The sequence below is a fragment of the Carassius gibelio genome, chromosome A7, assembly GCF_023724105.1.
Source record: "Carassius gibelio isolate Cgi1373 ecotype wild population from Czech Republic chromosome A7, carGib1.2-hapl.c, whole genome shotgun sequence".
NCBI classification, from domain to species: domain Eukaryota; kingdom Metazoa; phylum Chordata; class Actinopteri; order Cypriniformes; family Cyprinidae; genus Carassius; species Carassius gibelio.
The window spans coordinates 6,151,992-6,433,780 of NC_068377.1; the positions used below are offsets into that span (position 1 = coordinate 6,151,992).

Below are 281,789 nucleotides of genomic sequence, written 5' to 3' on the forward strand. Positions count from 1 at the left end.
GAGTGGTGGATAAAAAAACAACGGTATGTCGCATCTGCAACATGACAGGGTACACCAGCGGGAATAAAAAAAAAAAAAAAAAAAACACCAGCGGGAATATCTGGGATATATGCGTCAGTACTATCTGGGAAAAGCGCTCATGAGGCGTCTGTCTTTGCTAAGCAACAATGACGTGCTCTCTCCATGAGACGCGGAAATTTCAGCGAAGGATAAATGGATTTGCAGCTCTAAAAATCGCTTGCAGTAGCTCTGCTACTAAATTTATTTCAAAATTGCAATCCATATACAACTATGATCAGCTGATCCTTCATCTTGGCTGAGCTCTCAACGTTGTTACGGGAAAGGATGAAGCTGATTGGTTAGTTCTTGTCACATGACCCGCGGTGCGCTTGCGGCATTCTGAAAAGTTGAGATGTTTTTACATTTTGCTGTATCTAAAACGTATCGAACCGAACCGAACCGAACCGTGACATCAGTGTATCGTATCGAACCGAACCGTGAATTTTGTGAACCGTTACACCCCTAATATTTATATATATACATTCTAATAATATATTTTCTTTACTATCACTTTTTATCAATTTAACACATCCTTGCTGAATAAAAGTATTAAAAAGAAGAAAGAAAAAAAAAAATACTGACCCCAAATTACTGACCAGTAGTGTATATTGTTATTACAAAATAGTTATATTTTAAAAACATAGCTTTTTTTTTTTTTTTTTTTTTATTCATCAAAGTATCCTAAACAAGTATCACATGTTCTGAAAAAAATATTAGGCAGCAGAACTGTTTCCAACTTTGATAATGAATCATCATATTTGAATGATTTCTAAAGGATCATGTGATAATGATCCTAAAAATTCAGCTTTGCTTTCAGATATGCAAATTCAGATATGACTTTTGGTTGTTCGAACTCAAGATAAATGTTTTTTCTGCATAAACATACAAGGCCTTTCATAGCCAGCAGAGCACTGACTGCGTTCAACACCACCTGTAATACACAAAATCATAACACAATGAGATGGTATCTTAAAAAAAGAAAAAGAATAACTAGAAAATTACTTGGAGACTGAGCTGCAACAAAAGACACCACTCCAATTAAAAGGAAGTAAATGGCAAAGAAATGCTTCAAATTTGTCCATCAAAACAGATCAACATATAAGACAAAATTAATTAGGGTAATGAAAACCAAACAACTTCCCACCAATCTTAAAAAATAAAAATTAAATCATGTAATTAACGCTGATTATTAATTCTAATTAAATGGACTCAATTTACAATTCGTAAACAAAAGAACAATCAGAATCAGAATGAGGTATAATTCTTACCACACCAAAAAGCCAGAATGGAGCATTAAACAACTTGTGATCTTGTATGCTATATCAAATAAAATCCCTGGATTCCTGCTGTAATCTGTGGAAAAAGAGAAGAATGTCATTTATACACCACTGTGTATTATGATGAATCTCAAATTGTACAATATTGTACTTTACATTGAACAATATTTCAACCAAATTAAATCCCTTACAGAAATAAATCAAGTAAAAGTCATAATCCTAATAGTTAGGCAACTTGAGTAACAGTAAACTAGTTACTTCTAAGAAAAAAAATATATACAAATTTGGAGTAATCTTTTTCTACCCAGCTGCTGTTATGAGCCTGTTGGGTTATTTCTTCTCATGATGAAACACTCATAAATGGGGTTGGACTCTGTTGACTGTCCAATGGCCAGGCATTTTTTTTTTTTTTTTTTGTACCCTTACAAAATGGTGTACTGTTGTCTTTCTGTGGTTGAGACAACATACCTTCTGATGTTTATTCATATTTATTTCATGCTATAACTAGCAGTTGTTTGGTGTTGGCAAGTCAAGTAAACTAATTTTACCATTATTATAGATTTGAGTTATCTAAGTTATTTGGAAGGGATTTCTTTCTTTCTGGAACTTTCTTTCTGTGATTTACTTACCTTAAATCCGCATTTTAATAATCAAGTCTTGAGTGAATATGTGGGTGATTTACTTTTCCTTTAAGGTAATAATTGCAAAATGAAGATATCATTATATCTGTCCCTATAGACGGTTTCATCGGGCGCACGCGCCTGGCCCTAAGTTAATTTCTGGTCTGTGTTGTGTATATCGGTCTGGCTGCAGTGCCTTCTACAAACGCAGTTAAAGTCAAGGTGATGAGTAGACTGAAGTTGGGCTCAGGTGGTTGTGCTGTGAGATGTGTTTCCCATACATTTATTTATTTTTGGAGACTCGCCACGATTTTAAAACTGATCGATTTTCAAAAAGGCTTCGTTGAAGAAACATGAGTAATGTTACGTACTGCATGTTTAATAATAATAATTCCTAACATTTATATGTTTAAATATCCAAACGAGGCACAGGTGTTTTTATATCACTATTTCTGAAGGAAGGCTTGCATGTTATATACGTGATAAAGCAGCGTAGCTCTGCTTTGTTTACAGCTGTTACTGGGGAAACCTCTATTTCTCACGCTTTATGCATCTCCTGCTCAGAAATAATTCATTTGGATTTACCACCTGATTTACACAGCAAACATATTTTGTTTGTTATCAAAAAAAAAAAAAAAAAAATCTGCTCTAGAGGGACTTGGCTGTTGTTATTGATTCTATCTGGAAGTCTACCGGAAGTCAAGTTAGGGCCACAAAAGCGTGCATGCGCAGTAACGTTTGTTTATATTGTTACCGTTGAAACCGTCTATACAGACCATATCCTTAATTCCCAATTGTTAAAATCCATTTAAGTGAGAAGCATCTTGAATTGTTTCAGAAAATTAAATCATATCATATAATATAAAATTAAGGTACTATACATTAACATTGTACGTGTGTTGTTTTCCTTTGCAGTCTATAGCTTATTCACAAGTTGTACAAGTCTGTTTTGGTGTATGCATTTTTTAGATCTTTACCTGCTGATCTTTAAGATTTTCTTATTTTCTTCAAACTTGATTTTCTCTAATGGTGACAATGGTTCACAAAGGCAGCTGGTCCTAATCAAAGTATAGTCCCATTTCCTAAGCCCTTGTTACGCTGTGGTGGATTTAGTTGGGATTGGGAGACTGTCCTCTCTGAAATCTGCAGCTTGACTAACATACTAGTGCTGATGAACTGCCACATGACATGATTAGCTTTAAAAAGCTAAATGTATTAGATAAATAGTATAAATTAATGCTACCACCTTGCATTACAACGTTCACTATGTATTGAATTGAATTCAGTATGTCATCATACAGAATGTCTCATTGTAATTGAAAAGATGATTGATTCATATGCCACATAAACTGAGGCGAATAAAGCAATCTGTTACACCACATTAAAGACTCTGAAAAACACATAATTGTCAGACATATTGTTTGTATTTTGCTATGAAACTGACAGGATATTAAAGCAGTTTTCTCTTAAAACTACCAAAAGCACAAAGCTTATTGCTATTATTGGGTGTCTGGTGCACTACAGATAATGAATGCATTCAAAGACATGAAATATTATTTCCAAGCATACTGTCCTTGAGAGTATATGACTCATGGTAAAATTTCTGCTAATAATCCCACATATTTTCCCAAGATAACATAATTTCTCCCAGTGCTCCCAATCTTGGCCATTTAGGCAATATAGGCTATATACTGTCAAAATATAACTTTTTATTAAAATATTTACAGTTTATTGAGTTTAATCTCGTAATTGGGTGAGCCGTGGATGGCAGGCTTGACTTGGAAACGGCCAGCAGAGGGGTTCTGGATCGGGAACTCTCCAGACTCCTTCCAGTCAGGTGTCTGGGAGCTCCATGGGATGATGGAACGTCATTCCGATCCGGAACAGTCATCAGGGTTTCCTCCTCGAGGGAGCTGACGAGGGCGAGTGGGATAAATGCCCTTGAATAACTGATCGAGTCGCGACTCGCCTAAGCCACGGTGATTCATCCATGTTTCACGATGCATCAGGAAAACAAAAGACTTTTAAAACAAAAACAAAAACATGGGAAAAGCTGCGCCGCTTACTGTTTTGGTGTGAATACTTTAACATTGAATTTTCATAGCATTACAACAGGAAAACACAGGATCTCACGAAGACATTTAACAGCAGACAGAAAACTAGGAACTGAGAACACTTTAAATACACAGACATAACGAGACACACCTGGAACCAAATTAACTAAATGGTGAACCTGGAAATGTTAGAACTGACAGGAACAGGAAAACCAAATAAGGGCATAGGAGACACATGAGGGGCAAAACACACACAAGACACGGAACAGAGTCTGACATATGGGATACTGAGACAAAATAATAATAATAAAATACAAAAGAGAAACAGGAAAGAAAAGAGAAACAGTGTATCAGTGGCATCATCTCACATCTTTTTTCACAAGTTGCTGGTAAAGATCCCCTCAACATCATTAACCTTGTTCTTCCACTTGAGAGCAGTGTCTCTGTGGACCTGCAGTCTTTCTCACTCCTCCTATCCTGCAGCCCTGAAGCCATGTGTCGAGATCAGCTCTCTGTAGGCCAACCAACTCTCGAAAATGAGTAAGTATTGAAGAAGGCTCTCTAACTACAGTACATGCTGATGGCTCTGATTGCCTGAGCTTATCTCGCTATGTAGCTGTCACTCTCACTGTCTCTCTTGTGTAAGTTCTCTGCTTTTTCGGAGTCTCATTAACTTGACACACCATAAGCCAGCATTTCCAGAGACACATGAATCAAGACAGATGGTTGATTAAGCCATATTCTGTTCATGACTAAATCTTATGGTCACAAAGGGAGGATAACTTAACATTTATGACTGAGAAAATGCATGACTCTCCAGTCATGCTCTTAAAGGTATAGTTTGCCCCCAATTAAATCAAATTTCATATTTTATGTTATATTTTATTTTATATTGCGAATGGCGCCGGACTGAAACTAGCAAACAAACTTGAGCTGAGCCTTGCGTTGCATTGCTCCGGGTGTATGATAGGGCCCATAGGTTTGAAGTAATTTGAGGGAGAGTAAATAATGACAATTGCCATTTAATAGTGAACAATTGGTTTAAAATGCTCTTTATGTAACGTAGAATATCATGTAATGACAAACTGTTACAGATGGCAGTTAATGTTTTACAAAGCTCTTTTGCATCAGCATGGATGCTGCCTGGCATTTAAGTGTTATTTAGTTCCTCTTTGTTCAATGGTTATGATGAATTATGTCTTTTTTGTGACATTCAGAGTTGGCATGATGAATCGTGTTGTCACTTTAGTGGAACAAATACACAAAACAGATTTGGCCTTACATAACTAGCCTGGGGAGCTGACTTGACAGCGTTTTTCCCCCTCTGTGAAGGCAGGAAGTATTAGCTGACCCAGGGTATCGCTATGTATTGCTTGTTACAGTGAAGGATAATACTATTGGACAGATTATGTGAAAGTTATGAATTTTATGTATGGGTTTTTGACACCCATCTTTAGGCATTTTAACTTTAGCAGGATCTAATTACCCTGTTATGTGAAAGATCATAACATCTGAGCTTCTAGACATCTATACAACCACGGGAGACAGTTCTCTATATTTTTCCATATAAATCATTTTGAATGCATCAGACTGAGAATGGCAGCCATTTTTCTAGCATACTGTCAACAAGGATGAATTCTACTGTAGCGCTGAATTAAAAAATGATCAACTAAACAACTACACCTTTAAAAATTACACTTGCAGAAAGCACATACTATAATTTAGGTTGAAAATTTGTATAAAGTGGTAAATAATCCAATAGCACAAACATAAAGTAATATTAAGTAGCTATATTGAGAGTTTGTAAAAGTGAACATATTAAACCCAATTAGAACAATTAAAAACATGATACAGTTTTTTTTATCTTAATTGTATGTGTGTTTGTAAAATCATAATTTTGCCATAATACTGTTTTTATTTACAATGGTTACTGTTTATATAGTGTAATTTTTATTTTTATGAAACCAGCAAGGGTCAGTTTGACCTGAAAACATATAATAACATAGAATACACAACAATTAAAAACATTCCAAATACAATTATGCATTTCTATTGAAACATTATCAATGACGAAATAAATCTGCGGTGGTCAAATTATTATTATTAAGTTCCATGAGGACATGAACATTTTTTACAAGTCAGAATCTCATAATAACATTAATTCCCACATGGTGTGAAGTTCATTCAGCAAAATATTATTTGTTCCGTGTTCAGTGGATGTGTTTTTATCTTGTTGTTCAAACCTAAACTAATTGCAAGTTTTTTTTAAACTTAAGTTCACTGAAGATCAATTTTATTTATTTATTTGAGTGCAGCAGTCTTTTCTTTCACTATTTACTGCTCAACATTTTATTTATTTTTTCTTAAAATAAATGTCTTTTGGTTTGGCAGTATATCCAGTTCAGATAATTTAGCATCACATTTCTTCAGGAAGTAATTAATCTCTGACATTCTCGTATAAGATGAGATGAAGTGTAAGTTCAGATGAAGTCTAATGCTAGCGGATGTAAATCTGCCAATGTCATCTTTGCCAAGCAACTACACATAAAGTGCCATCTGCTCTGGGGAGTAGCATTTCTTTGATTCTTCTGCTTAGTCGTGAAATAATAATAATAATGATAATAATAATAAAGCCTCAGCACAATATTATGTTCTTGTGCTAACTTTCCTCTCAAGCTGTCATTCTAAACAACAGTTTGTTCTGGCAATTGACAAACTTACTCAAGTGTTCTTATAAATGAAGGGACACATAGTTCAAATAAGGCTGAATACCCTTAGCCAGTCTGTGATAAGTACTGTACAAGCAGTTCATAAAAATAGCTGTGTATTTGGCCTTTCATAAATTCGCTATGCTGGAATATTAGGATAGTGATGGTTGGTATAATGAGTGGGACTGCAGCAATTGAAAAAGCACTGTATTTTAACATATGAATCATCTGCTGCAATTAGGATAAATAATTAGACTGTAGGAGGTGGAAATAAAAATGTTATGCCTCACAGGGTCTGTTCATTCTCCCTGTACAAGGGACAAAACCCTAACATAGGCAAAAAATCTTCAGTGGTCTTTTAATAATGAGACCTGGGAGTCTTGAAAAGAGATGTGCTGTCTATTAATACCAGGACATAAATTAAGGAAAGAAAGAGAACATCACAGACAATAGAGATGGAATTATTCATTGGGATTCATGAAGAGGTGGAGAATTTTCAGATCATTTTTCAGAGCTCTTTATTCTTTCCTGCTTTTAGGATTTAATTGACCTTACTCTGACAAAGATTATGATTGATTAAAAATGTATGCAAATGAGTACAGATATAAAACTGCAGCTTTATCAAACAATTTGTTTAATTAATGTACTTATTTATATTCCATATACAAATCTTTTTTTTTTTTTTTTCATATGATCAGTAAATTACCTTATTTCCTGATGTTGCTTCTAATAAATGATATTGCAATGGCAACAAATCACTAATATTCCTCTAATATGAGCCGGTTTGGAAAAAGCATCAACTACAGTAAATGCACAAATGTAAAAAATGTAAAATGTGATTGAATTATACCAGACAAATCAAAGAATAGAATTCATGCAATTACTTAAAAATAAACAATGAAGCTCAAGAAGAAAAAAGCCACTGGCAGACATATGCTTTAAAGGGAAAGTGTGTGTGTGTGTGTGTGTGTGTGTGTGTGTGTGTGTGTGTGTGCGAGAGAGAGAATACCTTCTTATGTTTCAGAGAAGAAAGTCATACAGCAAGTTTTGAACAACGTGAGGGTGAGTAAATGATGATAAAAGATTTTGGATGAACTATCCCTTTAATTTTGAATGCTTCACTACTTTGTTAATCTAAACAGTGTTAATGTATCCACCAAATGAAATAAATCTTAATATTCTAAATTAAATTATTTCTTTGATCTCATCTATAGGGCTCAACAAACCTACAGGCAGCCCTGTATGAGTCTATAAACATGTTCAGTCAGTGGGAGCTGCTGAATTTCCACTTTAAGTGCAGGACACTTAACCCCAGCGGGACTGTCAGTGCATTAAGAGTTCTACAAGTGGCTTTGGGTGCAATACCTCTGTTAAATAACTAAATACTGTATATAGGTCAGTACAGATTAACATACAAGAGGTGGGCGTCCTACAGTGGTAGGTGAATGAAATGTTAATGCAGTTGCACATATTTTTCTGTCAAATGTAGTATCTTTATTCCTTCAACTACACGCCTTCTCTCTAAAACCCTGCCAATGTTTGCTGACATTAGTTTAGCTGACATTTTTTATGAGCGATTTTTTTTTGGGGGGGGGGGGGGGTTATCTTTAACATATTCTCTATAAAAGTCTCTATGTGAAAATATATATTTTTTTTAATTATCTCAAATGTGGCATGGGGTGAGCAGTCAAAAGTGTGTACTCACACTACAGCACATAAAGACCTGTGTCTGTTCTCTTATTTCGAAAACCTCAGTAAAAGAAAACAAAAGATTAAATGCAAATCAAAATAATTATGCAGCTCAAATATTAAAGTTTTTAACATTGCTTATGTTCATGTCTATCTGCTCCACCATAGCCTAACAATTTCTCCTTACAACTGTGATGTACCAAAAGACTAAACTATCACAGATATGACTTGTAACCAGTCAACTTGCTGGATAGGGCATTTCATATCATTAGCGAAGCGTTTCTACTTGGGAATGTTGATTTTGAGATGGTGAATGGTAACATGGTTTATGTAACATTAGCAATTCATTAAAAGCTGTTTGATAATGTAGTAAAGCCAAAGGCCTGCATCTCTGATGGTAGGGGGTTGCATGAGTGCATGTAGCATAGGCAGCTTACACATCTGGAAAAGCACCATCAATGCTGAAAGGTATATCCAAGTTCTAGAACAACATATGCTCCCATCCAGACGTTGTCTCAGTTAAACATTTGATATGTCATCTATGTTGTACTCTGAATAAAATATTGAAATTTGAAACTTCCACATCATTGCATTTTGTTTTTGTTCACAATTTGTACAGTGTCCCAACTTCTTTGGAATCGGGTTTGTAATTTGAATGATTAAAGATTTCAAAAGATAAAATTGGTGACAGGGCACTTTAATGAATGCTTTGGAATACAGACCTAATGCTGGAATCTTTTTAATGAGACGATCTGCATTTTACAGTAGATGTAGAATCATTTCAAAATATGAAAGTATTAAAACATTATAGAAGTTTAAATTTAATGTAAAGAAAATGCACTGTATAATTTTTTATTGTAAATATTTTTCATAACAGGTTTTACTCTAAAATTGCTCTAAAATGAAAGCTTTGTGACTACATAAATTATGTTCCAAATTTGAAGTTGGAAAAAAAATAAAAATAAATAGAGGTTCCTGTGAGATTTTATTTATGGCGTTATACCACAAGCAGCCACCAGGTGACACACAAACTCCATTTAAATATTATTTTATGCATTTTTTTTTTCTGTCACAAATATCTAATATTACTTCTACCACCAAATATGGAATCTTGAGACCTTTCCAACGATATATGTTTTTTTTTTTTTTTTTGTCAAGATTATAAAAAGTTTTGATTCTAAAATACCTTAATACATTTTATAATCTGACACTTGACACCACCCACTTAGGGGGAGGAGACTGTCAAAAGATTTTAAAGTAATATCTGATTTCAAAATGGTTATTGTAGGATGAATTTTGAGTCTTTTAAGCTTTCAAATAAAATCTAATTTAGGGTGATTTCTAATGTATTTGATAGAGTTAAAGGGCAATAAAATATGTAATGGCTGTGGACCCACTGGTGGGCCAGTGACACTTAAGAGGTTTTTAAGCATTTGCACAACTTTTGGAGTAATAATTATCTAGCCATATGCTAAATGAAAGCACAAACATCACAGTGGAAAACAGTAAATAATATAAAGCATATTGAGTAAAAAGCAATATTTTGGAAAACATGATACAAACTTGTCTAAAAACAGTTTTTCTATAGATGACAGACATGTGACCTGCTCCATTATTTTGAGTCAGTTTGACCCAGAAACACATTCTTGATGTTTATTCACTGAAGTAAAAAAGTCTCATAAGTTTCATAAATGAAGATGACGTTTTTGTAAGTGATTACTGAATAGGCAAAAATGACTGCTTTTTAAATTAATTCTTTTAAAGACATAAGAAAAAAAAACAACAACAACAAAACAGAACTCGATATAACTGAAACTGAGCACACACGCATGTTCAGAGATGGTTGTGTGAATTTGTGTCCTTGTTCTCAGAATCAGTGGTGCAAATCTTTCAATGTTTCTATCAAATACTATTTTTATTCTTTCCACCAATCACTAAACCACACACAGAGGATTATGGGATATCATAGACAGAAAGGGATATAGGGCCCTATCTTGCACCCAGCGCAATTGACTTTTTACACCGACGCATGTGTCATTCCTATTTTGCACCTACGCAAAGCGCGCTTTTCCCTCCACAGAAGCACGTCGCTAAACTAGTGAATGAACTTGCGCTCCCTGGGCGGTTCAGCGCAAAAAAGCAGGCGTGTTCCGGCGCAAACAATCCCTGGTGCTATTTTGCTGTTCCATTAAACAATTGCGCCACTGACCAGAAAAAACCTAGTCTAAAGTCAGTGGCGCGTTGCGCGTTGTTCATTATGCTATTTTAAGGGCGCATGCTTGACCATAATGTATAGCGTGCACAACGCGCATACACTTTGCTCATGTAATCTACACAGATGCAACAGTTATTTTTGCAAATCATAAATTGTTACACTAAAAAAATATTAACACATGAGATGACGGAAATCATTGTGGTGTGCCACGAAGATGTGAACAAAATAGGCATAAATCTAGCTTACAAATTATTCAGGCTAATTATTCTCCCATCCCCATACAACACAACTTCTCTGTCTTTCACTGCTCTTACAAGAACATCAGTCTCCTCGGCTGTGAACCGCTCCTGGCGTGCGCCTGGTAAATACGCCATAATAATAGCAATCCATAATGGAACTTGCGCACCTGCTTTTAAAGGGAATGTTGGATGACGCTCTGATTGGTTTATTTCACGATACGCCCAAACCACACCTATGAATAATGAAGCTGCTTCAGACCAACCCACTTTAGATTTGCGCCGGGCGCAAGAGCCATTTATCCCGCCGGGAAAATAGCAACAGCGCCGAGACCCGCCCACAAACTTACTTGCGTTTCGCGCTTTGACACTTGCGTTTCAGATCGTTAAAATAGGGCCCATATAGTTAAAGCTGCTGCAAAATGGACTTTTAAACATTCTCAGGGGGAAAAAAGCAGCCAGACAATACGGTTGTTGGTTCATCATTAACAAAACAACCCTCAAACAACCCCATGATACACAGCTAAAACATTCATATTTTAATCTGTTTATTACTTACACATTTCAGTTGTACTGAAATGAGAATTCTAAATAATTGTGCAGCATTCATTTAAAAGTGTGAACTTTTAGAACTTAGAATTAAAAATATATTTTTTTAAACAGTTACTACTGCGGGCATATACATCATTTGCATTTGTTGGACATCCACAACTAAAGACTAAAGTGAAATATTTCAAAAATGAAAAAAATAATAATAATAATAATATAATAAGATAATAATGAAAGCAGTCTTTTGAGTTTGTAGGATGTACGTTTTTTGATCTAGAGGACTCTGTTTTCCATCTTTGGTTCATATTGAGGTCATTATTGGTTTCATAATGAAAACAGGGTAACTGAATCTAGATAAAAGTACAGTTCTGAAACTAAGTCAGCAAACACCCTCATTAATAAAACATGTCTGTGTGCTGGATTCTGGAAAGCAGAAAGAGTTAGAGAGTAGTAAGAAGATGCTGGAACTATTCTTTATTTAGATTCTTACAGGGTTATATCAGGTAATAATGAACAAATTTGCAATTATGGTGTAAAGTCCTCTTATACTCCAGCTAATGTCATGTCACCATGAAACCCATTATCAAAGTCGTCTACAGGAATAATTGGAAAATGACCCAATGACATCCTCCGCATGAAACACACATTTCATCTCATCAAATGTGTGAAGTCTGGCCGTAATCAACCTGTCAAGTCTTTTCAAGTGGTCATATGCTCCCATGTCATGGTTACACTGAGCATGCATTGCATTGATATTACTTTTTTGATGAACAATGACCCATGGTGGCCCTCGCTAAAACTTCAGTCTAGTTGCTCATAATGAGCACCTCTCTGTGCTTTATCATCTTCCTCTTATTTATTCATAAAACTGCACTTAATACACCAGGACATCAATGACGCTCTTCAGTGAGGTCAACAACAGATCAGCATGAAGATTTTTTTTTTTTTTTTTTGTATTTTATAGAGAGGGACCGTCAGTAGACAGGAGAGAATGGGACCAGGAAATGGCATGAGCCAAAGTCAAATTTCGGAGTTTGAGGGCTGCCAAACCAGTTGCTAGCGAATTTACTTTAAAATTACTTTTTTTTTTTCAAGTGCTTCTTTGAAAGATTCTTTCCACAAAGTAACACTTCTATTCAGAACTGTATTGTCCTGAAGAACCATTATATGCTTTTTAAATCTGACACTGTCCAAAAAAATCCTTTCAAATGACCTCCTAACTGGCTTTCCGGACCTCAGACAGTGAGGGTAAAAAAAATAAAGGTGCAAAGGCATGTTATATTGGCTCCCAGCATCCAGGTCGCACATTAATAAGGGTATATGACTGCACTGAACTCACTGATCTGCCGTCATTTGGCAGGTAATTGGGCAACCCATAAAGGAGGAAAATATACTTAGCTCTGATAAACAAACAACTAGCAATTGTAATGTGCTATTACACAAACAATGGCTTGGTTTTCACACAATACTCTACATCAGCAAACACATTACTCTGTGTCAGCAAACTATTGCAACCATGCAGCGATTAATGCTGAAAGAGCAACATTAAAACCCTCCAGCTTCTAGACATGAGATGGTTAGCTGTCAGTCTGTGTCTCAACAGTGTGCTCGACTAATATGACACGATGAGATTACAATTCCAGCTAAGTCATAAGCATTGAAACTACAGCGGCAGAGATCCTATTTCAGATGTACCCAGATCCAATCAACAAGCTGGAGCCCATTGTTCAAGTGGCATATAGAGAAACATAAATGTTGGGAAAGGATCATGCGAGCTTTTACATGAACTGAGCCAATTGCAAAGAGCTGCAAAAATGTACCTAGCAATGATTGACACAGATTAATAGCTTTAACAAACAGAGGTCAGATCTCTGTTTGGAGCACTGGCTGCTGTCAGACTCCTTGTGCAAACAAAAATCTCACCTAATTATTAAAATTAATGGCAACAATTATGTTTGAAAATGCAAACTGATATTTCCTACTGACACACAACAGCAAAAATAGAAATAACAGACTTAAAAAAAGATTTTACAATACAAGAGCCTAAGACTTTTGTACAGTACTGTATATTTATACTTTCATAGATATCTTGAGCACCTAACCCCCCTCCTATTCTAAAAGTAACAACTTCTCAACAATATAAAACACTAAACAGACAGAAGTATAGTCAGAGATAATTATTGCAAAAAAATAACCAGAAAAAATAAAATTATATATAAAAAAGTTGTGTTGTATTCCATTTCTTCTGAAGCTATATTATATCTCAATATGAAAAGTGAAAATAAAAGGTTTTATTGCTTAAACTCTGTTAACATTCATATCTCATTCAAAAGATAAACATTAGCATGACGCAACTGATAATGAGACACAGAAGATCCAAATGTATTTCACAATCAAATAAAAAATTTTAACTGTAGTGGTACATGTTGGTTATATCCTTTGTTTGATAAATGGTTAGGTGCTCGAAAATGTCTAAATATTGTAATGTTAGTTTTGTACATAGCTACTATATGTCATAATTTCAGTCACAATATATAACAAATTTTAACAAATAAATATTTCATGGCAAAAGTTTCTCATTAAAGGCAATGGAATATCCTAAAGGTGTACGCTAAAGGTGTATCTAGTGATGCCAAGGAGTCCTGACCAGTGTAATGAGGTGTGAGAACATGTTGTCTTGCACTGCTCAACAATAAGGATGGCCATAGCAGCAGTTTTGTTGAGATCATAAATGGTAAAAACTGGCCTGACTGGGCAAGCAGAAAAAATCATTATTGTTGATCCTGGACACACTTTAAAGATAAATCATAGCTGAGCAGTTATGAACTGAAGTCATGTAAATTAGATTTTTATTATGGTTTTATATTCCGTTCTTTCACTTTTGGTGCTGCCATTTGGCAATCAGTGGTTAGTGAAATGCACTTTTTCAGAGATGAATTTGATAAAGCATGAACTGTGCTGAAGGATGAATGACATCCATCTGGACAATATCCTTTGCATTTGAGCCAGTCAAAGGCATGAAATCTGCCGTCATCATTTCAGGCTGGTCTTGGGCAATACATACTCATTTAGACTTTGAAAATGTAAATTGTTCCATTAAAAGGATTACTGCCTGTGGAACGTTCCTTGACCAATCAAATTAGAGCTCCGGAACTAACAGCTGAATAAAGCATTATGTATCACTTCTCTTCCAATTCGATCTGCAATGGAGAGATGTGACATCTAAACTGTCATTTCCCATTTTTGAAAACAACTCTGATATTATTAATAAGAATGTTTCATTCTGTGGCTATTACTGTTTCAGAATTGTGCAATTCCCTGAAGAAAGGTTCCCACAAAGTGTGCTGTTTCTCAAAAATGTAATGTTTTTTAATGATGTCTGGACTCAACCTGCAGGGGTATGAGATTATACGTACAAATGGTTCAGTATACTGAGTACTTTCTCTGAGGAGTAACATTTCATGTTTTCACTTCAAATGTCACATTCTGAACTCTGGAATTGTTCTAATATCTTTTCTGCTGTGGCGCCTAAGAGAAATAAGACAAAGGCTACATTTCTTAATCCCACATGCCTTTTCGGATGCATGTGTATAAAAATATGCTTAACTTAATTATGTGCTATATGTGCATTTTCAATACAATACAATGAAGTGCTCTCAGCTGTTTGAATATAAAACAGTAATTCACTAGGATTTTGAAATGCTATGCCAGACTGTGTTTGTGCCTCAAATATGTGGATAAATTTAGAAATCATTGGCTTGTTGGTTTTTAAAAATATTGTGATTTCAAAATATGTTATTAAAATATGTTATTAACATATATAGCACAAATGTGAATGTCATGATTATGTTTGGTTAAGTAACTTATTCTGTGCTAGTTTAGCAGATTTCTTTTTTTTTTTTTCAGTAGAGCATTAAGAAAAGGGTGAATTCAAGTTGATGATTTTTGCCTTGAATTTACACTATTGAACATAGATCATTCTCGTATAACCTTTATCACTCATATGAGCAGCTGTTATGAGTATTTGCTTTTAATTAATCAAGATGAGAGGAAATGCAGAGGTTATTTTGTGACAATAACTGCCTCATAGTGCCGACAGCACTATTATTCATCTATATTCATATCATATATTTACTTAAAGCAGTTGTTTGCAAAGGATTTGAAATTCATTAAGGCCCAGTTACTGCCTGTCCATTGTTCAGTGGAACAGTAATTGAACCTGACACCGGTGACAAACTAAGCAATATCAGCGCCTCTGTCCCTTCTGAACTCCTCTCATAAGATCATAAAACTGCCTACAAACTCGTTTAATGCTTGGGTTTGATATTTTATGACTTGCTGGTATAGCTTTACGTTAACAATAAAGTGTTTTGTTCTGAGAAAAAATATGAAATGGTAGTGCTTGCAGGGCAGCAATCTGTTGATTTTCCTCAAATATTCTGGTTTAAAATTCATAGCCATTAAAGTCGATGTGAAATGCTGTTTGTTATCATTTTTACCTATAATGTATGTATATCCAATATTAATGCAAAGAAAATTAAGGGTAAAATTTGATTTTATCGGAAATTGAGTGGATTGAAAATGGAGGCAGGTAGTTGTGGTGACTATCCTGAGCTGTGGCATGAAAGAAAGCAGACTGGTGCAAGTTAATTTCATGATTCTACAAGAATATGGCAGTGGTGAATCATGCATTGCAACATAATTTAATGTTATATATATCTTTGTCATGTGGAGAATTGCCAAGAGGCCTGGGAGAAGTTAGGAAGGCTCAGTGCAAGGGAGTGATTTTCAAAATGGCAGTTGTGATTTATTTCTGAAGCTGCATTGTACCAGGAGCAGGGGCCCGTTCTTCGTACGTCACTAACTCAGTTAGATGGATTTGATTATTGACGATTTGGCGTGATCTTCAAATACAGGCACTTTTGGCCTTGTGAACTTGAGGGAAAAAAAATTTGTTCAAATCAAAATTGTCACAATCTAATAGTTTAATATAGTTAGTCTAGTTTAATGATCCATAAGAGAACGCACTAACATTATAAGACAAATTGGTGTTTTTTTGACATATTTTCCGAACCGCACTAAACAAATGTCATTTCCATCACATGTAAATATCTGATTATTATTTAAAATTAATATGATATACATAAATTCTTAACAGTTAAAGACCACTGTCACACATAGTTTTACCAATTTATACCTATATTGCAATTACCATAGATTTGTGGATTAAGTAAATTAATTGTCATGAGGCAATTGTAACATGAACCAATAAGCATCTTGAGCATGCACACGTTGTATGTGAGTTAGTTTGGTATTGTACAATTCCAATCGGTCTCTTAGATGAACGCTGTTCTAAAGAGAACATTTATAAGACACCTTAAACTATAACATATAAATTATCATATAACATGAACTGTAAAGCACCTAGATCACGAGGGCTGTGCGTGTATGAGAGAGAGAGAGAGAGTAACATAGAGGCTTGTCCAGAGGGCAATTATGGTGACCAGACGGTATGTGTGTGAGAGATAATGTGCATGAAAGTGAGGTAGTGTGTGTGAAAGAGTTTATGAGAGAGGTGTGTGTGTGTGTGTGTGTGTGTGTGTGTTTGTGTGTGTGTGTGAGAGATGTGATTCAAGGCCAAATATTGTAGATTTCTTTCCAAACTTCCGTCTTAGGCCCAATCCCAATTCTACCCCTTATCCCTTCCCCTTTCCCCTACCCCAACCCCAAAATTTTGTGCGTTCACGTGAAGGGGTAGGGGTATCTTGATTCTCTTTTGGTTGGAGGGGTAGAGGTAAGGGGAAGGGCCAGATAGCCCTTCAAATTAAGATTTTTCAGGACCACACTTCAAATGAAGGGGTATGAATTATCTCATCAACATGGCTGCTACAGCAAACAAAAAGACACATAAATGTAGGCTTTTTTGGCATAAATAAAGATTTTAATGAAAAGTAATCATTTGTTTTATGTTACATTCAATTGTGAGTTCATATTAACGGTCATGTTACTCAAAGAAATGTTTGCAAAAAATCGCTAATATTTGCTAACTTCATATCATTACAGACATGATAGTGCCACAGCATATGTCTGATCACGGCGATAACTGCCGTAGACATAATTAGAAATCACTAAACCATAAGAGAAGGGGTATAAAATAGAATTGGAATTGGGCCATAATCTCCTTGTGCCGTTTTATCACTGGTACGGTCTCAGGGATGAGGCCTATTATATCCAAGGGTTGGTACCAGATGACATCATCTCTCAGTGGCCAATAAAAGCGATTGATCCCAGCACCACTGAGACCTTTCTCTAGTTGACTTCTGCGGCATCTTAAAAATAGATAAAATTAAATTTCAACAAATATACACTGTAAACCCTAATAAGTTGAGACTACTCAAATGATTTGAGGAAAGTGGTTGCGTAAGTAAAATTGAGTAATGGCAAAATTGACAACTCAATTCAATTGAGTTGACCTAATGTTGGTCTCTTCATTGAATTAACTTAAATGTTCAAGTACAGATAACTTAAAAAGGCAAATAGACTTAACTTAAATTTTTGAGTTTTATATGGTTTACTTGTTTTAATGATGTAATACAAATATTGTTCTTCCATTAACAGCTTTATTTGGTTTATACATTTACATTAATTTAAGAAACATTACTAATATCAAGCTCATATTTTTAAGTCACATTTAGACACTTGAACAGCACTTAAGCTCACATTTTTAGAAAACAGTAGCTCATATTTTTAACAGCAAGCTGCATTTTTAAGTCACATTAAAATATTGAGCTCATGTTTAACAGTAAGCTTACATTTTTACAGAACATTACACTAAAAACAAAAACAAAAAAAAAAACATTAAGCTCATATTTTTAAGTCTCATTTTCAAAAGACCATGTTTAATGTAAATGTGTTGCAATTAAAAGTGCGCCAAGCAATTTCTCGATTTTAGCCAAACAGCTGGTTTGCCAACGATTGTGTTTTAGGCTGCAGGTCTTTCTGCCCCAAGGAAAGTAGAATCCGCTGAATGAAGTCAAACATTTATCCCAGTGACTTTCGGTAACTCAGGTGCAATGCATATATAAGTCCGAACAGAAGGCACATTGCTTCTTCAGGAAGGTCATGTAGATTGTCCATCACTAATTTTCCCTCGATTACGATTCCAATCGAAGAGGGAGACCCATCTTGTCCCATCTTCAACTATCACAATCCCCACTGGCACATAAAGAATTGAGCGGTGATCATCGGACATCTAGTGAAAAAACATTAACAAATTAAAATTAATTCACATACATGCAAGCTCATTTACATTTCAAAAAGGTGCAACTTAAAGGGTTAGTTCACCAAAAAAAATAAAATTCTGTTAGTAATTACTCACCCTCACGTTGTTTCAACACAGTAATACATCATCGGAACACAAATTAAAATATTTTTGATGATCCGAGTTGTCTCACTCCTCCATAGGCTTCTCTGTAATTTAAACTTGCCAGCCCAGAAAGTTTGTAAAGACATGTTAAAATAGTACAAGTGACCACAGTGGCTGAACCAGAAATTTATCAAGCGTAGCGTTACGTTATGTAACAGCGCAGCGCCTCTGGGTTGTACATCAGAACGGAGGCTCACGCTGGTCATGTGTGTGATGCTGGCCAATAGTGAGCCTACGTTCTGACGTACAACCCAGAAGTGCTGCACTGTTAGACTTCTTGAACTCACTCAGAGAAACAAAGAGGACAATGTATAGTTGAATAGACGTTATTTTGTTTGTTTTTTTGCAAAAAGTATTCTCATCGCTTGATAAACTTTAGGTTGAGGCACTGTAGTCACTTTGACTATTTTAACAATGTTTTTAACTTTCTGGGCTGGCAAGTTACAATTACAATAGAAACCTATGGAGGAGTGAGGCAGCTCTCAGATTTCATCAAAAATATCTTAATTTGTGCTCCGAAGATGAACGAAAGTATTACAGGTTTGGAACAACATGAGGGTGAGTAATTAATGACAGAATGTTCATTTTTTATTACACATTCACACGATGTCTCACATACATTGCATCAATATCAACCTAAAAGGGTTAGTTCACCCAAAATGTAAAATTCTGTCATTAACTACTGAACCTTGTGTTGTTGCACATCTGAAAGACCTACGTTCATCTTCGGAACATATTAATTTTTTTTTTTAATGAAACCCATGAGGTTTCAGTCCCTCCATACTAGAGATCCAATTCAATTACCACTTTCAAGGTCCAAAAAGGTATGAAAGACATCACTAAAGTAATCCATGTGACTCCAGTGGTTTAACCTCAATTTCATGAAGCTACACAAGTAATCTGTTTGTGCAAAAAAAAAAAAAAAAAATTATTAAAAAAATATTATCTCCAATGCACGGTCACGCAATTACGTCTGCTCTCACATGAATACAAAACTCACACGTTGTGGTGCTATATGAGATACTGTCTTGAACGGGCGTTGCAGATAAACAATTACACTGGTAAATTATGTTTTTTTTGCACAAACATAGCAGTCGTTTTGCTTCATAAAATTGAGGTTAAACCACTGGAGTACAGTAGTACAGAGTACTGCAACAAAGTCTTTCCTATCATCCTTGAAAGTGTAGTTGTGTTGGATGTCAATGGAGGGACATAAAGTTACAGAATATCATTAAAAAAAATCTATTGTGTCTTAAAGATGGAATGACACAAGGGTGAGTCAATGAATTACAGAATTTTCATTTTTGAGTGAATTAACCCTTTAGATTGATACAGTGTGTGTTAATGACCGAGATTGTGAATGTGTTAGAGTGTGTATAGAGGGTGAGAGGGTGTCTTTTGGACATTTTCTCCTTGGAACACTTACCAAACACATCTTAAAGAAAGCAGGAGTCATCTCCAAACCAAAGGGGTAGTCCTTTAAGCACCAAAGTTCAGTTTCAGTTGGCTCTGATAGCTTGTGTGAAAAAAATACAATTTTATTAAATCCAACCACTTGATAATAATACATTATTATAGCCTTTAAACATTTAATCAGAGATCAACTATGAAGTCTATATTGCAGTTTATAAAGAATCAATCTACTATCTTCTAAGATATATCTAGGATAAATTATTGGGACTTCTAACCTTTGTTGCTTCAGAAGGTTCATCAAGAGCTGACCAGCAAACTCCCGTTCTGGCTCTGAAAATGTCCAAGAGCCATGTACTATGTTGGTCAAGGGTCTCGTAAAATTCCCTTTTCAAGATCTTACCAGCAATCCTATTAAACTCCACGTAGACCTGAAAAAATTAAGAAGGGGAAAGTAACAATTATTTTTTATTGTGCTTGATTATTTTTTAAGATAACAAGTCAATTCCAGTCAAAGGTACAAAAATGTGTTAATTAAAAAAAGGTTAATTATTTATTTACTTACATTTAAAAGGATTTTTCATTCATGAATAAAAATTTGCTGTCAATTTACTCACTCTAGCCATCCAAGATGTGGGCGACTTTATTTAGCAGAACATTAAGGGAGATTTTTAGCTGAAACTGTTGTCTTTGGCTATTCATATAATGAAAGTCAACTGTAACCATCCCTTTGATTGTCAAAAAACGTGTACAAGCAAAACAAAATCAATAATTGTGATTCCTGATGATATATTTGTGTCTTATGAAATGAAACGATAAGTCTATGCAAGCAACATTATTTATAACATTATTACCTTTACCTTGTACAAACAGCCCTGAGTGTATTTTCTACAGTCTGGAGAGCGAGTGTAAAGATATATCAAACTTTGGGAATATGTGAAAACTCAATCTTCCCAATTTGAGATCATGCATGTGAACAATCTTACTTTTTTATACAGGTTGCAGCATCAAGGATAGTAGCAAGTACCATTTTGCACATCCTGCTAGTTGTAAATAAATCACACATCAGGGCACTTGCGCTCCAGGCTGTCAGGAGGAGATGGGTCTGTTGTGTTGTTCATCAAAATGATACTTGCTGCTATCCTTAATGTTGCAACCCGTTTAAAAAAGCAAAATTACATTCACATGTGTGATCTCAAATCGGGAAGATTGACAGATTCCCAAAGTTTGATATACATCTTTACGCTTGTGTTCCAGACTGTAGTAAACAAATTCAGCTTTGTTTGCAGAGGCTGTGAATTAAAGGTAATATATGAGGTTTAGCTTCTTGCATAGACCTATCATTTCATATAATTTCATTCCACATAACTATTCATTAATTAATAATATCTCTGTAAATGTGTCGCAGGCAGGAAAAGGTCTGCGGTTTTTAGTAACATACCGACCAAAGAAATTCTTGTTAGGCATGTTACAAGTTAGGCATAAGTCAGTATTCACGCGGCAGCCCAATTTTATACCAAATAAAAGAAACGTCCTTTCACAAATTACACAAAGAGACATTTCAGTGTCTGGAAATAGATTTTTCTCGAAGTTCGAGCCGCAATAGAGCTCGGGCGTAGACGTCATGGAATGGTGCATTGTGGGTAACGGCGGCAATTTTAGAGGCATCGCAAAGCAGGTTTGTAATAAGATAATAGCCAGTCTCCAGAAAAAGTTATAGAACGTGACAAAAAAAGTTGCCTATACCTATACGGACAAACTTAATAATGAAGCCAAACAACGCTAATTAAAAAAAAAAAGAGGTTGTAGGCGGAATCGATCCCTATGAACACATGAAAGTTTACCAAGCCTCAGTTTCCCTGTTAATTTATCCTGGTCTGTGGAGTGAGCGCTTACACCTCCGATCAATTTAAAAATGTCACTTTCACTTTTTAAAAAGTCACTGGAGGCTCACCTGCAGATCATAAATGGATCTGCAAATTAAACGTGGAGAAAAAACTAAGGAAATGTTAACATTAACCAAGCATCAGTGGTGACACACACACACACACACACACTTATCATATTCTGCGAGCTATGAAGCTTGTCTATGCGGGTTTGTTACACTTCAGGAGTAATTACTCACCTATCATACTTGCAAAAATCCACTGTTTTCCTCCGGTAGTTCTGTAATCCGGTATAATATTGACGTACATTCACCTCAGACACAACCCACCATTCACCAAAACAAGACGCTTAACTTCCTATTTTGAAGTTCGTTCCAGTTTTTTTTTTTTTTTTTTTTAAACAAGTTGTTCAAATTTGTTAAATACAGTCAGCACAAAAATATCAAAAAGCAAATTAAGTTCAGGATTGGGTCAAAAGAAAATGTTTAAACAAAAAATACAGACACTAAACTGACTCCCTTACTGGCCAAAAACTAGAGAAAACGTAATGTGTTTGTGTCTGAGTTTGTGTGTGTGTATGTGAGAGAGAGAGAGACACCATACACAACATGTCTCACCATAACTATGTATTATAATATTATCGAAGGTGACGGTTTCCCTCCGTACAGTGGCGACCCAAGCCATCTGACGCCTCTTGGTGATTTCAGACACCTTGTGTTTTTTTTCCAAGTAGGAAAATGTTGAAAACTAATATGATTCACGAGGCGTTTGCCCTGTCGATCATGAAACCGATTACAGCAGTTCACAATACAGCAATACTGAACCATTTTCCAAAAAATAATCAAAATTAATGACCAAATGACCAACGTTACCTAATGCCTACTATACAGTACATCTACTTCTGTACCGCGATTCCCACAATGCATTGCAACGTGACGCAACGATCCCGACCTCTTATATCACGCTTAGGTCTATTGTAAACAACAGCGCTAAGTTAGTCTGTAAAACATTGGCTAATAAAAAAAAATAAAATACTCAAAGGCAACTAAGCAAAATTTAAATATATATTTTTCCATTATTCTACCTACCAGCGTACTCTGGGTCTTTCACGACGACTCTCTTCCCGCCTGCTTTAACGCCTGTCTGACTGCTTGTGCAGCTGGCCCGCTGCCAGAGTAAAACGGAAAAGTATTTTCAACATGCAAATAATATGACAATAAAACGTATAAGGAAATAAAAAAAACAACGTGTGTATATTTATGCGTTGTGTTTAAACCTTTACTTACCTATTTAACTTTAAACTGTATTATTTATTTCTTCTTTCAGGTGTTCCTGCAAATGATTGTGAACCGCAGTCAGTGCTGCGTCTTCAGCAAATTCGACAAACAATTCCCGCCTTGTGTTATATTGGCCAATCGGCGCTGTTGTCAAGGCAGAATTTCAAGCGCGACCAATCATTTTTAAACAGAGACGTAGCGAATAATTTAAATAAATGGAAATTCTGAGTTAATAACACTTAAAATCTTAATTCAAAAGATTTTTACTGCCAATGAGTAATTTAAACACACCTGTTTAAGTTTTGATGGCAAAACTTGGTGTTATAAGTAATGTGAAGTTATGTTAACTTGATTTATTTATTAATTACAACATTAGGGTTTACAGTGTATATTTGAATAAAAACATATGCATTGTACATTTCAATAAATAAAAATATTCATATGTAGCCACTCATTCTATGAATTGCACCTTGTAAGCATAAATGTCATTTCCACCTCACCTTTGTCATTTCCACCCAAGAAGGTAATGTGTTGGAAATGACAGTGATGGAAATGACAATTATACAGTATTTTGTAAAAAAATCCAAGCTAGTATTACAGATTAGCTATGAATTGGTAGCAAGCATTCCATGCATGCAAAATAAATCTATTCGTGTTTAAAAAATCAATTTATTTACAGACTCATTTGATGTTACGCCATGTTTGGAAATGACATACAATAAAAATATTTTCATTTCAAGCAATATTGACCTTGAGTTTTCTTCTCCAAGTTGCTGAAGAAATTTAAAATCTCCTCCATGTCAGACATGTGCTGTGATATCATTGTTCATCTCCATAGAAACTACCCAAACAATCTTTCAAAAAAACTTTTTAAAAGGACATTAGAGCGTTGTGGTGGAAATGATGGCAATACTGTGGGACAACTACATTTTGTATATAAAATCACATTAATAGTTGTCTGACCTTAAAATACCCAATTATGTTTTGATTCCTTTACTGATACTTTATTCAATCATATAAAAAAAATGGACGAATCATTTTTTTACACTTCTCTTTCATTATTGGAGATCAGGGGCCTGTACTTCGTACGTCGCTTATTATATCCGAGATCAAATGACACATCCAAGATGATATCATCGTGCTAATCCTGATCCGGCTAATTGGGTTCTTCGAACACACCTGTTGTGTATGATTAGTATCGCTGGATTGAGTTATCTGAGATAATTGCGCATTCATGTGTTGTCTTAAAAGGGGATATGTATCGATACTCGAAACCATGATCAGCAGTGCAGCGATTGGCAGGTGGCAAGACGGCAATGTAATGACAAACGACACCTGACGAAAAACACCTGACGAAAAACAAATTTCTGGACTTTTATAAGGAAACAGCCAAGCAAACAAAACTACATAAATGTTATAATAGATACATGAAACAGATAATAGATACATGTTTTCATTTTATTAGAATTTTTTTCATGATTCCCCATTATTTAGATTCGCAATTTATAGTTGTGCAGTCTTTACATTTTTATTTCAATGTAGAAATTATCTATTGATTTCATTTTATATTGGGACAGATTTGTTACGTGACAGCATTAATGAAAGTTTCTTAAGGGTCAATATCATGTTATCTGCATCTCCTGCGCTCCATCAAGCCACTCTTATAATAGCAGTCATCACTCAAAATAATGCACGACTCTATTATCTGTATAGCATGTGTGTACGACTCTAATACAATTATGAAGTAATAATTTTATGACAAATATTTCAGTGAGTAAAACTGGCTGTCTAGTAGGCTGTTATGGACTACACAGCATTTTTATATTATTTTTTAATATTTTTTTTAATGATTATTATTTTAAATTATTGTCCCTGGATCAGTACGATACTCTTGTAATAAAGTAGCGGTGGTAGCAGACATATTTTGAGTATCAGTTCTGGTTGAAAAGAAGCGATCTAATCCTGTTTACATGAAATAAGCTGCTCCTGAGCAGGTTTAAGCTAAAGGACTTGTTGCTATGACAGCAGCTCGGGGATGAGCTTCGAAGAACCAAATGATCCAAGATCACGCCAAATCGTCAACATTTGAATCCAGCTAACTGAGTTAGCAACGTACGAAGAACGGGCCCCAGAAGTCTGGGCGTGGGACAATCACAAAAAAGCAATATTTGCATGTATAATTATGTTTAAAAAGCTGAAAAAAAATTATAGACTACTGGTAAAATGTTCCTAAAGTACTTTCATTGTAAATTTAACTATGAAAGTGTGAATTTTTCAAAATTAAATGTTTTTTATAAAATATGATCAAAGGACATGAAAGTGCCCATAGTCTAAGAACTGCCCTCAAACGTTTGCATTCTTTCACAGGATGCAACATCCCCCCTCTGAGCCTGCTCAATCCGTTGTTTAAATAGTCAGTTTTCCCTCCCAAACGCTATTGGGACAAACCATTATCACGGGGTAGAACCCTTTACCTGTAAACACTCATCACAAACTTCCACAGCTAACATTAATACATAAATAACATAACTATACAGTTCATAAACTCACTTCTGACATATAGTAGCCACGAAACAAACATGCATAACATAACACCACAAAAACTTACATTAAACATTAACACCTCATAGCACTCATGTTTCCCTCCCTCCCTTTTTAAAATGGTACATTCCGGATATGCGCACTACCCGAACCCACCACCAAAACATTGGATCAACAGGCAAGGGGCCCGTTCTTCGTACGACGCTTATTACATCCGAAATCAAATGACACATCCAAGATGATATCATCGTGCTAATCATGATCCGGCTAATTGGGTTCTTCGAACACACCTGTTGTGTATGATTAGTCTCGCTGGATTGAGTTATCTGAGATAATTGCGCGTTCATGTGTTGGTTTAAAAGTGGATATGTATCGATAGTAGAAACATTGATCAGCAATGCTGCTATTGGTTGTTCAGCATGGCCAAAGAACGTGCCCAATTTTTCTCCCAAGCAGAACATGAGCTTTTAATGGAAGGTTATGCCGAATTTAAGTCGTTAATTAAAACGAGAGGGAACACCTCAATGTCTGCAAAAGCCAGGAGAGAGGGCTGGCAAAAAGTAGCAGACAAATTAAATGCGTAAGTGCTGTCCATAGTAGACGTTTCTATCACTTTCTACTGTGTGTTTTTGCATTTAAATAATTTAATATTTACTTTCTTTAGTGTCAGGCCCACCACTGGACCCACTAGAACATGGGAACAAGTAAAAGTGAAATACAAGAATATTTTACAAAATGGTAGCCTTTAATTCATACTGTCTTTTATTTTAAAAAGCCACTTTTTTCCTTTTTAAAAGCCACTGTTAAATGGTGTGTTTGTCTATTTATAACAGCCAACAAGAAAAAGGCTGAAAAAAACCAAACACCACAATATACCCCAGCAGAGGAGCTGGCTCTTGGATTGAATGAAAACCGAACCACTGTGGAGGGCATCCCTGGGGGCAGCTCTTCCTCAGACCCAAAGACAGAGACCAGTATCAGCAACACCTTCATTTCTGGTAGGCTAAATGAGCTTCCAATTCTCTTAGTACACTGTAAAATGATCTGTTGCTGCATTGAAGTATCTTATTATATTATATTATATATAATCCAAGTGGCTGGTACAGTCATTTCAACTCTTTGTGAAAGTGAAGACTTCTACACTTTTAGTTAATATCAAATGTTGCCACGAGTTATTGATCACATTATATTTTTTTTACAGTGTAGTTAATTGTAATGACAACCCCCCCCCCCCCTCTTTTTTTTTTGCAGTTTTACATAAAACACCAACACTTTTACCTGTTCCCGTGCAAGTGGTGGCTGAAGCATATGCAGTAAGTTGTGTACTTTTTCTAACTTGCATAAAGGGAAGAAAGTGCAACACTCTGTAATACCTGTTTTTTTTTCCATTGCACAGGACAGTGAAGAAACCATCTCAGAAGACTGTCCTTTGGAGGAAGAACCTGTTAGTGCATAAATGCCTCTATACTAATTTGTATATAGCCTACTGGTGTACCTATTCTTTCTGTCTGCAATTTGAGCTGCAGGAGTCCACACCTAGAGAAAGGCTTGCAGAAGAGTCTGCACAAAGAACTAATACAGAGGTGGACAGTGTTGTACTTTTACTTTTGTTGCATGAGGCATGTTTTGACTTTTTTTTTACAAAATGACAGGGTGACATCCATTCCCTCTATAAACGGCATCTTCAACAAAAAATGGAGTATTTTGAGCTGAAAAAATGCAAATTAAGAGGAGAAATTGAACTTGACAACTTGAAAAAGAGAAAAATTGCTCTAGAGATAGAGTTGCTTCAAAAGGACCTTCAGAGTAAGTGCTATTACACCATTTGACACATAGTTATGTAAAGTCACCAATTCTACTATCTCTAATTGCAGGCAAAAGATGACTTGCTGGCTTTTCTTTATAAAGAATTGTTTAAATAAAACTCCGGGAACTAAGCATATTTGTCGTCTTTTATTACACATTCAAAAATGGTGTTCCACAATTCTGTCCCGTGCAGCTCTGCCACTAGGTTGGTCCAAGTGCACTGGCTGGAGGTCATCATCAGGCTGCACCCCCACCACAGGGATCCTCTCCTTTCTGATAGTGGCAATGTTATGCAATATGGCACATGCAAAAATTATGTCACAGGCCCTGTCAGGTGCAACCCTCAGACTTTTCAGACACTGAAATCTTTCCTTAAGTTGCCCAAAGGTCATTTCAATGCATGCCCTTGTCCTGGCTAGAGCTGCATTGTAACGGGTTTGTGGTGCAGGGTTTGGGTCAGGGAAGGGTGTCATAAAATACTGCCTGCAGGCATAGCCCCTGTCTCCAAGCAGGATCCCATCAAAATTCCCTGTATAATGGAAAAATGCAGTTTTGTTAGGCTCAGCATTAGTGTGTAATACTGTGAGCTTGACATTTATGTTCCCTTACCACGTTCAAATAATGTGCATAAATGTGACTCTCTGAAAATTCTTGAGTCATGCACTGATCCTGGCCATTTTGCATAGTCACACACCATCTGAGAGATTTTAGTCAGTCAACTGCATACTTTTTGATTTAATTCGTTTTTTTTTATTTAATAAATTACTAATCTGGAATATTATAAATTGTAATAGTAACTTACCTGCACATTTACACTGGGAACCCCCTTTCGGTTTACAAAATCTTTCATTTGGGCCAGGTGGGGCCTTGATGGGAATGTGTGTGCAGTTTATAGCACCAATCACGTTAGGGAAGCCTGAATGACACATACTGTTAGTCATACTTTTTGGCATGGTCACGATTGCATGTCATTAACAATTATAAATGTACATGCAATAGCGAAAAAATTCTGCTTTACAACCTGGGGTCTTAAGTGTTTTGGGAATACCACAAAAACCCCTAAAAACTGCTTGAGTGCCAGGTAAACTTTGCGAATGGCACAGCAGACAGCACTTTTCACTAAGTTCTCTGCGTCTCCAATAGTATAAAGGAAAGTGCCACTCGCAAACAATCTCAGGGCAATGCACACAGTCTGTGTGCAGTTGTCAAAGCCGACTCCTCCATGTTGAACACTTAATGTGTGGTTCCAACAAATTAATGATGTATATGACACCCTCACAAGAAAAAACGGTATCTCTCAACAATTACACACTTTCGCGCTGGGCTAAAGGATCCTGTCTATCCCACAATACCCGATTAATTTGAAAAGCTCTGTGAATTATTCTCGCACCCTCTGCAACAGGTTGCTCACGTAAAAACGGACAAGACATGGCTGCGACAGACTTCCTTATCTCCTCCACTTATAAAGCCTCAATCTAATCCTGTTTACATGAAATAAGCCTGCTCCCGAGGAGGTTTGAGCTTACAGACCTGTTGCTATGACAGCAGCTCAGGGATGAGCTTCGAAGAACCAAATGATCCAAGATCACGCCAAATCGTCAACATTCAAATCCAGCCTGGTTCACACGGGATGATTTTAAAATTGTCGGCCGATTTTCCAAACCTGAGAGACCCCACACACGGTGATAAAAAATCATGGGTCTAACAGTTTTGGTCGTACAGTGTGGGTGTGCAGCCACACGGCAAAATCAACACATCACACATGAACCGATTTGACTCCCGAGCATTCCCATGTCAGACGGGAAATCTCGCAAAATCCCTCGAGATCAAACGTGACTTCAGAGTAAACAATCATGGCGGACGAAGAGGATGCAGTGGCCATAGTTTGTGCTTTGTTTTTAACGGAAAAAAAAACATAAGAAAAACAAGAAAAGGTGATGGTCAAAGAGGTGGAGACAACGCGAGCAGGTCAACGAGTTGGTCATCCATCTCCGACATCCACCGGACTTTCTGGTGCGCCATGCTGCCGGCTGTTTTGATTTTGTTTCCCGGTACTTCCTCACTGCCTCGTCACCTCGCTTTCTGATTGGCTACATGCCACAGTCCACAGGCTGCGTGATCGTTTTTCCTCAGGGGACACCACACACGAGAAGAAATCGGGCCAAATAAATCCAACATGTTGGATATGCCTGATTTGAGATCGGAGCGGTGCCGACGTCCTTCCGAGCAGAGGAGAGCAATCTTAACACACCACACACGGCAGGAATATTTGATCAGATTTTTTTACGATAATCGGAGCATCCTAAGATTGTCGGAAGGGGTGAATCGGGCTAAAATCGGCCTAATTATCCTGCCGTGTGAACCAGCCTTAACTGAGTTAGCGACGTACAAAGAACAGGCCCAAGATCTAACATGTGCTATAAAATGTAAACTCACACGATAAAGAAATAATTTAAAGCAAACAATGACTCTCTATAATCTTTCAACACTAACACATAGCACCTTTGATGTTGGTACTGTCCCTCCTCATATAAACATTGTCAACACACAATATACAATAACTTATTTCTAGACTCAACACACCAAGTAAATTCAGAATAGCATTAGACTGGTACTCTAGTGAAGATGTAAGTGACCTAGCCCATCATCACAACCTTGTTTGAAAAACAATGCATTTTTTTTCTTCAGAAAACACAGTTCATTTTAAATGGTTGCCAATGAAGAAAGAAGAATTTTATAACCAGATGCTATAGACCTTATGTAACCCCGCCCCTTTGCAGCACTTGGTTTGTTGTCTTTCGTTTGTATTTCCACAGTGCAAAGGTATACATTTACAAACGAATCATTGTACAAATTTATGAATGATTCGATCATTTTAAAACCGTCCTGGTCTACTGACATTTCTTATGACCAAACATTACAAAGAACATCTCTACAATAAGTAAATCCACTTTACTAGCTAGTTACTCTTCATAAGTGATGTTATGTCACATTGCATCTAGTTGCAGTGTTTATCAGCAGGGTAACTTTCCACCAGTTAAGTATCATAGAAAGTATTACTGTATTACTGTAAAATGAAAATTTATTCTTGATTTATTACATCTTTTCTTTCTTTCATTCTTTAAAGATTGACTCCCACTGACAAGAACAAAAAGAACATTACTTAAATGTATTTATTTTTCTAAATTCTAAATTTCAAAATAATGTGATAGTAGTTTTAAGTAAACCTGGCAAAATATACCCTTTAAATGAATTGTTTACCACAAAATGAACATTGTCATTATTTTCTCATCTCCTTGCCATTTCAAGCATACATAATTGTCCTTCCTCTGCCAAGTGCTATACATACAGGCACATTCTAAACAAAAAGCACAATTATCTAGCACATGGCTTGGAGAATGACTCAGCGCTGAGTTGATTTCACCAGCCTGCTTAATGGAAGATCTATTAGGCCAAACAGATCCATGATGATAACTCAACAATGGTTATACAACAGGCAGCAGTGAATATGTTTGCCAAGAAGCACATTAGTAAAGGAGGTTGCAACATCTATGTTCTGAACTAAAATATTGCTTATTACTTATAAAGCCCTGAATGGTTTAGCACCTCAGTATTTGAATGAGCTCCTTTTACATTATACTCCTCTACGTCCGCTACGTTCTCAAAACTCAGGCAATTTCATAATACCTAGAATATCAAAATCAACTGCGGGCGGCAGATCCTTTTCCTATTTGGCGCCTAAACTCTGGAATAACCTACCTAACATTGTTCGGGAGGCAGACACACTCTTGCAGTTTAAATCTAGATTAAAGACCCATCTCTTTAACCTGGCATACACATAACATACTAATATGCTTTTAATATCCAAATCCGTTAAAGGATTTTTAGGCTGCATTAATTAGGTAAACTGGAACCGGAACACTTCACATAACACCGTACTTTCTACATCATTAGAAGAATGGCATCTACGCTAATATTTGTCTGTTTCTCTCTTGTTCCGAGGTCACCGTGGCCACCAGATCCAGTCTGTGTCCAGATCAGAGGGTCACTGCAGTCACCCGGATCCAGTACGTATCCAGACCAGATGGTGGATCAGCACCTAGAAAGGACCTCTACTGACCTGAAAGACAGCGGAGACCAGGACAACTAGAGCCCCAGATACAGATCCCCTGTAAAGACCTTGTCTCAGAGGAGCACCAGGACAAGACCACAGGAAACAGATGATTCTTCTGCACAATCTGACTTTGCTGCAGCCTGGAATTGAACTACTGGTTTCGTTTGGTCAGAGGAGAACTGGCCCCCCAACTGAGCCTGGTTTCTCCCAAGGTTTTTTTCTCCATTCTGTCACCGATGGAGTTTCGGTTCCTTGCCGCTGTCGCCTCTGGCTTGCTTAGTTGGGGTCACTTCATCTACAGCGATATCGTTGACTTGATTGCAAATTAAAACAGACACTATTTCAACTGAACAGAGATGACATCAATGAATTCAATGATGAACTGCCTTTAACTATCATTTTGCATTATTGAGACACTGTTTTCCAAATGAATGTTGTTCAGTGCTTTGGCGCAATGTATTTTGTTTAAAGCACTATATAAATAAAGGTGATTGATTGATTGATTGAACTATTTTTTATATTATTGTACCACAATCAGTGCCAGTTCATCATTCCATGTAATTTTGATAAATAACCAGCAAATTAATTTCATTACGTCTTCAGTTAAATCTTACTGACCTTGAATTATGAGCACTTATTCCTTTAATTCCAATGTCAAAGGAATTTTGGACTCATAAAGCCTGCATTGAGCACTGTGGAAAATACCATTCGGCACCTCAATTTTCCCTGATGTAACATCCCATCTTGTGTAATGAGACTGAGTCTCCACTTTGGCAAGCCATTAACTCTGTAATCAGACCACATATTGAGCTGGAGAGAGGGCAGAGATTGACAGTCAAGTCCTTACTGAACATGCTCAGTTTGGAAAGCTCTGCAGTAGTTGGAACCTTTTGTGTCCTTAAGCAGAATATACTTGTCTGCATCTGCTTGCACACTAAACAGCCCTCCAAACTCTAGTTTGCAAACAGTGGACTTGATCTTGTCATAGTTGAAGTAGCACCAGCATAATTATTTTCCTGCAGTTAAGACAATGTGAGTGTGATTTGAAGCTTAACTTGCATTGTTTGACACAAGTTACCTTGCTTTAAAAAAACAAATCACACTGTAATTGTGTGTCTCAGAGCAACACAGAGTAATGGTGTCTCTTTCTTGAATCAGTGAATGATTCAGTGGCTGCGTCCGAAATTCCTTACTTTCCCCTTTATGTAGCAGTTGAAAAACATTGTGACCATAGAAGTTTGTCCAAATTTGTTGTATTTGTAAAACAGTAGGTAAAAAATGTCCTACTATTTCCAGTGAGATTCTGAAGTGCACATCCAGTGGATGAGGTGATGAGAAAAGGTTTGTGAATGGCAGTGAAGCAATGCAACTAATGCCTGTAGACCACATGACAATGGAGATTACATCTGGATAACATTTATATTACACACATAGAACATGCTTTTTAAACAGACATGAAATAATTACTTATTTAAACCTATTCAGACGATATGCAATTTTTTAGATGAAGCCAGTGATTCACTCACAAAAGACAATCTACAATCTACTGTACATTATTGATTACAAATAATTATTGCAGGTATCATTGTAGACTTCCTGTAATGTATGCGTAAAAAAAATTAAGTATATATTTGGTTTAATGCACAGATTGTGAAAAGTTGTGCTTGAACTAAATCAGCAGTTTGTCAATCAAAATACCCTATAAGTTTCTAAAGTTTCACCCAAATTGTTATTTAGTTTAAATATCTTGTAAATATAAAAAAATAAATCCAGTAGAACTTTCTCCTAGGAGCCAAGGAAAGAAAAAAAAGAGAGAAACATACAGTAAAAAAAAAAACATAAAGTATTACAAAATAAGAGACAATGAAGCAACACTATCAGATGGGGACACACAGTCTTTTGCCTTTCTAGAACCCAATAAATTCTAATAGGGTTCTAGGATGTGTTTGATGAGGTGTAAAAGTCACAGTAGAAGAGGCACACATTTAGCTGGCTGATTTCAGTGTCAGTGCTATAAAACCCATCTCTAATATTTGCAAGTCCTTTGCAAATTGGTCAAACTGGCGAAAATGTATAAAATACTTACAAAGTAAAAACACATTCAGTCATATATTGATGCGTCCGAACCTAAATGAACTGGAAATGATGATTGAGGCGGTGTTTAGTGAGCACTCACCATGGTGAGATGAATTGCACAGCCATGCGGAGACCTTCCTGACACCTGCAGTGTTTACCAAGAACTTGATGACTAATGATCCGGAAAGGAAAAGGCAACTATTTATATTAACATTTGAAAAATCTAGAATACAATTTACTGATTTACTGTAGTTATTATATTAAGAAATTGTTTTAAAATGCAAATTAGATTAGATTTGTTACTTTATTTTAAATCATAGTTTTTGTGCGCAATTTTTTTTTTTTTTTTTTTTTTTTTTGTGGAACATATATACACACAACAATAACATTATTGTAGTATATGTTTCTTGTTCATAAATTAAAAAATGACTCCTCATTTGGCAAAATAAATGTGGACTGTTCCTTCTGCAAAGCCAAGACATACATGTATACGGTCTACAGTAAATGGCTTATTTTCACACAAGTGCTGATTTTACATTCAGGATCTGAATATTGATTCTGGCTGCTGCTTCTGGTATAATCAGTCATTGATCATTGGGAGTGCGAGCTCAGGCTAATGATGCCTTCCTCAAGCTTTTCTTGTATAGTCTGCTTAAAACGAAGCAGTAGACAGAAACATCTGTTGTACCAAATGTGAAAACATTGAAAAGTGAGGTTTCTAAAAGCAGAAGTGAGGTTTCTAAAAGCAGGAAATCAATTCTCCAACAACTTCTTATATTTCCTCTGTGGAACACAACAGAAGGTATTTTAAAGAATGTTGGACATTCGTTATAAGGCCAAAAAACCTGAAAGATTTTTCACAGATATCTTGTGTGTGTGTGTGTGTGTGTGTGTGTGTACACCACAAGATGAAGGTGAGTAAATCATTTTGAACTTTACATTTAATTTGATTTAGAAGAAGTGTAGTTTAAATTCTGCCACACATTTTCAATTCTTTTTTTTTATTTATTTTTTATTGTTGATTACGTGAAAGGGTTGGAAGCTGAATCTACTGTTCACATTTGGGGGTAGGAGAGTGTTTCATGAGTTTATTGTAGTAATCAGTTTAAAAAAAATATATATATATATATATATATATATAGTTCAGTTCAGTTCAGTTTATTTATATAGCACATTTAAAAACAACCATGGTTGACCAAAGTGCTTAATGTCTAGAAAAGAAAACTAGAGAGTCACATACAAATAAAACAAATACAGTAAAAACATACCAATGTCACAGCTCAGCTTGATATAAAAGCCAAGGAATACAAGTGTGTCTTAAGAAATGACTTAAAAATTCCAACAGTCTGAGCAGTTCTTATGTGTACAGGTAAACTATTCCACAAATTAGGTGCCACCACTGAAAAAGCCCGGTCACCTTTATTTTTTAACTTAGTTCTTGGAACACTGAGGAGCACCTGACTGGATGACCTCAATGCTTTAACGGGGGCATGGACATGTAAAAGCTCTGATAAATACGCAGGCGCCAACCCATTTAAGATCTTAAAAACAAACAATAAAATCTTGAAATCAATCCTGAAGCGGACAGGAAGCCAGTGTAGTGAAGCTAGGACAGGGCTAATGTGCTCATACTTTTTAGTCCCAGTCAAAAGCCGAGCTGCTGCATTTTGGACTAACTGTAAGCGTTGAAGAGATGACTTATCCAGACCAACATATAAAGAGTTACAGTAGTCTAGTCTAGATGTTATAAAAGCATGAATTACACTTTCAAACTCCTTACGTGGCAGGTAGGGCTTGACTTTAGCTAACAGTCTTAGTTGAAAGAAACTGGCTTTTACAACAGAACTAATCTGTTTTTCAAATTTAAAAGCACTGTCAAAAATCACACCGAGATTCTTGGTAAATGGACGAACAAATAACCCTAAATTACCAAGTGCATCTACACAAGCACTTAAATCCCCAGGACGACCAAACACAACAATCTCAGTCTTATTTTCATTAAGACAAAGAAAGTTCTGATCCAACCATATTTTTAAATCTTTCAGGCAATTCAGTAATGAAAGAAACGAAGCTTTGTTATTAGTATTGACAGGCAAATAAATCTGTACATCATCTGCATAACAGTGAAAAGTGATATTGTGCTTTCTAAAAATATACCCCAAGGGCAGCATATACAAAGAAAACAACATAGTGCCCAATACTGACCCTTGAGGGACGCCACAAAAAAGAGGGTGGGCAGATGATGAAAATTCACCAAGGTGAACAGAAAAACTTCTGTCTGTCAAATATGACTGAAACCATTTAAGTGCTATGACCTTAATACCGACACAGTGTTCAAGTCTAGATAAAAGAATAGAATGATTGACCGTATCAAAGGCCGCAGTAAAATCCAAAAGGACTAAAACAGCAGAGTTACCAGAGTCCACAGTTAAAAGAAGATCATTAGAAACTCTTAAAAGAGCAGTTTCTGTACTGTGACGGGGCTTAAAACCAGACTGAAAATTTTCATATATACTAAATTCATCAATAAATGACTGAAGTTGATTAAAAACAACTCTCTCCAAGACTTTCGATAAAAAGGGGAGTTTAGATATAGGTCTAAAATTTGACAAATTGGAAGGATCCAAGTTATTCTTTTTCAGTAGTGGTTGTACAATGGCATGTTTAAAAACAGATGGTACACACCCTGAGCTGAGAGATGTATTGACCAAAGATACAATGCTTTGCCCAACAGTGTCAAAGACATCTTTAACTAAACGTGCAGGAATACTGTCAAGGGGGCAGGTCGTAGGACGTAGCTGTTTAACTATGTCAAAAAGATAGGAGAATGTAACCGGCTCAAACTGCTGAATATGGAAGCATATGGGTAGCATTATTCAATTTGGGATGTAATATGCAAAATGACAATGCAATATGTAAAATGGCAATGCATTTCTGTATTTACATTTACATTTTCCAATACATTTGTGCAACGTTTGGTGCAAAATGAAAATGAAAATTAAATTACATAATTTTCATTTGCCATTTACTACACCAGTTTTAATATGTAAAATGAATATTAATTTTAACGCTTTATAAGTTGCAAAATTAAAATGAAAATGTATTACAGAAATGATTAGATATGTCTAACATGTTAAAGCAAAAACTGTGGCAAAATGATCATTTAAATGCTATTTTTCTTAAATGCATTAACACTCACAGTCAAGACACTTACGATTGCATTTTCATTCGGTGTCCCGCAATAAATGTAGCAAAATTCAATGTGCACATTGAAAATGCATTCCGAGCCGATCACGTGTCCCCGCCCTCGCGCCACGTCAATCATTGTGTGAACAAGGCGGGGCTTACAGAAGGTCAGAGACTCAAATCTCAAGGAGCGGATTCAAGTGAGACAAGATGGACAAGACAGTTGGTCCGTGTATGTTTTGATCATTTCGGTTTATGGCTTCAATATTTCATTCGCACTTGTGGGCGGAGCTGAAACGCTGCTTTCATCTGATTGGTCGAATCGGATCGGTTTTCATCTGACAACCTTCAGCTCTGTCTTTTCATTCTTTCAGACAGAATAAGAGTCAGTGCGAGTGAAGCACTGTAATGTCTGAAACCACCGCTCACTGTTAATTAGCATAATATTTGAATCAGATGTAGCTGGGCACATAATTCGTTCTGCTGAGACCTGCAAATTATTTTCTAGGTTGTAGTATTGTATGAATATTGTCCCACTGATAAATACAGTGCAAATAGTTCTGTCCCTTTGGATAACAGTGAAGTGGAAATAAAAATCAACAATAGACTGAACAGTTCCATGTCTGTAACATTTACCACTATCATCTTTTAAGTCATAAGGCACTAGGTATGTGTGTGTGTGTGTGTGTGTGTGTGTGTGTGTTTGTGTGTGACATTAATAAATAATTGTAAAAATGAATATAGTTACATTTCTAAATAAAAATAGTAAAATTAGCTCTATGCTGCTCAGTGCTCCTGTAGCCTACCCCAGAGCGCCCTCTCGCGGCTGTAGACGGTAATGTTTTCTCTTGGTCCTGAATAAATGCGACTTATAGTCCAGTGAGATTTATATATGTTTTTTTCCTCGTCATGACGTATTTTTGGACTGATGTAACTTATACCGAAAAATACAGTTAACATTATTATTATTATTTATTATGAGAGTAATTGATACAGGCTAGAACTTAAATGTTTCACCCAATTCAGCTCAGATCTTCAGACTCGTCTGACTAGTGTTGCTTGTATAACTGGCCAGACTTACCTTCCCAAAAAATCCTATTTAATTTTATTTCATAAATTTAACTATATTTATTTCCACTTCACTGTTATCCAAAGGGACAGAACTATTTGCCCACAAGTGCGAATGAAATATTGAAGCCATAAACCGAAATGATCAAAACATACACGGTCCAACTGTCTTGTCCATCTTGTCTCACTTGAATCCGCTCCTTGAGATTTGAGTCTCTGACCTTCTGTAAGCCCCGCCTTGTTCACACAATGATTGACGTGGCGCGAGGGCGGGGACACGTGATCGGCTCGGAATGCATTTTCAATGTGCACACTGAATTTTGCTACATTTATTGCGGGACACCGAATGAAAATGCAATCGTAAGTGTCTTGACTGTGAGTGTTAATGCAATTAAGAAAAATAGCATTTAAATGATCATTTTGCCACAGTTTTTGCTTTAACATGTTAGACATATCTAATCATTTCTGTAATACATTTTCATTTTAATTTTGCAACTTATAAAGCGTTAAAATTTATATTCATTTTACATATTAAAACTGGTGTAGTAAATGGCAAATGAAAATTATGTAATTTAATTTTCATTTTGCACCAAACGTTGCACAAATGTATTGGAAAATGTAAATGTAAATACAGAAATGCATTGCCATTTTACATATTGCATTGTCATTTTGCATATTACATCCCAAATTGAATAATGCTACCCATATGCTTCCATAGCTGAAAGACAGCTGGGCAAAAAGAAAAACCGGGGGAGTTACTGATAACTGTAAAGGGTGGAAAACTGAGACCAGCAATTTTGTCCACAAAATGTTTCAGAAAGTTTTCACATAACATTAAAGATGGCACAGTACAATCTGAATCACGTGGGTTAACGAGAGAATTAAATACATTAAAAAGAACCTGAGGCCGCTGGCTGTTACTGGCTACGAGGTCAGAAAAATATTTAGTTTTGGCCGCTTTAACTGCTCTCTGGTATTTACATAATGCGTTCTGCATAATTTCGAACGAGATTTTAAGTTTATCTCTTTTCCACTTTCTCTCAGCTACTCTGCAGGCACGTCTGAGAGAGCGGGTAGTGTCATTTAACCAGGGTTCTGAAAGAACTTTGGGACGTTTTTTCCTCAACGGAGCGAGCGAGTCTAAAATCTCAGTACAAGTAGAGTCAAATAAGGCCGTGAATTCTTCTACACTGAGATTACAGTCATCAAGATTGTACAACAGTGAATCCTTAAAAACATTAGAAAACTGTGAAGCAGTTAAAGGGTTAATTGCTCGCACACTGGGTTGCGCAGAAGCACAGGGTGAAATCTCAAAATTGGGAACAACCAGAGTAAATAAAACAGGTAGGTGGTCTGAAATACTTGTGTCACATATTTCACTGAGAGTAATACATAAACCATAGGACAACACAAGGTCCAAAGTATGTCCTTTTTCATTGGTCGGACCAGTGACTGACTGCGTTAGATTAAATGAATCAATTAGACTGAGAAAATCTTTAACCAGAGGTTTTGATTCGCAGCACACATGAATGTTAAAATCACCAATAATTAAAAAACGATCATATTTCAATGCAATCGCCGCCACAAATTCTGCAAAGTCCTGGATAAAATTCTTATTGTACTTTGGAGGTCGATATACCACCGCACACAACACAGTCGTGGGAAAACTGGTCTCAAAAAGCTGCAATTCAAAACTGTTGCAACCGTCGACCGCTATCTCCCGACAGTGAAAAACTGATTTAAATACAGTAGCCAGTCCGCCACCTTTACCTGTGGTCCGAGGGGAGCTTAGAAAGTCACAGCGGGGAGGAAGAAGTTCGGAGAAAGAGGTTAACTCACCAGCATTAAGCCAGGTTTCTGTTAAAAACATGAAATCCAGCTCTCGTGAAGTGAAAAAATCATTCAGCAAAAAAGTCTTGTTAGCTAGTGATCTAGCATTTATCAGAGCCAAACGAAGAGTGTAATCCTCTCTGGCCGGCAGCGCCGCACGGTTCAGCGGGCGAAGGTTCGAAGAATCCACACCACTTCTGCGGACCCGGACCCGATCACACATAGGAGGAGAAGATACAGTTGACAGGTCGGCCTCGGAAGTCACCGTCGGGAAGACAGGACGGAGCCACCTCCCTCTCATTTCCAGAGCGCCGAGCAGCAAGAACGTAACATCCATCATTATGTGACGTCACAGATATGGACACCAGGTATGCCTTGAATCTGACAAGGACACCTCCGCGCTTCCCCCGACGTCTTCGACGCTTCTTGCGAGGAATAACATATGGTGATCGGCGTAAAAACGCCGGTATATCTGCCAGGAATGGTGGAAGGCCCGCAGTCTGGTGGTATCCTGACACATATCTTCCAGACATGGTATCATTATTAGTTCTAATATTATAAAGTGTTTGGCGATCATAAACGAGCAAGGCTGAGACATCTCGACAACAAATACAAATAAACAAAGCAATAGCAAATAACAAACTGAGAAGACAACATGGAGACAGACGGCATGCCATAGACACTAGCGCCATCTTGTTTGTGCACCAGCTGTACTGCCTATATATATATATATATATATATATATATATATATATATATATATATATATATATATATATATATATATATATATTGCCATCACTATCACCCACCCATTTTAATGCAGAATGGTAAACATATTAATTAAAAACAGCACATCAAAACAAATTATAGCCCAGGCATGAAAATACACTTTCTTACCTAAAAACGGAAAGTATTGGATATGCCCTTTTAAATGTTTGAAATAATAGGTACACAGCAGTACAACCCAATGAACAGATACACAGTCTGGTTTTCATTCATGTCAAACTGGATATGCCATCTACCCTAAGGTTCCTTGCAGATCATTAGATTCAGTTCCTGTTCTGACAGTGCTGCGACCCTGGGCTAACCTCTATTTGGAAGCTCACTGGATACCTCAGCTGATCGGTTTTGTCAGCTCAATCAGAGATCTCCTCTGGAAAACTCTCCCTGAGTCCAGTTTAGCCTGGAGCTCCGTGTCTCTCAGCAGGTGTGGACTGTGACAGCAACATGAGGCATGTCACACTCCTCTCAGCTGGTCTGGATAGATGGCTACACTGACAACACCGGAGGGCTGCTTTGTGACCGGTCAAACCAGCACATCCCTCACAGTGAATCTGCACAATTTATCCACATTTTGGATAAATAGAATTGATTTAATATGGTAAAAATTAAGCTCTTCTTTTAAAATGAAAATAGTTGAAATTTGATTGAGTTATCGACAATCGAGTTAAATATCTCCCGTTTGTTGCCTTTCCTATCTATTTTAGATGCTAATTACAGTAGATGCTCAGTAGATGTGCTTTTGTTTTCCACATGAAACTTTCATTTATTTAATCTTAGGAAAAAAAAGGTACAGGGCTGTTTCTGGGTTGGTACCCTTAGGTAAAAAAAAATGTAAAGGTACATCTTCATTTTATATTTTCCTTTTTTTCCTGATAAGCACTCCATTTTTGGAACTCTGAAAGCAAATAAATAAACAAATAGAACTAAATGTAATGAAACTTATCCAGATGTATATTTTAACAACAACAGACCATTTTGAACTGAGAAAGAAAAATGAGTTCTGCGTAACAGGACTGACCAAATCATAAACATCTGAACCTAAAAACATATATTCTGCATTAATGTCTCCACTAAATGATTTCAAATTAGTCACGTAAAACTCTGTTGCCATGAAGGGTCCAGAAGGGAATTAAATTTACTGCTGACCATCGGCTTCAAAGAGGTATCTGCAGCCAGCAAGAGCCAATGACCATAAAATGGTCACACGGTAACAGCCTGACCCCAATTTTAGCTGTAAAAAGACTAAATTGCAGAGAGGGCTTAGAGGGTTTTAATTGGTCTATTACATGAGCAGAGGAATAGTGCAAGATAATGAACAGAGCTGCTGCACTTTCAAACCTTTTCATAACAGTGAAAAATGAGGCTGTGGATTATTATATTCAGGGAAGGCAATACAATTTTAAAACTCAGGCCTCACTTGATAAAAAGTTTTTCTGTAGTGCATCCTAAAAAATACTGAAGCACTGAAACCCAAAGTGAAACAAACAAACGGTCATCCAGTTTCACTCCCCTAAGGACGGCCTTGCAAACAAACAAACAATAAAAGCCTCAGACCCCAGATGCCCATGATGGACCATCCAGAGTCCGATCACTGACCGTTGGATGCATATTGAACACAAAATTAGCAAAAACTGAAGTACACTTTCCCATAGGCTACTTATTACATTAAAAATTATTTAAGTGCAAACTGAAATTAAAATTCATTATAGTTAAATTAATATAGGCTAGTTAGTTATAACCATAAGTGTAGGATACAACACGGCATGGCAAAACGATATTTTAAATGTATCAAAGATTTTTTTTTCATAGACATTATATTATCTGCAAGAGATATGAAGTACACCACAAGAACACATTCAATACATATAAAGATTTTAGTTTTTTGACTGACGGCGCAACTTCCTGTGTGTCGATCCCTTTGTCAGTCCATCGCAAATGGAAATAAACACTGGATTTGCCAAGTTTCCCGGGTTAGTGGTTTCTTTAAATATCTTTAAAAGAGATTAGTTGGAGAAAACTATTGGTGGGATATTTGTTATCAACCTTATTTCTCAACACGGAAATATTCTGCTTGTGAACATGCGAGACGTACTTTTCATTAGTCGCTGTATAGGGAAGTACGAGACGAATATAAATTGTGCAGAAATCGGTAAAACTGTATACGTTACAAACCAGTGTGTATATGCAGTAAAATGGTAAATGCTAAAAATAACAGTTTGTAGTTTCAAGCAGCATAACGAGTAGTTTTGCACAGCTAAAATAACTGGAATGACACATTACATTTTCACCTTATTAAAAATAAGGTGGATACAGCATTATGATAAACAAGAAGGTAATATTGAGTAACTTTCAGGGACAATATTGTCAGGTAATTTCCAGTTTTTGCTCAGTGCCATCAAAAATAGTTCCAACAAGCTACACCAATATAGAAAAAGGTGATTGTTTTGTTCCTGAATGAATAAGATCTTAATGAATTGTTTGGGGGAATGATTCATTAGCTATGTTTTCATCACCCAGTTTTTTAGGCACGTTTTGAAGTACAGTATGCACTGTCAAAACGGTTATGTTCAAAACCGCAGCTTTTTGCTGTTTGGCCGTTCGTCCAAAAGCAAACGCAGCACCAGGGCTCTCATTTCATCCTAAAAGTGTATGTAGGCACAAAAGCTAGATTTTGCATATGCACAAAAGTTTTACAATTTATAAAACCATACATACGCAGGGCCGGCTCTAGTTTTTTTGGTGCTCAAGGCAACCGCCTGTGTCATATGGCAGAACCTGCACAAAAATCTCTTTATAAATTCCAGTCTGGGAAAGATTGTGCCTATGTCGAGTGGCAACCTCCCGCTGTCTCTCGTGAAGCCAACAAGGAATTGACTAAAACTGTAATTCATCGACTGGCCGCTTGAGGCTGACTGAAAAAGAGAGTCAGTCCCAAAGACTCCCCATGTTAAAATGGCCATCTTTACAGCAGAGAAAAACATGTTTACAGCCTGGTTTATAAAATGATTTTGATCTATATAGCTAATTTTGCCCATGTTCGACTATCCGGGAGAGCCGTGCGGTGACACACTGACAAGATGGCTACACAGTGCCGGATCTAGAGATTTTTTCCTGTGGTTGTAAAGGGGTGGAATGAGGTTTCAGTAGGGGGGCCATGGACATTTTTCATAATATTTTTTTTTTGTTCTCTACACTACATTACATGGAGTGGGAGTCAAATATGTAGTCAAATATGTAAAAAAAAAATAATAATAGATGAGACAACAAAGTATTGTGGATGTAAATAAGGTAACAGTGTGGTTGTTGCAGGGTTAACTGTCTGCTAATGGACTTTTTCGAGTTGGTGTCAAACCTACCGCTAAACTCACTGCTAACTGCTTATTAACCTCTCTTCTCCGAGACATAATGGGGTGGCAACAGAGGTGGGGCCCGTAGATCCGCCTCTGTGGCCACTCCCCGCTCTGCACACCTTAAACTTCAAAAACGCTCTTTAGGAGTCTACAGGTGACGTCACGGAAACTTCGTCCATGTTTTTATACAGTCTATGGCGTATGTGCATCTCCCCATCAACTCCTCCCCGAAATCACCATATATGGAGCTTACAACATCTAGTTTTACCATGCATAATCTCATCTGTACATAATTTCCATGCAAATCCTCATGCATGTGACACCTTGTTAAACACCGACACATTAAGGAAATATGAGATACGGATTATAATGCCATTTGTGCCAGTATCCTTATGTTTTATAATAAATATTTGAAAATATCCATAAAAACTAAATAGTTTAAATTAGTTCTTAGATATGTTTTAGTTGATGTCATTCTTTTGCATTGGCCAAATAGTATTTCTATTTTTATGAACAATTCAAAACAAATTACATTTATGCGGTTTTGCTGATAAGATGAACATCTATTTTTAATTTTTTTTTTGTGAACACAGATATAGGCTCATACTTATTGCAATGTATTGTCTGAATCAGCACGTCACTGGCAAAGTATTTTAAAAAAGGAAACATGTCAATCTTATCGTTTCCTACTAGTCATATCCGTCAAATATTGTGGTATTTTTCATAATGTTGTCGAGATGACTTCACACAACATTAACACCTCCATACAGCTGTGGTTTTACAGTAAGTTATTATCATTGCTCATATTCAAACCAGACAATGGAGCGTTCAACCACCGAATCCAGCAGTGTCTGCCATAATATCGCAGTAAGTGTGCATCATCAATCATTGTTCCCGATAAAATATTGCTCATATAACGTGATCTGTAGTTTAGATCAAAGATTAATTATTGTGCACCTATAGCACTCCTCACTGTCATTAAAACATAACATGTCACAGGAAAATTATGTTTATTGTTAATGAAATTATGTAATTATGTTCTTTGTAAAGTTATGGAATATCCGTCTTTATCTTGTTTTAAAGCAAGTGGATTGTTTAATGTAAATGTGTATCATGAACTTTTCTCACTCCATGAAAAATAGATTTTTGTGCATACGCAACATTCACAACTGAAAACCCCTGCCAGGGTGAAGATTTTCTGGCTTGTGATGTTGGAGCATGAACTGTTATAAACGCTTATTGGAAACTTTTTCAGGCTTCTGATTGGCCAACATGGCTTTATGGTTGAGATTATATCACCACCTGTTGGTTTGGCATGCTCTTGACAGTGCTTTATAGCACGCATTTGCGTTTTCATGCGTACAGATATTTTTTTTTTAAACTGAAGAAGGAAAAACTCAGTTTACGTGGGCATGTGGACATGGCCAAAAACGGGTAATGGAAATGCACAATTTAGAAAATACATTTCTTAATTCGCAAAAAAAGTTTTTAGGTTCACTTGAGGTACTTTTTGACCTGGTTAAAAAGGGTTAATGCTAATAATGGGAAATGGAAACACATTTTGTGAATAAATCCCACCATCTGCATCCCAAAAACTTGCAACTTTAGATGGAAACCTGGCTAGTGACGCAGACAGTAATTTGCTGCCACCTACGGGGTTGTTTATTGAAATCAAAGCCATTTCAAGTCATGTTGAGGAAATTACTTCTGTTGTGCAGTCAAATGTGCATATGGCATGACACCATTGAAGAAAAAAAGGAAAATATATATTTAAAAAAAAAAAAACTGATCAGAAGCTAACACAGATGTGGTGAATTACTTGTAAATCCACCTTGAATCTTGAAATTCAAATCGCATAATTTCTTTTGTCTCTGTGAACCTTCAGCATGTTCACATGGTTGTTCATGTTATAAGTCCCCTGGGTGTTATTTCTCGACTTGCTTGCTTGCCTGATCTTGGTCTTTTGAGAGGGCGGGGTTTTAAATAAGGTGTCGAGGTTGTTTTCCCAGACTGCAAATGTCATAGGAAAATGGAAAAGACAGATCTGCTCTTGGCTCAAGGGCTTAAGCTGCGGCTGTCAGATGAGACTGACTGCTCTCTGATTCATTGGTTAATGTTGTTTTATTTATGTCCAGCCAAGAAGCATGAATCATGAACATGGCCCATAATGCTTGAAAGCAGTGACTTGATTTGGTATTCTGTATTAACATTGTGTTACTTGATGAAGCGTGGCTTCCTGAAAACGAGTTATTAACCTGTCTGAACATCATTCATCCTGTGACAATCCCCAAACAACATGCGCTACATTGATCCAGACCTTTAATGGCTCAGAACTCATAACATTACTTTGATGAATGAAGACATTGGTTTCGGGGAACAAACAATGGCAAGGTGCCTGTGCATCCTCAACCCTGAAGACACAGAAACAAACAAAACTGCTTGGGTCTGTAAGAAGAAGAAGAGAGAGAGAAAAAAAATTGAATGTGCCTTTTACAATTAGAGTTTGAATTTACAAATGCTCATAATTTTCACACAAGGTATAGTGATCATTCTTAGTATTGTCGGTACGCCTCATATACTGTATTCCAGCTACCCTATTAAAGCTTTAAGTGACAAACTCATAGCTGTCAACATTGAACATTGAAAATAAGGGACATTTCCCGGAATCCATCCCCAAAATAAGGGATTTTTTTTTTACACGATTCTTATCCACAAACTTAAAAAAAAGCACTAATCATTAACAGTCTAAAGAGTTTATAACTACACAATATATATTAAAGAATGACAGACCAATTGATATGTTAAAAGTGATTTATTTATGAACAAGGTAATATTAATAATAATTTAATATTAATAATAATTTCGTGCTGAGAAACGTCGTTTTTCCCGACAACGACAAATTTTGCAGTAGGCATAATTTGGACCTACATGGCTGCTTGTCAGGTAGTGGAAGGTGGACTCCCATTTACTCAAATATCGACATAATTTTGGTTGGCGATTAATTCAGTGATTTTGGCATTCGGTGTCCTAATCCATCATCGCACATCACACTCATCTACTCTCTCGAAGTTCACTTCCCGCTACTTTTCCCCTCTTCCTCCCGCCCGCTGGCGCCGCTGTAACTGTCTTCTTCTTCGATGGTGGCCTAAGCTACTGCCACCTGCTGTACTGGAGGTCAAGCAACCCAAGTGCAAGCCACTTCACAGACACAGATAGATGCGTGTTCTGAGTTAACCCATAGTGTAAAATTACGGGATATTTTACGGGAAAATACTAAAACGGGAAGACAGCGGGAAAAGACCTTAAATACGTGAGAAACCCGGAAAAAACGGGAGGGTTGACAGCTATGGACAAACTGAATAGTTTCTACAAAATATCTTGACCTTTCAGATTCGGTGTGGGGGTGTGGGGGGCGGAGGTGGCCTTATTTCCCAATACATGATAGCTTCTATAAAAAAGTTCTAAAAGCTAGTTGTCTGTGTGCTGGTTTAGGAAACAGGCTTTACTTTAAAACTATTGTGACGAGTGTTAATTGCAATGTTATTGGAAATCCATTTGGAAAAGCTTCTATTGGTAGATGTTACTAGGAGAAAAGTTCTCTCCATGAGTGTAGATTGCTGCATTGAACTGTTTTTATTTCCACTGCCCAGAGAGGTGTAGAAGCTCATCAATGTATTGCCGCAATCCTTAATGAGTGAAGTACCAGACGCCCAACTGCATATGCCTCTGTGCCCAACAGACTGTGGTTGCATGGAAAGAGGCTTTTCATTCCAATTGATTTCCCCCTTTTCTTCTGATTTAATTAAATAAGATCCCAGTCTGGGAGATTCTCTGTCTCTTTCTCTCATTTTCTTTCCCTGGTGCTTTGAAGTGCAAATCACATTTTAGTGATGTATAATGGAATCTCTCAGATCAGGCTTAGGAGACCTTTAAAGCACAAAGGGCACTCACGAGGTTTGAAAAGTCTGAAGGACTAATATAAGCCAAGAGGAAATTGACAGTACAGTAGATACTTTGACATGTTTTAGATATGTAAAATAATGTTGTTGTTTTTTTTTGTTGTTGTTTTTTTTTTTTTTTTTGAGTGTATTAATACCCACCAAGGCTGCGTTGATCAACAGTAAAACAGTAATGTTGTGAAATATTAAAATTTAAAATATTTTTTTTCTATTTTAATATAATTTAAAATGAACTTTATTTCTGTGATGTAAAGCTGAATTTTCATTATTATTAAATAGTCTTCAGTGTCACATGATTCTTCAGAAATCAGTCTAATTTGATGAATTGGTGCTCGTTGTTTAATTAATAGTAATATTTTTCATTACTATCAGTGTTGAAAACTTTTAACTGCTTGTTTTTTCTTGCTTTATAATATATATAGAGAGATTTTATTTTGGTGGAAATTATTATTATTATTTTTTTTTCGGGATTCTTTGAGGAATAGAAAGTTGTAAAGAACATAATTTTTTTAGAAACAGAAATCTTGTAGAGATTGTATATAATGTAGACATTATAAATGTCTTTACTTCCAACTTTGATCAATTTAATGCATTCTTGATTAATAAAAGTATGCTTAAGATTTTTAAATTGTACCCAAAATGTGATTTATATATATATATATATATATATATATATATATATATACCTTTTCTAAAGATATGCACTCATGCTTTCACTGGTAGATCACACATTTTGATTGACAACAGAAACATGAAGTTGTCATTGTCACAAATCAGTCGCACACTAAGCAGGCAAACTTATTTTATTCACTTTTTTTTAGGATGACATGTCAGTACTCTTAAAATGTCATACCGTAACAATTTCCAATAAAACACACACCTGCTGCTTTCCATCACTCACTGATTTGTTCTAGGTACAAATTAGCTAGCTTGTCCATTCTAGCCACAGCAGGGGATTTACAGACCCCCTAAGAACAAAAATATATATTTTTAGCTTCACTTTTGTTAATTAAGCCTTTTCTGTCTGAGTATTGTGTTAATTTATGATCATTTTTATACTTAAATTACTATAATTATCTTAGAGTTAACCTTTGTGCTAAACAGTCACATTTACACCATAGCAGCAGGTATTTAGGTACATTAACAGTACTAAGTGCATAATTAGGTACAAGTGAAAAGTCACAGAAAATAACAAGTCAATCGTTGCTTTGAGTTCAAGTTCATCCAGTCAGAGAAATCACTATGAAAAACTAGATTAAATTCCTGTAAAAAGACCTACAACCCAATGACATAAGGTTGCATTTTGTGCACCACTGAAAAAAAAAAAAAAATCAATATAACAACAGATAATGTCCTGCTAGAAAATTACCAGCATGTTTACAGACATTTACAAATTAAACATAACACAATGCAATGTAATTTATAATGTAAACTATCTGTGGAAAACAATACAGAAAATGCCTTTATAGGAACATGGTACGTTGGGCAGTATTTTTACAGATTTTCTTAACGGTGGTTCTCATCTGGTTTTGCTAAGACCCAGAAGTGGCTGACTACAACACAATAACACAATTATTCATTGTGAAAATCTCTAGAAAATCAATTCAAATCAATTCTGAATTAGTGTGTTAGAGTGGCCCTGTTCACCCGTCTCATATTAACTGCCTCTTTGACATCACTTCGTGACACCATAAGTGCCATAAAGAAGTCTTCTCCATTTAGGACTCAATTTCCTCTCCCCCAGGAGGATCATGACTTTCTTCTGAGCTATATTATTTGGTGACCTCAGTTTTCACTGCTAATGTCAGATGTGCTCTCATCCTTTCATCACTGCTGCAGGTTTGGTCTTGGATACCAAATTAAACTGAACATTGTACGGCAATAGGTTTGCTTGTACATCTATGAAACAATGATTTCTGTTTGTAGCATTTAGTAATGAGAAAAAAAAATCCTTTGTATTTCAGTTACATATTCAGCACATAATTTTGAGATCTTTTGTCTTTTCATATTACATTTAAAATGTAAAGGAGTCATATGATGCGATTTCAAGTTTTCATTTCTCTTTGGAGTGTTATAAGCTCTTGGCGTATAAAGAAGATCTGTAAAGTTGCAAAGACTAAAGTCTCAAATCCAAAGAGATATTCTTTATAAAAGTTAAGACTTGTCCACGCCCTCCTAAAACTCCGAATTCAAACACGTCCCCACATGCCTACGTCACGATGTGGGAAGATTTCCATAACAAATGCCCAAATGTTCATGCAATGAAAGAAGACCTATTATAACCTTTTATAATCACTGTTGTCACGACCGCTGCCACCGTTTCATGTGAAAGTAAAAATACTTGGCCTTCCAAAGGAGGACGCAACTAGGAATCAGTGGTTAAGTTTTTAAGTTCAGTGTATTTACAACACTGTTCCAGTAAAATTCAACCCAAATATTTGAGTTTGTGCAGCACATTTTATGGAGGACTGTTTCCTGATCCTGGGAGAGAAGACTACAATGCTGGCTGTTCTGACTCACAGTCTATAAATGTTTGGAAGTGAAGTACAGATTTCAACAGATTTCCTCTGCTCAGGGAGTAGGGACCATTCATGCATGGAGCTCACTTCTAATGAGCTGATTATCTGAATTTAGTGTATTAACAAAAAGAGACATGCAAAATGTGCAGAGCTGGGGGTGCAAGAGTTACATGGTTTATGTGGAACAATGCAACACAACCTGTAAAAACACAGAATAAGTCATTGAAATCCATAATTAGGTTCCCACTGGATGCAACAAATGCCCCGTTTGTAAAGGGTTTAATTGTTATTGCCTTATCTTAACTTATTGTTATTCTTATCACGCCGGTGTTCTGACCGGGACACACATCACAGTATGGCAAGGGGCGTAACATTTCCGTCACACGTTTGAAGCATTCAGCCAATCACAATGCACTGGATAGCTGGCCAATCAGAGCACACCTCGCTTTTCAGACCGATGAGCTTTGTACAGTACAATGTACAGTATGTGGAAAATAATGTGTTTTTTTTTTAACCTTAAATGCCATAAACACATTTCATTGCACCAAATACATAGAATAATGTTCTTTTTAGCAACATCATATGATTCCTATAAAGTGGTCCTAATATACCATTTTTAATTTTCCTAATATTGTGTTGGGAGTCTCCTACAATAGGTTTACATGCATGCAAGTAAAAAAAAAAAAAAACAAAAAAACGCTTTTGTTCTCTCAAAAAAAAAAAAAAAAAAATATCAAATGATTTGTTCAAAACATTTCTAAGATTCAGTCTCTATAAACCCATCCATTCTGTGAGCCTACTGTGCTCTGATTGGTCAGATGGCCCAGTTTGTTGTGATTGGTCTACCGTGTCCATCACGTGTCAGAAACAATTCGCCCATTACCATAGTTCTGTGACGTGTAGCTGTCATTGGGATTCAAATTACTGACAACTCATTTGGGATGTTCAAAGTCGATTCTTTCATTTGGGAGACAGTAACTTTATTTATTGTGTACTTTAGACTTTAAAACTTTGCAGATCGTTTACGTACACATACAGCTACATTAGACACTGCAATAATCCAAATGGCATAATTTGGGCACTTTAAACTACACAGTTTGACTTGTGGATGATAAAATCCCCCAGACTAATGTTGTAGGAATGCCAAAGCCTTATCTTAGAAACCAGATATTCAAGATGAGTTGGGCCAGTAAGCAACCCAGAAATCATCTACTGTTGTGCTAATACCAATCAGAAACCTTATCAACCCCATAACAGTGTCCTAGCAGCCACCCACAACACACTTGCATGTGCACACACATCACTTTGTATCTTCAAATAATGTAAAAATGTAGTACCCAGAAATATTCCTGTTGCAAAAGGGAACATTATATTATTTAGCTAGTGATGGAAACACTCTGGGTCAAAGTAAAAACAATATTCAAGCCTTTGGAAGGTCATTCTTCAGATGTTAATAATTCAGGGTGTCGCAGGAGTAGCAGGACTGCATTATTAAAGTATAGAGAGTCAGAACTGTAGTACCTGCCACCTAATTTCTTTTTGTAACCTACAACTGCTACTCCTGGGCTTTGCTGCTCAGATCCTATTAAATAATCTTAGAGCAACACGGTGTACTGTTCCATCCCACGACTTAAGGAAGTCATCATTAAGTCATTAAGTCATTATTTGATAGCCTTTGCCTTTAATTTGATTCACTTTAGCCTGCTTAAGCTAAAAAGAGATGTTTGTCGAGGGATCAGGGTTCTATCGCTCTGTGTTGTCTCTTTATTGGGTCAGGGAAGAATCCGGTTACCAAGACACATTAGTCAGCATGAAGAAGGATCATTTACAGGTCAAACTATACAGCATGAGGTACAGTATCTGGACACTCTGGACTTGTCAACAAATTCTACAATTCATGACACAGATGTTCTGCCATTATTTACTCACCCCCTAATGATGTATGAGTTTCTCTATGTCAGCTGGTGCTAACATTGCTTTCATTATATGGAATACAACTGTGCAAACATTCTTAAAATGGCTCCTTTTGTGGCCATAGAGTGCAGCAGCTGAGTTCCCAAACGTAAAAAACCCATTCATTTTCTACATAGGAAAACTGGTTTGTAACGAGATAACTTAAAAACCTGTTACAAGGTTGTTAGTAAATGGTATGTACTTTAGTCAAAGCCACCAGCCTGCATTATTTTAACTTACTTTTTAATTAATCATGTTCAACAGAATCCCTGATGAGAAAGGTTTTATTTTTCTATCTTGTTTTTAATTTGATGGTCATTTGCAATGATTCATTGGACTGTTGTTCTTTCCCTCATTGTAGCCATTGTCTTTTTGTCAGAAAAAAAAAAAAAAAAAAAACTTTGTGCTTCAAATCAAAATGTTTTGTCTTGTGATTTATCTCATAGCTGGTAGGTTTGGTTCATGGCTTATAAAGGCCCACTCACACCAATAAGGATATTTATAGTGACAACAATGAATATAAAAGTTTTAATAACTGTTTTAATTCCATGTGAATGGGAAAGTTCACATCACAGCTATACTGATAATCTCATAGAGGAATGATATCACTGGAGTCATGTTCAAAGCAAATTTTCCCCAGATTATGAATGGTAAAAACATTGATGGTCGATCAGAATCCACCTGACTTGCATTTAAACGTTTAAAATTGCAGATGACATCTATATGGCAAAAACTGCAATCACATTTATAATAAACAGATTGTTATTGTGCATTGGTGTGCACACTAATATATCATTACAGCTATTGTTCTTGGTGAGATTGGCCCTAAATTGTTTAATTAAGACTTTTAAAAAATCCCTATGAATGGGAAAAATGCTTTTGGAAAAAGTGAACAAATACTAATGAGCTCCAATAACATTGTACGTGCAATGAAGTCATGCTCAATGCAATGCAATGCAAAAAAAGAAGAAGATTTGTTTGTTTAAAATCTCTGTATTTTTGCCACACTGTGTCATGTGCGAGATGCTGAAAATGATATGAGATGCAAGCACAAGTCAACACTTGAACACATCGCCTAGCGCATGTTTACACAGTAATTTTCACACATTTTGGACTCTACCTGATTTTTTTTGATGAACAGCTTACCTATCCCTTTAAATGTGTCCCATATTCGATATCTGCATTTACATACACTTGGCATAAAAATCCAAGGCAGATGTACTGACCCAGGAATGCTTAAGCCAAAAAGTACGTGAAAATGGCATGATAACGCTTGCCTCACCTGAAGATTTATGGACACTTGAACACAACATTTACTCTGGACTGTTTACATCTGTGAGTATCAAAACACATTCAGAACTTGCCATCAGAGAGAAAGCCTTAAGTCTTCACCCAAGCAGTATATAGATTTAGGTTGTGTTCTCTCATAAAATATTTGATTCTTATAAAGCGAACTGAGCACAAACCCTCAGTGATATCTCATATCTTGAGGTTCATGGTGGCGTTTCTGATCTCAAAGGAATTTAACTGGGCTACACTAGTCACCTCTCTTTGACTTCAGCTTCCTCTTTCAAGCAGTCTTAAGGCTGATATGCATTAATGTAACTATTCTTTGAAAAACTGTTTCTGTTACAAATGCAAATGCCATTCATTTTCATCCCAGTAAGTATTCATAATTTTCACTTTATATCATGAATGTAATCCACAGCCTTTTCACATCCTCGTCTTCATATGGGAAATTATGGAGAAATATATCTCTCATAAAGCAGCACTGAATGAGCTATGCGCTCTCATAAATTAATAAAAGATATATAGCATTTTACAATGATGATATATGGACATTTCAATACACCTTTTCAAACTGAAATATGTTGTTCCATTTCTGTTTTCCCACATGATGTTTCTATTAACTCTGCCACTATTTTGCAACTTGATATTTACATTATCCATGGAAAGTGTGGAAAGAAAGCTACATTTTGCTGCCAAAGTCCTATGTTTGACTCTTTTTTCCCCCCATGGCAACTCATCATTGTTCGGGGGCAGCATTTGTAAACTGAAATATAATCTAGTAATCAGTCACAGTTGCTTTTAGTCTCATGAATAAGTAGCAACATTTGATGAGTACCTGAAAAGAAACCAGAATAAATAATCCGTTCTGTTCTCCCTTGAGCCTCCAGACAACGCCCCTGCTTCAAACAACCTCCAGAATCTCATTAATCCTGTTACATACCAAATTTCCTCTGACATCACAGATCATTCTGCTTAAATATTCATGTCGAGACATCAAAACCGTGAAGTTATTTCGTACGGATCTGCCTTTCAGAATAATTTATTGTAAATCCTTGCAATCACCACATCTGTTTGTTTGTGATCTCCCAAGAATTGTAACAAGAGGATGCTAATGTACGACTCACTGATTTTCTCCTAAGATCATTTCAGGGTTTCCACAGAAACAGAGGTTACAGAGCAGGATGACAGGTGCGCTGATTATTAAAGTGGCTCACAAATCCTCCTTAACCATCAAAATATGTAAATGCCAGTACGTTTTTAGACTCGGGGCATTTAATATGCATCACTCTACTGTAAGTATAGCCCATTTTTAACTGTATACATTTTTTATGGTTATACATGTAAAAATCATTTGATTATAAATGCATAAATATTTGTTATTGTTATAATTGTAGGTTTATCTATGTGATAGTATAGTTATGTTTAATATTATGTTTTATTGTGCACTTGCAGAGTTCATATATTTGTATAATCCCTCAGTGAGATGAAGGTAAATAAATGTGGGTCATTCTCCATGGTGAAGCACTTCAGCATGTGCTTTTGCTCAAGCTTTAAATTCCCCCCAGACTGCTTAATTAATAAAGTTATTAATATTATATATAATAGGATGCCAGAGGAAAAGGATGTCATAGAAATGGAGATCAGTGGTCTTTATAGTTTCCTGAATTGTAATACAATTAGAAGAACATGTTACCTATTCCCAAACATTTATCTTTAACACTCCTTATTACACGTTTAATAACATAATAACAATAATAAAAAATAAATATATACATACTACATATATTTAAGATATATTCAATGAAGAAGGAAGCTTTTGGCAGCCAGACCATGTACACTATTAAAAAGAAATGTTCCAAATGTATTCTAATGCATCAATTTTAATAATCTATGGTTCTTCATGGAACCATATCTGCCAATAAAGAACATTTATTTTTAAGAGTGTGGTTACAACATCTACCATCATGGGCTAACAGGGCCATGCTAAACAGCCAACTACTAGTTAAATCCTGATCCTACGAGCAAAACCAGCTGAACAAAATATTTATATTTATATGGAGTCAAGGTTTTCATGGTCAGGACAGGAAGAAACAGCCCCAACTGTTTCAGCTTTTTCCATTGTATCTGTGTGTCCTCCAAAGACCAACAGGAAATATGCATGGAGCTTCTTAGCCTTACGGCTGCCTCGCAAATCTCTTTAAAGGTGTTAGGAAGGATTTGAATTGAATTTGTAACGTCTGCCTCATGCCTGTTCTGTAATCCCACAACATACAGTCAGAGTAAACACAGCATCTGTTTCTGCCCTGCTAAGATCCTCCAGACAGTGATCCTCCATGATGCCATTAACATGAAATGTTTATCACGACCTCTGATGCCTCTTGTAAGGATTTCCTATAATGCAGACAAGGTTTGCAGAATATTGAATTTGACAAGGTATTGTTACTCTATTATTGTATTTATAATACTTGTTTTAAATAATTTAATAATACTCAAAATATATGTAATGCCATCAGATATTCCATTAATATATTTATCTAATTTGATGTTATAATGGTAAATAAATTACCGTTCATTTAGGGGATTCCAAATCAGTTTTGGCAAGTTGCCATTGGATATGTATGTGAAGTATTTCTTTAACTTCACACACTTTTATATTCCAGGGGTTGATTTAAAATTGAAGATTTTTTCCTCCCTTTATGTTATTTCTTAGAAACATTTTACAATGGCATCAACATTTATATTTACTACTTTCCCATATACCTCATGTATATGTTTAATTAATTAACCCTTGTCCTAGACTTTCAATCTTAAAGGTATAATTCATCCAAAAATATTCATAATACTTCATTCATCCTCCACTGAAAAAGTAATCCTGTCTGACTCAGGAAAGAAATATGCACAGATCGATTGTTTACAATAATAATAATAATAATAATAATAATAATAATAATAATAATAATAATAATAATAATAATAATAATAATAATAATAATAAAAACATATCATATATCAAATATATTAGTGTATTTTGATGTGAGAGAACAACAGGTGATGTACTGTTTCACTGGAGGAAGTATGGATTATAGACTCATATTTTGGCCATAAGCGATTTTTTTAAAGTTAAAACACCTTAATGATGGATTTTTTTTTTCTTACAAACACACAGCTTTTAACTTCACAATACATTAATTGATGGACTGGAGTTGTTTGAATTATTGTGATGTTTTTATCAACTGTTTGGACTCTCATTCTTACAGCACCCATTCACTGATCGGTGAACAAGTGATAGTGATGGAGAAAATTTCTCCAAATTTGTTTGGATGGCCTGGGAATAAGTGAATTTTCAGCAAATTTTCATTTCTTATATATTTTTTTAAGTGTACATTAGGATAAGCTAACTATGATAGTCTAAACAAGGAGTGAAATATTGGTTTTAATATTTACTTTGCAATAAAAAATACAAAAACTTTTATTTAATGTATTATATTGGGGTTTAGTGCACTTGTATATCAAGGAGACAACAGTGTCAGTGATGAGCAAGTTTGATACGAAATATGACATGTCATGTGATGTGAGGTTGGTAAATATCACGTGTAAACAGAATGCTACGTCTGTTGTAAATGCTGCACATGTCAGAGCATAGATGAGAGCCAGAGGTAAGTTAATCCAATGCACAGTACTTTATCTACAAGATTGGAAGTGCAGGGTAAGTAGACAGTGTTTTAGGTGCAGGTTCGGTGCAGATCACTCAGTGCGGGGTGAAAGCAGATGAGTAAGTCTTTTGCAGATATGTCAAAGCCGAATTCAAGCACAGTTCGCTAATACTTGTCTCTTTCACAATTCACTCTCAGAAATGGAGGCTATCAAGCAAGCTCGAAGAAAGCACAGGAGACTCGGGGAAATCGCTGGATTTCAGGCCACATGATAGTGTTTAGGAATCCTGGAGGTAGTAGAATAATGACACAGAAGTTAGTATTTCAAAGGTGAGTATACGTTACGTCATAGAATCTGCGGTGCATCGGCTGATCAAGAGACACCATTCGATGGTCCGTTCCTGTTGGAGGCTTGACGCTGAACTGGGGCTGTGGTGAATGATTTCTACTGTTCTGTGATGAGGTTGCTGATGGTGAACAGGTACGGGTGATTAGTATTCAGGTGAACATGATCATTGTGAGATGGATGGCTTGACTGGTCCCTGACACGACGTCGGGAGTCCAGGATCTCCTTTACCGTGTAGATGTGCTCGGCTTCTACGGGTGGTACCGGGGGGTTTTCATCAGGGACCGGGTCTACAGAAGAAACAGAAACAGGTGAGTAATGGGGTTTTAATAGGGAGACATGAAATGTGGGGTGTATCCAATACTGGGCAGGTAAGCGAAGTCGGTAAGTGACTGGATTGATTTCTTCTTCAATTGGGAAGGGACTGATGTACTTTGGACTTAGCTTACGGCAGGGTTGCTTCATTTGAATGTCACGGTTGGAGAGCGATACCAATTGTCCAGGTTGGTAAGTGGGAGCTTGGCGACAGGTGAGCATCAGCAGATAGCCGGTGGCAGTTTATTGCCTGTTGAAGGTAGTGGCGTGCCTGATTCCAAGGATGGAGGTGTGTTACCTTGCTTATGGCACAGAGTGTGCACCCCTGAATAAACATCTTGATATCGTTCAGCATTCCTGGCCATCAGGATTTTTGTCGAATTGTGAAGCATGTTTTGTTGACACCGGGGTGACCTGTTCCAATGGAGTGAGCGGAGGAGATGAGAGAATTGCGGAGACCTTCAGGTACAAAGATCTTATTTGCGGGACATTTTGGAGGAATGGGCAAGTCTTGTGATAGCTCACAGATCTGTTTGTCGAGGTCCCACTGGATGGGATTGACAAATAACTTGGTGGGTAAAATGGGCTCGGGACTTTCTAAAGTTTCCTCGGGAGCGTGGAGGTGGGACAGAGTATCTGCTCTCATGTTCTTTGATCCTGGATGGTAGGCTATTTGGAAATTAAAACTGGAGGTTCTTATGGTCAGTAAGGACGAGAAATGGATGTCTGGCCCCTTCCAGTCAGTGGCCAATGTCATAGTTTCTTTCAGTGGGTGATAACTTTCAGGAAAAGAAGGCACAAGGCATGGGTTTGGATGAATTTTCAGGGTACTGTGACAGATTAGCCCCGACACCTGTCGTTGAAGTGTCCACTTCTACAATGACTTTTTTCTCGGGATCTGGATGCTGGAGTAGCAGAGCAGTGATCAAGGTGGGTTTTGAGTGTTTGGAAATCATGTTCAGCTTCAGGGTTCCAGTGGAGGGTCTTCGGTTTTTCCCTTTCAGGAGTGATGTTAACGGGGCTGTTATCATGCTGTACTTGTTTATGAATTGACTGTAAAAGTTTTCAAAACCCAGGAATCTCTGTGAGTTTTTGATTGACTTGTGAGTGGGCCACGAGGTAATGGCTTGGGTCTTACGGTCATCCATCCTGACTCCTTCCATGCACTTCTGAGGTCCCGTTTGGTGAATATATGGGAATTATGGAGTTGTTCACGGGAGGATGGAACTTGGATGGACAGATTTTCTTTGGGGCTTTCAATGGATGTGGAACTAACGGACACAGGTTCAGGTTGGGTGGAGGGTGTTAGGCTAGTGGTGATGCAGTTGAAGCCCCAGTTCAAAATTTTCCCAGTTTCCCAGCTTATCGTGGGTTGGTGTTGAATGAGCCAGGGACGGCCCAGAATTGCCTCGTCTTGGCTATTTTCAAGAACGAACGGGGCAAACAACTCTTTATGAATACTTTCAACACAGAGGGTGGTTGGTGTTATTTGAAAGGTTACATACCCCTTGTTGATGATTTCACCAGTCACTGCATGGATGGAGTATGGCTTGGAGGTGCGGGTCCTTTGTAGCCTGAGTGTTCTGACAAGGTTTCCTGAGATAAAGTTGCCTGCTGAACTGGAATCCATGATGGCCGTGGCTGCAACATTGAATTCTTGAGACTTCAGAGTTACTCTTACGGTTAACAGGGTTGAAACAGAAGGGTGATGATGGACTGAACTCAACATTAATTGGGGAGGATGAGACGGGCAGAGTCGTAAACAATGGCCCTCATTTCTGCAGTAAGACATAGGTTCAGAGGAATCACTAACAGGGCGTCCAAACACTTCCTTGAAATTACTTATGAAACTTTGTACGGATGAGGCAATTCCTGTTTCCTGGAACCACAGTGCCTCGGCCCATAGTAATGCTGCCCCGGAAAGCTGCTGGATTATGAATGAGATCTTGCATCTTTCCGTGGGATATTGATGAGCGCGTTGTTCGAGCGTGAGCGTGCATTGCAGCAGACACCCGTTTAAGTCCTCCACCCGGCCAGAGAAGGACGCTGGTCGAGAGACGGTGTTTGTGACATACACCAGCATGGGAGCAGGGTTTGTGGAAGCACTGTCTTCACACTGTGCCGGATTCATTGCTGTGTAGGTCAAGCCTTCTGTCAGGGTATAGACGAGAGCCAGAGGTAAGTGAATCCAATGCACAGTACTTTATTTACAAGACTGGAAGTGCAGGGTAAGTAGTCAGTGTTTTAGGTGCAGATCACTCAGTGCAGGGTGAAAGCAGGTGAGTAAGTCTTATGCAGATATGTCAAGGCCACTGTTAGTGGTTAGTGTTTCAAAGGTGAGTATACGCTACGTCATAGAATCTGCGGTGCATTGGTTGATCAGGCGACAGCATTCGATGGTCCATTCCTGTTGGAGGCTTGACACTGAACTGGGGCTGTGGTGAGTGATTTATACTGTTCTGTGATGAGGTTTCTGATGGTGAATAGGTGCGGGTGATTAGTATTCAGGTGAACGTGATCATTGTATGATGGATGGGACCGGGCTTGTCTGGTCCCCGACAGCACAATACATTGATATTATTTAGTATCCATAACATACATGATCACTTTACATAACTTAAAATACAAATGAGATCACGGTGGCAGATGACATGCATTATTCTGCCTGCAATCTCTCTCTCTCTCTCTCTCTCACACACACATCCTCTCCTAAGCATCAGGCAAATTCAATGAGAAGAAGGAAAAGCAAACTCCTTCCTGTAATACACCCTTCACTGCGGTTTACCCCATCCCGTCACCATTTTTATTCTTATGGGTATGTGGGAACTTGGAGCACAGCCATAAAAATATCAATGTTACAGACACAGGATATCCAAGCTGAGAGGCAGACAGTGGCCAGATCAAAAATCCATTTGCATTTATTCTCATTAGACAAGAGAGGACATGCAATCTGTGTAATGTTTGTCAACTCATGAATTCAAACATGAGGCCCTGTTTTCATATAGTTTCATGAATTAATTAGTGTGTACAAGTTGTACACATTTTCTAATATTTAGCCATGTGAAGTTCATGCATTTAAAGCTGGTGTGTGTTTTTGTGTAGATTAGTACTGCAATTAAGTTAGTTGTAAAATTTCAAGTAAAACAAAACTCAAACTTGCAACTTTCAGTGATTGCCACATCTATCATAAATGACATATATTGTCTCTTTGTGAAATCTACAAACTATACTATAAACTAATCTAAAGTCACTAAACAAGCATCCAAAACACATAACATACTCATCCAGAATATTGCACTGTATAGCCTATCAAATAACAATGATCATGTGGCTCACAGGGGTTTCTGACTTTTTTATGCACACACCCATGAGGCATTAGGAAGTAATGGCCATCTGGCTTAGCATTTTCAGTAAAGAGCATGACAGAGAAAGATATTGGACACAATTTCAATTTCAGTCCACAAAGCGAACGGCAGGGGCCTTTGACTATGCCATCTGTTCTTGTTTTGTTCTACTGCTTTCTGATAAAGATACATATGTCTTTGAGAAAGTATTAGCTAACTGAAGCAGATTTGACCCTGGACCACAAAAGTCTTAAGTCACTGGTGTATATTTTTAGCAATAGCCCAAAAAACATGGTATGGTTCAAAATGATCGATTTTTATTTTATGGCAAAAATCATTAGAATATTAGGAAAGATCATGTTCCATGGAGATATTTTGCAAATTTCCTACCATTAATATATCAAAACTTAATATTTCATTTGTAATATGTATTGCTAAGAATTCATTTGAACAACTTAAAAGATGATTTTCTCAGTATTTAGATTTTTTTGCACCCTCAGATTCCAGATATCCTAATAAACCATACATCAATTGATTGAAAAGCTTATTTATTCATCTTTCAGATGATTTATAAATCTCAATGTCGAAAAATTTACACTTTTTTGGTCAAGGGTCACAAATATATTTAATTTAGGACTTTGGATTTCATAAAGCAGTAGGATAATTTTAGCAAAGTTTAAAAAATAAAGTTTTTCCAAAGATTTGGGTTTAAACTGCACAGTACGTCTTAATTCCCCATGAAGAATCATAAGCCGACAGATACCAAAAATGCTTAAGGTTTTTTTCTTTTTTTCCCCTTGGTATAAAATTTGACTTTCACATATTCACTGAAGTGCACTTGAGCAAAAACCTGATTATTTTAAAATCAATCTCTGGACATGAATCATTCGGCAGTCACTTGTAGCAATAGTCTCTGTAAATTATAAAATTCTGTCATGACTGGCATCTCCCACAGATATCTTAATCAGAAAAACAACAATAATAATAAAAATAATAGTAGCAATAATGAATAAAAACCCCTAGGGATATATAAGCCTCATCCTGAGGTTGTATGAAATTAACCAGAACATACTCAGATTTCATTAAATAAATGTCCTAATTTAATAAAATCAGCTAAAACCTTATCATTATATAAGACCTTCAAGTAATTTTTGTTAAAATAATCTGCTGTTTGGCATCATATCTCTGCTGTGCCCCAGTTGTCACCCCCGCAGTGTAAATCAGTGAGCCGTTGCAGCGGGTGAGCCATATTGCCACAAGGATTGAACTGACCCAGCTCGCATCGATCAACTAGTGTGAGTCATTCTCCCACACACTGCTGAGAGAGAAATCGAGATGGATGGACTGATAAGGCTGGTGGACATTTGTCTTCCTGAAAGTGGAGGTTGTGTTGAGAGGAGGGTTGGAGAGCGGGATGGACACTTTATATTTCACTTCAGATAACCACCACCATAGATTTTCTCGTCATTCCAAGAACTGAAGTGGTTAGTTCATATACTTTGGTATACCAAAGTTTCATTACTGTAGCGATTTGTTATATTTGGGTAGTCGACGGCCATGGGTTAATATCAATATTATGACTTACAATTATTATGAATGAATAATATAATGTCTATCACAATTAGTTTAAAAAAACATTAAACAGTAAAAGCATTTTTGCTAAACCTAAAATACATACTTGCAGGTACTAATTACTGCAGCTTCCAGGTGAAGTTTCCTGATTCTGTATTTTTTTCGGATATAGTGTAGTTTAGGGCTAAAAAGGATAAAACGCTAAAATGCATTAGCATAAACTTTAAGCCTATCTCTACTTATACTTAGATTTTACATCTGAAATTCAACCTCAGAAGAGACAACAGCAGTGGATCTCAAAAAAGTGGCACGGCCAACTAGGGGGCTTCAGATGGGCCCTCGGACAATGTTGCCAAGTCCACAGTTTTCCCGCAGAACTGGGCCAATTTCACACTGTTGCAGTGGGTTGTTTTTTAGTCTGTGGGATAAAGTGATGGGTGGTGCTAGAATGAGATTGCAAACAGCTGATAAAACATCACAATAATCCACAAGTAATCCACATGACTCCAGTCCATCAGTTAACATTTTGTGAAGGGAAAAGCTGTGTGTTTGTAAAAACAAAGTCAACATTAAGACATTTTTAACTTTTAACATTTTTAACCATTTCTTATTGCTTAAATACAAGTCCCCAATCTATAATAATGCTTTCTCCAGTGAAAAAGTCATCTTGTCTGAATCATGAGGAAAATATGTACAGATCAAGCATTGTTTACAATGAAAACAGTACCAAAACAATTATAAACAAATATGTTGGTGGATTTTGATGTGGAAAGACAACAGGAAATGGACTCTTTCCACTGGAGGAAGCGTTATTATAGATTATGGACTGGTGTTTTGGCAAGAAGTTAAAAAGCTTTAATGGTGGATTTGTTTATAACACAAGACATTAATTGATTTGATTAATTGATTAATTAACCTTTAAGTAGCTATTTCTACTCTATAAAGGGTTTTGTGGTGCATCCTGATGTATTTTTATTGATTCACTGGTGTTAGATAATGTTTTGATTTATCTAGATAAATTAACATTGATTAATCAATTAGCTTTTTCAATGTTTTTTTTTTTTTTTTGTCATTTCAGTTTGTACCTGCAGCGATGTATATCATATTTTTTTTGAAAATTTACATATTGTCAGGTTGCTAGTAGTTAATCTCTTTATTGTCCTTTATTTATTACAATTAAATTGTTAATTACAAAAACACAATCATTACCACCTATGTGTTCCATAAAATAAAGAAACTTTTGTGTGGGTTTGAAAGAACATGTGGATGAAATAAAATTGTCATGTTTAGGTGGCCTGTTCCTTAATTCAGTGAGGTTTGTAGGATGAGGGATTGTGGACACCCTGAAGAGAAATACATTAAGAGGCCAGTCATGCTATAAATACATATGTTCATAATTCTTAAGCACAGTGGCAGAGAAAAGATTTCTCATAATTAGGCTTATTTAATTCTGCACTGAGAATTTAACCAGCCTGCTGGGGCAACTCTTTCTTTTTACGTCTCTTCTTTTCCCCTCTGTAGCTCCACATTTTACTCTGGCATTCATCATATTTCTGGCCTCGCTGCCGTTACCTTTGTGTGAGGGTTATGATGAAGAAGGGCCTATAAACCTCCCAGTGTCTCTCAAATGAGATTAGAAAGGCTTGGCTCACAGGGGATACCCTCTGCTGCACATTGTGCTTGAGTTTCAATTTCTGCCCTACAGGAGATTGTGATGACAGGAAGCTGGAACTGTAAAAACAGATATTATGCTTGGAGTACACTTAAAATAAAGGAAACACTGTATATAATAGGAATTACAAGTGATCCTGTCCATCTTGAAATAAGGGTGTGGTATAATGCTTGCTTGAATGGGCTTCTCGTGCTCAGGTTTCAGGTGTTTCTAAATAAGAAATAACCAATTTCAAAATAGCTGCTATTTTGACCTCCTTCTGAATAAAATAGAAGAAAACGTAATGTTCAATACAAGGTTAAACAATGTGTGTACTGTAATACATTTGCATTGGAAGTCAATTTACCTTAGTGCAGTCACATTTACTATTATTAGGTGAGTTTTTTTATGTCAGTAGTAATTCACATGATCTGAAGTTTCATGCAGTGATTAGATTCAAATTCTATTTCACTGCATTGAGCAACAGAAATGCTGAAAATCTGCTTTGAATGAACACAGTCCCTGTGTGAACTTACTACATCACTAAACTATTGACAATTGACGTTCGGCATTTTTTGTCTACACATTTTCACTGAAATTACCTATAGTTTCAGAACTCCAATTTGTTCATCTGCGCTTGTGTGTTACTAGCCGGTGAAGTTTTTAGGAATCAATCATTGAATCGTTCACTTAACCAATTCTTTTTAAATCAGTGATTTAATCAAAAAAAGTAATTTCTGCATGTTACTCGGCTAACAGCTAAACGGCTAACAGCTAAAAGGGAATGTTCTCAGAACATTGGCAATTATTCTCTTTGAAATATAAATAAATGTTCTTCCAGGAACATTAATAGAACGTTAAGTTATCTAGACTTTAACAATGTTCTCAAAATACATCAGTTATTGAGCGTTTATATTTACGTTTTTTTTTTATGTTACTAGCTACTACTTGTTTTGGAGCATTAAGGGAACATACAAAGGTTGCCATAATGTTTGCAAAATAATAAAATAGAATGTTTCCTTAATATTTTCTCTTAAAAAAAAGATGTTTTGAACATTTTAAAAATAATGTTTTCTTAACTTAATAGGAATGTTAGCAAAGCATTCTTAGAAAATTTGCTCGCTAGAAATCTGCTGCAAAATAGAGACATGTTAATATCAAACCTTAATGGTTCTTGTGCGTCATACTAGATTTAATTTGGACATGATTCATGATTCAATACATTTTTTTTTTTTTTTTAATTAACATTCGCCCTGTCCATCATAAAAAAAATTATTATATATGGCCACTGAAATTGTATGTATTATTTTTATGGTAACTCTATGTTCTCTTTGGAGCTTGAAATTCACACTGACCATTAATATACAGTATGGACAAAACCGCTTTCTCCATGAAACAATATGGGTGACTAAATGATGAAAATGCACATCATCTACACTTGCAGCATGATCCCTCAAGCTGTGACAGACATGAGTTTAATCCTATTCAGCTATTTGAATATGTTTTAAAATGCAACCTATTTATTTATTTATTTGTGATATCAGCCAAGGGCATGATCTTCAGTAACAGTATGTCACGTTAGGTGTATGGGAAACACAGAGCGGGAACCAATAGCAGGTACGTCGTTTATTTAGGGATAATCCAAAGGGGTAACAGTCCAGGCAGGGTCAAAACCAGAGAATCCAAATCAGAACATAAACAGGACACGAACACAGGGCAAGGCAAAGCAAGGCAAGACAAGACAAGGCAAGGATGACGGACATTAAATAACATAACGTTAAACAAGGACTCCGTAACACAGACTAGGACAGACTGGGTATTTATACACAGAAGGATAATGGGGAAACAGGAGACAGGTGGGGGGGAAAATCAATTAAGCAAAAAGGAGGAAGGTGACCATATAAGGGAACAGGAAGTGATCTTGGACAGACACCGTGAGAAGGAGGACATCTAGTGGAACCCCGGGGAACAACAACCCAGACACTGTGACAGTACCCCCCCTCTACGGAGCGGCTCCCAGACGCTCCAAGGCGAAACACAACACAGAGACCAGGAGGGAGGTGGACAGGTGGAGGCTCAGGGGGAGGGACGGAGGGCCGGAAAAGGAACACATGGGGGACAAACACCAGAAATGTAAACATAAAACAGAGAGACCAGGAGGGAGGAGGACCGGAGGAGGTACAGGGGGAGGGACGGAGGGCCAGACTAACTGAGGGGAACAGACAGAAACATAACAGAAACCAAAACAACACACAGAAATCCATGAAGGACCTGTTGAGGCGCCCACCCGGGCGGAGCGGAAGACCACCACGGCCTTGTGGTCAAAGTTAAAGCCCTCCAGGGCGGAGTGGAAGACCACCACAGCCTTGTGGTCAAAGTCAGAGCCCTCCAGGGCGGAGCGGAAGACCACCACGGCCTTGTGGTCAAAGTCAAAGCCCTCCAGGGCGGAGCGGAAGACCACCACATCTTTGTGGTCAGGGCGGAAACCCCCCAGGGTGGAGCAGATGACCACCACGTCTTTGTGGTCGAGGCCGGAGTCCACCAGGGCGGAGTGGAAGACCACCAAAGCCATGTGGTCAGGGCGAGGGCCCCCCAGGTCCAAGCGGAAAACCACCACAGCCATGTGGTCCGGACGAGAGCCCCCCAAGGCGGAGCTGATCTCTGTGCAGCTGTACCAACGGGACTACGAAACTCCGGTAACCCCCTAGTGTCTTTACTGGACTCCAGAAGATCGGTGACTTGACCTGACTCTGGAGAGTCAGTGGTGACTAGACCTGACTTTGGAGGGTCATCGGTGACTGGCCCTGGCTCCGGAGGATCATCGGCGACTGGCCCTGACTCCGGAGGGTCCACCGGCACCTGACTCGACTCCGGAGGGTCCACCGGCACCTGACTCGACTCCGGAGGGTCCACCGGCACCTGACCTGACTCCGGAGAGTCCACCGTAACCTGACCTGACTCCGGAGAGTCCACCGGAACCTGACCTGACTCCGGAAAGTCCACCGGAACCTGACCTGACTCCGGAGAGTCCACCGGAACCTGACTAGACTCTAGACTGTCTGTGAAGACCCGAGGTGCCTTGGCTTCGGGCACTGTCTCTGGAACGGTCTCGGGCACCGCCTCGGTCGAGGCATCGGGAGCGACCTCGGACACTGCATCGGGAATGGCCTCAGCCACCGCCTCGGTATCGAGCACCACTTCGGCCTTCGGAACAGCATCGGTCACTTTCTCGGCCTCCAGAACAGCATCGGTCACCGTCTCAGCCTCCAGAACAGCATCGGGCACCGCATCGGGCACCACCTCGACCTCTGGAACAGCATCGGGCACCGCCTCGGCATCGGGCATCGCCTCGGCCTCCGGAACAGCGTCGGCCTCCGGAACAGCGTCGGGCACCACCTCAGCATCGGGCATCACCTCGGCCTCGGGCACCGCCTCGGCATCGGGCACCACCTCGGCCTCCGGATCAGTCTCGGGCACCGCCTCGGCATCGGCTGCCACCTCGGCCTCCGGAACAGCGTCGGGCACCGCCTCGACCTCCGGAACAGCCTCGGTAACTGCATCGGGGACAGCCTCGGGCACCGCCTCGGCCTCTGGAACAGCAACGGGCTCTGCCTCGACCTCGGGCACCACCTCGGCCTTCGGAACAGCCTCGAGCACCGCCTCGGCCTTCGGAACAGGATCGGGCACCGCCTCGGCCTTCGGAACAGGATCGGGCACCGCCTCGGCCTCTGGAATAGCAACGGGCAGTGCCTCGATAATGTCCCCCAGGCCTTGAGAAACGGTAGAAGACGTTGAGTCGGCAATCTTGTGTTGTGTCTCTAAGCTGGGGACCATCTTGGGCTGTGGCGCTGGGCTGGCGGACATCTTGTGCTGTGGCGCTGGGTCGGCGGCCATCTTGTGCTGAGGCGCTTGCTCAGCAGCCATCTTGTGCTGTGGCGCTAGGCTGACGGCTATCTTGTGTTGTAGCGCTAGGCTGGCGGCCATCTTGTGTTGTGGCGCTGGGCTTGCGGCCATCTTGGGCTGTGGCGCTGGGCTTGCGGCCATCTTGGGTTGTGGCGCTGGGCTTGCGGCCATCTTGGGCTGTGGTGCTGGGCTGATAGCCTTCCTGGGCAGTGGTGCTGGGCAGATGACCACCCCGCCGGAAGAGACAGGAGTGGCTGGGGCATCCCACCGACACCGATGCTGCAGGTAGCGCACGAATTCCCAGAATTCCAGTGTCTCCAACTGCGCCATCTCCTCCTGAGACACTGGATCATCCAGGCCGTCATTAAAATAGTCCTTTAGGGCCGCATCGTTGTAACCCATGCCCTCGGCCAAGGACCAGAACACCTGAGCTAGGGCACCCACTTCATTGCCCTCTTGGCGGAGGGCGATTAACCTCAGGTATTTGGCTCGCCTCTCCGCCATCTTGACTGGGGAGCGGAAAAATGACATACCGCTGGTTCTCTTAGTGACGGAGTCCTTCTGTCACGTTAGGTGTATGGGAAACACAGAGCGGGAACCAATAGCAGGTACGTCGTTTATTTAGGGATAATCCAAAGGGGTAACAGTCCAGGCAGGGTCAAAACCAGAGAATCCAAATCAGAACATAAACAGGACACGAACACAGGGCAAGGCAAGGCAAGGCAAGGCAAGGCAAGGCAAGGCAAGGCAAGGCAAGGCAAGGCAAGGCAAGGCAAGGATGACGGACATTAAATAACATAACGTTAAACAAGGACTCCGTAACACAGACTAGGACAGACTGGGTATTTATACACAGAAGGATAATGGGGAAACAGGAGACAGGTGGGGGGAACAATCAATTACGCAACAAGGAGGAAGGTGACCATATAAGGGAACAGGAAGTGATCTGGGACAGACACCGTGAGAAGGAGGACATCTAGTGGAACCCCGGGGAACAACAACCCAGACACTGTGACACAGTAAGCTGAATTTGTATAAGATCATGTTACAAAGTTAGCCTCATATGAATATGGTTTGTGGCTCATAACTACGTGGTGGATGTATATTTTTGAACACAACCAAGAAAAAAATGTTTTGTATTCCATACTCCATACATTTTTCATATAAGTTCACAGAACTGACATGTTGATTTACCAGGCATGTAAATGGAGGCAGAGTTAAAGATTATAAATAGTGACACTGCTGAGTCTCTTACCCCCTTTAGGGCTTTGTGCATTAGAACATATATTTCAGGAGTGTTCTGTACATCACAGCACATTTACTGGCATCAGTCTTTTGTGTCACCCACTTCAAGGCTGTAGACAAGGCCTGATGCTTGTTCTGCTGCAGTGGGGGAAACGCCAACACACATTAAACTGCTGCAGAGTGTCACATATCAGCTGCAACACAAAGAAGGGGGAGATCAGTGTCACTCTGAATCAGAAAGCAATGTTTCTGCCATAGACAAAGCAATAATGAGCTTTTATGAAGACATTGTTCTCTGTGGCTTTCCTTTGTGAAAATAAAATGTGCTTAATTGTTAAATGTGCACTTGTTGTGTACTTGTAGTGTACTTAAAATCTGAAAAATATATACAAACATACATATGCGCGCTCGCACACACACACACACACACACGTTTGTTTTTGTGAAAAGTGGGGACATCCCATAGGCGTAATGGCTTTTTATACTGTACAAACTGTATATTCTATCTCCCTTCACTAACCCTAGTTGTAGAGTTGTGTCCTGGTATGTCAAAAAAACAAGAGCACACACACACACACACACACACACACATACATCTATATATATATATATATATATATATATATATATATATATATATATATATATATATATATATATATATATATATATAATTATTTTGTCATTACATTTAAAGTTAATATATGTCAGTTGTACTAAACTGTAAGTTCATCTTTACAAATATGTAATAACAAAATCATGCACATTTTAGATTTCCTGACAAAATTGTGTATATGTTTGTGGTAGCCGTAATTTTGCCAAGTAAGGCATATTCCTGGATCAACATCTTTTGTCGATCCTGGATCAACATTAATGTCTAAAAATATAGACCTAACCCAATCCTTACCCCTAAACCTAACTCTATGATTTATTCCTAACATCAGAGGGAAATAATAGGTGAATAACAAGGGTGTAGAAACATGTAACCCTGACTGAAAGCTTAAAACTGACATTTCTTGAAAACGTATCCCTCAGTTCTGATTGGTTGATTGGAATGTTGTTCCAGGATCAACAAGGATGTTGATCCAGGAACATGTTGTACTTGGTGAAATCACGTTCACCTTGTACTTTACAGTTTGTTTTTAATCTATTGTCCTTGTGAGAACTGAAAAAAGCTATTTTCTATAAAATAGCAAACATGGGTGTGACATTGCATCTTGCGTATATTGATAAACAATAGTATTATGCAGTAAGCACTGAAACAAAATTGCATGGAAAATGTAATTCTAAAATCTAAATAATTGGATTTTTTTTTTTTATTATCCATAATATAAATAAGAGATTACTGATATTAGCTTTTCTTTATTCAACTACATATACTGTTGCTTACAATCATGCATTGTATGTACTTGAGCTTGGCTTTTTGTATAAATAGTGATTTCCTCCACCCCACTTCCTAAGAGCCAGAATCCTGTTTGTCACACAAGCAAGGACCCTCTGTTGTGCAATGTTGAAGTAAGTAAAACTGTTTGTAATTATTTATTTGTGAAATATATAATCCCTTAGTATTGTTATTTAATTCCTGAACAAATCAGTGATTTGTTTTAATGACGAGACAACAAACATTTAGCCGTTTTGCATTGTCAACACATTAGGCAAATGAATAAGAATGAATGTGTGCATGTTTCAAAATAATAATACACCCTATTTGCAAATAATTCAAATTACTCTACAAAAGTTCATATTCCTGTGTTTTGCCTGTAGGCCTACTTCTTTCTTTTCACGCATTCCATTAAATCCTTTAATCAGGCTACTTAATTCCTAAATAATAAAAGTCATCCGAAAAATACCAATGCAAATGATTGAAAGTTGTAGAATGAATGTTCATTCAGTCTCATGAGGCGCACAGCACAGTGATTTCCCTGGTCATTTCCAACTGGTTAAATCGACACTCCTCAATCTGCTCTGTTTAGCCTGTTATTAGTATTAGAGTTTAGAATGCAATGAGCTCCTTTATTTTGCTCGCTCAAGTCATGTTTGTTTTTATGAAAGTTAGATATTTTTTATGAAACAGTAGGAGTCTCTGGCATTACAAAGCACCTCCTTACTGTTACTTGATCATTGTGCAATTGGTCCCATAGATTCCAGCTCATCTCATTGGTCAGCAGGCTCAGGATCAAACCACACACACACTCGCGCACCTTCGCTCTCCTTCCGATAGCGCTGCTTGCCGCTGCAGATGGAGGACGAGGCGATTCGTGTTGGAACAAGACGATAGTTAGTTGCCCATTTCAGGTCGCTGGAATCTTTCAGAGCTGAACAGCCCATTAGCAGAATGAAGCGCGTGTAGTGTTTGCGTCAGGCGCGAGGACTGAACAAGCGCGCGATTCTCCCTCGGAGCACATACAGAGTTGAGGACAGGCGCACTTGTCCGCTGTGGCTCGGACTCTATATGGAGGGATGTCGGAATGGCTTGCACCAGGAGAACCAAAACTTTGGTGTCAACGTGTGTGATACTAAGTGGCATGACCAACATAGTGTGTCTTTTGTACGTCGGATGGGTGACTAATTACATCGCTAACGTGTACGTCAAAGTGCCGATGCCTGTCCCAGCCAAAAAGTTGGAGGGCGACAGGAAAGGAGAAACTCTGCGGATTATAGAGCGACTGGATCGGCTGGAGAATGTAGTCAATCAGCACATACAAGGTAAGAAGAATGTCTGTTTAATTACTGTGCATACAACTGCGAAGTTTACTTTATAAAACTAAGAGGAATAGAGCTGAAAACCAGCTGTGATGCCAGTTTCCACTAACAGAAAACAAAATGGACCACAAACGTATTTTTTTTAAACCGATGTTGAGTGGAAGGGGTGCTTAAATAAACATTAACATTAGAATGTATTAGATAGAAATACAAAAATGAAAAATGAACCACAACAGGTAACAAATTGGTACATGAAGCCTAAATGAATCTGATTTATATATCGCCTAGATAGTTGTGGAACATATAATAAATAGCCTAAATAGTAAACAAACAAACAAACAAACAGTTATTATTATTATTATTATTTTTTTTTTTTTTTACAATAACTTGGGTAACAGGGTTACATTTTGAGGTTTATTAATGGAGGAAATAAATAAATAAAAAAAAAAATAAAAAAAAAAAACTGGTCCAATAATTCAAGACCTCAGTGAGACAGGCCAAAAATGCTCATCGACTTTAACACTATTAAACACTATATGCCTTTTGTGAATTGTTTTCTGAGAGAAATTTCATTCTCTCAGAAAACAATTCACAAAAGGCATATAGTGTTTAATAGTGTTAAAGTCGATGAGCATTTTTGGCCTGTCTCACTGAGGTCTTGAATTATTGGACCAGTTTTTTATTTTTTTTTATTTTTTTTATTTATTATTATTTATCTGCCGAGAAACTGAAATTCAGCAAACAATCACATTATGTAAGTCATGATATTTTATAGTTGATGCAGAGGCACAAATTTCTGCATTTATATAGAAAGAAATTGTAAATGCAACTAAATTACCACCTTTACAATGACTTACCATGGTAACCACACTTACCCGGCAAATATATTGCAATTATTGGAGTAAAAAAGCAGCATTGATGTTTTAAACTATTTACTAGTGGGTTCGAGTCTTGGGCCGGCAATACCATGACTGAGGTGCCCAGGGGTGCTGCACAAGATCCCGGATCCAGTCCTAATGCCCCCCCCCCCCCCCTTTTAAAATATATATTCCAGACTTTTCAAGGGCCCTATCTTCCTTTGTGGCCCTGGCAATCAGTACTAGTTTTACCCCCAGTCCGACGCCCCTGGAGGTGCCCTTGAGCAAGTCACCGATCCCCTAACTGCTCCCCGGGTGCCGCAGTATAAATAACTGCCCACTGCTCCGGGTGTGTGTTTACGGTTTGTGTGTGTTCACTGCTGTGTGTGTGCACTTTTGATGGGTTAAATGCAGAGCACAAATTCTGAGTAATGGCTCACCATAGATGGATGTATGTCACTTTCACTTCACTTTCACTTCACTTTTTAACCATAGTTTTCAACAAAATACTGTAGAAATGTTGTATAAGCAGGAACTCTCATCACAAAAATAAACAAAATATTAAAAATATAAGTACTATATGTAGACATAAACAGTGAGTTATCCTATGTTTATACTATGTTTACTATGGGATCTGTTGGTGCCTTAGGCAGTATTTATTTAATATAAATACTGATAATTATCAACATAAATAAGTAGTAAATAAATTGTGATAATAAATAAATGGAGATGTTGAAGCACCTTGAAGGTATTTATATGAGTGAATCTTTTTTAAATTAAAAAGTGCGTTATGATGACTCTGTTTTGATCATAGATGGTCATGATGCAGAAAGTATTTAAATTAGTCCAACATGACATATTGTCAAATCTTTAGATTTTTCTTTGAGTCAATTTTGTTTTAGTCTAACATTATTTTAATCAGTTTGATGATAGATCAGTACTGAAATCATGTTAACTGTTAGAATTATTTTGCTTAATATATGAGTGAAAGAGTGCATGATTGTCACACGAGGATGTACTTCCAAAAAAAAAAAAAAAACTTTCCTGCGGTGTCCCCCAGTCATTTTGTGTCCTAGGCAACTGCCTATGTCTTCTATGTGGTGACAATGGTCAATTTCCGTCTGCACTGTGAACAGACTTGACCTGGGGTGAGGGAAACTGCAGTCCATTGTGAAGACTATATCTTCCACTCAGGTGCAAAACAGAAAAATCTATAGAGTTTCATCATCATGACCTAAATACCGTCTGTACATTTGTCATGTCGTGTTTAAATCAAGTGGATTGCACCTTGCCTAATTGTTAATGACACTTTTATGAGTGTGTGACCTCCACTTTGTGATCTTGCAGCTTCACAAAGACCATTGGTGATTGCTAACTCCTCTTCTTCTCTCTTTGGAGGCTCTTGTTTAATGAACTTGTCAATGGCTGAACTAATTATGAGAAGTCACTGATTGCCTTTGTCTGTACATGTAGTTTTTATCTTTCAGCACTTCTCAGCACACACCATTTCTGTTTTTTGTTGTTGTTGTTGTTTATTTCCACCATAATTTATGCATTTGTTTGTTTGATACACTCTTTAAAAAAAGTTAATAATGGTTATCAAACCTCCGTGGAACCTTTCCATTTGTTTTTTTTTTTTTTATAACTTTATATAGAAATGTTCTTTGGGGAACCTGAAATGCTTCTTCTGTGGCATTGCTGCAAAACCCCCCTTTGTGAACCTTTATTTATATTTAATGCATTTCAGTTACGTTTTTGAGGTCAGAATTTGGTTGATCGTGAATATACTGATTCATCTTTAAAATATTCATGCAAAAACAGTATGGTGGATTCTACCCCTTGTAATTAGTACAGCCTAATCAACCTTCCCTGAATAGCATCTGCCAAACAGTATGCAGCCATAAAGCATTTGTGGTTTCTCACTGTTGTGCAAGCTTTATTCCGGGTTCGTTTTCAGCTTCTTCGAAAAGCACTAATTTGTTGCAGAACTGAAAACACAAGCAATTTGCTGTTCTCTTTCTGGTTTATTAGTCTACAACAGCTTGCACAGCATGATTTGTCTGCTTCACTTAATATTTTAGGAATACAAATTTGGTGTTGCCAAAGAAAGTCTGTAATGTAATTTTATTAATGGACTCCTTTTGTGGTTTGTTATAAAATAAACACTTCATTGTAAGAGATATGATTCTGTCGTAGTTAATAACTGGATGTATGTTGATGTTGGGTTGCAGACAGCCAGTGCGGTGCTCAAACCAAATCCAGGGCACAAACCAACCTCACTGAGCTGAGAGGCAGCTACAGATGATTACTTGAGCAAACATTCCCGAGTTACAGCCGCAGACACGTTGTGCTGTTTGGCACCTTCTGTGGGGCTTCAGCTTCAGGAATGTGTTTGGAGCATGTTTTAGTAACAACACATTACTTTTTTATTGCATGGCAGGGATTGTTAAGGTCTGAAATACCGTGATCTTTGTAGTTAATGATTTTTAATGAAATATTGTGGTTGAATACAATTTGATCTCAAATGACAACATTTGCAATGTTGATTAGCTCAAAAATAATTTTGATCTTTACTGTACTTGAAAAAAAGTTCTATGTAAATTGATATCCTATTTTCATTGCTACAACTACAGAACACCTAAAACCATGAAATTACTGTAAAAAATGATGCAACTTTATAGCTAAAACAATAGATACATTTTAACATAATAATTAATGTAAGAGCTTTTATAAAATGATAAGCTTCAACTTTCTACTTTTAAATCACTTGACCTCATTGGATTCCATTGTAAGTGCCTCTCTGTTTTCTTGATTTTTAAAATCAATTCTGCTGGCACCCATTCACTGCAGGGTATCCATTGGCAAAATCTTTGGTGATCTGTTCCTTTAAACACATTCATTTACACTTTTTAGTGGCAAAACTGTATCTTATGATACAGTGCTGACCACAAGGTAGTTCTTCATCATTGCAGACTTTACACTGACTCTCTCTCTCTGTAGCATACAAGTGTTTTCCAGAATGAATGATTTATGTGCAAGAGGTACCTGCCAGCTGTGGCTCTACCACCTGGCAAAAACAGCCTGGAGGATGGCCTGCCTGATCTCCCTGTCATCTTCAACTTGATGAAAATGCAGCACGCCTCAGCACAGCAGCTCTTTAGCGCTGTAGTGGATTTTCTGTTGAAAGCCAAAGAGAAAGAACAACAGAATCACTTAGTCCCTCTTTCAGTCGTGTAGTTACATTGTGAGGAGCGAAGTGAAACAAACAGCTCATAACATTCTGTTCATCTGCTCGCATACCATTTGCATTTAGCTTTTATGCAAAGTGCTGCAGCGTGTGGAGAAACAAATCAAGAAAATAGCATTTGATGGGAGCTCAAGGATAAGATTCAGCAGCAGAAGAAGCAGGAATAGGAATTTCTGCTATATATTTAGATTCCACTACTGATTATGACAAACACTGTTTTCTTTGAAATAGAGCAGAGAAGGATTTGTTTTCGAGCTGTAATGTTGAAGTCAATATGTAATTTCATAATGTGTCATGCTTTGTGAAAACTGGATTTTCAATGAGGAAAAATGCAGAGCAAGACATGGATTTTATCTATTGGGAAATGATTAGATAGTAGATCACAGGTAGTCTTTATGTAATAAAATGATAATGATAGTAATAATAATAATAATAATAATAATAATAATAATAATAATAATAATAATAATAATAATAAATAATTCCTTAAATTGTACAATACATTTGGGATTTAACTGGTTAATTCATGTGCTACAACATTAATACAATTTTTGGGTCACTTGACATAACGTCATGTATTTACATTTCCAGCTTTTGTTCACAATGGGATGTAATAAAATATTTATATTATTAGTATTTATGACAGCAGGTTTTATTAGTAATTATAACAATACCAACACCAAGAAAAATTCCTAGCATATTTGTACTTGGTGATCAAACTTAAGTCCAGTTGTTCAGCAATGTTTTTGGCTAGTTCATGAATTCTTTCCATTTTTTACAATATTTTTTTCATATTTCCAGTTCATCTGCACTGAATTAAATGCATATATGAATAGTCTAGTCTAGTAATTATAATTATAATTATAATTAATAGTCTAGAAATTATTTATGATTTTACCACCTACTTCTTTAAAAAATGTCCACATCAATTAGTAGTAGTAAGGAATAAATACGTACATACATAACAGCTAGGTTGGTTTGTTTGGTTATCAGAAACCCCCTTTTAAAATAGTATACATATTAATTAACTTTTAAAGAAACTGAGAAAACATATACTATTATTTTGACATTTTGCTCATAAAAAATTACTTTGTTGCAACAGACACCAGTTCCAGCAGAAAAGCTGCAGGTCTTGATGGAACTTATTTGAGAAGTTGAGATGTGCTGGTAATGGCAAGCAGCCTAGTGCTAGTCTTTATTCAAATTTGAAATATGAATATTTATGCAGCATGTATTACTATTCACGTTAATATAAACGTGTGCTATAGAAATCTATAGATGCTTGGAATTTGACATTGTTCTCTGATGTTTATTATAGGGATACACAATATATCGGCCACCATATCGATATCGGCTGATATATGTAAATTTTTCTGTTATCGTTATCAAACCGATAAGATAATTTGGCCGATATCTCAGAGCCGATAAATAATGCATTATTTCCTGCAGAGACACTTCAGATGCGCACTGTTCACCATGATGGTTTTCAATTGCTTGAAATATCTTTCCAAGGAAATGTGAACTGCAACATGTCTGTTATATTATAATGAGGTTATTAACTACTGTAAAAAAAAAAAATGTAACGGAATCTTTGTTCACCCGTGTATTAGTGCGTTGTTAAGAATCATATAAATCAGATTTTTCTCATATAGAATTTGTTTGGTTAAGCTATAGCCTATAGAGGGTTAATAGAGTGCTTCAGTTTGCTGGTGATCATCTTTAGCTCAGCGCACGCAGCTCAAACAGCAGCTTACAACATTAATAACCATGATTGAGATTGTCATATATATAACATTATAATGAGAACACTATTATAATAAAATGTTGTGGATTAGTTTGGTTTGGTTTACAGGTTTCAACGTGTTGTTGCAGGAAGAGCCACAAAAGAAGGTAAACATTCTGATTAGCACGTAACTTAGTAACATTTTAACTTAGTAACATTTTTGTATGTTGTATAAATATCTGAAATTCTGAATATATGATGTGTTTCCCTATGTCGAATAAGCTGGCAGCACTTCGCTTTACCAGCGGTGTTCATTCAGCTCTTTAGCTTCAGCAAACGCAGCTTGAACAGCAATGCAAAACATTAATAACTATAAGTGGGAATGTTATTATAATATTATAAAGAGAATATTACTGTAATAAAAGAAAAGTTGTATTATTAATTATTTGGGTTTATTTGCCGTGTTTCAGAGCGCTCAAAGCATGTCGACGACTCATTTGTCTATTCGGGTTGTAGTGTGGGGGTATTGCAATATTGAAAAAATACTACTACTATTTTAAACCATGACGGCAAGCCAGTGTGCAAGTGAATGTCTTTCACCTTGATAGAGAAAGTAAAAACTGATGGCGCTGATGACGCACACATTAACAGCGCGTATTCTCTCAGAGACAACGAGAGACCAATCTCCTAATATGTGGTATAAATAACCATTTTAATTTATTTCTTAAATTTTTCTCTTGTGGCCTAAACATAGTGTAAACAATGAGAAGAAACATTATTCGTTTTGGACAGATTGTTTTTGAAAGTCGGCGCATAAAATAAGCTGCTCTTTTGCTTCATTTATTAAGTGTTACTGAAGTGTAACAATTTTATTTAGGCTGTAGGCCTATAATTCATTGTAGGTTATAATAAACCTTTTTTAAAAGAGATTTTTAAAACATTTTCATTGAGGAGTAGCCTAAGCTAATAGCCTATTTTTTTATTTTCCTCACAGGCTGCGAGTGACAGCGTGTCAGTTATGCGGTGATGCGCTATGAAATTGTTGTGAAGCAAATTAATTGTAATATTAATTGAATAATACAAGTAACCTAATAATAATAATTAGAAAATAACAGGTCTACATTAATTGGAAATGCCAAATACTCTTAATAATGACAATAATTAATGATTTTGATTATATTTCTGGCCATAGCCCTTACATGCTGGACCTCTTTCAACACACTCAATCGTCTTATCGCCTTATATATATATATATATATATATATATATATGTATATATATATGTATATATATATATGTGTATATATATATATATATATATATATATATATATGTGTGTATATATATATATATATATATATATATGTGTGTGTGTATATATATATATATAAGGCGATAAGACGATTGAGTGTGTTGAAAGAGGTCCAACAATAACTTGTTTCCATTATTTAAGCATTATTTAATTTATTTGTAAGGCTGCTTTTTGTTTGATTTATGTTGAAGTGTTTAATGCCTTTTAATGGTGAGACTCTTTTGGTAATCAGACTCTCAAAAATTATGTGAAAAATGTGGATTTAAATTTATTGTACAACATATCGGTTATCGGCTTTCATATTTAAAGAATAATCGGTTATCGGTACCGGCCAAAATGTATTATATTTTAGAGAGTTACCTATTTATGAGCATAAACTTACTGGTATGTAGGAATATATGTTATGGAATATTTGGTTTGATGGCAGCATGATCTGAGAGGAGTCAAACAGATGACATCATCTCCGAGGACTGTCTTCTTTGAGATGCTCATTTCCTCCCATCCTCCGCTCCCTATGAGTCTCCTCTAATAAGCAGTGGGTTGGGGTTAATTACCTCAACAGAAAGGCATTGAATCACATGCGAGATGTTGTACTTGGCACCCCTCTGAAGAGATTAGAACTTTTCAAGTTGCCCTTAACTGCCCTTTTGACTGACAGATGGCTGTGCGAGTGAGGAGCCTAGACAGGGCTGATTTATGGCTGTGCTGGAGGGTTTATCCTGTGATGATCACAGTGAGCTCTGTTAAACTAAGACACGGCAAAGCCTCTGATCCAGAAAGACAGGCTATTAATCAGTACAGCTCACACACAACACCTAGGTGCTTGAATTTATAGTGCTTTAAATAACTTGGTATTTGAAAAAAAAAACAGTAAAGGTAGTAACTGGATTTTAGATTATGGTCTCTCAGGGTGTTTTGTATAAGTCGATGTCCTGTATCTTAGCATGAATACGTACCATGGTCAAATTTAGTCTAATAATGTTGCTGTCCCTCAAGTTCAGGTCAAATTGTCATTCCGCTACATGTGTGGACATACATTGGAATGAAATGTCGTGCCTCACAGGACCACGGTGCTACATAAATACATAAATACAAAAATGAAGTAGAAAAACTAACCTACTGACAGATTTTGACTATAAATATTAGGGGTGTAACGGTATGCGTATTCGGTACAGGGCTTTCGGTACGGTGCACGTGTGTACCGAATGACGGAAATTCGGTGCAAGCGTTTTTAATTCGGCTCCCATGCTAACAGGTTAGAGCTTGCAGACTTCCTGCGTGAGATGCACATCTCAGACGCAGCTCGAGCCGCGTGGAAAACGCGTGCGTGCATGATAGAAATAGAACCGACAGCTATTTTTCACGCGACACGCAAGCGTGTTGAAAGCGTTTCCAGGCAAAATAGAATAGGAAAATATGTTTATATGTAATTTTGTACAAAAATACATATTAATTAATGACACTTTGATGTTTGAAAGTCTATAAGTTGACATAAATTCAGATGTCAACTTAAAAATGTAATTTAAAAAATAAATTAATAATTATCGTTTTTCAAATATTGCACCTGTCAAATATAGTCTATATTACCGTCAATACTGTTGACGGTGTCCTTTATCAGTAGGCTTTATATTTATGCTCAACATGAAGTATATTGGTCACGAAGACAAGAGCCTGGTCTGTCGGCGGCCTCCCTCCATGTCACCTACAGTAGCAGCATGCTGGAATTGGTAATGCTGCACTGTAATCATAGTTATTTATTTATATTTTTCATTATATTTTATTATATGATATTGGTTTGAGACTGAGAGTATTTTATTTAGTGGAGAACTTTGCAGCAGTATTTTATTGCTTATTCTATTTTTATTTTATATATATTTTATTGAAAAATATTTTTTAAATATACTTTATATAAATGTTTATCTATACATAAGCTAACAAATACAGACTACACAAATGCTTTACACAATAGTAATACTATACAAAACTACTGACAGATTTTGTCTTTAAATACTATATATATATATATGTGTGTGTGTGTGTGTTAACCTATGCATAAACTAAAACAAAATAAATACAAACTAACCTACAGATTTTGAATATGAATATACTATATATAAATGTTTACCTATACATAGACCTTAAAGGAGAAATAAATAGACTATACGAATGCTTCCCATAATAATGTACACGTGCAAAGAGAAATATTGTAAGTCAAGCAGCTGGATGGGGAATAGTGTAAGATGATTTGTAGTGTACAAGAATGTAAACACATATCTGAGTCTTTTGGGGGATTATGTACACACAGCTGTTTGTGTGAAAAGTGTCTACTGTGCATAGAGGAGAATTGCACAAGAATAAAAAAGAAAAAAAAGAGGTGAACCCTCTGTTCACTGTGTTGGTTTGGTGAACTAAGCTGGCAATATCTTCAGCTGGCAAAATCTTTGGCCTTTGTGTGGTATCTCATGCTATCTGAACATTTTTTTTCGTCCCTACATGTTCCGCCATGGATGTGGTGCCCTTGGATGCATGTCCAAATGCCCTTATGGTAAATGATGCAAAATAGTTTGTTCTGAAATAAAACCAAATAGCATTTTAACTGAGGCTTACTCGTAGATATTGGATATTTAATTGTGCTGCTTTTCCCCTTATTATAAATTGTATTTTTATGTAATGTTGACTGAAAGTTAATCTTTAAAATTGAAAATAATTTATCAACACTTTTTACATCATGACATTGTAATCGGCCAGAAATAATATCAGTTAATTACTAATAAATGACACCTTAAGGCAAACCCATTGTTTATTCATGCATTGGTCAATTTTGAGATTTTATTTTTGTAATAACATAAAAACTCCATAATCATCAGGAAGAAGGAGGCGGGAACCGGCGGACAATCAAATAAGACTTTAATAATAAAATAAATACAAAACAGCGAAACAGCCCCTCGCGGACGACTGTCACGCACAAAAAACAAACAAACACAAAATAAAACCCAGGCCTGGCCCTCTCTCATCCTTTACTGTCGTTGCTCCTCTTTTGTATCTTTTCAATCTCCTCCGTGGGACTCGAGACTGGTGAGTGTCGCTGGTGTCGTTAATTTCCAATCACTCCACCGTCCTCGCTCCGTTCCCACGGCTCTCGGCCCTGCCCCACTCGTCACAAGTTTGCTTTCCTAACTGGTGGGTAAAAAAATATTTTTAATATAATTATTTATTTTTTCTAATTATTTATTTATATTTTAACTGTTTGAATATATGTGTTTCATTTAAAATAAATATCTTTAAAATTATATTAAAAACAATAATTATATTAAAAATAGATTTAAAAATCCTTAATTAATTAATTCAATCATATCATTTATTAATTCATTCATTCTTTATTTCTGAGTCAGAAATTTCCAAAATATTGTGATATTTTTTTGTCTGTTTGTTGACAGTATTTGTCTGATTATGGATCAATAAAAAGATATCCAAAAATGAAAAACAACAATAGCTAGTACTGTACATTGAATTTAATCAGAAATCATTCTTGAGTGTAATTGAGTGTTAGAGTGACACATTAAGACTTCATTAATGAAAATGCTCACTTCATTTCCTCTGCAAGTTTTGGTTGCCTTGAACTTTGCAGTAAAATTCAAACTAACCATTTTGTCTGGCTGACCTGTTCCCCTTTTAAAACAGGTCATTCAAGGCTATAAGCCTTAAATGGGTTTCAATGCCTTAAATGTTCAGTTTTGATTGTAATATAAATGATTTTAGCCTGTTGGTCTTCTTTAAAGACACACTACAGTATATTTCTGCTCTTCGTACTGAGTGCACACTGAAGGTTATGCTACAGTAACTTAAAAGTTTTCATGCTGAGATGATTTTAATAGGTTCAAATAAAAGCTGCATAATGCAAATACCTACTTGTTTTGTGCCATGCATTTAATTTTCTTGGAATAAACAATTTGACCTTACTACAAAAAATAGGACGAGGTAATACCTTGATGTAAACAAAATAAAAAATTTGCATTAATTATAGCACTCTAAAGCAAGTGGATTTGCATGTCTGTTCAGCCCGACTGTTCAGTCGTGTGGACTTAAAAAATACCAGTTCATTAAATATTTATCCATGTGCAAAGACGGTATGCTTGAAAGGTTTAAACAGGGTCAAAACTTAGTAACACCGAAGTCAACCTTATTTTGCAATGTCGCCTAAATCTGTAATAGAGAAAGTAACCTGCTGATATCAGGGTCTGTCACACTGTGAAAAGATGCAAATTTTCTCATTTAGGAATTTGTATCTGAACTCCCAAAGGAACAGGAGGAACATTTGGCATGCTGGTGCAAATTGAGGTCATGTTTCACTATAGCACTATCACCGCCTGCCATTGAGAGGGCTTTGAGGAAACACATCATAACTATAAATATTTAGCTTGTCATGGCACTGGGACAAATGACTAAAGTTGGTTTATCAGAATCAAGCAGGCATAGTTTCGGTTCAGTTGTCCCCTAAAAAGGAAGGTCACTGCAAATCGAGTTGTTCTGAGTGAGGTCTGCACTCTAAAAAAGTATTTGTTGAATATAAGGAAAAAAAAATAGTCTTCTTCAGTGTAAAAAAAGACTTAATTAAAAAGATACTTAAAAAAAATAATAATTCTAAAAAAAAAGTTGTTTGTAAAAAGTTAAATTGTAATAATATTTTAGAATATTTAAATTAAAGAAATGTTGCCATTTATGTAATACGTGTCATATTTTACAGATATATATATATATATATATATATATATATATATATATATATATATATATATATATATATATATATATATATATATATATATTTAATGCTGTTGTTGCTGTTTTATAAAAGCTATTAGAAGTTGTGTATAGCCGAGACTTTACCAGGGCTTAGGGGTGTTTTTAGACATGACGCACGGTGGCTAAAACCACCTTAACGTAAAAAAAAAATATTGTAATATTTGGCCTTAAATGGCTTATTCCTTTATTTTATAATGTAAAGACAAATATTAAATTCCAGTTCTATTATAATACCTTTGCACTTTTTAGTTTTTAAAACATTTGTAGTCCTAAATTTGTGTTCTGGGATTGTCAAAACAAGAAAAAGAAGATTAGGATGGAACATGTTTTTTTTATGATTTCTGTTTCTTATTTTAGCAAGGCATAATAAGAAAAGCGGCAGATGATTCCTGTGATTCAGACAGCCACAGACTTTCTGTGCTCACCACTCTTAAATTTGTGATTCTAATTAGAAGCAATGGGATGCAATTAGTCATTAATTAAGACAGAGCCAAGCGGAGCGCAGTATCTCTGAGTAAGCATAGCTAAAGGAAGTCAGTCACTCTCTGAACTTAAGAGACATACGGTTGGAATGAGCTCACTGTCTTTTCCACCGGCTCATGTGGCGCTATTCACCGCTGTGCAGCTGGAAGGAAAGAAATGCACTTGATGCAGATATGCTTAATTATCAGCTTGTCTCATCTTTTTATTTTTAGTCAGGGATTTATAGATAAAAGCTGATTACCACTGATCCATATGCCATCCAAATGCATTTTTTATCGCCTGCATATGCTCTGAAGTTTTATTATCACATTGCTAAAATAATACTGATGAATGCAGCTAAGTCATCTTTATTCTATCTATCATCTATCTATGTATCTGTCTGTCTATCTGGTAATATTGATTATCAAAGATGAGTGGGACTTTAAGGGTCTTTAATAGGTTTTTCAGGGTTACCATTAGGGATGGGTACCGAAACCCGGTATTAAACTGGCCCCGGGGCTAAATTATGGAAGACCGTAGTATCAGTAAGATCTGAAGGTATCGGTTCTGCTTTCGGTACTGGAGGAAAAAAAATAATGTACTATGTATTTTTGCTTAATAATGTTGTTGTGCACATTTAATCTCGCCAAACATTTCTAATGTGCGATCATATTAAGACGTTTGTCCGTGAGATCTGCGTGAACTCTCATGCACGCCGCGGAGGCTGTCTGTCAGTCACACACACACCACAACGAGCGCACGCACATGCATTAACTGTACGTAAACTCCTGCTTAATAATAAAGAGTGACGATGGCGAAGAGATTTGCTTAATGTTATCGTGCACATTTTATCTCACCAAACATTTCTAATTTGCGATATTATTAAGACGTTTGTCTGTGAGATCTGCAAGAACTCGCATGCACGCCGCGGAGGCTGTCTGTCAGTCACACACACACACACACAACAAGAACAAGCACGGTACACACATAACAGTATGAAAACTCCCGCTTAATACAAAGAGTGACGATGGCGGAGAGAGCAAAACGTTACAAAGTGTAACCCTCGTTGTAATAAGTGCAAAACAATATTTGCATGTAAGTGCGGAAACAAAAGCAATCTGTCAAAGCATCTTTCAAAAGTGCATTATGTGTATCGACTGCCTAGCTAGCTCGTCTCTGGTTGTTGCCCCATCTACGACAGGTATATATGCTAAAATCATGTTGAATCAACGTTGTTCAAGTCATTTAAAATAAATGTAAAGTCTCCCTGGTTTGCTAACATTACGTAGAAATTTTGTTGATTTCTTTTGGGAAAAATGAGAATGAAATCAACATATTTTCTACTTGTTTTTAAAATTCCAAATAAGGAAAAATCTGTATGTAAATGTAAACAATTATTTGGCTAACTTAAATGCACAGTACCTCAAGTTAGTTTACAAAATAGCCAATTGCCACATTTTGCAACCTTTTTATTATTTATATATATTATTATTTATATATATATATATATATATATATATATATATATATATATATATATATATATATATATATATATATATATATATATATATATATATATATATATATATATATATATATATATTATTATTTTTTTTTTTTAAAGCTGCAGCTACTATGAACCAACCAACTCCTCCTAACACCTCTGGTCCAAGACACAAGCCCATTATTAATTTTACATAAAAAAAAGAAATGTTAATTCTGTTCTCAACTTGTTCTTAAAAAAAAACACACACACACACACACAACACAAAGTACCGATAAGAATACCGTTAAAGTACCGGACCGTTAAGCAGTATCGATAAGAGTAGTAATACCATTAAAACCTTAACTATACCCATCCCTAGTTACCATACATAGACTGATATTCACAGAAACCCTTGTTCCCTTGTTCATAGGACACTGTATATAGTCATCATTTACTCACACACATGATGTTTCACCTGTATGAACTTTTTTCTTATCTGTAAAACACAAGGAGAAATTTTGAAGAATGTACTGGCCTCTCTTTTCCATTTAAAAGCCAAGCTCTAAAATGACAACAAATGCATGTCTTTTACCATACTGTGCCTTTCTGTGTGGAACAGAAGGAAATACAAGTTATTTGCACAAATTCTTGCATTATCCCTTTCAAGCTCTCAATTCTTTCATTTATAGCTTTTGTGCTTTAACATTTACAACTGTATCTTGCGTATTCCTCAGAGGCATATCACTTTATGGCTGTTTGACTGCTTATGCCTTTAAATGAAAGTGAAGAGCAGTGCTGTCTTGTCTTTCTTCAAGAGGAAAGATTATGAAGGCTGTAAATAGGCGTGATGATCACCCACAGGTTTACACTGTTTGATGACAATTGAACTGCTTGTTTTGAAATTATGGTGAAGGCGTTTAACATCCTGAAGCATGAAATATACTCAAGTAGTCATTTCCAAAAGCCCACAGTACAGGATTTTGTGTTGTTTTTTCTCCTGTTTGATTTAGTTCATGAAACAATAGAGGAATACTAAGTGCATTCATTTAAAAACAAATGTATTTCTCTCATTTAACATCAACCTCTCATTCAGAATCTGTTGAATGATATTTGTGGATGATAACAGTTCCTCTATGAGTAATGACTGGACGAACACCTGTACCTCTTAATGATTTGCTGAATTTTGAATTTCCTGGCAAGCATCTAAAAAGACAAACAACCATTTTAAGCATGGGGACATTTACCTAAAGAGAATACAACATAATCACTTGAGATGTCTTATCTGGTTTTCCACAAGAATGATGTCAATCTTTCTGAGCATCTCTTGTTTTGAGTCCAGGTGGGAATTGCTTTATGGAATGTTTTCAACCTCATTATACCTGTTTGTGATTAGATATCTAGGATGCTGTTGGTGCTTCAGGGATAAATGTGCTTTAGTGATTTTGGCTTGAATAACATTTGTGCATTTTAAATAAAAACTAAAAGCTTTTTTATCCATTACTGATACGTGACTGCAAAAAATAAATAAATAAGAGAGATCAAGTAAATAATACTGAAAATAACCAAATAATCACTTGATTTTTTTAGTTTTTAATCACTCTACAATGAGTTGGATTTAAGTATTTATTTTATTTAAAATACACCTACACAGGGGCGGTTTCTTCATTAGGGTAATAGGGTAATGCACCACAAAAGTGCAAATGGGACTTTTTTTCTATCACAGTCACAGCTGTAACTGTTCTGGACTGTTTGTTCTGGCTCTAGATTTATAGTCTAATCAGTATCAAGTCACGTTCTGTGGAGTACCGCCCCTTTTGGGGCTATTTCGTTTTGGCCTAGAATCGCCCCAACTGTTCTCATAGACTTCCATACAAATAATATATATATATATTTTTTTTTTTTAAATGACAGGCACTGCAGTGCAATCTCTATGAGTTTTGGGAGGGTGAGCACTAACGTGCTTTCGTCATCATGCATAAGCTTAACTTGTGCAGTGATTGGTGAGAACAAACACACCTCATATGAAACACACCAAAATATGAAGTCAGGACTAGTTTGTATGGGCTAAGTAAAGGGAACCAGTATCTCACCAGTAAAATTTTCATGGCTGACGATTGTGATGGAGGTAAAGTTGATTACAGTGGGTCCATTATTATTAGTGTGCAAATAAACACACCATGTTTGTGCACTCTGCGATAGTTACATTTAATATGGTTGCATCTCTGGCTAGTGTTTTATAATGGACATGCTGAATAAGTGTGTTTTTATAGGCGTTTGCAATGGTCAGTGCTGTTTATGTAGACACTCAAATACAGACACGAATACTCATTCTGACAGAGAATCCGTTTACTGGTGATGTTAAGCCGCCTTCAGATTGCCATGCACATTTGACAAATTCAGAATGTTTTTATTTGACTTTTCATTTGTGTTTTGCTCTGTTTAATAATTCTGAATGGATCCGTATATACAGTCAGGTTAAGGCAACTGGTATAAAAATGCTCTAAACAAATGTAACATTAATTATTTTCCTCGCAGTTTTTGCTGTTGCACTGTAAACATAAATTGTGAGATATGAAAAAAGAAAGTTTTAATTTATCTTGGAAAAAAAAAGCTTAACAATATAGTTTAGTGGTAATCATACTCAATCATGAACTTGGTAAAACAACTATCTGTAGTTAAAATGTTTCAAGACAATAATTTTCCTTTTGTTATACTAGGATTAATTATATCTGGATGTATGCTAAATTGTCACAATGTATGCTAAATTGTTAATTTTTACAACAGCCGCCACTAAACCAACACTATAAAATTTTTTGTTGTTGTTTAGTCTCATTCTCTCTCTTCAACAGTAGACACAGAAATGAAGCAAATGACAACACTTAAAGAACTTAAAAAAGAGAAAAAAATAAACGATTAGAATATAACTTTTTATTAAGCTGACACATCTTAAGAAATCAATCTTCCCAGTATAATTGTTACATTGATGGCATATTTTAAAATACTGTACTTCTGTACTTATGCAGATTTCTTTATTCATTTACTTAATTTAAAGGGGGGGTGAAATGCTCGTTTTCACTCAATATCCTGTTAATCTTGAGTACCTATAGAGTAGTACTGCATCCTTCATAACTCCAAAAAGTCTTTAGTTTTATTATATTCATAAGAGAAAGATAGTCTGTACCGATTTTTCCCGGAAAAACACGAGCGCCTAGAGGCGTGACGTGTGGGCGGAGCTAAAGCATCACGAGCGCCAGTAGGCTTTTGAGTTGAGAGCATGTGGAAGCTATGACACAGATCCAGAGGCTGAAATTTAACATGAGCAGCATCAGCAAAGGTGGTATGCTATGTGGTATGTACTGAAACTGTATATATTTGCTTAGCGGTTTTGGAAAATGACTAAGTTCCACTTTATGTCGTCTTTTTTTTTTTTTTTTTTAAGCTGTACATGTGGAGAGTGCAGTTTGATGACAACATCGCATGTTGTTTACTTGATGTGCTTACGAGCTGATAGCTAAGTTAACAACACAGAGATATTTGAAGCAGTTTTACTCACCGCATGTGGTTCCAACACACGATCGTGACCCTTTTTAGTTGGGACTGCATTATCCTTAAGAAATAAACGATGTGCCATCCGAAATGCAGGGAACAAACAAAAACACTTGCACAACTCTGTTGATGCTCTGTAAAAATAAACTCCATCCACTGGTCCCTTAATGCTATTTCTCTTTTGGTAATCTGTGCAGGGTTGTCTTGCCCTGGCAACCAAAAACACACTCCTTTTGTGACTTTTCGTGATGCTCTCGCTCTGATCAGGCTGTGCTCAGCCTCTCAGTGCTCTGCTATACGGGAGCGCGCGCTCTTCCGGCAGAAGTGCCTCAGGACCCATATAAGGAAATTCCGCTCCATCTAACGTCACACAGAGCCATACTCGAAAAAAGCTTTCCGAAACTTGTGACAAACCGGAAGAGTTTTTTTTGGAACAAAAATACTCCTTCAAACGTACAACTTAATTTTTGAAACTTTGTCCATGTTTAGCATGGGAATCCAACTCTTTAACAGTGTAAAAAACTCTGCATGAAATAGCATTTCACCCCCTCTTTAAAAAAAATTTCCCTCTGATTTGGAAGTGATTTTCATATGAAAACATTCTGTTAGTCAGCAATGCAGAGGATCTGTCCAGCCTGGACACACCTGGAGTTAAGTGACAGATGTTGGCTTTGCATTGAATGTTATCAAAAAAGGCAATTATTTAATACGCTTATAAGTGGCAAACTATTTAGAGAGGAGCTGATAGACAGCCTTTTGAAGCCACAACGTTTCCTTTAGTTGCATCAGTTCCACTTGGATTGCGAGTGTGTTTGCATAATCACATTTAGAAGTGTAAAATATTGCAGAATTGTTACAGAGTCTTTCTGAAACTATTTGCTGAGAGCAGCTGAAAATACAACTCATGCCTATCAGATTTAAATTTCAACATATTTGGGTTGTATGATTCATTTTGTATTATGATTGTGAATTAAATATTGTTTACTATTAACTGTATCCACATAGTGAGGGGTCAGTATATATTTTCCAGCTCTGTACTCCATCATTTGAAACCACGTTGATAATGATGTCAATAGCAGATGGGGGAGTAAAAAACTTCTGCAGATTAATCGATTTGAGATGTCCGAGATGCTGCTGTAACAATATTTGTTCTTTTGCTTTATTGATGTTTGATTCATCTCAGGTTCCCTTTCACATTATTCTTCAGTGTTCTCTTGTGCATTTGAGCACATGCACACTCTTCAAAAACAGCACTAATTGTGGATACACTGAAATATATAGATTGGAATTTACATTTAAATGGAACTAAGAGTGTACTGCATGTTATCATGCTTATTGTTCCCAATCCACAATCTATTTATGTCCACATGGACAGCTAACAGCTAACAAGAACCTATGCTTCTCACCACAGGTTGTGAGATGTAGTTCTGCCCACATAAATTTGCAATTCTGTTTACCAATGTTAGTTTAAACTGTGGTTTTACTAAGTTGGCAATGACTGAACTTGCAACTAATGGTGCTTTTGAGAAATGCACCCCAGACCAGCAGAAATGTGCCTAAAACCCTTCTAAAATCAGTCTGGCTAGGGTTGCATTTCCAAAAGCATTGTTAGCCAACTACTGGATAGTTGCAAGTTTCATCATTACCAACATAGCTCAGTGATTCTGTTTTTTCTCTAAACCATAGTTCCAGTTAACATTTGCAAACAACATTGCAAACAAATTGCAAAGTACACCCCTCGACCTATGTTTTGAATAATTGTTTTTTGTTAGTATTACATGTTAACTTTTACATGTAACTATTATATATATATATATATGTGTGTGTGTGTGTGTGTTTGTCGACACTCGTTGTTGTTTATGAAGAGTGTGCATAAACATGTAAGGGAACCTTAAAGATTGATGTAAGAGGAACCTGCAATGAATCAAACATCGGATAATACAAAGCATCAGGGAACAAAAACCTTAAAAGGCTGCAAAGACCAAATCTAAGCATGTAAATTGCATTTAAGTATTTCTTTTAACATTTGTATCGTTAGATGTTCGAGTTGAAACCTAATATGTACATTTAAAAGTATAATCTGGCATTTTCTCTCAAAAAATAATCCTGTCATTGCCAGAGTGTAATGATTATTGGGATTGTTTAGGCCAGAAAAGATTTATCTAGTGGCCTGGGAAATGAAGGACAGATATTTAAGGCCACATTTACAGGAGCCTTTGCATTTGTGGTCTTCGAATGCAGCCTTTTTATTGGGACACAGTTCTTGTATTGCATTTTTAGCATAGAAACATATGCTAACCGCAAACTAGCAATAAGTGTTGATTTTCAAATGAATATCATGTTAGTGTGTTGTTGAAAGCTTTTTAGATCAGTCTCTAATAAGGTTTTAATTCGTCTGAATGCTGCTTTGGTAAGCTGCCTGTGTAGACAGTAGATATTGAGGCTGCTCATTTTTCAACAGTTTTGGAACATAGCCTAAAAGTGTTTTAAGCAGCATAACATTTTGTAGGCAAACCAATACGCCCACAACATCACAGTCTTTTCTTACAATGCCCATTTTCTTTTTCTTTTCTTCCGAAAGCTCTACTTTACACTCTGAATTGCCTTTGAGTGCAGTAGAAGGCAGGCAGCAGCAGGTCCATGTGGAATCAGCGCCTCCAACAACCTCTCTGCCCTTAGAATGCAAATCTAAACATAAAAATAAACGTAATTTCATGTTTTCTGAAGCTTTGACTGGAGTTCATTAGATATTCATCCAAAAAATGCTTAAATGCTATTTGTTTTTGCACCACAGCACCTCCGCTGGAACACTGAGGCCTCTAAAATAAACAGTTTTAGCATTGGGGATACTTCCAGTGCTTGGGTTTCTGTTGTAAAAATTGCTCTCATTTTTCATGCTATCAAATTTGAAGAAACAGCTGACATATCTGTACAGAGAGGAGTGACATCTGTGATTTATCTTTCATGCTTAATTACATCTGAACTCTGAACATCTAAACACTGAAGCCACCACCTCTATTTTTCAAGAAAGCCATAAATCACCAGCGTACCTCACACAAAACTCTGCCTCGTAGCTGTAGCACTTGTCATTTATTTCCTGGGGATTTATGAATATAATTGAAACATTACTGAAGAACTACAACATAAAGCAAACTAGTATCGGATCTGACATGCTTATGTGATTTAACAAAGTATGACGTTTCTGGAAAAACATCCTTTATTGGTTCCGGAAGTCCTATTATCCAGCTTTTATCTAAAGGTTTAGGATTGGTCGGCCAAGTTTTTAAAATGGCGCAAAATTACCAATATACTGCATTTTATGTGTGGCCTTACCCTAGATGATTACATAACAACACATTGTTTCTTTTTCCTTTTTAAAAATCATGTTAATATGAGTACAAATATTACATCAGGCTTTTGAGCAGTGTTTCTCAAATGTTTTCTGCCATTCCCCACTTTGGTGGCAGGGAAAAGTTCTGAGCCCCATCTGTTCCCAATCGCCACGACAAAATGATAACAAACTAGGCTTTCCCTCATGTTGTTTAAAACCCGTAAGACCTCCGTTTATCTTTGGAACACAGTTCCTCCATTGAAGCTGTGTGTATGGTGTACTGTGTGTACGGTATATTATCCATGTCCAGAAAGGTAAGAAAAACATCATCAAAGTAGTCCATGTGACATCAGAGGGTCGGTTAGAATTTTTTGAAGCAAGGAAAATACATTTTGGTCCAAAAATAGCAAAAACGACGACTTTATTCAGCATTGTCTTCTCTTCCGTGTCTGTTGTGAGAGAGAGTTCAAATCAAAGCAGTCTGGATATCCGGAATCATTCAGTTCACCAAATCAAAATTAATCGTTTTAAATGGTTTGCATCTCTAATACGCATTAATCCACAAATGACTTAAGCTGTTAACTTTTTTAATGTGGCTGACACTCCCTCTGAGTTCAAACAAACCAATATCCCAGAAAAATTCATGTACTCAAACAGTACACTTACTGAACTGCTGTGAAGAGAGAACTGAAGATGAACACCGAGCCGAGCCAGATAACGAACAAAACATTGACTCATTCACAAGTCAAGAACCGTTTCTGTCAGACGTGTCCGATTCGTGAACCAAGGAGCTGATGATACTGCGCATGTGTGATTCAGCGTGAAGCAGACCGACACACAGAGCGTCTGAACTGAACTGATTCTTTTGGTGATTGATTCTGAACTGGTTCTGTGCTAGTGTTATGAGCGCAGGTAAACCGAAGGCTTGAATCAAGGGCAGTCATCACAAATGACGCCATTACGTCGAGTGCAAAAGAACTGGTGAACCGTTTTCTTCAACCGGTTTATTGAATCGAACTGTCCGAAAGAACTACTGGTGATCCGCACACTGATGCAACTGGTTCTTCACTCGTGAACGAGTCAGTCTATTGTTCGTTATCTGGCTCGGCTCGGTGTTCATCTTCACAGCAGTTCAGTCAGTGTACTGTTTGAGTGCATGGATTACTCCGGGATATTGGTTTGTTTGAACTCAGAGGGAGTGTCAGCCACATTAAAAAAAAGTTAACAGCTTAAGTCATTTGTGGATTAATGCGTATTAGAGATGCGAACCGTTTAAAAGGACTCAGTTCGAATTGGTTAACTGAATGATTCATTCGCGAACCAGATATCCAGCTGCTTTGTTTTGAACTCTCTCTCACAACAGACACGGAAGAGAAAACAATGCTGAATAAAGTCGTCGTTTTTGCTATTTTTTGGACCAAAATGTTTTTTCGATGCTTCAAAAAATTCTAACTGACCCTCTGATGTCACATGGACTACTTTGATGATGTTTTTCTTACCTTTCTGGACATGGACAGTATACCGTACACACAGCTTCAATGGAGGGACTGAGAGCTCTTGGACTAAATCTAGAATATCTTAAACTGTGTTCCGAAGATAAACCGAGTTTTTACAGGTTTGAAACAACATGAGGGTAAGTTATTAATTACATAAATTTGCTATCTAAGTGAACTAACCCTTTAAGTTTAACCGTTCAAATCTAATCAAATTTATTTTATTAACATCACATTTTAAAAACATAACATCAAATAACAGCATTGAAAACTTTCAAATAGAGCATATAATTGCAATTATATTATCAAATATATATTTCATATTAAAATAAAATAAAAATAAAATAAAGTCTGATAATTATTTCTTCAGGCTTTACAGGGATACAATTAAAAGTTAATAAATACGGTTGCACAATGGTTACAATAGTGAATATAAAATCATGAATATCATGTATTTAAATGTAGCACACTGGGCCTTGATTTAAAGTTGTTCTCTTGTGTGGATTCAATCAAACCAAGACCAGTTGTAGTTCATATGCCTAGATCTGCTGCTGTCAGTCTCACCCTTGGACATCACAAAATATTTAAGAAAACACAGGTTTTCTTCAGGCGAAGAGAGTGTGCTCTTCAGAGGAAGATCTCATTTGATGTGTCCACGTTTTATGGAATTAAATATTTGATAGATATTTAGGGTTTTCATTTAAATAAATTAAATCAGACACATTCTCATTTCTGAATTTTTTTTTAAAGACCATGTACAATAACTTTAATGGGCTAAATTTGAAAATTTATGTTGATGATTTGAAAATCCCAAATATTGGTCAATCGATCAGCCCCGCCAACATATCAGTTGACCATTTTCTGGGATTTGGCTTACTTTACACTCTGGGTTGTGATTATTCAATAGGGTTGTTGTCTCTGGAAAAACAAATGATGTTGATATAGGAACACGTCCTACTTGGCTAAATCAAATTGTGCACAAAGCAGATCACATAGCAGAGCAAAAACAAGCTGGTAATTATGTTAAGGGAAGGACTTGCTTAAATGAATAGCTCTAGGACATGCGGCACATTATTTTTCAAAGTACTAAAAGGATTCTCATAGGATTTCATTCATAGAAACATAATGTATTGAGTCTGTGAGGCAAAAGCGTGTGAGAAAGCAGAGCTGTGTAAGTGTGCAGTCACCAAGCAGGGTTTTTCTAACCTGGCAGTGCCTGGAAAGCAGTAGGATTATGGCTGTGTTACATGGTTTGGTGACTCTATCCTGGTGGAGTAGCAGGACCGGATCTAGCCTGCTCTGACAACAGTGTAAATGTTTCCTGTCAATTCTCCAATGTCCTCTAAACAAAGTCCAACAATAAATATTACATAAAAAAAAAAAAAAAAAAAACGGTAAAACATCTTTGTTATTGTTTTCCGGTCTTTAAAGGGTCCATGTGACGTTGCTAAAAAGAACATTATGTCTTGTGTTTGGTGTAAAGCAATGTTTTTTTGAGGTTTAAGGTTAAAAAAAAAACACATTCTTTTCCTAATAATGTACATTATTGTTGCTCCTCCATGCACCACCTTTCTGAAACGCATTGATTTTTACAAAGCTCATTGGTCTGAAAAGCAAGGTTTATGCTGATTGGCCAGCTATACAGTGCTTTGTGATTGGCTGAATACCTCGAGAGTATGATGGAAATGTTACACCCCTTAACATACTGTGATTGCAACTCCCGGCATGACCAGACAAAACCAATAAAACCCATTACAAACGAGGCATTTGTTGCATCCAGTGGGGATATAATTACTAATTATAATGACTTATACTGTGTTCTTATGCATTGCTTTGTGTATTGCACCCAGGGCCGTTTGAAGGAATTTGGGGGCCCCAAGCAAAATGGACATAGAGGCCCCCGACCCCCGCACGCACGCAAAGCATACAGGAACCACAGCATAGCCATACAGTTTAAGTTCACCCACACTTTATATAAATAAAAAAGGTTTACAGTGCAAATACTGTTTGGTGGGAATTCAGTAGTGATCTGCACTGTTTTTGTTTTCTAATAATATGACAGCACACACTTATCAGTTTAAACTCTGGGCTGTGCAGAATATCAGCTATAATTATAGAGCTTGTGGTACCTTGGCTATATAGAGGAAACATCAGCACTGAGAGGTGATGCATCTGTTGATGTTGAGGATGAAGTTGATGGTGTAGCTGGGAAAATAATTGAAAACAAATCTGAAATTACTTGTGAAGTACGTTTTACCATTTCACTGTTAGCATATTGAAAGAGGTCACTATTAACAGCTCAGGGGTGCGTTTCCCAAAACCATAGTTGCTAACTAAGTTAGATGGTAGACACTTTATATCATTAATAGATGGTAAATTGATAGTTAATTAATCTTGAGTTAATTGTCATTTAACTGTTGGCAAACAGTATTTTTACTTATTATAAAGTTTACCGAAAAATTAAAGATATTTTAGCATTTCCATATTTTGATATTAGAAGGGAAGGGATGCAGGCAGCTGCTTTTACTACCTATGCTTAAAAACATCCCAAGCTAATGTTTGATGCACAGAATTTATTGTGTGGTTTTCCTAACCCCCATTTGGTATATATATTATCACGTTGGAATAGTATAGCATGCTATTTGCTATGCCACTTTCATCTAGGGCTGTAGCTATCAATTTTTTTAGTAATCGAGTATTCTACCAAAAATTCCATCGATTAATCAAGTAATCGGATAAAATGTGTTTTTGCTTATTAATATTAATTATGCAAGAGAAAATAAGACTCTTGGGTCTCTTAAAATGAACAACTAAGTTTACTTTTTTAGAAATTTTTTATTTTTTTTATTTTTAAATGCATAGAATGCAATGCATAAATCAAAAATAACATTTAATTATTATCCTTTGTTTCTCTGTCTGTACTTGTACTGTGAACAATGACAATAAAGTTGACAGATGAATTAAGTGCATTTCAGTCCCATTCAGTTGGGGGTTTAAGTAAAGCATTTTCTGAGATGCACATTAAACATTAAACACAAAACATTAATTTAATTTATATTTTAATTATTGAAAATTAAGCAAATTTAACTTTTTGGTAAACAATGGGGATTTACTATTAAAAATAAAACATGGAAGAAAATTTGTGTGATTAAACCTTTAAAAAAAGTTTGTTTTTTTTTAGTAGTAGACTATGTACATTCTGCTGAACAATAGTAATACATCTCTGGCAAATACTTGTCTAAAACAGGACTTTTATTTTGACGGGTTGACGTACCTTTACAGTTCTGAGTATGTGATGTGACGCTGTTTTACTCAAATCAAACGGTCAAATGCTCATGAAGTGACTGTCAGAGCAGTTCTGGAGATGTTGTTCATGTGTTCAGCAGACACTGAAATTACCGCGAGCGTCACGTGTGCTTCGTATGCCGGTGTCCTGACATTTTATCCTAGATTTTCCTACACGGGTTTACTGCGCATGCTCACATCAATGTCGCGTCCTTTTTCTCACTCTAAACAACATTTTATGTATCTGCATTACTGTAACGGTACGTTTAGGGTTGGGGTAGGTGTAATCTTTAATAAAAACAGTCTATAATATGAATCCTGCATGTTCTGCGTGTCTCTGTTAATGAATGGAGCAGAAGGGCGACTTCCTTAATCAGATATTAGTCCATCACGTGAGATCACGTGGTTGGCTGGTTTGCTGTCAGTGACTAGTGAGAGGGGCCCCTTGAGGGGGATCCCGATAACAGTGTCATTACACGTTACTGCATTGAAGATCAAAGGGGCGCTCACACAGTGTCGTTGCATTTTATTCTTAACCAGTCGTTGTCTTGGGGCCCCAGGCCAGCTCGGGGCCCCAAGCAATTGCTGGGTTTGCCTGCCTTGTCGCGACGGGCCTGATTGCACCACTTAAAACACACATCTGCATTTGTGATTGGAGAAATGACAAAAACAAGCGCTATTCTACACTGCTCAAAACTGCATTTGAATCATCAGTGGCAAATTCTTTAAATATAAGAAACTTACTTACAGGCACTTACTTGAGTCAGAAGCGGCAGACTGTCCTTGCAAAGTTGGAACTGAGGAACGGCCAGCAGACTGATTGAGAGGTGGCCGGTGGGCTTGAGAACAGCGCGTCTGGCAGATTCGACGATGCCAGTGAGCAACCACATGTGAACCAGGGCTGGACTCCACTTTTTCCATGCTGAAAGCCGGTCTTGCGATTCACAGTGCAAAGTTAATGCATTTCCTCAGTGACCAGCACAGATCTGCTCTAGGCAAGATGAAGCGGATATCAACCTCTTTCGAATCTCTGAGAAAAGTTGATTGCTACTGTAACTTGAAAATTATTTTATACTACCATTTCATAAAAGTAAAAAGTAAAAGTGCCTTGCTCCTGATCTTCTTTGCAAAACAAACAGAAAACAGGGCAACTTCTTAATCTACTCAAACTCTAATTTATTTTAGCCATATTTCTGTGAGTGTAAAACTTTTTTTAATTGGTTAACATTTACTATCTTGTAGCCTTGTCAGCTGTGACACAAGGATATACTTTCTACTTGTATTTATGCTTTTATTTAAATGTGTAAGGGAAACAGGTCAATTCAGCTCAAAGGGAATCATTTAAGATTTTAAAGGGAATTTGAACAGAATCACTGTTTCACGGCTGGTCACGGAGACGCCCTGCGATTCAGTGAACTAGCCGTTTAACATCAAATCTGCGCTGGATACTAATATCCAAACTATAGTGAAACACTATCAATTAGCACAGTAACAAGATCGGCAGTTTAAGACATTAACTTGTAAGCACAAAACACAAGATACTTCTCTTTTCAATATGAATAAGGCTTTATTAGATAAATCTAAGACATATAAACTAATCTAACACATAAACGCACGCACACACACATTCACACAAGTTGCAGGAAGGTCGAAAGTTAGGGAAAGATGAGTTTAAGAGAATGGAAATATGGAATCCCAAATTCACAGCAATACGTTAAATTGCATAAACATGAACAACCATCAATCACGTAATTAGCGCTCGCATTGAGTTCCTCAATGGGGTTAAAATTATATTAGATACACCAGCACAACAAATATCTGGGAATACGTTGCCTTCGTTTGCTGTGAAAGGGACTCCCGTTGAAAGGGGTATCCCGGTGTCGCTGATTGGCTGGAAGTTCAGTTGGCTGAAGTGACGTCTTGGGGAGCCCGTGCTTGGGCGTTGGCTGAAGCTGGAGTTGTGTGGCTGGTTGGAGTTCAAACGCGCAGACGAGGTCGACGTTACAAAACTTAACTCAGAACACGAAACTCTCAAACGGAAAAGAAAAGAAAGAAAGTTTGACGAGACTAGGTTGTGTTCCTTCTCATCGTGGCATAGTAGCAGCAGGCAGGCACGCTGGAACCGCGCTCAAAGAACAATGATGACTAAACAGCATGGCTAGAAGCATAGCTAGAGACTAGAAACAGACATTGCTAATAGCAGCAGCTAGGGACTAAAAGCAGACTAAAAGCCTTTTACGATGTCCAAAGTATTTAACGTTCCTTGTTGGCCACACCTCAAATGTTGTCTTGACCAATCAGATATGGTCTTGGCTCGGGGGTATCATAAATCCTTTGTTTATCTTACCAAGCATGTGGTTCCTGCCTCGCAGGGTCTAATTTTGGACATGATTCCTATAACACGATTATGATATATTTTACAAATAAATGATTGTCAGGACAATATCAAGCAAGAAAATTCGATTATATCAATACTAGACATGACTATGTATCCTATAGTTATCAAAAGACATACACAATAGGTGATTATACATGATAGTCAAATGTGTGGGTTACACATAAATGAATATGGAGTTAAGCAATGGAATTATTCATTTATAAGTCTTTTTGAGTTCATTCTGGTCCATATATATGTACAAAAAGCAGTTTCTTTGCCATTCTCTGGCAAAGTGACTTTTCTGTGAAGACAGAGGTTTAAAGCCCTTCCCCCTTAGGAATTTCAGTCTGGTTCTGCTAGGTGGGGGGGGGGGGGGGACTTGTGCAGTACTCTCATGGGTTTTCATGTGATGTCCAGCGTTGCATTTCAATTACGAACAATAAATTTGACAATCTCTTCTTCGAATTAAAATTGTTAATAATTGTTCTATTGGTGTTAATGTTGAAAGCTGTTGTGTGAACAAGTTGGTTGGTTGGTTATCTTGCTTGGTTCTTGTGGCACTAGAACTGATTTATGACTTCTTGAGGAATTCAGCTCTCGTGTTTCAATGCATACAGCTTTGATAGACTCTTTAATTTGTCTGGTTCGATTCATTTCTGTTACAAATGCAAACAGTCAATCACCGCAGCGTGGCTGACACAGAAGAGAGTATGCTGCTTGCGTTAATATTCTCCAAAATGGTGCTATGGTGATGCAGAGAGACAGAAAGGAGACAAATTGTTGAATAAAGTTGTTATTTTTGTTTTCTAAGCATACAAAAAGTCTTCTTTGTCACTTCATAATGTTACGGTTGAGCCACTGATGGCAGATGGACTATTCTGATGGTGTCTTTCATACTTTTGTATATTTTGCTTGGCAGTTAATGGAACAGTCACAAGCCTCTTGGTTTTCATCCAAAATATCTTAAATTCTGTTCTGAAGACCCTTTCTATAGAACTTGCTGCACAACTCTTTGTTCAAGCTCTTGTGCTGTCCAGGCTGGACTATTGCAATGCTCTCTTGGCAGGTCTTCCAGCCAATTCTATCAAACCTTTACAATTAATTCAGAACGCGGCAGCAAGATTAATTTTTTATGAGCCAAAAAGAATACACGTCACACCTCTGTTTATCAATTTGCACTGGCTAACAATAGCTGCTCGCATAAAATTCAAGGCATTGATGTTTGCCTACAAAACTACCACTGGCTCTGCACCCATTTACCTAAATTTGTTACTTCAGACTTATGTGCCCTCTAGAAGCTTGCGTTCTGCAAGTGAACGTTGCTTGATTGTGCCATCCCAAGGAAGCACAAAGTCACTTTTAAGGACTTTTAAGTTAAATGTTCCCTTCTGGTGGAATGACCTCCCCAACTCAATCCGAGCAGCTGAGTCCTTAGCCATCTTCAAGAATCGGCTTAAAACACATCTCTTCCATCTTTATTTGACCATCTAACTTTAACACTCACTATTATAATTCTATTCTTTAAAAAATCTAACTACCTTTCTAATCTTTTTGTATTCTATTCTATTTTCTTTTCATTTATTATGCAATTGTATATGTATGTGTGTGTATGTGTAAAGACCTCTAACTAGCTTGCTCTATTCTTTTTTTTTATTCTATCTGTTTTGTTTTTATTTATTATATTATTTAAAATCCCATGCTACGTGTACTCTGTTAACCTAACTGAGACTTGTTATAGCTAGGGGTGTGACGGTTAGTATATAACCGTGAGACCGGCGGTTATAGTTGAACACCGTCATTAGAACTTTATAACCACCAAAACCGTGTCACTAAAATAATTTTTACAAACATTTTTTATCAAAAATTATTTTCATTTTTTAGATAGGATCATCAGATGTGCAATACATCGGGAGACATGGTTTTTACCACTTAATGAAGTTTTGTAAATCGTCAGACATGATATTTACCACTTCATTAAATTTTGCTTTGTAGAAAACCTTTCTTAAAAACGAATTTCGTTTTGAACAAATTTTATCTTAATTTTAATAGATGTTTCATCAACCAATTGCATGTATTTTAATAAATAAAAAGCAAATATAGCAGACAATGATTACCGTGACATGGAAGCGCTAGCGCACCGCGTTCACTTGCACTGCACTGTGAACTAGAGCGCATCTCATCGTAAATGAAACTCAGTGTAGGCCTATGCCTCATACTCTAACATTAAATATTATTGCTGCATCCTTTCCAGAACAGACAATGGCTTTTTTTTTTTTTTTTTTTTTGCGGCTCGCATCAGCAAAGCATAGACCGCAAAACAATCAGCGGATGGCGGGCGGGTGCGGCTTTGAAATTTGCTCAAAAAACTTTGGCGCGGATGATGAGTTTTGTGACAGATCTCCTTAATAAACGGAGGTCTGAAATCTCTGCCCCTTTACCGATCAGAGCGCGCACTGAAACGGAGTTAACCCGCTATCTCCAAGATCAACCAATTGACTCTACGGCAGATCCACTAGCATGGTGGCGAGACAATATGAAACAAAATGAAACACATAACATAACCCCCCCCGACGGTTATATTATGAACCGTCACATTTGACTCACGTCATAACCGTCATCACCAATTCTGAAACCGGCACACCCCTAGTTATAGCACTTATATATCATTGCTTTTTTGTTGTTGTTTTTGACTGCTTCCATTGTCTTCATCTGTAAGTCGCTTTGGATAAAAGTGTCGGCTAAATGAATAAATGTAAATGCAAATGTAAGATGGACACAACTTTTACAGGTTTGGAACGGCATGGGGGTAAGTGATTAATGACACAATTCATACCCCTTTAAGATAAATAATGGCAGACAGCAGCAGGTAAATTAGACTGCTGTCCCTTTAAAGCCAATTGCACAGCTCCAAATACACATCAGGTTTTCACACAGCTATTTACGTTTATTTATCACATAACCGACTGTGTTTGCGTGAATACTCCACACAACAGGCATTTTGACATTTGACCATTCAAGCATCACATGCTGTCTGAGAGAGGCACTTTCAGTGTGCACACTTTACTGTGTCAATTCTATCAAGTGCATACCACTGTTTGTTTTCTCATTCATGCATGTTTCTGTATCACTCAAACTAACTAACTTACTTACTTTTTAATAGTACTATGTTACGCAAATTTGCATACAGCGGAATACAAAATATAGCAAAATCTCTAACGTTTGCCATTTTATTCCAACATTATTTATTCCCAGCCTTACTCTCAGGCCGATGTAGAAGAGTTTGTTTCTTCACTAAAACAGATTTGGAAAATTCAACATTACATTACTTGCTCACCAATGGATCCTATGCAGTCAGTGAATGGGTGTAATCAGAATAAGAGTCCAAACAACGGATAAAACCATCACAATAATCCACAAGTAATTCATAATCCATAATATTGCTTTCTCCAGTGAAAAAGTAATCTCATCTGAATAAAGAGAGACATATGGAGATCAAGCTCCTTTTACAAGTGAAAACAGGCAGGAAAATGATTGATGGGCTGGAGTGGTGTGAATTACTTGTGGATTTTTGTGATATTTTTATTAGCTGATTTGACTCTCATTCTCATGGCACCCATTCACTGCAGAGGATCCATTGGTCATTAAGTGAAATAATGCTAAATTACTTTACATCTGTTACAATGAACAAAAACATCTTAGATGGCCTGTTGGTAATTCATTTTTCAGCAAAATTTCATTTTTGGTGAACTGTTCTTTTTTTATTTGTATATTTTAAAATTTCTCTCTTTTTTGCTAAGATGCATGCTGCAGCTTGCTCATGCTAAATCTGTGAGCCATGTAATAGTTATGGTTTGGTGCATGTGTGTGTGTGTGTGTGTGTGTGTGTGTGTGGACATCTCCTGACTTTTCAAGCAAGGAAAAGCATATGAGGTTCTGCCTCATAGTGCATGCTCAGTGAGCTCTGCATTATGCTTTGGTAATGCAATCTTTAACAACTCTTCATCCCACTGTCACTGGCCACTGAGTTAATGGCCTCTCAGAGTTCAGATACCGGACTCATTGAGGAAAGCAGGAGGCTTCATCTGGGAAAATGGAAGTGCTCATGGGCCCTCCCAGGGGAGCATCCACAGCCACCCAAGCGTTTCCTTCAAACTCAATGTGACATTGGGAGGAGAGTAGAAAGCTCATTTAGAGGGCTAAGATTTCCCACTCCCTTCAAAATCCATTTGGTAGACTTAGATAGCCATTCAGGTCTCAAGCCGAGGAATTAGATTTACTCGATTGCAAATTTCTTACCTATTCAAGGTTATTTTGTTCCTGTACTTTGGAAAAAGGAAGCGCAAAAATTCAACATTTGTGGATTTTTCATTATTGTGGTAAATACGGTTAATCAATGAAATTCATCCATATAAAATGGCCTTCCAATTGTCATCAGTGTTTAATTCTAAAGAGCATTAAAAAATGAATGCAAAACCCTTAGATAAAGAAATAAAAAGCTGGTTTTGCTGCAACCTTCTGCAGGAGAAGGTTCAAAAGTATGACTTGCCATCTCCTCTGCTCACCAATGGATCCTCTGCAGTGAATGGGTGCCATCAGAATGAGAGGCTAAACAGCTGATAAAAACATCACAAGTAATCCACAATTAACCTACACCACACTAGTCCATCAACTGACATCATGTGAAGCAAAAAGCTGTTTGTTTGTAAGAAACCCAAAAAAAAAAGGCGTTTTTAACTTCAAACCATTGAACCGTTGGAGTCCTCTATATATAATATTGCTTTCTTCAGTGAACAATCATCTTGTCTGAATCGGGATAGAAATATGTGTTTTATTATCATCATTATTATTATTATTATTATTATTATTATTTGTTATTATTTTTTAAGTAGGGAGTAGTCTAAGATTTCCCATTTGCTTCAAGATCCAACTGGTAGACTTAGACAAGGTTTTTTAGAGGGCCTCTTTGTTACTTTACTTTGGAAAAAGGAAGCTCAAAGATTAAATGAGTGGATTTTTTTTTTTTTTTTTTTGGTAAATACGGTTAATCAGTGCAATTCATCCATATAAAATTGTTTTCCAAGTGGTATCAGTGCTCAATTCTAAGGACGAAATAAAGCAAATCCCTTCAGTAGATAAAGAAATAGATGGTTTTGCTGTAACCTTCTACAGGAGGACATTCAAAAGTATGGCACGCCATCTCCTCATTTAATGCATTTGAGGTAATTCATGGCTAAGGGCCCATTGCGCAGTGAGAGGCTTATTTCATACATGTGACGCTCGCTTCTTGAGCTGTGACCGACCTGCAGAATTTCACCAGCTCTCTGCCTCATAAAGGTTGAAACTGTCTCTACTTGTGAATTATTTATGGGAAGCAGTACAAGTTGAAATAACTTCTCAGTGATGAGCTTTCACATTCTTTCCACATCCATCCAGTTTTTCAGTCCTGAAGGACACTGGATGTCCACATACAGTTCAACAGGTTTATATATATGGATGAAAAAAAAAAACTACAGGTATTTAAATCGACTTGTCTGTGGTTTGTAGTCTTCAGGAAGCCCTGTATAATTAGGCTGACACTCAGACACACTACTGTGCCAAAGTCTTAGTCTTAGGCAGTCTTTTGTCAGACTGATTGTGCATTCAACAATCTCACTAGATTATTATTAAAATTAATGGCAAAGTGAATGTTTGGAAATGTAAACTGATATTTCCTACTGACACAGTACAGCAAAATATATAAATAACTGGCTTAAACCGTTTTTTGGGGTGAAAATACTTATGTGCCTAAGACTGTACTTTACAAACGACTGTTGCTACTTTATAAAGAATGAGCATACAGTCATTCACAGAACTGATGAAAGACAGTGACATACAGCACTCATTTTAACTAAATATCAGAGTGATTGACAGAGAAACAGTAGAAACATTATGTGTGGTTTTGTATTAAATAATGACCCAGATCGTGAAATACATTTTTTTAGCCTTAGAGTAAGGGAAGCTTCAAATGGGAAAATGAGAGCATCAAAGGAGTGTTTGAATGCTACGGATTTATTTAAAAAAATGTTCTTTAATGTTATCTTTTTTAGGCTTTTTTTATTTATTTATTTTTATTGAAGTATCGATTCAGGCACCGTTTAGGCACGGTACCATTTTAAAAGTATCGGAATGGCAACGGTATCAGATAAAACTCAATGTGTGGTGGATATTGATGCCTTGCCCCCTCCTTAGTCCATTCCTTGTGAAGTTGACTTAAATCCTTGAATTGATTTTGCTTGACAATCTTCATAAGGCTGTGGTTCTCTCAGTTGGTTTTGCAAACTTTTTCTTCCACACGTTTTCCTTCCACTCAACTTTCTGTTAACATGCTTGGATACAGCACTCTGTGAACAGCCAGCTAGCTTCTTTGGCAATGAATGTTTGTATCTTACCCTCCTTGTAAAGGGTGTCAATGATTGTCTTCTGGACAACTGTCAGATAAGCAGTCTTCGCCATGATTGTGTAGTCTAGTGAACCAAACTGAGAGACCATTTTGAAGGCTCAGGAAACCTTTGCAGGTGTTTTGAGTTGATTAGCCGATTGGCATGTCATCATATTCTAATTGTATTAGTTTTTGTTAAATGTGAGCAAAAATCATCACAATTAAAAGAACCCAAGACTTAAACTACTTCAGTCTGTGTGGACTGAATTTATTTAATACAAGTTTCACTATTTTAGTTGAATTACTGAAATAAATGAACTTTTCCACAACATTCTAATTTATTGAGATGCACCTGTATTTAATACTGAATTATTTTTTTTTATTATTTCCAAGACTTTTTATTGGAGATAGTATGTGACTATGACAGTGGATGTGTCAAAGATGAGTAGGCTTGATGAAAGCTGAACTCAGTCAATATGAATTAGTTCGCCTAAAATGAAAATTGTGTCATCATTTACCAATGTAACCAAACCATTATTTAGAATAACTTATTTTGTGATCATCAAAATAAATAAACTTAAACTGTAGTTTGGAACAACTTGAACTATCAAAAAACAGGCCTTAGACAGTCAAAACATATGTGACCCTGGACCACAAAACCAGTCTTATATGTCGTTTTTTTTTTATTTGAGATTTATATATAATCTGAAAGCTGAATAAACATGCTTTCCATTGATAGGATTGGACAATATTTGGCCGAGATACAGCTATTTTAACATCTGGAATCTGAGGGTGCAAAAAAATCTAAATACTTAAAAGAAAATCGCCTATAGACGGTTTCATCGGGCGCACGCGCCTGGCCCTAAGTTAATTTCTGGTCTGTGTTGTGTATATCGGTCTGGCTGTGGTGCCTTCTACAAACACATTTAAAGTCAAGGTGATGAGTAGACTGAAGTTGGGCTCAGGTTGTTGTGCTGTGGGATTTGTTTCCCATACATTTATTTATTTTTGGAGACTTGCCACGATTTTAAAACTGATCGATTTTCAAAAAAGCTTCGTTGAAGAAACATGAGTAACGTTACGTACTGCACATTTAATAATAATAATAATTTATTACATTTATATGTTTAAATATCAAAACGAGGCACGGGTGTTTTTATATCACTATTTCTGAAGGAAGACTTGCATGTTAAATGCCTGATAACGCATTGTTTGTGAGCGTAGCTTTGTTTACAGCTGTTACTGGGGAAACCTCTATTTCAAGTGCTTTATCCATCTCCTGCTCGGAAATAATTAATTTGCATTTTCATTAAGTCCACCTGATTTACGCAGCAAACATATTTTGTTTGTCATCAAAAAATATATCTACTCTAGAGGGACTTTGTTATTGATTCTATTTGGAAGTCTACCGGAAGTTAAGTTAGGGCCACAAAAGCGTGCATGCGCAGTGACGTTTGTTTATGTTGTTGCCGTTGAAACCGTCTATATAGTTGTCCAAACGAATTCTTAGCAATACATACTCTATTACTAATCAAAAATTAAGCTTTGATATATTTAATGTTGGAAATTTACAAAATATATTCATGGAACATGATCTTTACTTAATATCCTAATGATTTTTGGCATAAAAGAAAAATCGATAATTTTGACCAATACAATGTTTTTTTTGGCTATTACTTAAAATATACCCCAGAGACTTAAGATTGGCTTTGTGGTCCAGGGTCACATATTAGCTTTTCCATCCAAAATGGTGGATACAATTATTTGAGAACTGACTGAAGTGATTATTGTCTTTAAGTTTCCAATCTTTTGGGAATCTGCAGCATCCTCAAGAGATTCTGACTGTAGCCGCGTTTCCACCGCAGGAACTTTACCCAGGAACTAGGCACTTTGGCCTGGTACTTGGTGTGTTTCCACGGCAGGAACCAGGAACTAAATAAATTTCCAAGTAAAAAAATGCCCCTCAGAAAGTCCCTGCTGGCGAGGTGGTACTTTTTCAAAGTTCAGGAACTTTCGGGGGCGGGACTTTGGCGCTAAACATTCTGATTGGTTGAGTCCACGCAGAATTGGTTGAGTTCAACCACCATTTATTCGGATCAACATTTTCAAAATATTACTGTTATTGTGTCATGGAATGTAATTTTAAAAGTATTTCAGGCGAGAATGTAGTTGTTTAAAACTCAAATCTGTTGTTTATTTATGAATACAGCGCCTACTTAAAAATGTGTTTCGCCGATCTCTGAGACGGTGATCATCTATCCACCGAGAAGCAGCCTCTCCTGGGATAGACCTTCTGATATGTGCCGCTGGCTCTGATATCTCTTTAGTGGTTAAACATAAAATATAATTCAGCTGCGGGGTAAATCTAACAGGTTTTCTTTGGTCTGTATTCAATTTATCTATATGTTAAAATGAAAATAAAAAAGGCAAGTCTATATAATATTTCGTTTCATTGTAATGGCTGTATATAACGTTACACATATCCCTGAACTAAGTAAATTTCTGCAGCTGTTATTATGTTTAAATGAAAACAAAAGGAGGCAGTGGTATTTTATATCCTATTTTGTGTTATTGTAAATATACTGAGGGGAAAATTGCTGTAGCCAAGACGAGCTGACTGAAGTTATCAAGTACGCTGCTGTTTATAGATTCACCGGACTTGCGTCGTCGCGGACATCACACTCCCCAGTCGAATGCACAAAGTCTGAACTAACTACCGATGATGCACGTCCAAAATCAGCTTACTTTTTTTTTTTTTTTAATCAGCGGTACTTTGTATTGAGAAACGGGCGTGGACCTACGTCACTAGTCATTTGCCTAATCTTCCCGGTACTTTACACCGCGGTGGAACCGCAGAAAGCAACAGGTCTGGGGGGAAAAAGTTCCTGGGAAAAAAAGTTCCTGGTAAAAATGTTCCGGGTAATTTCGGTGGAAACGCGGCATGTGTTAGACATTATTCAGTTAACAATACTCTCAGAAAAGTTGCGTCTTTAAATTCAGCAAATTTGAACCACCGCTGTTATACAGTATGCTCTACTGAGACAGATGTCTGTAGCTAGTAGCCGTCACATAATGCGCTGTTTTTCAAACATCCCACCGAGAGTGTTGTGTTTTAAGATGCAACTAAATACCACTGCGTTTTGTTCCATTGCATACAGCCCATCCCGGAATGACATTAAATTATTAAAAACTATCACGTTAGACAAGTGCAGTAAAATACTGTATGCTGTTTAATATTACTCTTTTGATCTGGCTCATTGCTCTCATTCGATCTGTTCTAATGAATGGGTTCAATAGCATTATAATCATGTTTGTCAGATTTTGACCATGCAGATGAGATGAGAGATTTTCTCTCTGTAGAGTTTCTCTCTGAGCTAATGAGGTGAACGTGTGATGTCTTGTCAGCGAAACTGAGAGGAAAGAGAGGGAATTTTCCCTTCAGGGTGCTGCTTGGATGTTTTGATTCGTCTCTCACTCATAAACTGACCATATCTTTGGCCCTGCTTACAAAGACATCAGAAGCCCCAAATGAAAATGCATGCATTGGAAAGAAAGAAAAAAATTCTGAAAACGGCAACCTTATAAGAATCTCCCACAGAGTTTGCCCCTTACATGAGCTGTAGGCGATTATAGCATTCAAAGGGAACTCTGCTTTAAAGGTTCTTTGAAAAACAATTGTCCATGGTGAAGAAAATCTGTAACACTGAGTATCAGAACAAAACCTGAATTGAAGTAGGTGGTTTGCCTCTGGACAAAGGGAAAATAGACCTTGAAGACCACCCACATCCGCACCTTTGCTTTGCTTTGCTCTGTTTTTTTCTTTTAGCCCAAACTGACCGAACTATATATAGAAAGCAAAGGAATTCCATTGTGAGATCTTACCTTTGAAGACAACGATTTTATTCTTTTAAAGAGGAACATGGAGTGTTACACCCAAATGTATCCACTTCTGAATTTTTTTTTTTTTTTTGAAAAGATGAGACTTGAGGTCCATCCCTGTTTCTCTATTTTCAAATGCATTTCCTGCTTCTAATGAGAGGATGTCTTTTGCAAAAGGTTAGTTCACCCAAAAATTACATTTATGCCATTATAAATTCACCTTTATATTGTTCCAATCCCAAATGCAGTTTTTCTTTATTTTTCCTCCTTTGGAACACAAAAGAGTAATTTATGAAAAATCTTCATGCTCTTTTCAGTTTAATTGCATTCATTGTTCATAGTGACCAGGGTTGTCAAGTCCGAAGAGGACAAATAAACATTATAAACAGTTTATATGACTAGTTTATCTTCTGAAGTACCTTTGAGTGAGCTTTAGGATTTTTTAGTTTATTTAATACTGAAAATGTAATATTACATAAGATCTCAAATGCCAATCTTCATTATGCATATGCAAAGTGGCACATATACATTTTTTCAGAAATGTGAATTATTTGAAAAAATATATAATAATAATAATAATAATAATAATAATTTTGCAGCTTTTGTCTCAAAAAACAAAAGAAACAAACAAAAAAATATAATTGTGAGATAAAGTTTAAAGCAACACTATGTAGCTTTTTCTGTTTTAAAAATTAGCTAAATGTATATAATGAGTGAGTACGTCATAAATTCATCTACTGTACCAAACCACCTTTTGTCTTATCCCAAATTAGTATGGTTCATTTAGAATAAGTGATTATTTTTGCACTATTTTAGCCTGTTCAGGTCGTCACCACTGCGGGGTAACACATACCTGTGTGAATGGCCATAGAGATAAACTTGGAGAAGTAGCTCCGGTTAGAATGTTCTTCCCCCGGATGCATGCAGTTCTGTTTATTAATTGCTAGAGCGCCAAAATGTACATAGTGTTGCTTTAAGAAAGAAATAATATCACGTTTTAAAACATAAAAGACACATTTTCACAATTGTGAACATTATTATGTTTTCATAACTCAATGGGAATGTTAGCAAAACGTTTTTTAGAATATATTCTTGTGGAGATGTGAGATATATTCACACTGTGAGTTATGAAGTCGCAATAATAATAAAAAAAAATCTTATATAGTCACAAATGCTGGATGGAAAAGCTAAGGTGCATAGAAATTTGAAACGTGCATTAAAAATGTATGCGCTTTATAAATGTATTTATTTATTTATTATCTGGTAAGAAGACGTGCATACTGTACAATGGAAACACTGAATACATTCCTTGATCTTATCACATTCCATCTTAAAACGTTATTTTAATAATTTTGAAATGTCTGAGCCAAAGTCCCATAACTCTCACATTTTGTCTGCACACTGCCATTAGGCACAAGTAATTTTTATGTACTGTAGCAATAAATGAGCAACAGGCTTCAACAGTTGCAGCAACTTTAATTTTAATTAATTAATTTAATTTTTCACAAGTTTCCCAGGAGGTGATGATTTTATCCTCTTGAACGCTGCTTTATTAAAAAAAATAAATTGTATTCTTATTTGTTGTATTTAATTGTAATTGTTGTATTTAATCTTAAGTAAAATTTGCAACTTTGGATGGGAATGTAGCTATTGTCATACTGTCACAAAGTCATTTGCCAGAAAAAAAGTGCAAGTTTCATAGTCAGAAAGAAATTTCTGAAACAACTTACATGTTTCAGTGACATGAGGGTGATTAAATAACTGAATTACATTTTTGGGTGAACTGTTCCTTTAAAAAATGCACTAGCACTATCTCTAAGTGCTTGGCCTCTAAGTAAATGAATACATACCCTCAGTCCTTGCAACACACTAATTGCCTCTTAACAGTTACATAGCGTGTGCTGCCATGTATATGTTTGCAGTCACGCAGCAACCCCATACTTAGAAATGAAAAGTAATGATCAGCCGCTATGGGTATATAACCAAGAATAACAATGTGCAGTAAATGGTGAAACTACTTGCACAGCAAACAGTGTGTTTAGGATTATGATAATACATTTATATAATAGGATAACAAATACTAAAATTAAGAAGCATAACAGACTGTTGTTGTACAACCAAAATAACTTGAAATGACTTGAAATGAGGCCTGAAGGTTCACATGTTCAAGATAAAAAAGGTTTGGTATCAGATGGGTATATATTGGCCATCACAAGAGCGAGAGCAAGGGAAGGACATTAAGAAAGGTGGATAGAGTCAGAGAGAGCTAGGGGTGGGCTTGGATTCTTCTCATTCACCTCTGTGAGCTGGTCTGATAAACGTCTTGAAACACAGACGAATGCCTTTGATTTGCAGCGCAGTGTAAAATCCTCTCTGCACAGCAGATTTTATTAATATGCCTGTGTGGGAAGTGATCTGGCAGCATGCTTTGTGTGCACTCATTGTTGGTTACATACAGCTGGTCACATGTTCTTGCAGTGCACACAGTTCAATAAGACCTGCAGTCGTGGTCTGCATCTGCCTGTAACATCCCTGTAACAACCTAGAAACTGCATGTCCAGAGATGTCTGCTTCTGTGAAACATTCATAATGCCACAGGCAGAACTAAAAGTCCATGCATTTTCCATGTACTAGTACAAATGTTCATTCTCTAATTGTATTATTCTTTCCCACTGGTAGTTTAATGCTTTAGAGTGATGCATTTGCACTGTTCACTGATACATTGGAGAGGGAAAAGTAACAATTATTAGTAATGCCTTGATGTGAAAATTCTGGCTCATACGATTTTCCAATAAGCTTATAATTCATCTCAAAATGGCTGATATTAAAATTATATACTATTGCTCTATAATGAGCCAGTCACACTACACTTTTCATTCCATTGACTTCCATTGATATGCATGTGAATGCTAAAGAACGTGAACGCAAGCTCATGTGAAGATGTTTCACATTTCACTGTGTTCCAGATAGGCGTGGGCAATATGGCAAAAATATAATATCACAATTTTTTTCAGAAAATTCACGATTTTATCAGGATTCTTTTTTAAACACACCTCCTTACAAGGTAAGACAATATAAAATAAAAAGATATTTAGACCAAAGTGGGTGAAGATAAAAATCTTATTTATTATTTAATCTCTTATTAAAAAATAAGAACAAATGCAAATTACAAATACACATAATGTACAAAAAAAAAACAAACAGTGCTTTATTTTTTGTGTAGCAGTAGCATTCAAGAAATTAATAAAAAAATAAAAAAATAAAACACTACAGTATATAGATGTCAATTTATAAGTTGTAAATAGATTTGTATTAAAGCAATTGTATTTATCTTTTTCAGTCAAGTGCAATGAGTGATTTTTCTCTTTGTGTTTTATTTTTTATTAACATTAAAGGAATAGTTCAACCAAAAATTCTGTTATCATTTACTCACTTTTAAATTGTTTTAAACCTGGATGAGTTTCTTTCTTCTATTGAAAATAAAAGTTAATTTGAAAAAATGTGGGTAACCAAACAGTTACAATAAATAAATAAATACAGGTTTGGGACGACATGAGAGTGAGTAAATAGTAAATAGTAAATTATATATTTGGGTGAACCATTCTTTTAAAGGGATACTCCACCCCAAAATTTTATTCTAGTAAGTAATCACTTACTCGTCTTCCGAACACAATTTAAGATATTTTGACCGCATAACAGGGAGGATTGTAACTGTTCCACTAACTGCCAAGTTAATTACACTGTCAAGGTCCAGAAAAGTATGAAAAGCATTGTCTGAATAGTCCATCTGCCATCAGTGGTTCAACCGTAAATTTATGAAGCGACGAGAATACTTTTTGTATGTAAAGAAATAAAATAATGACTTTATTTAATACTTTGTCTCCTCTGTGTCTCTCCACATCAGCGTAGCGCTGAATTTGGAGAATATCCACTAAACGCAAGCAGCGTATGCTCTGCTGTGTCAGCCGCGACTTAAGGAAACGTTTTTTAACGTGCTTTTACATTTTGATTTGAATGGAAAAAGCGCATCTGTGCAGCACGGCTGAAACAGAAGAGGATATCCATTTAGCGGATATTCTCCAAAATGGTGCTATGGTTATTGTGGCCAGCCTAAGGCACACCTGCAATAATCATGCTTTCTAATCAGCATCTTGATATGCCACACCTGTGAGGTGGATGGATTATCTCAGCAAAGGAGAAGTGCTCACTAACACAGATTTAGACAGATTTGTGAACAATATTTGATAGAAATGGGCCTTTTGTGTACATAGAAAAAGTCTTAGATCTTTGAGTTCAGCTCATGAAAAATGGGGGCGAAAAAGTTGCATTTATAATTTTGTTCAGTGTAGTTATTAAAGAAAGAAAAAAATGCATGGAGCACACACACACACACACACACACACACACACACACACAAATTATGAATGGACATTTCCTATATGTATATGTTTTAAGATATATTTTTAAAACATAAAACATATATAATATGTTTTAGTGATTTACTTGAAGATGCTCTTTATATAACTTATAAGAAAGTCCATAAATCTTGTTTTGGTAACTATGTCAGAGCAGTATCAATCCAATCAGTTCTCGTTAATATGAAATCATATCCAACATTTATGTTCTGGTTTTCAAAAAGTCACATTATTGAAATAAAATTACTGTGAATGTTTTTACATGTTGATTTCAGGATTACTGTGGAGTAAAAATCTCTAAACACACACAGTGTTTAAAGCAATTTGTGTATGATTTATTATATTTAGGTGTGGAACATGATTTTTTGTTGTTTTATGTGATTATATTAGCTGTGTGCATTGCCAAATCAGTGTTGACACCTCATTCATCAGACACATCTCTTTATGCAGTTGGCCTTTGTAGAAGTCCATCCTGTTTCAGTCCACCTGACTGTGTTTGATAATGTTCCTCACAGAGAGCATGTGATTAGAGCCGCCAGGGTTTAACAACCTGCTAGAACAAGTCGAGTCATCAGCCTGGAAGTCTGATTGACACCGCAGAGTCACAGGAGCTCAGATGAAACATGAACTGCTCCTTCAGTGTGCTGTAATTTCATCCTGTAACAATTATCCACAATCTACAGTATCTATGAATCCTGTTTATTTAGTCATTTTCCCTGTCCCTTTTTTTATGTCTTACACAGTTTCTTCCTGGTTCCCTTTCAGTCGGTCACTCTCGACGCCACGTCGGATGACCGACGAATATGGGATATCGCTTCGATAGACCAATCTACTTCGAGTGTAAACTAAACGAGCCAATGCACATTGGCATGCAATTATTGCATCCAGCTGCCGCTGATCACTGCGTGAGTATAAGAGGGCAGCAGGTGCAATGCATACCAGCTTTTCGCTTCGGAGCCGAGCGTTAGTATCGCTCTGCTCAACTGTGTCTGCTGTGAACTACGGGTTCAGCACACTCTCGGAAGCTTCGTGTGTTGGCGAGACGGCGCTTCAGCGGCGGTCGTTCCTGTGTCGAGTGGATTTGCACACTTCAGGTTGCACTACCCCTGTCGTGTTGCAAGCGGCCATCCCCCCTGTGCGCCTCAGCACTGAAAGAGCATTTCCTAAAAGAGCAAATTCTCTCTAAAAGAGCTTCACGGGTGCGTCTTTGTAAAGACGACGGATCGTCCTTATAAGGATGCCGTTTCACCCGTGCGTTTCTGGGTGCGGTCGTTACCTGGCACCGGGTGATGGTCACGATCGCTGCCTCACGTGTCTGGGCGTCGAGCACGCTGAGGTGGCTTTCGTGGATGAGTCATGTTCTCACTGCGGGAATATGACCATCTCGGAGCTGCAAACCAGGCCCCACTACCTTCAGGGGGGCGGAGTCCCGTTGCCGCGGCCGCGATCTGGGGCTCGTTCTGGCGGCCGACAGACGAGAACCACTTCCGGCAGTAGCGCGAGTGGTTTGAGTCCACTCACCCGCCGGCTGCAGTGCCCCAGCCTGCTCGTCGCCGAGGGCAGCCCCCTGCATCCGCCCCTGCTCACGCGTCGCATCTGCAGCAGCCTCCAAGTGGTGCCGTTGAGCTGGGCACAGGCAGGCTGCCCCTCCCGTCCTGGCCCCCGTCAAACCTGACGGTAAGCAGAAGAGCAAGAGGCCCTGGGACGGGTGACCCAGAGAGAGGTAGCTGCTTTCTGGGGGATGGTGTAGGCACCTCTCCCTCCCCTGGAGGAGGGCCAGGCGGAGAATTTGGAAATCTCGACAGGAGAGTAGTTTCCTCCCTCTCTGGGTCCCAGGAGGGCACGGAGAGTTGCGGACGGCCAAGCACCGGACCTCACTCATCCTCCTCCTTCGCCAGATGGCAGCTGCGGGCGGTTCGAGAGCGTCAACAAAGGCCCTACTCACGCACCCTCTGCCAACCCGTGGAACCAGGTGAGCCCTGCACCCCACACTCGCACCACACTCCGGCCTGCTCACAAGCCGCCCGAGTTGGGCCCCTGTGTTCCACCTCGCTGCCCCACTGCGGGTACGGCTGTGGTTCTGCTGGTCCCGCTTGTACGGTTCTTAGGCGCCTGGTCAGCGCTACCCAGCCCGTCTCGCTGGCTTCTGCGAACCATCAGCCTCGGCTATGCGATTCAGATCGCCCGGCTTCCCCCCAAGCTCTGCGGTGTCCGCTTCACTACAGTGGAAGCGTCCGATGCCCCTGTCTTGCGGAAAGAGATCGCAGTCCTACTGGCGAAGGCCGCGATAGAGCCGGTCCCTCCAGCCGATATGAGGAAGGGGCTTTACAGCCCGTACCTCATTGTACCCAAGAAAAGCGGTGGGTTACGACCGGTCTTGGATCTGCGAGTTTTGAATCGGGCCCTCTATCGGCTACAGTTCAAAATGTTGACACAGAAACGCATTTTCAGGTGCGTCCGTCCCCAAGATTGGTTTGCAGCGATCGACCTGAAGGACGTGTACTTTCATGTGTCCATACTTCCGCGGCACAGACCTTTTCTGCGGCTTGCGTTCGAAGGACTAGCATATCAGTACAAGGTCCTGCCCTTCCGGCTGTCCCAGTCTCCCTGTGTCTTCACGGAAGTCACGGAGGCAGCTCTCGTTCCTCTCAGAGAGCAGAGTGTTCGCATTCTCAATTGGCTGATACTAGCACAGTCTCGAGATCAGTTGTGCGAGCACAGGGATGTGGTGCTCCGGCACCTGAGCCTGTTGGGCCTTCAGGTCAGCTGGGAAAAGAGCAAACTCTCACCATTGCAGAGGATCTCTTTTCTCGGTATGGAGTTGGATTCGGTCGAACAGACAGCACGCCTCACAGAGGAACGTGCGCGGTCGGTGCTAGCCTGCTTGAATACGTCCAAGAGCAGGACGGCGGTCCCACTGAAACTCTTTCAGAGGCTCCTGGGGCATATGGTGGCCACAGCGGCACTTACACCGCTCGGCCTATCACATATGAGACTGCTCCGGCACTGGCTTTATGGCCGAGTCCCGAGGTGGGCGTGGAAGCGCGGCACTCACCGGGTCCAAGTTACACCGGCCTGTCGCCAAACCCTCACTCCGTGGTCAGATCTGGCATTCCTATGGGCAGGGGTGCCCCTAGAGCAGATCTCCAGGCATGCTGTGGTTTACACGCATGCCTCCACCACCGCCGGGGGGGCCACATACAACGGGCATGCAGTCTCAGGGGTTTGGACGGGCCCGCAGCTGCAGTGGCACATCAATTGCCTAGAGTTGTTAGCAACGCACCTTGCCTTGAACCGTCTCAAAGGTCTCTTACGAGGCAAGCCTGTGCTGGTCCGATTGGACAACACTGCGACTGTTGCGTACATCAACCACCAAGGTGGTCTGCGCTCTCGACACATCTTGCAACTCGCCCGCCACCTCCTCCTTTGGAGTCAGAAGGTTCTGAGGTCACTTCGTGCTGTTCACATTCCAGGCCTGCTCAGTCGTACAGCCGACGAGCTGTCTTGAGCAATGCTCCCGGGAGAATGGCGACTCCATCCCCTGACGGTCCAGCTGATTTGGAGGCGGTTCAGAGCCGCTCAGGTAGACCTGTTTGCTGCTCCAGAGACCTCTCACTGCCAGGCTTTCTACTCCCTGACCGAGGGAACTCTCGGCACGGACGCACTGGCACACAGCTGGCCGCGGGACCTACGCAAGTATGCGTTTCCCCCAGTGAGCCTTCTCGCACAGACGTTGTGCAAAGTCCAGGAGGACGAGGAGCAAGTCTTACTAGTAGCGCCATATTGGCCTACTCGGACCTGGTTCCCCGAACTAGTGCTCCTCTCGACAGCCCCTCCTTGGCTGCTTCCTCTGAGGAGGGATTTACTGACTCAGAGACGGGGCACCATTTGGCACCCGCGTCCAGACCTTTGGAAACTCCATGTTTGGTCCCTGGACGGGACGCGGAGGTTCTAGGTGACCTACCCCAAGAGGTAGTTAACACCATCACTTCGGCAAGAGCACCGTCTACGAGACACGCCTATGCCTTGAAGTGGAACCTGTTCGTTGAGTGGTGTTCTTCTCGCCGAGAAGACCCCCGAAGATGCCCGATTGCGGCCGTGCTATCCTTTTTGCAGCAAGGGTTGGAGCGAAGGCTGTCTCCCTCCACCCTCAAAGTCCAGGTTGCTGCTATTGCTGCGTACCATGACCCTGTGAATGGGAAGTCTTTGGGTAAGCATGACCTCATCATCAGGTTCCTTAGAGGGGCCAGGAGGTTAAATCCATCCCGGCCCCCCTGTATACCCTCTTGGGACCTGTCTCTAGTGCTTAAATCACTACAGCAGGGCCCATTCGAGCCTTTGCATTCAGTTGAGCTAAAGTTTCTTTCATTGAAAACTGTGCTCCTGCTTGCACTGGCCTCCATCAAGAGGGTAGGGGACCTGCATGCATTTTCGGTCAACGATTCGTGCCTAGAGTTCGGGCCAGCTGACTCCCAGGTAATCCTGAGGCCCCGGCCTGGCTACGTGCCCAAGGTTCCCACTACACCCTTCAAAGACCAAGTGGTGAACCTGCAAGCGCTGCCCCTGGAGGAGGCAGACCCAGCCCTGGCTTTGCTTTGTCCTGTTCGAGCATTAAGGTGCTACGTGGACCGGACGCAAAGCTTCAGGACCTCAGACCAGCTCTTTGTCTGTTACGGAGGCCGGCAGAAGGGGAATGCCGTCTCTAAGCAGAGGATGGCCCACTGGATTGTGGATGCCATAACCCTGGCTTATCAGGCTCAGGATGTGCCCTGCCCGTTCAGGCTTCGAGCTCACTCAACTAGAAGTGTTGCATCCTCCTGGGCGCTGGCTCGTGGCGCCTCGCTGACAGATATTTGTAGAGCGGCGGGCTGGGCGACCCCTAACACGTTCGCTAGGTTCTATAGCCTTCGTGTAGAGCCGGTATCCTCCTGTGTTCTCACCTCAAACGGGTAGTGGCACTGAGAGGCCCCGGTTAGTGTCGGCTTGCTAAAACTGCTCCAGAGTGTCGGAACTGTAGACCCTGTTGAGTTCCTCCATCACCCTAGGCAGCTGGACGCGGCGGAACGTCCGGCGCCAGGCCTTCATGATGAATCCGTGAGAACCATGGAAGGCTGGGCTCCATATTGAGACCTAAGCGGTACTCGTATGCGTATAGTCCACGGTATAGCCTTAGAGCCCGTGTTTCCCCGGCAGACTTCTGCCTTCCCAAGAGGGTTTTAATCACCTCAAATTTCTCCGTATACTCCTAAACGGATGCTATATGTGTATTTGCCTCCGAGACCTCCTTCGGGAAGGATGGGGCTTCCGCAGCGTCCCGGCTCCAAGCGGACCGGGTACGTTTTCCCAGTGTTATCCAATCTCACCCAGTGAGGTAGTGCTTTGACAATGGTGAGTGGAGCTACTTGTTCTGAGCCCCGGCCTACACCTAATAGGGGCGCAGGCGGCTCGCACAGGGCACTGGAAGGGGCAGCACCCATCAGAATCAGAATCAGAATCAGAAAGAGCTTTATTGCCAAGTGTGTTTGCGCATACAAGGAATTTGTTTTAGTGACATAAACTTCCAGTACACAGAGACACCAACACACAGACACAAAAAAAAAAAAAAAAAAAAAAAAAAAAAAAAAAATAAATAAAAAAAAAATAAAAAAAAAAAATAAAAAAAAAGGTAGTCAAATAAATAAGTGTATATACAATTGTGCTATAAATGATAATGGAATAGGATTGAAAAAGATGCAGGGATGTACTAGGATGGAGGGGTAACAAATAAATATAAGGATGTTGCACTTGTTTGCATAAGCATAAGTGGGGAACATTTAACTGTTCATGAGGTAGATTGCCTGGGGGAAGAAACTGTTTTTGTGCCTTGCTGTTCTGGTATTTGCGGCTCTGAGACGCCGGCCAGATGGCAAAAGTTCAAAAATGGGGTGACTTGGATGTGAGGGATCCAGAGTGATTTTATGAGCCCTTTTCCTCACTCTGGATGTATACAGTTCTTGAAGGGTGGGCAGGGGAGCACCAATAATCCTTTCAGCAGTCCGAACAGTTCTCTGTAGTCTTCTGATGTCTGATTTTGTTGCTGAGCCAAACCAGACAGTTATAGAAGTACACAGTACAGACTCAATGACGGCTGAGTAGAACTGTTTCAGCAGCTCCTGTGGCAAGTTAAACTTCCTCAGCTGGCGAAGGAAATACAACCTTTGTTGGGCCTTTTTTACAATGGAGTCAATGTGATTGTCCCACTTCAGGTCCTGAGAGATGGTGGTTCCCAGGAATCTGAATGACTCCACTGCAGTCACAGGGCTGTTCATGATGGTGAGTGGGGAAAGTGCAGGGGGGTTTCTCCTGAAGTCCACGATCATCTCCACTGTTTTGAGCGTGTTCAGCTCCAGGTTGTTAAGACTGCACCAGACAGCCAGCTGCTCAACCTCTTGTCTGTAAGCAGACTCATCACCGTCCTGAATGAGGCTTTATTTCAAGATATGATAAAATGCTTTAGATACCCAAGATATGATAAAATGCTTTAGATACCCATGGCGCTTTGATAGGGATCCCATATTCGTCGGTCATCCGACGTGGCGTCGAGAGTGACCGACTGAAAGGGAACGTCTCGGTTACGTATGGTAACCCTCGTTCCCTGAAGGAGGGAACGGAGACGCCACGTCCCGTCGCCATGGTTGCTGTACCGCCGCTGAGCTGCCGGGTTCCCGGCTCGGCTCCTCAGCGAAAAACTGGTATGCATTGCACCTGCTGCCCTCTTATACTCACGCAGTGATCAGCGGCAGCTGGATGCAATAATTGCATGCCAATGTGCATTGGCTCGTTTAGTTTACACTCGAAGTAGATTGGTCTATCGAAGCGATATCCTATATTCGTCGGTCATCCGACGTGGCGTCTCCGTTCCCTCCTTCAGGGAACGAGGGTTACCATACGTAACCGAGACGTTCTGTGTAACTGCCCTCATTGTATCCATAGGAAGTCACTTTCATTTCTTTGACTTCCTTTGGTCCTCTTTCAATGCATGTGTTTGCCAGCCCACCTCCTTCAGGAAGGGCTGGGCTCTGTTTATGTGAGTGCAAGTATGTTTTTGGTGGGTGGTACATGGCATGACCAAAATCTTATATAGCTGTATGAGTAATTTTTGAGCCACTTTTTATAAAGTATCTTGAAATAATACATACTAAACAAAGACAACTAATAGAAAGTGACAGTAATTTTATCAATATATATAAAGATATCTTCATATTTTAGGATTATTGTCACAACATTATATACAGTACTTTTGTTGCATTGGCAATAGACTGAAATGTATGCTATGTATCTTACTCACTAATAATCTTCATTCAGTCAGTGAGTTTTTTAAGGAATAGTTCACCCATTAATGAAAATTATGTCATTACTCACCTTCATATTGTTTCAAGCCCATAAGACATTTTTCCATGCAATTGAAATTTAAATGCTTTAGAATGTTCATCAAGGCATGTAAATGTAATCCTTAAAATGTAATCTTCTAAGCAGGAATAATATATGTTTATGATAAACATATTTAATTTAAGCTTTTATTTACCATATTTGATGTGCTATATGCATGTGCATTGATCAGTGTTTTAATGTGAATAAAAGACTTGGATTAGACTTTAACTGTTTGATTAATATGTTTTTTACAAGCTCTTTATGACAGTTTTGGTTGCGGGAACTTTCAGTGGAGGGACAAAAATCTCTCAGGTGATCTATTCATTTAGGGAAATTATTGAATTAGTGGACTCATGAACCACATCAGTCTGATTTATAAATTAATAATTATTTTAATACACACTGGCCAAGACTGCATTTATTTGAACAAAAATACAGTAAAAACGGTAATGTTGCAGAATATTAAAACAATAGTTTTCTATTTTAATTCAGTGTCACATGTCCCTTCAGAAATCATTTAAATATGCTAATTTGGTGCTCAAGAAATATTTCTTATTAATTCTTAACAGTTGTGCTGCTTAATATTACACGATAGTATTCAGTTGTTTAATAGTGAACAATACTATTCATAAAAAATACTTTGTTCACCAGGGAAACATATTGATAACAAGTGTCAGTAAAGACATTTATAATGTTACAAAATATTTCAGTTTTAAATAATTGCTGTTCTTCTGAACTTCCCATTCATCGAAGAAAAATACAGTGGTTTCCTCAAACATATTAAGCATCAAAAATGTTTTATAGAACCATTATTAGGAGTTAAGCACTAATGTTAACTGATAATAACTGAGCACCAAATCAGCATAGAATGATTATTGAAGGATCATGTGACACTGAAGACTGTGAGTATTGATGCTGAAAATTCAGTTTTTCCAACACAGGAAAAAATTAATTTCGTCCCCTTGGAATTATAAGGTTCTATCTGCATTCTGAGTAGTTTTGATATATTGAGCTTCAAAGTTTTTGTGTTCCATTGGACTGTGTAGATAGAACCTTATTGTTTTTTAAATAAAAAGTCCCATAACGTACAAAACATAAAAAAAAAAAAAAAAAAAAAAAAAAAAAAAAAAAAAAAATCTATCAAATAATATAAATACGTTGACACAGAATAAGAAAATGTGAATAACTCAATTTTGACAAAGGGGACAATTTGAAATATATTTAAGTAGAAAACAATTCTTTGAAATTGTAATAATATGTCAAAATATTAGTGTTTTTACTATATTTTTGGTCACTAAAATGAAGCCTTGGTGATCAGAAGAGACTTCTAATACATTTTGACCGGTATTGTAGGTTGATTTTAGCTTGTAGAATAAATGCCAATAGTGACCTCAGTAATAAGTTTCACTTATTAAAATAGCAGATGGACGCTGAACATGAGTCATTTGGGTTGAAAACTTATAAATATCCAGTACATATCAAATGGTCTGGAACAGACTTTGCAATAGTGGTAAAAGCACATTTAATCACACTTATGTGTTGTGACATTACTATATCGATCCACTCTAACGTTAGTCAGACTCAGCGCTGCATCAATGTTTAGTCTCTCTGAAAAGCCTGCATGATACTGTCTTGTTTAAAAATTAATCTGTAGCAAAGTAAAGTAAACAAACAGTGTTTCACTGACAACGTTCAAGAAAGACTTTTTCACAATTTATAATCTTGTAATGTCATCTGTATGGTTCTGTTGATGGAGTAATCCTGTGTTTGCGTGTTTCTAGCATTTCCTCTCCTCCTACTACAAGCGTATATCATTGGGCGGGGCTAAAGAGGGAGTGATGTAGAAGCAGGCACCGATCTTCTCCTGTGGAGGCGGTGCTTAGCCACACTATTACATCATAAAGCGGCACATTACAAAACTAGTTGTTTTCTGAACTTGTTTTTAAACTAACGAGAAAGTTTAGAGTTTTGAAACTTACAGGGTGTTTTTATAATATGTTGACCTGTTATATGTCAAAAGGGGGATTTGATTTCTCAGTTCATGACCCTTTGATGATAGTTAATATTAATGTAATCAATGTTGTGGCAATAAAAGCAAGTCATGAACATAAACCCTTACCCACAGCCTGCCCCACATGTCTTCTATCAGTAAAAGATCCAGTTACACACAGAAATACATCATATCTTAAAGTAAAATGGCTTGTGAAAGCCATTTAATGTTGATTTTTTTATCTTGAAGAGTTCATCGCTGTCATGCAGCATATTGGCTGCGGTAGAGCTACTGAACTTTTCATGTATACTTGCTGTGATGCGCTCAGCACACACTGATGTGGGGTCATTCTCTAACTGCTTATGCAATTCTGGTATTTCTCATAGCTGTGTTTAATGGCTATGAAAGGACTTCTATTACTTGAAGCCCTCTGTCTCTTTTGTTGAGTTGAAAGGCTCTGATAGCTGGCCTGTATGCTTGTGAATGAATTCCTCAGTCAACAAAGAGCCTTTGGGACAACATGCTGAGCAGACCGAGCCACTACATGTTGCCTAGGTTACGAAGTCTACAAAAGCCACCCCTGGCCACACCAGCGTGGTTTCTTATCTCTACTGAGGGAGGACACTAATTAATAGGCAGACATACTGTCACATCACTGACCCTCAGGCATATATAATGGGGTTTTAGGATGTGTGCACTTATGATCGTGTCAGAATTAAAACGATGTGTGCTGCATTCATGTTGTGACTTTAGAAAAATTCTCTATGCAACATGATTTGATGTGGCAGTATCATATATTTGTATATTTGTACTTTACCTGACTATTTTAACACCATGCCAGTTTATTTTGGTTTAGTATGGCAAATGTCTCTGCCTTATGACATGAAAAGCAGAAGAAAGTGATCATTTTATGCTTTTAGGAGTCTTCAGAAAGAACCAGGCATTGGTGAAACATACACTATGCAATGAAATAGCGGTGATGTGTTGCCTGAAAAAACAACGTCAAGTCAACTGAAGGCACCTTTTTATATAGCGCTTTATATAACAGTGAGCAGCTTCACAGTGAAGTAACAGAATCAATGATGCAAACATAATGAAATATGAAGCAAATCCAAATTCTGCTGTACAATCGTGTCATTATTCAGCTCAAGTCAGTTGAGTGTTGATTCAGTTCAGTTCAGAACAGCGATAAGCAGCTCAATTGAAGACAGTATGTCTATATAAGTTGTGTTAATTTTGAATGGATGTCAATGGAGAAAGATTTTTAGCAGCAGGGCTAACTAGTACATGGTAATCAGTTAAAGTTACCAAGAGAAGTCATACTTAGCTGGTCATTTGATCTCAACATGGGTGGCCCATGAGACGCTCTCTATGTGGAATAAAACATCTTTTTATTAGACTTCCAATTTGATTTGAACTGATTTGACATAAAAATATTTTTATTTAATATTTATATATTTTTTATTTTTTAATACTTTACTAAACTGGGTAAATTTGCATGAGGCTGAAATCCGGTAAAAAGCAGGTGAGAGTGGAAAGTTCTATGGCTGATTTACTGACAGTGTGCAAATGAAAGAACACGGACATAGCTGGATCATTTACACAATGACCGTATAAATGGGTTAAGACAACACATTTTTTTTTTTTTTTTTGGTGGTGGTGGTGGTGGGGGGGGGGGGTATTAAATATTTGTGCAAAAGGGATTGACTTCTGCAAGTCTTAGTAAATCACCTTGCATGAATTATTTAAATACTCTCTTTAAATACATGTGCAATAAGGTCATGTGCAAAAATAACTGTCCATGACTTTTTAATCACTATTGTTTCACTGCATGCCATAATTAAATCCTGACAGTAATTTTTAACGCCAAAAGAGGGTTTGCGCAGGCCAGGCTGTAAATGTGAATGTGTAATGTTGCACAAATTACAGAATTCAATTTGTATTACCGGATGGGTTATATCTTGCATTAAGGCAAGTGCTATCTGTCTCATGTATTAAAGCCTACAGATTAAGCATATTTCTTTGAACAAGGACAGTCATGTATTATTTTGGTTGTCAAAGTAATTACTCCGCTGTGAGTATAATGCATAAATAGCCATACAATTGTAGATTTGCCAAATGACATTTACAGGTTTTATTAGCCAGCACATTATAGCAGCGGCAGTCATCACACAGTTGGTGATCTGATAAATCAGATATTTAGCTATTTGTCTCCTATTGAGCAAATATTTTGATGTATACACTATTTCTTTATTATTCACTAATGGATTTACCAATCAGATTTTTTGACACACACATCTTGCCTTACAAAGCAGTTATAGTAGTATTGTGGAAAAGGTCTGTTGATGATAGGGTTATTGTAACTAAATGAAACTCAAATTAAATAAACCGTCAAACTAATAAAAAACCACATCAAAATGAATTTAAAAAAAAGTATATAAAACTACAGTGCTTCTCAAAAGTCTGAGACTACACTGAAATTCAGATTTCCAATGTTTTTAAAAAGCGCATACTAAAAGTAATATGACTGTCCAAATCACAACTTTAGCAATGTTATTTCCTAGGTGCATGCAGGAGATTTTTAAGAGGGGTCAATAAGTCAATAAAAAAAATAAATAAAAAATTATTAATTATTAACTTAAAAAAATTAACAAATGAATGATTGAATGAATGAAAGATTAAGTGAATGAGTGAATAACTGAAATGAGAACAGAAAATCTAAAACAAAACAAAAAACGTTTAATAATCAAAATATTAATAAAACCTATAGCCTAATACCATCTTAGTAGTACTAAAATAACACTGGTTAATGCATCAATAACTTCAACTCCACCGATAACTTTATGTAGTTCATGTAATTCATGGTTGTAAAACCAGTTATATTTGTTTCTAACAACTCCATCTAGCAGCCCCAGGTCATTTGATTTTGGGAACTTTTTTTGCAATGTCTTAAGAGAGTTTTATCAAAAGGTGGTAATATGGGAAACTATAAAAGTGAAGTACAAAAGCATTCACACATAAAATAGAATTCATTTTCCACTAGCAAGTAGAAATACAGTATATTAATGTTTAATCTCTGCAGTCAGATATTGTGTGTTTGTGAACTGGGTCCAATAAATGACTTTACTGCGCCAGTGCTGAAAGCATGCTTGTTAGCAGCATGGCTCCAGTGTTTATTCAGAGCTGTCGTTTGGGTGGGTGTTCGTGCTCTCTGAAGCCAGTATCCAACAGAGCCGTATTTGATTCCGTCAGTGATCCAGACTGACCCCCTCAGTATCAGTTTTCTGACTGAGCACTCTGTAGTCATGTTTTCACACAGGTCCAGGTTGCAATACTCTGGCTCACAACAATGCAACTTCCTTATTCTGTGTATTCGGTTCCCATAGCCTGAAATATTGTAGATGTCAAGAGTACAGCTATAAAAATTACTGTTTTAAAAGGAATAGTTCCCCAGACATGAAAATTATCTGAAAATGTACTCACCTTTGGGCCATTCAAGATGTAGAAAAGTTAGTTTTTTCGTCAGAACAGATTTGGAAAAGATTTAGCATTACATCACTTGCTCACCAATGGATACTCTGCAGTGAGTGTGTGCCATATATTTGAATGGCCTGAATGTGAGGATATATTGATTGAATGATTGATTGATTGGAGAATACCAATGGGAAAATATATTAATGTCCAAGGGTAGCTTTTTGAGTTCTCAGGAGAACACTAACTCCAGATGGTAAAACGTGTCATCATTCTGACGCAATCGACCCGGGTTTTTCAATCTGACTATTGGCTAACTTTTTTCACCCTTTTCAAATTACAAATCACATCAGAAAAGCATTTATTTTCGAGTACATTTGTGTTTTTCTACTGTATGTTAGTCGACACTTTAAAAGAAGTGTACTTATTTAAAGCACTCCAGAAGATTATTAAAACTTACTTTGATGTACTTTTAAGGTAAAATGTAGTTTTAAGGAAAACATTTAAATTGACATTAAAGGGGGGGTGAAATGCTCGTTTTCACTCAATATCCTGTTAATCTTGAGTACCTATAGAGTAGTACTGCACCCTTCATGACTCCAAAAAGTCTTTAGTTTTATTATATTTATAAGAGAAAGATAGTCTGTACCGATTTTTCCCGGAAAAACACGAGCGTCTGTAGGCGTGACATGTGGGCGGAGCTAAAGAATCATGAGCACGAGTAGGCTTTCGCGTTTGGAAGCTGTGACACAGACCCAGAGGCTGAAATTTAACAAGAGCAGCATCAGCAAATGCGTCTGTATGTGGTATGTACTGAAACTGTATATACTTGCTTAGCGGTTTTGGAAAATGACTAAGTTCCACTTTATGTCGTCTTTTTTTTTTTTTTTTTTTTTAAGCTGTACATGTGGAAAGTGCAGTTTGATGACAACATCGCATGTTGTTTACTTGATGTGCTCACGCGCCGATAGCTAAGTTAACAACACAGAGATATTTGAAGCAGTTTTACTCACCGCCTGCGGTTCCAACACACGATCGTGACCCTTTTTCATAGGGATTACATCATCCTTAAGAAATAAACGATGTGCAAATCCGTCGTCAAACTGGGCCTCGTTTGTAAAACAAGCATCTTCGAAATGCAGGGAACAAACAAAAACACTTGCACAACTCCGTTGATGCTCTGTAAAAATAAACTCCATCCACTGGTCCCTTAATGCTGTTTCTCTTTTGGTAATCTGTGCAGGGTTGTCTTGCCCTGGTAACCAAAAACACACTTCTTTTGTGACTTTTCGCGATGCTCTCGCTCTGATCAGTGAATCGCTCTGATCAGTGAAATGTCTGTGCTGCTCAGCCTCGCTATACGGGAGTGCGCGCTCTTCCGGCAGAAGTGCCTCAGGACCCATATAAGGAAATTCCGCTCCATCTAACGTCACACAGAGCCATACTCGAAAAAAAACTTTCCGAAACTTGTGACAAACCGGAAGAGGTTTTTTTGGAACAAAAATACTCCTTCAAACGTACAACTTAATTTTTTAAACTTTGTCCATGTTTAGCATGGGAATCCAACTCTTTAACAGTGTAAAAAACTCAGTATGCATGAAATAGCATTTCACCCCCCCTTTAATAGAAAGTGTTTTAAGAAATAATAAAGAAAGTATAATGTTGTTCAGTAGAGTTTTATAAAATTATACTTTTAAGATTTTAATATTTCAATACAATTAAGCACAGATCTTTTCCACAAGGGTTTACCTGATAAAAGAACACCAGAGAAGGCATTTAATCAGGAGTTGTCGCATCATTTAGTTCAATCAAACAGATGAAAATTTGCCTGAATGACTAAATCTGGCACATTTACATACTAGACTTGTTTACTCATGTTTACACATTAATCTGTATTGTCCTTTAAAAAATACTAATACAATTGGTGTAAGATTGTGCATTTAAATGCATTCAGTGTCACATCAGTGTCATTTTCCTTTTGTAGACTTTGTTCTTTGACACGTTTCATCATCAGGGGAATGCCAACATCTCTCTGTTTGACCCTCACAGAGTCCCCGCTGAAAGGAGATGACAATCAGCTAGATCGATCTTTTTCTGACTCGTCCTTGTTCAACCACTGGGGCCAGGATCTGGGGCCAGAGAGCCGTAGAGCGGCCCTCAAGATGTTTCAGTATTATGGTTACAACGGTTACCTCAGCGACCGCCTCTCCATGGACAGACCCATCCCAGACTACAGACCTGAAGGGTGAGTGGCTGTCTGTCTGTCTGTCTGTCTGTCCTTTATTCACTGTCACAGTGACGTCTGAGTGAACTAATGTGATGGTTGAGCACAAATCCATGTTAGCAGTCAGCAGATGCACTGTGTTAATTTCTCACTGAAATACGATGGTAATATACTAGTGTTCTGAGTTTTCTCAGAGGAGGCAAACAAGAGTAGTGTGTTCTCAAAAATACATTTTGATGAGAAAATGATTGCCTTCTTTTTGCCTCCTCATGTCCACCACACACCAATGATATGTGTTGATATGATTATATATGCTATACACTTTCAGAAAAAAAGGTACAAAAGCTGTCACTGGGGTGGTACCTTTTCCAAATTTTCAAATTTTAGGTACTTATATGTATTTTTAAGGTACCAATATGGACTCTTCTTCTGTACCATTTTGTTTTCTAAAAGTGTAAAATGATTACCATATTCATGTACAATGGAATTTATATTGTACCCCAAAGTACACTACTTTGTTTACATGTTGAAAGACATTTCTTATGATTACCAAGGCTACATTTATTTGATGAAAAATACAGTAAAAATAGTAAAAAGTGTACAGTCAAATAATATTACAAATGAACATTTTCTATTTTAATATATGTAAAATTTTATTTATTGCTGACTTGGTGCTCAAGAAACAATTCTTCTTCTTCTTTTTCTTCTTCTTCTTCTTCTTCTTCGTCTTATTATTATTATTATTATTATGAAAATTTATTATGATTATGATGATGATGATTATTATTATTATTATTATCATTATCATTATTATTGTTATTATTATCAATATTGAAAAAGTTTCTACTGCTTAATGTCTACTTGCGGTCGAATGATTTCTTGAAAATTCATCTTTGTCATCACTGAAATAAATTTTATTTTAAAATATATTCAAATAGAAAACAGTTAATTTAATTTGTAAAAATATTTGACAATATTACCATATTTGATGTATTTTTTTTATCAGATAAACGAAGTGTGAGTGAGGATAACAAACATATTTCCAAAACAAACAAGCAAACAAACAAACAAAACACGTAATGTTTAAAGAAAAAAAAAAAGTAGCGTATAATCATACTGCTGAAAATGTGTGTGATGTAAACCCCACTACTGTTTCAGTAAATGATTAAATTCACTGTAAATTATTATTATTTTTATTTTTATTTTTTTCTGTTATGGGTTGAAAGCATGGCAACACATGCTTTTACACCATCCGTCTCTATTTTGACAGGCTTTGAAAGAGGTGTGTGTGGAGAAACATAATTACTCCATAGCCTGTAATCACTGGATGTGTTTTGCTGGCAGCAACAAAAAGAACTCCTTCACATCTGATCACATGTTCTTTTCTCACCGTGAAGCCAAATTGCTATTGAGAACCTGGGTCTGAAAACCTTCAAAACCCACTTGTTATAAACTCAAGTCTGCCAAGAACATCAAAACATTACCTGTCATTGTAAAGACCCCCATATTTCCCAAAAAGATCCTGTTTGTCAAATTGCCATTTTGTCTTTTGTTTGATTTCTCAGTTATTTCCACATAAAGGAAACAAAATAGGGCCTACAACTGAAGATTAAGTCATTTTATAATAAATTATCAAAAGAAGTCAGCTAACCTTATGAAAATGCTGATGTAAACCTCAGGAGGTCAAACTAAATATATAAGCTTTTTTATTTACCATAAATTCTGCATGAGGTTTGCAGTTTTGCAACTTTGTTACAAAACTTTAGGACAATTTTGGGTCTAAATAAAGTCTAAAACTCAGATTTGTGGGATCTTATGTTATGTTAACAACAATTATTCAATGAACATTAATTAAATAGAAAACATTTCTCAAATTTAAGAAGTACCGGTCAAAATTTTGGAATAATTTAGAATTTGTAATGTTTTTATTATTATTATTATTATTATTATTATTATTATTATTATTATTATTATTATTATTATTATTATTATTAATTTTATTTTTATATCTTACATTCTTCAGGACTGAATTTATTGAATCAAAAACTATAATATTTTTACAATTTAAAATAAATGATTTTCTATTATACTTTTTTACATATTTCATCATTCTTGTGAATTAACAGCTGTTATTTTTTCAGTCTTCGTTGTAACACATTTTTTAATTTTTTTAGAAATCAATTAATTTGCTGATTATTTAGAATTGGTGCTGATTGAAATATATATATTTGTAACATTTTAAATGTCTTTAACTTTTGATAAATTTAATGTTGTAGTATTGTTATTATTATTATTTAAATATTAAAGCTCCCACAAAATTATTAGGCAGAACTTAATAATAATAATAATAATAATAATAATAATAATACATTTTAAATAAAATAAAATAACAGTTCTCAGCCCTCCTCGCTGTTAATCTATGAATTTTTGTTTACATTATTAATCATAATTTCTTCAAATAAGTTGGTTAACAGTTTTGAATGGTTAAGCATTTATTATTAAATTAGATTATTTAATTGATTTTGAAACCAACATAATCTCAAAATTCTGATTATAATTTATTTTAGTTGTTGGATACTTTCAAGAAAGTCAAGACCTCATTGTAAGCTGATGTGTTTAAAACGAGCTACTTTGCATACTTGAATTTAGTAATTCTATAACAAATCATACTTGGGTTTTGTGTGTTAGAAGTAAAAGGACATCAATTTGTACTCTATTCTTGGAAATCCATCTACACATTAACATGTGTGCTCCGTCGTTTCATCTGTCCCCGCAGGTGCAAAAACATGTCTTACCCGTCCAACCTTCCGCAGGTTAGTATAGTCTTCATCTTTGTGAACGAGGCGCTCTCAGTCATTCTGCGCTCCATCCATTCGGTCATGAACAGAACCCCGCGCCACCTGCTCAAAGAGATCATACTGGTAGATGACAACAGCAATAACGGTAGGTTTACAAACAGCACAATGTACTTAATATTTTTCTATTGTGAAGTGTGTGTCTCACAAGCTCTAAGTAGTGAGGGCCACTAATGTGAAGCATTGGCGTAACTACTTCCTGAGAGACTCAAAAAAAGCAGCAGCAACCTCATGCATTTATTTTAGTGCTCTCTTGTGTTGGACTTCCTAGTTCTCAGTGTGAGGCTTATCGTCTTAATAATTACCGCTGTTTGGCTTCTCAATATTCTGCCTTCAGTCGAACACTTCCGTCTGCTTAATTAGCTGCTTTGCTCATTGGATTAAAGTGACTAGTGATGGAATACTAATCAGCTGCACACTGAGAAATATTTACCCCAGAAAGCTTAAACCTAAGAAACATGATGAATTACTCTGTTTCTCCAACATCATGCACCTCATGTTCTGGACTATTGTTGCATGTAGTGGGTTTGTCTGCTGGCCTTTTTGTTCATTATTACTTTAATTTCCACCAATTTGGTGCTGCAGTAAGTGCATTAATTTGACAGACTGATAAATCTCCTGTTATATTTAATATTTATTTTAAGAAATGAAAGAACAAAAGGTTGGGATGGTACATTATCTTGTATTTCAGCTATTTTGTGATTATTGCATTTATTATCAAATTGTCTACATTGAGAACAAAAAGAAGTTGATTAATTTTTTTCTGAATTATTCTGTTACTATTTTGTGAAACAAATGTTAATTTAATTCTAGTGTACACGTAATTTCCCAATTTATAAATAAATGTATTATTATATTGCATTTTATATATTTTAATTATATTATATACCTTATCTTCCAGAGATTTCTGATTGTTGGTAACAGCTGTTGGTAGCCATTGAACTTGAATTTGTATTTATTTTTTATATTGTGGAAGTCATACTTTTAATTTGACATTATTACAAAATTCACATTTTAAAATTTTACTTAATTGTCAAGGAAAAATTGTGAAAGTATAGTCTTAGTACACATAAGTGTCCTTTTATTTTATTTATTATCCACAAGAACAGATATTGTTTTTATATACTTTTAAGATTTGGAGACTACAATTAAGCACACTTCGTTTTTTTTTTACTTGGTATCACAGGATCCCAACAATTATAAAGATTAATGTAGAAGACGCCTAAACATTTCATCTTGAAAAATACCACAAAACCTAAGAAGCTTCACAGAATCATCTGCAAAGATGTTCAAACTGCTCTGCAGAAATGTCATGGTTGTGCATAGATAAATGCTGCTGAGTCATGCAGAGTTTCTTTTAGATTTTTTTTTAATCATATTTCTTTTGAATGAATGTCTTACCCCCTCCCCCCAAAAAAAATAAAAATAAAATAAAAAATAAGTAAACAAACAACAATAAACACAAAAACATGCCTTCTTTGACATAGTGTCATTCCATCCTTTGTGTCTGGGCATAGTGTGTCATCTGACGCTGATTTAGTTATGTCATTACGGCTAGAATTATTAGTTAATGAATTAGATTCATCAGCACTAACTGTTGTCAACCCGTGGCTCTATGGAAGCTGACAGGTCCTTTCAGTTGTGAATATTATCTCTTGACATCAATCCTTAATGTGAGAGCCACTTCTGGGTTCAGCTTACACTTTATTCTACTGCGGCAGACACCATGACCAACATGAAGAGAAAGAGGGTAAAGTGACCCAGATGATTCTGCATTAATTGGACCATTTCAAGGACTAGCGTCCCGCAGCTGGCATAATCTTGTGATTCCTGACAGCTTTATCTTTACATTAATAGATGAAGGTTGTGAAGCGGCCACTCAACATGAGACTTTATGTCAGTGGGACCGACAGAGAATCTGTCAAACTTCAGTGAAGGCCAACGAAAATTAAATCTCGCTCTCCTCAAAACCTGAGAATGAACTGGATTTTTTTTTTTTTTTTTTTTCTGCAGTGGACAAATTATGAATAATCACCATTAGAAGCAGAATTGCATGCAATATAAGACTTGTTTTCAGATAATCCATAATGATCAGTTACTCAAACTTGAAAATATGCTGTAAATTATAATTTTTTTTACTTGGAAACGATTTTGATAAATATAGCATCACATCACTTGAACGAATCCTCTGCAGTCAATGGGTGCCGTCAGAATGAGAGTTCAAAAATGCAGCCAAAGGAGCCACAGTACTTTTTGTAGAGCTCTCTTGGCTGGCAATTGTTGGTTTTGAGCTGTAAGATGGAGTGATGAATTATATTGGATGATATTGGTTGAGAGCTTCACATTCAGATCAATACATCTTAGCTGTCCCAGCTCCTGGAGTCCATATTGACGTACACAAAGATTGAATTATTCTCTTTCTATGACCAGGGATAATAAGGACATCTTCCAGCAGGCAAGCAGGCTTCCTCACAGAACTTGAGCAAACTTCATTGGGTCTCTATAAGATTAACAGAGAAGACAGATTACCCTATGACAGATGTATTAAATAAGGTGTTTATGTATACCTCTTTTTTTCTAGAAAATAAATGCAAGACTTACTGACTTGACAAAGCCTTGTTGAAAAGTTTCAAAAACTTCTAAGTCTAATGGTTTATACGCCTCAAATGACAGAAAAAAGTACAGTTTGTACTGATAAGTGCACTTTGTAATGTCAAATGAAATATTTTACTTTAAAGTGCATTTTAAATGATTATATTGTAATAATTGTTGTCATGCTTTAAAGAAGGACACTTATTTTAATGTGTTGGCCAGTATACTAAAGCAAGTTAATATTTCTGAATGTACTAAATTGCAACACCATCATATATTTCAATAAACGACAGTCAGTTTTCAATAGAAAGTTTACAAAAAATGCTTGTCAGCACATTCAGCAGTATACTTTAACCATATTTATTATCAAATTAGATAAACGTCCTACTTAAATGGGCCAAAGAAGCACTTGAAATTTCAACTAGTTCCATTTAATATAAATTTAAACTATAACAAATTACAACTTAATTGCAAATAACATACAGTTGGGTGTCTGTAAAGATGATATTCAGTTCATACTTAAATATTATTTTAAAGTCATTTTAAAAGTATGGCAACGTGAACTTGTTTTTCACAAGAGATCCTGCAAAAATGAATCCTTGTTTAAGTTTAAGTTTAACATCATGGACTTCAAATGCTTTGACACCCAATAAGATTGCTTAGAGACCTTCAGCTTGTCAGTCTTCTTTTATATTATAATATTATAATGGCTAACAGTAGATTCAGTCAAGCTTAATGTTTGGTTTTGAGCAAAACAAGTAAACAAGAAAAAAGAAGTGCACTTCCGATAATGGTGATGAAAGATTGATGCTTTCAGTCATGAGCAGCTCTGAGATAATGGACCTGCTATCCTTTGTTTTATTTTGATAGTATCTTCACCAGTTCTTCCAATCAATTGCTATTTGTTCCCTTATGTTAATCAGTCATCTTCGACAGAGATGAAAGTTCTGCTCTAATGAGCTTTGAAGAAAGTTTTTGGTGAGGTTGAGGATGGAGGGATTTTCGCTGTCAAATAAAATCAGAAGACAGATTTCATTTAGTGTCTCCCGGTTCAATCATAAAACTCATATTTGCAGGCGGGGGTAAAGCATTAGAGCAATTTGTAGAGCCACAAGCTGTTCATATCCAATGTTCTCTGACTTTTGAAAGAGACATTCTCTTCACGTTCACTTGTGCAATTCCACAATCTCAGTGATCGATGAGAGACGCCATTCGCTCAAGGATAAACTCAATAAGCATGAGCCTGGCTGAACACAACATCTCACTCAATGGCAAGGTGTATTACAAAGTGACCTTTAGCTTCTGGCATACCTGTGGTCAGTGTCAGGATCATTAACGGCAAGGAAATAGAGACAAACAACTGTCAGATAACAATCGCTGTGATTGGTCTATATTACAAGTTCAGTCAATCATCACTGGAATAATTCTCTCTGAAGAATATACTTCATATCACCATCTCTTTCTAACAGAGATTTCTTTTTTTTAACATAGATTGAAATATTTTGTTTCCTTTCAAAATTGTCAGTTAAACACTTTTGTAGTATGTTTTACAAGATACAACTATTGTGAACTTTTAGAGGAATGTGGATAAAATTGTTTAATGGTTGGTTTTGAGCAGCTTTTTAAAGTAATAATAATAATAATCATTAGTATTAGTAGTAATAAAATCCACCCAGGTTTTGTATATGTGTTATGGTGTTTTTGTTGAAGAAGCAAAAACTTATGTAAGCAGATGCATATGTAAAATAATGCAATCATAAAACATTAAACAGCATGAAAATCTAATGTTAATGGAGAGTTTCAGGTATTACGTGTTGGCATACTGGTGCCCCCCAATCTCAGAAATTGCTAGTAAATTTCACAAAAATTACTTAGTCACTAATAATTACAAACCAACAGCAAGTAACACATGGAATTTATAGAATTTAAAGAATAGAAAGACTGCAGCATACTCCAATCCATAACTGAAAAATGTATTTGCAGTGTAAAACTCGTTTGAAACTCAGATGCTAGTAAACATGCACAGCAGGAGTGATGGCGCAACTTTAAATGCTCACAAATGAAGGGTTTGAAGGACTGCACCAAGAAACAATTGTGCACAAAATAATTTGCGGCTCAAAGAGTTGATGAGCCATTTCACTATATTACGCTGTTAAGTGGTTTTTAAAAACCTTTTTGTACCGCTGGGCCTTGTCTGGATGAGTTTTATTTTTTTTATTCATTATGATCATTTATTTGTTTTAACAGCAACAGATAATTGAGTTGGCGGAATTAATTCTCTCCCTGTCCCTTGGCTACACCATCTGCGAAATCATCAAACATGTTTGTCATGCAAACCTAATAGAAAATCAATGTAGCCCCAGCAAACAGGGAATAAGACGATTAGGCCCTCAATTGAGTAAACTGCACTAACGCCTACCAAAAAAAAATAACATTGTGGTACCATGATTCGGTCATGCTTTCAGATGTATTATCATGCTTTTTTGACTTATAGCATGATACTAAATGATAACCATATCCATATATCCATCCACTTTTCCACAAACATGGCATAACCACTGTAGCAGTCCCCCACAAAAAAATAAATAAATACAAATTATGGTAATAAAATTTAGCATTTCATGTAGTTTGAGATCTCAAGAATGTTCTAAAAGAATACATTTTAAAGTTGATCCATTTCAGTCTTTACACCAGCCTTTTATGAAATATACTAATGAATATGTTGTATGGATGGTGGAATCATGTCTGTCTTTATCCTTTTCACATCAACATCCACTTTCTCTTCAAGATCTTACAGTCCCTCTCACCAGTTTCTTCTCTGACATGTAGACATTGAGGTAAAATAAAAAATAAATCATAGGAATTCAATTTAACAGTGAAGCATAACACATGAAGGTCCCAAATGAAAACTTAATGACACTTTTTCTTGCTTTGCATTTTATATTCATGTGAGGCACCTTCATTTTGACTTGTTGCTTTGTTTGCATTGTTAAAGTTTTATCGATATTGAACAGTAGATCTTAGATCAATGTTGAAAATTGTTTGCTTAATATTGATATAGTAACTGTGATACACTACCATTCAAAAGTTTGGGGTTAGTAAGATAACAAATAAATGCAAACAAAAATAAAAATTAAATTAAATATCTTTTTTTTCTTCTATATCAAATAAATTAAATTTTTAAACTTGCTATTCATCAAAGAAAATTTATATATATATATATATATATATATATATATATATATATATATATATATATATATATATATATATATATATATATCCCTTGTGGATTGTTCAAATACACTACCCTTTCGAGTTGTTCGTGAATGAAAACATCCACCCAATTAAACTGCTGTAAAAATGTATCAGATTCATATTTTTTTCAATTTTTTTTTTGCATAAATCTGTTAATCAACTTCAGTTTTGATCAAAATTACCAAATGTTTAAAAAAAATCCAAGAATTTAACACTTTAATTGCCAAGTTCATAAATGATGTCACTGATTTGGGGGGAAAAAACACACAAAATGACTTATTTTCAATATAAAAGTAATTGTGGCTGGATTTTTTTTACTTTTTATAACAGTCCTGGGCATGTCAAAGATTAGTAGCAACATTGGCTTTGATACATTTTTAGTTTTTGTGCAGCATTAGATTACATTTTTTTCTCCCTAATTAGTTGTTGGTGGCTGTTTTTGCCCCATTGACTTCCATTATAACGACATTTTTTGATTGCAAAGCCATGACACCAGTGTTAATTTTGACACAAAATTTTAATTTAGTTTTAGTCTTAGTCTTTTGACTATAATTATTTTTAGTTTTAGTCAAGTTTTAGTCATCTGATTTGTTTTAATTTTAGTCTTATTTTAGTCGAATAAAATTGCTTGGTATTTTAGTCGACTAAAATAAGACTAAAATCAATAACCGATTTACTAGACAATTTTTTACTGCTGGTATAGGAAACAAACTTAACCAAAATATATAAAACACAAATTCAACTTTATTACAACACAACTGTGTCTTTATTTCAATTTAAAAGCTTTTATGCAGCAACAAACACTGTCATGATAATGTAAACAATTACTAGCTGCCAATTGACCATCAATAAAAGAAAAAAAAAGTTAGGTCCAGGGCCTTAAAGCTTACAGCTGAGCTGAAAAATAAGTGCAAACATTTTTAATTTAAAGTAAATATTTAATAAGTTGGCAGCTAGGTGGATAAAAAAAAGTACAAGATTTTATAAGGTATTCATTTGTCTAGCAATATTGTATGTTTTAAATACCACAATATTGCTAGATTAGTATGTATAATGATAGGATGTGAACAGTCACGTTTCACATGACTAATCTAGAAATATTTGTGATATTGTCAACAAGTAGAACATTATAAAATATACTAAACATTGGAATTAATCAAATGTATGTCGCATAATTTTACGCATTAGTATGGTGCTCTCAACTAACTTGAAGGAGGGGCTATTTTACAGTACTTTTCAGTTCGTAATATTTAATGCTACAACATCTACGCACAGCAGACTTCCAATTTTGCTTAGCTCAATAAACAAAAGAACATCGTTGTGAATTTACCTTTGAGAAAATGTCAGAGTGGCTCGTCTGTAAATGTCTTTTCAAATTGGTTGTGTTCTTGCCACGAATGATCGCTCCGCATACTTTACACTTTGTTTTGTTTTGTCCGTCGTCACACGTGAAGTGAGCCCACAAGTCTCCCCTTCTTTTTTCCCAGCTGTGGACATTTTGTCACTCTTTTAGACATCACCTATTCGAATGCCGTCTTCCCGGGAGCTCAGTCAAAAACTGAATACCTTCGCTTCACGTCTCAATAAGTCAGGCTCTGATTGGTTCTCTTCTCTCATGCAGTCTGTTCTGTTTTTGCCGGTTCTTTTGTTGATTCCTCGCATCTCTCCCGTGTGCTGATTACATTTTCGTCACATTCTATTTTCGTCTCATCCTTTATTCGTTGACGATAATGTAAATCAATTTAGTCATAGTTTTAGTCTCCATCAGTGACTTATTTTTTAGTTTTCGTTTCATTTTCGTCCGCAAAAATATATTCGTGACGAAAATAATGCCGAAAATATTTAGTCAACGAAATTAACACTGCATGACACCATATAATCATGCATTCTTGATTGTTTGTGGTTTTCCCTTTTGGGAAGAGGTAAAATTTGTTATTTTTACAGTTGATCACTAGGTGGGACCATTAACCCTTTAGATAGGCCTGTGCAAAAAAAGGTTTAATTTCTGGCTTGTATATGGAGTTATATGGAGTATAACAGCAAATTATAGTGTTTGTGTGTGTGTGAGATTCTTGATTGTTGGTGGTTTTCCCTGTTGGCAAGAGGTAACATTTGTTATTTTTACAGTTGATCACTAGGTGGGACCATTAACCCTTTGGATAGGCCTGTGCAAAAAAAGCTTAGTTTCTGACTTGTATATGAAGCTATATGGAGTATAACAGCATATTATATTGTGTGTGTATGTGTGTGTGTTTGAGAAAGAGAGAGACAGAGTGTGTGAGAGAGACCTTTGCGCATTTACCTTGATGTATTTCAGAAAATCAAAATGTAAACCTCAGCTCTCAGAACTACATGGAGTAAACAAAAGTGTATTTATGCACCTGCTGCATTTTAATGGTTGTGAAAGTATTCATTTGTTAAGTGATGATGTAAGAAGCGTTTCCGGGTCCAGGCCTCAACTCGCTTCACTTGAGAATACGACCTCAGCAGCCGTTTGAGCACTGTTTATTCATATTGATAATTTGAACTAAACGCTTTCAAACTTACGATATACACTACAGTCTCCGTGCTCACAGTGTCCCAAACACAAATAATTTTTATATATATTTTTTTATATTAATATTTTCATTGTCTGGCTCTCAGGGACTTCGGTATGGAGTTAAAGGTTAAGATTATACATTTTTATATTAGCACCTTTTGTTTTTTTCTCGTGATAACTGATAGAGCGTTTGGACTCGGAAGCGCTGCTATGTGACGTCAGACTTGACAAGGGAATAGACTAAACAAAAGCAAAGTACATGGATTTAAACACTTGCATGGCATCGTGCTGGTCATTTAATGGTGAGAAGAGCAGCAAGCAACGTGTACCAAAGTTTTAGAAATGATTATGCAGCTTGACCCCTCCAGCGAGCTGCAGCTTATTTGAAGTTGGTATTGCATTTTGGTTCATAATACATTATGTTCAGAAATTTAATGCAAAGTAGATTTTTTTTACAGGATTTTAAGGTTTTAAACTGGCTTTACCATTAAGAAAAGATGAGCATTTCACATATAGGCCATCTGTACTTTTCACCATCAAAAGGCAGCATGTTCATAAACACACTTTTTTATTGCTTACTCCATGTAGTTCTGAGAGCATGAGGTGCATATTTGGATTTTTTCCCTCTCTCTCTCTCTCTCTCTCTCTCTCTCTCTCTCTCTCTCTCTCTCTCACACACACACACACACACACTATAATTTGCTATTATACTCCATATAACTCCATATACAAGCCAGAAACTAAGCCTTTTTTTTGCACAGGCCTATCTAAAGGGTAAATGGTCCCACCTAGTGATCAACTGTAAAAAATAACAAATGTTACCTCTTCCCAACAGGGAAAACCACCAACAATCAAGAATCTCACACACACACAAACACTATAATTTGCTGTTATACTCCATATAACTCCATATACAAGCCAGAAACCAAGCCTTTTTTTTGCACGGGCCTATCTAAATGGTTAATGGTCCCACCTAGTGATCAACTGTAAAAATATATTTTTTTACCTCTTCCCAAAAGGGAAAACCACAAACAATCAAGAATGCATGATTATATGGTGTCATGGCTTTGCAATCAAAAAATGTCATTATAATGGAAGTCAATGGGGCAAAAACAGCCACCAACAACTAAAAATCTAATTTAAATCTAATGCTGCACAAAAACTAACAATGCATCAAAGCCAATTTTGTTACTAATCTTTGACATGCCCGAGACTGTGATAAAAGGTAAAAAAATATCCAGTCCACAATCACATTTTATATTTAAAATATGTAATTTTGTGTGTTTTTCCCCCAAATCAGTGACATCATTAATGAACTTGGTAATTAAAAAGTTAAAATCTTGGAATTTTTTTAAACATTTGGTAGTTTTGATCAGGACTGAGGTTGATTAATAGAGTTATGCAAAAAAAATTGAAAAAAAAAATATTTATCTGGTACATTTTTACAGCAGTTTAATTTAGTAGATGTTTTCATCCATGAACAACTCGAGAAGGGTAGTGAATTTGCCCACAGTGTACAGTTGAGTTTTTGAAAAAATTCAAAGCATTTTCCCAAAATATTGGTCAAAATAAAATTTGTCACCAAAAATCATTCCATTAGCTCAAACACAGAGAAAGTTGTGGCCAAAATAAGACTCAACTTTACCCCCTAGTGGACAAAAACGTCCCCAACAACCCACAAGGGTTAATATATATATATATATATATATATATATATATATATATATATATATATATATATATATATATATATATATATATATATATATATTAGATGTGAGACTCTTATCGGGCAATAAAAAAAATATCGCCGTTAATCTATTCTCAAAGTTGGGTTGGGAGCTGGGTCTATACTAAGCAAGCTATGATGACTTTGACCTTGATATTTTTTATAACCACCTGGCTGAGGCCAGCCTAAAAAGATGCTCAGGACAGTTGACGGACCACTGCTGCGCATCGTCACGAAAGCTTATCTTTTTCACGTGTTTTTAAGCCTTACCGCTTGTCGATTTAAACATTAAAGCAACCAAACACAAGACGAGGAAAAGCTGAACAGAGTAGCTGGTCACGCGCTGTGTTCGGTGCGGAGAGAGAGAGAGCTGCGTATGACGGACAGTGACACTGAACCGAGCTCTCTTCTACGAAGTTCTCCTCGAAGTCCCTCCTGCACCTGAACGAACAAATACAAATCGCAGTTTGAACAAACAAAAAGATGTGAAAGAACTCGAAAGTACTCGCGGTGTTCTGGTGTTCAGGGCCCATGCAGAGAAAGGCATCTCAAAACACTTGAACATCGAATTTGCTTATCTTTGCTCTTGTGCCGACAAGTACATACAAAATATTTCAAAATATCCACCTTGTTAATTATGCTCGAAAAAACTCAGTTATTTCTTAAGTGAAAGTAAACAGTTGAGGAAAAAAATGGGATGTGTATTATATTGGATGCGTTCATCGTCTCTTAAAGTGACCGCGCCTAGTTTAGCTACTGGCTGCTTTAATGTTAATCCAAGAAAATGAAAGAAAATTACTCACTGCACTTGACTACTTTGGAGTTTTAACAGTCAAACCAAAAAATATTCAGACACCAGATATAAATTTTTATATGTATAGCAAAACTGTAATAAATGTGAGAAATGTTGAAGGTGTCTGAATAAATGTAGGTTTGCTTGTATATTTAATTTATACATTGAAGACTATACAGTGCTATTTTACATTTAATTATTTGGTTTCTGTACCTTGACACCTACAAACTTGAAAAAAACTTAAACATTGGTGTGAAATAGGCGTAAGGTTGTTTGCACCTTGTGCAATGTAGAATTAGTTTAAAGCTTTTTCAAGCACTTTGTGATGCATTTTGGAAACAGGAGATGAGCCCCTTTTCTAATGCACCACCTAGCTTTATAAACCCCTTCTCAAAGACTTACTGTTTGTCAATTTTATTTGGGTAACACACATATTCTGAATGCCTTCGGCAGAATTTGAATGAGCCATTTTAATCTAGATTAATATAGATTAATCTAGATTAATTTCAAGATCACAGTGAGATTAATCTAGATTAAAAAAAAAATCTATGCCCACCACTAATATATATATATATATTATATATATATATATATATAATAATATATATAAGCAGCAGAAACTGTTTTAACATCGATAAAAATAGGAATCTTTATTAATAATTGAGCAAATAACATTAGTATTAGTATTATTATTGTTATTGTAGTATGTTATAGATAGACACCTTTGTGCATACAGTATCAGTATATAGTTTAGTAAGAGCACACCGTATCACTCAAGCAGCGCATGCAGTTCCACATCCTGGTTTGGTATGGCTTCTCTGTTAAAGTGAACAAGATTGACAGGCCCAAGAGCCCGTACTCACACACACACACACACACACACACACTGTAACAACAACATCCTCTTTGCTGTGACCAGGAATAATGAGGACATTTCTCCAGGAGGCATTGTAATGTTACAGCTCTTCCTCTCTCTCTTTGTCTCTCTCTTCCTCCCAGATGAGTTAAAGGAGAAATTACAAGACTTTGTCAAGGAGACCAACATCAAGCAGCCCGGTTTCATTAAAATGGTACGACACAGTAAGCAAGAGGGGCTGATTCGCTCACGTGTGAGTGGCTGGAGAGCTGCGTCTGCCCCTGTGGTGGCCCTGTTTGACGCCCACGTAGAGTTCAACATTGGCTGGTGGGTGATAAAAAAAATTCTGGCTTATCCTAGCGGTTCATAGCCAGATTGTAATTACGGCTTCCTTCAATTGAAATAGTCTAAAGGATCATTGCTCTTGTTCAAGCACTGACAGGAACTGAGGGGATGTTTTTTTCCTGAAAATATCTGAAGAAAAGAAACGAAAAAAGCAGCCTAATCTAGTTCACTGCTCCTTTTTTTCTCTCATTTTCATGTTGCTCCAAACCCATATGAGTTTCTCTCCTCCATGAAACATAAGAGTGATTTTTTTAAGTGCACACACTCCTCTTTTCCATAATGCAAAAACAAAAAATAAACCTTCAAAAAAAAGTAGTTCAAATTACTTATTTACTATATTCATTTTTTTATCCATATGAAGGCTTAATGTACATAAAATGATGAAAAAAACATGCCTTTTATGCAAAGATCCAAAAACTTACCTACATTATATTTACAATTCACTTCGGTTTTCATCTGAAATGAACACCAGAATCTGTAAAACACCAACAGCTTAAATTTCTTTTCACTCAAATTATGATTACAGTATAGATTATTGATTAATAAAGACTTATTTTCAGATGATTCCTTGCACAATATTATGTTGTGATCTGAAACTGTTTTATCATATTACATAATTTGCAAACTAATACATTTTGATGTCTGCATCACATAATATGCTCCTTATATAAGGCTTTTCTGGTGTAGTAAACTTGCTCGTTAGCACACCTGGTACAGTTTTGCACTTGTGAAGTGGAGTGCTTGCGTATGAGTCCTATGGAACATGATGCCCCATAAAAGAACTCAATACTTGTAGAAGCAAGCTAAATTGGCACGATTGCTTTAGCAAATGTGTCTTTATCTAATGTTTTATTTTTGTTAACACTATCAGTTAAGTTCAGTGTAGGCGCTATGTTATTTTCAGACATGACAGAGCATTAACATTTTAGTGTGACTCGCAGTATATTTCTGAACTGCCACCATATGTACATCAACCAACATAATAAAACATTGCCAGATTCACACACACACACACACACACACACACACACACACACACACACACACACACACACACACACACACACACACATATATATATATACATTACTGATTATTTTAGTCTCACTCACTGGATTTCATGGTTGATAAATTTGTACCACAATGTTGCCACATGTGCATTTTTTCCAGTGAGCCTGAGTTATTCATAATGTGAGGAGCAGACTGAAACTTAAGTTATTATGCACTCAGAATCTTCATCTCTAACTTCAATATTTCATTCACACTTCATTTTTAAACTTGGCAACACATCAGGTTCATTCTTGGATGAACTAGTCCTTTAACCTAGTCCTGTATGAACATAGATTACGTAGATGCCCTTCATCATCAAACGAAGTTCTGGATCTTAGAGTTGGCACACCATGGTTTCTCTCATAGCAATGACCCAGATATGTCAGTGAAATTTGAATAACACCCAGAATCTTCTGTCTTTAATCAGCTTTGATGTGATTTTAAAGCCATGCTGTATTGCTCAATTTACATCTCTCTAGAAGAATCAGTCCTAAAATAGTACTGAGGATGAGCTGACTGAATAGGCACTGTTTGTTATTTAATCGTGTTGAGAATGCACTGCTTGTTCATCCTCATGTTTCATACTCAAAAAAGCCTTTTTATATTTTTGGAACAAAGCATGTTCACTGGGTGGTAAATGATTTTATTGTTGTGTTTATAGGGCTGAGCCTATTCTCCAAAGGATCAAAGAAGACAGAACCAGAATTATATCTCCATCTTTTGACAACATCAAATACGACACATTTGAGATTGAGGAGTACCCACTCTCCGCTCAGGGCTTTGACTGGGAACTGTGGTGCCGGTATCTGAATCCACCAAAATCCTGGTGGAACTTGAACAACAGCTCTGCTCCAATCAGGTATTTTGTTATATTTATTAGTTTGGGAATTAATGATTATTTATTTATTTAGATGATACTAAAATTGATATATATATTCAGTTAATGTTATTGTACAATGTAAATCTCTAGGAGTCCAGCCCTGATTGGCTGCTTTGTGGTGGACAGGGAGTACTTCGCAGAGATTGGTCTGCTGGATGAAGGGATGGAGATTTACGGAGGAGAGAATGTGGAGCTGGGTGTGAGGGTGAGAAACTATATCATTCTGAGCAGGCTATGGGGTAATGAGGATAATGGATTCACTCTTGAAGGATTAATGACTCTAATGGCCCTCCTTTCTTGGCAGGATAGTTCAAGTTGGCACCATTTACTGTATATCTTGTCAAAATGCATTCTTTTGATCTGGTTGTAATTGTTATGCACTTTAAAAAAGAGACATAGCTTATTTCTACATCAGTGTGAGTGTGGTAATTAAAACTACATCCATAATAAAATGTTTTACATATTTTGAGATGAAGTAGAGCAAGACAAGACGCTTTTGAATTTAGGGCTGCTACTAAAATGTTTTATTGATATTTTTTTTCCAATTATGGAAATTAGTTGATTAATTAATCCCTTCCAGGAACCAGACATGAAGCTTTCATAGGTCTGGATGCGGGTGCCACAGGGTGCCTCATCTTTGAGTCAGTAGTATGAGCCAGTCGTCGAGGTAGTTGAGAATGCGAATGCCTTCTATCTCAGGGAAACAAGGCTTGCCTCCGCAACTTTCATGAAAGACATGTGCAACGGGGATAGCCCAAAGTGCATGACCTTGTACTGATATGCTCATCCTTCGAACACAAAACGCAGGAGGGGTCTGTGGTTCGGAAGGATTGATACATGAAAGTACGTGTCCTTCAGGTCAATCGCTGCAAACTTATCTCAGGGACGAATGCACCTGAAGGTGTGCTTGTGAAAAGCCAGATTAATGACACGCAGATCCAAGATTTCTTGGGTACTGTGAAGTAAGGGCTTTAAAACCCCGTCCTCATATTGGCTTGACAGGAGGCATCTGCAGCCTTCACCAAAGTGAGGTGGCTGCCCCTGAACTTGGGAGAATGCCGGGCGAACTGAATCGCATAGCTGAGTCTGATGTCTGAAGGAGCCAGCAAGATTGGCTGGGCAGCACTAGCCAGGCTCCCAGATACCATACAAATGGCACCAATGGAACCAACGACTCAAGGTGCTGGTGGAAAGAGGAGCCTTCAGAGGTTGGTTCCTCAGAGGGGAATTCCTCACCGTCACCATCAGACCAGACAGGCAACCAGGTCCAGGTTTGTGGAGGAAACGTTTGCGATTATAGATATTATACCCGTTGTCGCCTTCTGTTTATTTTATTTTTCACGTCAAGAGTTGTGTCTTTTTTTACTATTATTGAACAAAGTAAGTATCAGATAAAAAAATTATCAGGCTTATAAATCGCCCATGAGTGAATATCATGAATATCATGATTCTGTTACTCTGGAAGAGAAGACAAAAATGCCGAAGACCTCAACTGTGTGGGAGCCCTTTAAATTAAATGAGGACAAGACAAAGGCAGTGTGCCAAATATGCACAAATATTTGAACTTGGTCTACCACAACAGCATATCAAGTTTGAAAAATCGGTTCTGCAAGTAGTACAGTATAGTTTCTCACGAGTTCACACTTACATATAATTAAAGAACCACACAGATGGGAAATCTAAAATTATCTGTACTACAGTGTATGATGTAGCTGTCCATCAGTGTAAACAATGTGCAAATAATTAAACCAAAAAGTACACGATTTCTAAAGTTATTGGCTTCTAAGGAGTCGACTCTGAATCGCTGAAACGAGTCATTATAGATTTCAAATATTTTGCCCATCTCCTTGTACGTCACTAGGAGCACTTTGCATAATACTCTCCGCCTACCGTGTTGGGAGAAACAAAACTCTGACCTGCCCCACCCCCCACACAGGTGCTCTGTTTGGTGTGATAGCATCATGTCGAGGAGACAGTGTGTTTTTAATTGTAAAGGCAAGTTTTATTTTCACTGCCAAAGAATGAAGATCAGAAGAACCAATGGCTAAAATTCATTTTTACCACAATACCAGAGCAGTACAACAAATCCCTTTTGTATGTGTGCTGTCTGCAGCCTTTGTCTGCACTGATCTTCATTTACAAACAAGTCATTAAAATGAAGTGTAACTCCATGAATACTCAACAAAGAGACATGAGAGAGATATCTATAGAAAGCTTGACATGTCTACTTTAAGACTGAACAAGTGCTGCCAAAAATATCACAGATATTCTGTGATAAAGTAATCCATATGAAAACAACGTGATGTCCGTTTTTCACGTCTCCCTTCATTATATCTAATGTGACCACGCCCCCGCGCTGAACGCGCTATTCAGATTCAAACTGAAGCGCGCGGCTTGAATACACCCACACAGAAGAAAAAGCAGCGAGACTGTTCAAGTTTTTTATTTATTTTACTGTTTGCTTCGCGATGAGAGGAATAAGACATAATTCACCCCAAAAAGATGCTAACGCATTATTTACCGTGCGGTTGTGTGCGGAACAGCCAATCAAAAGTGACTATGTCAGTTGACCAATCAGGACACAGTATGCTACCGACAGGTGGGGTTTAAGGAAACTGAATCTTTTGAACAGCTTCGTGCGAACCGTTTGGGGATCTCTGAGAATTGAGGTAATTTTAAAATGATACTTTGACAAAATTACAATGTTTTTTAACCTTGGATGGATTTAAACGTGTTGTACAGGATTTGTAAACAGTGATAGGAAGCTTAGAATTTTCATCTTACTGGCTCTTTAACTGAATTATTATAATGCATATTTGTCGTGCTGTCCAGGGAAGGGCTCCACACTTGGGAATGGCCCGAACCTAGAGTACCCCCCCCCCCCATATAAAAGTGTAAAATTGACTAAGTGGACTAACTTATTAGGCATTAGCCTACCTATATTAACCTATATTACCTATATTAGTCTTTTCCTGTTGTCTGTGTGGAGTCCTTTCCTTCCATACCCAGTCTTTACCTGTGCTAACCAGTGACACAAATCGGCAGCACAACTTTCGAGCAAAATAAGAAAGAAGCGTTTTTTTTTTTTTTAAATCTGTGATTTTCGTTTTTTACAGAATCTGTTAGTTGATATCACAAAGAAGCCTCTCCGTGTTTGAGATAGCAGTATTGGTAAATTTAAAAGCGTACATTTTGAGGTTGAAATCAGGTTGTTTGTCGGAGATTCTAGCACGCAGTAGGGGTGTGTCATTGTCTGTCTGTATTTCCATACTGGATAACCCGGCTTTTGTTTCTTTTGATATTGCCCCCGCCTTCGGAGGGAAGCGTGGCTACTTAGAATGCAGCGCTCTGGCCGGCTCTAGCTGATATCAAAATTCAATGAAGATGTACGCCGCAAAGATGAACGCAGATGAGCTGAACCGTGGCCGTTACACCGAAAATGTTTTGAAGTACTTGAAGACAAGCCGGATGCTTATAAACAAGCGCTCACTGATTCTGAAGACGATCTGAGCGACGATGAAAGCGGCATAATAAGACTGTAATATCCCTAATCTACAGCTGAGCGAAGATGATGACGAGGAAGAATGTATTGGACTGGCGTCAGACGAGTTGGACGAGTTAAGATATCAGAGGCTATATCGATAGTAACATTTGATGGGGATAAAGACAGAGAAATGGGGAAAATCCATAACATTTAGAGGCAAACAGACACACAGTGCAAACTTCGGAGATGGTTACATCCACAAAAAAGTCCCCGACAAAGAGAAAGTGTGCCCGAAGGACTTATTTCATTGGAGGCATCGAGTTCTGCGAGAATACTTTTGTTTCTTATAGGGGTGAGTTTCCATAAACATTAAAGTTTGTCGTTTTGTGTTCATTCTAAGAACACGTACACGTTATCTCATGTTTAGTCCATGTTTAGACCTTCCCATATCTACCTATTGTTATTAGCTAGCTCATCGGTTATCACAGAATCCTGTTAAAAAAGTCCTAATGCTACACAATGAAATCAATTCTCCAAGTTTTATGTAGAAAACCAGCAAATAACAAATAAAATTAGCATCAATATGTACTTTTTTTTTAATAGTATGCGGTCCGATTTTTCCCGTTGTGTCTATCGTTGCTATGCAGGGGGTATGGCTTATCTAAATGAGATGTAAATGAGCCACATTGTCACTCGCAGCAGTGAGAACTGCACAATCTTCAAAGGCCATTTTCTGCTTTTTGAGCTTTTTTGAGTGCCTGTGTGAGGCGCCCCACTTCCGGCTCGTGCTATTCTGTAGTTTATTAAAAAAAAAATTCATTCTGAACATGCCACATGTCCATATTGCAACAAAATGCAACACTGCACTCCCTTGGGCCCAGCAACACACCCACCACGCATGAAGTCGATTGGATGAACGGTTCTCGACACCATAAGCATGTAAACAGACAGACAGACACAGAGATTTCTGCCTTTCTTAGAGAGAAGAATATGTTTTTACGCTGCTGAAGAAATCAGACCCACGGCATGAAAAATACTGTAAATAGTTCAGTCATAAAACTCTAGATGGTGCAGGAGACGGATAGTTAATGTAACAATGATATTCAGAGAGTTAAACAACTTGGCACAAGCTGATTGGTTAATGCTGCATATGCAGCCAATGAACTTACTGACTTGCATGTACTGTATATGGCTGGCTAGCATTCACTAGAGATTCCTGCAGTGCGCTTTCAAAGTTTCTCTGAAACCCTTCACCTTCCCCAGCTCCACCTGTATTGATCTGCTATGGGCTATTTTATATGATATTTGTGCTGCAGCAGTATGTCTTAAATACTCATGGCACCATTTCGCCATATGCATTGACAGTTGCAAGTTCATTTACTTGCTTGAAGCAGCAGCAATAATCTACAACTACAGCAATAACCAACAGCAGCACCAATTCAGCAGCAGCATAGCAGATCTATTCCGCCAAGACCAAATACATTAGCATTGTCATATCCATCACCATGCTTAAATCTTCAAAGAGTTGTCATGATTGAACTACCACTTTCACCAAAGGTATGGTGTTTTTTAAGTGTTAGATTTGAGCAGTGTTAGATTTTCACCACACATTTGCTTCATATATTTATTTTTCTGTGCCACCTTCCCCTACAGACCGGTGTTAAACAGGTGTCCTTTTCAGATGCTGAACTCTCAAAGCGAACATACTCCTTTATGTGACTGCTCTCACATGCCTCCTTTCTGTTTTTTGTAGGCAACGTATGGATGGTTTGATGCAGCTTCCATTACTTTATAATTGAAATAACGTTGCCTGATGGGAAACATAAAATAATCAGATATTATTTTCCTTACTTGTGTCTTTATTTTGCTTAATTTCTAACTTGATAGAATGGCTCCTTAGTATTCATTTCTCATAGTGTATGCCCTTCAGACTCACAACCTGAATCATGAGTCATTATGAGCTGTAAACCCCAATGTCCTATGTTTTTTTTTTTTTTTTTTTTTAAGAAAATGTGGTGGTTTTTAATTGATTTACAAGTGAATGTTTGAGAATTTAGGTCACAGGGGCTGTATACATATTTCAGTTCAATTTCATAAAGAATATTTTGTAGCATAAAATAGTATCTCTTTAATTTTTAGTTTCATAGCTATGAATAAAAATATATTTGACAGCAGAATGTCAATGTAGGGATCGTAATTAAGTTATATTGCTTAAATCTGAATATTTAGGAGGTGCAAAGTATACTACCAGTCAAAAGTTGGAAATAATTAAAGTCTCTTATGCTCACCAAGGACTGTAATACCATTTTGCATATTACTGGTTTTATTGTATTTTTGATCAAATAAATGCAGCCTTGGTGAGCCAAAGATACTGTACTTCTTTAAAAAACATTAGAAAAAACATAACTATTCAAAACTTTTTATTTAGGCTGGAAGATGGTCAGTTAAATATGGTTTAGTTAGAGAACAGGTCACACATCATAACCTTCCACCATTAAAAATAATCTCATAAAATCCTTTGCTCGCTGAGTGGATATTAGCCTTCTATAGAACTAAAATATTCAGTAACCCTTATGTCAGTTGCACTTCAGACCCTGTTTGCTTTCCCTTCCGTGTATATTGCAGTTTATTTGCTGGTTTATTTGTACATGTCTTTGCCTCTGTCCCAGTCTTAATAAATGTGCTGTACCTGAGCAGAGAGCCATCATAATCCCTAAAGGAAGCCAATAATAAGCTTCAAGAACACTGTGACCCCAAAAAAGTATTAAGACACTTCAAAGAATAGTTCATGCAAAATTTTAATTTGTCCAACCAATATGTCTATGTACAAGATGTTCACCAGAACAGATTTAGAGAAACTTAGCATTACATCACTTTATCACCTCTGCAGTGAATGGGTGCCATCAGAAAGGATCTCTAAATAGCTGTTTAAAACATCACAATAATTCACAAGTAATCTGCATGAGTCCAGTCCATCAATGAACATATTGTGAAATAAAAAGCTGCATTTTTGTAATAAATCCCTCATTAAGACGATTTAACTTTAAACCATCTCTTCTGACTAAAATAAGTCCATAATGCATGTAGCAAACTGGGTCTACAGCTTATACTAAACCACTGTTTCATTTAGTTTAATGTACAATACTTGCATTGCCTTGAATTGCAATCACATTCTTCCTAGTTTGAAGAGTGACCAACTCCAAAGATGTTATTATGACTCAATGTTTTTTGGGAGAGTTTGGAAGATTCAAAAATACATCTAAAAGTATTCATTTTAGGTATTCTGGTTATATTCAAAATCACCATGATGTAGCTGTAACGGTATTAAAAACTCCATACTCATCGGGAAGAAGGAGGCGGGAACCGGCGCACAATCAAAACATAATTTTAATATTCAAAAAACACAAAACAGCGCACCAGCCCCTCGCGGACGACTGGTGCGCGCACATAAAATGCAAACATAAAATAATGTCCCAGGCCTGGTCTTCTCTCGTCCTTCACTATAGTCGCTCCAGTTTTATATCCTTCCATCTCCTACGTGGGACTCAAGACCGGCGGTGGGGCGCAGGTGCAGCTCATCTCCAATCACTACACCTGGCCTCACTCCTCGTTCCCATGCCTCTCGGCCCCGCCCCACTCGCCACATACCCCCATCGCCCCTCGCAGGCCGGGGGGTACCCTCGAGACTGCGCTCTACTCCCCGCCCCTTCCCTCCGGGGGGGACCGCTCACGGGGACCTGCAGGTACCTGGGGGTAGGACAGACGAGCCGAGAGAAAAGGAGATGGAAGGAGGAGCGACAGGGACGAGAGAGGGGAGAGAGGAAAAAAAAAAAAAAAAAAATTGCGGTTCCCAGACGCACTGCTGCTCGGCCCTCCACCAGCTGGGTGATCTCCTCCGCGGTGCCTGGAGGTGGCACTGGACGGCCCTCGGCGGACGGCACGACACTCCTCTGCCACGCGATGGACGGCGACGGCTCCTCCGATTTTGGGCAGCGGCAGGAGTCCCCCGTTCCCTGCCCTTCCGGATTCCATCATGGAGGCGGCAGGCTCCGGCCCCCTGGCGAATGGCGCCGACTCCTCCGCTCCCTCACGGACGGCAGCCGCCCCTCCATATCGTGGGCGGCCGGCAGCGAGCTCGCCCGTCCCCGGCAACTCGCTCCAGCCCACCACCTCGAGCGTCCATGGCGGCACATACTTCGCCTGCTCGAGGGCACCGCGGATTCACCACAGCGGCGAGGGATCTTCAGCAGCGCGTCCCTCCTTCTCCCGGGTTTCGGCACCACTGGCGAACGATATTAAAAACTCCATACTCATCGGGAAGAAGGAGGCGGGAACCGGCGCACAATCAAAACATAATTTTAATATTCAAAAAACACAAAACAGCGCACCAGCCCCTCGCGGACGACTGGTGCGCGCAAATAAAAAGCAAACATAAAATAATGTCCCAGGCCTGGTCCTCTCTCGTCCTTTACTATAGTCGCTCCAGTTTTATATCCTTCCATCTCCTACGTGGGACTCAAGACTGGCGGTGGGCCGCAGGTGCAGCTCATCTCCAATCACTACACCTGGCCTCACTCCTCGTTCCCAGTGACAACAACAGTCTTACATATACAGGTGCATCTCAAAAAATTTGAATACCATGGAAATTTTCTTTATTTTTTGGGAATTTAATTTAGGTTCAGGTAAGGTCAGTTGGCTGGCTAATCAGTGCTGTGCCTGAACGCGTTCATTGAACGATAGTTCATGAACGCGTTCATATTTTGGGCAAATGTGAACTGAACGTGCTGTATTAATGCCTGAAAACTTTACTGTCAACTCGTTCATTCTGGTGTCTGTGAACGGCACGCTCTCTCAGGTTAACTTCGTTCAATAGGGTGCCAGATTTCTATAGAGCCTTCCAGGCGAAAATCCGGCTAAAACAAACCGTAAACGGGTCTTAATATGTAACGGAAAAACACCCAATCTGGCAACACCAGCCACCAGTGTCGTACAGCCGTCCGCCGCATGCTTGACGTGTCATCAAGAAAAACATTTAAAAAAAAAAATTAAAAGCATGGAGGCGACAGCAGCATGTAGCAAGAAGGCGTATGATCATTTGAAAGAATTTTATGATGTTTATGACAAGTTCGGTGCAAATAGGAGACAAAGTATTAAAGCAACAATAGGGAAATGCTGTCCCCTCAATGCTTATGTAAACCCTGGTTGGATAAGGATTTAAAATTGGATATGAAGATGAAATCTGACGCATAGCTTCATTGTTAAAACTGATAAAATAATTGTTCTGTTCTGTGATTCTGTATGGCCTGTGGCAATAATTTTGAAAAATAATAACTCGCAGCAACATATGGAAAAAAAGAACTATGAACTAGTCCATTTTTGGAACTTAGTGAACTTAGTTCAAAATGTTGTAGTTTGAACTATGAACTGAACTAGTTCATTTTAAAATTTGTGAATTGAATTGAACTAGTTCATGCAGAAAGTGAACTTTCCCAACACTGTGGCTAATCAAGCACAGTACTATCTTGTAATCACTTGGAAGTGGTTTTGGCACCGTGGGCAGATGCTTAAGACCTGATGGAAAAGGAAATCAAAATCTCCATAAAGCTTGTCAGCAGATGGAAGCATAAAGTGTTTTGACTTTGAACTTGAAAAAACACAAAGGAGTAATACAAGTAGATGTCACGGCACCCCAAATCATCAGAAACTTCACACTGGACTTTGGATTCTGTGCCTCTCCAGTCTTCCTACAGACCTTGATTTCCAAATCAAATGCTAAATTTAATTTCATCTGAAAAGACAACTGTGGACCACTGAGCAACAGTCCAGTTATTTTTCTCCTTGCAGGTGAAATGCTTCTGACATTTTTTTTCTGGTTCAGGCAGGGGCGATTCTAAGATTTTCATTTTAGGGGGGCTCAGCCCCCAATAAGGGTATGATTAAAAAATATTATTTGACTATTAGGGTAGGGTTGTATACTACTAACCTTATTGCAATCCACTATTCCATTGTATTTCCTGTATTGTATATATGGGAGTAGGAGTACTGACTGAGCCATATACAACACAGTAAAAAAAAACTAATACAGTTTTTTAGATGTGACCAGTCACTGGAAAATTTTGAATTGGGAATGTAGATTTATTTATTTTTTTTACAATAAAGACTAACTGATTCAGTATTAGGACATTCATGTTTATCCTTTGATGATACCACTGCTTTTTCTTATGAAATGTACGTGGAAATCGGCAGAATATTAAAACAACATAAGGGTTCAATGACTGCAATGAATTTTGGGAACACAGTGGTATTGTGTGTGTGTGTGTGTGTGAGGCTGTCTGTTCTATTCTCACCTGACTGTTGCTCATTTGCAGACCTACTCCCGCACAACAAAAAAATGTTGTATATCCATCTACAATGAAATATAAATTATTATATTTTATTATTATTATTATTATTATTATTATTATTATTATTATTATTATAAATGTTTAGCTTTTTAGCCTTTATAATCAACAATATGGTTGGTTATACATCAAGTCAGCCCCTGAAAATTTATTTCATTTCAAATCATTTAACTAACCAGCTAATATTCATTAAGAATATAGACAAAACATGAATTAATGTAATTGTCTATTGGCAATATGTTTAATCTGTTCTATATTTATTTCAATTTATTAAAAATAACACCATTATCAATTTGCCACTTCTATAACTCAATTACTTAAAAAAAAAAAAAAAATCACAGATCCCTTTACTCTTACTCTAATATATGTATCATGATACACTAATGATTCATTATTACTTAATACAAAATTATATTTAATAATAGAAAACAAAATATCTCCACATGATGTTTCTCTCTCTGTGCCATTTAGTACTTTCAGACAATGATGTGTGTCGTTAATAATTTCTTTTGCATGGCTGCATAATGTAATGCCGAAATACACAATAATATGTTTTCAATTTTAAAAAGTAAATTAAAATAAATCATGATCGTTTTCTAAAGTATGTTTTCATGGGTGTTAATCGCTTCATTTTTGTTGGAAGAAAAAACAACTGTCACACTGTGATAAAGGCTGAAGGTGAACGCAGCGAAGACGTATTGGTATTGGATGCGAGAACACACACACGCACACACACACACACACACACACACACACGCACACACAGACACACCTTGTACTCTCTGATGTTCGCTCTGCTCGGCGCCACTGTGGATTGAAAAACGCGCTGAATCCATGCAGACTCAGATAAGGGGAGGAGCCGGAACTTGATGCAGCTTGCCACCGTTTCAAATGAGATTTTAAAGGGGACTGAAGCGATCACTAATTAATTAATCAAATAATTTTTTAGGGGGGCTGGGCATAAGTTTAGGGGGGCTGAAGCTCTTGGAATATTTCACTTTGTGTTCAATGAATCTAGAATATAAAAAAGTATGCTTTTTTAAATTCAATTACAAAAAAATATGACTTTTTCCATTATAATCTCATTTTTTGAGATGCACATGTACAGCTAAATGTCTCTCTGTGTAGATGGGCCCTAAGAGATGCACAACAGATCTGCTGTGGCTTTGTTTGAATTATTTTAATTTGCATAATTGAGCAAAACAGACAATATTGTTTCCAAAATTTCATAATTTAACTATTGTATAAAAATATTACAATATCACATATGCTATTGTGCAGATATTCAGGAAAAAAAAAAAAACAGCACATGTGATATTGCCAAACTATATCATATATAAACCCATACACATTTTCCATAATTAATCATATCAATTAAAATTTTAAATATACAGTAAATAGACATAATTACTTTTATGTGGTGTTGCATCTGATTAAACGTTTAGAGATTATTAAAATGTGTATTTGAAGTGTCAGTTTTTACATTATGATTAGTCAAAACTGAACACACACACACACACACACACACTAATACAATAAGAGAGAGAATAGCCTTAACATTACCTGTGTGTTACGAAAAGAATGATAAACGTCATGCTCTGTTTAAGGCTAGAATTTCATTTATGTTTTTAAAATATTACTGACCTTTGTGGATGAGTTCTAAGATTCGATGCCGTCATTCCGATATCTTTAATTGTTTTCCCACATTCACTGCATCTAGCTGATCTTCATGATCCTGATTCTAACACACTATTGAAACCAAATGTAAGGAAATTTGACATTGTGGTTCCCGCCATATTTCATAACCTTCTGACATTTTGGAATGCATGGACATACGTCATCAAATACTATGATAAGAATCCCACCTACATCAACATACAGGGAAATACATGGTACAGATATTGTTAAAGCATTAGTAAATTTTAATTTCTTTCTTTACGAGATTAGTAGTTAAGGATAAAAGACTTGAGTAAAAGACTCAAATCTGAAGTAATTTCAAGTCAATTCTGGAGTCGAGTCTGAAGTCTATTAAAATGAGACTGGAGTCTGAGTCACTAACTCAAGGTCCCATCTCTGGCTAACAATGTTTTATCAGTGCATATTTTCCTTCTGATTCAGATTAGATGACTTTTCACTGAGAAAGCAATATTTTGGATAGATGACTATGTCAATTTTGGCTGGAAATAACTTTCTGAGATTAAAAACATCATAATGATTGATTAATTGATGAACTTGTGGATTATTTTAATGTGTATGTCAGCTATCTGGACTCTCATTTTGATGGCACCCATTCACTGCAGAAGATCCATTAGTGAGCGAGTGATGTAATGCTAGACTTCACCAAATCTTTTCCAATTAAAAAACATATCTACATCTGGGATGGCTACACTCTAAAAAACGCTGGGTTGTTTTTTCAACCCAACTGCTGGGTTGAGGCCATTGGATAGGACTTTGGGATGTTTTAACCCAAGTTTGGGTTGAAAATAACTCTCTTTTTTAACCCAGCGGGGGTGGGTTGAGGACGCGGACGTGAAGGAGAGCACGCACGTCACGTCAAAATCGTACGTCTCCAGTGCGAGCGGCCGCCATTTTCTCAGCGTGATAGAAGCGAGAAGCGAGTGAAAGACTATGGTAAGTAACGTTAAATATTCAAAATGTAAAGTTATCTTTTATTGTTTACCCGGTTGTATGAAAGGCGGAAGGTTTTATGAAAGGCGGAAACAAAGGAGCTTAACGTTATATATATATAAAAAAAACGGACGTGGTTTTCGCCTCAGACACGGAGGTCTTAACTGCCTCATGTAACGGTACTGAACGGAGGATGTACTTTTAATATAACGTCTGTGAATGTATTTTGTCATATTTACATAAGATTTTACATTATCTGTTCTCTTTGAGGCGTTAACAGACGGTTATGGTCACGGTTACGCTCATGTGAATTTGTCTTTTTTTTTTCGCGGTTAAACTGAATGTATGTTTGTCTCCTAAAGGAAACGGCATTGTGTAGTAAAGACGAGCGTAATTATTTTGAGGCTGTTGAAGTGGTTACTGTTAAAAGTATGTTTTACATGTAATATTTCAGACTTGTCCAGCTCCTGTCTTCATTGTCCTCGCGCTGAGAGTTAAAGACACAGAAGCTGTTTGTGTGAGGAGTCACCTGTGTGAGGATGAGGAGGAGGTGTTCTTCTGAAGAGAGGGACAGACGGTTTAAGGAGAGAAAACTTCAGAATAACATCAAGTTATCTTTATTTTTACTAAGACTAAAATAATGTGTGTGTTTTTTTTAGATGTTGAAATCCAGAGACAAGATAACTTCATTCTTTTGAGACTGATGTAAGTTAAATTATTATTACTTTTTTTTTTTAGAAAATTAATGTTTCTGTTGTGTCCTGCCTGTTAACTTCACATTTTGATGCAAAAACAGTGTGATTTTATATATGTATGTATGTATATGTTAATATTTCATTGAAACCATTGATGCCCCTCGTTGCAGAACTCAAACTAACTGGAGTTAAGGACACACAAGTCTGCTTGTGTGAGGAGGTGGTTTTCTCAGCTTCTTCTGAAGAGAGGGAAAGATCGTTTAAGGCAAGTAAACTTCATAATTTCATGTTATCAGTTGTTGTTTTTTTACTAAGAGTAAAATAATGTTTGTTTTTTGTTTTTGTAGATGTTAAAAGCAAGAGACATGGGAGAGCATCATTCCTTTGAGATTTTATGTTAGTTATTTTTAGAAAATAAATTTTTCTGTTGTCTCCTGCCAGTTTACTTCACATTTTGATGCAACAACAGTGTGATTACGTGCTCATTTCATTAAGTCCATTGATGTCTGTGTTTTTTATTGCAGAACTCAAACCAAGTTTGGAGTTGTCTTGTCTGATTTGGAGGGTCATTATTCTTGGTCTTCGCTCTTAAAGGTAAAGTTCACACAAAAAATAATTTACTTGCCCTCAAGTCATTCCAAACCTATAAGACTTTTGTCTGTCTTTACAACATAAATTAATATATTTTTAGTTTTCTCATAATATTTGTTAATCCATTTATAGTTTAGATAATCAGTATTTTCAAGCTTCATAAATATAGAGTTATTGTAGAAGTAAATTCTGATATTTATATATGAATACATCTTAAATTATATGATAGCAAACATGTATGTTCAAAATAAAATACTGGTCTCCCAGACCAGCAATGGAGGACACAAAAAGAGAATATTAAATATATTCATACGTTTTCCAAAAAATGAGCAGATTTTGTATGAGTCTGGAAAAACATGAGGAGAGTAAATTATAAACATTTTAATTATTTGGTGAACTAACGGTTTGAAGAGCAGCCCTCCATGTACGTGAATATTGTGAGGTATGTGAATGTCATGTCTGTTTTAATGTTTCAGTAAAGAAGCTTTCTGAAAGCAATATTCAAACAATATCGCCTGCCCTCACAGTAGTGCTGTCATTATAGCATTCTGGAGCGCTGTGGTGGACTGAGACATTAAACAACCGCACAAAGTGTTGAAACTTTAAAACCGATTATTTACCTATCCTTACGGATGTGAATACACCTCTACCCGAAAATGGATAGTTTAATTAAATGTTTAATTTTTTCAAATGTGTTTCTCTTAGGCCACTGATGAAGAACAGGCGGTGACTGGATGAATCCTGGTCAGAGAGGAGAATCTTCTTTCCCCTAAACTGATGCAGCGGTGGTTTTAAAGGAGGACACTGCCCTGGATGATGTAGAAGATGTCACATGCTGTGCTGATGGGGTTTCTTCATGATTACATCAGTTTTGCTAAAGAGATCATGAAAATTGACTGTGATGCATGATCTGTATTCATGGACTATGAAACTAACTGTAAGTGTATAATTTGTTAAAAAAAAAAAAAAAGTTAAATGCTTTATCGGTGTTGTTTAGTAGAAGAGTTTACACTCTGTCATTCATACACCTGCTCACATTCTTTCACACACACACACACACACATGCGTCTGTTAAATGATATAATATCAAAGTTAATGTTGTGATTTATTTGTGTACTGTCATGCCAGAATAGTTGGGAAAAAACCTAACTAATTGTAAATTTATTGTATGTGTTTTCGTATATTTTTATACAATATATACAATTGAACAAAGTCCAATTTGATCTTAAGTTATATTCATCAAATGTTCAATGCTTTGTTTATGAACTCTGTAGCTGTTAATGCCATCCTTTTCTGCATTTCTTCTAACATGTTACTTTTTGACTTTTCTCTTGTTTTTAATAAATATTTTCCTTTTGGTAATTATTATTTGTGTGTAAAAGTGATATTTAAAATGAACAACATTTGTAGGTTTAATGCCTAGCTCAATTTGGGTTAATTTTAACGTAGAAATGCATTGTTTCCCCACATGGCTGCACTCTGCGAGTTTATTTTCTGCCAGCAGGAGGCGCTAAGAGCGGGAGAGGTAGGTTTCTCCGGTAACGGCTGCAGAGCGGTACTGAGCTCACAAACGCTGCCTTATCAAGCACATGCGAAATGATATCGAACATTTTCTAAATACAGTAGTTTTCCTTCTGAAATACAGTGATTAAAAAAAACACCCGCTCTGTTTTTTAAACCCTGCAATATAGTCATTTTAAACCATAAAAAAGGCAACCCAGCAGGCTGGGTTAAATATGATAACCCAACTGGTTGGGTTAAAACAACCCAGCGCTGGGTTCGTCCCTTTTTGACCCAGCGCTGGGTTGTCAAAATAACCCAAATTGGGTTGTTTTCAACCCAGCAGTTTTTAGAGTGTAGAGGGTGAGTAAATTTTCATTTCTAGCTGAAATACTCTGTTAAGCAATGCATAAAAAAAAAACATATGAATGACACTGGGCATTGCTGATGAAGAAAAAAAAATACAAATTCATACTGAGTGTGTATAATATAAAAAATTCACAGACTAGAGGGCAAACTTGCTGTCCCTGTCTGTCCTCTCCATGAGTCAGCACAACCCTAAAATGGCTTGACTTTCAAAGCTGTGACCACTCTCTCCAAGCACAGTAAAATATAATCATCAATCACGCTAAAGGAGAGAGTAGGGTGGCATTTCTCTCCCTGGTAATTTTTCCCTCAGTGAATGGCATGCTTTTAAGATTTTTATGCTTGATAATGGCCACTGATTGCTCTTCTCTGAAAGCATGCACAATTATCTCAGAGACATACTTTTTCACTGTCCCTAGCTGGTTTGTGGATAAATGGAAATTGAATTGTTCTGATTGCACAAGAAGACACACAGAAACACAGTGTGCTAGATTTGTTCATGTCTCTGTTTATTCTGGATTCTGGTAAAAGCAATGAAAAGACAGGTTGCTGAGAGAAGGCAGAGGTGCTTTAGTCAGATTAGAGGCACTACTACATTTTACCTCATTTTACCCACAATTCCCAATGGGTTTTATCTGTCTGCATTATATTATGGCAGCACTCTGAGAGAAAGGCAATTTTTGAATCTACATGTATCAAAAATCACTGTTTCAAATACAAATAGTAGACTTTGTTTGTCATTCTATATAGAGGTGGATGCAGTATGTCGTCAATCAGCGTTAAATGCTTTGTGGATGAGAAGCAAATTAATAACTTGTCTGAAGCATTCAAAGGTGATAAACAGAAATTACAACATTATGTGATAAATCTCATGAAGCATTTATGCAATATGCAGATGGAGTCCTTTCACCCACTGAATCACTTGAAGAAATAAAGGACAAAATCTGGAACATGTAAGCGAATTAAAGTGTACCAAAGATCATATTAGCAAACAGACTCCCCAGCACCACCTGCTTAGATCTACTATGGGGATCTTCCTCTCTCTAGCAGCAGCAGCATGTTTCCTTTTAATCTTCCCTTTAAAGTCTACTTGCTCCACAGCAGCTGCGTAGCATATCATGTCCACCAAGAACAAAGCTATGCAAATTCTGTTTACATTTACAAGATTTTACTATCTATCCTGAATGTTGTCATGACTGAAATAAATAGTTTAATGCATTCAATTAATTAATTATGAGAAAATAACGTGATGAAAATATTTTATTAAATATTTTGTTAAAACAACCGCCCCACCCTATTGACTGTTGACATGTTGAAGGGCAACAGCTATGTATTTCATACATGCACTTATGTGCCCCTAAAATTCAAGATATTGGGCCAAAAAATGCCGTTGTATGAGTATTTTGCCTCATATTCCTCTCATATGTTAAGCAATAACATTAGCAACGAGAGCAATATCACAAAAGATATTGAAAATAAGAAGGTAATATTGTGTTATATATAATATATTACCTATTACCTATTAAAGCCACAAAACTTTTGTGCATCTCCGAGCAACACAACATTTCTGAATAAATCCATGTTTTGAATGAATCCAGTGAACCAATGATTCAGTGGCCCATTCATAAAGAGAGCCATCTACTTCATTCCTGAATTAACAAATTGTTTGAACAAACTGAATGAATGAATGAATGAAGATTGTTTTCATTTCGCACGTTTCCATTCATTGAGATAATTGTTTCATTCTTTTCAGGTGTGTGTCATTATTTAACCTAGTCTGCTTGTGCATTTAAGTTGCTCTTTGTATTTCATCGTGTCCATGTGTGTTTCTCAACACAGTAATCTGACCGAAGTCCAGACCTATAAAGTGAATTAAGCTGCAAGATTTACATGGTGTGTTTTTCAGTTTTCAGTGTTTTTTGTTTGGTTTTAGTCTATGGGTCACTTTGCCCCTGTCCATCTGCACTGCATTGAGAAAGGGAACTGCTCCCCTCAAGGAGTATGTTGAGGAATTCCTTGGTCTCACCGATCAGACCACCTTCCCGGATGTCTAACTGTTCACACCTGACTGAACACTGTCACTCGTGTGCAGCTGTCCTCGAGGGAGCATTGTCAACTACGATGAGTGGGTGCTAGTTTCCTGTGGATCAGCCTTCACCAGCCCCACTCCAGACCCAGTGCCCAGCCAGTCACCACCCCGCTGCATGTAGTGTCTGCCTGAGCCCACCGCAGAGAGATAGCCAGAGCCCCACAATGACGGAAAAGCCATCGCAAGAAGTGACTGAGTCTGCCATTGCCCTGCAGCCTGAGCCGATTACAGTATCTGACTAGGTGTGTGACCTTGCAACACCGCATGTGCTGGAGGGTAATCTCGTGGAATTCGAGGGCATGGATGCGAGCCCCATCTACCCTCCTGCCACTGAGAGTGTTTCCTGGACTTGGATACTGTTTTTTTAGACTTAGAGACCTTGCTACTCCTAAGCCTGCCTAATTCTGTTCATCTGTGTGATTCGCTGGTCCTTCCAGCATCCATCTTCCGCCTTCTCTCCAAGATGCTTTAAAATACTTTTTATTTTTGTTTGGATTTGGAAATCTCCCTCGGTCACTCCAGCTCAACCTCTGGCCTTCACCTGCACCTCCTGGATTTTTTTTGTCATTCCCCTATCGAACCCCCCCCCACAGCCCCCCCCCCCCCCCGCATCTCTCTGTCTACATGCCTGCCCTTTTGTATCTCTTTGCCATCTCCTCATCCTCCTTGTTGCCTCATCCTTCTCTCTACAGTGCCAGGTCTCACCTTCTGGGAGGGGGGCGAACCTTAAGAACTTTAAGACACCCTATTCCTATCAGTTTCCTATTTAGAGTATCATTTTATAAAAAAAAAAAATATATATATATATATGTATATATATATATATATATATATATATATATATATATATATATATATATATATATATATAAATATTTGCATATTAATTAAAAAAATCATTTATCAAAATAATTAAAGGGATAGTTCGCCATGCTTAGTATAAAATCTCCTTTGGAAGGCCGTTGAGATAAAGGATAAACGAGAGCATGTTGCAGGTATTTTTGCAGTAGGCCAAGGTCTGAAGGGCTTCAAACAGCATCGTGTGAGGGCTCTTTTGTCCTTCTGTATCCAAAGGGAATGAGGCTTTGCTGATGGAGCACCTCAGAATTTGAAACAGATTACATTTTCTAGTCTGAAATAAAAATAGCTAACGTTACCTACAATGGAAAGTAATGTCAGCACACACTGCTTTCTTAAGCGACTGTCTAGGACTGCTGGAGCATAATTGATTAAAGTGATTTTACAATATTCCTATTTCTTATCAAAATGGGTTTTACTCGAACAGTGACTCAGATTATCAGATTTGGATTGTTGACTTGCTATGCAGTTAGTTAGTAACATAGCAAGGTGAAAGAAACACTAAGTAGGATTTGCAGGGTTGCAAATTAGATACAAAAATACTTTGTGCAAGCATGCATACCACAGTAATTTGGTGTTAACTTCAGCATTGATGCCAGATTTCTTTGCACTCTCTATGAACTGACAGACAGACATTACTATTTCTTTAGGAACCAGCATGCACAATCTTAAGAAAAACCGCACCAGATTTGGGCTCAAAACCTTTTTTATAAGGTCCCTTAAAGAAATATTTTTTTGAAAGTACTACAGAATATTGAACCATAATAGTGTTATAAAGAACTTTTTGTTATAAACACTTTTTTAAGTGGTTTATTTGGTTTGTTTGTTTTTGTTTTTACTCCTGTCTGTCTGCCTGTTTGTATAACAATACTTTGTTGACTATTAGTCTAACTCCGAGAGAGAGAGAGAGAGAGAGAGAGATTGTGCTCTAACAAGTTATTAGTTAATACATTGCTAAATGGTAATTGATGCTGAACATGAATAAATACACACACACACACACACACACACACACACACACACACACACACATATATATATATATATACACACACAATATTTTATAGTATCTTTACATCCATTTTTTGGTGTAATTGAGCGCCAGTTTCTATCTTCAGATGATGGGTTTGTTAGGTTTGACAACATCTGTCTAGATCAGGAATAGGTAATGTTGGTCCTGGAGTGTCAATGTCCTGCAGAGACTCCAACCCTGAAAAAAATAAACCCACCTGCCTGAAGCTGACAGGGATAGAGTGGGATATATAAGCACATGACAAGGAAGCTAGTTTAAACAGTCCTTTTAATAGTAATCCACAGGAGAACAGGTATACCAACACACAACATGGGCAAACATGAACCAACAATGGATATACCTAAAGAGGGACCTTAAATAATGAGATTAATGAAGGGAAGACAGCTACATGTGGTAAACAACTAAGGGAACACATGAGGAACTGGTATATAACTGTGACCGTAGCCTTACGTTGCATTCCAAATGGGATATATCCCCCTCCGAAGGGCACTTCGGAGTGAAAACAATCATGGCCGCCATACTGAAGGGTCGTTCTAAACCGAAGTGCTCAAAACTGGCCACTTCAAATGGCCCTTCGGAATAAAGGATATTGAAGATTACTACTGATGGACACTTCAGGCAGCCCGTGATCCTTTGCACAATTGTTTGGCATCAAAGAGTTTGACTTCTCCTATAAATGTATGTATAGTATTTTTTATATACTACTGTAATATTTATACGAGTTAGATTTGTTACATTGTTATGTTCAAAACGACATTGTACTTCAACAAAAATAATTTTTCAGTCCATTCAAATGTTTCAAATACATAGACAATATATATTAGAAATACATGTTACATTATATAAATATTCATTATATTTGATTAAATATTATATTGGAAGATAAAATGTATAGACATTTTAAGTATGATATAAAGTACCTGTTGAGAGTGTGTTGACACTCAGTGTATAACATATGAATGTTCTATGCATATACTCAAACTACCCACTACTTTTGCCAAAATGTATACGAAAGCATGTATACGGTTTCCCACAATCCACTGCAGCCAAACTGACTTTCTATCTCCAGAAATACACAGGAACCATTGATTTTCAATCACCACAGTAAAATATTTATGTATAATGACCATTAAAATGTTTAATTTATATTGACATCTCTGCTAGTTTTGTGTATCTCATATGCAACCCATTCTCACTCCAAAGGCGTCAAAAACCGAAGCATGGTCAAGCGCCCCTAGCGTCACTTTTATGACGCCAAATGTGCCTCTCGGCGTCGACTATCGAAGCACTACGACCTTCATTGCTTTCAATGGGAAACTTTTGGCGTCAGAATTCGACACGAGGACATGAGATGTTTATCGCTATGAAATCACGTTCAAGAAGTCTCATTCAGAACACATCGCGCGATACTTGCTATCAGTTCCACAGTTTGGGTGAGTAGTCGTATATACGCTCTTTTAATGCCTTTTATCAAATGTATTCTGTCTTCTTTATTAATCAGATTAGTGCCATATGTTTAATCGCTGTATTATATCGGTCATCCGCGGCTGTCTTTGAGTTTCATTGCGTTTAAATAAATGAACACAGCTGCTAATTAGTGTGATTAAACTCTATCTGTCACGTGACGTGCCATAGACCTTCGATTCCGTTTTATATTATTATTAATTTCAGGATCAATGATGTAAGTTGTATTTGTAGTAAAATCATGGTAATCACGACACAATAATAAATGAAATGTGAAGTTAAAACACAGTAAATGGGACATTAGTAACTGTAACTGTAGTTTTACTATGATATATTAATAATCAATACAACAATACAATAATCACCAAACCAGCTATGTTTGTATCACTGTAATGCTAGTGTTTTTATGTGCTTTTATATGACAGATATCACAGTAATCATGTGTTCTGTACCATGCTTTTAATACCTTTTAATGTGAATCCAAAAAAATAAAAAAATCAAATTAAAAATAAATAATAAAACATGTATTTTTCCATCTTGCAGTTCATTCATATCAGTGTATATATATATATATATATATATATATATATATATATATATATTAGTGCTGTCAAAATTAGCGCGTTAACGCATTCGATTAATTTGAAATATTTAACGCGTTAAAAAAAAATAACGCAATTAACGCGGTTGCAGTTTTTTTATTTCCAGTTGTGGCCTATGTGTGTTCAACGTGCAAAGAAATATGGATAAGACCAAGGAAGGACTTTTAGACGGAAAGTTTCAGTATAAAACTCTTCAGTCTGCCACAAGAAACATTACTCTTCATTCAGTCTGCCACAAGAAACAGCAACATTAAAATCATGAACTCAAATGTCATTGTTTAAAAAAAACAAAAAAAACAATGACTGTAACAGTGCGTAAATCAGACCTTTCTGTAACGCTAACGTTAATAAGCTTAAAGGAAAATAACGAAATAATTGTGTAGCGGAGTATTTTTTGTACACAGTGCCGCGAACTGTCAATCACTCCTGTACGCGTGCATCACTGTCCTCCTCGCAGCTGCAGCAACTTGCGCTCTCTCTCTTCATCAAGCTTTAAAACAAAAAGGGGACAAAAAGATCATATTGTCTTTGTGCATAGGCTATAGATTAATTAGATAAATGAATATCTAAATTTGTGCCTTGCCGTCTACGGTATTTTTTTAGAACTTAGAAAAAAGATGCTGCAGCCAATGAACAGCCAGCGGGGGCTGCAGGACGACTCAGTTTTTAATGTTTACGACAGTTTTTAATGTTTATCAGACAATAAATACTCAAGATTTTGCTTTAGTATAACTCACAACGAGTTTCACACACCTTCTCCGGCCACGTTGAGTTGTTGACACTTAACAGTGGGAAAAGCGACACATGCGCTATTCACTTGTATAACTTAAGGGTGAATGGGTCATGTAGTTTCTGCTCTGGGTGGGATGAATTAGGAAACTTGCATTGTGAAGGGCGCTCTGAATATCGGCAGTGCAGGTAAAAGATTAAAACCTCTATTAAAACAGATGTCCAAATGAGCGTACCGGTACGCTACAAGCACGTTCTGGGCGCATGGAGAGGTGGCGGTACGCTCAAGAGCTATATTTGGAAGTGGCGGTACTGAGTACTGGTGCCTACAGGCCCACTTAAAGCACTGGCAATGACTATACTTTGGAATTTTTTTGCAGTCCACTTAGAATTCAACATGGAAATCATTTTTGTTTTTTATTGGCATTGATTGTTTTGAAATTCAAATGGTACTTACATGCCTGTGTTTTTATTTCTGTAATAAATATGGCTTTCAAGCCAACAGTTAATTTGGAGGATATTGATGGTTTATTGCAGGTATGTTGTTTACATGAGAAAATCTGTGTTACAAGTTAAACAAAAATTCCAATAAACAATCACATTTTGAATTTAAATAGTTTCTTTGTCTTGAGTTTACATTAATTATTTACATTTTACATTTACATATCCAAAAAGTTTCAGTCTTTTAATTGCGATTAATCGCGATTAATCGCGATTAATTTAAAAAAATTGTGCGATTAATTAGTTAATTTTTTTTAATCGATTGACAGCACTAATATATATATATATATTTTTTTTATATATATATATTTATATATATATATATATATATATATATATATATATATATATATATATTTATTTATTTTCATATATATATATATATATATTTATTTATTTTCATATATATATATATATATATATATATATATATATATATATATATATATATTTATTTTCATATATATATATATATATATATATATATATATATATATATATATATATATATATATATATATTTTGCTCACAGATCATTATTAACATTCTGTATATAATTCAATTTTATTTTCTCTCCCCTTTTTTATTATTTATATTTTTAGCTGAAAAGACGTAAAGGCAGTCAGCCCAGTGGTGTTTCTGGAGAGGGATTCCTTCAGAAATGGAGAAGACAGAAAGCTGCGGAGGCAGATATTTGCAGCAGTAAGTCTGTGATAGTTTGTCTCTTTTATCAAAAATTCCTGCTGTTATAATTTGTACAGCATTTGTTGTTTCTTAAACTGTTGCACTGTCCAAATACCCACACTTGCCATCTTTTCACTTGACCACTTGATTACTTATTTGACGTCTTTCCTGTATTTGGCCTAGTGTTCGAGTGAGCATGATGACCACGAGTGTGTGTCGAACTTTTCATGACCTGATGACTGTGTTTCCCAATCCTGATCCTGGAGAACCCCAGCACTGCACGGTTTTGGTGTCTCTCTTATCTGCCTTGGAGTCTTCACTGATGAGCTGATGAGTTGAATCAGGTGTGTTTGATCAGGGAGACATCTCAAATGTGCAGTGTTGGGGTTCTCCAGGACCAGGATTGGGAGCCACTGCCTTATGGGACACTTATGTGTTTAAAGAGATTTTTAATATCTAATTATCAATATTTCACATACTGTACTAAACACATCACAGTCTTAATAATCCAGTTGTATGGATTATTGAAGACATAAATGTCACTTGTATGATATTGTACAAGCCCCAGGACGGTCTCATCTGACACTATCAAAAGAATTCATATGACTATAGCTTGCTATTAATTACTTGCTTTCAATAATGGATTCATTTAACATTTAATTTTACAGCATCTTTACAGAGGTGTAATGTACAAGCTGCACGTAATTAATAATATGTCCTTCCTTCTGTCTTACAGGATTTTTTCCAGATAATGCTGTTCTTCTTTTTCATGTCTAAAATATCGAGCTCAACAGCTATTTTAAGAGCCAACCCTCACAAACCTTCCTAAAACCTAAAAGAGCTATTACTGAGTCTCAGCGAATCTTGCCATGATCAGCTCTTCCCAGGTACATTTGTTTAGAATATTTTTTAATCAACATTTACTCATCAAATGCTCTGGTCTGAATCTTACTTTAAATTAACTTAATTATGTTTAAAGAGCAATATTAATTGCACAGAGAGTAAGTAAAGATTTTCTTGTTTCACAGAAGAGAAGGAAGACCAAGGAAATTATTTGCTCAGGATGAGAAATGAAGACGGCCATCTTGTGCTCAAACAAACAGAAGTCCTTTGGTATGTGTGTGTTGAAGCAATGTTATACAACATTTTATGATGATCTCTCACAGAACTGGTCATGTCAGCCTTGATTTCGTTTTATACTATTACAATTACAGCATGTTAGCAAAGTGTGACTGGACATTTTTAATATTATGTTTTTAAAAACACACCACCTGTTTTAAAAGCAGACAAGTATCATGAAATTGGTTTAGTTGATATAAACACCAATTGACATTATTTCATTGTTTTGTAAATGTTATGTTATAAATTGTGAATTGATAGTTGATTGGTTTGAAGCCAGGCCTTACACTGCACAGACTAAAACACATTTGTGAGAGAAGTCAGGAACTTTGGAGAAAGATTCTAGAGGAAGAAAACACATTTACTGCAACAACAGATGAATTCTAGAGTCTCTGAGAACTACACATGCTAATGCAGTCTAATGAGCAAGATCTTTGGCTCTGTAACTTTTTCTTAATTCTTGCAGAATGACATATTTATTGCAGTATTTTTATTTGTACAGATGATCTCATCAGCCAAATGAGGGGTTTTGACCAAGTGATGCTCTTGAAAGGAGTGAAAGAAGAGGATGTGGTAAATTGTCTTCAGAGAAAAGCTTCTCAAAAGATCTTAAAACAGCTTGAAGAATGGTAAGTGTACAGTACTACAAGGGTCATAGTTGCTCACCCTGCTAAAACCACACAGAACATAAGCTGCGCTCTCTGTCCATTAAACAACTTCTTCTGCATTGTGTGTTTCACTTTGACCAGGTCTGGGATGTTAGGACTGAGAGATCCTCTGGCTGAGAACAAGCTACACCACATCAGTGCTGGATATCAACCACAAACTGTTTCCAGACACGAGAGAAGAAGAACACGATGGGGAGATGAAACCAGTTTAGATGTGATGATAAGGAATCATTATTTTCTGGAACAGTATCACATGTCTTATATGTATCACATGATCTGTATCACAGTTGACTGGATGGGACTGTGTGACTTTTAAGGACATTTCATCACTCATCCGTGGGAACTGATTTATATATGAGGTTAATGTATCTTTGATGATAATTATTTTCATTGAATCTTATTTGTCTTGATGCTACTTTATCAACTTTATAGTCTATGCTTCAATAAAATGAAAATGGTGAATATTGTGTTCTGAAGATTCTTGGTAAATACATCATTTTACTAGGTAGGCTCATATGTGTTTATTTTAGACTTGGAAAAACGACATATTAATTATTGGGATTATTTTTTTATTTAAGACATGAACATTTTTGATCGGATTAATAACATCTGGGACATCAGTACACCAGAAAGTAATTTTTTTATATTTTAGTAACAAATATGCACATTTTTTGTGAAATACAGGGAGTTACAAGATTAATTATTCTGCATTACAAGATGGTGCCATGGGCTTTATTGTTACAAACACTTGAGGGATAACTGAGAATGTAGCAGGAATGATCAACATGGATCTTGTACTGCATTAAAACCAAGAGCACGCACATTACTGATGTCCAGCACCTGAGGAGCAAGATACGGGGGTGAGGAGGACATTTTTACACTGATTTCGGCTAATTAGTTATATATAATGCTAATATATATATATATATATATATATATATATATATATATATAAATTAATATTCTTAGCACTGCATGAATTTGTCCTTGTGTAATAGTGAAGTATCACAATGTGTATACATTGTCCTTGATTACTGCTTTACAGGTGGGGAATAGATAATGGCAAGTTGTTGCAGGTTCATCCATTATATTTCTTGCCATTTACTTCAAAAATCAAAGAAATAATCTATTATTTTCATTTTTAAATCATTTCTTTATAATTTTTCCATGTTTCATCAGATGGCCTCACAATGTCCTGTCAAAAGGTATAATAGTCATGATGAATAGAATAGAAAACAGAGGACTGTGAAAACTGTCAGATATAAATGTGACTCAGCTCAGTTTGTTGTTCATGATGAGGAGAATACATATATGTAGGTTTTACTGCCCTGCTACCCCCAGGGGCCCAGTAGCACCCCCCGGAAGAGCCCAAAACTGTGCATTTCAAATGGCTGTAAATCAGAGTCCAATTAACATATCAAAGAGAAAATGGGCAGGATTATTACTTATGCTATGCTGATAAAATAATGTTGAGCTCAGTTTTCAGAAATAAGTGGAAAGCTGGCATAAAAGCATTTTAAATATTGCTCACTGTAAAATACCACATTTCAGCCTGCCTCTCAAATATATCACAGATGTTTGCACAATAAACATATTTAGATATCCAGTTTACCTTAAAATAAATAATTTATTTAGTTTCGTTAATAAAAAGTTTTAAACTACATTACCCACAAGCCTCCGTCGTTCTATCTATAGAAAGGCAACACTAGGGGGCTGTTTTTTGTAGTTCATTGAAGTTATGCTTAGGGTTAGGATTAGGATCTCGCTAAAGATGTCATTTTTCTCAAGATAGCAACACTTCATTGTTGACTTAATATATTACTAATGTGATGATAGGAGCAAAACATACTTTTTAACATGATGCGCTGTTTAATATGGGTTAAAAGATAGTCCAACCACAGACTGTCCTGCAAAGTCATAGCCAATGACATCTAAGCTGAGCAGCAGCGTCACACTTCCTTATCCATGTATGACAGATGTCTTTCGTTTTTCGGCTGAAGGGATAGATTCGGTTAACAATAGATTAAGCTTGCTACTTATTAGATTCTGTTTTATTAACGTCTTCACCTTCCTCCGTTGTTCAGCTTGACAAAAATTGGGCAATATTGATGTGCACATGCCCAGCAGTCGCAGTTGTATCCAACAGATAGATTCCTCTCATTAAATATAAGACACGTTTTTAAGATTTGTATATTTTTTTTTGACCAAAGACAAATATATTTACTAATCAAATGACGTGCTTCTAAAATTTACATTGTATATTACATTGTGTTTTAAAGTTAAAATTGTTCACATTTGTGTTTCTGTGATTTACCATTCTCTACCATTTGAACCCTAGGAATAAAAACTGAAATTATAAATGAATGAATGAATGAACAAATAAATACATAAAGCATAATAAACATGCATATTTTTGTAAGGATCTTCCATTATTTATTGATATGTCAAACTCATTTAAAGACAACATGCCCAAATTACTACACTGCATCCTCTGTCACCAAGCTCGTTTTTGCCACCATAAAGAATAAAAAGGCAGTTATGTTGTAAACATTAACTATTTTCAGTATGCAAATGAAAATGCTTTTATTAAAAAACAAAACAGTAAATACAGTATGTCTTTCAGAGAACACTGGAAAAAGATCAATTTTATTTAAAAAAATTAAATTGACCAAAATGTTATACAACACAATGTAAATGTTTCAAACTCACAAAAAACACCATGAAGACATAAATGTCAAGTGTGCAATATCATCTATAAAACTCTATCAGCACAGCATCAAATAAACACTGATTGTCTGAACAATGGAAGACAGAGAAAGTGTTCAGGAAAACAAACACCTGCTAGCTTTGACAATAACATCATGAATTCACTTCATGACTGGAGCTAGGGGATGACTGTGTATGAATATCTCCTTTACTAAAACTCTTAATTAAAGTCTAAAAAGTTCACTGTATGAAGCTTGAAAAAGAGAACAAAATGCTTTATCAATATGAAAAATACTATTTTTAACTATTGTTTTCATCACTGGTTCTGTAATGTATTCATTATGAGCTTATAAATAAAACAAAGTTACATCTTCTGCAAAAATCTAACCACTGCAAAGTCTAATCACTGATCCAGGGACCATATCTGTGTGTGTGGGGGATAAAGAGTTAACGAGGTGAGTCCTTGTGCATGATGGAGAACTGCAGTGTTATCCTCAAACAATCCTGTAAAACAGAAATATTACATTACATTCAACTTATACATTACACTGTGTTTTGTTTAGACCATAAAAGCAGCCTCTGTAAAGATGCTGTAAAATTAAATGTTAAATGAATCCATTATTGAAAGCAAGTAATTAATAGCAAGCTATAGTCATATGAATTCTTTTGATAGTGTCAGATGAGACCGTCCTGGGGCTTGTACAATATCATACAAGTGTTAAACTGGATTATTAAGACTGTGATGTGTTTAGTACAGTATGTGAAATATTGATAATTAGATATTAAAAATCTCTTTAAACACATAAGTGTCCCATAAGGCAGTGGCTCCCAATCCTGGTCCTGGAGAAGCCCAACACTGCACATTTGAGATGTCTCCCTGATCAAACACACCTGATTCAACTCATCAGCTCATCAGTGAAGACTCCAAGGCAGATAAGAGAGACGCCAAAACCGTGCAGTGCTGGGGTTCTCCAGGATCAGGATTGGGAAACACAGTCATCAGGTCATGAAAAGTTCGACACACACTTGTGGTCCTCATGCTCACTTGAACACTAGGCCAAATACAGGAAAGACGTCAAATAAGTAATCAAGTGGTCAAGTGAAAAGATGGCAAGTGTGGGTATTTGGACAGTGCAACAGTTTAAGAAACAACAAATGCTGTACAAATTATAACAGCAGGAATTTTTGATAAAAGAGACAAACTATCACAGACTTACTGCTGCAAATATCTGCCTCCGCAGCTTTCTGTCTTCTCCATTTCTGAAGGAATCCCTCTCCAGAAACACCACTGGGCTGACTGCCTTTACGTCTTTTCAGCTAAAAATATAAATAATAAAAAAGGGGAGAGAAAATAAAATTGAATTATATACAGAATGTTAATAATGATCTGTGAGCAATATATATATATATAAATATATTTATTTATATATATATATATATATATATATATATATATATATATATATATATATATATTTTATAAATATATATATATATATATATATATATATATATATATATATATATATATATATATATATATAAACTGATATGAATGAACTGCAAGATGGAAAAATACATGTTTTATTATTTATTTTTAATTTTTTTGGATTCACATTAAAAGGTATTAAAAGCATGGTACAGAACACATGATTACTGTGATATCTGTCATATAAAAGCACATAAAAACACTAACATTACAGTGATACAAACATAGCTGGTTTGGTGATTATTGTATTGTTGTATTGATTATTAATATATCATAGTAAAACTACAGTTACAGTTACTAATGTCCCATTTACTGTGTTTTAACTTCACATTTCATTTATTACTATTGTGTCGTGATTACCATGATTTTACTACAAATACAACTTACATCATTGATCCTGAAATTAATAATAATATAAAACGGATCGAAGGTCTATGGCACGTCACGTGACAGATAGAGTTTAATCACACTAATTAGCAGCTGTGTTCATTTATTTAAACGCAATGAAACTCAAAGACAGCCGCGGATGACCGATATAATACAGCGATTAAACATATGGCACTAATCTGATTAATAAAGAAGACAGAATACATTTGATAAAAGGCATTAAAAGAGCGTATATACGACTACTCACCCAAACTGTGGAACTGATAGCAAGTATCGCGCGATGTGTGCTGAATGAGACTTCTTGAACGTGATTTCATAGCGATAAACATCTCCTGTCCTCGTGTCGAATTCTGACGCCAAAAGTTTCCCACTGAAAGCAATGAAGGTCGTAGTGCTTCGATAGTCGACGCCGAGAGGCACATTTGGCGTCATAAAAGTGACGCTAGGGGCGCTTGACCATGCTTCGGTTTTTGACGCCTTTGGAGTGAGAATGGGTTGTCATATGAATCCACAATTCATGCCCTCTTATTCGATGTCCTTGGAAAGTAGCTATATAATAAGCAGGATAATGTACAGTTAGAAAATTATAATTGAAAAATAAACCCTGAAGCTGAGGTGCTGAATAGTCATTACATGCTAGTTTCACATACATTTTTTTTTTTAATAGCGCCAATATTCAGTGTGTACAATGTACATTCTGATATCCATCGTTTCACTAGCAGTTGATTTTTCCTTTCTTGCTTTCCCAAACATCTCCCTTTGATACGAGTGCACTCCACTGAAATGGGGCACCCTTGAACAAATGTTTGCACCAGGAAATGAATGACATTTCGGTTCATTTGAGCCAGTGTACTCTCCAATCAATGTCATCACAGCAGAACAAATTAAAACATTTCGATGATCATTTGAGAGTAAATGTTAGCACTCCGGAGACTAAAAAAACAGAGAGACAAAAGTTAATACTGTCGAATGGCAGGGCTGCTCTAGTTTCGGGAAACCGTGAGTGTCCGTAGGAGGATTGGCAGGCAGAAAAGTGGGATAAAAGCAGGCAGTCACACATTCACACATACATACACACATACTTGAGACTTTTTAAAACCACCTACTACTCATTTCAGTGCGCATGTTACCCACGGTAGAGCAGCGACTGTCAAACATTGAGTCTGACAAGGGTAAATTATACAGGAGTAAATATCAGTGCAGTGTGATTGCTAATGCATGCCACGGTCAACAATGACAATAAACTGTGATAACAGCAATTCTTCTCATGCAGAAAATTTTGGTTTTAATTTAACAACTGCCACTTAAGTATATAGTAGTAATTGTTTTTAATTGCACCGTTCTGATCTGGGAAACCGTCCAAGCTGGTTGTCCTTGGTTGTCCTTTTGCTTTCAGACATCTTCAGGGGAGTGAGTTTTATGTGTCGCGTGCTGTTTCCAAGTCTCCAAGTCTGCATGTCATTGGCATGCCATTGTCATAGAAACTGCCGATTTTATTGAAGGGTTACTCAGAATTGACTCAAAACAAGGCCTAATTGTATTTCTGCTTATAACTGTAGCCTGGTGCAATTTTAGATTTAAACTGATTGACTCTTTTCCTCCCATTCAAGCACCTCATAGAGCCACTTACCAGATTGTGCTTGACCAGATCTCCTGTTCACTTAACTGTGTGTTCAGACTGACAGCGATTAAATCACTCAAGGTCACCGAGTAGAGGCTAGTAGCCGTTCACACTCGATCGCTGTATCTGGTAGCGGATCGCTTTTTGCAATGTGACTGTATATATATATATATATATATATATATATATATATATATACTCTTTGAGAATAGAATAAAATATATTAAAAAAGAAAACATTATTTTACATTTTTATAATATTTCACAATATTACCGTTCCCTTGGAGTACCGATGGAACTCTACGCTGCATCATGACAACATGACACAGTGTCTTGTTCAAGGGTTCTATTCAGACCTCTGAAGAGTTCTTACTGTATTTTGACTAAATAAATGCAGCCTTGGTGAGACTTCTTACAAAAACATTACGTATAAAAACAAGGTTAGAAACACAAAGTCTTAATTATTCAAAACTATATAGTGTCAATTGTTCAACTTGAAATTGAAATGGAATCTGCAACAGTTGCTCATGTTTCTGGGAATTGCCAATTCTCATTGAAAATGAATGACTTCATGTGGCTTCAAATGGCTGTTGGATTGAACGCTCCTTTAAAAGTAAGCAATACATTGATAGTGAGTCCTGTCTGTGCTATAATGACAGCTTCATCTTCCTCCCCACAGTGAGAGCCGAGTGCACCTGCTGGAGTGAAGCATATATCGGGCATCCTTGATAGCTTCTCCCGCTCAGCCTAACAATACACTCGACACAATCTTGACATCGTCCCTCTGGCTTCAAAGTGAAGTCCTGACCTCTTAGATTGTCATGTTTTTCTACAGACTGTGGTTGCTGACAATTGGCTGACTATAACAGTGCCTTCAAAATCCAGTTCTCATCTTGACAGGGCATTGGAAGTTTTGTCTTAATATAAATAGTAGTTGGGTACTTATATTATTGTTGTTGTAAGAGCTTTTAATTTAATGTAAAATTATGATAAAAATAATAAAAATACAGCATAGCTTTTCACCAATGCACTCTTATGTTTTGTACAAATCCTTAGTTTAGGATACTGTGCTGTTGTCCCCAACATAGATTTTAAAAGCAGGGTAGGTGGTTTGGCACATTCTAATAGCAATCACTACATTATGTGGTCTAAATGTATTTGTATGTATTTATATTGTCTTTGGAAGATGTAGGACCATAAAATGTTCGTCCAATCATATCCCTTGTCCTACCTACGGGACAACGTATGTATTTGCATTCCTTCATTCAACCTGTAGACTCCACGCAGATATAATACGACATCAGCCCGTTCCATTACTCTATTGCATACTGAGCAAGAATGGCAGGGGTTATTATTTTAATATTATGGTTTGTACTGTAATATTTTGTTTGAATGAGACATGAGCATATCATCAGTTAATGAGACATGAGGTAATCTGACAGTGGTGCATTCAACCCCCCACCAAAGCCGTCTCTCATTGTGTCATGTGTTTTGGAGGAGGTGTGGCTTTGGAGAGTGATTTCCAGGGAGGGTGGAATCTTATGCTTTAAAAACAAGCTTGCTATTGCTAGCCTCTTCGAAATCATTTACCCCATCTTTAAGGCTTCATTGCTTATTTAGCCTGTTCAACTAGGTTTAATATTGTTGCCAGTTGCTTTTGACATGCAAAAATATAGCCCGTGTAAAGTATATTTTTAACTATAGTTGTATTATATCCAATATTAAAGTTAATGTATCTCGAATGTAATAAATTGCAACTGCATCATTACAATGTGTAATAACAAATATATTACAGATCTATTAAAGTCATGACACAAGTTTCAACAGAAAAAAATGAAGTATATTTAGTTTAAAATAAATGCTTGTCAGCACATTCAACAGTACACTAGCTATATTTCAGAGATGTAATTAAGTACTAATTAAATATGCTTATTACTTGTGTTACGTAAGATGTAAGTTTTACTTTTAAGTTTTACTTAAGTGGGTCAAAAATCACTCTATTTAAACCCCAATACATTTTAATTTAATTGCACTTAAATTTATTCTTTCAAGAATAAGTGGTCTTTTTTTGAAGGTTGGCTAACCTGTGCCTACGTTTTTTTTTTTTTTTTTTTTTTTTACAAAGGTATAATTAATTAAATACTAAGAACTTTAAAAAAATAGTTTGTTGTGTATTTGTTTGTGTGCTCTGAATTAGGGTAAGGGTTAGAGTAAAGGTTAGGTGTCTGCTTGTGACTGAACCAAGTCAGTGTTTACATGCCTGGGTACATTTATTATTTTATCCTTATTTTAAATCTTATGTACTACACAGGCCACATATATTAAATTCCCTTTCAGACTTTATAGGGTCTCATGTTTGGGTGTTCTTAAGAGGTTCCGATAAGCTTTAGTCATAGAGACATAAGAGTTATGAAAGATCTTCATACAAACTTCTGCACTTCATCTGCTCCTCAGTCTGGTTCAGCGTGTAAATCGGTCTTGCCAAGAATTGGGCCTTTTTTTATTTCTCAGCATGATTTTTTTTTTTTTTTTTTCATTTATATTCTTTATGTGTATGTGTAGGTGTGGCAGTGTGGAGGAAGTGTGGAGGTGTTGCCCTGTGCCCGTATCGCCCATATTGAGCGCGCCCACAAACCCTACACTGAAGATCTCACTGCCCATGTGCGCAGAAATGCTCTGAGAGTGGCTGAAGTGTGGATGGATGAGTTTAAAAGCCACGTCTACATGGCCTGGAACATTCCACAAGAGGTGAGTTCTATTATGTCAGCTACTGTACATACTGCTGGAAAGTCATGTTGACATTTACATTCACTTAAGTAGCAGTTGCTTTTATCCAACATGTCTTATAAATGAGCAATGCAAAACTAAATTTATTCAAAAGAGTCAAAGGAGATAAATTTGCAATTCAAGATTTAGGGGTTAAGATTCATAGGAGTATTGTTTATATTGTAATTAATTTGTGTCAATAATCAAACATGCATGTAAGAGTTGTCTATTTAGAGGTTTTAGTGGTCTATTTAGTGGTAACACTACAAGTTTGATTCCATTGACTTTCATATATATATATATATATATATATATATATATATATATATATATATATATTAGGGCTGTCAAAAATAGCGCGTTAACGACATTAATTAGTTGTTTGTCGTTAATTACGTCAAATTTTTTAACGCATTTCACGCATGCGCAGTGTGACATATTATTCAGGTCAGCAAAGTCTCGTCGATCTCTGAATTCTCAAGATAGTAAAAAAACAGCAGCGAGCGCCGCGACGAAAACACTGAAGAAGCTTAAGGTTTTGCCCCAGTTACTCTCAAATACATTAATGCCAAGCTCGATAAACAGAGACGACTTTGGTAGTTGATACACTGGAGCTTCTTCCTGTTCTAGCGTCCTGTGTTTCACACTGCGCATGCGCAGAACGCCTACATGCAATACAGCGAAAATTACAGCTGTTTGGAAAAGCATATGCATTTTTACTTGGTTTTACTGGCACTTGAAGCCTTCAGAACGTGAAAATATCGATCCTAAAGTATTGTGGCAGAGCAAATGAACACCTATCAAAAACAAGAGTGCCCAGAGTGCAGAGGGCACATGTTTGTGTTTCTGAGTTCATTCTTTCGAGTTTCTCTATGCATAATTTCATAGATATGTGGCTATATTTAACCACTGGTTCACCTAAAACTCTTACACTATCTGTAGTTAAATGGCATGGTTTGATATAGTGCTCAGGTAAAATTTATCTAAGTAAATGTTAAACTTTTGAAATTCAGAAAAAAAGAACCACATATTGATTAATCAATACATGAAAATTATGTATCTGTGTCCTGTTATTTATCTTTTGGTATGCATTTCAGAAAAAAAAATGGTTACGATTCAGGTTTAATTGCAAATAGTGATTAATCCTGATTAATTTGATTAAAAATTTTAATCATTTGACAGCCCTTATATATATATATATATATATACATATATATATATATATATATATATATATATATATATATATATATATATATATATATATATATATATATATATATATATATATATGTGTACAGGTGCTGGTCATATAATTAGAATATAATTAAACAGTTGATTTATTTCACTAATTCCATTCAAAAGTGAAACTTGTATATTATATTTATTGGTTACACACAGACTGATATATTTCAAAAATTTAATTTTGATGAGTATAACAGACAACTAAGGAAAATCCCAAAATTAGTATATCAGAAAATTAGAATATTGTGAAAATAATCAGCTAATTAACTCAAAACACCTGCAAAAGCCTTTAACTGGTCTCTCAGTCTAGTTCCGTAGGCTACACAATCATGGGGAAGACTGCTGACTTGACAGTTTCCAACAGAAGACCATTGACAACTTGCACAAGGAGGGCAAGACACAAAAGGTCATTGCAAAAGAGGTTTTCTGTTCACAGAGCTCTGTGTCCAAGCACATTAATAGAGAGGTGAAGGGAATGAAAAGATGTGGTAGAAAAAAGTGTACAAGCAATAGGGATAACCGCACCCTGCAGAGGATTGTGAAACAAAACCCATTCAAAAATTTGGGGGATATTCACAAAGAGTGGACTGCAGCTGGAGTCAGTGCTTCAAGAACCACTACACACAGACGTATGCAAGCCATGGGTTTCAGCTGTCGCATTTTTTGTGTCAAGCCACCCTTGAACAACAGACAGCGTCAGAAGTGTCTAGCTTCAAAAAGGACTGGACTGCTCTGAGTGGTCCAAAGTTATGTTCTCTGATGAAAGTCAATTTTGCATTTCCTTTGGATATCAGGGTCCCAGACTCTGGAGGAAGAGAGGAGAGGCACACAATCCACATTGCTTTAGGTCAAGTGTAAAGTTTCCACAGTCAGTGATTTGGGGTTTGGGGTGCCATGTCATCTGCTGATGTTGGTCCACTGTGTTTTCTGTGGTCCAAGGTCAATGCAGCCATATACCAGAACTTTATGGACAAACTTCATAGAGATGCAGATTTTATTTTCAAAAAAAGGACTTGGCTCCTGCACATAGTGCCAAAGCTACCAGTACCTGGTTTAAGGACCATGGTATCCCTGTTCTTAATTGGCCAGCAAACTTGCCTGACCTTAATCCCATTGAAAATCTATGGGGTATTGTGAAGAGGAAGATGAGATATGCCAGACCCAACAATGCAGAAGAGCTGAAGGCCCCTATCAGAGCAACCTGGGCTCTCATAACACCTGAGCAGTGCCACAGACTGATCGACTCCATGCCACGCCGCATTGCTGCAGGCAAAAGGAGCCCAAACTAAGTATTGAGTGCTGCACATGCTCATACTTTTCATGTTCATACTTTTCAGTTGGCCAAGATTTCTAAAAATCCTTTATTTGTATTGGTCTTGAGTAATATTCTAATTTTCTGAGTTACTGAATTTGGGATTTTCCTTAGTTGTCAGTTACAATCATCAAAATAAAAATAAAAATAAACATTTGAAATGTATCAACATGTGTGTAATGAATGAATATAATATAAGTTTCTCTTTTTGAATGGAGTTAGTGAAATAAATCAACTTTTTGATGATATTCTAATTATATGACCAGTACCTGTATATATGCAGGGGGACTGGAGATGGAATTTTTGGTGAATTATGCCTTGTGATTGATATGTGACTGATATGTCATGGTGTGACGTTTTAGGTAAAAAAAATAAAACCTGCAAACAGTAAATCTGCAGTGTTGCAGTAAAGTGGAGTAGATTGCATATTTTTACATTCTGGGTATATTATTTGCTGAAATACACTTTGTAATGGACTGGCCATGACAATGAGGTTGTAGATTCAAGTGCAAGCTTTATTAAACTGATCTTAGTCGAGACCCAGAAGGGTGTAACATTATATATGGCTGTTGCAGTGTTTGTAGGTAATTAATGTGTCAGGTTTATGGTCTCATCAGCTTCCAGCTATTTATTTTTAGCTGTACAAAACAGCCTGCTTCTGCACAAAAAAAAAAAAAAAAAAAAATAGTGGATATGATTGTTCTGGTGACATTTGCAGTATTCCACCATCAAGGAACAGTGAACATGAATGTTCTGAAAAGTGCCTCATTGTGATAATAGCACAAGCTCCGCTCATTCAAAGACCCCAGCAGTCTCAGAGGAAGCATAGACATATAAAAGTGAGTGTGTGTAGGAGGGTGCAGATTTTATATGGCAGCATCAGTTGCTTGAATCTGATGTGGGTAGAAATTGGCATCTGGTGTAGCGAGACAAAGGTGTGAAGGGAGCCCTTTTGGGTTCAGTGAAGACAGGTTATGCTGCAGTATTCTGGATCATTATACAGTAGGTCTTTTTACGACATGCTGGACGGTCAGGCAATGAGTTTACCTTTACCTTTTTTACACTTATATATCCTTATTAATTAATAATTCAAGATAATTATAAAAATAGCATGAGTTATTAATTGAAATGTTTAATTGATTGTTGGTAAGATAATTTTTCTTAAATGGATCTATGATAAACTGCTGTCAACCGTTTCAGAAAGGCACATGGTGATATTTGATTTTCTTTCACTGGAATATATTAGCTGTAGGTCAAAAGAGAAAATGGATGTTATCAGACATGGAACCTATTTATGATTCCAAAATAGATGCAAGTATGGGGATTAGGGCTGGGCGATATATCTAACGATATGATCATGCGCATCTAGTCAGTAAATCAGGTTCCGTGATGACAGCTAAATCGCCATCACCTGCTTTTGAATGGAGCAGCATTTAATAGACAGATCCGTAGATCGCTGACAAGCTACGCAATATCGCGTTCATTATCTAAGGCGATTCATCGGGGATAATGAACGCGATATTGCGTAGCTTGTCATTGATCTACGGCTCTGTTTATTAAAAGCTACTCCAATTATACGCAGGTGAAGGCGATTTTAGCGGTAATAATGGAAGCAGCTTTACTGTTTATATGCGCATGATCATATCATTAGATATATCGCCCAGCCCTAATGAGGATTTTATTTTAATTATTTATTTTATTTATTTATTTATTTATTTAGGGTATATGTATGTGTTGGAATGCACTTTTTGTGATCTGTAGTCATTGTTCTTTTGCTTTGTTAAAATAAAGAATAAAAAAATGTGTGCTCACATCTACTCACATACATACATGTTGTAAGAAAATGCTGTTATTAATTGTACTTTTATTTGTAACACATTAAATAAAATAATAATAATAATAATAATTACATTGATATTTCCTGAAAATAATATAAAAGTTCTCAAAGTCATTTAAAACCCACTTACTGGCTGAGCTTGAACAGAGCATTGGAACAGGAACAGGAACAGGAGTGACCCATAAACACTCTGTTTCCGTTGTTGGAAATAAAGATTGTGCACCACAGTCAGTACTGTCCAGTAATACAGTATAAAACAGTCATAAAATGCAAATTTGATTATAAAGACTGTAGAAAAGTTATTAGAATGCATAGAGAAATACAGTTGTTATTGTCTGCAGTCATTACCTCATTTATAGTTCTCCAGCCCTCAGCTCTGCCTCCAACCATATGTTACAGTGCTCCATTTATTTAGGGAGCTTTGGTCCTGCTTGTGCATTTATCAGTGAGACAGCAATTAAGATCTGGTGAAAGCGGAAGGCGTTGTGAGATTGCAACAGATTCCCAGACCCAAGCTGAATGTTGAGAGGAGGGAAAGGGAGAAAGGGAAGTGACTGTTGAAGCAGGAACAAAGACGTGACTCTAGTGTGCTGAGCAACATGAACTGAGATGTTCTTTTTTATTTCAAATCCAGTGGTATGGGGCTCAATGCGGTATTTAAATCACTGATATAATATGGCAATTCAGCCTGATTTTATATCTCCAGTCCAGTCTCCAGTAATCTCTTCCTTAATTTGTGAGGAGCAAAGGTTGTACAATATTATGCTTATCGTTACGACTAAAAGTCATTGGTAGTTACAACATACAGTGAAAATATGATCAATTCTGTCATAATTAACTCACCCTTATGTCATTACAAACCTGTGTGCATTTATTCCTTCTGCTGAACAAAAAAGAAGATATTTTGAAGAATGTTAAGAGACATATTTTTGGCCCAACAGTAGAAGTCAATTGGAACCAAACCAAATTGGTAGATAAACCAAATTGTTTAGTTAGCAACATTCTTCAAAATATCTTATTCCATTTTGAGTGAAATATCCCTTTAAGAAACTGGAAAAAGACTGGAAATTATATTAAGGACATCGGAAAAACCTATAAATGTATTATAGTTCAAACTTATTTAGTTTGAAACATCTCAGTTTTAGAAAGGAAACTAAATAGCAGGCAATTTGTGTGGCTCAATCATTAATAAAATGAAAAACGGTCTCTATCTTTTTGCATTTGTTTGTGTGTTATCAGGACTCAGGGATAGACATCGGTGACATCACGGAACGGAAAGCACTGAGGAAAAAACTGCAGTGCAAGACCTTCCGCTGGTACCTAGTGAACATTTATCCTGAGATGAGGATGTATACAGATACCGTCGCATATGGAGTGGTGAGTATTTGTATTAAACCCAATGAAACGGAAGCAGGCATAAATGCTCAGCACATGAAAAGAGCAAATAAAGAGTTCAGATTCTGTGCAAATAACTGTATATCTTCTCAGATAGATTCATTTCCCAGCAGTGCAGTGTTATATGAAATCAAATTGTGTAATATAACCCTGCATGTGAAAAGATTAGGCCAGTCAGAGCAGTGGCAGATGCAAGACAGTTTCTCTCCACATGGCTAATGCTTTAACCGTGGCTCCTGTGAGTGCTGAATAAGCTACAGCTCATATTGAATGCCCAGATATTGTACCATTGAGGCTGGATTTGAGAGCAGCGCTCGCCACGTGTGACACCCACTCTCCGTTTTGTCCAAGGCGCCTGAAAAGGATTTTCCAATTTGCTTGACAAAAGCCATCGAAGCGCGACTCACCCATACTGTTTACATTAGCCATGCAAGTCAAGTCCTAACAATCATTCACTTTTTATTCCCTAGTACTAGACTTAATAATAATACACTTGACTCTTCAGTATTGATGCAGAAACTGATGCAGGCTGTTCATTCTGTGCTTGATTTCATCATATGTGTTTTCATAGTTGCGATTTAAAAGGAAGAAACTGAGGAAAATAGGTCAGCCTTATTTAAATGAATTCGGGGAGTAAAGAGCTCAAAAATAGCTCTCGCCCTTATTACTTTACTCTGAGTGACTGCATTTGATGAGGCTGTCAATCATGTTGGCTGGATATTCAGCACGCAGTGATAAAAGGCACAGCAGTTATTCAGCTGAATCCAACGGAAAATGCCAAAACAGAGATATGATCCATTGAAGTCCTCCGCAAGGAATTCGGTTGTCACCGATACAGCCATGTGTTTAAACATTATTTTCATTAGACGTAACAGTTGCAATACACTTTGAAGTCTACTGAGACAAGTAGTTTTTGAGGCTCTGCATGAAATGGTTTTACTAATAGAGTGTTTATACTCTGGAGGTAGAATCAGGTAAACAGAAAAGTAGCGAGTTTGAATTATTTGTGGAAGGCTTGACTATGGCTCTTTTACTTCACCAAGGACTTTGGGTGGAATATAATTTAGATGATTCATGAGTATGCAGTTGTAACAGTTGGGTACACTTATGAAAGTGAATTTTATAATTAGAACCTGTAATAAGGAAAGAGAAGTGAACCTCATTACGATGCAAGTAAGAAACACTGTTGAGTTTTATCTGCTGTATGCTGTTTGTGAAAGAGCAAAAAATGACATGCACTTCATTGAACACTTAATTCTGCTGATGCTAAACCGTCAGTTTTATTTTTCTCTCAGCTGAGAAACTCTCTGAAGACTGACTTGTGTCTCGACCAAGGGCCAGACTCTGACAACATTCCCATCCTTTACCTTTGTCACGGGATGACACCTCAGGTGAGTTGCCTGTCTCGCTCTGTTCACCTGCATCAGTGGAGTGACTGTGACATTGGTTCTCTTCTCTGTTGGTGTTTTATAAGGACTGTCAGTTAAATGCATCAGTGTGGTTAATTCCAAACAAAATGGCATAGTAAAAATGATATACATATATATATATATATATATATATATATATATATATATATATATACACACACACACACACACACACACATCCACACCACACACACACACACACACACACACACACACACACTGATGAGGAATTACAATATAACCAGTAATCTGTAATACCTCCGCGAGGCATTGATTCGACAAGGTGGCAATAGATCTCCTGGGGTATCTGGTACCATAATATCAACAGCAGGTCCTCCACTTCCCGTACATTGTGGAGTGATGGTGATGTAACGTGAACCCACTTTTCAAAGTCAAACTACAAATGTTTGACTGGGTGAATTTGGAGGAAAATGCATTAATGGAAATTCACCATCATGTTCCTCAGACCACTCCTTGACATTTCAGGCATTATGGCACGGCACCTCACCCTGTTGGTAACAGCCATCACGGGCAGGGAACACAGCTGCCATTAATGGGTGCACTTGGTCCTTAACAATGTTTAGATAGCTGACAACTGTCATGAGTTGTGCTATTGCAATAATGTGGCCAAAAGTGTCCATCATCCATAGCATAACTGGCCTGTTTCTGCCCAACAGTGCATCCAGGTACCACAGCCTCTTTTGGTAATTGGCATATCCACAATTGGCCTTCTGCATGATGTACCAAGAATCTTGATTCATCAGACCAGGCAATATTCTTCCAATCATCCACAGTGCAATCTCAATGATCTTGGGCCCATTTCATGCATTGTTGCCAATGACATACACAAAAGGCTGAAATGAACTGTGAGCTGTGACACACTGCCCTGGTCACCACTGTTGTGGCTGCTGGTGATTTGTCACACTGTGGCCCTGCTGTCACTGTGAACAATGTCTACACACTTCAATATGTGCACAATACACACTACAATACATGCACACTACAGCAACATGCAAACAACCCTTAAGACACGTTGACTCAGATACTGAAGTTCTGAGGTGCCATGCCATCACAATTTGTCTGATAAATCAGCAGCTTTTCCCATTCTGAAACTGAACACTCTACTGACCGAAAGCCGGTCCTCGGGTGGTACTGTACTGTATATATACTGCTCTGTGAACTGCACCTGCAGCACCATCCGGCTGCTCGGTGCAGTCATTGCTCTGGGTGCTGGGGGTGATCATAATGTAATGACTCATGTACACAATTACGACCCCTGTCCTGTACATACACACTGTACAAGCCTACTATTGTATGTATGCTTGTAGTCGGACATACTTATATATTTCACTTTATATAAACAGTTGGGTGAGAATATAGTTGCATTTTGTAGTACATGTCGAGTTAATGTTCAAAATCCTTTTTTAGGCTCTGTGCACAAAATACATCACACATTTGTTACACATTTGTGAAAAGGCTCTTTGGTATAGTCAGCGTAGACCCGATGAGGAAGACAGTGTTCTTTAATGTTCCTCTTTAATGTTCAGTAGAGTTCGGGTTATCTTGACATGGCCATCTTGTTTCAAAATGCCCTGCAAAAACCCTTTTAGTAGCTTCTTTCAAGAGAAAATGATGTCATTGACCAAATAAACTCTCTTGATCTCCAAAATTTACTGAATATTATGGTCAAATTAACAAAATATAACTTAGATTATGTAAGAAAGGAAACTGAATGGTTTCAGGTGTGACATGGAAGGATCTGTAGTGCACTCATATACTCAAGAGAGTCAGAGAGCAGCACTAGAGCTGATGAAGCCACTCAAGATGGTAAAGGACAAGAAAAGGGTGAACACTAAGTCATAGAAGGTGCTGCAACACCTGATCCAGCAGAGAAGGGGCTGAATAAGACAGGAAAAGGTTATGAAAGCATGATTCCCAAAACACAACAAGCTCAAAAGAAAGAGTTTGCTTGCAGCAGAATTAGCCTAGAAAATTCACAGGTGAGAAATGAGTTTTTCAATACTGATGAATTGCTTGGCTCACAGATCACCAGGGAATTTTCAGCAGATCATTTAAATGGGGTTTCAACAGCTTACTAAATGGAAAGAGAAATGTTTTGTTTGCTGTTTTCTTCTGGTTTGATCATTTTTATTAATTCTGTTTTCTGTTAAAACGGAGGAAAAATAATCTAGTTTATCCAGATAAACAGTTACGTGCCAATACAGCAGATAATTATGGATCACAAAAATAGCAATCTGATTTAATGTCTGTGCCCTTAGAAATGAATGAGATCTCTTTAGTATCTGAACTGTTTCTCCCGGACAGCAGTGAGATTAAATAGAGAGCAAATAGATATTTCTCTTCTCTGGTATTTTATAAATAACTGAGATAAAATGAGAAATAACTGAGAACTTCAAAATCTCTTGAGCTATAATGGAGCAACCTCACCAAAGAAAATATTGTTCTTGGTGGTTAATACTTTATGTTGTCTGTACTATGAGTTTTAAAACCTCATCCATGAATGAAAGAGTTTGAAGTAGTGAAACTGCACGTTGCCTTTAAATGAGAAACGGACAGTACATGGTCAGACACAATAGAGCGGCAGACAGAGTGGGCTTGATGATAGTCATAAGTGTTTTTGTGCAGTGGTGGCTGTTTTTCCAGACCTTTCTGCCAATATCTTTGAGACTCTGGGGGTTGCCGGAGGAGGCCTAAACTTCACAGCAAAATATGGAAATATATCAGTGGTGTTTATTAAAGTCTGAGCGACAGCATTACAGATTTTTTTGAATGCTTGGCGGTGATGTTAACTGTACATAAAATGCTATTGAAAACCACAATCATTATAATCCGTAGCTAATCTATAGCTGAAATTTATTTGGACGGCTTTGTATGTTGGCAGTTCACAACTCCAAAAAATGCATAAATATGTAAGACTAAATTTAGGATCTATGCATTTAAATATAAAACATCCATTAATTTGGATTACAGTTTTAACATGATCATACATAAATGAAACTGCTAAGAAATAGTTACCAAAATTTTATTATTGACTATTTGCATCATTTATTTGTTATTTAAATAAACATTTTCAAAATGCATTAGAAAAAAAATGGCTAGCTGTGAAACAAGCTATATTCAGGTAGATAAACTGAATGATACTCAAACAAATTGAATTAATTGATGATAGAAAATTAAATATGGTTATTGTGTATGTAAAACACATTCAGTGTGAATTTCAAGTGTGTAAATTCAAAACATTGTGGAAACACTGATCTATAATATTATCAACATAGATCTGCAAAAGTCTGTAGTGAATTATAATGTATGATTGTGCAAGTTTTTCGAATTTTGCATTACTTATCGTAATTATTATATTTTTTTTTACATTCTATAGGATGAATAATAGGATATTGCACTTTGTTGATGTGTGGAATATGCAATTATTTGTGTGCTAGGTTAATGATTTTAAGCAATAATAGTCCATTTTTTCTCTCTTTCCGATCTGTTCCTGTCACATCCAAATTGTCTTTGTCTTTCCTATGACAAGAACCCTGTTGAATTTATAATCAGGACTCATCTCATGGCAGTTCAGTTTCATGGCAGTTAACATCAGCAGATTCCATTTCAAGGATACAAAATAAAATAACCAAATATACTTTCGATGCTAATGACATATGACATCATAATGATATGATGGCCCTTCAACAACAACAACTTATTTCCATTTGGTCAAGATCTCAATGCTCAAAGTTCAATGATTCTGTCCAAAGGTGTTACTTTCCTAACATTTGAAGCATGTGCAAAATGCAGTGAAGGCAGACTTGTTTTTCTTTCCAAATGCCAGGAATGAGGATTTTTGACAGTAGAGTTCATACAAAAATAGGAAGTTCTTGGCAAACGTTTCAAACCTGTGCACACATGAACACACTATTAGACATGTAAAATATGGCAAGACAGAGCTGTTCCCAAGGAAATTTTCCGGGTCCAAGCCTCGACTTGCTTAATTTGAGAATAATACCTCAGCAGCCATTTATTAGCACTGTTTATTCATATTAAACATTTAAGCTAAACATTTTCAAACTTACAGTTAACACTACAGTCTCCCATGCTCACAGCATCTGTTTTCCTGTGGAGTATTTGGATATGGAAGCGGTGACACGTGATTTCAGATGTAACAAGTGGATAGCGCACTGTTCAGGAAAGATTTGTGAAACAGCAGTGCTAGGTGACAGCTAGTGCTCACCTTAAGTCATTGAGTAATGAGAACAAGATCCAGGCCAATGTCGGTTTTATGTGATCATATGAGGTCTCAAGACCAAGACCACAAGATCAAGACTCCAAATCTAACACTATAATATTCTATGACAGCTGTATTTATTTATAATGGGAATGAACATCAATTTAGCACACACAAAAAAAGTATAATACCAGATGTTAAAATTAATAATTGCAATTACAAAACCAAAGGATAGAGTCATCAATTATAATTTTCACTACAATAATGCAGCACTTACATCTGAAATGATGGATTGAAAATGTGAGTCATCACAAGGATGTGAGGTGGTCAGCGCGGTTTCCCTTTGAGGTGCAGTTCTATTAACAGTTCCAACCAGCATGGTAATTGCTATGAAATTGCAATGGCTTGCTGTCCTTGTTTTTCTCTGAATGTTGTAGATCATGGCAGGGTTTTTACAGAAATGGCAGTCCTTTTCATTAAAGGACTAGGTCACCCAAAAATAAAAATTAGGCCATAAATTACTCACCCTAAAGGCATCCTAGGTGTATATGACTTTCTTCTTTTAGACGAATCCATTCGGAATTATATTAAAAATTGTCTTTCATCTTCCAAGCTGAACAAAGGCCTCTTGTAGCGAATCAATGCATTTTTGTTAGAAAAAATGATCATATTTAAAATGTAATAATCAATTGAATCTAGCTTGCACTCACCATTGTTCATGGAAGCAGTTCCGTGCAGATGACGTATGAAGTTCTGCTACCTTTTTTACATTATGACCAGGTTTATTTTGAATCAGCAAATCAACACCATACCATTAAGCTATTTTCTTTATATTCATTTATTTTTACCTTTATACGTGTAGTATGTAGTACCAACCTGGGACTATTCTAAAAGCCTGAATCTTGTTCTCAACCCAAATGTCATCAAGATAACGAGTTTTATGTTTCAATACTTTGGTAATATTATCTTTTGAAACTAAAGCTTGCTAGGGACTCTCTGAACTTTAAACAAGAGAAAATCCTTCAGGAGGGAAACACACCTGCCTTTCAGTCGGCTGCTCAGTGTTCTCTACAAACTTAAGGAGCAACAAATGGAGTGCTCCACACTTTTCTACAGCATTTTCGCTTCAGAGCTTCCATTATAATGACACTTTTAAAGAATTAATTCATGGGTGAATACTTTATGCATGAGACAACATGCAATGCTAAGTTTATGACTTAAGCAGTGATTTACCTCGGCCAGAATGGCTCTTGAAAGGCTAGTCTGACATGCCTGCCAGATGTCCCTTAGCCCCTTGGCTGCTCCCCTTATGCTCAGCTTTTCTCTACACAGGTTCAGTCACACAGAAACATGCACTACACACACTAACAGCTTAGAAGCTTCTTAATCCTACAAGTCACTGAAGGTTTGAGCTCCTGCAGGCCTTTTGGAGTGAGTGCCGGTGATTTTTCAGACAGATGCCACTGGTGTTTCTGGCTCACACATTGACACGCCTTCCATCACAGGAAATTACATCAACAACACAATTAGCAGTGCTTCCTTTTGAATCTTTGAGATGTTTGGCACGCCCTTTAATGACACAATAGTCATTTTCTGTCACATCATATCCAACAACCATCCCATTAGTTCACATTTCATTGCACTTTTAAAGTGAAATACCTAGTGATTGGCACAAATTGGTGAGATACATTTTTTTAGAATCTGTTAGATTTGATTGTGGCAATGGTTTATTTGTATCTACCACAGCAAACTGATCCGGTGAATACTGCCTCTGCACAAAACCCTAACCAAAATATTAACAAAAGTAAATGTGAAATAAAACACATTTGTTAAAGAAGCCATGCCATTTTAGCTTCCTTTTACGATGCTTTGAGCTCTTTTGTTGAGTGTCATGACTCGTGTTTCACTGGACTCACGCCCAAGTGCTTTAAATCGCAAGTGCAGGACTGTACCAGGTACGCTACCGAGCAAGTTTACTACGACAGAAGAGACAAATATATACACCTGTTTATGTGATACAAACATCAAAATGTATTCGTTTACAAATCATGCACTATGGTAAAAGTGTTTTGAGGTCATAACATAACATTGTTCAAGAAATGGCGCAAAAGTGTTTATTTATTGTCTACTTGCCCCATTATCAGTTGTGTTAAAAGTTGTTGCTGTTTTACTGCCTTCACTGTTCATTGAACTGAAAATGACAACAAAATGTATGTATAGGTATGCTATAGCTAAAATAAATACTAGATGCAGTAAAACATTTAGTTTTGACGAAGTTGTGACGAAGATGGTGCCGGTGTTCATGGCATGCCGTCTACCTGTTTTGTTTGTCTTTGTTTTGTTCTTGTTATTGATAACCTGTTTTACTCAATATGCATCTTCATTATTTATTTATGACCGGACTCAACTGCTAACGATCCAGGCGATTGTGAATGCTGCTTCTAAAGATGATTTTAAGGGATCGGGTTTTATCCCTCAGTACCTGTTGGAGAACATTCCCGTGCACCTGTGCCGCTCCTCCTCCGGTGCTCATCGAAGATGCCGATGTAGGAAGTGAGGAAAACGCGGTGGTGTTATTGTAAAACTGAAACTGAAAATGAAAATGTAGTGCCGTATTTCATCCAGGATCAACGCTTGCGGATAGGAGGGATGTTAACCGTAAAATTTGTTGTCGCTTCACGACTGGCGTGCGTGGCTGGACTCACCCAAGACTTCCAGATGGCGCGGCCTTTGTGAGAAAATTGGGATGGTCACGCGTCTGAACGAGAGGCACTGAGTTGCGGAATCTTCGCTCCGTCTGCATCGAGAGGCAAATGACCAAAGAAAATGCCACAGTGCAAATGGCTTTACTCAATATTCCATCCGTGGGAAACAAAACTTTTATACTTAACGATTTTATCATGTATATCACCACAATAAATTGGATATCCTTTTTCTGTCGGAAACATGGTTAAAGGTAGGAGATATTACTCCGTTGGCTGACCTTTTACCAGTGGGTTACTCCTATTATAATTCTCCTAGGTTAACTGGGCGAGGTCGGGGCCTTATGTCTATTTTTAAAGATGATATTGGATGCCAGCCGATCTCTACTGAAATTTATAAAAGCTTTGAGCTACAACGTTTCAGATAATGTTGACTAATCCTGTACTAGTGGCTGTTGTGTATCGTCCTCCAAAGCCAAATAAAGATTTTATGAATGCATTTTCTGATTTTGTGTGTAGGCTGATTACACAGTTCGATAGTTTTAAATTTACACCTGTGCTGTGGACAGGATGTGGTTTCCAGAGAGTTTCTAAATATGATTGACTCTTTTGATCTGATACAGTGGGTCAAAGGGCCAACTCATAAGTTGGGCCACACATTGGATCTTGTTTTATCTTTCAACCTGCACATTCAGGACATTATGATTGATGAGGTAGTGTTTTCGGACCATAAAACAGTGTTGTTCAATGTATGTTTTTATAAGAATATGAGAAAGTCACTGCCAGAAAAAATATGGTCTCGGAAAATCAGCTCCTCAACTGGTGCTGAGTTCTCTGCTCTGTACAAAGACTATGGTGATTCTATTTTATCTGAAACGTCTTTGATGAATTTAAGTGTTGATGAGTCTTTGGAACAGTTTAATTCTGTTTGTGCTGATATTTTAGATAATGTTGCTCCTCTCAAAGCAAAAAGGGGTAAAATTAAACATTTGCCATGGGTTAATTTTGGTAAAATTGTTGATCTATATTCTACAATACCGAAACTACCGGTGACTCCGTCTTTTGACCTGGCTGTGCCTTGTAGCACAGAATGGAGAGAATTCGATCTCATTACCCTTCCAGTTTTGGCGGATATTGTTGTACATCTTAAGCCTTCGTCATCTAAAAATGATGTTTTGTCACCTTTGCTAGTGTAGGGACTACGGTGTTGAATCTGACTAATAAATGCCTTAGCCAGGGCACCTGTCCAGCAGTTTTTAAGCATGCTACAGTTGCCATTATTAAAGAGGCCTAATTTGGCAATAGAGGATCCAAATAATTTTAGACCGATCTCAAATTCTCTTTTTTAGCCAAGGTTTTAGAAAAAGTGGTATTTAAGCAGCTACAAGCACATATCACTTTGAATTCAGTTAGTGAGCCATTTCAGTCTGGCTTTAAGTCCTGCCACAGCACTGAGACAGTGTTGGTCAAAGTGTTAAATGACATCTTTGTTTCACTGGATAAAGGCAGTAATGTTATTTTAATTCTGCTTGACCTTAGTGCAGCGTTTGATATGGTGGACCATGAGATTTTGATCAACTGCCTAGAACATTGGGTTGGCCTAAAAGGTAACATTCTCAAATGGTTTAAATCGTATCTCACAGATAGATTTTTTCCTGTTAATATTGGGGGCTGTAATTCTTCAAGATTACATCTTCCTTGGGGAGTCCCACAAGGTTCAATTCTTGCTCCAATTTTGTTCTCCCTTTATATGCTACCTTTAGGGGCTATTTTTCGCAAATATAAAGTGTAATTCCATTGCTACGCTGATGATACGCAGATTTATTTGCCTATGAGTGAGTTGAATTCAAACTCACTTGACACTTTATTAGCATGCTTACACGATGTTAAGGATTGGATGGCTGCAAATTTTTTAAAGCTTAATGTAAATAAAACCGATGTTATTGTGTTTGGCCCTAGAAAGAATGAGGTGCTGCAGTGCTTAAATGCAACTTCTTTGACTGGTTTTGTTAAATCTAATGTAAAAAATCTGGGATTTGTTCTGGATAGTGATTTAAAGTTGGACAGACAAATTAACACTGTGGTGAGATCTTGTTTTTTTTTTTTTTTTTATTTACGTCTGTTAGCCAAGACTAAACCATTTCTATCTAGTTCAAATTTTGAGAGAGCAATTACATCCATTGTCCTTTCTCGAATGGATTACTGTAATTCCCCTTTATTAAGGAGTTGATGTTCGAGCACTTATGCGTCTACAGAAAATCCAAAATGCTGCTGCAAAAATGATTAAGTCTGCTAAGAAATATGAATCTGTGACTCCGTTATTAATTTCTTTAAAGTGGCTGCCAGTACGACTTATTTATAAAATCATTTATAAAATAAAATAAAATCCTTGTACTTGTCTTTAAGGCCTTGCACAATCTAGCTCCTGTGTATTTGTCCGGTTTGGTGGCAATCTACACCCCCTCTAGATCCCTGAGATCAGAAAATCAACATCTGCTGTACACTACCAGGACAAAATATAAACATAGAGGTGATAGAGCTTTTTCTCGAGCAGGCCCTAAATTGTGGAATGACCTCCCTCAATCTATTCGATCTGTCAAATCTTTACACATGTTCAAAGCTGTGTTAAAACAACATCTTTTAAATTCAAATGGAGAGCACTTTTAAATGGGTTAATGTTTATGTATGTCTATGTGAGGTGGATATGTCTATCTCTGTCATTTTCTTGTTATTTTTTTGTTTAGCTTGTGACTGTAAAGCACTTTGGGCAACGTGAGTTGTATTAAACTGTGCTATATAAATAAACAAACAAACAAACAAACAGTTTAGCAAAAATGAAGGAAGAGTCACATATTTCCAGTGCGCCTAGTTGCAAAAATTGCCTTTTTTAAGGGCTGATGCTGGAAGACGGTCATAAAAAAACCATATCATGACTTCCGTGCTGCATAGAACTGGACTAGCATTATAAGTGGACCACACGGAAAAAATACACTGATAAATATGTATGATATGACCCCTTCAATACAATGCTTATAAAGGTGTTTTTCTTTGCAAAAGTATAGGCATGTTTGGTAGAGGCTAAATGTGACCATCTTTTCTGAAGTGTTAATGCACTGAGATTCGATATGAGTGTGTGTAATGCAGAATGCTAGCCCTCACTTGTATTCCATGAATAATAAATTGCTTAGTCAACAAATCAACAAAGAGAATTATACTAGTATGGCAAATCAAAAAAAAAAAAAAAAAAAAAAAAAGACAGAAAGAAAGGAAAAAAAAATACCTGGAATAGTGGAATAGGTTTATTAGCATATACCCAAACTTTATTCAATAATAATTATATTTAAAGTATCCACATATGAAACATCAAAATGTTAACATATCAAATAAATGCTTTGTAAATTGTGGGTGACGAGAGAACGTGAATAATTAAAGTCCTATAGTAGAGTACATAAAGAATGTCTCAGACATGTGACTCATAAGCATGGTGTATTTTTAATAATAGTTGGGGAAAATAATAAGTTAATATTTTATAATTTGTTATAATAGTTCATATTTATTTATTCATTCATTCATTTAAATTACCCCTTACTTAAATGGGTCGCATGAGTCATTCTTTATGTGCACTGTAATTTTGTGTGCTGCCTTTTGTTCCTTTAGTTTCAGAGTATAACAGAATTCTTCATAATATGTTTGAAATCACTAAAATGTGCCCTCCATCTTGAGTTGATGTGAAATCTCAGCTTTAGCTTATGTATTTTCATGGTCTGCTGCATGGAGATGTCTCATGACATGATATATAGACATTTATTGAACAGTTCAATTGCCTGCCCTTGTAATCTTCCACAGTAGCTTATGAATGTGAATTAAACATTTGCCATGGGTTAATGAACCCCTACAGGCACTTAGACAACATGCTCGACAAGCTGAGAGGAGGTGGAAAAAACATAAATTACAAGTCCATTATGAGATATACAGAGAATCGCTACAGACATTTCAGAAGGCCTCTAGAGACGCTAAACATAAGTATTACTCAAATTTTATCACGCAACATGTGAATGAACCTAAAATTTTATTCAAGATTAAAAATTCAGTTATTAACCCTAGGGAAACTAGGCATCCAGATCCTTCTATCCTGAATTGTGAAGACTTTTTGAAAAAAATTTTATGATAAAATTGTTGATCTATATTCTACAATACCGAAACTACCGGTGACTCCGTCTTTTGACCTGGCTGTGCCTTGTAGCACAGAATGGAGAGAATTCGATCTCATTACCCTTCCAGTTTTGGCGGATATTGTTGTACATCTTAAGCCTTCGTCATCTAAAAATGATGTTTTGTCACCTTTGCTAGTGTAGGGACTACGGTGTTGAATCTGACTAATAAATGCCTTAGCCAGGGCACCTGTCCAGCAGTTTTTAAGCATGCTACAGTTGCCATTATTAAAGAGGCCTAATTTGGCAATAGAGGATCCAAATAATTTTAGACCGATCTCAAATTTACCTTTTTTAGCCAAGGTTTTAGAAAAAGTGGTATTTAAGCAGCTACAAGCACATATCACTTTGAATTCAGTTAGTGAGCCATTTCAGTCTGGCTTTAAGTCCTGCCACAGCACTGAGACAGTGTTGGTCAAAGTGTTAAATGACATCTTTGTTTCACTGGATAAAGGCAGTAATGTTATTTTAATTCTGCTTGACCTTAGTGCAGCGTTTGATATGGTGGACCATGAGATTTTGATCAACTGCCTAGAACATTGGGTTGGCCTAAAAGGTAACATTCTCAAATGGTTTAAATCGTATCTCACAGATAGATTTTTTCCTGTTAATATTGGGGGCTGTAATTCTTCAAGATTACATCTTCCTTGGGGAGTCCCACAAGGTTCAATTCTTGCTCCAATTTTGTTCTCCCTTTATATGCTACCTTTAGGGGCTATTTTTCGCAAATATAAAGTGTCATTCCATTGCTACGCTGATGATATGCAGATTTATTTGCCTATGAGTGAGTTGAATTCAAACTCACTTGACACTTTATTAGCATGCTTACACGATGTTAAGGATTGGATGGCTGCAAATTTTTTAAAGCTTAATGTAAATAAAACCGATGTTATTGTGTTTGGCCCTAGAAAGAATGAGGTGCTGCAGTGCTTAAATGCAACTTCTTTGACTGGTTTTGTTAAATCTAATGTAAAAAATCTGGGATTTGTTCTGGATAGTGATTTAAAGTTGGACAGACAAATTAACACTGTGGTGAGATCTTGTTTTTTTTTTTTTTTTTATTTACGTCTGTTAGCCAAGACTAAACCATTTCTATCTAGTTCAAATTTTGAGAGAGCAATTACATCCATTGTCCTTTCTCGAATGGATTACTGTAATTCCCCTTTATTAAGGAGTTGATGTTCGAGCACTTATGCGTCTACAGAAAATCCAAAATGCTGCTGCAAAAATGATTAAGTCTGCTAAGAAATATGAATCTGTGACTCCGTTATTAATTTCTTTAAAGTGGCTGCCAGTACGACTTATTTATAAAATCATTTATAAAATAAAATAAAATCCTTGTACTTGTCTTTAAGGCCTTGCACAATCTAGCTCCTGTGTATTTGTCCGGTTTGGTGGCAATCTACACCCCCTCTAGATCCCTGAGATCAGAAAATCAACATCTGCTGTACACTACCAGGACAAAATATAAACATAGAGGTGATAGAGCTTTTTCTCGAGCAGGCCCTAAATTGTGGAATGACCTCCCTCAATCTATTCGATCTGTCAAATCTTTACACATGTTCAAAGCTGTGTTAAAACAACATCTTTTAAATTCAAATGGAGAGCACTTTTAAATGGGTTAATGTTTATGTATGTCTATGTGAGGTGGATATGTCTATCTCTGTCATTTTCTTGTTATTTTTTTGTTTAGCTTGTGACTGTAAAGCACTTTGGGCAACGTGAGTTGTATTAAACTGTGCTATATAAATAAATAAACAAACAAACAAACAGTTTAGCAAAAATGAAGGAAGAGTCACATATTTCCAGTGCGCCTAGTTGCAAAAATTGCCTTTTTTAAGGGCTGATGCTGGAAGACGGTCATAAAAAAACCATATCATGACTTCCGTGCTGCATAGAACTGGAGTAGCATTATAAGTGGACCACACGGAAAAAATACACTGATAAATATGTATGATATGACCCCTTCAATACAATGCTTATAAAGGTGTTTTTCTTTGCAAAAGTATAGGCATGTTTGGTAGAGGCTAAATGTGACCATCTTTTCTGAAGTGTTAATGCACTGAGATTCGATATGAGTGTGTGTAATGCAGAATGCTAGCCCTCACTTGTATTCCATGAATAATAAATTGCTTAGTCAACAAATCAACAAAGAGAATTATACTAGTATGGCAAATCAAAAAAAAAAAAAAAAAAAAGACAGAAAGAAAGGAAAAAAAAATACCTGGAATAGTGGAATAGGTTTATTAGCATATACCCAAACTTTATTCAATAATAATTATATTTAAAGTATCCACATATGAAACATCAAAATGTTAACATATCAAATAAATGCTTTGTAAATTGTGGGTGACGAGAGAACGTGAATAATTAAAGTCCTATAGTAGAGTACATAAAGAATGTCTCAGACATGTGACTCATAAGCATGGTGTATTTTTAATAATAGTTGGGGAAAATAATAAGTTAATATTTTATAATTTGTTATAATAGTTCATATTTATTTATTCATTCATTCATTTAAATTACCCCTTACTTAAATGGGTCGCATGAGTCATTCTTTATGTGCACTGTAATTTTGTGTGCTGCCTTTTGTTCCTTTAGTTTCAGAGTATAACAGAATTCTTCATAATATGTTTGAAATCACTAAAATGTGCCCTCCATCTTGAGTTGATGTGAAATCTCAGCTTTAGCTTATGTATTTTCATGGTCTGCTGCATGGAGATGTCTCATGACATGATATATAGACATTTATTGAACAGTTCAATTGCCTGCCCTTGTAATCTTCCACAGTAGCTTATGAATGTGAAGTGACTGTTTGCTGCTAGACGTTTACTATGTAGCCTGGTTTTATTAACAAGTCTGCTCTGTCATTGCAGAATGTATACTACACCAGCACTCAGCAGTTATTCGTGGGCATCTTGAGCCCCACCGTTGATGATGATGACAACAAGTGCCTGGTGGATGTGAACGGTCGGCCACGGCTCATTGAGTGCAGCTATGCTGTGGCTAAACGCATGAAGCTTCACTGGCATTTTACTCAGGTAATACACACCTGCTGCACCGTCTGCGTTCAGCTTTCTTATTCCCAAGGTGTTGAATACTGACACTTCCATAAACTGCATTCAGTTTTTATATCTTCTTAAAGTGACCATCTCATCTCAAAATAAAAATTTGCTGAAAATGTACTCACCCTTTGATCATTCAAGATGCATATTAGTTTGTTTCTTCATCAAAACAGATTTGGAGAAATTTAACATTACATCAATTGCTCACCAATGGATCCTCTGCAGTGAATGGGTGCCGTCAGAATAAGAGTCCAAACAACAGATAAAAGCATCACAATAATCAACAAGTATTTCATATGGCTACAGTCCAACAATTAACATCTTCTGAGGTAAAAAGCTGTGTTTATAATTAACAAATCCAGCATCAAGATGCTACTTCCAGCTAAAAAGTTTTTCATCCATAATGTTGCCGTCTCCAAGTGAAACGGTCATCTCATCTGAATAAGGAAATTTATATAGCCACAGATCAAGCACCCATTACATGCAAAAACAAAAATATTTCTAAATTAATATGTTGGTTGATTTTGATGTGAGCGGACAACAGAGGATGGACTTTTTCACTGGAGGAAGCATTATTATGGATTATGGGCTTTTATATTTCCCAGTGATGGTTTAAAGTTAAAACATCTCAAAGATGTAGTTATATCTTACAAACACGTGGCTTTCTAAATTTTGTTTAGACATTAATTCATGGACTGAAGTGGTGTGGATTACTTGTGGATTATTGTGATGTTTTTATCAACAGTTTGAACTCTCATTCTCCCATTCACTGCAGAGGATCCACTGGTGACCGAGAGACATAATTTAAAAATTCTCAATATCTGTTTAGATGAAGATATCTCACCAATATATTGAATGGCCTGAGAAACAAAATTTTCAGCAAATTCTCAAATTTTTTATAATATCTTGTTTGTAATTCCAGACTGTTAGTTATATGTATCTGTAAAAGTAAGGGTGATATATTAGGCTGCATATATTTAAGCTGATGTTTTTGTAGTTCTGCTCCACGTGGAGTGTTATGTTTTGTCAGGGACAGGGTAGTGCTTTGAGCATGGATTGAAGTTTAAGGGCCCTATTTTAACAATCTAAACGCAAAGTGTAAAGTGCATGGCGCAGGTGCACTCAGTGCATGTCCAAATCCACTTTTGCTAATTTAATGACGGAAAAAGTGGTTGGCGTGCCCAGGCACATTGTCTAAACGGGTTGTCCCTATTCTCTTAATGAGTAATGGGTGTTTTTTGGGCGTAACGTGCAAAAAACCAATCGGAGTCTCACATTCCATTCCCTATAAGATATAAGAGCCACGAGTGTAATGGTAAACAGTTTTGATTTGCTCTTTGGTTGCTGGATAAGGAAATCATCTGATTAAATATAGTCTTAAAGTTGTGTTTTCAAAGTCTCCCAAACAAACTAAGGGGCTCTTCTGAGATCCAGAGACAAAAGGACTTTCATATTTTATAACATGACAGGTGCTATTTCATAACTAAATAAAAATTTTATAGTAACTGTGGCAATTTATTGTGTCAAATCTTTATTAATTATGTATATACTGAAAAATGCTGCCTTTGCACTTACTGAATAAAGGTAAGCAGCAGGGATGTTATTGCTGAAACTAAAACATTAAATTATTATATATATATATATATATATATATATATATATATATATATATATATATATATATATATATATATATATATTATTATTATTTTTTATTGAAATAAAATATAAAAAAATGGCATGGTGGAGATAAATAAAACTTAAAATTAAACAAAACATTAAATAAAAATAGTAATATTTTACCTAAAATAAAACCTATATAAAATTTAAGGTAATACAGCATATTTATGAAAACTATAGTGATATAATAATACTAAAATGACACTAAGAAAGAAGCAAGGTATATCCTAATATCCCAGAATATATATATATATATATTTTTTTTACCAGAAAATAAAGCATATAATCACTCAAGTGTAAAAAAAAAGATTTGCTCCGTTATCGCTTAAGCTCATATGAATTTGTTCTAGATCATTAGACATGATGTTATGGAGCCTTGGAAGCCTGTCAGAGAGATATTTACTTAAGAGATATTTTCATATACAGATGCTGTCTGTTTAGTTACTGACTGACAAGACAGTGAGGCAGCAAGGGAGCTTCCTGAGGTTTCAGACGCAGCCATCATCTTCCAGCGGAAGGAATGTAGTCACAGCTGAAGGGGTCCCCTTCAGACATCCCTATATTCATAATATAGAGCCTTTTGTAACTATATTTCTATATATAAATACTATTACAAATATTTAGTGGTTAGAAAGTTTGACTCCTAACCCTAGGGTTGTGGGTTTGAATCTTGGGCCAGCAATAACATGACTTAGGTGCCCTTGAGCAAGACACCAAACCCCCAACTGCTCCCCGGGCGCCGCAGCATAAATGGCTGCCCACTGCTCCGGGTGTGTGTTCACAGTGTGTGTGTGTTCACTGCTCTGTGTGTGTGCACTTGAATGGGTTAAATGCAGAGCACAGATTCTGAATGTCACCATACTTGGCTGAATGTCACTTTCACTTTAATTATATTATATTATATTATATTATATTATATTATATTATATTATATTATATTATATTATATTATATTATATTATATTATATTATATTATATTTTATATTATATTATATTATATTTTTTATCATTGTAACATGTTTATTTTGTCCATTTCATCCAAAGTATATTTTGCCATATACTTTAGAGTTTTTCTTCCATTTTTAATCATTAAATGAATTTGATGTAGAAAAACTTAGATTAAAAAAAGTATGTTTAATATGTAAAAATATTTTCATTTTAGTTTGTTATCCATCAGTGTGCGTGTAGATGTGCTGTTTACACTTAAAAAGAGTCATTGTGTTTTACAGTTTTAATATATGGAAAAAAAAGTTATTTAATAACCATATGGGAGTGAGGGACTAGAAATAAAAGAGTTGATAGATTACTTTTAATAACAGTAATTTTGTACTGTATGTGAGTCTCAGCTGTATTTATTGGAGTTATTTTTGTTCTTTATAGGAAAGAGGATGATGTTATTCACTGAAATATGTGCCGGTTACTCTCATTAATTAGTTTGTCTTATTGCTTGCCATTTGTAACTTCTTTCTCCAATTATGAAATATTTCTGCTGCCTCGCTAACAGCCTTTTGTGTTTGTGTATGTATCTCACAGTAGCTATGGCTGAAGGCAATGCTCCAGTCTAACCTCAATCTCACACTCACATGCACACATCATCACTAAAATAGACTGGATCAATATTAAATTCCCATGTTGGTTCACTTCTTACACCTTATTTAAGAAAACAAGGCAATTCTTATAACAGCCAGTTGACCAATTCTTTAAAGAGAATTGATGAGAATGTGAGAGATCCTTCATGTCGACATCAGTCAATGATGCACAACAATTCAAGTTATGGGCTGATTATGACTTGCTCTTCATATTTGCCCTATGCCTACAGCTGGATGAACACCGCCATGTTAGATTCCCCATGCTTGAATGAATCACTTTAAAGACTTTGGAAACCTGTTACCTTTAACACACTTCTTATGCATCATTATGAGTGGAACATTTGTGCTCTAGGTAGCTGAAGCAGACGAACTAAACGTGTGTAACAAATAAGGGTTAAATTAGGATACTCTTTTCAGAGAACAAACAATGAGCAAAAACAATACAAACTTCACCTTGTTTTGTTCTGATTTCATTAGCTTCAAAGAAAAACCTTGGCTAAGAATGTTTCTTTAAATGTCATTGAAGCTGTTTTTGTCAAGAAAAAAGAATATGTGAGCTTAATTTTTAAAAACAATGAAGTAACCTTCGGATGTTGAAATAAGCCTCAGAATTACCTTTAATGATGAAAAACGTTCAGTTCCTCAGTACATTTAATTATTCAAGCTCAAAGTTGAGCATAATTCTTTGAAATCAATGACTTTCAAAACTTTTAGATGCTCAAGAACTGTCAGCAGTATCAATAAAATGACAGTGAACAGCGTTACTTATTTTGGTTCAAGGCTTCTTGCCAAGTTTTGCTAAATTTTTACCAAAAGTATAAGGACTTTAAAGACTGTCATGTCAGAAGAATTGCATCCAAGTTTTTGTCTAGTTTTATCTTTGACTTACAGGTGTTCATTGTATTTTAAAACAATGATATAATTGGACAAATGTAAGTAAGTAAGAAAGTAAGAAGAATTTTGATCTTGAAAGGAAAGACTGGGAAAGAGAAAACCACATCAGTACTTCAAAAAGACATTGAGTATAGTATTTAAAGGGATAGTTCACCCAAATAGCAAGATTATGTCATTGATAACTTACCCTCATGTTGTTCCAAACCCATAAGACCTCCTTTTATCTTTGGAACACAGTTTAAGATATTTTAGATTTAGTCCGAGAGCGAAGAAAGGTAAGAAAAACATCATCAAAGTAGTCCATATGACATCAGAGGGTCAGTTAGAATTTTTTGAAGCATCGAAAATACATTGTAGTCCAAAAATAGCAAAAACTATGACTTTATTCAGCATTTTCACTTCTCTTTCGTGTCTGTTGTGAGAGAGTTCAAAACAAAGCAGTTTGTCATATCCAGTTCGCGAACGAATCATTCGATGTAACCGGATCATTTTGAACCAGTTCACCAAATCGAACTGAATTGTTTTAAACGGTTTCGCATCTCCAATAAGCATTAATCCACAAATGACTTAAGCTGGTAACTTTTATAATGTGGCTGACACTCCCTCTGAGTTCAAACAAACCAATTTCCCGGAGTAATTAATGTACTCAAACTGAAGATGAACACCGAGCGCAGTTCAGTTGGGCTCGGGTTCGGTACTCATGTAGTGAGTGGAGTGTGGAACGTATGATACATGCAGCATAATTGCGTGAACATTTCTGTGTGGCAAGAGTGATAGATCTGTAAAGTAATATATTGTAAGAGAGCCATGTGTGTTACCGCGTTCCAAACGACTCAAAATAATAAACCACAGAGTTAACAAAACGATGCACTCCATTGTGTTGAGCGAGAGTGCTACTCTGCTGCCTTCAAGCGCTATTGGAAACTTCCTGTTTACCACTTATGAAGTTGTGAGCATTTCATGTAAGCGCTGTGCTGCTGCAGTCTTAGGCCCACCACAAATGCTCTCATTGGTTGAGATGCGTGATGACACCCATCCCAAGCCAGTGCTGATTACCATCTCACCCCTCCTGAGACCCATGGTTTATCTCTAGGTGTATTCAGAGCCAGTGAGCAATGGACTTTCAGAAAAATAAAAAACTGCATTAACGTGCAATAAAGTAATTGTCTGCGTAAATCAATTAATGCGTTAATGTGCTAATTCGATAATGTGTTAACTTGCACAGCCCTAATATAAAGTGATAACATTGTTCACCCAGCTCTACAAGAAAGTGGCATTTCTGTTGTTCATACAAAAAAAAACATAAATAAAAACCTCAAAAATTACTTGAAATAAACAACTTTTGTCATTTTCATAAATAACTTTAATAAAAATGATTTATTTGAATAAATAAATACGTAAGTAGATACAAAATAAAATCTAATTCAAAAGATTGACTGTTACAGTCTAGTAAAAATCGTCACTAGGAAGTCAACACTAGGAATGCCTTGATCCACAGCTATATCTTCTAGACACTATTGACCTGTTAAATTGTAATGCTTGTAGCTGTATGTCTGTATGTGGACATGATAGGCTTCAGATAACACCCTTCATAAGGAAACAGTTAGAGACTGATCTGAAGACCTCCTGACACACAGCTATGTGGGACTCCTTGAACCCTTCTCAAAGAGCAAGAGGGAGTCTGCGGTACTGAGACCAAATAAAGCGGACCGGCCACAGGCGTTGTCTTCTGTGAAAAGCAAGCTAAAATGAATGCTGGTAGTGAGAAATGCGGCCACCCTATCTCAGTCTTTCACTCCCATCTTTCCTGGCTTGAGATCAGTGCGGATGCTTCCCTCTAGCTCTTAGCGTGCTCTCTCATGTCTAAACCTGCAGTGCTGCTGTTCCCTCTCAGATGCACCAGCTGTGACTTTGAATTTGATGTGCTTGATGTCTTTAAAGTGTTTATGTCTTGACCCAAACTTTCCACCTCCTCATGTTACTCTCTTTATGGGCCTCAAAATCTTTGAAGATTATGATTGTGTGGCATTTCATCCCACAATAATAATAATATTAATAGGCATTGAATTGTATAAATATAATAATCAGTATTTGTATGTAAAGCAGTAGCATACATACATTTTAGTAAGATGACGTGGATACTTTCATTTACATAATGTACAGTGTCAACAGCATCTAAAAAGCATATCACTAATTTAAAACTTTAGAGATGTGACAATGTTATTATTAAAATCCATTTTAGTTCATAGAATATTGATTTGGTTGAATTTATAGGCTGATTTTTATTTATTTATATAAAGACAGATATGTTCAGTGTGATCACGTTTATTCAAATGGGTTGCATTCATTTAAACATTCAAAATGTCGAAATCATCGGTTGTTACTCCACAGGTTTCAGGTCAAAGACATCAAGTTCATTGGCTCTGGCATGTATTGTGACCAACTGTGAAATGACACTGTGGTATTTGAATCTTTTTCAATATAATGACCTTGATGGACAGATCTGGGGACAGTTTTCAGCAAATTACAGTTTTAATTTCACTTGAAAAATCTGTAATTAAGCTCATTGCTACTATACATTTGTCAATTTTTTGTGTAAGGTAGGCTTGAGGTTAAGGGCTCAAGAATATAATACATGATTATAAAACCTGTCAATATAAATATATTTATGATATAAATGATTTGTAAAGATTTCTAAAGATCTGTAAATACATTAACCCTTTAAAGGAATAGTTTATCCACAAATGAAAATCTGCTAAACATTTACTCACCCTCAGGCCATGTAAGATATAGGTGTTTGTTTGTTCATCAGAACAGATTCGAAGAAATCAAGCATTGCTTGCTCACGAGTGGATCCTCTGCAGTGAATGGGTGCCGTTAGAATGTGTCCAAAGTGTCCAAACACTTCACAATAATTCACAAATAATCCACGACTCCACTGTGTTTGTAAGAAATTCATCATTTAGATATTTTAACTATTGCTTCTGGCAATAATATGAGTCCTATATTCATAATATTGCTTTCTCCAGTGAAAAAGTCATTTTGTCTGAATCAGGAGAGAATTATGGACAGATCAAACACTGTTTACAAGTAAGGGGGCATTTACACAACACTGATTTCCACTAAAACTGGAAAACTTTATGTATTTTGGCGTTAATTTACACTACAGCGGCATGGGGGCCTGAAAAAGCTAACTTTTTAAAATGGGTTTCAAAGTGCAAGTTTCAGAAAATTATACCATTATGGTGTCAGTGTAAATTACAAAAGCATTAATTTGTGAAAACAGTGAAGTAGGCATATCCACAGGCATGTAGTGTATTCTTTATAATAAGATTTTTGTTTCTTACAAACTCACAGATTTTTTTCCATCACAAGATGTTAATTGATGGATTGGAGTGGTGTGGATTAATTATGGAATATTATGATGCTTTACAAGCTGTCTGGTTCTCATTCTGACGGCACCCATTCACTGCAGAAGATCCATTGGTGAGCAAGTGATGTAATGCTAAATTTCTCCAAATCTGTTCCGATAAAGAAACAAACTCCTCTACATCTTGAATGGCCTGGGGATGTTTACTTTTTCAGCTATTGTTTTCGTTTTTGGGTGAATTACTCCTTTAAGTTCTTTATTTCATTATCTATCCAAAATGCATATGTTACGTATGAATAACTGCATTTTCTCTCACAGATCTGGCTGTGATGCCAGATAAGATTTTTCTGAACATTAAGTGTGAAAGGTTCTCCACAGTGAAAGGGAATTTTGTCGGGAGATGGATGAAACCCTGACAGTTCCAACTACACTGAAACATGCCTGGGCACAGACAGGGGACTCTGTAATTAAATATATCTATTTTCTTTCTCTTTTCTTCAGGGAGGCTCCATCCAGAATACAAAGTCAAAGCGATGCCTTGAACTCTTGGAGAACAATGACAATGAGTTTGGATATCAGCTTATGCTGCAAAAATGCACTGGCCAGAACTGGATTATTACCAATATGCTGCCTGGTAGCACCTTATGATGTTAACGTCAAGACTGAAGAATATTTGCATCTGGGTGGACTGCAGTGAAGAATGATGACAAGCTCAAGCACCTGGATGTCTCTGACTTTGACATTATATGATAAATGTTAAACATTTTTCCTTGCTACTATACTTGTGCATACCGATAAGCCACATTTGGCAGAAATTGCATTGTGTATTTATGAGGTTCTACACTGTACTGAGATGTATTTTGTGCAAGGTATACTTGGTTTTGTCTTGACTTGAAGGTTGTACCAGCTCAAATGCACACAATGAAGCCATAATTGCTACTATGTAGTAAGGCTTTGGCAACGTTTTTGCTGTATTTCTTTCTAGTGTCTCAGGTTTGTAGGTTGAGATTATTTTGAAATAATTCTGTACATTTTTGGGACATGCAAATATGTTGGAACATATCTAGATTCAATCAACTTTATCAATTTTATATCTACATGTATAGTAAATATTCTCAGTATTTATAATTAATGGCAGTAAAAAGAACAAATGCTAAGACGATTTGTGAGTTCTGCTGATCTACATTTTTATACACAAGAATTTGTAACACCATTCCTATTAACATAGACAGAGCTGTAGTTTTTATGACAGATTAGGTAATTCCTCACAGCATCAGTGGTTTGGTTGAAAACATGTGCTCTCGCTTAGTCTTTGTTTCTTCAGATACATGGGATGCACTTGCTGCATTCACCAAAACATTCTGTCAAGATCACAATATTCGTATTTTACAGTAGTGGTTCATAACTGGTGGATCACAAGCCAAAATTGGGTTATATTTCTGTTCGGGATAGCAGTGGAAACCCTGCTACAATACAATATTTATAACTATCCCATAGATAACAATAACAAACAAATGTCTCTCGGTTTTTACAGTTGATGTCAGACCTGTGTGACCAATCAAATTCGGTCAAACTTTAATTAGGGGACCAGTTCTCACTATTGTTAACTTTTGCCTAAAGAAACTCATAACTTGCTGCTTAATAATAGTAAGCTTGTTGTTAAGTTTAGGTATTGGGTAGGGTTAAGGGATCTAAAATCATGCATAATAAGGTATTAATATGTGTGTAACAATATACAACTTCATAATCACGGGAAGAAGTTGGCGGGAACCGGGCGGACATTCAAAATGAACTTTAATTACAAAATAACCACAAACAGCACAACAGACCGCTCACGGAGACCTGCGGGAACATGGGGGTAGGACAGACGAGGCAAGAGTAAAGGAGATTGTACGGTGGCCGAGATAGCTCAACGCGCTGCAATTTAGGAAAACTCATGCAAATTAAAAAAAAAGCATCTTCATCAGTTTGACAACACAAGTGCTGCAAATCCTCACAACACATGCATATAGCAAAACGTGCCGCAAATCATCACAACACATGCATCAAACGAAACCTGCTGCAAATCATCACAACACATGCATCTAACGAAACCTGCTGCAAATCATCACAACACATGCATCTAACGAAACCTGCTGCAAATCATCACAACACATGCATCTAACGAAACCTGCTGCAAATCATCACAACACATGCATATAACGATACTCGCTGCAAATCTTTCACAACACATGCTTATAACGAAACGCACTGGTTTTTAGTTTTCAGAACATAGCGGACATAGAGAATCAGGGCTTTATAAATAATTTTCAAATCTATACGATGTTTGATAGGGAGCCAGTACAGTATAGAAAGGACCGGGCTAATATGGTCATACTACAGCATTACAATAATCTAACCTTGAGGTCATAAATGCATGAATTAACATTTCTGCATTTGACATTGAGAGCATAGGCCATAATTGTATATTTTTGAGATGGAGAAATGCAGTTTTACAAATGCTAGAAACTTGGCTTTCTAAGGAAAGATTGTGAACAAATAGCACACCTAGGTTCCTAACTGATGACGAAGAATTGACAGAGCAGCCTCAAGTCTTAGACAGTGTTCTAGGTTATTACATGCAGAGTTTTTAGGTCCTATAATTAACACCTCTGTTTTTTTTTTCAGAATTTAGTAGTAAGAAATTACTCATCATCCAGTTTTTTTATCGACTATGCATTCCATTAGTTTTTCAAATTGGTATGTTTCACTGGGCTGTGAAGAAATATAGAGCTGAGTATCATCAGCATAACAGTGAAAGCTAACACCATGTTTCCTGATGATATCTCCCAAGAGTAACATATAAAGTGTGAAGAGTAGCGGCCCTAGTACTGAGCCTTGAGGTACTCCGTACTGCACTTGTGATCGATATGATACCTCTTCTGGGGAAGTCGTGGCCTAATGGTTAGAGAGTCGGACTCCCAATCGAAAGGTTGTGAGTTTGAGTCCCGGGCCTGCAGGAATTGTATGTGGGGGGAGTGCATGTACAGTTCTCTCTCCACCTTCAATACCACGACTTAGGTGCATCGAACCCCCAACTGCTCCCTGGGCACTGCAGCATAAATGGCTGCCCACTGTGTTCACAGTGTGTGTGTACACTGCTCTGTGTGTGTGCACTTCGGATGGGTTAAATGCAGAGCACAAATTCTGAGTATGGGTCACCATACTTGGCTAAATGTCACGTCACTTTTCATTCACTGCTATGAACTGATGGCGATCCTATAAGTACGATTTAAACCATGCTAATGCACTTCCATTAATGCCAACAAAGTGTTCAAGTCTATGCAAAAGAATGTTGTGGTCAATTGTGTCAAACGCAGCACTAAGATCCAATAGAACTAATAGAGAGATACTACCACGATCAGATGATAAGAGCAGGTCATTTGTAACTCTAAGGAGAGCAGTTTCAGTACTATCATACGGTCTAAATCCTGACTGGAAATCCTCACATATACCATTTTTCTCTAAGAAGGAATATAATTGTGAGAATACCACCTTTTCTAGTATCTTGGACAGAAAAGGGAGAGTTGAGATTGGTCTATAATTAACTAGTTCTTTGGGGTCAAGTTGTGGTTTTTTGATGAGGCTTAATAACAGCCAGTTTGAAGGTTTTGGGGACATATCCTAATGACAATGAGGAAATAATAATAGTCAGAAGAGGTTATAATAAGCACCTCTTTTAGGAGCTTAGATGGTAACATACATGTTGTTGGTTTAGATGATTTAACAAGTTTATACAATCTTCCTCTCCTATGGTAGAGAATGAGTGGAACTGTTCCTCTGGGGGTCTATAGTGCACTGTCTGATGCGAAACTGTAGCTGACGGCTGAATGGTTACAATTTTATCTCTAATAGTATCATGGCGGATGGCAGCAGCCCCTCCACTACGTCGGACCCTGGCAACTCACTCCAGCCCACCGCCTCGAGCTTCCATGGCAGAACACTCCCTCTCCCTGCTTGATGTTACCGCGTGTTCACCACAGTGGCGAGGGATCTTTGGCAGAGCGTGCCTCCTTCCACCGGGTTTCGGCACCAGTTTAACAATATACAACTTCATCATCACAGAAAGAAAGAGCCGGGAACCGGTGAACATTCAAAATTACATTTTAGTTACAAAATAACCACAAATAGCGCAACAGCCCCTCACGGACGACTGCCGTGCACAAACAAAAAACAAACACAAGATAAAGCCCAGGCCTGGTCCTCCCTCGTGCTTCACTGTCGTCGCTCCTCTTTTGTATCCTTCCGATCACATCCGTGGGACGCAAGACGGGTGAGAAGAGCAGGTGTTGCTGATTTCCAAATCACTCCACCGTCCTTGCTCCATTCCCACGCTCTCGGCCCCACCCCACTCGTCACAATGTGCTTTATAAGTAGTAATAAACAGCCAATATGCTAGTAATATACATGCTAATAAATAATTAATAGTGAGAAATGGTCGTTAAACAAAACTGTTACCTCAAATTCTATAATATTTTGGTGCAAATGTATCTGTAACTTCATGAACAGAAGGCAAATAAGATAGATGCTGACATGGACAGGTTGCATGGCATCATCAGAAAACTATATGCACAAAAAAAAAAAAAAAAACTTGAGGGACAATAGAGTAAGTGGCTCTGACTGCATTAAAAACTGGTATAATCAAGGTTTATGCCAACATTTGAAGTGTTCCAAAACTTTTAGTCAAAGTTGACCTAAAACCTAAAGCCAAAATGTGTTCTTGTCTTAGGACAGCTTTGATGAACTTTCTTGATCCACTTCAAATGTTGACTAATGTGTAGTATTGTCCTCAACAAGCCAAATAATGTGAGGCCTCATTCATGGGCGTACGACAAACAGTCCAAGACAAGTTGGATGCTGATGCCACAGAAGAAGCAATATGTGGGAAAATTATAATAATCCTTTGTTTCAGAAGCACCAATCACAATAATGAATATAATACAGCAGTATTGTATTTTCAGTCATAATTTAGTTTGGGGACCAATTATCACTATTAACTATTAACTACAACTTTTGTACCTCAATAATCTCCTAAATTGCTACTTGTTAATAGTTAGTGAGGTAGTCGTTAAGATTAGGTATTGAGTTGGGTTAAGGGATCTACTATTGCTCATACAGAATAAGGAATTAATATGTGCTTCTATAAGTACTAATAAACAGCCAATATGAAATTAATTTGCATACTAATAAGCATAGTTAATAGTGAAAAAATTTTCCCCAAACTGTATTACTGTTTTACTGTATTTTCTTTCATAATTTTCCAACTGAACTTAATTTAAAATTTAAAATTATTATTCATTGAAAATCTTGACTCATACTGTAGCTTTCAAATCTAATTTACAATTTCACATATTCAGGACTGGCACATCAGGGCAATCAATGGCTTTGGCGCCACTGATATCAAACCAGGGCCCGTATGTATAAAACTTCTAAGAAATGCTCTTAAGAATAGTCTTAAGCTTTGAATTAAGTGTCAGAAAATACTTAGTAAAGAGTAGGACTTTTCTAAGAGTAGGAGACATTTATAAAGCAGCTAAAAGCAACTTTCAGTAAAGTATAAGACTGATTCTTAAGTGCTGACTAAAGTGGGACTTAAGTGCTGTGAACTAAGGACTACAATGATGTTAACCCAAAATGTCCGCCCTGAACCTTTGAATCAGCCAATAGTGAGCCTGCAAGGGTGAGGTCACAGCAGCATGACACAATTAATTCATTATTTTATTAAGACATAACAATTATTTCAATATTTCAATTTATTTACAATAATTCGTTTTTGCTTTGTGCAACAAAAAAAAATTACAAATAAGTACATGCATTTATTTCACACAATTTTAATAGAGTTTCAACACATTAATTAAATGGACAAATGTGATGCTATTTAAGTAATTAGGCTGATGAATCACATAATTCAAAATTGCACTCACAGCTGTATATAAAGGGAAGACAAACGTTGCAAATTGTTTAAAAAAAAATGGATGCAAAAAGAAAACCAAACTGGTCCAAGGAAGAAAATCTTCTAGTGCAGTCAGTCCTTAAATGGAAGGATGTGATAAGAGGAAAATTCAGTCCAACTTTAACAAGCAAAGAAAAAAAAAATGCATGGCAACAGATTGTTTTGACAGTAAATGCAGCATTTCCTCGGACAAGACGTTCAGCAGAGGATTGTGAGAAAAGGTGGTACAATGTGTTGGCAACAACACGCATGGAAATTGCAGAATATAAAGAAAGCATGCGAGCCACAGGTACATTTTATTTTAGCTTATTAAACCATTTTATATTAAATGATTGTCTCCATGTGGTCAGCAGCTGCGTTCTTGTCAAACAGGTGGGGGCCCTCCATGTAAACCTCTGTCTGAGATTGGTGAAATAGTAGAGGAGATACTTGGAATGGCCAATCCCTCTATTTGTGGCATTCCAGATGCCCCAGACCCTGCACTTCTCAAATTGAAGGAGTTACAAAGATGGTAAGAAGAAAATTATGCATGTAATAATGTATGCATGTAATGTGTCTTTTTAATAAATTGATAGTATTTCAGTCACCACAATGAATTGAATAAACATGTTTGCACTGTTTAATATTTTCTGCATGTGAATGTAGTGTGGATAATTCTGGAGCCGGTCCATCAGATGCATCTTCTCCTGTATCATCTCAGGACATCTCCGTGTGTCCTCCAGATGAGCCTTCTTCCGCACAAGACACTGGATTTGCACAGGGCGCAGCCACTGAGGATCACATTGAGTCCCTTAAAAGAAAAAAGCTCAAATTGCAAATTAAGTTGCTGGAAATTCAAAATGAATATTACTCATTAAAACTGAAAAGAATTAAGAATACTCAATGATTGTAAATATGCTTTGTGTAATAAAATTGTGTAAGGAAAAATTTGTTTGTTGTTACTTATTGTCTACAAGTTTGCTTACCCAAAATGTGAGTTAGCAAAGCAGTCCATGAATGATGCTCTCCCCGAAATGCTTTGTAATGTGTGTTCGGTGGTATTGTCATCATTCTCATCATAATCATGATCACTGTCATCATCACCATGGTCCTCATTTTCATCGTCATCATCATCATCATCATTATCATCATCATCAAGCAATGGGAGGTTACGAGCTTTGCAAATATTGTGCAAAATGCCACAAGCCATAATAATGCGACAAGCACGCTCAGGTGAATGTCGAATCTCTCCATGAAGGACATGGAATCTTCTCTTCAGCTGTTCAATTCCTCTCTCCACCACGGCTCGTGTTACTTTGTGTGCTCTTCATGACGCAAAAACAATAAAAGAACATAGGTCAGACAAGTCAAGAATGTACTCCTTGAACAAAATTGGTATCTTGTCTACAGTTCAGTCCAATACAGTACCTGTTATAATTGAGCTGCTGTTCTCCTTGAGGTCTTCTGTAAGGGGTGAGAAGCCAGTGTTTTAAAGGGTAACCGAGTCTCCCAGCAGATGACATCCAGGGCGAACATAATTTTGTTCGAATAACCCAGTGAGGCCACTCTGGGAAAGAACCCGAGCATCATGTGTTGACCCTGGCCATTTTGGCACAAGATCGAGGATCTTGTAATTGGCATCAAATACGACTTGAACATTGATGCTGTGGAATCCTTTTCGATTGATGTATGTCTCCTCATTTACAGTTGGAGCAATGATGCGTACATGGGTGCCATCGATGGTTCCTACAACTCCAGGGAAACCCGCAATCCTCATAAAATCTGCTTGCTTTTGCCGTATAGTTTGAAGGTCAGTTGGGAAGTCAATGAACTGCCTCACTATGTCTGGTATGGTTAGTGCAGCAACAGTGGTATTTAAGACCCTGCTAACTGTGGACTGTGATGGCCCTAAGTCATCACTGGTGCATTGCTGCATTTTTCCAGTTGCCAAGAAACGCAGAGTCATTATAACTTTCATTTCAGCAGTTAAAGCATAGTTTCTTACAGTGGGAGAAGTTATTGAATTTCTGACTAGGTCAGTAACAAAAAGAATACCCTGACGATCAAGCCTGTATCGTTTGATCAACTCTCTGTCATCATATAATTCCAACACATTCTTACATTGTTGGAAACTACGCGGCCTCCTCCTCTCTGCTGCCATCTTGTTACTCCTTACTGGTTAGGAGACCTCTCCAGCTCTCTTAAATAATTTAGGAGCTAAGACCTAGGCTTAACACTTAGGAACCTTTATGAATCACACTTATTCTTAAGTCTAGGAATAAAAGTAAAATGACGTCATTCTTAGAATTTTGACAGACTTGAGACTAAAATTTTACTCTGAGTGGCTTTATACATAGGGCCCCAGGTATTATGTGTTTTGATGTGCCACATCTGAATTTCAATGCAAGTCCTTGTGGTGTTTACGGTGCACCTGATCACTGTATGCATTGTATGGAAAGTTGCTGCCTTAGACATTTTCCAACGTAAAAATAATGTTAAATGGTTTGAAATCATGTCAGATATATTACAGAAATGTCATTTTTAGATGATTTATCCCTTTTAAAGACTCCATTGATACTTTTATTCCTTGCATGGTGGTAAACAGCTTTGCCGTTCATGTGTTCTCATTATCAAAAGAATCGGATCCTCCCTGTTGCGGGAGTTGTGTGCATCGAGAGATGTTTTCTTTAAACTCTCTTCCCTTCTATTCCTCTGGTGGGTTTCAAGGGAAGAGACAAGTGGCACTTTCTGTTCTCAACTTGTCAGTCCTCATTAGCATCTACAGTCCTGCTGGGTCAGAGGGATTTTTGCCATTAAATATGCATGCACATCCACTTATAACACCTTCACAATGCCACAAAAGTCTAGGAAATATTTGCATTTGCAATGGCCTTATGCATATAGTTAATATATAACTCAAAAGGTTTACTATTTGCATATCAAATCATAGACAAAACCACACAAGCCACTTCAAGAATGTCAGCTGATATCTATTAGTGCACCCAAAGGTGGCCACTCCAAAAAAGATTCTCTGAACAATTTTGAGGTTTAATTTCATTTTAAATGCTGTGCAGCAAACTAAAGGTCAACACGTCTCTCTTATCTAATGATTTAATCATCAAAAAGCTGCTGTGAAGAACTGATACTTATTTTAGTACTGCATTGCAGAACTAATTCTGAAATTATATTATATCATTCCTCAAAGCATTGAACTCCACTGAGCTCATAGTGCAAGCAATTTCAACATAAAGAACATTTTATAGGATGTAGGATGTATCATGATCAAACTGGTTGTTGTCCAGACTAAAATAAAACTGTGATTTATTCATTATTATCTAAATTAATTTATAGATAGATAGATAGATAGATAGATAGATAGATAGAAAGATAGATAGATAGATAGATAGATAGATAGATAGATAGATAGATAGATAGATAGATAGATAGATAGATAGATAGATAGATAGATAGATAGATAATGTATTAGTAAATGTTGAAATTAACATTAAGTTCTATGAGTTCTTCAAGTCTTTTTCATTGTTAGTTTATCATTAGCAATTTTCACAAATAATTACAAATAACAGCAAGTAATACTGAATTAAATGTTCAAATGTTCAGTTTCTTGTAAAACATACTCCAAAAAGTTATTTGCAACTATGAATTTATTATTATTATTATTATTATTATTATTATTATTATTATTATTATTATTATTATTATTATTATTATTATTTTATATAGAATACAGAAATTCAATATGTGATCTCTAAATTCACCAAGAACATCCCAAGACAGTTTCACCAACCTACATTCAATGTAAAGTCTTTATTTTTCTTAATGTGATGTATCAGTTTTATTTATTTATTTATTTATTTATTTATTTATTTATAAAACCAATCAACCTTCCACTGTGTTACACGCAGGTCAAAACAGAGTATGAATTTGTTGACAAGTGTGTTATGCCCTGACACAAATCATACCCCCAGGATTTGAGTCAAAGGAAAGATGAACCATATCTGTGGATTTTTCAGATGTAGAGTTAGTGTGTGTATAGGTCACAGTCAGTGGATATTATTAATTATTTATATTTTGAACTCATGGGAGGTCCAGTATACTTACATTTCTCAGAGGTTGTGTGGGTTTTGCTTTAAGGATTCATGTGCTGCTGGCTTCTCGTTTCTGCAGAGGAAAACAGATGCAATAAACTGTATGAAGTGCTGTTGCTCCTCCATGCAAGTAGATGACAGTTTTTCTGCCCTTGTCCATGTCTATTATTCAGGTACCTTTTTTGGGGGGATGGGGCCAGTGAAACTGTGGATGTCTATAATCAAACACACACACACACACACACACACTCAACAGCAGCTATGCTCCTGATACAACACCAGTTAAAAAGACAAAAAAAAAAAAAAAAAACTGACAAGGTATTCCTGGCACAAAGTAAGCACACTATGACGATGGGAGAGAATGAAGATATAATCTGAGCTGAGAATGGACATGATTCCCTGTGGAATCCAAAGCTGTCGGGGCAGAACAGAGGCTCTCTTTGTTTTCCATTCGGCAGGTATGTTACAGGTGCTGATGGGGGAAGGAGGGTGTTTTGTAGAGCAGTCAAGTGCACCGGAGACTCCAGCCCTAAGCATGTAAAAATATGCCAGGTGGAAAATATTGCAATAACTGAAGTTTTGACAGCCCTGTGCTTGAATTCTAATTCTAATTCTACTTATATATGCATGTGTGTGTGTAAAAATCTAATTTTGTTGCTTTGCAGTCTGAAATAAAGACAGACACAGTTTTTGTTTTATCCAGCTGTATTTCCTCAGTGCAACTTACAACATTCAAATAAAATATATAACACCAACATGTAAACTAAATAAATAAATGAACAGAATCACTGAGTTGGAAAAATGATCACCCCCTTGTGTGAGTATTTTGTTGAACCACCTTTTACTTTAATTGCAGACTTTAGTCTGTTGAGATTTGTCTCTACTAACTTTACATATCTAGACTTTGCAATATTTGCGCACTCTTCTTTGCAGAACTGCTTAAGTTCAGTTCAATTTGATGGAGAGCGTTTGTGGACTGTAGTTTTCAAGTCATTCCACAGATTTTCAGTGGTGTTTAAGTCTGGGCTCGGATGAGACCACGCAAGGTGATTCAACCTTTTCTCCTTCAACCACTCTGTGTCAACTTTGCTGTGTGCTTTGGCCTTTGGGTCATTGTCATGTTGGAAGGTAAACCTTCTTCCCATTGACAACTTTCTGGTAGAGGGCAGCAGATTTTCTTCAAGAATTTGACTGTACTTTGTCCCATCCATTTTTTCCTTCTATTCTGACAAGTGATCCAGTCCCTGCTTTAGAGAAACAGCCCCAGAACAGGATATTACCACCTCCGTGCTTTACTGTAGGAATGCCGTTATTTAGATAGTGAGCTGTATTGGATTTCCACAAGACATACCATTTGGTGTTGAGGCCATATAATTACATTTTAGTCTAATGTCCCTCAGAATCTGAAGTTGTGTTTTGAAAAAACTCACTCACGACTGCATGTGGCCTTTCTTGAGGAGTGTTTTTTTTTTTTCTAGCAACCCTTCATACAAGCCACAATTGTGTAGAATTAGTGATATTGTTTTCACATGCACACAATGATCACCCTTTATATCTATCTACAGTACTTTATATACTGCTAATATATCTAAATTATGACCTATGCTCTCAATGACAAATGCAGAAAAGTTAATTCATGCGTTCATGACCTCAAGGTTAGAATATTGTAATGCTTTATTGGGTGGTTGCTCTGTGCGGTTAAAAAGCAATCTACAGCTGGTCTAAAATGCAGCAGCTAGAGATCTTACTAGAACCAGGAATTATGACCATATCAGCCCAGTTATGTGTACTCTGCACTGGCTCCCTACTGAACAATGAATACATTTTAAAATATTTCTAATAACTTATAAAGCCCTGAATGGTTTAGCTCATCAGTACTTGAGTGAGCTCATATCACATTACAATCCCTCATGTCTGCTGCAGTCTCAAAACTCTGGCCATTTGATAATACCAAGAATATCAAAATCAACTGCTGGTGGCAGATCTTTTTCCTATTTAGTGTCCAACTCTGGAACAAGCTATAGTGTTTTCCTGGTGGCAGACACACTCTGTCAGTTTAGATCTAGATTAAAGACCCATGTCTTTAACCTGGCATACACATAATACAAAATCACATTTCAAAAATTCAAATTCTTTAAGGGTTGATGGATTGCATTAATTATGTCAACCAGAACCGGGAACACTTTCCATAACACCCAATGTACTCGCTACGTTGCAAGAAGAATGGCATCTACGCTAATATTAGTCTCTTTCATTTTCATTCCGAGGTCACCGTAGCCATACGAATTCAGTCTGTATACAGTCCAAATGGTGTATCATTACCTAGAGATGACCTCTACAGCCCTGAATGTCAGCGGAGACAATGTCAACTAGATGCACCCCAGAGACAGATCCAATGTCAAGACCTCTTCACCTCGACGACCATTGGCACAAAACTACAGGAACCAGAAGAATCCCCTGCACAATCAAACCTGTGTTGCAGCCAACTACGCCATGCTTGTTTCGTCTGGCCAGAAGAGAACTGTTAGCTACAGTCAGATAAAACCAGTGAGGTTTATACTGATTTTGAAGGGAAATGTTTTCATGAGGTTGATCCATAATGACTTTAATCTGTATGAATGGCTGATCAGAGACATTTGTCTGTATAAATTGTGATTTAACTATATTTTTTATATACTATATACTATAATTTGTATTGCTTTTTTCTTTTTTGGAATGTGCATGTTTCCATGTTTACTTAGATTTTGCATTAGTTTGATAGGCATTCAACATTTTTTTACTTATAGGAAAAGCTGTTTGTGGATGGATGGATGTATTTGAGTTTACTTAAAAAGCTATCCTTTTTATTTGTTATTACTTGTTCTGCAGTGATCATTATTTATGTTTTATTTTTTTATAAATATATCCTTGTGCTTTCATTTGCTTTCCATTGTTGATTATGTAAAGATAACTGTTTGAATTAGTTCCCTCATGTTCTGCAGTACTTAAAAATATTAAATAATGGAGTGCTCTGGCATTTAAATGTAAAGCATATGCATATCTTTCTTTGGAAAAGTTGCAAGCTGCAATCGAACTTGAGTCAGTATTGCGGCTGCTGCTGCTAGGCCATGGCATCAAACATTCCTGATCTAAAGTAAAACTGCTCTTACATTTGTGTTCTACAGACCTGATTAAATCTTATTAATCATTACACATACTGTGTAAAGCAAAATGGTATATCAAATCATACTGTTATATCTTTCATAACATAGTTGAAAATCATCTTCAAATGTTTTTTTTTTTTTTTTTTTTTTTTTTTACAGTGATGCCATAGAAGAACCATTATCCATTCGCAAAAGAACCTTGACTTAACAGTTCTTAAAGCAGTTTTTCTTAGTCCATGCGTTCTTCCCCACTTATCTGGGACCGGGTTAGAGTAGCGGTAGGCAAAGTAAGGCTGCCCATACATCCTTTTCCGCAGCAGCTTCCTCAAGCTCTGCTTGGGAGATCCCAAGGCATTCCCATGCCACCTGAGAGATAAAATCTCTCTAGCCAAGAGCGACGAGGGAGGAAACTCTGAAATGCCGCCGCCTGTTTACGTGCCTACCTGGAACCTGTCGACGACAGTATTGACTGTGTCGCCAAACAGGCCCAAGGACTTAAGCAGGGTGTCCAGGACGCAGACCCTGTCCCATTCTCTTATTTGAGACAGGGTCAGCCACAAATGCCTCTCCGGAGAGATCAGCGGTCCGTCTAAGCTCTGTAATGTCATCTGACTTGATCCCCTCTTCCTCATCTACATCTCTCAGCAGGTCAGCCTGATATGCCTGGAGGACGGCCATAGTGTGAAGGCACGCCCCCGCCTGACCTACTGCACATTGCCCTTTCCCATTAACATAGATGTTGTTTCTAGCGGTTCAGTGGGCAAGGCCGGAGCCTTCAGAGACGATGCCAAACCGGGTGACAGATAGCTCGCAAGCGCCTGCTCAACCCGGGGCAATCGCTCTGTAACCTCGCTCATCGAGCCCCGCGACATTGCCATAATATTGAGAGTCGGGCCGAAGAGACGGCTGGAATAAGTCTTAAAGCCAGATTATAGGGTGCATTATAAACCAATTAATTACAATTACTGTGTTATATTTCAGACAGTGCAGATTGGTGGCATATCGTGGCGTAAACAGTAAACAATGAGTGACGTACACGTGAGAGAGATAACTTCCGGTGCTTCTGCACTTGTGCAGACTAAGCCAGAAAGCATGAGCATCCTCAGATCATTTGGACGTGGTTTTGTACAAGAAGTAAAAACTATGTAAATACTATTCGTTTTCTTACACAAACTGCTTGTTTCGTGTCTTAGGTCATCAATGTGTACTTACGATGGGTAATTGTTTCATTTGGACTTCTCTGTGCATGCTCTTTGAGGTGTTGACCATAGACCTGCATTATGTGAGTCACAGACAATAACGGTTTGACCTAAAAATATCGAAATGGAAACTACTGCGGAAACAAAGACACCTACATCTTGGAGGTAAGCTAAAACATACCAAAACTGAATCAGCAAGTGAACTATCCCTTTAATCAACCGAGAGTTCAGGGTTCAGTTTAAGTTAACCCTGCTTTCTGGAATACACCCCAGGAGTTTTCTATATTTTGAGAAATGTCTTACAATAACATATTCACAGGGCTCCCATGTGGCTTTAAAACTGTCCCACTGGGTCAAATGAAGCTTGCAATTAAAGGTATGAATGTCCCATCTTCAGCAACGGTGGAAGAGACCAGTCATTTATGTACTGTAATATTTCAAGAATATCCTCATAAATACTCAACAACAATGAGCCTTGGAGAAGTCCATGTCAAGCTTCATCTCCATCACACATCTCAAACCGAATTAAGGTCTCCAAAGGTTATTGGAGCATAAAATGAGGAATGTATCAGGAAGCACATGTCTGCTCTTATCGTAGGTAATAATATGATCATGTTAATCGGAGGGTGATTGGAGCACTGCAGAATTAACCTCCCTGGCTAGTGCTTAACACAGCGCTCTAGTGTGAATCTTAATTTAGAAGCCAGCTACGCAAGTGTCCATCAAGCTGGACCTGTCCCACCTCACAATGAACTATAATCACTGAAATTAAATATGGTCATTGGTATCCCTGCGCTACAACTCTGTAATATTAAGGTAGAATAGAAAAGAGGAAAGCATATGTATAGCCCTATATGTATCTGTGCTGGTATAGGCCTCAGTGTGAATCAACTCAATTTCTCTCTGATGATATCAGTGTCTGCATTGCAGCTCTTATAATCCTCTCACCTGTGATGCCATGAGGCTTCGGGAGGAGTTACAATGCCTCTGGATATGTCTTTCTAACAACTGTAACTGTATAGTAAATATAACTTTACAGTTACATAAAACTAATATAAAAGATAAGAGATATATGAGATATTCAATGTGTTTTTATTTTCTTTTTTTCACAGTTTTGTTTTTTGAGTGTTGATATTTGTGCATGTCTGGATAAAAACCACTTCACCACAATAGTATTAGCAAAAATTCCCTCTTTTTGTAAATATTATTTCTTATTATATAACATTAAATACTGACTATATGGAGTCAATAACAATTAGAAATTACAGGTCCTTCTAAAAAAAATTACCATATTGTGCAAAAATTCATTATTTTCCATAATGTAATGATAAAAATTAAACTTTCTTATATTTTAGATTAATTGCACACCAACTGAAATATTTCAGGTCTTTTATTGTTTTAATACTGATGATTTTGGCATACAGCTCATGAAAACCCAAAATTCCTATCTCCAAAAATTAGCATATCATGAAAAGGTTCTCTAAACGAGCTATTAACCTAATCATCTGAATCAACTAATTAACTCTAAACACCTGCAAAAGATTCCTGAGGCTTTTAAAAACTCCCAGCCTGGTTAATTACTCAAAACCGCAATCATGGGTAAGACTGCCGACCTGACTGCTGTCCAGAAGGCCATCATTGACACCCTCAAGCGAGAGGGTAAGACCCAAAAAGACATTTCTGAACGAATAGGCTGTTCCCAGAGTGCTGTATCAAGGCACCTCAGTGGGAGGTCTGTGGGAAGGGAAAAGTGTACAACGAGAAGAGGTGTCTGGACCCTGAGGAAGATTGTGGAGAAGGACCGGTCCACTGTGTTTTATCAAGGGCAGGGTCAATGCAGCTAGCTATCAGGAGATGTTGGGGCACTTCATGCTTCCATCTGCTAAAAAGCTTTATGGAGATGAAGATTTCATTTTTCAGCACGACCTGGCACTTGCTCACAGTGCCACTGGTAAATGGTTTACTGACCATGGTATTACTGTGCTCAATTGGCCTGCCAACTCTCCTGACCTGAACCCCATAGAGAATCTGTGGGATATTGTGAAGAGAAAGTTGAGAGACGCAAGACCCAACACTCTGGATGAGCTTAAGGCCACTATCGAAGCATCCTGGGCCTCCATAACACCTCAGCAGTGCCACAGGCTGATTGCCTCCATGCCACGCCGCATTGAAGCAGTCATTTCTGCAAAAGGATTTCCGACCAAGTATTGAGTGCATAACTGAACATATTTATTTGACTTTTTTTGTATTAAAAACACTTTTCTTTTATTGGTCGGATGAAAAAGCTATTTTTTTTTGAGATAGGAATTTTGGGTTTTCATGAGCTGTATGCCAAAATCATCAGTATTAAAACAATAAAAGACCTGAAATATTTCAGTTGGTGTGCAATGAATCTAAAATATATGAAAGTTTAATTTTTATCATTACATTATGGAAAATAATGAACTTTTTCACAATATGCTAATTTTTTTAGAAGAACCTGTACTGTTTTTTTTGTTGTTTGTTTGTTTGTTTTTTCGTCTTATCTGCCACTGTTAGTTCTGGGATTTCATACGTCAAAGAATGAAGTTTAATGTTATTGAAAGAAGTGAAAAAAGTCATTAATTTCTGTGCAGCAAAGCTAAATTTTCAGCATCATTACTCCAGTCTCCAGTGTCTAATATACTGATTTGGTGGTCAAGAAACATTTCTTATTATAAAAAAAATTGTTAAAAACAGCTTTGTTGCTTAATATTTTTGATAATTCTATGAAGAAGAGAAAGTTATTTGATCAACAGTACATAACACAAGTGCACTTGAATACTTTGTGATTTTTTTGGGGGGGGGGGGGGGGGGGAATTGTTTTGTTTGTTGAATTTTTTTTTTTTTTTTTTTTTTTTTTTTTTTTTTTTTAGATGTTCAATCTAGCTGCTGGTCCAAACTGGATGAAAGCTACAGGTTGTCCATTGTCCAATGATGTCTCATTCCGAAACTGTATTCCGAATCACTTTCATTACTGAGCAACATAAACTTGCATGTTTAGCTTTTGGGTCACCAGAAAGATTTAAACAAAACAAGTTTTGTTTCCAATTCCAGAGTTTCCAATTGGCAAGTCCAAGTAAGTCCCAGCCAGGTCTATAATAATATATCTAATCTAACAATGTCATAGACTGGAAAGTTTATCAATCTAACAGGTTTGAAAGTTAACTGGTGTACATAATTCTTATTTAAGCAGAATTAAATACTAATCAGTCACTCATAAAATCTGGAATATGACACTTTGAGGGTTATTTTACATAAAAATTGCTGCTGTATGAAATGTATATTTATTTTGTGATATAACTGCAAAAGAGAGAAGGCCACAAATAGATAAACAGAGAGACATACAGAGCTAAAACAGATAAACAGAGCTTCACCTGTGAATATTTCTGTCCTGAGTCAGATGAGACAGCTTTGTGCTACTTCCTCTCTGCAGCCATGAGCCTTCTGCGATGTTCACGGACAGCCAGGGGTCAGAAGGGGTGGTGCATGCTGGGCTGGATGAAAGTGAGCAAACGTTATCTAAACAAGATGTTAGAGTGGAGCAAAGAGTGTCCAACTGAGAGGGTGGAGGAAGTGAGAATGAAACCATAGAGGAAAGTCGAGAAGGAGAGAGTGAGCGTATAGGTTAAACCGAAAGGTGACCTACAGAGGAGTGTGTGTTGTGTCAGGGGTCAGTTTGAGGTTAAGAGTGATGACAGAGTGGTCTGAAGTGTGCAAGTGAGTAACTAATGTGTTGTCAGTAGAGCAGTAGCATGTGTAGATAAGGTCCAATATGTTACCTGATTTGTTAGTAACTGTAATGGACATTCACCTGAGGTCAAATGAGGCAAGCAAAGTATTGAAGTCAGCAGCCTGGGGTTTTTCTAGGTGGATGTTGATGTCAATGAGTAGTACCAGAGGAGTACCATCCTCAGGGAAGTTTGAGAGTAACACATCCCACTCCTCCAAGGAGTTACCCAGTTGACCTGGGGGACAAAAAACAAAACAAAAACAACAACAGCAAATTGGATTTTAACTGAGTGGGTAATAGCATGTGATTCAAATGAACTGTTGCCAGTAAGAGATGGTAAAGGATCAAATTTCCATTCATTTGAGATAAGTAGACCAGTACCTCCACCCTTCCCAATTGGGCAAGGGTTGTGGGAAAAAGTCAAAATAGTGGAGAGGGCTTGCAGGAGTGGCAGTGTCTTCAGGTTTGATCCAAATTTCAGTTAGGGCCATGAGTTTGAGACTTGAATTAGTAGCAATAGATTAAATAAAGTCTGCATTGTTTTCAGCAGACTGTCAGTTTCAGAGACCAGTTGGAATAGTGAATAAAGTAATAGAGGACATAGGGACAGTATGCAGATTTTTAGGATTGCGCCGCCTCCAACGTACAGTGCACGAGTGTTATAACAAGCTGTGAAAAAAATTATGGAAAGGGGAGAAAATTAATACTCAAATGCCTTGTAAGTGTCCTTGCTCAGTGGAGTCGCTAGCCTTTATACCCATCGGTCTTCACATAAGGACTGCCGTTGTTCTTACAATTTGTGCCACCCTGTCTGATTTTGCTGCCTCCCATTAACAGTAGGTAGCATATTTTGACAGCGAAAATATATACAGCATGATATTAAAAGGATAGTTCACCCAAAAACTTTAATTCTGTCATTTACTCATAACCCATAAGCAGGGTTGGGCAAAGATACCATACATCAACATTTATTTTAAAATAAACTACCAAATACCTTAATTTTAAGTGTATTAAAATAAACTGCAAAATACAGCAGACACATAATGTATCAAAATAAACTACTGTATTTTTCAAAAATCCTAAAAAAATAAAAGGGAGCATGAAATTTCTTCACAAACCTTCCATCAACTGCTCTATTTGATCTATCGCTTCACTATTACACTGGCTTAGCTGATTAATTAAACAGTATTTGATAGCAACAGAATTTCTCTGCCCGAGTTGTGCAATAAATCTGACATATGCAACCAATTAACAGATCAAATATTCACATATCCCTGTGATCTCCCAGATGAAGGTTAGTTTTAAAGTAAACAACTGTTTAATGTTTAACAGTTTGCAAATGACTCATAACTGTATACTAATCTAGTTATTTGGTGTTTGGTAATGAAGGGCCTACTTTGCATCAGCAACACTGACTCAATAACGAACAACTGAACAAAGTGATGGCACCTGAATTCAATTCATAGTAACATGTTTCTAACTAATGAATCATTTGAATGTTAATCATAAATATTATAATGTATTATGTGTCAGGTTTACAATAGATTGCAAAATCATGATCCTAACAAATAACTACTTCAATTAGGGTACAATATTCAGCAATCAAACATTTATTTATTAATTATGGGACACCTATTTGGAAGTTGAAAACAAACATTTTAGCTTTTCAACAATTATTAAATAATCAATATGTTTTGTTTTTAAAGGGGTCATATGATGCTGCTAAAAAGAACATTATTTTGTGTGTTTGATGTAATGCAATGTGTTTATGCAGTTTAAGCTCTAAAAAAACACATTATTTTCCATATAAATCTACATTATAGTCTCTCCTCTATGCTCCACCTTCTGAAACGTGTACATTTTTATAAAGCTCATCGTTCTGAAAAGTGAGGAGTGCACTGATTGGCCAGCTATTCAGTGCATTGTGACTGGCCTCAAGTGTGTGACAGAAATGTTACGCCCCTATGCAGACTCACAGGTCCGCAGCACGAAACTCAGTCCAGCTGCTCTGCTCCTGAACATCCCATCATCGCTTACTTTTAGCAGTTCAGTCAATGTAATGTTAGGAGTAACTGAATAACGTGTCAGAGGGAGTGAAAGGCACGTTTTTAAACTGAACATAAGTTATTTTTGATTAGTGTGTACTGGAAACGCGAACCGTTACAAACGATTCAGATAGATTTGGTGAACTGGTCCGACTGGTTAAATAGAAAGATTTGTTTGCAATCCAGAAATCACTAGAAAAGACAAAACAAATAAAACCCATTACAAATGAGGCATTTTTTGTATCCAGTGGGGAAATAATTACTGATTATGATTACTCTTTTTTTTTTACAAGTTGCATTGCTTATCGTGCTGTGTAAACATAAAACCATTTCTGCATTTGTGATCTGAGAAACAACAAACAACAAGCCTTCTCTAAACTGCTTAAATCTCGCGCTTGAATCATCAGTGGCAAATTATTTAAATATATGAAAAAAATTTATGTAAATGACTGTCTTTGCAAAGTTTGAACTGCCCAACTTTATAGAAACAGCCGCTGTACCACAGACGCATTGCAGGCTACTGGTTCAGGAAACAGTCCTCACCCTCCATAAAATGCGCAGCACATGTCTGAATATTTGGGTTGGACTGTTCTGGAACAGTGTTGAAATACAACTTAACCACTGATTTCTAGTCATGTCATCTTTTGGAATCCAAACAAAGTTTCACCTCAATGAAACACACATGGACTCCACAACATGGCAACTGCGGCAACAGAGAGAATAAACGTTATGCCTTCTTTCTTTGCGCGAACATTTGGGTGGCGTTATGCAAATTTTCTTACATAGTGACCTAGACATGTGGAGGCATGTTAGAGCGAGCCGTTTTAGGGGGGTGTGGTTGACCCTTAACTTTTATAAAGAATATCTCTTTGGATTTGAGACTTTAGTGTTTGCAACTTTACATATATTCTTTATGCACCAAGAGCTTGTGACACTTCAAAGAGAAAGGAAAAAATGAAATCGCATCATATAACCCCTTTGAATAGCCAAAAACTTAAAGGGGGGGTGAAATGCTATTTCATGCATACTGAGTTTCTTACACTGTTAAAGAGTTGGATTCCCATGCTAAACATGGACAAAGTTCCAAAAATTAAGTTGTACGTTTGAAGGAGTATTTTTGTTAAAATACTCCTTCCGGTTTGTCACAAGTTTCAGAAAGTTTTTTTCGAATATGGGTCTGTGTGACGTTAGATGGAGCAGAATTTTCTTAAATGGGTCCTGAGGCACTTCTGCCGGAAGAGCGCGCGCTCCTGTAGAGCAGAGCAGAGACATTCACTGATCAGAGCGAGAGACCGAAATGTCACAAAAGACGTGTGTTTTTGGTTGCCAGGGCAAGACAACCTTGCACAGATTACCAAAAAAAGAGAAAAGCATTAGGGACCAGTGGATGGAGTTTATTTTTACAGAGCATCAACAGAGTTGTGCAAGTGTTTTTGTTTGTTCCCTGCATTTCGAAGATGCTTGTTTTACAAACAAGGCCCAGTTTGACGACGGATTTGCATATCGTTTATTTCTTAAGGATAATGCAGTCCCAACGAAAAAGGGTCACGATCGTGTGTTGAAACCGCAGGTGGTGAGTTAAACTGCTTCAAATATCTCTGTGTTGTTAACTAAGCTATCGGCGTGTAAGCACATCAAGTAAACAACATGCTAGGTTGGCATCAAACTGCACTTTCCACATGTACACCTTAAAAAAAAAAAAAAAGATGACATAAAGTGGAACTTAGTCATTTTCCAAAACCGCTAAGAAAATATATACAGTTTCAATACATACTACATAGAGACGTCATGCTGTAGTCATTGCTGCTGCTGCTCTTGTTCAGTTTCAGCCTCGGGATCTGATTCTGGATCATAAATAAATGGCTGAATCTGACTGTTAGCCATGGTTTGTTTTGGATGATGTTTTTTTCCTCACGGTAATGTCACAGCTTCCAAACGCTCTCGAAGCAAAAGCATACTCGCGCTCGTGATTCTTTAGCTCCGCTCACACGTCACGCCTCCAGCCGCTCGTGTTTTTCCAGGAAAAAACGGTACGGACTATCTTTCTCTTATAAATATAATAAAACGAAAGACTTTTTGGAGTTATGAAGGATGCAGTACTACTCTAAAGGTACTCAAGATTAAAAGGATATTGAGTGAAAACGAGCATTTCACCCCCCCTTTAATTAGAAAGTAGCAACAGAACTTGTCAGGGAGTATTAACCCAACTCCAACAACAGAATCTATTGCAAGCCATAGAAGAATATAGGATACATACACACTAATAGTGTAGTAATACTTTAGTGTAGAGAATACTACATAGCAGGTATTCCAAAACATTTGAAACATTCAAACAGAAACACTCAAACTTATGTGTGAATATGGGTGAGAAAGTAAGTTTGTGTGTGTGTGTGTGTGTGTGTGTGTGTGTGTGTGAGAAAGAGAGAGAGAGTATTGAATGAGTGTGTGTAGCCTGTGGACTACATTGCAGAGGTCTCTTTAGCTACTGATGCCTTTAAACAAAACAAGTTTCTCAGAGCGGCTCACAGCAAATGCTGCTGCTCCATATGCGTTTACCATAACACCAATATCGTGGCATTAAAATGTAATGTTGTACAACACTGAAACACTGTATAATTATTATTATTTTTTTTTTTTTGGGTGTACAACCGATGAACTTAACATAGGCTGAAAGTAGCAAGCTAATGTTAATTGTGGGGCTGCTGCTCTGTATAATAGTTTTCAAAAGCATTATTAATTGGTAAACTATTTAACCTAGGCTACTAAGATGAACACCAAATCTTAAAATGAACTGTTAAAAAAATCAGATTGATGGAAATCTGGCAGCCTGCACGTTTCTTACCTTCACCACCTTCTTCCATCTCCATCAATTTACTGTTCACAAGTAGTCTGGGCAAACTAGCTTATTGAGTAGGCACCCATCAGAGGCCGCATTTTTATGATGTCATCATGTAAACTTCTTACAAAGTTCATTAAAGTATTTTAAAACTACAAAAATACAACACACTGAAGTATTTTGATAAAAAAAAATGTGAAGCCATTTTCATCAACCATATCAAATACTAACCAATTACTCACCTGATACCTCGTTATTGAAGTCAGCAGGTCATGCTCATGCCTTACTACTTAGCAAACCAAAATTAAAACTTCAGCATGCATTTACAACTGTAAACAGAGTAAGCAAAACAATGTTTCCTAGCAATGACAACCATTGTGAAATCTAATGAGAAAAGAAACAAAACACAATCTGCTATCCTCTTCTGTTGCTCGACTGCTTATTCCAGCAGTACACTTAAAGTGTTTAGTGCAATGTAAACATGGTGAATATTCTTCCAGTTGAGATCGGTTGGAGATTGTCTTTTGTATTCATAGTGAAATGGGTTTGTGAATATGTGCAACGGTCTTTAGAGGTAACCTCATTTCGCAAGTATGCTTATATGTGAATGTGTGCATGTGTGTATTGGAGAGTCTTATTGGGGTAGTATGTGTCTGCTGTGGAAGTAGATGCAGTGAATGGCAGTTGTTCACCAGCCCGTACAAACGGTTTCTCAGTCTTCTTGTTCTGGCTTTGACACTCCCGTAGCATCTGTCTGATGGTAGGAGTGTGAAAAGTCTGTGCTGTGATTAACTATAATGTCTTTGATGATACTGATGGCTCTCTTGACGATTCTGTTAAAGGCTGTCCAGTGCTGGTAAGACAGCTCAAGTGTTAACTTGGGCTGTAGGGCATTATGATCCTGTACTGTGCATCAGCCAAACCATACCATGATGGAGCTGGTGAGGACACTCTCAATTGCACACCTATAGAAGTTGTTGAGGATTTGTCTTGACATGTTAAATTTCCTAAGCCTCTTCAAAAAGTGTCTTAACCACCTCTGTAATATTGTGAGACCAGGTAAGATCATCAGTGATGTCAACACCCAAGAATCTAAAAGTGCTGCTCATTCTTCCTCCTTAGATCAATAATCATCTCCTTAGTTTCGTTGGCATTTAGGGAGAGATTGTTATCCTGACATCACGTCACTGAGTCAGGCACATCAAAATCCACTGAAATATTTGCTTAAAACTGTGCTTGATCTGTGAATATTTCTCTCCTGATTCAGACAAGACTACATTTTCACTGGGAAAAGCAGTACTATTGATAGAGGACTCATATTTTAGCCAGAAGCAATGGGTTGAAGTTAAAAAAAAAAAACATCTCACTGGATTTCTCAGCTTTTTCACTTCAGAAATAGAGGAACTGATGGACTGAAGTCATGTGGATTACTCCTGAATTATTGTGATGTTTTTATCAGCTGTTTGAACACTCATTCTGACAGCACCCATTTACTGCAGAGGATCCATTAGTGAACAAGTTCTCTGTTCCATACTGGATGTCATTTTTTGGTGAACTATTTCTTTAATACATTTCAACGTGGCATGGAAATTATTTTTCGTAATTTTTCTCGATTTAACTTCAGGCTTTGATTGAGGTGAGCATAATGTTGGAATTTTATTTAACCCAATTTTGTTTCATTAGAAATTTAACATCAAACAATCACTGTTGGACTCCTGGCAGAATCGCTGTGGAGCCTTCGTTTTAACTTATCAGTTTGAGCCCTAAAATCTAGGAGATAATTAGCATTTTTGAGTCATGAGTTCCCACTGGAATTTCTAGTGGGTTTAGAATAATAGCTTTCAATGTATGGGTAAAATGAGTAAAAGGTCTGTGTTAAACATTTCATTTTTTGTGTTACAACATACTGTAAATTACATACCACACATTTGTAACAAATTTAATGAATAAATAAATCATGCATTTTTCAACAGCTTTGAATGTGGCTCATCCCACCAGAATTTTGAAATGGAACTAAACATTTTACATTTATATCATTTTTATTTTTGTGCCAAAAGAAAGTGAACTGAGTGACTTTAAAAGGAACCCATCCCAGTGCCTTGAGCCATGACCAAAAAAATGACCAGTATCTGTGAAAACACATCACAATTTACAGTGCCTTCCGTCAAAATGTCAATTTCTGCCAAGATGTCAAATATCTTCTCATCTGTCTCCAAATCTGTCATAACACTGTTGAGAAACTATAGACTGACCTAAATAACATCAAATATTAAGGGGTAGTCTCTGATGATGTCTTAAAGAAGAACCCCAGTAGATCAGTCCATTTGAAGTGCTTATCATATCAGTCAGAAGTGTGGAAGAAATCATTGTGGTACAAGTGGAAAGTTAATTAAACAATATTATTTACGACACATAATCATATAAAATTGTGTTGCATTTTTGTTTTCTTTTCTTCTTTTCTGTTTGTGCTTTCTCTGAAATGCCTCTGGCAGTATTGTAGCATTCAAGGTTTTGATTGGCATTGTTGGCCTTGCTCTCATGTGCTGTCTATATTGTCGAAAACAGCCAGAGAACCCAATGGAGCTCTCTGGCCTCACACTCTTCCTGTCTGTCTGTGGTATCAAAGCACAAAAGAGACAACCTTAGTATTAGGCTCATCAAGAAGCATGACATGTCGGTGACTGAGTCACTCACAGAATGTGGGGGTATTTTGAGGGCATATGGAGGAGCATTTGGTGAAATCAACTATTCAGTCATTTTAATTGAAATTTGAGTATCCTTAAATGTCAGGTTGAGCGTCAATCATCTGCTTTATTTCCAGGTAAATATTAATATTTGATATGTTACAATACCACTTGTAATAAAAAACATTTAAAAGGTGAAGATCGATTAAGATTTCATCAGGCATGTTTTTTTTTTTTTTTTTTTTTTTTAAGTTTAGCTTTTTCATAAAGCTAATTACAAAACAAAACTTTTCTTCTGTTGTGACGGATTTCATTATGAGTCGGGAGAAGTTGCACTATTTAAGAAAAAAGGCCTAATCTGCTGTTAATTGTCTCCTGGAGCAAAGACACAGCTATATCAATTATACAGTGACTGCACAAAGGGAAAAAAAAAAAAAAAAAAACTATAGTCACTGGAGGGATGGAGTACAGAAACTTTCCAAACTTTTGAAAATGGCTCATCAACCTTAATCGCTGAAATAAATTCAATAGGTAACAGCCTAGTTGCCTTTAAGGCTTGCCTTATTATCTGGAAAATAAGTCACACCTGAATAAAAGCTACATGTGCTTCAGAATTGCTTTGTTAAGAGGGGGGGGCAGATGTCACATCCATGAATGAGCTGCAGATCATTAACGGATAGATGTTGTGGTAATGCAGTACATCATTCATTGACCTCAAATATATGGCTTATCATCTAAAATATTTAAGTAGTAGCAACTTTACATGGCTACTCAATCTAATGTAAACCTAGAAAATTGTGCACGTTTCAAGTATCCGTGCTGAGTGTGAAAGCTGACAGCTGCGCGCTCACAGCATGACAGATGGAGGCACTGGTGCAGTCAATTGCTCTTAAAATACTCAATCATTTTGGTCAGACAGATAAGAGTAATACATCTTTCGAATCTGTAAAGCCTCTAAATTTATTTGTGTGCGCTCATTATAACAACAAAATATTGTGCTTTTGTAAAATAATGAAAGAAAATAGGATGCACTTTCTGCTATCTTGGCCTCTGTGAACATCAGAGCAAAACTCTGTGTACACTCGCCTTACAGACATAAAAACTATATCTATAGAGAGTGAAATGTCTACTTTCAAATGAAGCAATTCAAATCTGAAAAAACTAATATTCTTAAATATAAATGGTGGGATGGACAGACAGAAGAGAGAATCGGAAAAGGAGATGGTCCACATGAATAAACTTATTTTTCTTCAGGAAACGCATAGCACAATGGAAGATAAAGTTGAGAGGGGCTTAACACAATTCACCCTAAAAAGATGTGATATGGTTTAGGATTTGAGATTTGGATTTCCTCCGAAAAAAAGAATGAAGCACTTAATTCAGCAGAGATCATAAACATGAGTAAGTCTTTTTATTTATTTATATACTTGTACTAGTTCACCCGAAACGTGTAAACATTTTACTAGTTAGACTTCTTCCAAAGACTTTTTCCAAACTATAATTCTTGACTAATTGTAATCAAGTGAAACATTATGAAGTTTCAATAAAAATATACACTACTATACCATTCAAAAGCTTGTTGTAAATAATATAAATGTAACAAATAAATTTAACTGTAACAAATGTAACAAACAATGTTCTTTCAATTCACCCCCCCCCCCCCCAAAAAAAGAATTTTTTGGATTTTTTGGAATTGGATTTTATTTAATTTTTTTGTAGAAAATCAGATTGTTAAAAGAATTTCTGAACGATTGTGTGACTGGAGTTTTGATTCAAAAAAATTAGTTTGAAAGTCAGCTTTAATTGTTCCTGATAAACTGTTTAACTGCACTCCCAAATGGACATTAAATTATGTTGTGGGATAATTAAATATAATCTAAATAAACTACAAACATAAAATTATATACATTTATTTTGTCCTCACATTCTTTCTTGTAACTCCTCACTCACAGGGCCCTATTTTAACGATCTGAAACGCAAGTGTCAAAGCGCGAAGCGCAAGTAAGTTTGTGGGCGGGTCTCGGCGCTGTTGCTATTTTCCCGGCGGGATAAATGGCTCTTGCGCCCGGCGCAAATCTAAAATGGGTTGGTCTGAAGTAGCTTCATTATTCATAGGTGTGGTTTGGGCGTAACGTGAAATAAACCAATCGGAGCGTCATCCAACATTCCCTTTAAAAGCAGGTGCGCAAGTTCCATTATGGATTGCTATTATTATGACGTATTTACCAGGCGCACGCCAGGAGCGGGTCACAGCCGAGGAGACTGATGTTCTTTGTAAGAGCAGTGAAAGACAGAGAAGTTGTGTTGTATGGGGATGGGAGAAACCCACCCAAAATACACCACAATGATTTCCGTCATCTCATGTGTTAATATTTTTTTTAGTGTAACAATTTATGATATGCAAAAATAACTGTTGCATCTGTGTAGATTACATGAGCAAAGTGTATGCGCGTTGTGCACGCTATACATTATGGTCAAGCATGCGCCCTTAAAATAGCATAATGAACAACACGCAACGCGCCACTGACTTTAGACTAGTTTTTTTCTGGTCAGTGGCGCAATTGTTTAATGGAACAGCAAAATAGCACCAGGGATTGTTTGCGCCGGAACACGCCTCCTTTTTTGCGCTGAACCGCCCAGGGAGCGCAAGTTCATTCACTAGTTTAGCGACGTGCTTCTGTGGAGGGAAAAGCGCGCTTTGCGCGGGTGCAAAATAGGAATGACACATGCGTCGGTGTACAAAGTCAATTGCGCTGGGTGCAAGATAGGGCCCACAGGGTCACAGCTGAATGAGAGGCTCATTATGCAGCTCTTTATGCGGGCCTTTGTCTTCTCAGGTGTAAATAAAATCACAATGATATTCCTGATAGTTGACGCCTACTCCCATATGACTTTTAGCAACAAAAAGTGTCTTAGAAAATTTAAATCAATATATTGTTTTCTGCGAGTGAAGTAAACAAGATGATTTTCACATAATTTAGAAAGAAAAATTCTAGGCTACAAGCTCCAGTTCTTAAAAGTCCGGGGAACCAATATGTAGGTGTTTCATGGCCTTATTCAAGTGATTTAACATTTTTAGTTTTTCACTAACCAAGCATACAAATTTCTTTTTTCTCAAAAACACAATCATGTACATGCATGCATTTCACATATTATTATAGCCCAGTTTGTGCTGATTACAGTGAGACTAGACGTTAGCCATTTAGATAAGAATCTGAAAAAAGCACAAATGTCAGGGCATGACAAAACTTCTCCAGGCCCCCAAAATACCCTTTGACTCCAGAGGGTTAAAGGTCGAGTTTTAATGGTTGTTATGAGCAAAAGTCCTTTGTTGGTTGTTTCCATTCTGCCCTCTTGTGTTCTCTGTGCATGTTTGTTTCAGATGGGCGGTTCCTGGAGATAATTATTTGGAGGCTGCGATTGGTTCTCCTCTTCACCTGATCCAGATATAAGGACTGCCCCAAACACTCAATAGGGGCCATGATTGTGCCATCGCGTGTGACTCCATAGTTTGCTGTTTGCCTTGTTATTGTTGTTTGTTTGAATTTGAGTGTCTTACCAGAGAGATAGTGTGTTGGTGAATAAGATTGTGATTGTGTTCTGTGATAATTATATTGTATTGTTTTTTCTTTGTTTAAATTCTGTGATATTCCCGGTTAACTTGACCTAAGCCTGATTGACTACGATTTTGGATTCTGATTGTAAATTGTTTGCTGTTAACTTGTGTGTATATATATATAAAATGGAGGAAAATGGAGTTTTGCCAGAGGTGAGTGAAGCGGGTGTTGCAGATCAGTTGCCAATTTCCGTGGGTAAGGGGGCGGAGAATCCCAAACCCGAGGAGATGGCCAGCATGGATCCCGTTGATCTCCCTTTTCCGAGCGATCCTCGGTTGGCAATCAAACTAAAAGAGTTGGAGTTGGAGTTGAGCAGGCAACAATATCAAAGTCAGCTGCTGCAGGTTCGCACAGTTGAGCTTGAAACTAAGCGAGCAATCAAGCTCAAAGAATTGGAGCTTGAGCTCAAAACCAGATCACCTGTTCTCCCCTCAGCTGCTGATGCGCCTAGTGTGAGCGTGTCTGTGTCGTCACCCATCAGTGCTTCCACTCCAGGTCCCATTCCTGCACCTCGACGCAACCCACAAGTAAGTCAACCTGAATTTGATGTTAGCCGCCAAATTGCACTAGTACCACTGTTTCGAGAAAGTGAGGTTGACACTTATTTCACTGTGTTTGAGCGAATCGCTGCCACATTAAAATGGCCACGTAATGTTTGGCCACTGTTGTTGCAGTGTAAACTCATTGGTAAAGCCCAAGAAGTCTGCTCAGCATTAACACTTGAGCAGAGCTTGGATTATGATGTAATGAAGAATTCCGTTTTGCGTGCTTATGAGCTAGTTCCTGAAGCATACCGGCAAAAGTTCCGCAGTCTTGTGAAAATCCCTAGCAAAACGTTTGTTGAATTTGCGAGAAACAAAGCTAATTTATTTGATAAATGGTGCGCTGCGAACAAGGTAGACACGTTTGAACAGCTTAAAGAGTTATTGATGTTGGAGGAGTTTAAGAGTTGTTTACCAGAGAAAATTGTGGTCTACTTAAATGAGCAAAAAGTCTCATCTCTTTCTGAGGCTGCCGTTTTTTCTGACGAATTTGTACTTACGCATAAAATAGTGTTTTCACCCACAAAGCGTAATTTCCATGATCGAGTTCGTACTTCTAAGGATGCCACAGTGGCACCAAAGAACATTTCGAGTGCAGACAGTAATGAGAACCGTGAGTGCTTTTATTGTCATGAGGTTGGGCACCTCATCGCTAATTGTCCCACCTTGAAACGCAAGGTCAGTAGAAAAGTAAACCCTTCGAAAAGTGTTGCGTTGATCGAAAGAAAGGTTTTCGCATCTGAACAAAATGTGTCTTTGAATTCAGTGGTTGAGTCTACTTTTGAACCCTTCATCTGTGATGGTGTAGTATCATTGGGTGAAACGCAGTCTGAGTTGAAGCATATTCGTATCCTCCGTGACACTGGTGCTGCCCAATCGTTTATCCTACAAAATGTGTTGCCATTCTCTGAACAGTCAAGCTGTGGTTCTAATGTGCTGGTACAGGGTATTGATCTCACAGTAGTTAAAGTTCCTTTACACCAAGTGTTTCTACGCTCTGGGATCATTTCAGGGAAGGTTAAACTGGCAGTCCAAGCACAGTTACCTGTTAAAGGGGTGTCACTCATTCTTGGTAATGATCTGGCAGGTGATAAAGTTTTTTGTCTGCCTGAGGTAATAGATACTCCTATTGTGCATGAGGGTGATGTTCTGCAGGAAGAGTTTCCTGATGTGTTTGGCGCATGCATTGTGACCCGAGCTCAAGCTCGCAAATTTAGGGATACTGTGGATCTGTCGGATTCATTTATGTGTGCTGACAATGCTGTCAATGCAAAAGAGGTTAGTACTGATCAGGTAGAGGTGTGTGCACTCCCAGGTATTGATTTACCCATTGGTAAACCCATGTTAATTGAGGCACAACGTGCTGATAAAACTTTGACTCATTGTGTTGAAGCCGCTGTTGAGCTGACTGATTTGTCAGAGCATCCTGTTGCATACTACTTTGAGGATGATGTGTTGATGCGTAAGTGGTCTCCACGCCACGCCAACTATGATTGGAGTACTGTTTTCCAAGTTGTTGTCCCGAAACCTTACAGAGAGCAGGTACTGAGTGTTGCACATGATCATGAGCTTTCTGGCCATTTTGGCATTCTTAAAACTTATGATCATTTAATGAAGCATTTCTTTTGGCCTTCCATGAAGTCAGATGTAGTCAAATTTTGTAAATCCTGTCATGCGTGCCAAATAGCAGGCAAACCAAATCAGGTGGTTCCTCCAGCTCCATTGAAACCTATACCTGTATTAGGTGAACCGTTTGAGCGTATTCTGATTGATTGTGTAGGACCGTTGCCCAAAACCAAGTCTGGAAATTCTTATCTAGTAACGTTAATGTGTGTGTCAACTAGGTTTCCTGAGGCAATACCGCTACGTTCCCTCAAAGCTAATGCAATTATCAAGCCAATTGTAAAGTTCTGCACTACTTTTGGAATGCCAAAATACATTCAGTCTGACCAAGGTACCAATTTTATGTCCAAATTGTTTGCAAAGGTAATGAAACAGTTAAATATCAAGCATCAGGTGTCCAGTGCATACCACCCTCAGTCACAAGGTGCTATTGAACGTTTTCATCAAACCTTAAAGTCGATACTCCGAACCTTTTGCGTGGAACATGAAAAAGAATGGGATGAACACATCCGCTCTTGTTATTTGCAGTACGTAATACCACTCAAGCATCACTTGGATTTAGTCCCTCTGAGTTAATTTTTGGACACACTGTTCGTGGTCCATTGAAAATTTTGCAAGAGCAAATTCTTTCATCTAGCCATTCGTCTTCAACTACCAATGTATTGGATTATGTCAGTGCGTTCCGCGAGCGCTTGCATACGGTGTGGAAGTTGGCAAAACAATCGCTCAGTTCTGTGCAAAGCCAAATGAAATCTCACTATGACCAAAAGGCTGTATCGCGATCATTTCAGACTGGCGATAAAGTTCTTTTCTTACTTCCAGTCCAAGGTTCAGCACTCCAAGCTATGTTAACTGGTCCTTACAGCATCAAGGAGAAGCTAGGAGACACTGACTATGTAGTTGATACCCCTGATCGAAGAAAGAAGTCACAAGTCTGCCACATTAATATGCTTAAAGCATATTCGTCACTACTGATTCTGAAGTTAGTAAACCCGTTGCTACTGTTGTACCAGTTACTGGGCCCTATCTTGCACCCAGCGCAATTGACTTTGTACACCGAGGCATGTGTCATTCCTTTTTTGCACCCGCGCAAAGCGCGCTTTTCCCTCCACAGAAGCACGTCGCTAAACTAGTGAATGAACTTGCGCTCCCTGGGCGGTTCAGCGCAAAAAAGGAGGCGTGTTCCGGCGCAAACAATCCCTGGTGCTATTTTGCTGTTCCATTAAACAATTGCGCCACTGACCAGAAAAAACCTAGTCTAAAGTCAGTGGCGCGTTGCGCGTTGTTCATTATGCTATTTTAAGGGCGCATGCTTGACCATAATGTATAGCGTGCACAACGAGCATACACTTTGCTCATGTAATCTACACAGATGCAACAGTTGCAAATCATAAATTGTTACACTAAAAAATATTAACACGTGAGATGACGGAAATCATTGTGGTGTGCCACGAAGATGTGAAAAAATAGGCATAAATCTAGCTTACAAATTATTCAGGCTAATTTTAATAGGCTAATTAAGGATCAGACCTGTTGGCCAAATAATGGCAAGACGTGTATATAAGGACATCTGACAAATTGTGGCTATTTCCTCCCATGCCTGTTTAACCGATGCTATTTTGGGTGGGTTTCTCCCATCCCCATACAACACAACTTCTCTGCCTTTCACTGCTCTTACAAGAACATCAGTCTCCTGGCTGTGAACTGCTCCTGGCGTGCGCCTGGTAAATACGCCATAATAATAGCAATCCATAATGGAACTTGCGCACCTGCTTTTAAAGGGAATGTTGGATGAAGTTCTGATTGGTTTATTTCACGTTACGCCCAAACCACACCTATGAATAATGAAGCTACTTCAGACCAACCCATTTTAGATTTGCGCCGGGCGCAAGAGCCATTTATCCCGCCGGGAAAATAGCAACAGCGCCAAAACCCGCCCACAAAGTTACTTGCGCTTCGCGCTTTGACACTTGCGTTTCAGATCGTTAAAATAGGGCCCACTGTGTCATTGTCGGATTATTCACCTGAAAGTGATGATTTGAAAATGAATAGTGCATCATTCTTGTCAGCTCGTTTGCCAAATTCTGAGGCTTTGTTGAATCTGTCAGAAAAATTGTCCCATTTGCCTGTGTCTGCCCAAGCAGATATTTCCAGTCTTCTTAATAAATACCCGACTTTGTTTAATGACTTCCCTTCAACTACCCACGTAATTGAACATGATATAGATGTTGGTTCACATGCCCCAGTTAAACAGAATGCCTACCGTGTAAACCCAGTTGAAAGAGAACTAATGAAGCAGGAAACCCAGTACTTGCTAGAACACAATTTAGCAGTTCCTAGTGCCAGTCCCTGGTGTTCGCCATGTCTACTTGTCCCTAAGCACGTAAAGTTAACGCTTTAACTAAAGCTGACTCTTTTCCGCTTCCTCGTATGGAAGATTGTGTTGATCGGGTAGGTAACGCTAAATTCATGACTAAACTAGATCTGCTAAAAGGATATTGGCAGGTGCCACTCACAAAGCAAGCATGTGAGATTTCTGCTTTTGCTACACCTGACGTATTTTTGCAGTACCGTGTTATGGCTTTTGGCCTTCGAAATGCTGGAGCTACCTTTCAGCGACTAATGTCCATAGTGTTGTCTGATGTGTCAAATTGTGAGGCTTATTTGGATGATGTGGTGTGCTATGCTGATACTTGGAAAGAACATCTCAAAACTTTGGATGATGTCTTCAAACGCTTGAGAAATGCTAACCTTACCTTGAATTTATCAAAGTGTGAATTCGGTTGTGCTACTGTCACATACTTGGGAAAGGAGGTTGGGAATGGTCAAGTGTGTCCTCTTAATTCCAAAATACAAGCCATCCTTGATTTCCCAGTTCCTAAAACTAGGAAAGAGCTCCATCGATTTCTTGGAATGACTGGCTACTACAGATGTTTTTGTAAGAATTTTTCAGATGTTGCCAGTCCTCTCACTGGACTATTACGTAAAGCAGTCTCATTTAAGTGGTTTTGTGAATGTCAGTCCGCCTTTGAAGTCTTGAAAACTTTGCTTTGTAGTGCCCCTGTGCTCGCTGCCCCCTGTTTTGAAAAACCATTCTTGATGGAAGTGGAGGCTAGTGGTACCGGTGCTGGAGCCGTCCTTCTTCAAACCGATGCAGCTGGTTTGAATCACCCAATAAGTTTCTTTTCGAAAAAGTTCCACAAACATCAGATTAACTATAGTACCATAGAAAAAGAAGCCCTTGGCTTAATTCTCGCTCTTCAACACTTTGAGGTCTATGTTGGCTCCAGTTCAAAACCTGTTACGGTTTATACTGACCATAACCCTCTTGTATTTCTTCAACGGATGTCAAATGCTAATCATCGTCTTATGCGCTGGTCGCTAATCTGCCAAAGTTACAATTTGGTGATCTGTCATAAAAAGGGCATTGAAAATGTGATTGCTGATTCACTGTCTCGTGTTAATCTGTAAAACAGGATGTTTTATTTTGTGGGTGGGGGTGTTATGAGCAAAAGTCCTTTGTTGGTTGTTTCCATTCTGCCCTCTTGTGTTCTCTGTGCATGTTTGTTTCAGATGGGCGGTTCCTGGAGATAATTAATTGGAGGCTGCGATTGGTTCTCCTCTTCACCTGATCCAGATATAAGGACTGCCCCAAACACTCAATAGGGGCCATGATTGTGCCATCGCGTGTGACTCCATAGTTTGCTGTTTGCCTTGTTATTGTTGTTTGTTTGAATTTGAGTGTCTTACTAGAGAGATAGTGTGTTGGTGAATAAGATTGTGATTGTGTTCTGTGATAATTATATTGTATTGTTTTTTCTTTGTTTAAATTCTGTGATATTCCCGGTTAACTTGACCTAAGCCTGATTGACTACGATTTTGGATTCTGATTGTAAATTGTTTGCTGTTAACTTGTGTGTGTATATATATATATATATATGTAAACATTTTGTTGATCTTAGTTTTTGTTAAGTTGAGGGACGTAGGGGGTTAGAAAAAGATGATATTAATATTTTTTGTTAATGATTAAAAAGATATGCATACAGTTGTAAAGGCTTTGAAGTGTTATGAGAAGGCTTCTTAAATCAAATGTTAATTGGGATAAAAGTGAGGCTTTAAAAGTGGGACAGAGGAGAGAGGAAAAGATACCTTGTGTACCTAGTGGTTTGAAGTGGGGAAGTAATGGGATAAACATGTTGGGTGTTTTCCTTGGTGTGTGCAAAAATTTCTAAATGGAGATAGCTGCTTCCTTAGATGTCGTATAAAGGATGTGTTTTAGTAATCAATAATTTAGGCTGTGTCTATGCTTTGGCATAAAGTTATGGTTTTAAATAAAAGGCATTGATTACAAGTGTGCAGAAGATAATTCTGGACTTTTTTTGGTCAGGGTATAATTGGATTAGGGCTGCTGCTCTATATCTCCCACTTTGTTTGGGTGGTCAGGGGCTTGTTGATTTATCGTACCAAATAGTGACTTAAAAAATGATATTTGTAAGGAAATGGATTGAGATGGCATGCAACTGCAAAACCGCTTTTACAGAAAGTAAGGAGGTTTGGTTGTAGTAAGCAATTTATTTCTGCTGAAACTTGAAGAGGTACATGTCACAGGTTTAACATCTTTTTATGATTCAGCTTTGCTTGCGTGGCAAATTTCAGAGATTCAGGTGCTATACCTGGTATTTGGATCTTCAAAGAGCCTCTAATTTTATAATGAATATATTAGCCAGCGTTCAGCACTAAGAGAGGCTGGTTGTACAAAGTTAGGCCATCTTTTAAAAGCAATGCATTCATCTCGTGTTGAATTAGGACAATTAGCAAACATAAGATCCAAAAGATTGATGAAAAGGATTGTGGCAGATGTTTGCGAATCATTGCCACAGTCATTAAGAGAGTTTGCTGAAGATTATGATATGGTTAATCAGTGGGAAGATGGCAGTGAGTATATTTTCCCATGTCTTTATATTCAACTGTGAGTGAACGGATTTGTTAAGAAGACTGTTTTCTTTCATTTACAAATTTATATCTGAGTTCTTTTGAAGAGTTTGGTAAAAAGCAGGCTTATATAATGTCTGTGAAAGTACTAGCAGATCTTTTGAAGGAATGAAATCATCAAGGAGGTTTGACTTTTTTGGTCCTGATCAGTCAGTGAAAGGATGTTGGAGATCTTTGTACAAGGTGCCTATTGATAAACAGACAGGAGATCTTCAGTGGAGAATAGTTCATGGGGCTATAGCCACTAATAAACATGTAACCCATTTAGATTCTAATCAAGGAGTTGAGATGTTTTTGGACCAAAGTATTCTGTTAAGGAAAAACAAAAACATGTATTGATGAATTTTGTTTTTGGAGTAGCTAAACTTCCTATATGGCTTTCCAGAAAAAGTAAAATTCAGAACAAAGCGTCAACATAGGTTGCCTCAGAATTGAATATATTTATTATAATTTAATCAACAATTTAAAGGCTTTTACTGAAAAATGATTTGTTGGAAATGTTTTTTATGTTGTTGATAGTGATGGAGAGATGGTTTTATCTTTTTAATAATTTGGAGATTGTGTAAAGATGATGTATAATAATGGTGATATTTATAAATTGTTAAATATGGAATAAAAGTATGCTTCAAACCCCCCCCCCCCCCCCCCCCCCCCCCTCTCTCTCTCTCTCTATTTTATATATATATCAAAATTACATTACGGTGATTCTTACACATTTCCTGACACTTTCAAAGTGTAATGTCCAGTTAGTGATGCTATGGATTTAGTGTTGTCTGAAACAGTGGAAAATGAATTTTATTCCATTGGTTGTTGCACATATTGTTGTACATAAATATCCAGGCACTAAAAGGTTAATGTGATTTGAAAATAAGGTCCCACCTACACTAAACCTAACTGATAGCGTTAACAAAAGTAAATATGAGATAAAACATATTTGCTGAAGTCATTCAAGTCTTTGAGCTATTTTACTTTAATTTGTGGTTCACGGGACTCGTATTTAAAGGGTTAGTTCACAGAAAAATTTAAATTATGTTATTAATAACTCACCCTCATGTCATTTCAAACCCCTGAGACCTCAGTTCATCTTCGGAACACAGTTTAAGATATTTTAGATTTAGTCCGAGAGCTTTCTGTCCCTTCATTGAAACTGTGTGCACGGTATATTGTTCATGTCCAAAAAGGTAAGAAAAACATCATCAAAGTAGTCCATGTGACATCATAGCGTCAGTTAGAATTTTTTGAAGCATCGAAAGTACATTTTGGTCCAAAAACTACGACTTAATTCAGCATTGTCTTCTCTTCGGTGTCTGTTGTGAACGAGTTCAAAACACAACAGTTCAATGATATCTGGATCGCGAAAGAATCACTCAAAGTAACTGGATCTTCTTGAACCAGTTCACCAAATTGAACTGAATCGTTTGAAACGGTTCGCATCTCCAATACCCATTAATCCACAAATGACTTAAGCTGTTCACTTTTTTAATGTGGCTGACACTCCCTCTGAGTTAAAACAAACCAATATCCCGGAGTAATTCATGTACTCAATGTTACTAAGGTACAATGTAAAAATTTTCCAGTGAGTCTAAGCTATTTTTATTCTGCATATACATGGTGGCCATCATGTTGAGATCACATGACCAGACCTTTATTTCCCATTCTAAAATAATTTAATAAGCAGTGATTAATATAGTAAAAAGTCTACAAAAAAATGTCTGCAGTGACAGCAATGATTGAATAATTTTGCTTTTATGTGATCCACAGTCCATGTATGTGTCACTTCAGTCACTGTTCTATGAACAAGTCAAAATTACTTTTCTTTGAAAATGCATTTCTTCAAGATCTGAAAACATGCCCTACATGGAAAAATGCTTTAAAAAGTACATAATTATTTTTTTTTAAATCAAATTTAAATTATTAAGTCAACACAATATGCAGTCTAGATACCGCAAACAGTGTCTTTCATTCCATTCAGTGGCATCCTTTCTGTTACAATGGGAGGTGTTTGTATGTCACTTTTTCACTCAATAATGCTGCAGCTTCCTTTGCTGAAGTTACTTTTGCCTTTGACCATGACTCTCTGGCTTTCACATGAAACAGCCCACATAATGAGTTTTTCCAGGTACAAGAAAGCAAAGTTTTTGTTGTAGGTTTGCTGACTAGCAGAAAGGCTCAGACACACACTGTGGCATGCGACACATTCATTCTGCTTGAGGCAAAAGCTGTTCTGTGCACATGAATCAGCTTTAGTTCTCTCACTATGTAAAAGAGGACTTGCCATCTTTAAAAAGAAGAGAAAAACCTTTTAACATGATGCTTCTTGCATCCAGTAATCACTACTGAATGTTAGAGTCGTGGGCACTATACACCAGTGAAATCAACACTACTGTGAATTTATTTTGAAATGTGTGAGGGCAAACTGCTCTAGTCTGAATTCACTCAATACCAGTCATAAGATTAATAACATAAAAAAAATACTTATAGTTTTTTTTTTTTTTTTTTTTTTTTAATTGTCGTAAAATTAATGTAATGTGCATTAACTAACAACATGCAAAAACAGTATCTGAAGTATAGTTCAGGTAAGCAATTGAATGACAAATCAAGGCTAGTTTTGGTGGTGTGTCATCATGTGTGCCATGTTATGCTGCCGGAAAGGAACATAGAGTCATGGATAATCAAAAGAGACATTAATTGTATCCAACACAGAGGGTCAGGGAACAGGAGGTTGACACACGATCATCACCGATAAACCCGACAGAGACAAACTGAACAGTCTAGGACTTATAAACACAGGGCGATCAGGGGACCACAGGTGACAATGAAACAAACTGACAAAACAAGGACAGGAACATAACCTAACAAGGGAACAGAAACAGGGGCGAAACATGACACAGACAGTCCATGATCCTGACATTGTGTCACTAACCAAAAACCTAATGATATTTATGAAATAATCATTCATACTTTTTAATCTATATATATATTGTTACGGCCAGCTCGTAACCGCAACAAAGATGGAACAGCCACACCACTGAATTGATATAATTAATATTACAAAATCTAGGGGTTTTCACAATACAAAAGGCAGACAACGATCGATCACAAATCGAGGCAACCCGAGGCCAACCGGAGATGATGTCAACTCTCCGTGCCTCCCTCATTGCATGAAACCACAATATTTATCTCCACCTCCTAATGGGAGTCAGGTGTCCTGTATCTCTGCGGCCGCCTGCAACACAAGGAAAACAAAACCAAATACCAAGAAAGAAACACACCCATAACCATAACAATATATATTCTTGCCTAAACAATGAATCAATATTTCAATCAAGCAACAAGATCAGAAAGCCATAACCCTATTACCAGTGTTAATTTCGTTAACAAAAACAACGACGAAAAATATTCATATAGAAATTTTTCTGTGACAAAGACTAGACGTTGACTAGCTAAAACTAATATCTAATGATTAAAACTATGACAAAATATATGTGGCGTCTTTGTTAACAAGACAAGAGGGGACTATAATGTTATTTGATTTCTAAATAAATTTCTAAATACCAAAATAAATGTTGGTAACTGCAGTTTGACTAAAAGTAATGACTAAAAGTTGACAAAAATGCAATGACTTTTCGTCGATTATAACTATATAAGACTCAAATGACTAAAATGAGACTAAGATTATTAATCATTTACATCTCAAGATAAAGACTAACACTAAATCAAAAATCCCTGTCAAATTTAACACTGCCTATTACATTTTATTATGAATATTAGCAATGCATTAGTATGTGAAGCTCAACCATGAACTGATGAGTTCTTCCTCTTAAACCATCTTAGTTGTGAGAAACACATTTCTATTGAGATTGTGGAAGCATGTCCAATCACCAGAGGCAGTTGTCACCATGGGCATCTGCCAAAACAGAGGGGTGCAAGAGATATTAAAATTCTCATTACTGATCCATCTAAACTTGCCTCCTACAGAGTGACATTTGGGAAATCACAAGGAAACATTTAAACAAAATTGTCATCTACTGACAATCATCTGTATTAACATTAGTTGAATATAAACTGAACTATTGGGTTGTTTGGATCATCTTCACCATTTCATGTCATGAACTTTTGGTACTATTGTGACAGAACCTGATGTATAGAAGGCGAATGTAATGGAAAACCAACGTCCTCCATCTATTCCACCCTACCAAGAAATAAAAAAGATCGCTTAACAGCAAACAGATCTGACAGTTTATGCTGCTATTTTAGTCCAAAGTGTTATTTTCCATTATTGTAATTTCTACATTATTGTAATTTCTAATTAGGGAAGTCGTGGCCTAATGGTTAGAGAGTTGGACTGGCAATCGAAAGGTTGTGAGTTCGAGTCTCGGGCCTGCAGGAATTGTTGGTGGGGGGGAGTGCATGTACAGTTCTCTCTCCACCTTCAATACCACGACTTAGGTGCCCTTGAGCAAGGCATCGAACCCCTAACTGCTCCCCGGGCGCCGCAGCATAAATGGCTGCCCACTGCTCCGGGTGTGTCTTCACAGTGTGTGTGTGTGTGTTCACTGCTCTGTGTGTGTGCACTTTGGATGGGTTAAATGCAGAGCACAAATTCTGAGTATGGGTCACCATACTTGGCTGAATGTCATTTCACTTTCACTTTTTTCACTTTACCATAAAACACTAATAAATCCTGTGTATAATTTGAGATATTTTAAAAGAAACTAACGAGAAATCATGCAATTAAGTTTCTAAAAGTCCAAAGGTCCAAAATTGTTATTGTTTCATTCATAGTTTTGTCACATAACCAGCAAATTGAATTTTTACTGTAAGTTCACCACTACCAGGAAACATTTTCCGCATATTATCTGCAGGTTTTTATTATTATTATTATTATTATTATTATTATTATTATTATTATTATTATTATTAACAATTTATGCATGGGGCTTACAAAGCTTAACCACTTTAAAATAATACAAAAGTTTCATCGAGATGTGAATCTTCTGCCATTGTCTTATTAGCTGTGGTTCAGCATGTGTGAAACAGACTTGACTAGACTAATGTGCAGGAGGCAAATCCTGCAAGGTTGCAGTCAGCAGGCTGACTGATTGAGTCTGGTGTCAGCTGTGAGCCTGATGTCTTCTGACAGACTACAGGAGTGGGCCAAGCCTCTGCTTCGGTAACAGACAGAAAAATTACACAAGGTGACTTCTCCCATTCAGAACACAGATGGTCGGAAACTCGGTTGCATTTGGCAAAACTGACTGGTGTGGTCAAGATGCGGAGTGATTCTTTCCAGCTGCTTTTCACTACAGAATGCAGCTTGTGTTTCTGCTTATGCTCAGTGACATGTGTCAGTACAAGCAGCAGACTTCAGAAACAAACCTGTAACGTGGGCGCTGGTGTCAATGTGCTAAGCTTTTCAGAGAGATGACAGCAGTGAGAAACAAGGAAAAGTAGACATTGTCACACAAACTCCACAACACACACTGCAGACTCTTCTACAGCCCTTTACATGGTGATACATGAGGTGAAGGTCATTTTATGAGTTCACAAAGAAAGTGTGACATCATTAGTGAAGGAGTTGGGAATGATTAATTGCACACAGACTGCTGGTTACATAAAGGAGGACTGAGTCTTGTCAGCCTGCCCACTCACTGTCTGCATCCTTTGTTTATCCACCTGTCTTAAAACATTTTAACCTTTCATACTCTTTTGAATACACACTGTCATGAATTTGCATAAAAGTAACCACACTTCGTATGTCATTTGCTTCCATTTATTATATCTGTACAAATACAGTGCATTTTGCTGCTTGACATTGCAAACGGTATTTGTTATCATATTATTTTAATTAATTATCATAGTCATAAACACAATGGTTTGTAGCGCAAATAGTTTTAGCATTTACTGCACTTTGTTCTTCAAGTTATTTTTAAGTATATATAGTGGCTAATGAATCTGAATTTTAAAGAATTTAGTTTAAAGAACACATTTAAAGAAAATAGTTTATGTCTGTGTTGCAAATTAAGGTGGGAAGGCTAAGTCAGACAGCTAATCAACTTTAGGTATTCTAAGCTAAATCATATAAATAAACCAACACAAATAATTAGAAACGCCATATACTATTGATGTTACATTAATGGTTGTGATAACATAGTTCAGACTACATATTTCGTTAAGCAATTTATAATGCAGTCACTGAATGGAATACCAATTCTTTTAGCCAGTGGAGTTGGATTTGAAACAATTGGTGGACCCTGTTGTTCATTGTAAATGTAAATATATATTTTGACCATCTTACACATCCATTTTTGTTGTTTCCTCTTTTTTGTCTTCTGTTGTTTTTATTGTGGTTTTCCATCTACAAACCCGAAATTCCAAAAAAGTTGGGACACTGTACAGATTGTGAGTAAAAAAAAAAAGGGAATGGAATAATTTACAAATGTCATAAACTTATATTTTATTCACAATAGAATATATATAACATTTCAAATGTTGAAAGTGAGACATTTTGAAATGTCATGCCAAATATTGGCTCATTTTGGATTTCATGAGAGCTACACATTCCAAAAAAGTTGGGACAGGTAGCAATAAGAGTCTGGAAAAGTTAAATGTACATATAAGGAATAGCTGGAGGGCCAATTTGCAACTTATTAGGTCAATTGGCAACACGATTGGGTATAAAAAGAGCCTCTCAGAGTGGCAGGGTCTCTCAGAATTAAGATGGGCAGAGGATCACCAATTCCTCCAATGCTGCGGTGAAAAATGGAGCAATATCAGAAAGGAGTTTCTCAGATAAAAATTGCAAAGTGTTTGAAGCTATCATCATCTACAGTGCATAATATCATCCATACTGGATGCCCGTGATCTTCGGGCCCTTAGACGGCACTGCATCACATACAGGAATGCTACTGTAATGGAAATCACAACATGGGCTCAGGAATACTTCCAGAAAACATTGTAGGTGAACACAATCCATTGTGCCATTCGCCGTTGCCGGCTAAAACTAAAATAGGTGAAAAAATAAGCCATCTCTTAACATGATCCAGAAGCGCAGCCATTTTCTCTGGGCCAACGGTCATTTAAAATGGACTGTGGCAAAGTGGAAAACTGTTCTGTGGTCAGACAAATTAAAATTTGAAGTTCGTTTTGGAAAACTGGGACGCCATGTCATCCGGACTAAAGAGTACAAGGACAACCCAAGTTGTTATCAGCGCTCAGTTTAGAAGCCTGCATCTCTGACGGTATGGGGTTGCATGAGTGTGTGTGGCATGGGCAAGCTTACACATCTGGAAAGGCACCATCAATGCTGAAAGGTATATCCAAGTTCTAGAACAACATATGCTCCCATCCAGACATTGTCTCTTTCAGGGAAGACCTTGCATTTTCCAACAAGACAATGCAAGAACACATACTGCATCAATTTCAACATCATGGCTGCATAGAAGAAGGTTCCTGGTACTGAAGTAGCCAGCCTGCAGTCCAGATCTTTCACCCATAGAAAACATTTGGCGCATCATAAATAAGAAGATGCAACAAAGAAGACCTAAGACAGTTGAGCAGCTAGAAGCCTGTATTAGACAAGAATGGGACAACATTCCTTTTCCTAAACGTGAGCAACTTGTCTCCTCAGTCCCCAGACGTTTGCAGACTGTTATAAAAAGAAGAGGGGATGCCACACAGTTGTAAACATGGCCTTGTCCCAACTTTTTTGAGATGCCATGAAATTTAAAATCAACTTATTTTTCCCTTAAAATAAAAAATTTTCTAAGTTTAAACATTTGATATGTCATTCTGAATAAAATATTGAAATGTGAAACTTCCACATCATTGCATTCTGTTTTTATTCACAATTTGTACATTGTCCCAAGTTTTTTGGAATCGGCTTTGTACATCTTCAATTCATTTTTAAGGGTCACTGGCTACGGAGAGTGCTTCCACCTAGTGGATCTCCACCAGTTAGTACAGTCAACTCCACAACCCAGGCTCACTGGAAAAATATGCTGGTGGCAATGTTTTTTGCAAAATATTATGTTGCTTCTTGGAGGTTTCAAAGCACTTTCAAATGATTGGCACAAAAAGCAATTCAGTTTTATTCAAAACATTAGCATGAATCTGACAACATTAGCATGAACGTAACATAAAAACATTGCTTAATCAACCATTTTAACTTGATTCTACAAGTTAGTGAGTTATTTAGTGCTGTATCAGATTAGCTACCAAGCAAGTTTACTATGGCAGAAAGTCCAAAACAGCTTAAAGGTACAGTTTGTAGGACCTGCCACGAGAGGGCGCACTACCAAAACAATAACAATCGCATGGTATGATGATGCTAAGAAGGAGCGTGGAATGATGGGATTTGTTGTCTTCTACCCAACCGCTGACGGCCATCAATCAGACGGAAATATAAATCAAGGATTTAACGGATGAGGTAAAGTTTTTATAAATGTTGTGCTTGGTGTCATAATTTTCAAATGCGAGTTTGATGATTTGCGCGAGTAGATTACATAGAAAGTCAATGCAAAGACGTGATCAGACTATGGATCAGACGCATCCTCACGCAGGTCTAGAGACGCAATACCCCACGTTTGGCCTGTATGCCCCATAATACTTATCTTGTTGGTTGTTATAATAGCATACATTTTCTGTAAATATACGAATCAAAACAACTCATCTGTCAAGTAAAACACAAGTTTACGGCAGCTGTGCTTGTTGACAGAACCAGCAGCAGACGGTAAACAGTAATTATGTTCCATTAATAAGTAACACAATCCACCATAAAACGTGCAATAAGTAAATAAGTAAATAAGGAACAAGCAAGTGGTTTTCTGGACGCTAGACACTACTTCCGCACTTGTCCACGACACTGTTGTCTTGTGGTTTCTACGTCAGTAAAGGCGGTAACAAAGGGTAACTAACGTCATTGACAGGCGACTGCACTGGGAATTTTTAAGATGGGAATTTTCTCATAATTTACAAGTAGTTGAATACATTACAAATATTGTTAGTAACCAGCTGGACAAAATATATAACACTAGCTTAGTGGTTTTTGGATATTTTACTGCAAATGTCTTAAAAATTGTACCTTTAACTACATCGTGATGTCAAACTTTAGTGAAATAATTTATGAATCTTTTGTGTGCTTCACTATCCAGGCACATTAGAAAAAATACTTTTGGTGACATTTCAGTAAAATGATTTTATTTTGCTTCTTGCATGTTTTGCGCCACTTCCTTAGTGGTGAGTGTCTCTCAGCAGTGAGGTCCATGCCAGCTAAGACTTGAAAGCCTTAGTGATCTGAAACAAAGAAGATGACAACCAGAAGGTGCAGAGTAATATGCTCATGCTTATAATGGAAAGGGAGGGAGGGTTGCGAGCCGTTGAGCATACTTACCGAGCAGTGGTACAACGTATATATGTCCAGTGTCTAATAGGAGAGTGGTAGTGATTGGAGCGATTTGACTGCTGACCACATCAGCTGGTCACAGCCTATGCCTCCGTGGCCTGACTGAACTAACGCTACACTCGATAAAAACAGCCATACATATGCAAATGTATTAGTTTGTAATGCAAGCAATATGGTTAAAATTGTTTTGATGTCATAACATACTATTAGACAGTAATCTGACCCAGAATACCAAAAACAACATGTTAGAAAAGGTATGTGTTGCTTTTCTAAAGCCTCTAATGTTAATTTCACATTTTAGAGTGAGCCTCTGTTGTAATTCCAGGCACATACCAAGGCAGCACTCTTAAATGTTTAGATATGCTTGAGGCTACAACATTTGGTCTTAAAACCTAAAAAAGTGAAAGCAAAGCTTGGTAGCACAGAGCTTAATCTAGGTTGTAGTCAAAAAGTCAGTCTGAAGTATCAGTAGTCTAGGAACTAGAGAATGACTGCAATCAAACTCTTGTTGTACCATTATTATGCCCTTAAGCATAGCTTGCTTATTCCATGGTGCCTCTCATTGGAGTTTAATTTTGAAGGAGGGTTTGAAATTATTGTAGTTGATGGTGCAGGGTGATGTTTATTTTTCCATTTTCAAAAATGCAGAATGAGTACATAAGTCAGAAATTTGGGACACAGACACACTTGGAGGTGGGGATAGTTTGCCAAGGAGGGTGTCAGAGGCAGAAAAGATAACTAACATGGGATCGATTACAGGTGAAAAACTACAGAGCAATATAGATTGGTTCAGCTTGAGTTGCCCTAAACCTCAGTACAAATACAATCGGTGGGAAACAGGGACATCTCGCTTTTCCTCTGGAGAAACAGTGCTGATTGATTTGCTTCTGGGGACATATCTGACTCCCCACAGAATCCTTCATCTTCAAGAGGAATAAATCAGTAGTGTGTTCAGTACAAACAAGGATGAATAAGGAAAGTGTGGGCTGCTCTCATAAGTATTACAGTGCTGCATTGACACAGAGATGACTGTGATAATTAACCAACTTTAAATTAGTGCTTCCCCAGAGCAAAATTATTCATTACAATATAATGACTGCTTAACAAAGTTCATTTGCACATTACCATCTAACCGCACTGTTAGCTGTGTGACAAAGTGTGAGCAGTGGCTTTGGAAACACCTGCTGGCTGGTTAACTGGCTTAAGCATGTACCACTGTTTCATTATCACCCTGTCAACTTTTTTGTTGAATCGTTATGGTTTCTAGCATGTTATGCATAAATTACAAAGCATGGAGAGAATTGCGTGTATTGCATACATGCCTAGCGCATGAGAGAGAACTTGACTGGATTGTGGTAAAAGGACCCAGTTGTGAATTTAAATTAGGGCTATTTATTGTTATTTCAAACTAAATGTGTCTACCTGCTCAACTGGGAGCCCAAACTATGAAGTCGAAAGAGTTTTTGCATTCCAAACCTGTTTTGTTTTAGCTATTAATCTGACTGCACTTGATAACACACCTAAGGGAATAATAGCCTAAAGCAATAACAATTTATTACAAAACATTTAGAAGGAGACTTCTATTTCCTGCCTTGCTTTGTTCTTGGAAAACTGGCAGGTTGTGCTGGATTTGTATGTTGCTGCTGTTCCCAAAGAGTGAATTTGACAAATGGCTTCATTATGCTCCTGCTGTTTTGGAAGGGTATGATAGCACAGTACAAATCAGCTTGTCTATCCTTATAACAGACCTGAAAACCTGGGTCAGAGTGAACATTGTCAGGTGAACTGAGATGCTTGATTTCACTAGCTCACAGACTGACACAGTAGCTCTGTTCTAATACTTGAGCTGCCAACCTAAACAGTATTTTAAGGTATTTTAGCCCCAAACATAAGGTTGTTGCAAACTTCTAAGGTACCTCATTTGGTTGAAATGTAAGGCAGTGTACATATCATCTATCCCAGAATGCAGAAGTGAATATAGGCTAATGTTTATTATAAATATAGGCCTATTTTATTTTATTCGGTACAGAATAGTAGCTATAAAAATTAATTAAAGTGAATTCCAATAATTGTACTGTGTATTTGTTTAGTTGTATTTGCCTATTATAGTTTTACATTATTATATTAACAACATGCTAATAACATTTGCCTCAACAAACTCCCAGCTTTCTGCTTATTAATAAGTTGTTAAGTTTAGGTATCTGGTGGGGTTGAGGTATCTAAAATATGGTCATGGAGAAAATGAATTAAAGGGATCATCGGATGCTACATGCACTTTTAAAGTTGTTTGAACTGAAATCTGTGTTGGCAGCATTGAGACGATCTCAGGTGCCTGTCTGTGTGACATCACAAAAACAGGCCCCCCCCCCACGATAGTTTGATTGACAGTAGCGTTTCAGCACACACTGGACTGGCGTTTTATCTCAAACCCGCCCTGAGTGATCTGTCATCAGTCCGCTATTGTTTCACCGCCGGAGCAGATGTAGACAAGAATGACTCCTAAGCGACTGAGGTGTTCTGTTGTGGGATGTAATAATGAACATAGCAGTCTTCATTTACTCCTTACATCTGAGTCGCTGAAGACGCAGTGGATTACGTTTGTTTTTAAAGGAAATTCGCCCCTGATCTAGCTAAATGTGTCTATGTTCGCTTGAATCATTTGTGATCCAGCTTCACCTACAGCAGGGAGTATTGTTTTTTTTTGTTTTTTTTTATGAATCTTTGCAAAATTGCCTTTCCTAATAATGTGCTAATTTGCAAGTTTAAAAATGAATGTGGATAAAGTAAACAGTCCCTTCAGACAGCGGCTCGGAAGAGAGGGGCAGGGTCAGCAGACCTCATTAACATTTAAAGGAAAATGTAACAAAAAGACTTGCTCTAAAAAAGGGCTGTTTTTGACAGGTTAAAAAAAGAATCATATCAGCTTGTGGAAAATGGACATGTGATTACCCCTTTAAAATGTGCTTGATACGTGCTCACACACACACACACACATTATCTAACTAATATGCATTCTAATAAGCAGTTAATGGTGAAAACTGGTCCCTATACTAACTTGTTACTAATCAAAGTCTAGTGCAGGGTTATTCGAATCTTGCCCTGGAGAGCCTGTGCACTGCAGAGTTTAGCTCCAACTCTGATCAAACCCACATACCTGTGATTTTCTAATGATCCCAAAGACAATGATTAACAGGCTCAGGTGTGTTTGATTAGGGTTGGAGCTAAACTCTGCAGTGCACTGGCCCTCCAGGGCAAGATTTGAATAACCCTGCTCTAGTGGAATCATCTGTGAGTCTTTTGCAGGCTTTCCAACTGAGACTCATTGAAAAAATTTACAACTGTCAACATTTCTGCAAAATGATATTATGTTGCCTCTTTTGCTGCACAGATGAATATGAATATTGCATCGCTATTATTACATTGCTTGTTGTATGTATCACAATAGTTTGGAAATTTACTAAATAATTAAGTTTAATGCTCTATTGCATTTGAAAATAACATACAACCTACATTAAACCCATACCATAAACCATAATGTTAACAAAAGCAAAGGTAAGACAAAAATGCATTTGGTAAAGAAGCCATGCCTTTTCAGCTATTGTTACAATGTATTATTATTGTTATTTTTTATTATTGTTATTTTTTGCTAATGTTTACATTCATATTTCATAATTTAATACACACACAAAAAAAAGCAATGACAGCCCTATACTATACAGATATTTACCCTTAGAAATAGATAAGGAACTAAAATTCCTCAGCTCTTGTAGATAATGCGCTTTGATATTTGGTTTGGTAAATGTTTGCACTGTGGTCCAGCTCTTCTAGAGTCAATATTATTAATTTAACTGTGAGGTCGGTAAACAAATCACTTATATCATAAGAACACCCATGAATAAAGATGAGGAAAATCACTCATTGGGTCACCCTCTGTTCTGGATTTCCTTGTGGGTTGTGTTGCCAGGTGAGGCCATTGAAGACTACTTGAAGGAACACAGAGCACAGCTACTGTTGATTATAATGCTATTTAAAAGTCGGATGGTATGTCAGATGAGAGTTGTGCTTTATGTACTGTGTTCGCTCTGCAGAATAAGCCTCCCATATTCCTACACTCTCTATAAACACACTGCTCATTATTAATCGTAGACTTCTGGGTGACAGGACTGAATGTGACCTTTATGCTTCAGCTTCACAGGGACAAAATGTTACTTTTGCATATTAAGTTTGGCAAGTCAGTCAGCCTCAATGAAATTTAGTTAATGGGTCTCATTCACTAATAATGGGGTACAAGTTGTGTTCTTATGTGTAGTCAGTATAAAAATTTTATTCAGTAATTGATGCACTATAAACATTGTTTGCCATTCACGTCTATTCACAAATATGCAAACGTGACAGAGTTATCCAATTAAATAGTATAAAAATATTACAAAATAAAAATATATTTACACCTAAAAAGGAAAATAATTTCATAAAAAGTTTACATTTCAAATTAATAAATTTTATTTAATTAACATTCAATGTTTCTTGTTGTTTAAAATATTTAGATTTTTGCTTATGTGTGGTAAATTCAGATTTTAATATAATTTTACCTATTGATGCTAGCACAAATACATTAAGCAAATATACTGTACATTTGTGAACAAGATAAATGTGTGTAATACAATGTCTGAAATAATGTTGTTGATATAAGCTTGCATAATTAGACTATTTCAACAGCAAAGCACATAAAAAAAAAAGATTTTAACTTATCAAGAATTGACATACTGATGGAGCTCAAAAAATCTATCAAGTTGAAGGGATGTTGCCAGGAGAGAGCCAATCACTGAGAGTATGTATGCATATGCAATACACCGCAGTGCCCAGCAATGACTTAAATGGTCCCAGATCCCCCACCCAATTTATTTAGCCCACTAAATGCTGTTCAGCCATATCCCTTTTCTGCTGACTGAATGTTAAACATCGATTTAGTGCGCAGGTCACAACCTCATACAGAAACAGAGCTCTAAAGCTTGTTGGATTCTGTCTTCATCTCCACATACCTCTTTCGTATCTGTCTTGGCGTGTTTTTATGTGTGGATTCATTCAGAAATGAAACACCACCGTATGTTGTTCGGACATGATCAACAGTTCTGCTGTGGTTTTATGCGTAATATCTTCTTTGGCAAAATTGAGCAAAACAGACAATAATGCGTCTAAAATACAACAGTATTAAGTTGTTATTTACTGAACTGTTGTTTAATATCAGTATCACTTTTGCACTTGTACTATTTGGGATAAAAACAGCAATTGTGTGATACAGGTGCTTCTCAGTAAATTAGAATGTCAAGGAAAAGTTCATTTATTTCTGTAATTCAACTCAAATTGTGAAACTCAAATATTAAATTCAATGCACACAGACTGAAGTAGTCTAAGCCTTTGATTCTTTTAATTGTGATGATTTTGGCTCACATTTAACAAAAACCCACCAGTTCACAATCTCAGCAAATTTGAATATGATTACATGCCAATCAGCTTATCAACTCAAAACACCTGCAAAGGTTTCCTGAGCCTTCAAAATGGTCTCTGACAATCATTTACACTCTTCACAATGAGTGTAAGTCACAAAAAATGTATTGCCAATAATCTGGCTGTCCACAGAGTGCTGTATCCAAGCATGTTAACAGTAAATTGAGTGGAACGAAAAAGTGTGGAAGAAAACTGGATTAAAGAATTTTAGAAAACTTGAGGCAGTAATTAAAGGAAAAGGAGCCCCTACCAAGTACTGAGTACATGTACAGTAAATGAACATACTTTCATACTTTCCAGTAGGCCAACAATTCACTAAATGTTTTTTTTTTTTTTTTTTGGTTTTATGAAGTATTCTAATTTATTTTATTTATTTTTTTGAGATAGTGAATTGGTGAGTTTTTGTTAAATGTGAGCCTAAATCATCACAATTAAAAGAACCCAAGACTTAAAGTACTTCAGTATGTGTGCATTGTATTTATTTAATACATGGGTTTCACAATTTGAGTTGAATTACTGAAATAAATTAACTTTTCCTCGACATTCTAATTTATTGAGAAGCACCTGTATTGCTTAAGGCTGCAGAACTTTTTTTGGTTAAAAATGAAAATAAATATTTATGCAAGTAAATAACCAGCCAGTGTTTGAAACTATCACCTTACTTTAGCCTGATTCACAATGGTTAATTCATAATAATGTATTCTAATTTGAGTGGTTCAGTTATGTTTTCGCGGGAAATGGCACTGCATCATTACGTCATGTCTGTAAACATAAAGAAGTTGTCCGGCTACTAGCCTTTCGCATGTGAGGATCCTGCAGGTGGCAGATCATTTAATTATAGCCTATTCCCACAGCAGCTGGAATAATTAAATTTCAAAATTCATTTTGATGGCGTATTGTAATCAAGAAAGATTATACAAAACACATGTGAATTAAATTATAAATGATAATATAAATTATATTCCAGTTATAAATGTGCTTCTGATTACAGATAGCCGGGGTTTACACAAGATGTTTATTTTAAAGGCAACCAGTTCAATAATTTGCGTTTTGGGTTAAAATAATTTCTTAATATGAAATTCAAATGATGAGACAGTTAGAGATTAGACTGTACAGAAATTGAAAACGACATGTTAATACACACTATACTTATAGTCATGCAATGCTGATGTTGTTAACATTAATAATTTGATGTGATATGAGCTAATCAATCGTTAGATTAAATCACAATTGGCAGCGTGATTTATTGTAATGTGTTTTTCCTCAGTTGGTCAGAACAAAGCGTGGCTGACTTGTTACTTACTTGTTTAGATGACATATATGGTGAAAATTCGTATTTGGGTCATATATTCCAAGACGTAGGCTAGAATCCGTGATTACTAAGTACAGTGAATATCCAGTACAGTGCAGTGACTGACAGCTATACACATTCACCTCAAAACAGATTCATCCTTGCTGGATCACAACCCATGCATGGAATATAATTCTGCAAGGAACTGCAATTCCAAGTTTTCAAACAGATGGTGACAAAGAGGCAAAACTTACAGACTGCAGCTTTAACTATATCATATGATGTAATTCTTTTGAATTAGCTAAAATAAGATAATACTTAAAGAAAAAAAAAACTGTAAGTTGGTCCAAAGTATATATTATTCATTGTAGACTCTTTAAAGCGCTATAGTTCTCATAGTTGAAAAGTTTCCATATAATGACTTTAATAGGCTCTCTAAAGAATCTTATCAATTAATTAGGTATCTAGTCATGGGGTCAGTCAGATCACTGAATGCTAATTGCCCATTGCTCTGATAAGACGTCTGGCAATGACCCTCTTAAAGCCTGACATTCTGGAGGCATGTCTTACCTGTAAGTCCATTAAGGTTTATTTTAAACAAACCTAATCTTGCATGAGTGAATATTCAAAACATCTTGAGCAATTAAGTGAAGTGGGGGCGGAGGTTCGATTCCAAGTTACATGTGAAGTGTTATAGAACAGTAGAGCACAGAGGAATAACAGAGTATTTATGAAAAGCTGAGGACATTTCAGTCAGAATGATTTTGCTTTATCACTGGAGATCAGGGACAGGTTTATTTTGGTTCAGCAATCTAATAGGAATGAATTATTCAAGTCAGCTAACCTTTGCACCAACTCTAATTTATTTTATTCAGGCTGCAGGTTTTCTCAATTATATTTGCATTCTAATGATTTCTTTCTATCCCTTTTTAGTATGCTTTGCTAATAGATTTGTCTGAGCACTGAATTTAAATCACTGCTCCCAAACATCTGTTGGTATGTCCATGTTTTGTGCACTTGTGTATACATTTGCATGAATGTACAGGTGTCTGTGAGTATGTTATCTGAATCATCACTTAGCAATGTCAGGTTTCAGTTTTGATACCTTACCGCCTAAAAAACCCCAGTATGAATTCACTTCAAATGCATGACTGCCCATTACTGCACAGATGGCCCATTGCTCCCAGGGTATGCTGTCAGTCAGACTGTCCATCACTCAGATTTCTGAAAGGTATAATCCTGGTTTGAAACGTGTTAGTCCCTCCTCGCTCTATCTGGGCTCACTGGATTCGGCTCGGCTCAATGCACGGAAACATCCTGCAGGCACATACTCACAAGAGATTTGTTTATTTCTGTAAAGAGAGCTTGCCTCTATTTTTTTTTATTCTTACACTACTCTACTGTTCTCTGAATTTCTCAAAGGATTTTTTGACAGGCTTTGGAAAACTGTTGCTTAGAATATCAAATTGTGCTGTGTGTTGTGTCATTACACAGATGTTTTAAGAACTTATAAGATTTTCTAAAGTAAAGCCAATTAGTTTTCTACATCATTACCTAAGTGATATAAAACTTTAGAAATACATTTATGTTCTACATTGTGGTAAAAGTTAAATTTTTAGAGTTGCTTTGTATTTCTATTTTCATTTAACTCTATAAATCATAATTTATTAATTGACTATATATTTATACAGCTACCCTTCATACAAACATATGAAACAGATAGATAGATTACTCTTTTTAAGTAAGTAAATGCTATATTTTCAAGACGAACATCTACTGGACTGAAGCAACTTGGTTTACTTGTTTATCCATACATAATTTTTTTTTTAAATCATGCTAAAATTTATCAGTTTTAATATGCAGGCTTTTAAGGAATGTTTATTTGTTCATCTCTCAAACATCATTGTATTGCAGTGCATTGTGTTTTGTCTCAATAAAATTACAAAGCTTTGATGATCAAAAAATCATTTAAGTAATATTTGAATATTGATTTGCATAACATATCAGAATTTCATTAACTTTTTAGCCTTAAAATATCAGTGTATCTACCAAATATATATGTGACCTTGAACCACAAAATCAGTCTTAATTCACTGGGGTATATTTTTATCAATAGCCAAAAAAACATTGTATGGGTCAAAATAAATTTTTATCTTATGCCAAAAATCATTATGATATTAAGTAAAGAGTCATGTTCCATGAAGATATGTGGTACATTTCCTACTGTAAATATATTGAAACTGAATTTTTGATTAGTAATATGCATTCCCAAGAACTTCATGTGGACAACATTAAAGGCGATTTTCTCAGTATTTTGATTTTTTTTTTTTTTGCACCCTCAGATTCTAGATTTTCAAATAGTTGTATCTCAGTCAAATATTGTCCTGACCTAACAAACCATACATCAATGGAGATAAGTTAAATGTTTTTGCTTAACAGTAACTGATGTTTCTTTGCAGTGTGAGGCACAGACAAAGTACTTGGTTGGAGGAGCACAAAAGATGATGGGTTCGACAAACAGGTAGGTAGTGCAGATAAGTGGCCAAGTAAATGAATGAACAACAAGACCAGACGATGGTGACGGGAAGGTGGCTTTATACTATGACTTGATTAGTGGTGACAGGTGAAGTGCATCAGAATTCAGGTGATTGTGATTGGGTGGGTGGAGCGGGAGGATCTGGTGTTGATGGTGACTCTGTGACAACTACTGTATATCATACTAAATGAAATGTATAAAATGTGAAAGTCAACAACGCAACGCATTTTAGATTGTTTTTATATATTTATTTAAATATAAACTATATTTATATTTTACAGGTTCAACAAAATGTTCCAGTTCAAAATATTAGATTTTTCTGACTATTATTTCATATCTCAGTCAGGCATCAACTTTATTTTCTCATAAAATTCCTAGAAAAAGAAACAAATAAGCAAACTGTTGACATACTGTAAGAGTATACAGATATATAATCATTCTGTACAGAAGATACAATTATTTGGTCTAGGGAGAATTGTATGAGAAATGTTTGGGTATGTTAATATCTCTGACTGTGTAAGTCTCAGTTTGTGAACTTGTTGAGATCACGTCCGAGAGAGGAGATGTGTGAGAGTACAAGAAGCAGGAGGCTTTAGCCAAATGTAGTCTCACTGTGTGGTCTCACGTGTAATTTTTCTTTTCTATATATAGTATTGTAATTAACCCATCCATTTTGTTCAAACAACTGCATAAGCTAAAGAAGTCAAGGCACTGTTAAAAATATCTTGTTAACTGAATATAAGCAATCAAAGTTGTGATAGTACAAGTGGTTGGAAGGCAAGATATGATTAATTATCATGTGACACATTGGCAAGCAGCACTTAAATAACCATCAGAATGAAATATATAGCTTTAAAGAGCTAAAGTGACATCTTTTGGAAGGGAGATGAAGCTACACCATTTGGGAAATAGTGTCAGGCTTGTTCATCTTACACAGAGGAAAATACTGTTTTCTGACTATAAAGACTATCAGAGCCAAATTTCAAATGACTGGTTTACTGTTAGGATTTGGTGTCCTTGATCCAGGAGCAGAGGTTAAACTGCAGCCCCTTTTGACCTTTGCTGAGGTTTTTACCTTGGAAAAAAATCACCTTTTGAGATTACTCATGTTAAAAATCATGAGATTTATCTAATCACTTTAATCTATATGTTAATAACTATAATTTGGTCATTTTTTTTCCTTCTAAGTGGTGCTTTATCTGTGCATATTTTTCTCCTGATTCAGACAGAAGAAATGATTTGCAGTTAAAAACGTCTTAATGATGGATTTGTTTATTACAAACACACAGCTTTCACTTTACAAGATGTTAATTGATGGACTGGAGTTGTGTTGATTATTGTGATGTTTTTTTTTTTTTTTTTTCACACGTTGACTCTCATTCTGACGGCACCCATTCACTGCAGAAGATCCACTGGTGAGCAGGTGATGTAATGCTACATTTCTCCAAATCTGTTCCAGTGAATAAACAAACTCATCTACAGTACATCTGGGATGGCTTGAGGGTTAGCAAAATCTAAGCACATTCATTTAATTTAAGGCATAACTATTCCTTTAAGGTAGTATATATAGATCACGGAACAACCCTGGAGAAGTTTGAACCTACAACCAACAATCAAAACATTATTTCTTCTGCTTCATGATACTCCATATAACATACAAGCTTAATTTCGATTAGAACTACAGTACAAGATTAATTCTGCAATAGCCGTCTTTTGATGGTGTTATCTTGTGTGTGGGAAGGAATTTACGCCAGTGTGATGTAGTACAACACATAAGGTGCTGATTAAGGAGGCCTGTCACATCAGACTGCAGCGTGTAAACTTCACAAGATCTGTGAGGAGGAGTAACCTCACAGTCTCATGAAGGCAGTGTTATATTTATATTCTTTTTTGGGGGGGGGGCAAAAATTAACCTATAAATATTCAAATTTATGTTCATAGAAAATTAAAATGAGGAACTAAAAGGTTCTGGGAACAGATTGAAGCTATGATAATGATTTATTTGTACCTTCAGCCCCTTCAGTGAGCAATTTCCTGGATTCTGACAGAAATCGTGTTGAATTTGATTAAATCAGCGAATGATGGAACATGCTGTCCTGGTGCCATGGTGATGATTAGGCAGTGATACAGGACAGTCGGGATGCTTTGAGATGCTTGCAAATACTGACACCCCCAGAGAGGAAATTAGAGGTCATGCATTGCAGGAAATCTGTTGTTGGTTTGCTCAAACTGAAGCAGAAACAGCCATTTGAAGTTTCCAGAGAAAGAGGCTGAGTGCATGTAGGGACAAAGGCAGAGCGTTTCTCAGTGAATTCTTCATTAATTTCCTTCGTGTGCTTTAATTTTGGGTGTGACAGCTTTACAAATTTAACATATGGTGACTGTTTGCTCATTTAAATCTAATTTAACCTATCAATCAAACACTGACTATAATAAATGTCTTGGGTATAAAAGCAGGCTTGACAGCAAATAAGATCGATTAGAGAATTTTGGGTTATGTCTATTGGTTCTTTGAACCATGAATGTATATGTTTCTTCAGTTTGAACTGGTAAGCCATCTCAGAATTCCTCCACAGACATGGAAAACCTTTAATGGGAAATGGAGACAGATATTTTTTAAAAACTTGTTTGGGTGAGTTAAAGGTGCATTTATTATAAATATTTTTTCCTAATTAAAAACTAAAAGCAGACAAATTATGCTTACGGGGCAAATAACCAATAAATAACAACTAGTTTTCACGCAGTTCATGCACGATACTTTATTATGGCCTTGATACTCCAAAGTGCATAATTTGTAACTTGTCAGTATATACAAATACAAATAAAAAAGGATTCAAAATACCCTCTTCTGTATACCACATAGAAGAAAGAAAGTCGTGCAAGATTGGAAGAGCATGAATGAGGTTGAGTAAATGATGACAGATCTCTCTCTCTCTCTCTCTCTCTCTCTCTCTCTCTCTCTCTCTCTCTCTTTTTAAAATTATCCCTTAAAGATTAGCTTTTTAATAATCAGTAAAAAAGAAAAAAAAAATTGTTAACATTTTCCCTTGTCTTGCCTACCTGAAATTACATGATAACTTTAGTCTCCATTTTCCCATAATCCATTTAATTTCATCACAGCATCAGTGCACTGTACACTGCATTAATTGCTCACTGCAGGTTGCCAAGTAATGATTGTCCCATCACTCTGATCTCATATAAGTGAGAGCGATTCCTCTCTTTAAATGTTTCCTGCAGGCTGAGAGACATAATGTTTGATGAGTCAGTTTGCTTCTTAATCTCTTTATTGAATTACTATCTATAACAACAATAAATTAGCTGACAAAATGAGCCAATGGTACACAAAGTACCTTGGTCTGTGGAATTTGCATCGCGAGCTCCACCCCGCTGAGCGGGTATATAAGGAGCAACACGAGCAACTCGCATTCAAGTCTTCGCTGAGGAGCCGAGCCAGTGACCCGGCCATTCAGCGGAACAGCGATGTGGCAAGGGGATGTAACATCTCCGTTCCCTCCTTCAGGGAATGAGGGCTACATACGTAACCAAGACGTTCCCTTTCAGTCGGTCACATTCGAGGTTATGAATGGGGTCCCTTACAAAACGCCTGATGGCTGTCTTCCAGTGACTCGTGTGACTGATAGCACCCTGTCGTGAGGCCAGCACGAGTGAGGCCCTATAGCTCACACAGAATACACTGGGTAGCATATTCCAGCTGGACATATGCTAGCAGGCTGCCTGCCCGTGGGAGGACTTACAGAAGGCAGGTATCTATCAAGGTGGTGATACATAAGAACTCTGAGGTACCCAACCCGCAGGGTGGAAGTTTCAACGACAGAGCTGGCAAGGGGCTTGCCAAGGGAAAGACACATGCTGCGGAGAGACTTACTGTGGACATACACACGTGAGATTACCCAGAAAAGGGGAATCATGACACATGGAGGCACCTAGTCCCACAGAGGGCTGACCAAAGGGCATGTACGCAAGTGTTGGACATCAACAGTGCTGGAGGAACCCAGGGTTCTGACTGACAAACTCACCTGAGTGGAATAGCGCACGCATCCAGTCTGTGGAGTGGAATGGCGCAGCAAGCGGATTGATACCGAGCAGGTCCTTACTGGCCCGAAGGGGCGAGTACCCGGGAGGACACGGGCTCTACACGGAGATTAGAAAATCTCGCGAATGTGTTAGGTGTCGCCCAGCCCGTAGCTCTACAGATGTCTACAGATGTTCCCTTCAGGGAATGAGGGTTACAGACGTAACCAAGACGTTTTCCCAACTATTAAAAACTCTCAAATGTGAGAGGGAATGAAATAGTGGCTCGTTGCTGTCAATGCGGCCACAATGTTGGCTCATTATACACACTTTCTTTTGTTATCCATTGTTTATTTAGAATCACTTTAAGTGTATTGCTTCACATTATTGCAACCCACCACCAAAAAAAAAAATACCAATGAGGACTTGTTCTTGGCTGTTTTACTAATACATAAATAAAAATGTGAAAACTCTCAAAGGGCTTGTTATTTTTATTGTAATTATTCACAGATCTCACTAAATCATAGCACTGGATTCTTACACAGGATGTAATTAAGAATAGGCCCGCTTTCTTTCAGCAGGTTATACAAATAACACACACACACCAGACATGTACACAAGTCTTTCATCTGAAGTCTGAGCCTGAAGTCAAGTCTCAACAAGTGTGTACCAGTGGGCAGGGCTAAAGTGGCAGTGATGTAGAAGCAGTCGTTGATCTTCTCTTGTGGAGGCAAAATTTTCTGAGCTTGGTTTCAATAAAAGCTGTTTTTAAACTAATAAGAAAGTTTTGAGTTTTGCAACTTACAGTATGTTTTTATTGTACATTGGCCTGTTATGTCAAAAGATCAAGGAAAATTTGTGAGCGAGCCATTCAGTCATTTTTTTTACTTACTCTTAGTATGATAAGAGTCCAGTCAACATATGGGGAAATACGTGACGCAGATATTGTGAATGCATATAACCAAATTCCAACTTTCTTTCTGATGTAGTTAAAGGATAATAGACTTGAGTTGTATTTAAAATATTCACGAGTCCTTCTTGCCGAGTCAAGTCTGAAGTCTATTAAAATGAGACTTGAGTTACCAACTAGATTGCCCATCACTGGCACACACAAACACAAAACAGTCTACGTGAAAAATTAGTTTCATGAGAGTTAACAAAAAAAAAAAAAAAAAACAGTGAGAGCAGCTGTAATGAATAGACGGGAGCTCTGTCTAATTGGCAGTGTGTATGTACTGTATGACCTGTGTCTAATACATGGGACATGAGTTTTGCTCTCCTTTAATCATAGCTGCTCCATCTTGAGTTGAGTGGCACTGACAGCATTGAATATAATTCAATTACAGTGGCCACAAATAATAATTTATTTATTTTTTGTTCTAAAATCCAAGCATTAAGTTGCAGGTTTTGATAGGGTGTAGTGGGGATTAGCAGACTTAGTGTCAGGATGGTTCTCTACTGTCTCAGGAATCTGTTTAATACCCTATACATGGACACTGCCCAGCTTTGTGGAGCAGAACCGGTCATGCTCAATCGCCAGAAAAATTTTACTGGAAGACTTTGTGATACAGAGTCTGACAGAATTCTGTTAGGATGAAAGACAATGGACTTGAATTTTTGACTTGACCCTTCTGTCTTTCTCTATTCAACACATGCATATGTTCAAGTAATGCTAAAACAAAAGACAACTAACTCTGATGTATCCTAGTGAAAAAAAAGAAGTACAGTTTATCATACTTCACCTCACCAAATAATAGCATATTGCATACTTCAAGATTAATTGCATGTTAATTGCAATTAAATGGTAATGTATCAGAATATAAATGTATATTAAAATCAGTTATCTGATGTACTTTCATAATGACTTAACTACCTTTGAAATACGGTTAAAGTGTACTGCTGAATGTACTGACAAGCATTTATGGTAACTTAAATTTTCACAGGGTGCTACGGTGCGGCAGCACGGAGTGAGGAACAAGGAGACCAGGAGTACAAAACCAAGGAGTTTAATTATCTCTTGGGGAATCACACATAGTACAGGAAGTAGATATCAAAAATACCGGACAAAGAAACATGGAACTGAAAACTGTTAACAAAAAATGTCAGTTTGCGATCTCTAAACCAGAACATAACCTGCCCTGCCCTGATAAAAAATATATTGCCGTTAATCTATTCTCAAAGTTGGGTTGGGAGCTGGGTCCATACTTCATGAGCTATGATGACTTTCACCTTGATATTTTAGGGCGGATGTATACCTAGCCGAATCTGTAGAGGGCGAGAACGAGTCTTTAAACCTGTGTATATTCCTACTGTGAAATTACCACATCAGACGTGACGTGCTAACATGGATGCAGCTGAGGCCGCCGGGTTTGCTTCAGGGACATTTTTTTATTTTTTTTAAAGAAGCTTCCCAATGGAAACCTCGACAAGACTCACTTTTGTTTCACACATACTCCGTCTGCAGTGCGTATGCAGTCCGTGTGCAGTCCGTATGCATTTTGTATGTGTTGCAGAAGCAGCACGGACTCATACTCATTGTGCTTTCAGACGCAACGCTCCTGGAACGCACTGACAGACTGCAACCGCATGAATGCTGGAATCCGTTAACATGGGTGCGTAAAAAAATATGCAACGCATACGCACTGAAGACGGATTATGTGTGAAACAGGCGAAAATTTTGTTTGCACCTTGTGCAATGTGGAATTCGTTTACAGCTTTCTCAAGCAGTTTGTGATGCATTTTGGAAACAGGAGATGAGACCCTGGTCTAATGCACCACCTGTCTTGAGAAACCCGTTCTCAAAGACTTAACGTTACTTTTAGCCATTATTTTATTTGGGTAGCACACATATTCTGAATGCTTTTGGAGGAATTCAAATAAACCATTTTAATCTAGATTAATTTTAAGATTACAGTGAGATTAATCTAGATAAAAAAATGTATCTATGCCCACCATTAATATATATGATAAATGATTTGCAAGTACAGTTAAATATATATATATATATATATATATATATATATATATATATATATATATATATATATATATATATATATATATATATAAAAAAAATATATTTAATATTTTAAGTACTGTACACTACAAATGAACATTCAGTACAGTTAAGCACAATTCTATTTCACATACACATCACTAGAAACTAAAGATGATCATTTCATTGTTTATGTCAGCACTGCATTCATTTGCATACGAACTGTTGACTGTTTGACTTGTTTCATTAATCCATTTATCAATAAGTGGGATTAATTTAAGCATCAGCATTTTTACATATTATCACATACTGACACCTTGTGGACATCTTACATGTAATTTATTTGTTTTTATTTTTTATATTTTTTGCAAGTCATCATAATAAATTCTGAAATATTGTGGCACATGAGTTGTGCACGAAATAACTGCATGAGTAAAAGTGAGAAGTTTGACTTGTATTTGAAATATAGATGCAGTAATACATTGTTAGAAATACATGTAAATTGTATGTGATTGACCTTGAAAATAAATAAATAAATAAACAACCATATAACAATTTAAATACTAAACATTAAATATTAAAACTCAGTGTGTTAAGTGATGCAGAAACAGTGAATTGACGTGAAAACTGCAGTTTTATTGCATTGTTTTATTGTAGCATTTGTCATTCAAGGTTACAGTGTAAATGGAAAATGGTTATAGTTTTGGAGGAAGTCGGGGACCCACTTTATATTAAGTGGCCTTAACTACTATGTACTTACATTTTAATTAATAATTTAGTACAAATATACTTATTGTGTACATACTTGTTTTTACATTGTACTTATTTTTTATTTATCAGTTTATTTAACAGGGACAATGCAGTATAACATTGCTACAGTTTCATGCAGCCGATGCTCTACATATAGGCTTCTAGCCAATGGCTAATTTGCAGCCCCAGTCCCTGGTTAGGCTAAAAAAAAATATATATAAAAAAAAAAAATAAACAACTAATTCTATGTACAACCATCAATGTTCACATATCTGCTTTTGTTTGAACCACTTTTTCAGTTTTGTTTGAAAAATATTCAACTGTGTTTGCATTTTCAATTCAGCTGACAAGCTGTTCCATAACAATGCACCTTGAACTGTAAATGTAGATTGTGCAAATTTAGTTTTTCTCTGTGGTGCTATACAGTTCTGTGTAGTTGCACCTCTTGTAGCGATCCCCCTACTACTCTGTTTTGATATTAATTCGCATATAACTTTTGGCGCAAGATTGTTTAAACATTTAAAAAACATTTTAATAACAGATGAATTTATAAAATTTTCAAAACTAAGCAAACTATATTTTTGTAAAATGCTACAGTGATGCCATCTGGTTGGTTTCTTATCCAAAACTTTTAGTGTTTGTTTATATAGGGATCTAACAGGTTTAATAGTCAGTTGAGAAACCTGACTCCAGACAGTCACACAGTAAGATAAGTGTGAAAAAATCATTGCATGCATGTATAACTTGGCTGCTTTCAATGATAAATATGGTCTAATCATGTAAAAACAATTCAGATTTGTTTTGATTGTTCTACATAGCTTCTTAACATGCATATCAAATTTCAAATGAGAGTCTAAAATAACACCTAAATATGTAAAATGATTAACCGTTTCAATTTCCTTTTGATTGATCTTAATTATAAAATCACTCATTTCCTTCTTTCTGATTGAAAAACACATTGAGACAGTTTTTGTACAATTCAGGGTCAAACAACTGTTCTGTAACCACTGTGTCACACCAATCATTTCATTTGTTAATATTTCTGCGGCTAAACTTGGAGTCTTTGCAGATACATAAATGACTGTATCATCTGCATATAACTGACATTTTGTTTGCTTACAACAGTTTGGAAAATCATTAACATATAAGGAAAACAACAATGGGCCCAAAATTGACCCTTGAGGGAGACCCATATTATTATTTCGTAAACCTGATCTTGAATTATTAATTTTAACACACTGATCTCGGGATTCTAAATATGATCTAAACCAATTCATTGCTTGCTGAGTGAAGTTAAATAAATTTAATTTGTGTAGGAGAATTTCATGATTCACAGTATCAAATGCCTTTTTAAGATCTAAAAACACTGCACCTACTACATTACCTTTATCTAAGGATTCCTTAATAAATTCTGTGAGATAGCAGTTTGCCATTTCTGTTGAATACTTAGGCCTAAAACCAAACTGTTTAGAATAAAGTAAATCATGTTTTTCTAAATAATTGATAAGTTGTTCAGCTACCAATTTTTCCAGAATTTTTGAAACTGCAGGAAGAATAGAAATTGGTCTATAATTCTGAACCTCATCAGCTGATCCTGTTTTGAAAATTGGAGTTACAATACTAGTTTTCCAATTTGAAGGGAATTTATTTTCTCTAATTGATAAATTTATCAGATTTACCAAGGGCTTTATCAAACAAGCACTATATGTTTTTACAAATGCAGTATCCATTCCAAATATATCTTTAGCCCTTGAGTTATTCAGTTGATTAATAATTTGAAGTATCTTATGTTCATCAACCTCAGAAATATGAAAGGATGAGGGTGTGCCATTTATTACATTTTGAGGTAGTTGTATAGTTTTAAAACGCATAGCAAGCTCTTCCACAGACTGAGTAAAATATCTATTAAATTCATTGGCAATTTCAGTGCTATCAGTACTTAATCTACCATTTATGTTCAGCTCCACTAAAGGTTTTCTTTGTGTACCCTCTTTTTTAGAAAGTTTATTTATACACTTCCAAAGAGATGAGCTATTTCCTCCTGATTCTGTAACCAATTGCTCAAAATATGCAGTTTTTGCCTTCCTCATATCACTAATTACTTTATTTCTTAATGATTTAAAATGTATAATATCTGTCTGCGTTTTTGTAAGCAATGACTTTTTCAAAGCTATATCTCTCTTTTTCATTAGTTGATAGGTATCTGAATTTAACCATGGTAGAGATACATTTTGTCTACATTTTAGCGGTTGTGTGTATTTTTGAATTATATTTTTTTAAAAAGCTACATGTAATTACATCTGTATTTAATTTCTGTAATTACATTTATAATTACACTGTTGACCCATACTTTACACCTTAACCCACCATTAAACTTACCCATACCTCCAACACTCTCTCTAACCTTACCCCATCCCACCTCAATAGCAGCAAAAGTGTTTTACAATACAATATGAACACAATAAGTACATTATTCTTATTTTTTTATGTAATTACATAGTAGTTAAGGCCACCTAATATAAAGTGGGGCCGAAGTTGGCTCAGGGGTTATATACTTTTGTTAAAGTAGGATTTGAGTAAAATTCCAGTTGAATAAATAAATATTTGTTTCTATGATTTATGATATTTTTATAGTTGTCATGTGTAATTTTATACAGTTAATAATAACGATTGTCCTGACTCTGGAATTTGAATTCAAAGAAGTCATGAATTGTCTTACATCTTTTTAATTGTAAAGAAATTGTGACAACATATCCCATTTATGTATGCATATGCCCTGCTATTGAGATGTACAACAGGTTAAAATATCCTCATTCAGCTGCACGTTTATTTACTTTTGACTTAAGTGTTATCATCTCAAGCCATTCATTATTTATGTCTTACAAAGAATAGCTGAAATGCATTTGAGGTTGCATACTCATAATTTCAATTTCTCACACATGTCCAGCTAAAAATAACTCTCCAATTATTGACAGGCCCAATAAAAAAGCACTGGCTTCAGCCAAAGGTTAAACAGCTCTATGTCTAGAGCTCATTTTAAAGAAGACCTGCGTGATTTTCATGTGGCATTTCTGACATTGTTACAAGGGGGTGACCCCTGTTAATGGTTTGTAAGCAATTCTTCACCTTAATCCTAAGCGGTTCACCCGCACACTACTGCTGCTACATGCCATTAGTTAGATGACAAACATTGTGACCACATGAGGTAATGAGAACAGTTTGCTTGTGTTGACTCAACACGTGTTAAGTCTGTACACCAATCCTCTCTCAGGTACACAAAAGTTATTAATGTACAACATAAGGTAAGTTTTCTAAGCCTGTTGCCACTTTAATTGGAGCATATGTATTAACATGGGATGGACCTTGAAACAAATAAGCCATTTTCTGATTTTAACAATGTCCAAAATTATTACTTATTTATTATTTTGAAAGCATTAAGTAAGCAGAAATATTAAATTATTAAATTATATTATAGAATGATTATGGTATGCTAATATATGTGCTGTTATTTTTTTATTATTTTTTTATTTTTATTTTTTTCAGTAATGTAAAATGGGCAACATGTAGAGCAACATGGCTTACATGTGATATGTTTTTTGTTGTTGTTGTTGTTCTTTGTTTGGCTGCACAATAAAACATAAATAAATAAATAAAAGAAAAAACAAACAAACAAGGGAATCTGTGTGTGATATGTTGAACTGACCCTTCTCAACTCATCTGACACTGTAATAACTAAAATAGCCTACTTTGTGACACTTATCACACTCAGTAAGAAAATCCTAGACATTGTCAGAGCAATGCCAGGCTTCAATAACATGGTTTTGGGGGGGACATCTTGACAACCCAAATCTGTAATTTTGTATGCAATAAAGCACTCATTAATAATTATTGAATATTTAAGAAATATTAAATATATATGAGTTATTGCAAAGTAAGAGAGGTTTATAAATACCACAGTGACATTAATTGAATGGCTATACACTGTATCTGTACTGTGAACTGTTTTATCAATCACTTGTGGTGTTCCTCAAGGCTCTGTGTTGGGAGCAAAATTGTTTTGCTGTGCATATTACTTTCATTTGTATTCATCCTTCAGTTTTAATGATCTTAATGGTTTAAATGTGTATGCATTGCAAATGTGCGTATGTATATATATATATATATATATATATATATATATATATATATATATATATATATATATATATATATATATATAGTACTGTATTTCTTAGACTTATCGTCCCAAATATCCAGCATTAAGTGTAAAATCCAAAGTTCATATTTGTTGAAAACAACTCTCAGTTTTTATCAAGGAAAACAGGTACATGCTCTGAGGTTTAAGGATACAGTGAAACCTATAGACTTGGAAATGGTATTGGGGAATTACTGAAATTGTAATACACCTTAGAGACGAATCATAATCATATAAATGCATAAAATGCTGACCATAATCAAATCAAACATCCTTGAAGTTTTCATTGATTTAATATATATTTGTTTTGGTTCTTTCACTTTGGTCACTTGCTAGGACTTACTGCATGTGTCATGACAGCCATTCCTCTTCCACATTTAGAAAACTTCTCTCATGGTTACCTAACGTGTCCCATGAGAGTATGGCAAGGTTATACACCTCCCATAGATCACTTAAACTTCAGGTGGGCCTCGCTTGCACATAGATGTCTGGCACAAACTGTTGTTTTATTTCCTCTGTTTAGCCTGATAAACTCCAAGAATGAAATACCAAAAATAATAATAATAATAATAATAATAATAATAACTAAAACAATAAATCGTATGCTTTATCTTATCATGAAATGTCATAAGCAACACGCAAAATGAGTTACACAATTTACTCTGAATTCTCCCAGTTACATATAGGGCAATCATTTTCACATGATAAATGAATAGCTGGGTAAAAATGTTGGCTATATAAATGAAAATATCATCCTTGCCAAAAGTTTTTCCCCCAGTAGACAGTTGTATTTGTCGTTTCTCAACAGTGCCACTAATACATCAGTTTAATGTGTGATTTAAAGTGTAAGAAAGTTTGCAGTCACCAATAATGATAAGAATAATAGTGTGTGTGTGTGTGTGGTTTAGGATTGAATCCTTTATTCTCTAAGCAGCATTCCACAAAAAAAAAAAAATCTACTAAATGAAAGTAAAGTATATATATATATATATATATATATATATATATATATATATATATATATATATATATATATATATATATATATATATACTTAAAATCTGTCTTTGGAATAATAATTATTTAATAATGATTCCTAATTCATTTTTAAGAGTCTCTGAACATAATATAATGAAATGCATACTTTGTCGAAGGTGGCACCATGTCTGACCGTCAAAGCCGTACATGGTACTAGTTCTCCAGCACTATGATCATGGGGGTCTTGACCAAGGTGTTGAAAACAGAATTAGTGGGGGTGTTGGTAGCCATGTGTCGTCATGTGCATGCCAGCCTCCATCAAAGCATGAATGACATCACCATCAATAATGGAGATAGCTCATCAATGACCAACGGGAGGGGGCTTGTGCATATAAAAAGAGGAAGAGTAGCCCCAACACACAAATACGACACTGAACAATACATGGGCCCTCTCAGCACAGCAGCTACGAAATACTGAAGCAGTCAAATTAAAGACAACAAGACGTGGTAAGTTTAAAGGCCAGTTGTGGACACATTATCTTGTATATTATAGAACTTATCTGATCCTTAACTTATTCTACAGGTATCACTATGTTACCCATACGTTCTTTGGAAAGAATTATGCTTATCATTGTGCTGTGGGATCTTTGCAGTTTGTTATATCTGGAAGGATTACCACTTAAGTAAGAGAAAATAGGATGCAACATATTGATCCAAAATGCTCGTGTTCTTTTTAATTTTGTGATTTCAATTCCAATCTGACTACTTTATATCTCCATCTGCAACAGTAAGAGGTCAATCAGTGAAGTACAGCTCATGCACAACGTTCGGGAGCACAAGGAGATGTTAGAAAGACAGGACTGGCTTCAGCTGAAGCTCAACAATATCCTCATACCCTCATTTAATGTCTCCCAAAAGGAGCAAAAAGGGAAAACCAACAGCCCATCTATCAGATGTTTAAGAAAACGGGAAGGTGCAACATGGATCTTAAATTGACATTGTTGGAACTGATGTTTTTGAAAAGCTAATGAACTCAAAAAAAAAAAAAAAAAAATGAGAAGTGATTTCTCAGTAACATCAGTGCAGGAGGAGGACACAGTAAGTGTTATTTAAAATATACTATTGTATTTGGAGAAAGAAAGTGCACTGCTCTACTAACATATTTTTATTTATTTTCATATAGTATTTTTATTTATTTGTAAATCATTGTTTCTATTTAGATATTGTAGATATTTGTTAGTTGTTATTGTAGGCCTTTTTTGTGTGTGTGTTCATTGTAGTACCGTACTGTCTCTTTAAATGTGCTTTCAATTTGTACCTTTATTTTTTAGGTATACAACAATTGCAATAAAATGTGGACCAACTGGATGTTTCTAACTGTCCACTTTCTATTACATACTCAACAAATTTACCCACCATCAAGACTTTCTTTCTTTCTTTCTTTCTTGGTATGTGTATCTTTTGGTCATTTGATTTTCTACTTAAACAGAAATAAAAAGAAATGAGAAACAGTTTGATTTTAATGTTTTCATTTTATTTAAGAAATGGGAAACTAAAAAGTAGCTGGATTTTTTGTATTTTTGTTCATGGATAAAAAAATTGATTATGCTTTAATATTTGCTTTGAAAATTATATACAGTACAGTTTGGAAACATTACTTTTTTTTAATGTTTTTGAAAGAAGTTTCTTCTGCTCATCAAGCCTGCATTTATTTGATCAAAAATACAGAAAAAAATGTAATATTGTGAAATATTATTATATTATGTATATATAATATTATTCAAGGCTGCTGCATGTTTTTGACAAAACTTAATTGAATTTATTCAATGGCATTTTTATTTTTACCGCATGTGATCTACAATGATGAATAGGCCCATGATTTTTTGCCTACTCATTTTATTCTATGCCTATTTAAGAAAAAAACTCACAGGTAACATTTTTTCATTTGCTACTAGCAAGTAGTTTACTGCACTTCTCCGGTCTTCTAATCCTGATCCATACGTGCCATCCCGATAACAGCAGAAAGAGCTTCAGTTTCTGTAACGACTCAGAAATTAACTAGGCTCATGCATCACAGACACAGAACCAAGTCTATAGATAGCTCGAAATGTCTACTTTTAAACTAAACAATTTAAATAGAAAAATATATAATTTTATGTTTATGTAATTCATATGAAACCAATGAGAGGTGCAGTGTTTCCCATCTGAACTCATTATCTGTAATGTGGTAACACCCACTATATTCATATGGTCATCATCCACAGAATTTGTGAATTCAGTTCATAATTCCAAAGTATATTTTGGATTTAAGAATTACAGTAGACTAATTATGGTGAAAACTTAAAGGGATAGTTCACCCAAAAATCTAAATTGTGTCATTAATAACCTCAGTTTATCTTCGGAACACAGTTTAAGATATTTTAGATTTAGTCTGAGAGCTCTCAGTCCCTCCATTGAAGCTGTGTGTACGGTATACTGTCCATGTCCAGAAAGGTAAGAAAAACATCATCAAAGTAGTCCATGTGACATCAGAGGGTCCGTTAGAATTTTTTGAAGCATCGAAAATACATTTTGGTCCAAAAATAGCAAAACCTATGACTTTATTCAGCATTGTCTTCTCTTCCATGTCCTTTGTGAGAGGACAACACAGTGCGTTGTCTGTGTTCATCTTCAGTTCTCTCTTCACAGCAGTTCAGTCAGTGTACTGTTTTAGTAAATTAATTACTCCGGGATATTGGTTTGTTTTAACTCAGAGGGAGTGTCAACCACATTAAAAAAGTTAACAGCTTAAGTCATTTGTGGATTAATGCGTATTGGAGATGCGAACAGGTTAAAAATACAGTTCGATTTGGTGTACTGGTTCAAAAAGATCCGGTTACATCAAATGATTAGTTCGCGAACCGGATATCACAAACTGCTTTGTTTTGAACTCTCTCTCACAACAGACATGGAAGAGAAGACAATGCTAAATAGTTTTTGCTATTGTTGGACCAAAATC

General features: G+C 36.8%; 5 protein-coding genes and 6 long non-coding RNA genes across 17 annotated transcripts; 7 read left to right on the plus strand and 4 right to left on the minus strand.

Moving 5' to 3' along the window:
* Positions 1-17,995: 17,995 nt before the first annotated feature.
* On the minus strand, positions 17,996-20,670 carry LOC128016281 (uncharacterized). Its single transcript, XR_008184122.1, has 3 exons — positions 20,523-20,670; positions 20,261-20,350; positions 17,996-18,660 (listed from the first exon to the last, which is right to left on the minus strand). It is a non-coding gene; the product is annotated as an uncharacterized LOC128016281 (long non-coding RNA).
* A 5,456-nt stretch (positions 20,671-26,126) lies between these two features.
* Positions 26,127-28,478, plus strand: LOC128016282 (uncharacterized). Of its 3 annotated transcripts, XM_052600777.1 has the most exons (8): positions 26,127-26,528; positions 26,613-26,686; positions 26,782-26,946; positions 27,200-27,261; positions 27,345-27,392; positions 27,475-27,531; positions 27,601-27,754; positions 27,823-28,478. In XM_052600777.1, exons 1-8 carry the CDS (start codon positions 26,368-26,370, stop codon positions 27,831-27,833), a joined length of 732 nt encoding a protein of 243 aa, XP_052456737.1. In that variant the 5' UTR covers positions 26,127-26,367; the 3' UTR covers positions 27,834-28,478. The 3 variants fall into 3 exon arrangements, with proteins under 3 accessions (XP_052456737.1, XP_052456736.1, XP_052456738.1); XM_052600776.1 differs by having other exon boundaries at positions 27,601-28,478; XM_052600778.1 differs by lacking the exon at positions 27,475-27,531 and having other exon boundaries at positions 27,601-28,478.
* Positions 28,479-57,565: 29,087 nt separating this feature from the next.
* LOC128016283 (uncharacterized) lies at positions 57,566-60,603 on the minus strand. 5 transcript variants are annotated; one of them, XR_008184125.1, is made up of 3 exons: positions 58,334-60,603; positions 58,116-58,174; positions 57,566-58,005 (listed from the first exon to the last, which is right to left on the minus strand). XR_008184125.1 is itself a non-coding variant. In XM_052600780.1 (3 exons), exons 1-2 carry the CDS (start codon positions 60,328-60,330, stop codon positions 58,162-58,164), a joined length of 639 nt encoding a protein of 212 aa, XP_052456740.1. In that variant the 5' UTR covers positions 60,331-60,603; the 3' UTR covers positions 57,566-58,005; positions 58,116-58,161. The 5 variants fall into 5 exon arrangements, 2 of the variants coding, with proteins under 2 accessions (XP_052456740.1, XP_052456739.1); XM_052600780.1 differs by having other exon boundaries at positions 59,705-60,603; XR_008184123.1 differs by having other exon boundaries at positions 57,566-58,174.
* An 11,479-nt stretch (positions 60,604-72,082) lies between these two features.
* Positions 72,083-211,774, plus strand: LOC128016507 (polypeptide N-acetylgalactosaminyltransferase 18). Its single transcript, XM_052601056.1, has 11 exons — positions 72,083-72,620; positions 130,175-130,370; positions 133,126-133,292; positions 145,115-145,298; positions 147,028-147,225; positions 147,337-147,451; positions 181,423-181,608; positions 187,260-187,397; positions 188,711-188,806; positions 202,875-203,039; positions 211,099-211,774. Exons 1-11 carry the CDS (start codon positions 72,383-72,385, stop codon positions 211,243-211,245), a joined length of 1,830 nt encoding a protein of 609 aa, XP_052457016.1. The 5' UTR covers positions 72,083-72,382; the 3' UTR covers positions 211,246-211,774.
* LOC128016508 (uncharacterized) lies at positions 157,442-160,720 on the plus strand. Its single transcript, XR_008184188.1, has 3 exons — positions 157,442-159,762; positions 160,214-160,464; positions 160,625-160,720. It is a non-coding gene; the product is annotated as an uncharacterized LOC128016508 (long non-coding RNA).
* On the plus strand, positions 160,800-162,407 carry LOC128016510 (uncharacterized). The gene is made up of 3 exons (XR_008184190.1): positions 160,800-160,850; positions 160,979-161,048; positions 161,751-162,407. It is a non-coding gene; the product is annotated as an uncharacterized LOC128016510 (long non-coding RNA).
* On the plus strand, positions 170,791-173,120 carry LOC128016509 (uncharacterized). Its single transcript, XR_008184189.1, has 5 exons — positions 170,791-170,889; positions 171,608-171,758; positions 171,900-171,984; positions 172,493-172,619; positions 172,740-173,120. It is a non-coding gene; the product is annotated as an uncharacterized LOC128016509 (long non-coding RNA).
* Positions 175,081-177,737, minus strand: LOC128016511 (uncharacterized). The gene is made up of 3 exons (XR_008184191.1): positions 177,488-177,737; positions 176,582-176,681; positions 175,081-175,868 (listed from the first exon to the last, which is right to left on the minus strand). It is a non-coding gene; the product is annotated as an uncharacterized LOC128016511 (long non-coding RNA).
* Positions 211,775-216,306: 4,532 nt separating the features above from the next.
* On the plus strand, positions 216,307-217,518 carry LOC128016285 (uncharacterized). Its single transcript, XR_008184126.1, has 2 exons — positions 216,307-217,100; positions 217,235-217,518. It is a non-coding gene; the product is annotated as an uncharacterized LOC128016285 (long non-coding RNA).
* On the minus strand, positions 217,132-218,934 carry LOC128016284 (putative nuclease HARBI1). The gene is made up of 3 exons (XM_052600781.1): positions 217,997-218,934; positions 217,555-217,893; positions 217,132-217,379 (listed from the first exon to the last, which is right to left on the minus strand). The coding sequence occupies exons 1-3, from the start codon at positions 218,089-218,091 to the stop codon at positions 217,367-217,369; spliced, it is 447 nt and encodes a 148-aa protein (XP_052456741.1). The 5' UTR covers positions 218,092-218,934; the 3' UTR covers positions 217,132-217,366.
* A 60,448-nt stretch (positions 218,935-279,382) lies between these two features.
* On the plus strand, positions 279,383-279,787 carry LOC128016384 (parathyroid hormone-like). Its single transcript, XM_052600860.1, has 2 exons — positions 279,383-279,474; positions 279,580-279,787. The coding sequence occupies exons 1-2, from the start codon at positions 279,383-279,385 to the stop codon at positions 279,785-279,787; spliced, it is 300 nt and encodes a 99-aa protein (XP_052456820.1).
* Positions 279,788-281,789: the final 2,002 nt, after the last annotated feature.

Bases quoted from the DNA above. Each gene is read 5' to 3' on its own strand.
- LOC128016282 (XM_052600776.1), top strand. From the start codon at position 26,368: ATGGCCAAAGAACGTGCCCAATTTTTCTCCCAAGCAGAACATGAGCTT. The intron at 26,687-26,781 runs GTAGCCTTTAAT...TATTTATAACAG, and splicing joins CAAGAATATTTTACAAAATG to CCAACAAGAAAAAGGCTGAA. The intron at 26,947-27,199 runs GTAGGCTAAATG...TTTTTTTTGCAG, and splicing joins CAGCAACACCTTCATTTCTG to TTTTACATAAAACACCAACA.
- LOC128016283 (XM_052600780.1), bottom strand. From the start codon at position 60,330: ATGAATCCGGCACAGTGTGAAGACAGTGCTTCCACAAACCCTGCTCCC.
- LOC128016507 (XM_052601056.1), top strand. From the start codon at position 72,383: ATGGCTTGCACCAGGAGAACCAAAACTTTGGTGTCAACGTGTGTGATA. The intron at 72,621-130,174 runs GTAAGAAGAATG...TGACCCTCACAG, and splicing joins AGTCAATCAGCACATACAAG to AGTCCCCGCTGAAAGGAGAT. The intron at 147,452-181,422 runs GTGAGAAACTAT...GTGTATGTGTAG, and splicing joins ATGTGGAGCTGGGTGTGAGG to GTGTGGCAGTGTGGAGGAAG.
- LOC128016284 (XM_052600781.1), bottom strand. From the start codon at position 218,091: ATGTCATCTGCTGGGAGACTCGGTTACCCTTTAAAACACTGGCTTCTC. The intron at 217,894-217,996 runs GTACTGTATTGG...TGCGTCATGAAG, and splicing joins CAGCAGCTCAATTATAACAG to AGCACACAAAGTAACACGAG.
- LOC128016384 (XM_052600860.1), top strand. From the start codon at position 279,383: ATGTTACCCATACGTTCTTTGGAAAGAATTATGCTTATCATTGTGCTG. The intron at 279,475-279,579 runs GTAAGAGAAAAT...CATCTGCAACAG, and splicing joins CTGGAAGGATTACCACTTAA to TAAGAGGTCAATCAGTGAAG.